Consider the following 288,358-nt stretch of genomic DNA (forward strand, 5'->3'; position numbering starts at 1 on the left):
ATGAAATAACCTAATTATTTTTAAAATATCTCTCTTTTCACAAGGTGAAAGAACAAATCTTTTGAGATTTTCTAGGAACCCTCTGGGAAATCTCAAAGTCAGTTCGAGATCAAGATTTTATTTAGGATTTGACTTGAGGAAGATAAAATATCAAAAGTTGTGAAAAATGACAAAAAGTTTGAGCAACTGATTAAATAGGATCACATATCACTATGAAACAATAAAAGACTTTTAAAGTAAATATAGGAGGTAAAATGATTATAAAAAGGAAAAAAAAAACTTAGCTTATCTAAATGTTGGTGAGAAGATTCAGTTCTCCTAAATAACTGAGCACAAAATAAAGACAACACACCACAGCATAAAGACAGAATCTTTGTTTCCTACGTGGATTATTCAAAAAATAAAGAAAAACCTTTTACAGTCTTATGCTAAGAGCTCATCAGTTATCTAAGAAACTCTGTCCTTTTGAGAGAGAAAAACAAACTCTAGCTTTACATCAGTACACTATTACTATTAAAGCTCATTTTAAAACCTTACAATAAATTCATTCAATCTTAGCCAACTTGATCACATGAGATAAGATTCTCTCTCTCTCCCTTTTTTTCCCCCTTTCTTTTTCACAGACCCTTTACAACTTTCCAGATCCATTCAGGTTTTTGTCCTTCATTGCTCTCTTTCTCATTCTAGAACAACCTTTAAACAACCTCTAAATAACTACCTCAGGACAATATTACTCTCTTTTAGTCTCTTTTTTCCTTTAAAAAAAAAACCCACACCCTACATTCCTTGAATACGTTTCATATAGAATTTTTATCCTTCACTCTTACTATTTCTAGTAGTTACATCCCCAAAATTAGTTTTCCAAACTGCAAATGCAATCTTAATACTACCTAATATTCAACAATTACAGCATATCACCTACTGGGTAAGTTTCAAATTCCTATCCGTGGAAAGTCCTTCTTGATTAAGATTTTGCCTATTACCATATCCTCCTCAAACCCTCTGCTTTTTTTGGGCTATAGTACATAAGAGCTATTCCATGAATGGACTGTGCTTTGTCACACTTCCAAGTATTAGCACATAGTAGTCCTGTCCCCTGAAATTCACTCTCCACCTCTGACCACCTGCGAATTTCCATGCTCCCTTCAAGAGCCAATTCAATTGTTTCCTCCTCTATGAAAAATTTCCAGATTTCCTATTCATACTTAGATACTTCTTTCTCATGGCTCCCATTGCAGATGATGCCCATTTTCCTTCCAGTAACTGTCACATGATATCATTTCATCAATTTTCATATTTTGCCTCTTTGTGACATAAATTTCTTGAGGGCAGGAATATGACCTTTTCTTCTATGTATCCCCATCACCTATCACAGTGCCTAAGCAGTTGTTGATTGAATGAGTGAATCAATGAATGAATGAAGTTTTGGGAGCACTCTTTCAACTCAAGCCTTTGTGGAAAGAAGTTCCAGTAACAGATGTCATGTTAAGGGAGAATGTGCAGGAAGTGGAGGACTTTTGCTTGCATGCAAATCCAGGAGACTTATATATGATAGTGCTTGAAAGCATAGCACTTTTGTATAAACCTGTTTATTTTTATCTTGAGCCTTACAATAATTGGTGACATGAGCAGAACAGGTATTATTTCCATTTCATATTGGATGGATGGGGAAATAACCACTGAAAGGTTGAGGGTCATAGAGCTGGCTAGTAACAGAGATGGAGCTAGAATGTGGTGCCTAGAAATAACTCATATTCCACATTTTTCAGGTTTTCATTACACTCTTCTTTTTAAGCCTTGTATATTTTCCTTAACACGTACACACTGACTAAGTTGTAAGACAATAAGACACAGAGCTAGAAAGAACCTTAGAAATCACATAATCTGTCCACTTATAATGAGAGTGATTCTTCCTCCCATAAGACAAAAAGCATCTACATCATCTCATTTACTCTGAGAAAGTGGTGTCCTTGTCACCAGTGTCACTTCTGCACAGTTGCAAATAGGTACTCTTTTGTCTCACAGAAGCCTTAGGAGCAAGTACAATGCACTTCTCAAGGCTATAAATTCCTTACACTGTGGCATCCTCCTCCCTTGGATTGGGATGTTAAGAAGGGAATCCTTCTCCCTCTCTCAACCACCCCTCCCCATTCCCCAGGCATGACAGGGGAGAAGTCGTCTTGCTTGGGAGATTGTTGTAGCCCTGCCCTTCCATACTCTGAGTGATTCTTTTTTTTTTTTTACAATTTATTTTATTTTATTTTTTTAACATCTTTATTAGAGTATAATTACTTTACAATGGTGTGTTAGTTTCTGCTGTATAACAAAGTAAATCAGTTATACATATACATATATCCCCATATCTCCTCCCTCTTGTGCCTCCCTCCTACCCTCCCTATCCCACCCCTCCAGGTGCTCACAAAGCACTGAGCTGATCTCCCTGTGCTATGTGGCTGCTTCCCACTAGCTATCTATTTTACATTTGGTAGTGTATATATGGCATTGCTGCTCTCTCACTTCATCACAGCTTACCCTTCCCCCTCCCTGTGTCCTCAAGTCCATTCTCATGTCTGCATCTTTATTCCTGTCCTGCCCCTAGGTTCTTCAGAACCTTTTTTTTTTTTTTTTTTTTTTTTTAGATTCCATATATATGTGTTAGCATAAGGTATTCGTTTTTTTCTTTCTGACTTACTTCACTCTGTATGACAGTCTCTAGGTCCATCCACCTCACTACAAATAACTCAGTTTCGTTCCTTTTTATGGTTGAGTAATATTCCATTGTATATATGTGCCACATCTTCTTTATCCATTCACCTGTCGATGGACACTTAGGTTGCTTCCACATCCTGGTTATTGTAAATAGAGCTACAATGAACATTGGGGTACATGACTCTTTTTGAATTATGGTTTTCTCAGGGTATATGCCCAGGAGTGGGATTGCTGGGTCATATGGTAGTTCTATTTTTAGTTTTTTGAGGAACCTCCATACTGTTCTCCATAGTGGCTGTATCAATTTACATTCCCACCAACAGTGCAAGAGGGTTCCCTTTTCTCCACACCCTCTCCAGCATTTATTGTTTCTAGATTTTTTGATGATGGCCATTCTGACTGGTGTGAGGTGATACCTCATTGTAGTTTTGATTTGCATTTCTCTAATAATTAGTGATGTTGAGCATCCTTTCATGTGTTTGTTGGCAGTCTGTATGTCTTCTTTGGAGAAATGTCTATTTAGGTCTTCTGCCCATTTTTGGATTGGGTTCTTTGTGTTTTTGGTATTGAGCTGCATGAGCTGCTTGTATATTTTGGAGATTAATCCTTTGTCAGTTGCTTCGTTTGCAGATATTTTCTCCATTCTGAGGGTTGTCTTTTTGTCTTGTTTATGGTTTCCTTTGCTGTGCAAAAGCTTTGAAGTTTCATTAAGTCCCATTTGTTTATTTTTGTTTTTATTTCCATTTCTCTAGGAAGTGGGTCAAAAAGGATCTTGCTGTGATGTCGTGGAGTGTTCTGCCTATGTTTTCCTCTAAGAGTTTTATAGTGTCTGGCCTTACATTTAGGTCTTTAATCCATTTTGAGTTTATTTTTTTGTATGGTGTTAGGGAGTGTTCTAATCTTATTCTTTTACATGTAGCTGTCCAGTTTTCCCAGCACCACTTACTGAAGAGGCTGTCTTTTCTCCATTGTATATTCTTGCTTCCTTTATCAAAGATAAGGTGGCCATATGTGCGTGAGTTTATCTCTGAGCTTTCTATCCTGTTCCATTGATCTATATTTCTGTTTTTGTGCCAGTACCATACTGTCTTGATTACTGTAGCTTTGTAGTATAGTCTGAAGTCAGGGAGCCTGATTCCTCCAGCTCCGTTTTTCTTTCACTCTGAGTGATTCTTAAGGGCAGCCCTCTGGCTTGAGGAATGCAAATCAAATGACAGGTCAACCTGTCATAAGTGAGCCGGGAGGCAAGTGTGAACTGACATGCCAACAACACTGTGATATTCATCTCCAGTTATTACCTGGATCAAAGGAGGGACAGTGGGAATCATCTTCTCACTTTTAGTCATATCACCTCTTCCACTCAGATGCAGTCAAGCACCTCTCCCAGAATAGAAGATGTTGTCATAGTGGCTATTTTTTTATTGTTATTGTTTTGTTTTAGATTTTGCTCTTGTTTCACGTTTCCTTACCCACTGTCACTACAGCTCTAGCCCAGTCATATGGGGTATGATGGTCAGAGTAAAAACTTTCAACCCAGCATAAATCTATGGAAGTGATCATGAGTGGATATAAGTAATGTCAGAAAGAAAAGACATAAAATTCAAGCCCTGAAGGGTAAATGTATCTTACTAAAAAAGACAACTCAAAATAAAAAGGCAACATCATGCTCAAAATTCAGTTGCAAAGTGCATTACCCCTCATGACTAGGTTATGATGATTTGTAAAGAATTGTTCGTTGTTAAACAATCAGCAAAAACATGAATTTGCTTTGTGTTTCATTTCTGCTTTTCAAGTTTCTGTAGCTGTTTTGTGCACTTAACATACAATGTCTGTTCATATCAAAGACACAGATATTCCCTAGTTTTTATGGGCACCTGGTTTTTCTCAATACAGGGGCAAGGAGAATTTACAGCAGAATTTGAAAATGAAACAAGCATGCTATAATACTTTGAAAGTTTGGTATACATGCTTATTGTCTTTTCTGGAGATGGGAAAAAAGATTAACATGAGTTCTTTTGTGCTAAATTCTACTTTTCTATCATGGAAACTTCACAGTAAAAATAATTTTAAAATTTGTTGCATGAAATGTAAATGCATCCTTTTTGTTTGAAAATCTAGGTGTGCTTCTGATTTTCATAACAAAACAAAAGCTTTTCTGTGCTTTTTATATAAGTAAGTAAGTTATTATTCTAGATAATCTAAAACAGAAACATCTCAACTGATAAGAGTTTTGAAAGAAAGAATAGAGCTGGAAACTACTGTTCCTTTGGACATAGACCTATGCCCCACTCCTCCAAAAAAGAAGCCAAATGGTAGACAATATTATCATCTGAAAGCAGCCTAATTATTTGTTATAAATTACAATCATGTTGAATCTTAATTCAAGTCTCTTTATATCATTTTTTAATGTTAAGTTTAATGCAAGGAGCAGCAGCTCTTGCTACGTCACTTATCAAAGATAATAAAAGCAATAAAAGCTGGATTTGTCTTTTAGGCTTGAAAAAAAACCAAATTTACACAGAGAAAGTGATATACAGCAATGACACAAGCTAGACTCCTGTTATCAGAAAATAACACAATTGAATTGCACTGGGCTAGCTCAAGTTGTCATATCATGTTGCTATTGTTTCTTATAAAATAAATAGGTTTGTTTATCATGGGCCAATGTGACATGGCAGTGCAAAAATCATATTCCATGCTCTTGCAGCAGGGAAGAGAGCAGGTGTCACCACTCAGCTAAACCTGCAAAATCCTTTGGAATTCCTATTTATTAAAGCCCACATTCTTTGCAACTTGCTCACTGGCCACTCTACATCTCCTGCAGCCAAATTCACAAATATCTTCACTGATAAGCCAATAACAGTGCCCATCCAGAAAAACAAAGGTCTGTCTTAAGAAATGTTAGAATACAAATTGATTTCACCAGGGGCAATCCAACTGTACTGTGTCATGTACACTTACTTATAACCAATTAAACTGCTCTTTCACCACAGCTAAAATACACCTTTTAAATTGCTCTGTTCCTTTATATAAAAAAGTACAGTGCCAAAATATTGCAATGCACCATTCATAATAATTTCATTTGCCTGTCTCTTTACTGCCTCTTGATTGTTCTCATTGTATCCCCAGCATCTTGTGGCTTTTCTTTTGTAAGCTGCATTATAGAACCTTACAGTGAGGGCACAATAATGAAGAAAAACAAAACTAATAGGAAAAAATTATAATTAAGCAGTCCATGGTACATTTCTGCATGAAGCAATGGAGACAATTTACAACATTGGTCCTACCTGTAGGAAAAGCTGTTGTTGTGCTAAGGCACATTTTTATGCTGATAAACTATTGAACCTAGAGTGCATTCATAATGGCTTTCCCATATTATAACTTTATTCTATGTCCTAAGGTGAGAATCAAAGTAAAAAATAAAAATCAAAGTAAATTGATAATACTTTTTTTCCCACTGAAAAGTGGAAAATTCATATCCTCCTTTTTGACACTAAAAAATTATCATTTTTCTTCTTTATTGTGTGTTATATATATATTATGTATACATGTATACATGTATATATGTGTATATACTCACATATATACATGTATACATGTACACATATAATTTATATAACATATTTTATATTATACATATGAAATATATACACATACACTATATATGTGTGTCTATACATATGTATAGACACACATACATGCACATATAGACACATGGTACCTTGTGGGAGTCTATAAAACAAGATACCATAAGTATAGGGTTCATATTCATGGAATAAGGGAATACGTTCCATACATGAATCTCAAGGAATCCTTTGAAAGGTTAATTTTCAAAATATGCCCACTGATCACTTTTTAGTTTCCCCATTTTAGAGATTTGTGACCTGTGGTAGAGGAAGGAAAAGTGGTTTGCACATATTAGCATAATAGATAGAAGAGCTCAGCTATCACAATGCCCATTTCCTCTTCTTGAAAACAGCATCCCAGTTCTTTGCCATCCTCCATTGAACTTAGAGTTCCTGGGACTTAGAAGTCACTGAGTGGGCCAATGGATCAAGCTAGGTCAATCAAATCAGACTCTTCTTGGAATTAGAATCTTGAGTAGAGTGTCACCAGAATAGACAGTAGCTGGATCTGACTCCTCTTGATCACAAAGCCCTGGAAAGACTGTTCACTAATTCTGTGTACCAGATCCCAGTGTCTGCCCTGAGATTTGACTTTCCAAAGCTTGATAGTCATGCTTTTCCTCCAGTTCCAATGGCTGTCCTAATCACTTCCAATAAATTCCCTTTTTGTTTGGATTAGCTAGGATAGTTTTGACCAATGCATCCAAAGAAACTTAGCTGAAATAGCAATATTTTCTATCCTGCGTACAAGCCACTGGGCTGTTCCATATCCAGTATGAAGAAAGGCTTTCAGAAGTATACTTGTGATATAACAAATAAAGCCTCAGTCAAAAGAACTTGAATTATGATTTTGCCTTATTAATTCTGGACTTTTTTTCAAATCATTTAATATCTCTGAACACCAGTTTTGTCATTTGTAAAATGGGTACATATTTCCTGCTTAGTTATACTGAGCATTAATTGAAATATAAATTATTTGAAAATACCTTGTAAGTTGTTAAGTAGAATGCAACTCTTAGCTGTTGTCATTAAGTCCTTCATTCCAGCTTTGCCACTTATGGGCTGTGGGGTCGTTTTCATTTCTATGCCTTAGCACCCTCATCTATAAAATGAAATACAACAACTTCATAGGGATGTTGTGACTATTAAATAAGTTAATAAGTATAAAGTGACTGGTGCAAAGTGTTATAAAACTGTTACCTATTTTTGGCTGTAATATTCTTATAATGTGAGTTCACAAAAATCTAAATGTGCATGTTTCAGCATAGTATCTATCTTTTTACCCCACTCTTCTTTTCCTCTCCATTAAAGATTTTGTTAATAAGCCACAATAGAGGCATCCAGATTGGAAAGGAGGAAGCAAAACTATTTCTATTTGCAGATGACATGATCTTGTATATAGAAAATCTTCAGGAACTTACTAAAAAATTATTAGAACTAATAAATGAGTTTAGCAAGTTTGCAGGATAAAAGGTAACCAATTGTATTGCTATGTGCTTGCAATAAATTATCTGAAAATGAAATTTAAAAACAATTCCATTTAAGAAAGTATCAAAGAGAATAAAATACTTGCAAATAAATTTAACAAAAATGTGCAAGGCTTATACTCTGAAAATTACAAAGCATTGTTGAAATTAAATAAGATCTAAATAAATGGGAAACTATCCCATATTCATGGATCAGAAGACTTAACTGTGCTAAGATGGCAGTATTCCCAATATTGATCTACAGATTCAATACAATCCCTATGAGAAGCCCAGTGGGGGTTTTTTGGTAGAAATTAGCAAGCCGCTTCTAACTTTTTTAGGGAATGTCATGGGACCCACCATAACCAAAAAAATCTTGAAAAAAGAAGAACAAAGTTGGAAAATATACATTTCCAGATTTCAAAACTTACTACAAAGTAAGCAGTGATCAAGAGAGTGTGGTACTGGCACAAAGATAAACATATAGATCAATGGGTTAGAATAAAGAGTTTAGAAATAAACCCATGTATCTACAATCAACTGATTTTTGACAAGGGTTCCAAGACCATTTAATGGGGAAAGAATAGCCTTTTCAACAAATGGTGCTGGGACAACTGGATAGCCACATGCAAAAGAATAAAGTGGGATCCTTACTTCACATCATATACAAATATTAATGCAAAATGGATCAAAGGCCTAAATATAAGAGCTAAAACTATAAAATTCTTAGAAGAAAACATAAGGGTAAATCTTCATGACTTCAGATTCGGCACTGGATTCTTAGATGTGACACAAAAGCACAAGCAACATAAGAAAAAATAGATTGAACTGCATCAAAATTAAAAGTTTTGTGCTTCGAAAGACAATATCGAGAAGGTGAAGACAACCCACAGAATGGGAGAAAATATTTACAAATCATATATCTGATAAGCGACTTTTATCTAGAATATATCGTCTTACAAGTAATAATATAAAGATAATAACCAAATTTTAAAATGGGCAAAGGATCTGAATAGACATTTCTGCAAAGAATATATACGAGTGGCAAATAATCACATGAAAAAATGCTTGACATCATTTGTCATCAGGGAAATACCGCAATGAGATACAACATCATGCTCGCTAGGATAGCTGGAATCAAAACATCAGATAATAATGAAGATGTGGAGAAATTGGAGCCCTCATACACCACTGGTGGGAATGTAAAATGGCACAGCCACTTTTGGAAGACAGTCCAGAAGTTTCTCAAACAGTTAAAATTCCACTCCTAGTTACATACCTGAGGTAAATGAAAAACGTACACAAATGTTTGTAGCAGCATTATTCATAATAGCCAAAAGGTAGAAACAACCAAAATGCCCATCAGCTGATGGAATGGATAAACAAAATGTGGTATAGCCAGACAATGCAATATTATTCGGCCACAAAAAGAATGAAGTATTGATACATTCCACAACATGAATGAACCTTGAAAACTTTATGCTAAGTGAAAAAGGCCAATCATAAAATACGACATATTACATGAAATTTCCAGAATAGGCAAATATATACAGAAAGTAGATTAATGGTTGCTTAAGGCTAAGGAGGATAGAAGGATAGGGAGTCATAGCTAAAGTGAATGGGGTCTGAGGCGATGAGAATGCTCTAAAACTAACTATGGTGATAGTTGTACATATCAGTAAATATACTAAAAACAGTTGAATTATGCATTTTAAGTGGGTGAATTACATGGTATTTGCATTAAATTTCAATAAGGCTGCTGTGTTTTTTTTCTTAAAGCCACTATGGAGAAAGGAAATTGCATATCTCCAGTGGAGATATTTAATAAAAATAAATAAAATATTTTAGGTGCAAAGTTACATAATGTGTTAGGATCTACACAGTTTTGTTTATATATCTATAAAGCATATTATGCCCAACTCAGGTATACACATTCTGTAGCTTACATATGGGACTCTACAACAAAGCCCCACATCTCTATTCTCTGTACTGAATATAGGATGCAATATTGGACAGACACAGAACTATACTTTACTAATCTTGTGTGTGTGTATCTCATAGTATACTCTTTTACGTTTTATCCATACCTCAAAAAGAAAACAAAAACAGGAAGAATTATCTCCTGCCTTCTCTGTTAAGCTTTTCTACTTCTCCCTTATTACCACCTCCATCAGGATTGAATACTACCATATTTTCTCAGAGAAGTTTGCATATAACTGTGTCACAGCACTGATTTCATCCTGAGTCACTTCTTTGTTTTCAGATGCTTGTCATGCCTACTAGGCTGCAGCACCTGGAGATCAGAGACTGTGTGTGATTTATTTTCCTCCCACAGTGATAGACTTTCACTAAATTTCTGCAGAAGAAATGAAAATTTTACATTTGTGCATTCTAGAAGACAAATTTTTCTATCAAATATAATACAAAATCATAGAAATTCAGAGTTGGGAGACCTTAGAAAATATTTGGTTTAGTGTCTCAATTAATGTTAAAAAATCTTTCCATAGCATTCTTGAAAAATGCTTTAATTCAAGCCACTATTTGAACATTTCTGATGCCATAGACTCCATACCTTACAAAGGGACTCATTACATTTTCAACTAGCTTTTATTGTTGAAAGGTTCATCATTAATGTTAAACCTAATCTTGTAACTTCCACCCTTTGGTTGGTCTAAGATCTGTCACGTAAGGCTATACAACATTATCCAATTCATCTTCCATGACAGCATATTAATTATTTAAAGACACTATCGTACTCTCCCTTGTCTTCTCTTTGTCAAGCTTCCCAGTTTATTCAAATGTTTCTCATAGATGTGGTTTCTGGACCTTTCACCATACGGAGTCAGCTCCTTGGGACACCACCAGATTTTTAATAACCCTTTTAAGTTGTACTTCCCAGAAAAGGAGCCTAAAACATGTGACCAGTGTCAAATACACTGATGCCTTTTTCCTTTCTTAATCTATACCTCGGGCTCCTGTTAATCATTCTAAAATTGCTTGAGTTATTTTGAAAGTCACATCACATGGTCTCCTACTAAGCTTGCCATAAACCCAACTCTTCTTATGTATTTTTTCTATATGAATCCCGTTAAGTCAGATCTCCTTAGTTCTTCCACTTGCAATTCATCTTTTTAACCTTCGTACAAGTTTCCATACTGATTTGTGAATAAACAAAGTGCTCTGCCCAAACCAGGTGCTTAACAAATGTCTGTACCTCTCTTTCACATCTCTTATCACAGAAGGAATGTTATGTTTACTAAGCAATTATTTGAGAGCAGGACCCATGTATATTTTTGGTCACCACTGTATTCTCATCAATTAGCAAAGTGACTGACAGACAGTAGTCACTCATGAACACTATTTCTTTCCATAATTCTTTGACTGCATTGTCATGTTGCTGAAAACATGTCAATTCAGAGAAATAGTTTGGTTGCATCATCAGTCAATTCAGTCAAAAGAGTTAACTGAGTGACCTCATGGTGAAAATGTTTGAAATGATCTTCCCAATAAAGGGTCAGTACCATTAAAAACCCAAAGTCAGTTCCAGATTTCCAAAATATGCCCCATCTTACCTAAGAATCTAACCTCTGTGTCAAACAACTAACAATCCCATAGCCTGGAAAGCTTTAATTTGCTGAGTAAAGTGGGTGTCCACATGCTTAGTCTCTGCAACGCTGCCTTGTAATTAGTAGGTTCACAATGCTGATGGCCATGGCTACCGCGTGTAAGATTCAAGGAAAGTTTATTTTCCTAGTTTTACTAATTCATAACAATTTTGATTTGAGCACGCACAATTTGTAAGGTATATAATCCATTCTTGTTTTCTTGATAAAGTAAAGAAAAATTCAAAGACATCTCAAGAAAAAGAACTGTTTAAGACTGTAAGTAAATGTAACATAAATAAATCGTAGGTACTATTGGAAGAGACAAGCAACCTAACATTTCTAATTAAAATTGGGCTGTCACATTTTTCAGTATATGGAGGCTAAAGATTATCTTTTCTATCATACACTAACTTGAACACATTATTTTATAAGTTACACTTGACATTCCAAAAGATTTTAGAATTTGGGAAGCTTTTTATCATTTTTTTGATGTCCTCATATTTATGGAAGAATAGGCAGACAAACCTCCTGTTCTTTAATAACATAGCATCAGGTACTCCTTGGAAACAGGACACAATAGAGAGAGGGACTGTTTATGAGTCAGAGAAACATGTGCTCCTGTCAACTTGAATAAGAGCCATCAGATATTTCTGGTGATGAAAACCTTTCAGTGAGGTGAAACAGGCCACATTCCATTCCTTTTATTTTCAGAGATGAGATGGATTTGAAAACCATAACCTGGCTTCTTGATGCAAGGACTCGCCACATGAGATAATCTCCAGCACATTACTATTGGCAAGCAGATCTTTCACCCTTTTGTCTCCATGCATTACAGAAAATGTTAAATCAGTTTGGTGTCCATATAAACTTTTGATCCTAGGAATAGCCTAGGGTACCATCATTATCTTCCCGAGGACCATGTATAGGCCTTCAGTAGGTAGTACTAATTTAATTTCTTTGCTAGAGGAAAAAGTAGCTGATTTTCTAGATCAATATTTGATTGAATATGTTTGAAATGTTGGCAGATAAAGGCCCCTTTTCTGGTCCAAAGACTTTTTGAACCACAGAGGTATAGCGTTCTAGCTCCCCTGGGATTTGAGTGGAAGGAGGTCTCAAAGATCTGTAAGAAGCCTTCCTGTTTTTCCTTGTGTTCTTCCAGCAAGACTCTCTAAAGGTTGAGATGAGAAAAAGATAAGATCAAGAACTGGAATGTCTTTATATCCATTTTTTTAATCTTTCCTGGGGCTTCTCTTAACTAAAAATAATCGTTTATAACACTAGTTTACAAAAACCTCCTGTAATAGGACGGTTGAAAGAAAACCTATCTGATCAGCTTTAAGGAGGTAACCCAGTGACTTTGGCTAATAATGTGAGACCTCAGATTCTCCCACTCATACCACTAATTAAACAGGAATGCCCACGGACCATCAAAAATAAAATGAATAGAAATTTAAAGGCTGAGATGTTAGACATGGATTAGAACTTGAGTTGTTTAGTTTAGATAGATAAATAAAAGACCTTTTCATGAACTGTGCTGGTTTGTAAAGACATTTACAAAGGAAAAATAAAGATTGGGAAAAATTTCCATCCATATAATATCTGACCATACAAACAAAAAAATCTAGTTCAGAAGTATATGTGTCACTGTAATCGTTACTTTTTCTTTCTAAAGTGTTATCTAAATTAGCAGCTCTACCCCAAATAAAATAGCTCACACATGACTGAAGAGTATTATTCAGAGTAAACAATTCTAGCAACACTGTTTTCTAAGTCTACATATGAAATTCCAAGATTCTTGAGAAGAATGTTTTCCTTTAATTTTTTCCTTTGCCACAGAAATGCACCTGCATTCCCTAAAAGCACACAAAGGAAAGGATACTCACAAACTCCTTCAACTCTCTTTCCTAACGTCAAATTTTGTTTGACTGAAGGAGAAGTTTGCTTTCCCCTAGCTACTGATTTGAATATACAAGTTCATTTTAAAAAGAAGACTAGCCACTACATGAAAAGCCAAAGGACTTATTCTCCACTGGTTAAGTCAAATCAATTCTCTTATTTTAAGATGGGAGGATTACAATCAGTTTAGGTTTGTTGTTGTTGTTTGTTTGTTTTTTCATAATGATTCCCCACAGATTCCTTTTATATTGGTAAAACCACCTGGTCAAAGTAATAATATTTGCCATATAAATCAAACAACTATTCTGGCCATTATATCATATTTCTTACTTGGAATGGGAAATAATTAGCCTCTGAAAAGGGACTTCATTTTCTATATATTTTATTTTATAACACCTTGCTCACTGCTAGGTATAGAATAGTATACATAATAAATACTTAAGTTGATCAGTTATGTAGATGAACTTAATTTTCAAGTTCTGCTTTTAAGGAATAGTCATAATTTGAATTAAGTAAACCAAGTTTCTATCTACAATTACATTATGACATATACAATACTAATGTCATCAGAGATTGTAATAGAGTATTTTTCACAGTGCTTATATGTCAATTGAACATAACACATAAACAACTGCTACAGGCAGAAGGATCTTCAATGCAAACTCAAATTGCCTCTGAATCTTTGATTTAGAATCTTTGCTTCAGGGTCTTCTTGCAACCCAAGCATCCCCTGTCAACCAGGCAGCTCTGATTGTTAGTTTTTGAGAGAGTTTCTTTTTTTTTTTTCATGGCCTAAAAAGAACAAAAGACAAAAGCAGTGAGGGTTATTGGATATGAAAATTTAGATTCACACCAGCAAGAAATATCAAGTATTTCATATGCCTTTCCTCAATAGTACTGTTAATAAAAATGTGGCTCTACATTTCCCCCAAACCTCGTGTTTTGTAAGGTTCAATCTACATATCTCTTGTAATAGAAGTCCTTCCATACACTAAGATTTAAGGTTTAAAATCTCCTGATATTTTCCCTAAATAAAATCATGGGCACTAGACTAATGTATTTCATTGGTACATGTCAAATCTAATTTGAAAATTCTGTCTAATTTTATAATGCACAAATAAATATTAGTTACCTACCAACATTCCCCATCCTTTTGGAAATCAGAAGTTGGAGGGGAGGGTAGAAGGGATATGTATTTACTCCTTCCCTATATAATTCATATTTTTAGGGAAAGGTGAGCCCACTCCCAGTCTCTCAGCTCTCGGAGAATCTTATCGACTTGCTTAAAAACTTTTCTCCCATGAATTGGAAAGGAAGCACGGAACTCCACTAAAGCTGGGCACCATCATCTCACCTCAAGGAGAGGTAGGCTTGGGATGATGCCCTTACCCTAATTCACAGAAAATTAGAGAGGTAAACACTGAGTCCTTGACAGCCTCTGGATCAAGTAGCCCTGAAGTCTGCCCTACCTCTTGATTTTCTTTGCCTGACCAATCAATCTCCTCTATCATTTAGGCTCTTGAGTTGGGTTTTCTGTTATTTGTAGCATTACAGATACTGATTGTCTAACTTTCCATTTTTAGTATATTTCTTTTCCGATTCTGTCATAGCCACAAGGAACATGGATCATTTGTGGCAAATGATCTGGTTTCCTTGTGACAACATAGCCATGCTCCAAATTCTACTCTTCAGATATTTAAATTTCTAATTCATTTTCTTAATGGAATTTTCATTATTTCTAACATCACATTCAATCTAGAAATCAAATTCTAAAAATATCTGTTTTAGGCCTGACTACTGTACCTCCCAGCTGACTCTGAACCTGGGGATGTAAAGGTTTCATGAAAGATACAGCCCTGAAACCCACTAATGGGAGCAGAGGGTTTCATCCATACCATGCACATGCTGGTTGAAACCCAACAGATCTTTTTTACTTAAGCAAAAATTGTAAGCAAAATACATTGTTTGAACATTATCCTGAAACAGTACCTTTAATATAATTCCATTAAGGTGAATTTTTAAATCTACATATATGACATTAAACAAAGTGGCCTAGTGACAAATATCCATGATTAAATACTTCCATTTAACTTTATTATACAAATAATGTTTGTATTGATATGAATCAGGAAACATTTTTTCAAAGAATCTGGGTGGCTATTCCTATTTTTTTTACTTTCATTTATTTTTTAAAAATGTTTATTGGAGTATAGTTCCTTTACAATATTGTGTTAGTTTATACTGTACAGCAAAGTGAATCAGGTATACATATACATATATTCCCCTCTTTTTTGGATTTCCTTCTCATTTAGGTCACCATAGAGCATTGAGTAGAGTTCCCCGGGCTATAGCATAGGTTCTCATTAGTTATCTATTTTATACATAGTATCATATATTTTTAAGTTTCTCAGTTTACTAATCATTGTGTTTATTTTTGCTGATAAATTTGCAAGAGATTTTAAGACAGCTGAATTTTACAAATGAAATTAATGTATGTCTGGAGGCACTGTGATGCCCTTAGTATACATACCATTTGTTTTGATTATGTGATTAACATGTTCTTCTTACTCATACTATAAGAAGTAGGATATGGTTAATTACATGACTTTTAATTACAAGAAAATAATGTAACTAAAATATGCCATCTATTTTTCTTTTATCTGCTACTGTTACTTATATAACACTCTCTTTAGTGATAAGGATTGGATGCTCTTAAAAGAGAACAAAGATGAACCACAGTGGGTAGTATGAATTCTAACATTTATGGCAAAGAAATGCGTATAATACATACTGGAAATTTTGAGCAAACTCTGTGATATATACATATAAAGTATTCTGTATTTATACATGTAAAATATTCTGAAGAATTTCAGACAGTTTGAAATTAGTCATTCTTTTTCTTGATATTCATATTCTGGGATGATTACATTAGTCTTAAACTAGCTAGATGAATAATCCTGAGGGGAAAAAAGAGCTGTGATTCAACTTCTGGGTGTATGTCAAAGCCTATGACTAAGGGATGTTGATTCCCCACTTACTGAAGCAAGAAATTACCAGGAGTAGAGGGAATAAATATATGGTTCAATGAAAGCAGAAGAGAAAAACATGGGACCCATGGAGTCAGAGTTGGCTCTGAGATTGTGGCAGTTGGATAAGCCCTGTGCACTAGGTCTCCTTCATTACTTCAAAAAAACACTGTAACCAGAGTCCCATCATGTAGACAAAGCATGGTTGCCAGGAATGCAGGAGGCCGCCATTTTTCTGGAGTTAGACAAAAGATATTGGGCATCTGAGAGATGTTCACTCTCATCTTGGGGATGAGGCTTCTGGATATAATCAAGGCAGAGTGGCACAATTGGCATCACTGGATGGGGATTCATGGTGGGCTTTCAACCAATAGTACCATGGGAACTGAAGGCGGGTGATACAAGGAAAAGCAGGGATGGTAACTATTGCCTCAGGAAATCTACAGGAAATGTGTAACACTTTACATTTTACACCAGGAAATTAACACTGCTACTCACAGCATAATCCTTAATGATTTCTCCAAAAGCTACAAATTGGGGTCTATGTTAGATGATGTCTTGATATAATTATATGAATAGACTCTATGATGTAGGCTCATGGAAGCAGGGGATATGAATTATGTAGTTCTTAGTAGTTATCTACACCCACGTAGTATGCACTGAACATGGTATGTTGAATAGGGCACAAGTTAGAAGTCCTGCTTTCCAGTCTTAGCTGTTGTCAATAATTGCATTGCGGTGGGAAAACCAGAACCAGTGTAAGCCTTCACTTCCTCTTTTATGAAATGAAAGTAAGGAAATCAGCCAGGATGATCTTTAACATCTCTCAAAAACATTTCATGGTTTACACATTTCTGGTAGATTTCCTGAGACAATAGGCATCATCTCTATTTTTTTCTTGTCCCACCTAACTTCAGTAGCCATTTACTATTCATTATTATATGTAAGCTGATTTTCCTAAATCACTAGTCTTTTTAAAAAAAATTTTATTGAAGTATAGTTGATTTACAATGTTGTGTTATTTTCTGCTGTACAGCAAAGTGACTCGGTTACACATATATATATTCTTTTTCATATTCTTTTCCATTATGGTTTATCACAGGATATTGAATATAGTTCCCTGTGCTATAGAGTAGGACCTTGTTGTTTATTCATTCTCCATATAATAGTTTGCATCTGCTAATCCCAAACTCCCACATTTGTCTTTTAAAGATTAGCAGCTCTTCTACTAGTTCCACAACTTCCTTAAGGAAGTTCATCATATCAAACTATGAATCTAAAAGAGCAGAAACTAAGCACCCAGCAGTGATGTTGGATGTGCAATAGTCTCCAAAAGGATAAAAGTAAGCCTGGCAAAGATCTCTGTTTTGTTACCTGCCTCTGATACATTTGTGAAGGAGTGTTAATGAAAAATGAGAGTGATGTTCCCATCACACATTTTTGGATTATTGTGCGGCCACATCAATGGGAAGCCTAATGAAACAGAGACCACCTACGGAGGAGGGATATCGTCTTCCTCTGTCTGCCTGCATCCAATTTACCAACCGGCTGTGTAGAACCAGCTGCCTGTTTGTATGAGGCCCTAGTACTGACCACACATTTAACATTGATAATGGGCAGTGCAAGTTTCCACCATCTTTCACTGGTAGAAATACGTCATAGCACTTTACAGTTATGTGGTGATGGTAACAGGTAATAGGCATATTTCCACTTAGGGTGATCTCAGAGTTCCAGCTCTGTATCCTCTCACAATGTTGACCTATTGGAACTAGACCAGGTCGCAGGTAAATTAACTGGCCCTTCCTCTATTTAACCCTTTCCACTGACTGAGGGAACATTCTATGTATTCATCGAATAGAATTTCTCACAAGCAGGGGAATAACAATAAGAAACCTACTAGGTGGGTTCCCACAAAACATATCAGGGACTCCATAAAAAGGAAAACTGACGATGTTCCATAGGGAAGTGTTCTATTCTTTGTTTTTGCACCTGTTTAAACTGACATATGGTATTAGGCTTGTAACTAGTCAAACATTACTACTTTCCATCAAGCTGACTGGGAGAAACAAAAGAAAGAGAATATAATGTAAAACAGTAGTTCATCCTTGTCCTCTTCAGGCTCCCTACCTGTGCTTATCATCAACTGCAGTTTATTCTTTTTTTTTTAATTTGACTTCTAGAAGCCATCTGGCATTCAGTCTAATTCCCACGGTACAGTTCTCCATAAGTCAGTCTGCTGTCAGGTTATAGGATTAAGTTTAAAGTTTTCTTAATTCATTGTGAGGTTCTTCACGGATATGATCTATTATATCTTCCCGAGCTTGTCCAGTTGTAGATTTCTGCACGTGATTTATGTTTAGCAGGTGTTAGTTTGCTAGAGCTTTCTAAATATCAGCTTCACAATGCAAGGGAGGCTTTGGAAGACATAAGGACTCAAAATTGTATTGCTCCACAACTGGAGAATGGCCTCCCTGCTGAAATTCAATGTTGCAGAGCTATTTATTAAGCCAAAAAGATGGATATTTCAATATATGGAAATTAAAGAGACTCAAATTACAACATCAACTCACCATTTGCACCTATGTATTATGTGGCTCTCAGGATACAGAATATCATTTAACAGGTAGGACAACTAGGTGAGTTTAAAAATAGAGATTTACCCTTTGCTATAAATTACTGTGAATTTTAGTGTTATTTTGTAACGTCCTACTTTTAAGTTGAATTCCTTTGTGTGATTTTTGTTTTCCTGGTGTAAAGTTTAAGTGCCTAATGAAAACCTAGGCATTGTTAGGGAGAGGGGGAAAAAAAGGCTGCCTTTATAGAGTATACCTAATAAAGCATTTAAAAATGCATTATTATACATTTGGAAGATGTATATAGCATTGTAGGAAACAGGAAATAAGGAATAAAGCTCATTTAATAGTGAATGTCCACAAAAGTGTCTGATAGCTAGTATGAAATTTTTATTTCTTATGTTACATGCATTTTAATAAAATTTCTAGATCGGGATATGATGATTTCTATTCTTCTCATGACAATGGGCTATTTGTCTTAGCTTTGTGTGCATGATACAATACGATGTTTATTAAACCCATAAAATCTTTTGCCTCATATTGGTCTTTTATGTGATATAGATATAGATACAGATATATATCTTTTGTTTTCAAACTCTGTTTTATAGTTATTCCTCAGCTCACCTGCAGGAAGGAAATTGTTACACACATATTATAGATGATTAATCCAAGATATAGGGAGATTAAGATACTGTGCCTGTGGTCTCACTGAGAGTTAATCAAAATTAAAATGCACAGCTCTGAGCTCCCAGGCCAGTGCTCAGCCCCTGGAGCTATGTCACTTTGCACTATAAATTGTCCCTATAATTTTAAAAATTTATAATGTGCTCATCAGTTTGCATATCTGAGTATGAATTACAAACATTAAAATTGGCTACAACTCTTCATCACTCAGTTACTAACAAGAAGCACCTAAAAGGTCAAAGTCATGAAAGGCCAAAGTAAATGATATGTGTGCACCTTTTGCTAAACACCTTGCATACAGTGCAATATGTATTCCTTATTTTTTCTGACACTAGGAGATAGTTCAAACCTTGGTTTATTCATAGCATCAATAGTTGACTGTGAATTATTAGAAGAAATTAAAATGGTACTCTAAAAATTATTTTAGTATGATTCAGACTTGATATCATCTTTAGACACCAAGTATTAAGGGAAAATACTTATGAACATACAAGTCATTAATAAGATATAATGTAATCCTTCAATTAAAAATCAGTACAATTTTTTTAAAAGCCAGTAATATATAAAAAGAGTCATATAGCAATATAACATGTATTAAGCACTGATGAAATACATTATGGTTTGGGGAGTTCTTGATTTCTATGGACATTTCCTGTATAATAAGAAATTTTCCACAATTTTCTACCTTCAGCTGTTGTTGTTCTCATTCTTTCTCCTGTTACGTTTCCATTGTTTGACATCTGACAGTCAGTATCGATGGAGCAATTAACCATATAGCATTGATAGGAATACCAACTCAAAAAAATTGTCAAAAGAACACAGAAAATTTGGGATCTTTTTTGAAAAGGCTGATGGTCTCACTGTAATTAAAGTATGAGTAATTCTGCTTGTGTGTTTGTTACACAATTCTACTGGTATAGAGTTAAAGAAATGTGGGATCCTACAGTGGATTGCAATGAAAAAGAACTGTTATTCTCCAGTCAGTGATAATAAAGCATAACTCCTTAGGGAGGGATTTTTTTCCCCATAGTATTTGCACCACCTTCCTTTTAAATGCTACTAAGTGTGAAATTAGTGTTGTCCTTCAAAGTGCATAAGATTAATTGTTAGTAATTGAACACAGTTTGGGGGTTAATTATATAAAAATTGATATTAAAGAATACTACCAGATTGATTGAGTTTTACAGTTTGCATTTCATTTTCAAATTACATGAGTTGAAAGGCAATGGTAAGAAACAATAAAAATCCATTCAGAGCTGCTAAAGCAAATTAAGGTTTACTAGTCCTTTGAAAGACAAATGAGTCAAATGCTGTAATGTAGGGAAAGCAGTAAAAATGATTCTGAAATTAACTGTAAAATTAAAATATCAACTGTTCTAAGACAGTACGTGTTGACCACATTTGTGGAGGTGACCTGGCTTTCCCTGTGTGTCTGACTAGTGCAGGTAGAGCAAACCAGGAGCCCAGGGCTATTCTTTGAAAATATAAATTATGATGATTTGACTGGAGAATGGGAAAAAGTGCATTCAATTCATTGTCTCCCGTTATTCCCTATTTATCTTTAAATTTTCAGCTAAAGACTTCTGCTCCCTAAAATATGGACTAAATGCCCTTTTCCCTATTTCTCCCACTAAGTACAGCTAAAAACCCTGGATGTTACATATAAACCAAAGAAGACTCTGAAAAGTAGAGACAAGAAAGCAGACTAGCTAGGGATCTGGGGACCAAAGGAACAACGCAGTGATGAGTTCTCTGGGTTTTCTTTATGCCTCATGTATTCCAGGCTGGGAGCAGAGAAATGACAGAAAAGACCAGTGGGTGCAGACCTAAAGCCCCAGCAAAAGCCTGATCTGTCTTGCCAAAGGAGCAGAAAGAGATAGCCTAGTAGGACAGAATTTTTTAGACAGTGACTGCTCTATAACAGCAAACACCACAGAAAAAAACCCCTCATCCCCTCCAGCAAAGGCCAAGTGGAGAGCCTAAACTTTTGCCCTTCCCTGGTTGTCCAACACACCCCCAAGCTACCCTCCTGAGATTAGCAGGATGAGATGAGTAGAAAGTAGAATAAGATGAAAAACACGCTAAACAAAATGGAGTTAGCTTTACTAGAAACAGAAAAAAATAAGGCTTAAGACTACAAAGAATCACATCAATGACACAGAGGCTAAACTTGAGAAATGTTCCCAGACATCTAAGTGATTACATAAAGAGAGAAAATATGAATTAGAATCTAAAGAGTTATAAAGAACTGAGTAAATGGATCAGAAACAATAAGCAAGTTATAACAGAAAAAAAGATCTAATAAGAGAACCAAGACTAGGCAGAAATTAGGAACAGAGATTAGTACCTAGACATAGCCTGGTAAAACCTTAAATTTCTTGACTGACACAGGAACTTGGCAAGCAGTTAGTGCAAACGTGTACGCACGTACACACACATACACGTTTGTTTTTGTAAATAATGAAAATTAGACTGGCATCTGCAAAAATAAGTATCAGAAGACAGTTGGGGAAGTTTCTATAGAACTTTTAGAGAAAAGTCAATGTTCCAGTAATTTTAAAATCAATTAAATTGTTGTTCATGTGCAATGATAACCAGAAGACATTCTCAGATACCAAAAACCACAGAAAATATATCATCCAGGTATAATTTCTGAAAGGCTATTAAGAGATGCTCTTCTCACTTAAAAAAATGAATCAATGGTAAACTGTGTCAGATAGGGATAAGAAATGAGAACCAAAATCAGTGAAAACAATAGCAATGAGTGGAGAAAAGAAAAGTCATCAGGAAAGGGTTTATATTGTCAGCATGGTTAAAAATAGAATTTAAAAATCAGATAAAGGAAATATTTTATTTATTTATTTATTTTTAATTTTTGGCTGTGTTGGGTCTCCGTTTCTGTACGAGGCCTTTCTCTAGTTGTGGCAAGCGGGGGCCACTCTTCATCGCGGTGCGCGGGCCTCTCACTATCGCGGCCTCTCTTGTTGCGGAGCACAGGCTCCAGACGCGCAGGCTCAGTAATTGTGGCTCACAGGCCCAGTTGCTCCGTGGCATGTGGGATCTTCCCAGACCAGGGCTCGAACCCGTGTCCCCTGCATTGGCAGGCAGATTCTCAACCACTGCGCCACCAGGGAAGCCCCAGGAAATATTTTTTAATGATGGTACTTGTGACTCCAGATTAAATTAGCCAGGACTGGTAAAAAGGAAAAGAGTTTTAGAATAGAATGTGAAAACACTAAGTCCCTGTCTCACTAAAACAAAAAGTCATCACTCATTATTATTATTTTTTTTTATTTTATTTTTTTATTTTTTAGAAATTCACGTTCTTTTATTTATTTATTTATGACTGTGTTGAGTCTTCGTTTCTGTGCGAGGGCTTTCTCCAGTTGCGGCGAGTGGGGACCACTCTTCATCGCGGTACGCGGGCCTCTCACTATCGTGGCCTCTCTTGTTGCGGAGCACAGGCTCCAGACACGCAGGCTCAGTAATTGTGGCTCACGGGCCCAGTTGCTCCGTGGCATGTGGGATCTTCCCAGACCGGGGCTCGAACCCGTGTCCCCTGCATTGGCAGGCAGATTCTCAACCACTGCGCCACCAGGGAAGCCCCATCACTCATTATTTTAATTTTGCTAATAAGATAAATATAGGTTTAGCTTTAAGGCAAGTAGTATATTTTAAAACAAGATGTTTACTTAGCAAATCACTGAAGTATACAGCAGAATACAGAATGCCCCCCGACCCTCTACTTCATCCCCAGCTTGTTCTTTGACTATCTGGCACTGAGCCCTTTTTGTTCTAACAGCCTCGGCATCTACCAGGGCTGTTGGCAGTGTCATTCTTTCCTCATCTAAAAATCTTCTTCCTGGTCTTCAGCTGCTGATTGCACTCTTTCTGAGCAGCCTGTAGACTGGCCCCACAGATGAATTTGGACCTACCTGAGGCCAGTTATCACATGGGGACTGAGATTAAGTGCCAAATAACAGAGCCAGGATGACAAAATACCTAAGGAAATAAACTGTCTCCAAACCAAAAAGAGATGAACAGAAATACAATTATTTGAAGATATTTTAACATAGTGCTATCAGTCTGGGACAGGGCAACTTGGCTAAAATAAATAAGATCTTAGAGAATCAAAACAAAAATTAATAGCTTAGAATTCCTATGGATTGAGAATCATATCACCCAAAGACAATATAACTTTTCTCAGTTTCCTCTGGAATAATACATTGGCAAGGGTATTTTTTTAATTCTGGGAAAAAGTGCAATGAATGGGTATCAGCCTTATTATAAATGAAAATATTTCTATCCTAGTTAAAACAATAGAGTTCTGCTGTAAAAATAGATAGGTTGATGGAACAGAAAGAGAGCCTCCAAATAGAATGTACTATGTGTAATAAATTAATATATCATAAAAGTTTTATAAGTCAATGGGGAAGAAAAGTCTTATCAATGACAGTTTTTAGATAATTGGTTGGCAACTTAGGAAGGATCAATTATGACTTTCACTTTACACCATATACCAGTGCTTTTTAATTTCCTCCTCAAAAACTAAGTACCCTGTCAAACATAGGGCCAGCGATGAAAGCAGGAGAGATGGGACTTAGTGAATCGACCCCGCCCCCCCCAACCATCCAACACCAATTCACCTAACCATTCCATTTTCTCATTTTTATCCGTTAAATTTCCATGTAAGATTTTGTTTGAAGAAAGAGTTTTTCACCAAAAAAAGAAAACAAAAAGTTTGAAAATTTGCCATACACCAAACTACATTTAGAGGAATAAAATGTTATTGAGAATAACACTGAAAATGAATAACACTGAAAAACACTGAAAATCCAAGGGAACACATAATTCACTTTAGTAAATATCTAAAATGAGTAGAATTTTCCAAATGGAGAAGCAATAGAATAAAAACATAGGAGAAACTGAGAGATGACTAGATAAAAATAAACTTTCTTTACGTCAAAATAAACCAAAGTGAAAAGATGGTGAGGAAATAATTGTATCATATGTGAATCTTAATGTGTTAACGCCTTAATTTTAGAAAGCTTTTATATAAATGAATTAAAAATAGAAAGATCTCAAGTTCAGAAAAAAGCAAATTATTTGGACAGCAATGTCCAAAAGGGAAAACCCTGATAAATATCACAACCATAAAGAGACTGTGGGTGAGAAATAGCAACCAATTTTTGCAAAATGGAAGGTGGGAAGAGGAATGTTGACTGGTGACAGAGTGAGGAGAAAGCAGGGGGCCTGACTGATCTGCCCTCCTGAGCCCCACAGCTGGACTCTGAAATATGAGGGAGGGAGACTTGGAGCTGGAAAGAAAGGGCTCCTCGGCAACACGTACACAAAATTCAGTCACTGCCGTCTCTCTCCACCCTGTCTCATTCTCTCCCACATACACATGCACATGCACACACATGCAGAATCCCCAGAAGTCAAGCATTTATTGCCCAAGTTAAAAAAAAAAAAAAAGGAAACAAGATCAGAGTTGCCTTTTCCAAAGAAAACGAACCACTTCTCTGGGGGAGAATTTAAGAGTGTGATAAAGCTACCCCATAGCAAAGCTTTCTTTCCTTGCTTTAGGGTCTCCCAGCTTGATGGCTGTCTCCCACCCTACTCACCCTAAAGCAAAGCGTGTCGGTGGTTAAACTCTGCTCCTGGACAAAAAGCACATAGTCATTTATTTTTATTGCTGCATTCTTAAATATAAACATGTAAAAAAGGATTACTTGGCATTGAGGGAAACCTGTAATATGAAGGAGAATGATCACGAAGTAAGAACAGAAATGACCATCAAGGAAAGACAGAATTCAGACTAAAGAAAATAAAGAAAAATAATCTCTGATAATACCTCACGAATATTTCATGCAATACTGTATCCATAAAGTATGAACAGGATGCTATTAAAAGAGGGTCAATCAGAGAACAAGAAAAACTCATGGAAATACAAATAGGATTGCTGAACAAAGAACTACCACTAGTAAACAAATATAGGGGGAAATGAACAGCATCACAATATGGAAATTATGCAAATGGACACAAAAATGCCCTGCTTTGTTTCATTATTAAATTAACAAATGCAAAAGAAACTTTTAATATAAAAATACTCAATGCTGGGGAGGATGTAGTAAAACTCTGCTGTGGTATTATATAATTGTAAAACTGAAAATAATTTGGCAACATGTATATAGAAAGAGACATGAAAACTAACTTTTCACCTGGTAATTTTGTTTTGTTTCCATCTGAAAGATGTAAGGAAATTGAAACAAAATATAGAAACAACGAGGTGCCCAAATAGATTATCACAATGGTATTTAGAAGAGGAAAATACTCCCGAGCGAGCCCTCGTTATTCTGCAGGTACTTCTGAAATATCCACCAAGGAGCATTAAGGATGTTTAAACTCTCACCCAACACTACCCTCACAGAGTCTACCCTTAGAAATGAATTGTTTTGGCTTTTTTTCTTCTCACAATTACCAGTTAATAAAAGCTGTTGCTAGAAGAAATAATGCCTGGGATAGGTTTTGAAAGATGAATAAGAGCTAACAGAGCCAAAAAAAAAAAAAAAAAAAAAAAAGAATAGCAGTTCAGGCCACAGAAAAAGCATGAACAAGTAGGCAGAACATAAAATAATATAAAGTGCATGAAAAACTATAAGTGGCTTGGAGTTCCTGATGCTTAAAACATTAAGCTGGGAGTGGTTAGAGATGAGACCAGGGAAATAGGGGAGTGCCAGGTCAAGGAGAGCCTTATAATATACAAGACTAAGAAGTTTTGACATTAGGTAATGAAGAGCCATGAAAGGATTTAAGCAGAGGAGTGACAGCCGCAGATTGTGTTTTGATACATCACCATTGCTACCTGAAAGGAAAAACTATTTCCTCTCTCTACACTCAATACTTCCCAGTACCAAATGTGTGAGGGTTTTTCCCACACCAAGCAATTTGACTCTCCAGTGGAAACTAATCAGGTATCCTACAACTTAACTTAATTCTGACACTATCTACCTGGAGATAGCATCAGATTCCACAGACTAAGGGCTCAGTCCCACCAGACTGCCCTCCCGCCACTTCAGACACCAATTGTAAGTCCAGGTTGTCACTCGTGCTTCTGACAGACTGGCTATGAATTGGGGGTTCCCATGTCCCCTCCTCAGGTCCAATAATTTGTAAGTATGACTCACAGAAGTCAGGAAAACAGTTTACTTACTAGATCACCAGTTTATTATAAAAGGATATAACTTAGGAACAGTAAGAAGGAGGAGAAGCGTAGTGCAAGGTATGAAGAAAGGGGCATGGAGCTTCCTTGCCCTCCAGGTGTGCCACCCTCCTAGCACCTCCATGTGTTCACCAATCCAGAAACTCTTCAAACCCCTTTTAGTAAGGGTCTTTTACGGAAGCTTTATTATATAGGCACAATTGATTAAATAATTGGCCATTGGTGATTAACTCAACTTCCAGCCCCTCTCCCCTCCCTGGAGGTGGGGACGTGAGGCTAAAAGTTCCAATTCTTAGGGACTTTCTAATAGTCACCTCATTAACACAAACTCAGGTATGGTAGGAAGGGGTTTGTTATGAATGACAGTAGACTCTCTTTGCACTTATCACTTAGGAAATTCCAATGGTTTTAGGAGCTCTACCAGACCAAATATATAATTCTTATTATAAATCACTGTATTACACTAGAAATATGGTAGAAATAAATGGGGAGTAGAGGGCATGGTGGGAGATGATGGGTTCAGTTTAGGATATGTTACATATATGGTTATTATCAGACATCTAAAGGGATATGTCTGTCTAGTAGGCAGTTAGAGATATTAATACAAAGGGGAAGGGAGAGGGCAGGGCTGAAGACACATTTTTTTGAAGTCATTAGCATTATAAATGGGAGCTAAAACAATGAAAATGATGAGATTGTGTAAGAGAGTGTGTAAAAGAAAAAAGAAGTGATGGTGAGTAAAAACTGGAACTCTGTGGGGCACAATATAAAAGAAGCAGACAAGGAGAAAGAATCTACCAGGAAATGAAAAATGAGTGTACAGAGGTGGGAGAGGAGAGTGAAACAACATTGGAGTAGAGAGCTGCAAGAAAATGTCAGTAGTGTTCAATGGAACAGGGAGACTTATTAGGATAGGAAGCAAAACATGATCATTGGACTTGGTTACCTGAAAGTTGTTGGTAATATTTTCCCCCAAAACTAATCTCTGCAGAACCTAATTGCAAGAAGTTTGAGTGTTGAAGAGTTATGGGAAGCAAGAGTCACCTCTTCTTCAGAGGCAGCTGACTGAGCCAAAAAGGAGAGTGGGAGAGGAGAGAAGGGAAGAGTACAGGGAATGTATGTGGGGGACAGTGGCTATTGTTATTGCTTTGTTCATTTAAGACTGCAAGACCCATGAACATATCTCTAGGATAAGAAGAACAAGCCAGAGAAAATAAAGCATGAAAATATCAGAAGAGAGTGTAGCCTTGGAAGAGACAGCAAGCACTGAAATCCAAAGCACAGAAAGAGGGGGCCTTAAACAGGAAGATGTAGACCTTAACCTTTGAGACTTGAGAAGAGCAAGTACGTATGAATGTAGGTATAGATAAACTAGTGTGTGTGGAAGGGGGTGGGGGGTGGAGGTGGATAGAACAGGGAATAAGCTGAGGTCTCAAACTTCATAGACTTAATTTTTTTGTGAAGTAGGAGGCAAGCTCAGCTGGGTAAGGAAACTGAAGAATATGGTAAGGTTGAAGCATCACTGAGTTCAAATGGGAAAACGAGCTGACAGGGTATAAGGACTGTGGAATGGCATTGAGGCCCCAAGATTGGAAACCATAAATGTGTAGTAGTGCCAATCTGTATGGTCTTGAGGTTTTTCTCTAGCTATTCTCAGCATCCCAAGTGTAGCAGAGCAAGTGGTCTGTTAGCTTGGCCGAGGTAAGATGTTGCTGAGTGAATGTGCTAGAACAGTGTTTGAAGAGGTTGGAGAGAATCAAGTTCAGATGATGAACCATGTAGTCTAGGCACCGTGTATAAATTAGGCCAGATGGGGAGCTAATAGATTAGGGAGAAATTGATCAGTCAAGGGATTTTTATCAAATCAAAGAGCAGGTATAGTAAGAGTGGGCCTTTATCTAAAATGGGTTTGTATTACTATCATTATAAGAAAAAAATACTTTGCAGAGTTTTTTTTTAAGTCCATCATCAGTTATAAGTATAGAAGTACCTTATATTAATATAGCATGCAGAGATTAAAACATACCATTTTCAGGCTATAGTAAATATATAAACTAGTATTAATTAGAGAGTAACAATTTATAATTTAGAGGAACAACTCTCTGATGTTCATGAAGTATGTACCACTTTATTATTTACCCCAGACAAAAAAAAATTTCTTTTCAACAAATTTGTTTTCATATTCAAACATCCCCATTTAGGTGTTAGAGTTACTGTGAGTATCGAAGTAAATATGAGTAATTTTCAGCCTCCACCAACAAGGACTTTTGGTTCACCTTGGGTTGTGTGTTTTTGGTTTTAAGTAAATGAATAGCTGAGAAAATTATAAGAATTAATTAAAAGGGATATGTTAGAACATTTAAAGTTAACACGTTAATGGCATCATTTCTGGTAGGGAGCAGTCTAAATTGACTTTGGTGAATTTTTCATTTACATGGAATATTTTCAGACTTTTTATACTGAACAGAGAATATCTAAAGGCCATTTATTCATTCATTTGTTTGTTCCTTCATTTGTTCATTCACTCAACAAGCATGTTTTGAATATCTTATATACACTCAATATTGTGCTAAGGCCTGAGAATCAAATGTCCTTGTGTGCCCAGGGTTCATCTGGTGTTAGCACTGAAAGTCATGCATCCCAAGAAGCCCTTTAGTCCCAGGCCAATCAGGATCACCCTACTCCAGGGCAAGATGTATTTCAAAATATTCCTCAGATTCTAGAAAAAGCAGCATTATACATATGCCATAAATCATGCCAACCCCCTAATGTGGTTTGGGGAAGCACGCCCATCATCAACAAACTCGGTACTATTTCTGCAGAGAACTTCCTAGGTCAGGACTTGTCCTCAAATGGATTTGCACCAAACACAGAAAGCTTTTGTTTTTCAGAGATTTTTAGATTTTATAATTGCAGATAAGTGACTATAGTTCTGCAAAGAGCAGGCTGTCCACAGGTTGATAGGGGATCACCTAGGAGCCAAAAGAGAAAGAGGAATAAGGAAAAGTTTCTCAGTTATGGTGATTCTTAAGCTGAGTTTTAAAGGAGAGTGAGCAATTAGCCAGTGAATGAGGAGGTAATAGTGTTTAAAATAACAAGAAATGTACTTGTCACTTTCTGAAATTATTAATACATTTCATAGATTAATCCTAAATTGGGTCTTCCCTGGGTTTTCTCAGAAAACATTTAACAAGAGCTTCTGCAATGGAACAATTTACACTTGATATTTTGATATCAATTTCCAAGTAAAGTCATTACCCTCTGGCCCTCCTAGAAAAACTATTTGAATATTAAAAGGAATCCTCTGTTTAGTGGTAGAATGCTGTGTGAGAAATCAATACATCTGTCATAGACAGATATGAATTAATTAGAGCATTATTAACTCAAATATCAAAATCTATCATTAGTACAACTTAACTGAATCTAAAGCTATTTGGATTACAAAAATCTTTTTTGCCCTGAAAGTATGTTTTAGGGGAAAAAATGCTTATCTATCATTTTGTGCACTAACATTAGGATTTGCTTGTTCAAATCTAATAAAGCCTTCTCTATGAATGCATCATTAATAAAATCTTCAAAATGGCTTCTCTCAACATTTTCTTTTTGATTTTTCATGATTTAATTAGGAACATCTTTAAAAAGGCTGGCTTTCCTATGGTAGTATCACATCTGCATTTTCAGCAATATGCTGCTTAATCACAATGGGTTATAAAGTGGAACTCCCAGTACTTATTGTATTATCTAGTAGAACCCACACATTTCGTACTTTTAGTGCCCCTGAGTCATCATCTTATATTTGTTCATCAACATTTTAACTGCCCGTCTTAAAAAAATGTAATTTGATAGTTAATTTTCTAAACTTGTTATTCTTTTATTTCTTTTCAAAGTAATGACATTTCATATGTCTTTGATATGCTTCATCCTGCACCTGAACCCTGTTCCCTAACAAATCAAGTTATTTCTTTCTTTTTACCATATATTATTTTTGGAATTTTTGTTTAGAGACTTGATAAACCTAAATCCTTCTAAGGTTTCATGATCATCAGTAAAAATGAATTAGCTATTTTATCACACCATTGGATAGTTTTAGAATATACATAAACACTATGGTGGTAGTATTGAAATTGGTAGCGTGAAATTGAAGGTCTAAGAAAACATTTACATATATATAAATGTATATAGAGAGAAACATACATATATGTAAAGAATATGTTGGTTACTTTGACAGCAAAAAAAAAATTTCAAAGGAAAGATTTCTTTTTCTAATAAAGAATAATTCTCATATTTTTTAATACTCAAAGAATGATTAAAAAATATGGATTAAGTGCTGGTTTGAGACTTTTTCACTCAGTATTGCTTGTCTGGAACAGAATCAAACAAGTATAAAATGGGTCACAAAACTGCTGATGAAGAACTAGTTGTTTCCCACCAACCCAACCCACCTTGCCCTTTCCTCTCCTCTCTCCCTCTCTCTGCTTCTCTTAAATTTCAGAGAAAAAGAGGGAGCAAGTTATTCAGACAAGCTCCCTTGAAAGCAGGACCCTATTCTTAGCACTTCCCCCGCCTCCTCCTAACACAGCCCCCTTATCATCACCAGTACTACTCAGAGCAATAGCTTAGACCATGGGTTCTGGAGTCCAGCTGCCTTAATTTCAGTCCCAGTCCTGTCTTTCTAGATATGTGACTTTGGACAAGTTGCTGGACCTTCCTTTATTTTGAAATATAGTATTACTGCTAGTAGTATTTCACTTCCAGGGTTGTATGAATTAAATACTACCATTAAAGCATTTAGAACTATTTCTAATACACAGCAAGAATTTAATCGTTGTGAGTTGTTAACCGTTGTTATTGTTTCTCTGTTTCGTTTTGCTGGAAAGGTAAATTCCTTTTCTTTTTTAAAAATGTACTTAATCAACTCAAGCTGCTCTCCTTCAAGAAGTGTATTCATTAATTTATTCTTTTCTTCAGCAAGTATTTTTTGAGTACTTGCCATGTTCCAGGAACTGTACTAGATTCTGGAGTCTGAAGAGTAGGCAAGAAACACAAGGTCCTATTTTACAGACTTGAGTGGCAAGAAGGGGCTTCCCAATTAAACAAACAATTACAACATAGTGCTATTAAGTGTTACAATAGGAGTTGGGGGGTGGGGTATGGAGTCAGAGGACGTACATCCAACCCAGGCTGGGAAAGCATCTGGTGGGGAGCTGCAGCTGGTGACAGAAATATCACCTTATTGGAGAATACAATGCCTTGCCACTCTCTAACTACTCAAGCATCCCCTCCTCATCTTAGCAGGTGTCTGCAGATTCACAAATTGGGTTTATTTGACCCCAAAGAAGGACAGGGCCTCAGGGATCTATATAGTTCGAAAGCACTCCAGTTGACTTTCATGCAAGAGTCTGAAGACGTTTTGCAGCAAGTCTCAGGAAAAATGGGCAAGACAAGAAATGATGGAATAAAATCTCAGTGCTGCTGCAGCATATCCAAACTTTAAACAAATTGGTACATCATTCCAATAGTGCATTAAAGAAGAAGGTCTTTCAGGTGTGATGCATTTCAAAGAGGTTTATCATAGACAGGACAATTAATCCATGTCATCGCCTTCTGTTCAGTGGTACTCATAAACCATGCCAGAAAGACCCAAGTATCCTATTGTAAAAGACTTGCAGGTAAGAGAACTCTGTAGCATTCCATGATAACATTTTCTAATGATTATAATGAGTGTTTATTTGGGGTGTCTAATTACTAGGATAATTACTTTTATATTCCCCACCACTGTATATGTGTTATCCTAGTTTGAGTGTATAACATGTGCTGAGCGCTCTAGGCTCTGAGGTAGGGGGAGCAAAATGAAATTATCCACAATGGTTTTAAAAGTCAGTTGTTACTCTTTATCTGTGGCAGAATAATACTAATTGTCACCACTTAAGTAGTGCCTTTCATCCTCATACCTCAAGGCTCTCCAGCATTGTTACTTCACATTATTTGAATGAATTCCTTTTGGAAGGCAGGGCAAACTGAGAGACACATAATACATGGTTAGCTATGCTAATTTTGTTTTCTTTAACAAATGCAAAATAAATAGCCTGCTAAAGAGGCAGATAATATCTTGAAGACAAACCCTTTCTAAAGTAGGTTATTCTAAACAGATGTGCTTTTTCTATATTAATGTCATTTTTGAAAAATTTATTCACACAGACATAAATCCTTGATGTGATTAACTAATACTGATTTTTTTTTTGGCCTGTATTTTATTCAGAAAAACAGAAACAAGCAACTTGCTTGCATACAAAAAAATGGTTTTAATGAACAGTGAAACTACTGATTTTAAAGCTTTGCTGCCTCCTAAATTTTATGAGTAAATTTTGTGGAAAACTGTGTAAATAGAGCATAATTATTTTAAAAATAGAAGCCTTTGTTATTAGTCATCTAACTGTCATAGGTATACAAAGCAGCCTGCTGTATAGACAAAGGACTAGAAAAAAGTTACCTGCAGAGAGTTTTTGCTATTGAAAGAATAAATACTAAAGCAATGGGGTGAACTTTTGGTTCACAGATGCAAATACTGAATGCTAAACCTGGCTGAGGGAAAATCACTTTAGCCTGATAACCAGATTACTTAGAACAAAAATAGAGAAAATTAAGAACTGAAGAGCAGAAAATTAAGGTGGAATGCAATTTAAAGAGTGAGTAGATGATGTAGGCTTTCATTTTCTTCCCCCTCAGTGTCCAGGTAATTAAAATTACAATCAAAATGAAAGAGTCTAAACTTGTAAATATCTTTAGCTAATGATTTTGTCTTTTTAATCGTCTTCACATTCAAAGTCTTCTTTTATTCATTTAGGTCTTTACAGTAAAATAAAATTGTTTTTCCCCTGTAAAAATCCTCCTTTTAATTTTCCTTATCTGCTTCTCTTTATATTATATATTCTTCAGTTCTTTTTTCTCTGCCTCTCTTTATGCCATATTCGTTCAGCTTTTTCTTTTACTTTGAACATACCTTACAGAAGGCAAAGTTGTATAGGTATAGAGGTTATATTATTTGATTTTAGAATTTAACTGCTGATCCAAATACAACTCTTTGAGGCTGCCTCATACAAAAAGGAATAATTACTTGTTACATAATATATATCTTATAAAATTACTCTTTCAGTGGATTCAATTTTTTTTACCAGAGATATTTCTTTTCTTTTTTTTTTTTTTTATAAGAGGAGGCAGAGGGATCAAAGCAGAACCAGCATCTTTTTTAAAAAAAATTAATTAATTAATTTTTGGCTGTGTTGGGTCTTCGTTTCTGTGCGAGGGCCTTCTCTAGTTGTGGCAAGCGGGGGCCACTCTTCATCGCGGTGCGCGGGCCTCTTCACTATCGCGGCCTCTCTTGTTGCGGAGCACAGGCTCCAGACGTGCAGGCTCAGTAGTTGTGGCTCACGGACCTAGTTGCTCCGCGGCATGTGGGATCTTCCCAGGCCAGGGCTCGAACCCGTGTCCCCTGCATTGGCAGGCAGATTCTCAACCACTGCGCCACCAGGGAAGCTCCAGAGATATTTCTTCATTGCCTTTACCACCAGGAATATTCTTTATATTGCCAAGCAAAATCACAGCTAAAGATACTGCCAATCTATGGAAATTTTGCTTTGTATCTGTGTTTACAAATATATTATGCTTCACACTCTCCTGGAATAAATGTTTGGGGACCCAGGAAATGAAAAAGCACCCAAGGAGCATGAAGCCCGTAATGGTGGAGCCCTTTATTTAAGTCATCAGATTTAATGCACGTTAATCAGGCAGCACCATCCATACACATTGTTGGAGGACTTGTTCCTAAAGCTAGAGGTCAGATGTGGGCTTTACACTAGCATCCCATCCCTCTCTTGATCGGGTTCTGCTCTAGCTGCTTAGGTGGCTATTTCATTTTCTGGATTGCTAGCCTGTGTGCATAAGTTAAGCTACTAAAAGTGTGGGCAGAGGCATTCCCGTATCCTGGGAGCTTGTTGAAAATACAGAATCTTAGGCAGCGAAGCAGATGTACTGAATCAGAATCTTCATCTTAGCAAGAACCCTGGGTTATTTACGTGCACATTAAAGTTGAGAAGTACTCTTTGAGGCAGTCGCCTCTAAGACCTCTAAGGCTATGACTGCTCCTTCTTTGCCCCTCTGCACTCCTTCAAGCCCCACCCATGCGTGGTGGACATATAACGTCTAAGGTAGGAAAGGAAGGGATTGGCTTTCATGCCTTGTCAGCATAGGATCTAGCCTAGGATGTCACTGCCCGTGACCAGGCTTCATTCCTGATAAGCCGGCTAGAATGCCAGCTCTGTGGTGGTGATGGTAGGTCAACTAAGAGCCAATTTGTCACTATCAGTGCCTTCCTCCTAGATAAGAGACCAGAGTGAGCCGGTCACACACGAGACCAAACACAAGGGCAATGAGGATATACACTTGGGGGTTTGGGATAGTGTACTTCTGCTTTCTACAGCCCAGGATGAATGTTCCCAGCACTGCCAGGCATCACTGTGTTCTGCTGATAAAGAGAGGAATCCAGTACTATCTCCTCAGAACTCTCCTGCATTCATCCATTCCATAAACATGGAGGCTAATGTTAACTGGTTTTCATCCCACCTCTCTGATAACTTAGTTTCAATATCTCTTGATGGCCCTTTTTCCTCTATCCAACCTTGAAATGTTTGAGCTCCTCAAGGCAACCTCTTCTTATCTCACTCGATGTAATGTCTAGACTTCCATTCTCTGCCCATTCCAATGGCTTCAATTACCATCAATGTGCAGACTACTCCCATCTATATCTCTAGCTCAGATCTTTCCTCCATGCTTTAAACCCATATATCGTGCGCCCATTTTGCCTGTCACTTGGATGTCTCACAGGTATCTCAATCTCAGTATATTCAACACTGAACCTACAATTCTTCATCACTAGTCAGTTCTTCATCTGTCCATGAGCCTAGTAAAAACTCAACTATGCTTCCAGTTAAGCCCATCTTACCTCATAGCCAATTAATCAGCAAGCCTTATTGATTCTCTTTTCTGTCTTTAGAATCCTTCCATTCTTCCCATCTCCATCACCACCACTCTGGTCCAAGCATCATCATAGCTTACCCACGTTACTTCAATAGCCTCTCAACTGATCTTTCCCTATCTACACTAATATATGAAAAGCATGATTTAAAGGATAGCCCTAGGAAATCTCACTTCAGATTATCACTACAGACAGTCAATGGCCTAGTTAGAAGTTGGCAAAAGCAGTCATATAACAGCCTCTTAAGTGATACCTGCCTTCACCCTTCTGTTATCAACAGCGCTACAGCCACGAAAATTTTAAATGCCAAGTAATGTTACATTTCTCAGGGTAATTTCTTCCCTAAAAACCAGGTTCTAATTATGTCTAATCATGTCAGACTCCTGCTTAAAATCCCACAAACTCTTCCTATTACCTTTATTATAAAATATAAAATTCCTTACATTGACGTTAAGGCATTCTAAGAACTGTCTCCTGCCTCATACACGAGAGTCATTTTGGTCCTCTCCACACTCCTATTCTTTATACTACAGTTTCTTGAAAGTACCATGCACCTTCCTAACTCAGACTGGTAACTCTGTACATATTGGCCTCTTCTCTTTTGCCTAATAAACTCCTATCCATCCTTCAGAACTCAGATTAATCACTTCCTATGAGACTTTATAGCTTATACCTCAAACTAGGTCAGATCTAGGCTGTATGCTTTCTTATCAACTTCTACTTCTCCTGTGTAATAGATATCATAATTGTATTATGCTATATCTGCCCCTCCAACTAGAAGTATGCTCCATCCTAGCAAGGACTGTGTTGGTTCTTATCCACTATTTTAGCTCTAGCAGTGCCTTATACAAGTGTGTTCTCAATAAATATTTCTGAGCAAAAAAATAAAGTATGGGAGGAATGAATGAGTATGCCAGGTGCTAGGGATGCAGAAGAATCTAACAGGATGAGATTGCTTTGACCTACGTCAACCCACTAATCACCAAGGTTGATTTGACTTATGTGGCCTAATGTCATGCTTCTCCTCTACTGCTCTATGTGAACTCTACTTAAAGCTATGGGCGTCACTGGATTCTGGCATCTGGTATAAATAGAAGTGCATGTGGCCATGACCTGTTTGTAAGTCCATGCAATGGCAGGCTCTGAGATGGTGGACAAGTAATATGGTTAGTTAGTACTTTATCAAGTTAGTACATTAGGCCCAGTTGCCAGTATTCACTTAGAATACTTCATGACTAACTATATCTGACTGATAAATGCCTTTTGCTCCAACTCATCACCCATGGCTCAAGAAAGGTAAGGCTAGGAAATGTCCTAAGCCTACAAGAGATGAAGTGATAAAGTCCTCAGCAGTGGTCACCTTCATCCAGCATTCTTCCCCATGAGTGAGGACCTGGGTTCAGTTAGTAACCATTAGGCCTACCTGACCCACCAAACTAACTTAGGTCTTTAAATTCATATTTGTCTGGATCTGGAGGTTCATCTTATAGTTAGAACAATTTCCACTTCAGCTGCAGTTTGGGGCAGTGTGGGGATAGAACTGACTTTCTCCTATCCCCACAGGGCCATAGGTCCTGCTCAGAATGGGTGCTTGTGTGATTCATTCTGTTCATATATTCCTCAAATATGTTCAAGGTCTCAATATATTATAATTTATAGGAAAATGTGATATTCATTTGTATCATTTGTATTTCACTTGTAAATGTATATCATTTATAAAGTATGACATTTGTATCAGATCATTTTCAGATTTCAATCTATATAGCTTATTTATTCATTAGCTTATTTCATTAGTAACTCTATGACCTTAACATGACTGAAAACTGATAAAATTAAGGCAAAATTTGTGTATGTAATAGTTCATTCAACATATAGTTATTTGAGTTTCTATTATGTTCAAGGGACTAATCTAAGCGCTGTAGATATGACAGAAAATAAAACAGAAAAGATATCTTGTTTCTTGGAGTCTATATACACTCTTGAGGGGGGTAGATAGACAATAAGGAAAATAAACAAGTTAAATTTACAGTTTTTAGAAGATAATAAGTCTAAGGGAAAAAATAAATCAGGCTAAGGGATATAGGATGTTGTGGTGGTAGGCTACAATTTTAAATAGAGTTGACCAAGAAGTCTTACTGAAAAGATGACATTTGGGCAAAGACTTGAAGATGGGGAGAAGGGGAGAAGCCCATGTGGGAAATAAACATTCCAGGAAGCAGGAATACCAGTACAAAACTCTGAGACAGGAGGATACCTGGTTGTTCAAGGAACAGCAAGTTTAATGTAGCTGGAGCAGTGAGCAAGGAGAATAGTATGGGATGGGATCAGAGATGAAAAGGAGGTGGCAGGGGAGATCCTATAGGGCTTTGTAAACCATGATGAGGACTTTGGCTTTTACTTGATTGAAATGGGAAGATATTGGAGGGATTTGAGCCTTACAGTGACATGATAGGATTTCCATTTAAAAAGAATCTTAAAGGTTTCTGTGTTGGCAGTAGAGGGCCAAGGGTGGAAGCAGGGATCTGTTAGGGGATTAGTTAGAGAACTATTTGTACTAACTTCCTAACTAGGCTATTATATGTCTCCAGTGATAATTCTAAATGAGCTGTGTTAAAGTTATGAATTTTAAGTCTCAGTTTTCATACAGTAATGGACCTGGCGGAGATGCATTAAAAATAAATTATACAGGCTCAATATAACTACTCTTTCCTTTCTAAAAGTGGTAGAGTTTCCTTGTGGAACCTGAGAAATGTTAAGGGCAGTTTCTTTGGCAGAGAAAAATAGGACGCTGCTGGATAACAAAGGACTTAGTCATATTTTGCAGAGTGCAGAAAAGCTATCTGCACTTTTTAAAAATATATATGTATATATTTTTTAATTTTTTGGTTGGGCTGGGTCTTAGCTGCAGCACGTGGGATCTTTCATTGTGCGGACTTCTCTCTAGTTGTGGCGCGTGGGCTCCAGAGCGCGTGGACTCAGTAGTTGCGGCATGTGGGCTCTGTAATTGTGGCACACAGGCTCTCTAGTTGTGGCACGCGGGCTTAGTTGCCTGGCAGCATGTGGGATCTTAGTCCCCCGACCAAGGATGGAACTGGCATCCCCTGCATTGCAAAATGGATTCTTAACCACTGGACCACCAGGGAAGTCCCTGCCCTTTTTCTCACCATGTGCTTCAGATAATCTGGAAACCTGTGATATTCATTCATTAATTCATTGCACAGTTATTTCCTTAATTCCTAAAATTGCACCACATAGTTAATGCATAATCAGTTGATTTAGGGCATAGAAAGAAATATACATGTTCCTAGCTTTAAGGAACTTACTTATAATGTATTTTCATGACATATGATTATAATGGAATAAGTATAATTTTTATATAGAGAATCAAACTTACTACCTAACTTATGATAACATACTATATATTTATGATCTGATATAGTCTTGTTCCCTAAATTTTATATTTAAATGTTACTATAATCAGATTGTGTTTCAAGAAATAATCTCACCAGATTTTATGCCTAATTAATCATTATATGTGGCAATAGAAATTGACCTTCAGTGTAGATATAGATTGCTCTTGCAAAATAAAAGACACAGCAGTTAAAGAGTTTCTGTTGCTAGCAGGTGAGATTAGAAATGCTCTTTGGGATATTTTCTTAAAGGTAAAACAAAAAATAAACAGGGTCTATACTAACAACCTAAAGTAGCATCCTGAACCAATTTATCCTGAATTTTTAGACTTAAAACTTAAGTCCCCAAATAACTTAAAATAGCTTAAATTTGATATAAAAGTCAATTTTAATAGCAGCCAAATAATGAAAATTTCTAAGCTTTTCTCGGTGGTCTATGGTTAAAGTGATTTGTTAATCTCATTTTTAGAATTTTTTTTTTAATTTATTTATTTTTGGCTGTGTTGGGTCTTCGTTTCTGGGCGAGGGCTTTCTCCAGCTGCGGCAAGTGGGGGCCACTCTTCATCGCGGTGCGCGGGCCTCTTATTATCGTGGCCTCTCCTGTTGCGGATCACAGGCTCCAGACGCGCAGGCTCAGTAGTTGTGGCTCACGGGCCCAGTTGCTCCGTGGCATGTGGGATCTTCCCAGGCCAGGGCTCGAACCCGTGCTCCCTGCATTGACAGGCAGATACTCAACCACTGCACCACCAGGGAAGCCTTAGAATTTTTTATGATAAAAAATTTCATAATAAGCACCAAACCATGTCACAAAAATCAATGCATGTGCCACATATGTATGTATATATACAAATACATATTTTATGTGTGCATATACATATACACATGGAAGATCATAGCTTAACCTGGGTATCATGATTCCTCCCCTGGTGTTTTGTCTCATTCATTTATAGACTCAAAAAACAAAGGGATCAGAAGAATTGTCTGTCTTGTCCAATCTTCCCCTTAATGGAGAGTTCCCTCTATATAACCCATCACAAATGAGTAATCCATCCACAATCTATAAGTGGCCATTTAAATTATATTAAATAAATTTTTTTTTAACTATTATGCTAAATCAGACTTACATGATCTTACTTGAAACAGGTTAAAATGGACCGGTTTCCTGAATGCCAGATCATTTTCAGATTCATGTGTTGCCAGTGAACAAGTCTTTTAAAATGTGAGGCTCAGAATCTTTGACACATCCCATAAGATATATAAGCCTAAAGCAAATAGCGTGTTATTTTGAGGGTTGTTTTAAAAAACAGAGTTTATTAAATCCTGCCAGAATCTTTTATGAATGGAGTAAACAAAGTGTTTTTTCTAGGGGAAATATTTTCTGGGACATTATAAAGCAGTGTTTGTCAAAACGAAATCTATCTATTTGAACTCAAGGGTTCAGTTTGTAAGAGGACCCCATGAAAAAAAACTAGTAGTAAATTAACTAACATTGTTGGTATTAAAAGAATAAAATAAATTATGGTGCAAGAACTATCTCATCAGCACCATAGATTAATTTACATTCTCCACTTTAGTGATAATTTCAACCTTTTTCCGTATAATTTTCAATTATGGATGAAATTTTCTCTAAAAATTGATTACTGTTACTCCTTCTGTAGTATAATCTTAATTGTATATTTTTCATGCTCCTCTGCTGAATTCCAAGTTAAAGTAAAGCATTCTAAAGGTGTATTTTATTGGTTCCAATGCTTCTGGGTTTTAAAGTTCACTGTTTTTGCCTCCTGGCAAAAAATGCCTTTGCAGTATGATTTAGTTTATGTTTTCATAAAACAGAAATACAAAATCAAAATTCAAACTTTTACTTTTCATCGCCAGTAAAAATATAAAATTTAGATTTAGATTAGTAAAATCTTGGATTTAAGAATTCAGAACCTATCTATATGAGTGAAATCAAAATAAACATATTTAACTCTTTTAAAATCTCTTTAAATCAATGAGTTCACTGGTAAACCCACCATGTCAGAGTACAGAAGAAAAGACAGAGTACTTGCTAGCAATTTTTTAGTTTGGGTAGGGAAACAGAACAAATGCACATGAAATAAGTGAAAATACTTTCAGAGAAACATCAACAAGTGCATATTACTATAATGCAGGGTCTTCAACTAGCACAAAGTTGAGATGTAGATTAAGAGATTAAAATTAAGGTGTAATTAGGGTGATTCAAAAGATACTTTTCAGAGATAAGTTTTGAACAAGGATTTGAAAAAAGTTGTAATATATGAATGGGCAGGTGGGGGGACAAGGATTTCCAGTGAGAAGAATAGAGCACAGACATGGAAAGGAACAGTTATAAGATGGGCCAAGAAAATCCTAATGGTCAGAGCCAAGGTGGATTGCAAGAATGGATCACTTTAGAGCCAGGCACTCCCTTAATCTTTTAATCCCCTTTCTTTCAGTCCTTCACTTACCACTTCTCTGTCTACTCAGGATAGACTCCTTGGTATATCATGGCAACCGTCTGTGGCCAGAACACTCAGTGCCTTAGATCCTGTTTTTTTCTATTACCCCACAGGGAATGGTTAGTCTCAGAAATCAGGAGAACAAGCTTTGTAGTCAGGCCTGTGCAGTGGCTGCTAGTGAATTGAACAAGGGTGGTCAAATCTAATTATCTTTCTAATGTGACTCACGGTCCTGTTCTCACACTGCTTCCTCTTTCGTCTTTTCATCATAATCTTAAAAAGTTTCTTGTCAAACTGTTACCTCGGTAAAAAAAATTTTGGAAAAGTTACCAGTGTTGGAAAGCAGAGATTTTCTCAGGAAGAGCAGCAGTTCCTTTACTCCCTATCCAACACCCACTACAAGCTGTACTTCTAGTTATAGCCACTGGTAAATCCCCAAATTTGGATCAGTTTAGCTTTTCTGTTCTTAAATCCAGGATGTTGAAGAAAAACTCATACCCGCTCATGTTGCAGCTATAGATCCATCATCTCTGGCTTCATCTGGGCTTTCAGAGCCATTTGGCAAAAATTCTACTTCTCCTGTCTTTTGCGATATCCTTTTCCATTTTCCATCTCTCCCTTCTCACTGCCCTCCTCAGATCTCCTGCCCCAACAACACATTATTGATGAAATCACACATCAACTACTGAGCAAGAAGATTACCCTGTTGACTTGATTGTTAAGGAGCTTCTTCTTCATTGTGGCCCTTCTGCTGAGTATTTGCTTGAGGCACAAACATTTCCAGGCTCTGGGACTCTTTGAAGAGATCCATCCCATGCATATACCCATTCCTTCAACTTGCTTTTGATCAATCCTTTGATCTTGTTCCTTCCAAATCCTAGAAAATTCATACCATTAGCCCCTGCCCAGGATCAATATATATCTCTACCTCAGGCCAGATCTTCTTCCATGAAAAGAGTCTAACATGGAAACGCAAGTTCTGCCTATTAAGCGATTTCTATTCTTCATCGTCCTAAGAGCCAACAGTCTTCTTCCATCTGGTATAGGAATATTATATGGAGCCATTCTTAAACCAAGATGCTCCAATACCTACATTACTTAAATTAGGATGTAAAACTGACTTTTACATCATCAGTCAATTGCTTATAGGAAACTCCCTCTAGACTATAGATGTGAGTTGAAACAAGTGTGGCAGTTTGCAGAAGGCATAGGAATGTAGGGCCTGTTCAGTTATTAAATTACTGGGCACCACAAACTTTATGGCTGGGTTGACTGAATAGCACACAGTTCATTACTGGAAGCTTGAGCCAGATGGAATCCCATAGGCAGCCGCCTCCAGAGCTAAATTTAAGTCAAGAAATTTTCTGCAAAATGTAGTTATGGAAGAGGGCATAACCTTTGTCCAAACTTGAGAATCTTTCTCTCTGTATCTTTTTCCTAGAGTTAGCAAGTCCATTCAGTATCTCAGTCTGCTAGAGGAAGTTCAAGGACCATGAGAACTTCCAGGTCATGAGGACCAGTTGACAGTTACTTGCACTGAAACCCTGGACCAGGCACTAAGCTTTCTTTCACTATGGACCCCAATTACGGATGGATAAAATTCGATCATCTTGTTAATGGTCAGTGTAAGACGTAAAAAATGCTGCATCTAAAATTTAGATACTCATTTTGAAAGTAGTAGCCTGGAATGCCACAGATCCTCAAACACCCAGGCCCTTTGCTGTCACATCAGAGCTCTTTATTCTTACACAATTTCACATTCACATATATGACTTACAAAAGCATCTGGGAGCATTTCTTTTTTTTTTTTTTTTAATTAATTTATTTATTTATATTTGGCTGTGTTGGGTCTTCGTTTCTGTGGGAGGGCTTTCTCTAGTTGTGGCAAGTGGGGGGGCCACTCTTCATCGCGGTGTGCGGGCCTCTCACTGTCGCGGCCTCTCTTGTTGCGGAGCACAGGCTCCAGACGCGCAGGCTCAGTAGTTGTGGCTCACGGGCCTAGTTGCTCCGCGGCATGTGGGATCTTCCCAGACCAGGGCTCGAACCCGTATCCCCTGCATTGGCAGGCAGATTCTCAACCACTGCGCCACCAGGGAAGCCCCTCTGGGAGCATTTCTACTTTCTGATCTTCATGCCCTATCAGCATGATGTTTTATGCATATTGGATCAAAATGGGACCTTGATCAAGGACCCAGCAAACTAGACTGTAGCACAGAGCCAGAAAGCTTGTGTATCCCTGAGGCAGGACAATAAAGATTTATTGGTGTTTATGTCAATGAAGACAAACTTCTGATGGTGCCTATCAACCAAAATACATAAAAAATATTTTGACAAGATCAGTAACTGCACCATAGATGCTAACAGATACATTCATTTATTCTAGTAAGGAGGAAAAAACTGCCATGGCAGCCACAACTGGAGCCTCTACTGATTTTGTTTCCAATAATCCACTGTCATTCTCCAAGACCTATGAGACTGCAAAAGCCACACCAGCCTATTAATCACCAAATCTACACCTTTCAGGAAGCAACCTTCAGGGCTGTAGTGCTCCTGTTCATTCCTTATTTTGGCAGGGAAAGAGAGTGCCAAATGGCCCTTCCTAAAATAATAGTCCTGACTTTATAGGGGTAAGTAAGAAACTGTGTGGGATCTGCCAGTTTCCTAAAATATCCCTTCCCACAATTCACTCAGGATCTGAGAAAATGACCCCAGGATAGTTCTGGGAGTCCCACTCAGCCAACCATGAAATAAACTTAGGTCGGAATTCAATTTATCACCTGGGCTTCGTAATGATCCCCAACTCTAACCAGCTGACTACAGTGGGATTACAAGTCCCTAAGAATCAGTGATAACTTTGAGCCAATATCTAATATTTCCCAAGTTTAAGTGTTTCCCTTTCCTTAATGTACAAGTATTCAGGTTAACAACCAGCCCCACTAGGAAAGACAAGGCAGAAGGTTGACAGTATGCCTGTGTAGTGTCACAGCAGGATCGTTCCTCACAGGTACTAGCCTCTCTTTCACTGGGTGATGTTGGGTCTGTGAACCCAAAATTCTCTAGCACTTTGGCTCCAGTGAGACCTCTGTTCACCAGACCTAGAATAGCTTTGGTCAAATAAATCAAGACACACCTTAATTGCTGTCTGTCTGTTTCATTCCTGGGGACCCCATGATTAATTAGCCACAGCCAGAGACTTCTGCTACTGAGGCCATTCCCTGATCCCTGAGTGTAGCATCTGGCTATTAAAACAATACCCATGGACTTCCCTGGTGGCACAGTGGTTAAGAATCCAACTGCCAGTGCAGGGGACACGGGTTCGAGCCCTGGTCCGGGAAGATCCCACATGCTGCGGAGCAACTAAGCCCGTGCGCCACAGCTACTAAGCCTGCACTCTAGAGCCCGCAAGCCACAACTACTGAGCCCGTGTGCCACAACTACTGAAACCCATGCACCTAGAGCCCGTGCTCTGCAACAAAAGAAGCCACCGCAACAAGAAGCCTGCTCACTGCAACGAAGAGTAGCCCCTGCTCGCCACAACTAGAGAAAACCTGCACGCAGCAACGAAGACCCAACACAGCCAAAAATAAATAAATAGATAAATAAATAAATTTATATAAAAAAATAATAAAACAATACCCACTTTGCTTCAGACTGTTAACAGTCATCACCTGGGCCAGGCCTCAGCTGGCTTCTCACATCCCCCCTGAGATCAGGAATACCATTTTTATTATAGCCCCTTCCACAGTATTCCCAGCCCAGAAAAAAATAAAAAAAGAGCCAGCAAAGCACTTTTAAATATGTGGGTACTTCCTTTATCACTGTATTTTTATTGGCAAAGGAGAGGAGTCTTCAGGACCCTGTCAGGATATAGGGGTGAGACACAAGATCCATTTAATCTACTTTCTTATTTCCCAAAGTCTTTAAATTCTTTCCTCTATGTTGTGCCCAGGACTTTCCAGTCTTTTATTTTACCAAAAGAGACTAACAGTGGGTTCCTATTCGCTTTAGCAAACCCAGAAAAACTGTTAAAACTACAGTTAACTGCTTGAGTTACCACACTGAATGCAGCATGTCTTATGAATAAACTCATCATAATGAATACAGTTCATTCGTGTTCAGAAAAAAAAAACAACAAACCTTAGATTTCCAATAGTGGCTACACATTAAAATAAAATAATATGAAGATTTTTTTAAAAATGTGATGCTTATCACCTGCCCCCCTCCCCACTCTGCAACATTTAAATTAGAATCTCTGGGGTTAGACCAAGCATCCGTGTCATCTCAAAATTTCCCAAGTGATTTTGATCCACAGTGAGATTCAAGGACCACTGCTAGGTTCCTAATACCACTTATATGCTAACGATGTACATTTATAAATCCTTCTAAGACCTGTCATCTAAGCTTCAGCCCACCCAAAACAATATTTCTCTCTTTGACTCTTTCTCCAATTGTTGAAGAATCTGGAGGCTTACACAATATAAAGGGGATTATCAAATATTAGAGCTTACCATATGCCAGGAGCTGTGCAAAAGTCAAAGTAAACAAATCAACCCTGGTCTCCACCTTCTTTGTGTAGACATTTGATTGCCTCTTATGGGGTTTCTTAATCTCAGCACTATTGATATTTTGAGCTGAATCATTCTTTGTTGTGGGTGACTGTCTTGTGCATGGCAAGGTATTTAGGAGCATTCTTAGCCTCTACCCACTCGATTCCAGTAGTATCCTACACCCTCTCCCATTAGACAAGCAAAAATGTCTCCAGGTATTGCCAAATGTCACCTGTGGGTCAAAATTGCTCTTGGTTGAGAACTATTGGTCTATGGTCATTTCTACATAAAAGTCTCACAAGAACTTACATTTTTAGCATGTTATATACTAAATATACTAATTTTCTCTTTATCGTTCCTAGACTTGGTTATTTGTACCATTATCAAGACTTCACCAGTCCAGAAATCTCTCTTTTCCAGGGCCATTACAATTGGTTCATTCAAATCACTATTCAAACAAAGTTTCAAATTGCTCTTAAGTGTTATGTTTCTAAGTCTCTTTTTAAAACGAAACCATCCTTTCCCCTCTTGCCCTTTTTTCCCCCATGCCTTTGCCTGGGTGAACAAATTGGTTGGTTCAGTTGTCCTATGGTATACTTGACATACTGGATTTGCCTGATTGTTTCCTTCTGATCTCATTCAGCTTGTTCCTCTATCTCTGTTTTACCAGTAAACTAGAAGTCACATCCAAAAGCTTGATTAGATTTGTATCCAACACTTTCGGTGCTGTACTTCATATTGTAGCACCTCAGTCAACACATAACGTATGGACTATGGCTTTTAGCTAAAGAGGTATCAGGGGGTGATGGCCTGATTCCACCATTATCGAGTTGATTTTTTTTGCATCATGTGAATATCTACTTAATTATAACTTTTCACATAATGGTTTAAGCATCTATTGATCTTATAGCCTCAGTCAATTATTTATTTAAGAGTTATAAATGGTCATTTTCTGGAGGTCCATTTTTGATACAACAATTTGTGATGACAAACCTCTAAAGTGGGTATGTCGTGTGGTAGTTAGGTGTGTAAGTCTGAAGGCTGGGGTGAGAAAGATAAATTTAGAAGTCATCAGTATATGGAAAGACATTTAATATCCATAGGCTAGATGGGATCACTAAGGGAAGAGAGTAGATGGAGAAGAGGGTCCAGTAGTGAGCAATGAGTCACCCCAACTATTACAATTGGATGAAGAGAAGGTGCTAAAAGAGAGCTGAGAGGGGGGATCTACTTCTTTAATATCAATTCTCATAACTTTTCCCTCAGCATCTTCCCTGGACTATGGTAATTAACTCCTACATGATCTCACTGCCTCTAGCTTTGCCTCTTCTAATTCATGTTCCACAGAGCTCTCTGATAAATTTTTCTAAAAGTTAAATCTATCAGATTAGTTTCCAGATTAAAATCCTTTAATAGCTCTACTTTGTCTTTAGGATAAAGCCCAAATGTATACTGAGATTCTTTCTGACATTTTTCTTTCCTACCTGCTCAGCCTTATATCTTACCAATCCCCATCCCTTACCTGTAAGCACCTCATGGCAGTTCCCCAAATATTCTAAGCTCTTTAATGTTTCTGTAACTTTTATTCAGCTTCTTTGTGGGATCATTTATTTCACTCAGTGAACACCTAACTCATAGTTTCGGGCTGAACTAAAGGTAACTCACTTATTAAACCTTTCCTGACCCGCGAGGTAGAATTGACAACAGTTATTCTGCCCCCACTGTAGTGCGTGTGTGTTTGTGTGTGTGTGTGTGTGTGTCTCAAAATGTGACCTTAATTCACTACTCCACAAACTGAGCACAAATATGATCACATTTTATTTCCAGTTAATTACATAAAGTAGACCTTAAATGCCATACTAGGGGTAAAAAAGCATTTCCCTCTTTGATCGCTTCCTCAAATTTTCCAAGGTTCTACAGGTTTACATAACCTAAAAAGAATAATCAGAAGGATATTCACTGTGTGACAGTCATTAGAGCTGTTCAAAAAAATCCTGTTCTTCTAAACATGTAGTGAAGTGCTCCCCAACTTCTTGGCACCAGAGACCGGTTTCGTGGAAGACAATTTTTCCACTGATCGGTGGGGGGCATTGGGAGGGAGAATGGTTCAGGCGGTAACACGAGCAATGGGGAGCGGAGGATGAAGTTTGGCTCACTCGCCCGCTTCTCACCTCCTGCTGTGCAGCCCGGTTCCTAACAGACTGCTGCAGGCCTGCAGCCGGGAGGTTGGGGACCCCTGATGTAGTATACTGGCATATGTTTTTCTGTTCTCTTGAAGAAAGAAGTGTCCATCATTGGCTTTAGTCAATGAAATGTGAAATGACACGTTTCACTCCTTGTAAGAGCCTTTAAGTTCTGTTATTTGTCCTTACCTTCCCTCTGCTGCAGTGATTGTGCAAGCATGTGTTGAAATGGTCTTCATCAGCCTGGGTCCCTGGTGTGATAAGCATTTCAACCTGTGATGGAATGTAACATGAATAAGAAAGAAACTTTTTTTGTATTCAGCCACTGAGATTTTGGAATTATTTGCTCCAGGGTATAATATAGCCATTCAGGCGGACATATACACTAAGCAGGGAGAGTGGAGAGTCTGATAATTCTAGTAAGTAAGACTGGCAACCAAGCCTAGATGATGAAGAGTCTTATTACACATTCCTATAGAAGAGAGTTTTTCACCTTTGGCATATTTGACATTTTGGTCTGGAAAAATCTTTGTTGAAGGAGGCCATCCTATGTATTGTGAGATGTTTAATAACATCCCTGGCTTCCACCTACTAGGCACCAGCGGTACCTGCCACCCCAAGTTGTAACAACTAAAATGTCTCCAAGCATTGCCAAATATGCCCTGGGGGTCAACATTGTTCCCCATGGAAAACCACTGCTTTAGACAATGTACATCTGCTTTTGATGCAACTTTTTACTCAGGCTGCTGTAGCTTTGAGAGAGAAATGTCACTTGGTCAGAGCTGAATTCTGCTAGTGTGTCTTTGATGGGTTCCCAAAGTCACAATTTTTAAGTCTTGGCTCTTACAAGACCACAAGACTCAAAACACCTCCCTGTGACAACCCCAGAAACACAGCTGGTTCAGATGTCTGCTTCCTGTGATCTTGGATCTACTATCCTTGGATATCAATACCATCAGGGATGGGGGAGCTATCACCTTTTGATCCTGAAAAAATATATCAGTATAATTTATATATGCCCTTTCTGGGACAATGGATGTACCAAGCTCTGTTTGGCCCAGCTGACATGATGGGACTCCAGAGAAGCTACACACTTCCCTTTGGGAAGGGAACATCAGTGCATCAGAATAACTTGTCCTCTATGGAAATCTCTGTCACTAGGAAAGCGAGAGAAAAAAAAGCAATACAAGTTTAATTTTTGGTGGAACATCCTAATGACAATAATTATTTTTAACATTATTATTACTAATAATTGCTAACATCTATTGAGAGCTATGTACTAAGCCACATTACTCAAATCTCATTAATCCTCACAACAATTGTAAAGATAGATATTTTTTATTCCATATTTTCTAGCTAAGGAAATAGAAACACAGAGGTGTTATGTAACTTGCCCAAAGTTTACTGTACACTGGCAACTTTTAAAGTCTGGACTTAAATTCATTCTGTTTGATTGACTCTTAAAGATGCCCTGCTCTTAACTACTTACATTGAAAATGTAATCAAGTGAGAGTTCCATTTCTAGAAAAGAGGCAGGAAGACCCATTGGAGACCATTCCCCAGTGAAGCAATCACAGCTGGTGAAAATTATTAAAAAAATAAAAGCATTTAATGTCTCTGGGAATTGTCCTAAGGGAATACATTAAAGGAAGAAAGAGTTACTCAGAAAAATCTACTTGAGCCATGATTTGCTTGCTCTCTCTGTCCCAGCTTCCTAGCTCAGCATGATGGAATCTCTAGTTTGGACAGGTGTTACCAAGAAGATGGGGCTCCTTTTCCCCTCAGCTCACAGTCAAGGGATACGATATTTCACTGGGAGGGGTAGGCTACCAGCATTTCTTACTCCCGCCAGCTCTGAGCCGCAGACGCTAAATTCTGGCAAGTGTAGCTGAGAAGTCACAAGCTCCCTTCTTCCATCCAGCCCCCACTCATACGGTGGAGGTTATACCTTAGGCTCAGCATGGCCCAGGATATTGGCCCCTGATCACCTTCACCCCATCTTGCTTGTGGTGTGGAGGTCCCCCGCTGGGAACCAGAAAATGAAAAAAAAGATAAACAAATGACCAATAAGCACATGAAAAGATGCTCAATATCATTAGCCACAGGGGAAATGCAAATATACCACAATGAGATACCACTTCACACCCACTAAGAGGACTATAGCGGATACGAATATAATAACAAGTGTTGGGGAGAATGTGGAGAAGTTGGAACCCTTATACACTGCTGGTGAGAATGTAAAATGGTACGTTTTAGAAAATAGGCTGGTAGTTCTTTAAAAGGTTAAATATCTCTAGAATTGCCAAATGACTCAGCAATTCCACCTGGGTTTATGCCTGAGAGAAATGAGAACATATATCTACATAAAATCTTATACATGTATGTTCATAGCAGCACTATGCTTAATGGTCAAAAATGGAAACAACCCAAGTGCCTATCAACTGATGATTGGGTAAATAAGCAAAATGTAGCATATCCATACCATGGAATAATATTCAGCCCTAATTGAAGTACTCATGGATGCTACAGCATGGATAAACCTTGAAAAATTAGGTTAAGTGAAAGAAACCGGCTACAAAAGACCACATATTGTATGATTCCATTTGTATGAAATGTCCAGAATAGGTAAATAGATAGAGACAGAAAGTGGGTTAGTCGTTTCCCAGGACTAGAGTTGGGAGTGGGAGAAATGAGTAGTAACTGCTAATAGGTATGGAATTGCACAATTCAAATTGGTGAGTTATATGTGAATTGTATCTCAATGAAGCTGTTATAAAATATAATCAAGTATTACAGCGTCTTCCTATGCTAGATAGTGAATCCTTAAGAGGAGGAGCCATGTCTCATTCATCTATCTTCTTCATTTATCAGAGAGGCCTAGTGCAGAGGTGAAGAGTATGGATTTTGGAATTAAGACAGCCTGAGTTTTGTAGCCTTGGGGAAATTATTTTAGCTCCCTAAGCATCAGTTTCCTCAGCTGCATAATGGAAATGATAGAACCAACATCACAGAGTTTTCACAGGAGTTCATTGAGATAATGCATGAGAAGCATTTACTGCAGTGCCTGGCACATAGTGAGTTCTCAAGAAATATATGTCTCATTTATAGCAGGTGCTTGAGAAACGTATGTCGAAAGGACAAAAGGAAAGAAGGTAATATAATGTATATGTGGGCAATGCGGTTTGGGGATAAGAGCTTGAAAAAACCTGAATATGTTTATGGTGTTGAATTTCGTACTGCCAAGATGACTAGGAAGTTACTACATATTCTTGAGTTGGCGAATATAATAAAAACTTTTGAGAAGGAGTTTTAGAGCAATTGTGGAGAAGAATCCTTTAGAGAAGGGGGGTTATAGGCAATGAAGCAAACTAGAAGAAAACATGAATAGTAACCTTTGTCTGGAATCAAGAAGCCATTTCTCTCCAAATCTCAGTTTACAAAGCTATAAAAGGTGGATAGTAATCCTTGTCCTGGTCACCTCACAGAATTACTGGAAAGCCCAGTTGAGATAACAGATATGAATGGGTTTTGAAAACTATGCAAATGAAAGTAATCCCCCTTATTAAATTATTAGTTCTTTACAAGAATAGCAGCTATCCTGCACATACATTTATTCAAATATTAATTGATGATTGCCACAGGTTGGATTCCCCATGAAGCAGATGCTGAGGAGAAAATTTATTAGGAGGAAGTTTATTAGGGAGTTGTCTGGGGATCAACACTTATGGGGGGTGGAAGGAAGCCGGATTGGGTAGAGGGAGAAGTAGGAATGTAATTCGGGCACAAGAAGGCCTCAGCTGATTATAGGAGGAGCTCTGAAGCTGAGCTAGCCCTTCAGAGTGTCCCTCACTGTGGGGAGAGAGAGAGAGAGAGAAGGCTTTGGACCCCTATGTTAGCAATCATTAGATGGGTCGGTTTAAAATAAGTCACTACTTTGGGCCAGTCAGCTCACTTTTCAGCAGAGGGCAATTCGAAGAAAAGGCTGACAGCTGAGAGATGGCCAGCCTTCTCAACAGGCTGAGGGATGTCAGTCAGTCCTGCAGGGAAATTTGGCTAGCACAGCACAGCACCCCAACAATGACAGAGTTATTGGTATTGGTATTGGTATTGGTATTGGTATTGGTTATTGGAGAGTTGGTAGTCAATGGGTACAATCTACCAAAAGATCTCCAGTTTGGATAAATCAGGCCAGTGGTGTTGTTTTTGCTCTGGTTATTTAATTGAGAAAAAAAGCCACACTTTTCTTTTTGCCTCAATGACTAAGATAATTCAGCTATGTCCATAATTGACAATTTCTAATAGAAAGACTTTTGGTAATCAGTACGACTGAGAAGGTAGGCAGTCAAAATATTTAAATGTAATCATTAGATCATTTTGGTTGCTAAAAGAAGAATTTCTTTTCATGGAATAAGTTTATTAGGAAGGTTTGGGACAGAGGAATTATTGATTACATCAAGTACATATTTATATTTTACTGCCATTAAGTTACTTTGATATTAAAACATTGTACACAGAATAAACTTTAAAATCATTGGAACAACAAAACAATGCAGATTTCAAAAATATTTTGATAATGAACCACATACAGCAAGGCACATGGAAATTTGTTTGATTATATCATGAGAAAAATTAATTTACTTTTGACAGAAAGTCTTTTTCCAGACTTCTTACACAGTGAAAATATGCTGACATTTTTGTCCATTGGAATCATACATTGTAACTGCTATTTGAAAGATTTAAAAAGTTGGTTTAAAATTTATTTTTTCCCCCAAAGCTTAAAAACTTAACTCTTGAAAAACTTTTTACTTTTTAATGACTTTCTTTCCTTCTGATATTTGTAAATATCCAGAATTATTGGCCTTAGAAATAAGAGAGAGAAAGGTAAGAACAATAAAATGTTATTGAAATTCAGTATGGATTTGTTACTAGTCTGTAGTACCAGCTATTCTTAAAGGTATTCAATTTTATTACTCCTCAGTAAGAAGAAGCTGATAAAGTGTCTGCAAACAGAAGTTCAGCAGAAAAAAAAACTTTGATAAATAGATAAAATGAGTTATAATTGTTTATCCCAGGGTAGATGTTTCAGATTTGTTGAATGTGTTTATGTGCAGATTCTTAATCTGCATAGTATCACCTGGGCTTTATCACAGGTGTACAGTGAAGAATAATAGTGGAGCCTCAGAGAAGTGGTCTTCATATTTTCAACTCAACTATCCCCCAGATTAAAAATTTTAATTGCACAGATTTCTGTTGACATCTAAAATTTTTCATTATAAGTTTAATTAGTTCCAAAGGATAAAATTTGGTATATTGTAAATATTGGACTTTCTACAATAAAGCTTTTACTTCCCTCTTTTAAATGATGAAATGGAATCTAAATACCATAGCAATTTGCTACCCACTGTATTAGTTAGAATAATGCTTGCTACATGCTAGTGTAACAAATGAGCCCCACAATTTCAGTGCCTTAACTATAATAAAGTTTATTTCTCTTCCATATGAAGTCAACTGGAAGACATTTCAGACACAGCTTATTTCTACCTCATGCCTCCATCATTCCTGAGGGCTTCAGAATCCTTTGATTCAAGCCAGTGGACAGGAAAAGAGAATGTTGAATCATGCATCGAAGGTTCCATTGACTACAACTCAGTCACTTGGCCACATCAAACAGCAAAAGAGGCTGGAAATGTATAGTTATAGACCCAGGAGAAAGAGGAAATGGGTTTGGTGAGCACACACAGTAGTCTCTACCGTAGTTCGCTCTTCTGATCGTCAAATATCCTTCTTCTTCTCAAACAAAAAACATACTTACCACCTCCCCCAAGTGGACAAGCCAAAGTTTCATCTGTCATTGCACTGGTCTCAAATTCCAGGATTTCTCAGTGGTACACATCCTCTCTCTTAGAATCTGGATGTAGATTCCTCTGGTCACTGTCACCACCCTTTCCCACCTCAACACACAGGTGCACAAACACACACACACACACACACACAATACAATGGTGGAGCCAGGACAGGATAAATATAATAAGTTTACCCATTTGGGAAAGGGAGTAGAAAATAAGATCAGTTACTCTGTTCGTAAAGGTTAGGAAATCTTGCAGGGTAGGTATTATAAGGAGCCCTACCCTGGCAGCAGAAGACATTTCTTGATTGGGTTTTGATTCTGCTTTTCATGAAGAATTCCATTGTTCTCTGTGGCCTCTGGCTCTACAGATTCATTTTTATCCATTTTCACCTATAGTCACATCTCACATGGGTATGGCTTCATTTAGATGGCCTAAGGACTATGGGTTTTAGCTCAATATGTCCTATACAGTATATAAAGTTGTATTTGACAAAAATGAGGTTAGTTGAAATTTAATTAAATAAAACATAGCTAAGACTATTTGGCAGAGGGGTTATCTGTGGGGCTTTACCTTTGTTGGATGAACTTGTTTGCTTATCCAATGAGACTATTCAATTTTTATATTCTTCTGAGTTTACATCTGTTTTTCAGAGTCTCAGGACAGCTGAGGAAGAGAGTAAAATTTAGGTTGTGACTCCTACCAAATCACGTATACTACGGTGAGGGAAGATACTCTTTTTCAAAGAATTGAACAAATTTTAAATATAGAAAATACTTTTACACTATTACAATTTATATGAAACATACTAGTACAAAACTATAAATATATTTATATTAATGTATAAGTCTAGTGAATAATACTCTAAAGAGTCCTACAAACCTGTATGATTTCACCTTTTATCTTTGTCAGTCAGGTTTTCAAATGAAGTCCCAGCTATAAAACTTTGACTAGCCAACCTCGACATATGACACCTTTTCCTTTGTGCCTTTTTCCTTTCACGATGTCTTTTCCTTTGTACCTTTTTTAGGCTATAAAGGAAAATGAGATTAAAATGAATCTTCCTCAGATAGACTATTTGAAGATTATAACTATTTTACAAGAAACAATTTTATATACTTAAGAAGATTTTGAAATATATTTTTAAAGTCCTGCTAATTTTCTATAGTTACTTAAAATGTTTTTGTCATTTTGAAATAGCTATATATATGTATATAAAATTACCTTGAATTTTGGAATGATGCTATATAATCATTTCTGAATGATAAGCACCTACAGAAGGGAGATTATCTACATCTGGATTGATAAGGTTTATAGTGCATAATTTGAACATGAGCATCTTAAGGTTTTGAGGTATTCTTAATTCATCAAGCAAAATAATACTTATGTAAAGATGTTTTGCTACAACTCTTTGTTGCTGCTCAACATAGACTGAACATGACCTTCATCTCCTGCTGCGATAATTGGTTCATAACTTTCCATCATTTCCTGAAAGCATTTATTGTCTACCTAAAAGTATACAAAATTAACTTCCTAATTGTTGACAAAACAGTAAAAACATCCAATTTCACTATTCCACTCTAGATTTCACAAACACATTCTTATTAGGGAGATAACTGACAATATGAATAAGATGTTCAAAGTAAGTTTATTTCAGGTTTATTATTCAGATAATCCGAACTTAATTGTGTGTAGTTTTTGTTTTTGAACCCAAAATTTCTTACAAATCCACTTTTAGAATTGCAAAGGACCTTAGAGATCATTAGGTGACTTATACAAAGTCAAGCATTTGAACTGAAGTTTCTTGACTCTCTTTTCATTATTCTGCATTTCCTCCAACTCAATAGATGATTTTAAATCTGACAGCATTTACTTTGATAAAAATCTTTGTTAATGCCTTCTTTTTAAAAATTCATGGTACTGTTAAGTAACTGGCTTTGCAAAGAAAAATAAAGAATCCTTTACCTTTAAAATATTAATTAATTATGCAAGTTTCTTCTCTTTCTCTTGACATTGATTTGCTCTTTTCATATACTGGGATTTCATATACACATTTTATACACCAATATTTTATACACACATACATATGTATCTCTGTAATTTTAATGGCTTTTAGACATTTTATCATGTTATATAACTTGACTATTTCCAACTTATTGGACATTAGGTCATCTCTTGGTTCTATAAACTTTTTAAAATTACTTTTTGGGATATACTCCCATAAGTGGTACTTTCTCAAAAGAAAATAATTTTTATGGTTCCTGCTATGTATAAGTAGATTGCTTTTTCGAAACATTTTACGAATTACACATAACTAACAGCAATGGATGATTATATCTGTTTCCCCATAGACCTGCTAACATTGATGTTATATAATTAAGATTTTGAAGAATAAAGAGTGTTACTATTTCTTATTAAGATATTTGAAATGGTTTTATTTTGAAATGAAATGTATAAAATCACTTCTGAATTTTAGTGGTTTTAATTTATTTTTATTTAGTTATTTCTCAAAATTTTGTAAAATCAGCTATTTTCACATTATAGACAATTCATGTTATTTTACTTGCTTTGTCTATTGATAAAACAAGCAACATTAAATAGAAACCAAATTACAATTTTAATAAATTCTATCCTATCAGCAAAGGATTCTTTAAAGGAATGGCAAAAACCACAACCATATATTATTTATTTTTCAAAGCTGAAAGACATTTTCTGATGGAGAATATACTTATAATTTCATGGCTTCCTCATTCTATTTGTAGCATATCTCATTACTATATAAATCACACACAAATTTCCAAAATGTGAAATTGGTTCTTTATTCCTTCTTAAAATGTTACCTATTCATCTGATTTCTAATCCTTAATACTTTTATAGATGATATTCAGTTAGCCAATAAAATATAAATTAATTTTAGTATTCTTTGAAAGGAAATATCATCATGAAAAAATAGAAAATACAGGAAAACATACTATTATATCTTTGGAAGTACACATATTTATAATAGATCTTTAGTCTGAAAATTTGTCATATAAGTATGCATTTCATTAATAATGCGATACCAATAAGTTTCAAATCTTTTTTGTTGTTGGGGGATGAGGGTTCACAGTGTTGCAGAAATGGAAAATGGCCCATCTCAACCATTCTCTTCTTTATTCTAACAGAATTCTAGGCAATGTATTTAGCTGAAAAACTGCATTTCCCAGACATTTTGCATATGGCATGGCCAATCTGACATAAGACTTGTTCAAATGAGCGTCTGGGAAAGCTATCATTGTCCTTCTATCTGATGATGGCTAGAGCTCCAGCAATGATCTTGGGACTATGAGAGAAAAGGCAAGAAAATTTCAGCTCCCTAGTATTGGACCCAATTGGGATTAATCTTTCAGCTTTAAAAATATATATTTCTTTTTATAATTAAAATGATCTCTGTATTGAGGGTCATTTAAATATAGGCTTGACACTAATACACTATGTTTATTCCTTTAGCTAATATCCTCTGAGCCTTAAATATGTGACCAGCTAACTCTGAGCCTGGAACTGTAAAACATGTGTCTGAACAATTATCCATTTAATTAGTGCAATGACTTCAACTGGCTGCACAATAGAATCACATGTAAAAATGTAGACTTACTAAGTCTAAGGTAATGGTTTCAAACTTTAGCTTGTATCAGAATCCCTTGTTAAAACACAGATTTTTAAATCATATGCTTGTTAAAACATGGATTGTTGAGCTCGTCTCCCAAAATTAAGAGATTCAAGCAGGGCTGGGGCGACATGTTTCCAGGTGATGCCAATGCTGTTGGTCCAAGGACCACACTTTGAGAAACACTAGTCGAGGATACAACCTGGACACCTGTGTATTAAAATAGTTTAACATGATTATGATGGTTCAAAGCAGGATCAGAAACCCATAATTGAGAACTGGTAAGATTACAACTGTTCTCTCTCACCCGCTTTTATTTCTCAGCTTCAGTTTTCCAGAATAAAAGTGAGAGCTTTTTTATCTTCTCTGTGTATGCACTTTTCTATTGCTTTCCTTTTGGTTTCTTAGGGTAAATGGGGTTGACTAGCTTTAGGTCAAATTTTGAAATAAACAAACAGTCATTTTTCCCTTCAGGTTTTCTTTCTGCACCCTTCACGCTCCTCTTAACAGCCACTCTTTCCTAGCGCTACGTATTTATTAGTCTCTTCCTTCCACAACCTCGACTCTGTGGCCTAAGTTTGCACCCCCTGTGAGTAGTTCTCCTCTATTCTCCCAGCTTTAACTGCAACACTCATTACCTGAGTTGCAATCTTCGTTAGGTGTTAGCTATTTGAGGACATTTCTTCCAGTTGTTCACCAAAAAATATGAGCTGTTAATCTCTCTATCAGTGGCTTTGGTGTGGGGAAAATGTTTCCAAGGAAGAGGCTCTCATTGTACTTTGCTGAAGAAGAGGGTTGTCTAATAACCTGGATTCTCCTTTTTTCACAGGAATTCAGGAGTCTTCAGAGACTTTTTTTTTTTTAACGTCTTTATTGGAGTATAATTGCTTTACAATGGTGTGTTAGTTTCTGCTTTATAACAAAGTGAATCAGTTATACATATACATATATTCCCATATCTCTTCCCTCTTGCGTCTCCCTCCCTCCCACCCTCCCTATCCCACCCCTCTAGGTGGTCACAAAGCACCGAGCTGATCTCCCTGTGCTATGCGGCTGCTTCCCACTAGCTATCTATTTTACATTTGGTAGTGTATATATGTCCATGCCACTCTCTCACCCTGTCACATCTTCCCCTTCCCCTTCCCCATATCCTCAAGTCCATTCTCTAGTAGGTCTGTGTCTTTATTCCCGTCTTGCCACTAGGTTCTTCATGACCTTTTTTTTTTTCCTTAGATTCCATAGACCTTTTTTGAATAATCTATTTACTTCCTATCCTTCTTTAGATGATGACCTCATCAATTTTCTCCTGATTCTAGCCCACCCCTGTAACCCATGAACACTTTTAGCAGATTTAGCCCTTCAATGCTCCTTTTTTGACCTGAGGTTGGGTTGTGGGTGTCATTGCTCCTCAACTTTACTGCCTGGATTGAAGTGGAAATTATTATTCTGGACTGCCCATGGATCTAGACTCTTTATTGGGCAAACCTACCTAACATGGGAATTTGCTTCCAGAGAGTTCGGATAGGGTTGTAGGAGCTAGGATATCCCTGCCGTATATCACCTACCAAACTCTGGTCACATAACGAAGTCTTTATGGTTTATTTATCATGAACATGGTCTTCTCAAAGCTTTACACTTAAAAGTAATGCCAAAATTATTCACTACATCACCATTTATGAACTGCTTCTGCATGTTTGGATAGAAAAATAGGCAAGAGCAAACTGCTCTTTAAAGTTTATCAGTACTTTTTCTAATCCAAAGGCCTCCCCATAATTCTTAACTTTTTCGGCCTTTGTGTATCATTCCAGACTGCTGACCGTGCCTTAATCTTTTTTTTTTAATTAGTTAAGCTGAAGTTTATATTTTTTCCAGTTTACTTTTTATTTGAATAAAGTATAGTTGACACACAATATTATATTAGTTTCAGGTGTATAACATAGTGGCTCGACTTTATGAAATGATCACCACAATAAGTCTAGCAACCATCTCTTACCACACAAAGTTATTACAATATTGTTGACTATAATCCCTATGCTATACATTACATCCCCATAACTTATTTATTTCATGACTGGAATTTGTACCTCTTAATCCCCTTCACCTATTTCATCAATTTCCCCACACCCCTCCCCTCTGGCAACCACCAGTTTCTCCTCTGTATCTATAAGTTTCTTTCTGTTATGTTTCTTTATTGTTGCTTTTTAGATTTCACACATAAATCATATGGTATTTGTCATTCTCTAACTTATTTCACTTAGAATAATACTCTCAAGGTCCTTCCATGTTGTTACAAACGGCAAGATTTCATTATTTTTTATGACTGAATAATATTCCATTGTGTATATATACCACATCTTCTTTATCCGTTCATCTATCAATGGACACTTAAGTTGCTTCCATATCTTAACTATTATAAACAATAGTGAACATAGTGATGCATGTGTCTTTTCAAATTGGTGTTTTGGGTTTTGTGTGTGTGTGTGGGGGGGGAATACCTAGTAGTGGAACTGCTAAACTGTATGGTAGTTATATTTTTAATTTTAAAAATTCTGTTTTTAAATTTAAAAATTTTAAAATTTAAAAATTCTGTTTCTCCATTCTGTTTTCCATAGTGGCTATGCCAATTTACTTTCCCACTAAGAGTGCACCAGGGTACACTTTTCTCCACATCCTCATCAACAATTGTTATTTGCTGTCCTTTTTTAAAATTTATTTATTTATTCATTTATGGCTGTGTTGGGTCTTCATTTCTGTGCGAGGGCTTTCTCTCTAGTTGTGGCAAGCGGGGGCCACTCTTCATCACCATGTGCGGGCCTCTCACTATCGCGGCCTCTCTTGTTGTGGAGCACAGGCTCCAGACGCGCAGGCTCAGTAATAGTGGCTCACGGGCCTAGTTGCTCTGCGGCATGTGGGATCTTCCCAGACCAGGGTTCGAACCCGTGTCCCCTGCATTGGCAGGCGGACTCTCAACCACTGCGCCACCAGGGAAGCCCCTGCTGTCCTTTTTATAATAGCCATTCTGACAGGTGTGAGGTGATAACCTCATTGTAATTTTGATATGCATTTCCCTGATGATTAGTGATATTGAGGATTATTTCATGGTCTGTTGGCCATCTGTTTGTTTTCTTTGGGAAAATGTCAGTTCAGGTCCTCTGCCCGTTTTTTAATTGGGTTGTTTGCTTTTTTGATGTTGAGTTGTATGAGTTCTTTGTATATTTTGGATGTTAAGCCCTTATTGGTTGTATTGTTTGCAAATACTTTCTCCCATTCACTAGGTGGCCTAATAATTTTGTTGATCGTTTTCTTCACTGTGCAAAAGCTTTTTAGTTTGATGTAGTCCCATTTGTTTATTTTTGCTTTTGTTTCCCTTGCCTGAGGAGACATATCAAAAGAATGGGGCTAAGACCAGTGTCAAAGAGTTTGTATTTCCCTCTAGGAGTTTTATAGCTTCAGGTCTCACATTTAAGTCTTTAATCCATTTTGAATTTATTTCTGTGCATGGTGTGAGAGAGTAGTACAGTTTGATACTTTTCATGTAGCTGTCTAGTTTTCCCAACACCATTTATTGAAGAGGCTGTCTTTTCCCCACTGCATTTTCTTGCCTCCTTTGTCATGGATTAATTGACCATATGTGTGTGAGTTTATTTCAGGCTGTCTATTCTGTTCCATTGATCTATGTGTCTGTTTTGTGCCAGCACTATACTGTTTTGATTACTGTAGCTCTGTAGTATAGTTTGAAATCAGGGAGCATTATACCTCCAGATTTGTTCTTCTTTCTCAAGATTGTTTTGGCTATTCAGGGTCTTTTATGTTTCCATACATATTTTAAAATTATTTGCTCTAGTTCTGTGAAAAATGCCATTGGTATATTTGATAGGGATTGCATTGAATCTATAGATTGCAACAATCCCAGAGGTCTCTTAAACTATACTCATTTTTTAAAATTCTTTCTTTTTTCTGTTCAGCTGGGGTGATTTCCACCGCTCTATCTTCTAGTTCACTGACTGATCGATTCCTTTGTATCATCTAATCTACTGTTGAGTCCTTCTAGAGTATTTTTAAATTTCAGCTGCTGTATTCTTCAGCTCTGTTTAGTTCCTCTTTATATTTTCTAACTTTTTGTTTAATCTCACTGTGTTCATCCATTCTTCTCCCCAGTTCATTGAGCATCTTTATAATCATTCCCTTGAACTTATTGGGTAGGTTGCTTATCTTCACTTCACTTAGTTCTTCTGAGGTTTTGTCTTGTTTCTTTGTTTAAAACATATTCCTATCTCTCCTCATTTTACACAAATTTCTGTATTTATTTCTCCTGCTCTTGGAGAAATGGACTTATGTCAGAGAGGTTTTATGGGGCCCAAAACTCACTCCCCTCTGTTTACCAGAGCTATATGGTCCAGGGGTGGACCCCTCTGTGGTGGTGGGGATGACTACCATGGGCACAATGGTAAGCAGGGCTGGCCTTAGGCCTGCTTGGCTGCCAGTGCCTGCCTTGTGTGGTAGCTGCTGGCCCACTGGTGGTCAGGGCTGGGTCTCTACACTGTTGACTGCTTGGCCCAGGGGGTGTGAGGACTGGTGCTGGCCCACTGGTGGATGCATAAGCTCCTGCACTAACAGGCTAGAGGGAGGACTCCAAGATGGTGCTTGCCAACACCAGCATCCTTGTGGTAGAACATGTTCCCCAAAATGGCTGCCACCAGCATCATTGTCCCCAGAGCAAGTCCCAGTTGCCTCTTGCCTCTCTGAGAGGCTCTCCAAGGTTAGCAAGTGGGTCTGACCAGGATTCTTTCAAATTACTGTCTCTGTGTGGGAACTTAGAGCATGTGAGATTTTGTGTGCACCCTTTAAGAGCAGAGTCTCTGTTTCCTACACACCTCTGGCACTTTAATATGCATCCCCTGCTGGCTTTCAATGCCAGACGTTCTGGGGTTTCATCTTCCCAGTGCAGGACCCCTGGGATGGAAGCTCAATGTGGGGCTTGGACCCCTTGTTCCTTGCAGAGAACCTCTGCAGTTGTGATTATTTTCCCATTTGTCATTGATATTTACCCAGGAGTGTGTGTACTGACACATGGATATATCCCTCCTACTTGTCTCATTGTGGTTCCTTCTTTACATCTTTAGTTGTGGAAAATCTTTTCTGCCAGTCTTCATGCTGTTGTCATAAATAATTGCTCTGTAAATAGTTGTAACTTTTGTGTGCACATGGGAGGATATGAGCTCAGGGTCTTCCTACTCCACCATCTTTGCCGTCAACCTAGAGGACTCTTAAATGGCTGTTCCTACTCCATTCTTCCTTAATGCTGACATTTCCCAACATTCTTCCCATAGTTTTTCAGTACTCTCAAGCAACCTCTCCCTTATGATTCTCATTAATGTTAATGCCTGGCATCCTATTTTCTTCCATACTGATGGGAACTGGGAGAAGAAACACCTGGGACAAAGCTGAAAATTTAGGCAATAAAATAGTGAGAGATGCTAATTGGAATGGTATAAGTATTTAAAATCTTAAGGCTAATAATCTCCTTTAAAATTTTTTTTAACATAACAGATAAGGTGAAAGTCTCCTCAGGCCATTACCCCCATTCCTTGTCTCCTATCTTCCGCCCCAAAATTAACTACTGCTAGTAATATACTGTGAGTTTATTTCTTTATTTAAACATAAATGGTATATTAGTAAACATACCATTCTGGAACTTGTGTTTTTCATTCATGAAAATGTTTTGAGATTTTTCCATGTTAGAACGTATAGTTCTCCCTTAAGAAATAGCATTTAAATACTACTAATTTTTGCAGCAGAATATATAATACAAGTCATGCCTAGGATGCCTTGAAGAGCTTGAACTTTTGTGAGGGTCTGTGTGAAGTCTGTCAGAGTAATTCCAAAATTAAAACAATGCTGATGGTGGTACTAGTTCGTTGGCTTTCTGAGTTTTAAACATATTGAGTATTCTCTGTGAATTTGAGAGTGGCTGTCTTAGACTGGGCTACATGTAAACAGTGGTCCCAGCATACCACATATGAGTTGATGATAGTGAGATCCATCACTCAGTCTTGGACACCTGAGGAGAATGATTGACTCATTGAATTAAGAAGACCTTATATGATATCTCTCCTTGCTCTTTGATGGTTGGTCTCCTTATTACAGACTTTATCAATGTGGAATGCTCAATTACAAATTCAACTACCATGAATCAGTAGTTGAATTTGAATACCTTTTCCTTAGGGACCAAGATGATATCTAGCAACAAATTTTGTGAAAATTTCTAAATCTATAAGTTCATTATGAGGATTCAGAGGCAAGAAACCAACTGTTTGGCTGTTAACTACACAGTCCAGTGTATCGATGGTAGGGGGAGTGAGTGTAATGAAGATGGCTTGTCTGGACAGGGGTGCATGTCTATTCATGGAAGACTCAACTGATATTTAGGAAGTCTCCAGAAGCTTATAAGTCCAGAAAGTCCTTTTTGAATATGTGATATCAGGAAGCCAAAGACATTTAGGCTGTTAACCAAAAGCTCAGTGTAGTAAATTAGGACAGTAAGTTTTCTGGACTTCATTTCCCTAATGTATGTAATGAGAATGCTGGAATATAAAATCGCCAAGGTTGCTTTCATGGAAAAACTTTAGCTCCTGAGGAACCTATTGGGCAAAATGTTCTTAGCCTCTTTCCTCACAATATGTGAATTAGGTAGAAAAACTTTAGCTCCTGAGGAACCTATTGGGCAAAATGTTCTTAGCCTCTTTCCTCACAATATGTGAATTAGGTAGAAAATGCTATGATTATATTCAGAAGAAATATATTATTTTGGTAAATCTATTATCAAACTATCAAAATCAAATTCTTGAAACCCCACTGTTAGCATGAGTCATTAACAACTTTAGATTAACTTCTCCTGAGTTTCATGATGGGAAGTCCATCTCTGCCATGATTTAATGGAAAGATTACTGAATCTAAAATTTAGAAGACTTGAGTTTAATCTTCATTGTACAAGTCACTAAGTCACTATCTTGAGCAACTTATTTAATATCCCTGAATCTCAATTTAATTGCATACAAAATAGACATTATAAAAAATACATACCTAAAGAACACTGCCATCAAGACTAAATAAAATAAAATATGGAAGCGCTTTACACATGCTGTTGTATTATAATTTAAATAAATCCCATAAAGTCTATAATAGTGCTATACAGTCTGATTATTATATTGTAAATGGAAACCAATTCAAATACCTTGTGAAAAGTTCCTTCATTCCTCTGAACTCTTGTAATACCTATTTGTAATTTGCCTATAGGACTAGTGGATATTTATTTTAGTAAATAGTTAATGAATACCTACACTGTACCAAGAAATATACCAAGTGATTAGGGAGAGCAATAATTTTCAGCAGATAAGAAAGTTTTCCCAAAAATGGTAGCCATTGAGAAGCTCTTTGAAGGAAGGGTAGAGGTTCCGTGGGGAATATGGTGGTGGGAAGTTTGAAATACTGGAAACAGCAAATGTCTTAACTTGCAGAAAAGTCATAAAGTCCTTGAGGGCAGTGACTATATGTCCTAATAATCTTTGTGTTGGTCCTATTGTTGTACAACCTTGACTTTATGTCCATCACAAAACACGTAGCCTGTTATCCTTAGTAAATGAATTGCATAATTGAGTGGATGGTATGTCATGCCTCTTAGGAGGTTCTCAAACTTTAGCCCGTGCATCATAACACCTGGAGGGCTGTTGTAACACAGATGGTTGGGCTTCACTCCCAGAATTTGGGATTCCCTTGGTCTGAGACAGAGGCGTGAAAATTTGCCTTTCTTAAAGTTCCCAGGTGATGCTAATGGTTCCAGATCACATATTGAAAACCACTGTTTTATTGTAATTTATATTTAACCACTGAGGCAACATTCTTGTTTTTCCCTAAGCATCCAGAATACTCATAATTCTTGTCAAACTTAAAGAATCTTCAAGAAGTCTAACCCCATTCTGAGGGCAATAAAAATGGTAGGGTGTATATCTTACTCATTTTTGCACAGCCTGCAGCCCCTTATAATGATGTTTTGCAAATACTAGGGTTCAAAAATGTAATACACTGAGTACTGACTGGAATCAAATAACTGTGCAGTAAATATTAAGTTCCTTATTTAACCATCCCTTAGTAAAAGGGAACGGATAATTACCATTCCTGAGTTAGAAATACGTTCAGGAAGTGTTGGTTTTTTTTTTTTAAATTTATTTATGGCTGTGTTGGGTCTTCGTTTCTGTGCGAGGGCTTTCTCTAGTTGTGGCAAGTGGGGACCACTCTTCATCGCGGCGCGCAGGCCTCTCACTATCGCGGCCTCTCTTGTTGCGGAGCACAGGCTCCAGACGCGCAGGCTCAGTAATTGTGGCTCACGGGCCTAGCTGCTCCGCGGCATGTGGGATCTTCCCAGACCAGGGCTCGAACCCGTGTCCCCTGCATTGGCAGGCAGATTCTCAACCACTGCGCCACCAGGGAAGCCCAGGAAGTGTTGTTAAAGAAAAATTAACTTCGGTTCATCAAGACCATCAGCAATTCTCCCTCCTGTTTTGCCTTAGATATTTGTGAGTACAGTGCAGCAGAACTAAGTCTGGTGTTGACTTGAGTCTGGATTAATATACGTATCCAAAAGGGTTCTTGGGACAATCAAGGCTAATATGAGCTTGTTCGGTCAGACCTGTGAACCTAAAAACAAGCTTCCCTCCTGCCTCCCGTTGGCGCCAATGCTGCCTCCCGCCAAGCCGCATCTATTCTGGCTGACCCTGAGCTCAGGTGTCCCGAGTAGCCTCAGACCTTCATTTCTGCCCGCGGAAGCCTCGAAGTTTCTTCCCGCCAAAGGCGCGGGTTTCCGCCTCTCTGCGCACTAGGCGCAGGCAGGACTGCGCATGTGCGGGGTCCGGCGGCCGCTGGCTCTCGGCGTCTCCACGGACCAAGAGCCATGGCGGAGACGGAAGCTAGTTTGCTGCGCCAGTTCCCGCTGCTTCTACCCCAGAACCGGGCGAAAACCGTGTATGAAGGATTCATTTCAGCTCAGGTACTCGCCCGGGTGTTGCTCTTTCGCTAGAAGAGCCTCCCTCTGGCGGCGCACCCCCGGCCCTGAAGTCTGTGACCGGAGGGGTTAGGAGCTCGGGTTTGTGGGGATTGAGAGGGGCGGCCTGTAAGGACTCCTGGGAGACTAGAAGTTTGAGAACCGTGGGCCGTTGCTGGAAACCCGTTCCCGGCCGCCGCCTCCATGCCTGGGCCGGGGTCGCTGCCTGGGACAGGACGCTGGGAGCCCCGCGCGCGCGCCCGGGCTGGGAGACGACGGGGAGGAGGGCCACGCCCCCTCGTCCCCGCCCCTCGCGGAGTTTTGCCTCGCTCCTAACTCTGTCTGTCCCACGTTTGAACTTTTGTTTTAATTGGTCAATTTTTTGCTTGTCTTTATTCTAACATGCCCCACCCCCACGAAGGTTGGAGGCCATTCACACGGGAGCCTGCGCTCCCTCATTATATTCGTGTTTCCTGCAGAAAGAACGTTTTGGAGGAAAACCTGGTTTTCGCTCTCTGCCAGGTCCTGGGTACCCGATCTCATCCGGTTGGCGATGTTTTGTAGGAAATCTTGACAACCGAATTAATTACCTTCGCTGATTCCAAGTGGCCTCTCTTGTGGAGTTTATTACCCATAGTAAACACGTGTAGGGCTTTGAAGTTTACAAAGCGCTTTCCAAGTACAATATCTCACTTAATCCTCAGGCCTCAGAGGCAGAAATTTTTTTTAAAAAGTCATTATTCTCGTTTTATAGTTGAGTAAATCAAGGCATGGGAAAGTGGAGAGATTAAGTTAACTTGTCCATGATCACAACGGACTCCGTTAAACTCAGGCTATCTGATTCCACTCCTGGGTTTTCCCCCTCTACACTGCATCAAGCTACCTTAGGTGAGAATTTTGAGTATAGACTTTGCTTCCTGGCCATTACATTCAACATTGTGCCCTCTCCCTGAACAGCGCACATACTTTTTGAGGATAGGGGCCATATTCTAGGAATTAACATATGTTTTGAAGTTTCCTCAAGACACATAGTAATGTCTCAAAAATATTGAGTGAATTATTAAATTCCCATGTTAAATGAAAATTTTACCTACCCCTAAGAATATTAAGTGTAGAACTAATCCTGATACACTGATTAAGGAAAGGTTAAAGACCATACACTTGGACTTCTTCACTTGTTTTCAAATTCATTGTGACTGTCACAGAAAGTAGAGGTTAAACGTCATTGTTACTTCTGGAATAAAGTTAATCCACGTTTTCCTTCCCCAGTTGGAAGTATTGATCTTGAATTACCTAGTTGAAAACTTTCACAGCATTTAGAAAAATTGAAGAGATGTTACTAAGTTCCGTTTTTATCAGAACCATGTTATATCTAATTTTAGGCATTTTAAGGAAAGTATTTTGTATTATATGTCTGTATCTGCTAAAGCCTCTTAGAAAATATGTGTAGCCATCAAAATTCAGATTAGATGAAATTATTTTATCCTGGCTATAGCTACAATTCTCATTTGTACCTGCTTTAAGCAGCTTGTTGAAATCCTAACCTAAAGATTTTATTTAACATTGTTTTGTTTTGGTGGAGCTGGTTTTGTCTAAAAATGTGTCGTATGTAATTTCAAATTTACAGAAAAATAGCAAGGATGTAGGAAGAATTTGAGTATACTCTTTAAGGGGGTTCACCATTTTACATTTGCCCCTTTTGATTTATTATTCTGAGTCTGTGTATGTGGGTGGATGTGTACACACATTATTTCCTTGAACAGTTTCAGGTTAAGTTGCAGACATAGTGTTCCTTTATTCCTGAATACTTAAGTGTATATTTTGTGAGAACAAGGACATACCCATACATAACCACAATTGTCAAAATCAGGAAATTTAATCATCATATAATACCATTACCTAATCTGGAGTCCAAATTCAAATTTTGTTAATGTTGCAATTATACATTTTTTATACCCCTTCCCAGCCCCTAACCATCTGATGTAAAATCTCACATTACATTTAGTTGTCGTGTCTCTTTAATCTGGAATAGTTCCTTAGTCTTTCTTTGTTTTTCATGAACTTGACATTTTTTGAGTACATGTTGGTCATTAGGTAGAATGTCCCTCAATTTAGATTTGTCTGATGTTTCTTCATCATTAAATTCAGGTTATGCAATTTTGACAGATATGCCACAGAAAGAATATTGTGTCCTTTTTAGGATGCGGGATGTCAGCAGGTCTCATTATTAATGATGTTATCTCTGATCACCTGTTTAAGGTGGCATCTGCCAGATTTTCCTATTGTAATTATTAAGTACTTATAGGAAACTACTGTGAGGCATCAAACTCCCTCCTCCCCCACCCTGTTATAGCAGCCATTGACTCTTGTTTGAGTCAGTTAATTATGTTTGCCAATGATGATTTTCTAACTCTGTCATTTCTTCTATATTTATTAATTGGCATTCTGTGATAAAGAGTGGCTTTCCCTTTACCATTTATTTATATCAGGCTCATGGATTTTAAAAATAATTTATCTAATGGATTATAATCCTTACTTCCCTATTTGATGTTTAAATTGTCCCAGATTTGGCCAGTGAGAGCACATTTTTATTGATATGTTTTTAACGATTTGCATTTTCCTATCATCACTGTTTTAAAAGTATCCTGTAGATACTGACATGTAGTGTTTTATCATCATTTTTTAGAGCTTAATTTTAATTTGTAGTTCCCCCGCACCTGGGAGTTATTTAATAGAAGATTAAAATTTTTGCTCATGGAAGGTCTTTCATTCTAATTTTGTTATTTCTAGTTTTATTGCATCATGATTAGACAGTGATGTTTGTAAAACTTCAACTCTTTGTAACTTAATTGATCCTTTAATTTAAAATTTTATTTGTTAGTGATCTGTGTGATTAAAAGTGTTTTCTCTATTATCAGGTTCTTTCTTTTCTCTTGAGTGAGCTTTGGTAGTTTGTTTCCTTCAAGGACTTTTCATTTCATCTAAGTTTTTGAATTTATTGATTTAAAAGTTGTTTTTAATATTCTCTTATTATCCTTTTAATGGCTTTAGGATCTGTAATGATGCTTCCTATATTGGTTACCTTTTGTTGTATTCCACACCTTAGTGGCTTAAAACAACAAACATTCATTATCTCACCTTTTTTATGGATCAGGAATTCGGATGTGACTTAGCTGGATGATCCTGGATAAGTGTTTCTCCTGAACTTGCAGTGAAGATGTTGGCCAGGATGTCTATTATCTAAAGACTTGACTAGAGCTGGAAAATTTGCTGCCAAGATTGCTCATTCACATAGCTATTGACTGCAGGCCTCAGTTTTTTACTTCTGTTGATAGAGGCCTCAGTTCCTCACCACATGGACCTCCATAGTGTTGTTTGACTGTCATTACAGCATGGCAGCTAGCTTTCCCTGAGTAAGTGATAAAACAGAGATCAAGCAGAAAGCTGCACAGTGCTTTTTCTCCCCCAACTTCTAAAGTTACACATTTACTTCTGTTTTATGCCATTTATTAGAAGCAAGTCTCAAATCCAGTCCATATTCAAAAGGAGATGAGGCACCAACACTTAAAGGTAGAAGTATCAAAGAAATTATGAATATATTTTATAGATGTCTCCTATGCCCATTCCTGATACTGGTATTTTGTGTCTTTTTTTTTTTCTGATGCATCTGGATAGAGACCTATAAGTTTATTGATCTCTTCAGAGAACCTACTTTGATTTCATTGATTTTTCTCTATTATTTTTCTGTTTCTGTTTCATTGATTCCTGATCTTAAATTTCCTAATTTGTTTAGGTGGAAGATTAGGTCATTGATAATGAGACCTTTTTCTTTTATAACGCAGATGTTCAGTGCTATATATTTTCTTTCAAACATTGCTTTAGCTGTATCACACAAATTTTGGTATTTTTTTTTTTTTTTTTACAGTTCAAAATACTTATTAATTTCTTCTTTGACCCATAGGTTACTTAGAAGAACAATATATCTCTAAATATTTGAGGATTTTCCAGATATCTTTTTGATATTGATTTATAATTTAGTCCCAGTATAATTCATATGATTTGAATTCTTTTAAATTTATTGGAACTTATTTTATGGCCTAGAGTATGGTCTATTTTGGTAAATGTTCTGTGCATACTTGAAAAGAATGTATATTATGCTGTTCTTGGGTAGAGTGTTCTATAAATGTCAGGTCAAATTGGTTCATAACGCTATTCAAGTTTTCGATATACTTACTGATTTTCTGTCTATTTGTTCACTTAATGAAAGGGGGTGTTGAAATTTCCACCTACATTAGTCCCCCTTTATCTGCAGGGGATATATTATTCCAAGGCCCCCAGTAGATGCCTGAAACTGTGGATAGTACCAAATCCTATATGTACTATGTTTTTTCCTGTATATTCATACCTCCGATAAAGTTCAATTTATAAATTAGGCACAGTAAAAGAATATCTAAATTGCCAGTGTCACTACTCTTGCGTTTTGGGGTCATTATTAACTAAAAGAAGGGTTACTTGAATACAAGCACTCAGATAGTAGGACAGTGGATCTTATAACCGAGACAGCTATTAAACGACTAACAGGCCGATACCCTGGACAGAGTGATTCACATCCTGGGTGAGATGGAGTGTCGCAGCGTGAGAGTCCATCACACTACTCAGAATGGTGCACAATTTACAACTTAAAAATTGTTTGTTTCTGGAGTTTTTCATCTGATATTTTCAGTTGACCACAGTGACTGAAACTGCAGAAAGCGAAACTGTGGATAAGGGGGGGCTACTTTATAATTTTTTTTTTCAATTTCTACTTTCATTTCTATCAGTTTTTCCTTCATATATTTTGAAGTTCTTTAGGTACATAAACTTTTAGGATTGTAAGCACTCTTGCTGAACTGACTCCTTTATGATTCTGAAATGATCCTTTTTATCCTTGGTAATAATCTTTGGAATCTTGGAATTTATATTTTTTGATACTAATATAGTGACTCCAGCTTTTTTTTTTTGATTAGTGTGGCATGGTTTATCTTTTTCCATTCTTTATTTTATGCTTATTTGTGTCTTCATATTTAAAGTGGATTTCTTCTGGGCCTTGCTGTTTTATCCAATCTGATAATCATTGCTTTTTACTTGGGGGTTGTTTAATTAACCCTTTACATTTAATGTGACTGTTGATATGGTTGGGCTTAAATCTAGTATCTAGCTGTTTGTTTTGTATGTGTTCTATGTGTTCTTTTATTTATTTTTTATATTTTCCCTATTTTCTGCATTTTACATTAATTGAGTTTTATAATTTTGTTTTATCTCCTCTGTCAGCTTATTACCTGTTTTTTTTTTGTTTTTTTTTTTCTTAAGTAGTTGCTATATTTTGTCTCTCTTTTCTGGTGTTTGCTCTAGGGTTTACAATATGCATCTTTAATTTACCATCATCTACTCTCAAGTATACCTCTTCCCTTATAGTGTAAGAATCTTACAGTAGTTTACTTGTATTTCTCATCTCCTGGTTTTGTGCTGTTGTTGCCATATATTTTATTTCTGTTTATCTTATAACCTTCCCAATACAGTATTAATTCTCTTTTAAGCAGCTGATTAGCTTTTTTTTTTTTTTTAATTAATAGACTTTTATTTTTTAAGAACAGTGTAGAGTTACAGAAAAATTAAACAGATGGTAAGGAGAGTTCCCATGTACCATCTCCTTCCCCACACAAACACAGTTTGTCCTATTATTAACATATTAGTATGACACATTGTTACAATGAATGAACCAGTATTGGTACATTATTATTAACTCAGGTCTGTACTTTCTTCATATTTCCTTTGCTTTTACCTAATAACTTTTTTCTGTTCTGTGTTCCCATCCAAGATACCATGTTATTACGTCTCTTTAGGCTTCTCTTAGCTGTCATGGCTTCTTAGACTTTCCTTGTTTTTGATGACTCTGACTTCTTTATGATTATGAAATGACCCTCTTAATTGAGGAATACTAGTCAAGTATATTGTAGGATACTACTCTACTAGGATTTGTCTGATGTTTCTCTCATGAATAGGCTGGGGTTATGTGTTTTTGAGAGGAACATCACAGAGTTTAAGTACCATTTCATGACACCATATTAAGGGTACACATTGTCGATATGATTTATGACTGTTGATGTTGACCTTGATCACTTGGCTGAAGTTGTGTTTGTCAGGTTTCTCTACTGGGAAGTTACTCTTTTTTCCCCCCTTTCCATACTGTACTCTTTGGAAGGAAGTCACTATGAGCAGCCCTCACTAAGGAGTGGGGAATTATGCTCCCCCTCTTTCAGGTGGAGTATCTATGTACAGTTGACCCTTGAACAATGCAAGGGTTGGGGTGCCAACCCTCATGTGCTCGAAAATCGACATATAACTTTACAGTCTGCTCTCTGTATCCATGGTTCTGCATCTGTGGATTCAGCCAACTGCAGATCGTATAGTACTGCAGTATGTATTTATTGTAAAAAAAAAAAAAAAAAAAAATCCATGTGTAAGTGGAACTGCACAGTTCAAACCCATGTTGTTCAAGGGTCAACTTAATTTATCTGGAATTCTTCTGTATGGGAGATTAATTTCTCCATTAATTCAATCATATCAGTATGGACGTATGGATATTTTACATTTTGAGTTATATTCCAATACTACTTTATTTGTTGCTCAAGTTATTCCAGCTTTGGCACAGTCAGTTATCCTTTAAAGAGATTTTAAAAAATAAGAAAAAAGGTCTTTTATATTTACCTGTATATTTACTGTTTCTGATACTCTTGTATGTCCAGATTTTTCACCTTGTTTCATTTACTTTCTTCCTGAAGTTCTTCCTTTAACATTTCTTGTAGTGCATGTCTGCTAGTGATGAATTCTTTCAGTTGTTTTCTGTCTCAAAAAATTGTTGATTTGGCCTTTTGAAAGATACTTTCACTGGGTATAAAGTTCTGGGTTGACTGTTTTTATTTTAGTGCTTTAGCAATGTTGCTTCGCTGTCTTGCATTATTGTGTATGAGAAATCTCTACTCCTTTTTATCTTTGTTTCAGGAGTTGTGGCACATGGGCTCAGTAATTGTGGCTCACGGGCTCTAGAGCGCAGGCTCAGTAGTTGTGGCGCACGGGCTTAGTTGCTCTGTGGCATGTGGCATCTTCCCATACCAGGGATCGAACCCGTGTCCCCTGCATTGGCAGGTGGATTCTTAACCACTGTGCCACCAGGGAAGTCCCAGTAGCTTAGTATTGATGGAGACATTATCTTTGTGTCTGTGAACCATTGCAATAGTTTATTAAATTCCTCATTCAAGAATACCCTCTTTTGTCTGCAAAGTGCAGTTTACTTTATGGATGAGTTTTTTTGGTAGTGTCGAAGGAGGAGTTGAGTGTTTTTATTTTGTTACAGAAGATCCTAAGTGTACCATAGTTGGTACTTTTTCCTCCTAACACCCAGTTTCCAAAGGATATCTCTTTTACCATTTTCTTCTCCTACATTTCTTATCCAAGATGAGATCCTTGACTTTTGTGTTGATAATAAGTCCCCTCCCTGTAGTCAGTGCTCTGATTTACCAGAAGTCTTTATTATTATTTTTTGCACATAGTCCAGTCCCCTCTTCTGTCTTCCATGCATTTTTTTTTTTTCCTGAAACCCCTAGCTCTCTAAAAGGACTTGATGTGGGAGCCCCAGGGTGGAAACCACTGGAGCCCCAGGGTGGAAGGCACTGGAAAGTGGTTTAAATTTTTCTTCTTAGAGGTAATTTTGAAGTTTATGGTATTCTCTTTCTTCTGATTCTGCCGAAGACATGGGATTTTTGTGGGTCTAATTGTTCTTAATTTTGATGTATATAGTTTTTTGGAATGATATGTAGAGAGATTCAGATTTAGGCAACTGTCAGTACTTTTGTTCCGTGTAAGTCTGGAAAATCTGCTTCATGAGAGCAATTAACATTTTTTCTATGGTTTAACTAAAAAAAGATAATTTTGGACATTTTCTTGAATCAGAAAAGTATTATGGCATGTGACATGGCATTTGCCCTTTTAAAATGGTTGGAATTTGCAAATAAGGGACTTTGGAATTTTATTCTTTCACATAACAGATCAGTAGAGTAGTTTTACTATTTTTCATGTAAATTTTGAATTCCAGATTGTTCTTACACCTATGTGTGGGATGTCTGTAAAGTTAGGTTAAAGTTACTACATAATACCTTCTAGCGCTTTAATGAAATAGTGAATTATTGTTACTTGACCTTTTGAAAAGGTCAGTAGTACATTTTGTTTCATTTTTTTAAAGGACATTTGAATGTAATGAAAGTCAGAACTGCAATATTACCATGAAAGTAAAGGTTATGGGGTACATTTAATTGTGTTCCTCTATTTTTGAAACTGCTTTGAGGGAGACTCTGCTAAAATTCTCGTGGTAATTGTTTTTCAAGAATTTTATTACTCTTTTTCATTTTATACTGTTGGAGTAAAAGATTATATTTCTGTTTGTCTTTTTCTGCTTACCTTTGCTCAGATTTCATGTGTATTATCCTATTTAAGGTACAAAGTTTAAGCTGCTTATCCATTCACTTTCTCAAGAAAGTAAAACTGACTATATTTCTCAGAGAACTGTCCTTCTTTCCTTGGAAAGATTCTTGAGTAAAATTTGGTCTTTTCAAATGTATAGTTAATGAATATTTAAATTAAAATAACAATATTTTAGGGGTTTTATTTATTAAAGTTCTGCGAGTGTGGGAGAATTAAACATACTCTGATTTATGAAAATATTTCTGTATGTATTTAGATTATTTAAATATATTTTCACTTTATTAAACTCTGGAAAATTACAAATATGAAGCCTATAATTATTATATATTACTTTACATTATGATTTTTTCTTCTGTATTCAGAGCAATTTGAAGGAATTTCCTTTTTCTTTATTTCCTAAGAAATAACATTTAAATTTCTTCTTTATGTCTACATTAACAATTTCTTAGTATTTCTTATTTATGTGAGTAACTTTTTCTTTAAAAACAAAATCCTATCTTAGTGTTTTGATTACCCAACAATCACAAAGTTTCTGACAGGCATTTTTGAGTTATTTTCCCTCAAATGCACTATTCTGTTGCTTATATTTTAGGAAGTATTTGGATAAAGTTGATACCTTTTAGAAAATAAAGGAAAATGTTGCCTTTTTTATGTGATTCTGTTTGACTTCTCTTTAAGTGAAAGATGAAATGAACCTTCTTTTTTGAGTGAACCTTCTTAATGTTTTCCACAGGGAAGAGATTTCCATCTTAGAGTATTGCTGCCCAAAGATTTACAACTGAGGAATGCAAGGTGATGTGGTGTTTTGTTATATACTGTACATGCATCTTGGTGGGATGAGCAGTCGTTAATCTGCTATAAGCTGATTCTAGTCATTAGAGTTCTGCCTAAAATGCTTATCAATCAGTTAACCAGAAGCATTTCTGATTTTTCTGAATCATTGTGCTTTGTAAATGATTTTCCCTGGTGTTGAAGTGTTTTTCAATGGTAACACATTCTCTAATTTATTTATTTTTTAGTTAAAGCAGTAAACAACAAGTGAGAATATTTGGAGAATACAAAAGAATTAGAAAATTTGTTTCCAACTTTTGACTGATGTTAATTATGTGTATGTTCAGTCGTGGGAAAACCCACGTTATCAGTTGGGTCCTGATAGAAATTAGGTGTCAACATGGGCTGTTGGTATGGACAGCCCTTCAAGGAATGTCAAGAGACAAGATTAGAAATTTAGGATTTAGGTAGCGCCTAAAATCTTTTTTCTGCTCCACAATATCTGAGGGTAGGAAGGGAGGAAGAATCCAGAGACAGTTACAGTAGAACTGACAGGATTTTGTGACTGGTTAGAAGTGGCAGGTCAGACAGAAAGAGGAGTGGAGGATTCTTTTCAAGTTCCTAACTCAGATCACTAAGCTAGAGAAGAGATCACGGATGGAAGAAGTAGAAGAGGAATTGTTTTAAGACATATCAGATGTTAGATATCAAGAGGAGATTTTTAGTAGGTAGTAGTGGTTTGGTGTGGAAATTGAGCATGAAACTTGGAATGGAGACGTATGTAGAAGTCACAGTAGGCGTGGGATTTGGGGCCATGAGTATGGATAGACTTTCTAGTGCCTGCATGGATAGAGTGAGAAGAGAAAGCCAGTGACAGAATCTTGAGGGCATAACAATGTTTAAAGGACTGGTAAATAAAGAGGACCTTGGAAGAAGACAAAGCATTGACCAGAGAAGTAACAGGAAAACCTAGACAGTTGTCTCTGAAGCCAAAGAAAGAGAGGCTTAGAAGGGGAATGGTTAACAGTGCTGACTGTTGCAAAGGGATCATGTTAGATTGCATAGGTTTCATGTAGTGGTTGAAGCCAGCTTTTATTGGGGTTTTGAGAGTGGGTAAGTGGGTAGAAAGGAAATGTAAACAGTATAAACTATTTTGAAGAACAGGAGTGGCCAGAGAAGTGTGTGTAGTCAAGGAGGAGTTATAATTACGTGTTTTTGTTTTTTTTTTAAATAAGATTTGCTTGAACAAGTTAATATTACGGAGGGAAAAAAAACTAGCAGAAAATAAGTTAAGGATACCACAGTAAAGGGATAATTAGTGAATTGATGTGATTGAATTGGTGGGAAGGGGTGGAAAGCACATTTGAAGAAGGGGTTTCCCGTGGGCTGTTGAATGAACTACTCTGCCTCTATGATAGGAGATAGCAGTGGAAATGAGGGTTAGCAGACCAAGAATGGAGGGTCATGATGGTTTGAAAAGATCATGGTTGGGAAAACTCTGAGGGGCTTTCTACTTCTAGGTAAGTAAAAGCAATTCCTAGAGGAGTTACTTACCTAGCAACATTGAGAGCGCAACTGAGGTGAGCCAGTAGATAGATGAACATTAACTTATCACTACTTACACGATTAAAAGTATGTCCTTAATCTGGAATTGAAAGAAGAATAGATTGCTACATATGCTTTCGCAAATACAAGTTCTGTATATTATGATCAAAACTGTTTTATTTAGTCTCTCTTGGAGAGGAATCCAATTCAAGAAAACTTTGCTTTGGACATGTTAAAATTAAAAAAAAAAAAGTACTGTTTTGTTCGCATGTTGTTTGCTGATTGCAGTTATTTATATTTTGAATAAAATTAGTACCGACAGTTGGAAGACATGATTTTCAACAGTAGCCGTGATAAAAATTTTATTAACTTATCAGCATTATCTTTATGTCATTCTTTTCTATGTATGTACATATTTGAGTTAGCATACAAATAAGTTTTTTCCTTTTAATTCTGAACAATGAATAAACCATGTTGTTCCATTAAAATTTTAGATTACTATGTAGTTGGCAGCTGAAAGCAATACTTAATGGATATCATCACGTAGTGCAACAGGTAAGTCCTTTAAATGGTTTGTTTTAAGCGGGGGTAGAGAAGTTACTAAATATACTCTTTTAAAGACCTATTTCGCAGTGTTACAACTGGTTTAGTAGTTGCTGAATTTTGTAGGTTTCATCTCTATCTAGCAAATATTTTAAGGATCCATATTTTATATAAAATGTTTCCTGTCTCAGAATCCTCAGCACATCTCCAGCCAGCATTTATGTTGAAACTTTATTTCCATCCTTGAGACTTTAGGGTCTTCAAATGTATACACCCTATCCACCTGAATAGTGGTGGTACCAAAAAATCCCAGGACCCATTTAGGAGTTGAAGGGTATCTGTGGCAAAAATGCGATTGTAGTTCAAGATTAGCAACAGAAAAGGTGAAGTGGAAATCACTTAGGATCATGCATGCATATGTAATGAGAGTAGATGTAAAGGCGGCATAGGTGAGATATAGGCAGGATTTATTTAGTTATTCTTTATTTTTAAAAAAATTTTATAACTGGAAGTTTGTACTTTTGACATCCTTCACCCACTTCATCCACCTCTCCATCCCAATTCAGTTATTCTTAATGTTTAGGTTGCTCTACCTGAAAATTCCTCTAAAGATTTTTGTTTGTTTGTTTGTTTCTCTAATCAATTACTGAAGCAACTGAAAATAATGAAATGCCTCTTGTAGGAAAATAAATGTAAGTAGAACTGCCTTTCTTTTAATGCTTTATTCATTTGTGTATTTTTCCTGATTTCCTCCACTTTCTTAAAGCAGGTTATTATGTATGAAACTGACAATGACAGTTACTCTCACTTAAAGCAGTACTGAACCACAAAGAAATACAGGAAATAAACTATTTGATTTGTAGAATGTAGGCTGTCACTGCTGGCAGTATAATTACAGCAGATTTTTAAGGGGATGTTTAAATAATTTCTCTCTGTTTTCTCTTCACTGCCCCTTCCCCATCCACTGAGACTATATTGTATACTAAAGTTTAAGAAATGAATCTAATGAGATATCTAAATAGCTTGAAGAAAAACTGTTAATGAAGACTAAGAATAATAATAAATTCTATAACAGTTTTTCTCCACCAATTCACCAAGAGGATTCCTAGAAAAAGTTCCAATTCCTTATCTCCTCCCTGCCCTCCAGTTGGTCATGTAGAACCCAGTATTAGTTTCAGTTTTTGTTTTATTCCAAAGTCTAGTTGAATGTTACTCTTCTTTCCTTGTATCATTTTTAACTTTAGTAAATATGGGTGTGTGGGGGGGCGGTTAGCAATTTTTTTTTCTGTGAAGGACTGGATAGTAAATTTTTCAGGTTTTGTGGACCCTTAAGATCTGGTGGGGGGGTCAGCGATTTTTTTTCTGTGAAGGACTGGATAGTAAATTTTTCAGGTTTTGTGGACCCTTAAGATCTCCGTCATGACTACTCTACTGTGCCCTTGTAGCACCGAAGCAGCCTCGACAAGAGGTAAATGAATAGGTGCGGCTGCATTTCATTACGACTCTGCTTACAAAAACAGCTATCGGGCTGGATTTAGCCTCTGAGCTGTAGTTTGCACACTTTGGTATAATTTATTATTCCTCTCTAGTAGACTACAGGGGAAATATTGTATAGAAGAAGGGAAAGTCAAAGACTTGTTCTAAAAACGTGCCCACACAAAGCTGTGTTAAGATGTAAATCATATGTCTCATGTATTGTTGAAATATCTTCGATTATTATTTTTCTCATGTAAAGACAGAAATTTACATATCCACTTCAGAACTGTGTGGTGGTAGTGCAGTGCATCAGAAAAAGTAACAAAAATAACATTTTGATTTCAAGCAGAGAAATGATGTAGAGATTTATCTAAGAAAGCAATTTTAAATGAGAATTTTTTTTGGCTTTCTTTTATTCTATAATAATTTTCTTTTAAGAGTCAAAGATTTCTAGGAAATGGAGCCATGACACTTTAATATCCCTTATACTTCAGAAGTTATTTCCTTTTTGCCATTTTATTGTAACTGTTCTACCTTATTGAAAGATTGACTCTTTGAATTAATACGGGTTAGTTGTGAAAGGACAAAATTAACAATTATAGGTAGTCTTTAAGGTGAAGGAAAAAAATTAAAATAGACAGTTTTATTGATTAGTTGTTAATTCATTGCTCTGACTAGATTATTTTAATTGTATAGATTTCCTGTTTTTTATATTTTATGCTCCTCTTGACACTCCATTCATACTTTTTTTTTTTTTTTTGGTAAATAGTGCTGTGGTTTGCTAGATTGCTTAAACTTGACGGTAGTCAGTGCTGAAGAAATAGAGGAATGTGTGAGATTTTAAGTGACATTCTTACATAATTCAGTATATCTCACCAAAACAGATTTGAGGGCTTTAATTACTCTTTCAGAATGAAATTGGTAGGAATAGTAGGGTTGATGACCAATACTTTAATTCTTATACTTTTAAGACGTAGATATAGCTAATACTTTTTTTTCCATATTCACATGGACTTGGATTTTATTTCCATTTCAGCATGTGGAATATTCATTGTACACATGAAATTAATTGGAAATGTTGTTTTGATCTAGAGAATGCAGCACTCTCCTGATCTAATGAGCTTTATAGTGGAGTTGAAGATGGTTTTGGTAAGAATTTGTTTTCTAACACTGTCACCATATTCTGTAAATCTTGAATGTTTTTGTAATTCCTTTAAAAACCAACATGATTAGAACTTAAAACTTCTCAACTCCCAATCATTAATGTCTTATTTTACTCTGTGCATAAATGTGGATGGTACTTTTCTGAAACTGCATGAGGAGTAGAACTATGTGTAAGAACCAATTTGATTGTATCCTAAACTGGGCACACTTGACACTAGTCTTGGACAGGTGGTGAAGAAATAAAATGTACTTCTGGTCTGTTAGAGAATGTAACATCTACAGAGAGATTAAAAAGTCACATAAAGATACAATACAATGTATAAATAATTTTGTATACAACTACAGATTTCTGAAAAATTTGTTAGGCTTCATTACATATACACAGTTACATATGATAATTGATTATTCAGTTAACTATACATAAAATACTTGATTAACAGAAGAGGGAAGACGACAGGGAATACCCACAGGCCCATGACCTAACTTCAAAGTTTTGCCAATCATATTTCTTCCCCTACTCTTTTAGGAGAAAGGGACTGGAGCATTTTAAAAGAAACCCTGGACATTGTATCCATTTCTCCATAATATGTCAGATTATACGTCTAACACTTAAGTGTTTTTTTGTCTGTTTTAAAATATGCTGTTATAATCCCAATAAAGTTAGTGCTAATTCTTTATAGTTGCTTTGTTTGTATCAGTAGGCAAACACGGTCCACACATTATATTTCGTTGATATGTCTCTTAAGTTTCTTAATTACTTCCTGTAGCAGCATCTCCTCTTCCCCTCACTGTTTTTTTTTTTTCTTCTTCTCATGCCATCTACTCATTGAAAAGCCAGATTATGTGTCCTATAAAATTTCCTACATTCTGGATTTGGTTTATTAAGATATTCATGGTGTCTTTTAACATATTCTTCTACCTTTTTTGCAATCTGGCAGTTAGATCTAAGGGTCTCAACAGAATTGGGTTCATTTGCTCTGGTAAGAATACTTTGTGCTCTGTACTTCTTACCCTGCATCAGGAGGTACGTGGTGTCTGATAGTTCCTCATTTAGAGGAGTTAAGATTGATCAACAGGTTTAGATCCATCTAATAAAAAGTTTCCAATCAGCCTATCACCTACTGATTTTAGCTTCCAATGGCAGTCATTGACTACATCCACTGTTTCATTAGGGATTGCAAATGGTGATTTTTAAAAATCCATCACCTACATTTATTAGCTGAAAATCTTTTACAGAGAAGAATTTCCCTTCATCAGTTATTTGGTTAATTTGAGGCATAGCTTATACTGGAGAGATAGGATAAATGCTTGTTTCTTTTTCCTTTTTTTAAAAAGTCAATTTTTAGAATAATGAGTTGGTGCCTAGCAACTCAAAGGAAACTAATGCTTTTTTTTTTTAGTATTATTATGAACCTGTGGGTTTTTAATATTTGATTAACTTTAGTCCATTGCAGTCATTATTCAGTGCTTAAACTGTACCATTTTTGGTCAGTGTAAGCCCCTTCATGTTCGTTCCTGAGTTCTTTTAACACATCCCAAGCTTTGCTTTATGACACCAGTTGCCCCAGTTTCATTAACTCATCCTATTTTTCCAAAGAGCTGTGGTTTTTTTTTGTAGGAAATGGTATTTGGATGCCACAGTCTCAAAACTGGAGTGTTCATTGGTATTAATTCTAGGCCTTTTCAGTGGACAAAGCCTGAAAAAAAATGCTTTTTAGAAAGAAAACAATCATGAGTTCATTTCAAAATTTTCATTTCAAATTTGGCATAGGGATTTTACTTCTTTGACTTTATGCTTATATCTCTTTTAAATCTGAAAATTTTCATTTTGAATATTAACATAGTTATTTTATTATGTTTTTACTTGTATGTTTTACTTATGCTTTTCCCATATCTATAAAATATTTCTTTATATTTGTTTTACAAAATTACAATACCAATATATAGCTACTAACAACTGAAAGCAGTTTGATATTTCTTTGTGGTTCTTTTTGAGGTCTTCTTATTGTTAGGAGCAGCTGCCACATATTTAGAGCTTATTTACTTGCTGGATTTGTCTTGAGCCCTTTTTTTAATCCTCATAACAACCCACTGAGGTGGAGCTTTGGTGAAACGTTTGGGATCAAAATAAAGAGTATAAAAAAAAATCAGATTCTAAAGTTTAAATTTTGACTAATAAATTTGTAAGCCCTAATTAATAAGGATTATCAAAATTCATTATCAATTTTGTCAAAGGCCACAACGTGATAACCTTAAAAAATGTAAGGTGAAGAAGTGAAGTGTATTTTGGTTTACATCTCCTTGACATTGAACAAAAGTTTGAAAAGTTTCTTTTGTCTTTTTATCATAATTTTGATAACCTATACAAATAGGACGAAGGCAGTGATCCCCAACCTTTTTGGCACCAGGGTCTGGTCTTGTGGAGGACAATTTTTCCACGAAGCTGGGGGGTGGGGGAGATGGGGGGCATGGTTCAGGCGGTAATGCGAGCCATGGGGGGCGGCAGATGAAGCTTTGCTCACTTCACCAGCCGCTCACCTCCTGCTGTGCATTACCTCCTGCTGTGTGGCCCTGTTCCTAACAGGCCTCAGACCAGTCCACGGCCTGGGGGTTGGGGATCCCTGGGCTAAGGGAACCAGAGTAAAAACTGTATATACTGTGGCTCGTTACTGCTGAAGCTAACTTTAAGTTCTATCGGTCATTTAATTTTGAAGAAATACTCATTAGTTTAAAATAATTGGGGATTGATCTCCAATTCACAATATTCTATTTAGTACATTTGTCATTGCATTTCTGAGTAAAATGAGATCCTCTACTTTAGCTTTCTAAAGAAATTGTGGACAGAGTTGGTGATACTATTGCACATTTATGGCACTGTACCTAAAAACGTAAGAATTAGTAGTTTATTGGGTTGTATTGTTAGTAATAGGGTTCATTTAATATAATCACTGGTGAAAGTATTGAGAATGTTGCCCAAATGAAATCAGTAGGTGTTGATCTTATTTCAGGAAGTTTTGTTAAATCTCTCATGGAGTTTCCTAGTAATAACTAGGCGTATAGTAGGAGCTTGTACATAGCTGATAGATGAACAGTTGTTTTAAAAGAACTCAACAGGGTAAATTATTTTATTCCTTTTTTATGGCTGAGTCACTGAGTGCCTAAGGCCTCAAAACTTGGAAATGTTTAAAATTAGGAATTAAAACCTGTTTGTAAAGCCTGTGTTCTTTCTACTATGTACCTTTGCTTCCTTGTCCACAAAGAACACTTTGCTTCTCTGCCTTTGCCCTTTTCTCTGTTACAGTTCTAGAATAGGAATAACTTGTCTGACCCGGGGTAGAAGGCAGAGTTTACAAATGTCATAAACCTAGGATTAAAGTACATTTTTATTATTATCCAAGTTTATTTTTAACCTTCAGTGTACGTGAATAGTAGTAATTAATATTTTTGAATTTAAAAAAGTTTCCAAATACTGTATAGCTGTTACATCTGTAAGTCCAGGAATGATATTGACATTATTATTAGTAGTACTAGTAACAGGCTAATCTTAATAGTACAAATTTATTTCTGTGGACTATCAGGCTATCTATATACAGCATTAGGTATTTAGTTTATAAAAAAGCAGTATACTTTTTGTCTTCTGGGAGCTTCCCTTCTAATTCACATTGACATTCTGGGCTTTACAAACCTGCTTTCACAGTTTGGTTTGTTTGTTTTTATCCTATAGCAGATTTAGAACTGTATTAAAGTAGTTTCAGTAAACAGTCCTGATTTTGAAACGCTGTTTTGTAAAAATCTATTCTTTCTAGTGTTACCTCAATTTAATTGTCTCCTATCCTTGTTTAAAAAAAAAAAAAGGATAAGGACTAATAAATATATACTTAAACGAATAAAAATTTATACTTATTATTAGGGTTACCAGAAGTACTTATAATTTTTATACTTCTTCCCATCTGGTTTTGTTATTTATTATATCTGGTTTTTAATTTCTTTATTGGTTTTTATTAATTAATTTCTGGTTTTATTATTTCTTTCCTTTTTATAATACCTTTTGATAATCCAGACCATATGAACATCTGTATAGATACATTTATTTTTACTTTCCAAATAAGATATTTGTCTAGGTTAGCACCTTTGAAATAACTGGTAATTTTCAGCCTCAGCAACTCTAGTGATGTTTGTATTGCTTGTAAAAGTGTAAATTTTAGTTTTGTTTGGGGGAACATAAACCATCTTAAAGATATCATAGGTGGGCTTAGCAGGGAAAGGAGCTGTGATCTAGCCAGATAGATGGCAAAACACTTAGCTGGTCTGGGAGTAATACAGCATGTAAGTCAGTGAAAGAAATTAACAGGTATGTATTTATTGTGATAATGAAGGATTTTTATAAGAATGTGATTCACAAAGGTATGCAAATGTATCAGTCTAGGCAATGTACATAGAGTTCAGGCTTTTCTTTAAAGGTACATGTTTCTTTATATCAACAGGAGTAGAAAAATAGTGAAGCCTTGAGAATGAGGGGGTTTTGTGTGTGTGTGTGTGAATTTTTTTCATCTCTGATAGGCATAATAGTCTAGGAGAACATGAGAGTCTTAAGTTTGTATGGTATAATAATTGACAGTTTTACATGACCTTCAGTGCAGTCCTTTACCCTTTTCATGTCTTTTTTTATGAGAAGGGGAATCATTCAGCTGGATTTTCTATAAAAATAATGGATACTTTAGTTAGGTGCAAAAATTACAGAATTGTGTTTCGTAATCAGGTACTAATAATTCATTGTGTAGCATTCCGCAGCTGATTCAAGTTTTTTCTTTTAAACAGGAAGTTGCTTTAAAGAATAAAAAAGAGCTGTATGTACTACCTCCTCCTCACCAGTTCTACTCAAGCCTTATTGAAGAGATAGGAACTCTTGGTTGGGATAAGTATGTCTATTTTAAAATGTTTTAGAAATGCCTTTCTCTTACGCATTTCAGTTTAATATACTTTCAGTTTTAGCAATTTATTTTGCACTGTTTTTAGTCAAAAGTGTCATGTAGTTAGAGTATCTGATCCTTATTGTGGCTGTGAATTAAAGGTATATCATCATAAAAAAACTGACCTACAAGGTAGCATTCTAAATATAATTTGGAAAAAAATAACATTTTTATGTACACAGTAAATTAAGATGTTACCATATTTTCACTGAACATATAACATTATTTTATTTTTTCTTTTAGTGAGATATAATTGACAAATAAAATTTTTACATACTTAAAGTGTACAGTGTGATGATTTGATATACCTATACATTGTGAAAGGATTGCCACAATTGTATTAATTAACATTCATCACCTCACATATTTGTCTTTTTTTCTGACAGTTTTTTTGTGTTGGTTTTCTTGTTGCTATTATATGGAGGGGAGAATTTTAGGAACTTCTGACTGCCATTTTCACTGACATCACCCAATATATTTAGTTTTATGTCTATTATCTTGCTATATGTTTTCTATTTGTCTCATGTATTTTTTGTTTTTTTTCTTCATCTGCCTTTATTTGAATTAATCACAATTTTTATTATATTTTCTTTCTATTAACTTTTTAGGTATACTTTTTTTATTATTTTAGAGGTTACCTCAGAGATTACAACATACACATAGCAAAATATACATTGTTATCTTTACCAATTTTCTTATATTGCGAGGATCTAAAACTCTTTAATGCATTTTCTCCCCTTTGTTGTGTTGTTGTTATAATGCATTTTAATTCTATATTTAAATTTGACAAACATTATTATTGTTGTTTTTAAAGTCAGTATTTTTATACATACACACACAGTTATTTCTCCCAGTGTTCTTCATTCCTTCCTTACTGCATTTCTATCCTGTCTAGAGTAATTTTCCTCCTGACTGAAGAATTCCCTTTAATATTTATTTATTGAGATAAAATTGACATAGAATATTATATTAGTTTCAGATGTATGACATACTGATTCAATATATGTATGTATTATGAAATAATCACCACAAGAAGTCTAGTTAACATGCATAAGTACACAGTTACATATTTTTTTCTTGTGATGAGAACGCTGAAGATTTATTCTCTTAGCAGCTTTCACATATACAATCCAGTTGACCCTTGAGCGTCACGGGGTCTTATATGCAGATTTTTTTTCAATAAATATGTACTATAGTACTATCCAATCTGCCATTGGTTTAATGTGTGGATGTGGAACTGCAGATATGGAGGGCCAACTGTGAAGTTATAGGTGGATTTTCGACTGTGTTGAGGGTTGGTGCACCTAACCACCATGTTGTTCAGGTCAGCTGTTCAATATTATTAGCTGTAGTCACCATGCTGTACATTACACTCCCACTAATTATTTTCTAACTGGAAGTTTGTGCCTGTTGACCTCTTTCACTCGTTTCACCCACCCTCCACACCCATCTCTGGCAACCCCCAATCTTTTCTCTGTATTTATGAATTCAGTTTTTTAGGGTATGTTTTTAGATGCCACATTATAAGTGAGATCATACAGTATTTGTCTTTTTCTGTCTGACTTATTTCACTTAGCATAATGCCCATTATAGGTCATCCAGGTTGTTGCAAATGGTAGGATGTCCTTTTTTATGGCTGAAAAGTATTCCATTGTATATATATATATACACCACATTTTATTTATCTATTCATCTGTCAGTGGACAGTTGGGTTGTTTCCATGTTTTGGCTATTGTAAATAATGCTGTAGTGAACATGGGTGTGCAGATATCTCTTTGACATTGTGATTTTGTTTCCTTCGGACATATGCCCTCAAGTGGAATTGCTGGATCATATTGACGTTCTGTTTTTAATTTAGAGTGCATACACATTTATAATTGCTGCATCTTCCTCGTGGATTTTCCCTCATCATTAAATGTTTCTTTTCGTATCTAGCAATATTTCTTGCCTTAATGTCTACTTTGTTAGATATTAGTATAACTCTACTAGATTTTAATGCTCTGTTGAAATTCTCCATCTTTTTCTTTATTTTTTTTTTTATGGTTTTAAAATTTTTCTAACTACTCCCATAATCTAGATCCCCTTGAGTCTCTTTTTATTTTTTAATTTTTTTCTTGTGGTTTTCTGTCATATAGTCCTGGATCTTGGCATTCCTAGTGCTTTTATTAATTTTTGTTAATAGACTTAATTTTTTTAGAGTGGTTTTAGGGTCATCGCAAAATTAAGAGGAGGGTACAGAGATTGCCCATATACTTTCTGCCCCCAAATACACGCATAGACTCCACCATCATCAGCATCCCCCATTGGAGTGGTACATTTGTTACAATGGATGAACCTACATTGACACATTGTTATCACCCCAAAACCATAGTTTATATTAGGATTTACTCTTAGTGATGTACATTTTATGGTTTTGGACAAATGTATAAAGACGTGTATCTGTCATTATAATATTGTACAAAGTAGTTTCATTGCCCTAAAAATGCTTTATGCTCTACCTATTCATCCCTCCCTCTCCCCTGACCCTTGGCAACCACTGTTCATTTTACTGTCTCCATAGTTTTGCCTTTTCCAGAATATCATATGGTTGGAATCATACATTATGAAGCCTTTTCAGATTGGCTTATTTCACTTAGTAATACGTATTTAAATTTCCTCTCAGTCTTTTCATGGCTCATTAGCTCATTTGTTTTTAGCACTGAGTAATATTTCATTGTCTGGGTGAACCACAGTTTATTCACCTACTGTAGGACATCTTGGTTGCTTCCAAATTTTGGCAGTTATGAATAAAGCTGCTGTAAACATCTATGTGCAGGTTTTTCATGTGGATGTTATTTTTCAACTTTGTTGGGTGAATACCAAGGCCTAGACTTTTTTTTTTAACAGCAAAGAGTAAGGGTTTTTCTTTATTTTCACAATTGAATCAATACAAAATTGAATACTGTATAACAAAAAAAATGTAAAACCTTAAATCTCTGTGTCTCTTCTCAATAACATGATTGTTTTTTCTTCGGGGGAAAAAATAACCAAAAAAAAAAAAAAACGGCAAAAGGGGAGAAATGAGGAAACTGGCTTAATTTGTAGGCATTCTAGTTAATGCACCTTTTTTCACTGTCTTGGCTGTTCTTCTGTACTTGCCTTTGGCCATTCAGGCTGCAGTGCTATACCTAATAATATTTGTTGAGTGTTGGAAATTGTGTATTAAAAAGTTTGGAAGCTCCAGATGATATTTTCTTCTACAGAGGGTTTACTTTTTTCTTTACTAGGAAAATAAAGCAGGGGCAGGTTGCCACAGAGACTGAAATGGTTCTGGGTGGGTTGTAGTTTTTGCAGGGCTCTTATTGCTCCTCTCCCTGTCCCAGGTTATAACCCTCCAGAGCTTTCAAGCAAGAGCCAAGTGTGCTCATTTGGATTTCTCCCTTGGTAGATCCTAAACTCTAATCTTTGTCTTCATTAGGCTAGTTTACCTTTAGCCCATTAGAGTCTGGGTTGCATTTTGGGCAGTGCTTCACATACCTCTTGTTTACTTTGCCTTTACCGGTAACCCTCCAAGGGTTCCCACGGAGAGCTTAGGGATGTTCACTGGGACTTTTTCCCACTGGTAGGTTCTAAATTCTAATAAATTTCTCCTCAGTATTATGAGATTTCTAAATATTATCCTTTGTTTTTGATTGGCTTTCTGCTTGGCTTTTTATCCTCTTATCCCTTGCAGTTTATTAAAAGTTTTGATGGAAAATTGCCAGAATATAAGGCCCCAGTCTCTGACCCTACCTTTTCACCAGATTCTGTCCCTTTAAGTCCATTATTTTTATTTCTCTATCCTCATGAGGTTGCCAGAAATGCTGTTAGGGTTTTTGTTTTGTTTTTTTGTTGTTGAGTTTTTTTTGTTTTTTTTGTTTGTTTTTTTTGTTTTTGTTTTTTTTTGCCACTTACTAGTAGCTCTCTGCCTGCTCCATTTACCCAGATCCTCCTTTTCTTGCCCTATGCCCAGAATTGCTAAATACCCTGAAGGAAAAATGGCTGAAGTGTTGGCTTACTTCTCCTCTGTTCCCCCTTCTTCAGGACCTTGGTCCTTCAAGTCCTGGTTGCTTTAGCAATTTTTTGACACCTTCAAACTTTTTTTTTCTTTTCCCTTTCATCAGGCTACTTTAGTTGTTCTCAGTGGAAGTTTTGGTCTTCAGTAAGGTACTCCATTTTAGCCAGAAATGGATATTACATATAATTTTTTTTTTTTTTTTTAATTTTATAGCTACTTTATTTATTTATTTTTGGCTGTGTTGGGTCTTCGGTTCATGCGAGGGCTTTCTCCGGTTACGGCAAGTGGGGGCCACTCTTCATCGCGGTGCGGGGACCGCTCTTCATCGCGGTGCGCGGGCCTTTCACTATCGCGGTGCGCGGGCCTTTCACTATCGCGGCCCCTCCCGTTGCGGGGCACAGGCTCCAGACGCGCAGGCTCAGCAGTTGTGGCTCACGGGCCCAGCCGCTCCGCGGCATGTGGGATCTTCCCAGACCAGGGCTCGAACCCGTGTCCCCTGCATTAGCAGGCAGATTCTCAACCACTGCGCCACCAGGGAAGCCCTTACATATAATTTTAAATGTACTGTTATGGTGATATTGAGGACTGGTTAATGCATATTCATGAAATTACGTTTTATTTGATAAGATATCATTCCTGAATAGGATTTGGGATGGATGAAACCTTTTTTAGAAAATTTAGCAAAACAATGGAGGGGAGAGACAGAGAAGACAAGTAATGAATTGAGATGCACTCTTAACAATTCTGCTGAAGTTATGAAGGTTTTTCTTGAGGCGTTGATGTCATGGACCTGATCATTCTTTGGATTTAAAGTGATAGAAAAGAGAAAAATTATTTTGACTTATTTTCTGATGCTTAAATGTTAAGATCTTAGTGTTTAGAGGATAATTAGGAATGGAGGCAGGGTTTGGAAAGGGAAGAAGAAATGTTCTTCTAGTTTTATTTCTGTTATTTTGATATAGTCAGTTTGAGGCAGTTTTCTAAGCAGATGTGACATTATTGGGAGAACTCCAGTAATGAAAATCAGTTGAAGCATTGAGTATGCAAGTATCAGATTTTTGAATTGTTCATTTTTTTCCACCTATTATTTATTGAATGCCTATAATGTAAGGCAGTGAAGATACACAGGCAAGACTTAAGATTCCTCATGGAACTTACATCTAGTGGAAGAGTCAGAATTTAAGTAGATGGATCCCAGTAGTACTTAATTCTAACTCAGATAGGTACTATGGTGTATACGTATAGGATTTTTGAGAGCTGTTAGCAACAAAGTTATAAGAGAAATAGTGCAAGTATATAAAATATTTTATGGAATAAATGTTTTTATAGATAAATAGGAAGTACTGACTTTTGCTTTGCTTTATATACATTGTTCTGATAGCGGAGAAAAAGGAACAGGTCTCTAACTTAGATAATAGATGAAAGCCAAAGGTAAGCATATGAATGCCTCTGCCATAGCATTCATCACAGTATAAATGTTTGTCTCCCCCTTAGATTATTATATATAGGAACTTCCATTTTTAAGTTCCTGCTAGCTACTTTATAGAGTTCTTGTTTAATTCTCAGAATAAGTTTCAAGATACATATTTTCATCCCCAGCTTTGTATATAAGATGAGTGTATATTGCCAAGGCTGGCTGCATAACAGTGCTCAGGCATTTGGCGTGAATGATGGCTCCCTGGAGGTGAGCTGTGGGGATAGCTCTGGTATGGAGCCTTTAGTAAAGTTCCCTCAAGTACTTGGACATAGTTTTTATTAGTTTCAGCCTCGAAGTGTGACTATCGCACCACAGATAAAATTGACCATGTGCAAAATGATAGTTTTGAAATCTGTTGCTTAGATTTATGAAAGCTCATAGTTTAATTATAGTGACTAGGATGCATGATTGAATTAGAATATACCTGCTGTTACCTAATCATTAGTTTCATAGTCTTTACAAATAAACAGTGTGTTAGCAGAAGAGAAGTTGTCTGCATGGATTGATTGTGAGACGCCAAATAGTATGATTTTGTCCGTATTTATCCAGCAGTGTCTGGCGAAGTAAGAACATCTCCTTTCAGTTTTATTTTTGTGACTTTATTCTTAAATCAGGCCTGGTATACTTGACACACTGATAATACTGGGTTTCAGGACCCTCAGAGCTACAAATGAGACCTGAACTGTGCTGTCCCTGTGCTAGAATTGTTAACTTTTGAGGTGCTGCCTGAGCAGCTGTCTAGCTTCTTAATTTAAAATATCTTTTAAAGTAACACACATAATGATTTGCATGACAAATTGATTTAAATGGATTTTCAGAATCTTCATGATTCCTAGACCAAATGAAATATCTATATTTTACTTACACTCTAAATAATAATCTTGTAGATTTGTTAGTGGAATAGTAAAATCTGATAATAAAAGAAGGATTTTTTTTTTAAGGTAAGGAAAACCTTGCTGTGTTTTTAAATTACATACTTGACATATCTAATCAGTTCTATAGGGTCAAGCTTTATAAAAAATTAAGTTAGAAAAAAGGAAATGTTTAAAAATATGATTGAAATCTTTCCTTTTTCCTGTATATTCGTATACCTTTTTTTTTTTTTTTATAGAAATGACATTGAGAATTAGTAGCTGATCTTAAGTTTGATTGCTGCTATTGTAATTTCTACACTTGTTTCAACTTCTTTAAAAACACACTAAAAACAGCAAGTTGTCCTAAGGGTAAGATGAAGTTGTGGATGATTTTGGGTGTTATACTGGCTCAAAAAGTGGGTGATGCAAAAAAGTGTCTTGATGGGTTTCCATTAACTTCTGCTTGTGTTATGTTACAGAATGGCTCATTAGAACAGTAAGAATTAAACAGAATTCTTGGGGTTTAATAGGATTTTCTGTTTGGTATTAAGAATGTCCTGAAGTTGAAAGCTTTGTTTGCTTTATAGAATGGCTGATTTATATCCCACTTTACCTAGGATAGTCCTAACTTATGCCTTTTATCTTGGCCCCTTTTAGTCTCAAAAGTGTCCCAGTTCAAAAGAAATGCATAGTCACTTTATTTATAGGATATCTTATGTTTATTTTAGTAATCACATGGTCCTAGATAATTCAGAGCTTAAATGATTCAAACAGGGGGTAGTGACCTGATGGTTTTGTCCTTTTTAATGTAGCATATTATTTATTGCTTAGAGTGAGTAGAATTAAACTATTTGGCCTTTTAAATTTATTTTGGGAAAGAGCTGAGTTTTACTAAATTTGTTGTGCTGCTGAAAGATTGTCAACATGTATTAAATTAGATTTTTAATTAAGTCCAATATTTTTGAAATGGACTTAATTCATTGATGGTGATATCCTCTATAATTCTCAGTGCATTTCAAAGAATTATATAACATATTGGGAGAAATGGAGATACTTGTTAATACTAAATTAATTCCAGTAATGAGACAAGGGCTTTAATTCTGGCTTATCAGCTGTGTGACCTTGGGCAAGTCACATAACCTCTCAGAGCCACATACTCTTCATTTTTCAAATGAAACCAATGATGCTTAGTAATAAGGGTTGAAAAGAAACATAAGTTATGTGACTCAAATAATTCCTTGTGTAAAGTAAATATAAAGTTGTTGAGACACTAGTTCACCAAAAGGTCCGACTATGTATGAGTTTTACAACATAATTAGTGTTATGATTTAATTATAATCATAATGATAATTTTGTTGTATAACGCATAAGAACATAGATGTTAAAAGTATGAATTTCATTCTAAATGACCTTTATAAATAGAGTGCTTTTACCTCATACATATGTCCAAATCACTGAATGCAAATTATATAAAAGTGAAAAAATTGTCCTTCTAAACATTGGTCATGTGTTTAGAGTATCTAGTTGAACAGAATTTGCATTTAGTTGTTTAAAACTTACATGCAAATCAGTAAATATGAACCAGTCTGACAGCAGCTTGTTTATGTTCATATAATATATAGAGCATTGACACATACATAGAAAAATAAAACTTTCATATTACTTACTAAAAAAAAAGCTTATTTGATTGGGAGGCAAAACTTAACACGGAAAGGAGCAGTATGACAGTTTAGAGAAAGGTGAAGTTCTTTTGCGCTACGGATAATTTAGGAAGGTTCTGAGAGGAAGTAGATATTGGGAAAGCTTGGGAGGCATATAGAAAGCCTTAAAAGGGTAGGAATGGGGGAGGCAACTTTGTAGTGATGGAAACGTGCAGTTCATTTTTGGACTTGGGAGTGGATCAGTTGCTCACATAAGAGGATTAATATTAGGGCCGGACTGAAAGATCTTGACTGTTAGGCTAAGGATTCTTTATATGCAGGTGATGGGGACTCACTGAGTATTTTTGAGCAAGTGGTTGATATGATTAAAAAGATATTTAGGAAGATTACTCTAGTTAATGGAAGGCAGGATAGACTGGTGTACAGAAAACACAGGGACGAAAAATGTTAACTAGGGAGGTTGTTTTTTGAAGTAGTTAATGCTTAAAGTTGAGAGTGGAAATGGAAACTTTGGTGCTTTATTAAAACATGAAGGTCTTCAGTCTGCCTTTTGATGGTATTAGTACGTAAATACATCTAGATATTTAATGAAAAAAACTGTATAACTTAAGCTTTTGGTCAGAGTAAGTATAGTATTTCAAGAGATATAAAGCACATTCATTCTGTTTTTCTGTACTGATAACATTCACCTATTAAGAAGAACAACAAAAACCTCTCTGAAGCTTAAGTATTAATATCCCTTTCAAATGTTTAAAAAACTTAACTCTTGGGCTTCCCTGGTGGTGCAGTGGTTGAGAATCCACCTGCCAATGCAGGGGACACGTGTTCGAGCCCTGGTCCAGGAAGATCCCACATGCTGCGGAGCAGCTGAGCCCGTGCACCACAACTACTGAGCCTGCACTCTAGAGCCTGCGAGCCACAACTACTAAAGCCCAGGCACCTAGAGCCCGTGCTCTGCAACAAGAGAAGCCACCGCAATGAGAAGCCCACAACCCACAACGAAGAGTAGCCCCCACTCACCACAGGTAGAGAAAGCCAGTGTGCAGCAACAAAGACCCAATGCAGCCAATAAATAAATAAATAAATAAAAATTTTAAAAAAACCTTAACTCTAAGTTTAGTGCCATTTTAGTTATTGCAAGCAGTAACTTATAAATAAATGCAGCAAATGATAAATGCAAAGTAAAGTGCAAAAAGTATAGTGTTTTATTTCTTTAGATTTTTATATTTATGTTTTTATAATTTCTTAGTCAGTTTTAGAATATGTCTAGCTAAGTAGTAAATACCTAAACTTCTAAATATAAGTTTTAAATGTGATTATAACTTTTCAAAAATTTGAGCTTTCCAATAATGAAAGTTGCCCAAATGTATTATTTAAATGAGTAGAAATTATTTATTTCATGTTGTTTAAATTGAGATATCCAACTTACCAATAAAAGAGAACATTTGAACTAGCCTTTTTTTAAGAAAAACTGATTTTAATATTACTTGTAAGAGCTTATTGCTGTTTTTTTCCCCTTTAATATCTCTTCTGTAGACCAAACGTTAAGATATTCCTTTCTATCGTGAGTAGATACAAATATTGATTATCTAGTTAAGGTACAGGCTGAGCTGCTGTTAACAAAGAGAACTCCAAATCCTCAGTGTTTCAAACAAAATAGAATTTTATTCATCTCTCATTTAACAGTTCACAGGTAGGCAGGTGGTCAAGAGTGAGATGGTGGCTTTGTTTCACAGGGTCATCCAAGAGCCCAGGTTTCTTTTGCTTTTCAACCATCCACTGGCTGCGTTGTTCAGCATTGTAGCTACTAGCCACATGTGACTATTGATACTTATATTTAAATTAACTCAAAAATTTAATATTCATACTAGCTACATTTTAAGTCCTCCATAGCTACATATGATTAGTGGCTACTGTTTTGGACAGTGCAGATATAGAATACCTCCATCATCGCAGAAAGTTCTGTTGGTCAGAGCTGCACTAAGAGGTTGTTCTTGTCGGCATGGTCTTTGCTGGGTCTTATTGGCCTAAGTTCCACTGTACAGGAAGGGAGAATGGGAGGGATTGGGGGAGGGGTAGCCACGATTTTGTTATAAATGATCCAAAAGGTGCACATATCACTTCTGCTTGCAGTACATTGGCCAAAATTTAGTGATACGCTGATACCCAAGGACAGCTGGAAGGGTTGCTAGCTGGATGGAGTGTACCCAGCTAAAACTCGGTTTAGGTGGAGTGCTGCGGTGGCTGGGATCCTATTACCAAAAGGAAGAAGCTGAGAATAAATACTAGAGCACATTTGCCAATCTCAGTCACATGTACTAAACGTGATAATAATCACAATTAATTTTCTCCTTCTTCCCCAAACAGAGTAGACAGGAATCAACATGGGTAAAATGTTTAATTTTAAATGACGATGCTGAGATTAACCTGAAATTACAAATTTTTAAAAGTTTGAATTTTGTCTTAACGCTTAACAAAATTAACCTTATGATCCTTTTGACTGCAGGGCAGTATTTTGAGCATAAGCCTGTTTTTCTCTAATGTATTATTTCTACATCTTAAACTTTGTCCGTGTGATTGCAAACAAAAGACTAGAACTTTAGTTTATTGCTGTCTTATTTTATAGATGTTCCGTAATGATTTTGAACATGTTGATGCCAAGCAGCAATGAGAAGTATGAAAAGTACTAGTTGGTGATTTAGTTGTTCCTTCTCTCTCCCTATTCCTTCTTGCTCTCTCTCTCTGTATATATTCATCATGCTTCTAAACTATTTAGGGCTTATAATGAAAAGCAGCAGGCTTTTTCCATACCGTATCGCATCCCTGGTCTTATACTTTGAGACAAACATTCTGAAATGTTCATGTTTACAAGTAACTTCTGTATTTCTAAAAAATACGCCTATATTCAGCATTGCTTGATTGATCAGAATTAAATACTGATTAACTACTGTAATAAAAATGGATTTAGTTCATATACTGCCTTCTCTCTCCATCACTATTCTTTTATTCTTCTATGTGCTTTAATATTTCTTAAACTTCTTTCATGTCTGTTCAATTAAAGATGGTATCTCTTACTCTTAAATTAGCAATTACAAAATTTAATGTTTCTAATCTTCCCTCCTCATATCCTTCTCTTTCTCCTTCTCAATTTTTGTTGTCTCTGTTTTAAATTGCAATGATCAAATATATTTACATTAGTTTCTGTATCTATAATTAAGTCTGCTAGCTTTGTCTATTGCTGAATTCTAAAAATTGTAATTAGTAAGCAGTTTAATTTTTTATGACTACATAAATATTTTTCACTGAAAAGCTAATGGTAGAGCAATTACCATTTTTAACATAGCTTTATTGTTTATGATTTAGTTTAAAATTTCCTCTTCCCATTTTGGTTTCTCGTATTTTTAAAAAATTTCCTTAATTTCTTCCCACATATAAGTAATACCCTCTGTTCTGTAGACTTTCTTTTTTTGCCAGCTGTCTCCCTCCTGGAGCCCTCTTTCTCTCTCCTCTAATCTGTTTTGTTACTCAGTGCTCTTCTGACCGCTTTACATCTTTATAAAGTTTGTTGAAAATTTGCTTTGATTGATGCTATTCCTTCTTGTGCTTTTTATAACTGTGGGATTATGCATATCTTTTTAAAATTCCTTTTTTCTGTGTGTGAGTAGACAGAGGATATAAATGCATATGCTCATCTCAACATCTTGAATCTGAAGTGTTGATGTTTTCAAAGAGTCAGATGCCCATATATCTAACCCTTAGAGTCATACTGATAAAACATGTGATAAAGTCTCATGTTGTAAATTTTTGAGGGGAGGGGGATATGAGACATTTACAAATAAAGCTGAAAGAAAATAATGATTAAATATATAGTCATTGATATTTTTATGTAAATAAACATTTCTAGAATAATTTTCATTTGTTTTCTAAGACTCTAGACTTTTTATAGATTATGATAAAACATTTTTTCTGTTGATAAAGATTGTTCTGTTTTACTTTTTATTCTATTATTGAAGATATGTATCTTCAGATTTAGATCTGTTTTTCATTACAAATAGTGTTCCACAACTTTATTGCCCAGCACTTCTTGAAATTGACCCATTTTACCATTATATCTGGCCAGTGACTAAACAGCATATAGTGTTGTTAAAAAAATGTTTCCTAGTTTAGGAGGCTAATGTTAGTTTTGAACTCTAACAGGTTTTACCATCAGTCTGGGTGATAAGTTGTGCAATACTGTTAGGCTACTTTTTATCTTTACAAGAGAATGGTACTGTAAAAATGTCAAAAAAATATCCACATGCCCAGTTCACTAGTAAATATACTGCTAAATTTGAACCTTTTTGGCAGTAGCTTATGCTTCTCAAGGGACCATATTTTTACAGAATGATATATTTCAAAGGGTATTGGTTTCCATTGTAAAAAATTCATGCATTTAGAGCAACTTAAAGCCAAAACAATTGTGCTTGTGGTATGTGTTTAAAATATTAGTCATCTTGAATACATGCCCAGGTTAAGTGTCAGAAGCTATATATTGCACAAAAAGAAAATTTATTGTTAGGAGACCAGGCTGTACCTGTGCTTATACAGCATTTTCCTTAGAGGATCAATTTGAGTATATGAACTAATACTAGCCAGGCTTTTGTACAGTAACATTATTTATAATAAAGGAGAAGTTCATTGAGGAGAAAAACAAATAAAGGAAGCATAAAAGTCTCATATTGTATGAAACTACAGAAATGGATCAAAGAGTTTGACAGGAAGTTTAATGTGTACATAAGTAGAGTCTGACAGGAACATGCTGTGTGCGCCAGAGGTTCCGGTGATGGAAAACCGAGACGTAGCGCTCACTGACCACAGCATGAGACTTGACACACATTGTAAATAACCCAGAGATCTATGACTGCATTAAGCACTGGGCTGGTGTATTAACGGCAGTAAATCTATAGCTGCATAATAGGATAACATACACAAATTCCTCTGATTAATTTTTGTAATGGATTAATAGAAATATAGCAAATATGTTCATCTCAAATCCTACCATCCTCCAACCTCCCCCTCCCCCCAGCCCCACCCTCTCTATTGTGATCATTTTTTATTCTCTTCTACTCATCAGGCTTGTGTATGTGGATACTTGCTTTAGTACCATCAAGTTAAAAGCCGAAGATGCTTCTGGTAGAGAGCATCTCATCACTGTCAAGTTGAAGGCGAAGGTATGTGCTTTGTTAAACTGTTACTGTGGCCAGGAAATACTTTGGGAAATGAACCCTGTGAAGGTTTTCAATGTAAACGAGTGCTAGTTGCTTCTAAAAAAAATATATATATGACACTTAAAATTTATTTTGGGGGACTTCCCTGGCAGTCCAATGGTTAAGACTCTGCACTTCCAAAGCAGGGGGTGCGGAATCGATCCCTGGTCAGGAAACTAAGATCCCACATGCTGTGCGGCATGGCCAAATAAAAAAAAAAAATTATTTTGGAACGCCTCAAAAAATTTATTCACTAAGTTTCCCAAAGCCTAGCTATAATTTCATGTCACTGTTGTAATTCAAATTTGATCAAAATATAGACTTTATAGTAAAGAAATACTACAAATAAGGTTTGGCAGCCTCAAAGTACCATAATGTTATTTTCATAACATCCTATGTAGAAAAGAGTTGGAAGTTTCCACTATTCCAAGTAAAGTTCTACTGAAGAAAGTCTTTTGTCTTCAACTCCTACTATGAATTACCTTTGTTGTTCTTATTTCTGACTTCCCCCGACCCCTCAAACACAGACACACACATATGCATACTTTTTTTGTTGTCTTGGCTGAAATTTTTTTACTTCTCTGTTTAAAAATTTTGCAAAGGTTATACACTTCTATTTATAGAGCCCTTACAGGTTAGTGGTCTATAACTACTCACTAATTTTATTGGCACAAAACGTAGCTGTTTCGTCTTTATTTTTTAATTATAGATTGTGAATTTTGAGAAATAAGTAGAATAAGCAAGTTCAGGATATTAATCATTTACTTAGTAATCACTGGGGAAACATTAGAATTTGAGAAAACCAGGTCATCTAACTTTTTTTTAATTGTCCCTAGGAGTCATCAATCAACTCTGTTTCATGAGATTGTAGTGATGAAAAGATCAATTGTGTTTGTCCTTTTTAAAAATGTGTCTGGCATTTAAGCTTTTCATGAGAGAAAATTAATATATAAAGCTGTACTGGGTGACACAGAAAAGTTGGTATCTTATAGTGCCTCTATATCAGACAAATTGAGAAATGACTCATTCTCTCTTTTTCTTACACACACAACGTTTATGTATAATTTCAAGATTTATATGTGATAAGTTTTGAGAAAAAATTAGTGGGATAGAAATCTTCTTTGTAAAATAAGTTACATGAATATTTTTATTAAATGAAAATGAAAAAGGTTTTCTTTTTTAATTTTTAAAGCTGTGTTTTTTTAAGATCAAGGAGAAATCTGCCTTTATCCTTCCAAAGGTCATATACTGCCAGTGGCAAGGGTTCTGTCATTTTCTTCAAAGTTTTATTTGTTTATGTTTTGTACATTGATAAAAGTTGCTTTGCTGCTATGAAGACCAAAATGAAAAATTTAAAATACATCCTATCCTGATTTTTTTTTTAAAGCCTCATTTTTGCAATCTTTTCTACTTACTAAGAGATAATGATTTAAGTCTACATTGCCTATCACTACACCTACAAGATTTTATCATTAATTCTGATTAATGACATTATTGGTAGTATTGAGAGGGAGGATGTGTAGCCACTAGTATGGTCCATTCTGTCTGCTTTTTCTTATAACTTTTCAAGGTAGATAAGGTGACACTTTTAATATTTCTCTAGAGAATATTTTCAAGTGTCAGTTTTTGCAGCATCGATAGCTGTGAAGCACTATTATGGATGCCCTGGCAAGAGAGAAGAGAAAGCTTTATTTGAGTTAGTAAGAAAAAAATTTGCGTTTAAAAAAAAAAGAAAAAAAAGACAGGCTGAAACTAAATGAATCTTGTGTTGGTATGATTTATTAGAGTCTTTAATTGTCCATTTAGTTTGGTTTTCATAGAGACTAAAGTTGTCTTTTAGATGTGGTCATTTCTTTCTTAGGAATATTTGGGATTGTCAGTTAAAAACAGTGAAAGCTAAAACTTTACATGTTAAGAGTACATAATGCAAAATCTTAATCCAAACTGAATTTTAAAGGGTCAAGCTCTTTTTTTTTTTTTTTTTTGACAAACCTTACAACACGCTTATTTTTGTAAATACACAAACCTCTATTTCTTTTATCTGATATTTTTTGATACGTAATAAAGAAATGCATTTGTTTTTATTCTTGAATACCTACTCTCCCAATTCTGCCACTCTACCTCACTGTCTCCAAAACCCCACAAAGAAAACAATACCAATTTTGTCTAGACATCCCCCATTAAAAGTAAGTATATAAATCAAAAAGAAATATGAGAAACAGCTGAATTTTGTCATTTTTATAGGTGTATTTTTATGCAGTATTTACAGTTCCTCCTAAACCATGAGGTGAAATTTTTGTCTTTCCTTTAAAAAAGAAGTAGCCTAGGGCTTTCTTAGCTTTGGCCAAGATCAGAACTACTTGAAAAACAAATCATAGATATGTTTCAGAGGCTGGGCACTCTGTCTTTGATGGCTGTTTTTGTAATCTGCTGCAATTTGTATGTATTCTTTTGTTGGGGGGGGTCCAATCACAGTTCGGGTTGGGTTAAATTTTTCCATAGAAAAGTATACTATAGAGTCTAAAAAATATTGTTTGTGACAAAAATATATACTTAATATTATATAATAATTATTTTCTCTTATAGTTATTGATTTGATTGAATTGTTTCAAGTGAGACTTGAAAAACTGTAATAATGAAAAATTAATTACTGTATCTACTTTTCAATTCATTTCTTTATGTGGAGCTTTTGTTGTTCTTGTCAACTGGATTTCTAAAGTAAAGCTTTTGGCAGTTAGTCTCTAGTGGCTTTGTATATACCTATAACTTACTGTTGAAAAATAATCTGAATTTTGACAATCATTTTACAACATTGTATTTAGTTATCGATGTTGTAGTTAGTACTGCAATACAAACAACTCCAAAAATGAGTATCTAGGATGCTACTGCATAATTCATGTTAAATCATCCAGAAGTGTATAAATTTGTGCTTTTTAGGTTCAATACATTTATGTAGCATTTATTATATTATATAAACAGAATTGATCTTGGAAGTGAATATAATTAACACAATATATATACATTTAACTCATAATAGATGGTAAAGCCACATACATATGGATCAGTCTCATTTATTATATACATGTTTGTATGTTTGCATAATTACACCTAAAATATATATTTGAATGTTATCTCAGATATGTGGCATCATATTATATTTATCATAACCTGCTTTTTATTTAACTCCTTGTGGATCTCTTTCTTTGTCAGTACATACGTGCCATTTACTACCCTGAGCCCTATTTGAATGTAGGATCATATTCTCTCTTAACATAATGTGCCGTACGTACTTAATGACTTCTAAAGTTAAGATACTTTTCTTGGTTTATCTACTCTGTATACAGTAAACATTAAGTTCATACTCTTAACTGGGTTGATGATTGTTTAAGTTAGAGAGTTGATATTGTTCATTGTCAGCTCAGTAGACAATAAATAGCAGCAACTCAAGGTGAACTAAATATTCCATTTTTGACCCAAGGAGGTTTTAAGTGTGCATTATTATTTTTGCAGAATATTAACATTTTTTAGAGGGAAAAGAGATTTTACAGTGTTTTTAGTTGTGTTCCATCATTTTTACATATAAAACAGCCAGAGACGTTAAATGACTTATCCAAGGTCACAGGTTAGTTAGCAGAACTAGAAACCAGAGAAAGCTAAGATCTCTGCCTGCATTTACTTTGAGATAATCGCATGACTTATAAAAATTAGTGTACAAATTGTTTTTCCAGTGATTGCAGCAGTTATCATCTGGCATACATCATCTAATAGTTTGAATTGTCTGAAATAGGGCTTCTTCTGTAATCCCAGCCAGACCTTTCTTTCTTTTTTCCCTCTAAATTAGAGCACTGTTATATTTCTGTATAGTCTCCTGTATATTTACCTTTGTGTTATCACTTCTGCATAGCTAGATACCATTAGTCAGAGTATACATTGATAGGTTTATGTTTAACCAGACTGTCATTGTAACTAAATGTTAATTCTTTTCAAAGCATTGATTTCAAATGGGCTGATGTTTGTAACAAATACTATAGTGATAATTTTTTGTACCCTTTTGCTAAGCAACAAAGTAGTTAAAAATAAGAGGTTGAAAAAAGTGAAAGTCTAAAACTTATTTTAAACATTTTGTCAAATGAGAGAATGGAGTTTTCCTAAAACTAATTTTCATGTTAGTAAATTTAGCTTTGTAATGGAAAGAAATGAGCACTTTAAAAATTACATGTGACTTTCAAGAATCCAGACTGAATCTTAGAGAAATCATGTAGTACAATTCTCTAATAACAAAATTGATTTTAAGAAAAACTACCTTTTGTCTTAACTTAGAAACCTAGTTAGTCCTGTGACTATCACTTTTTGTATAAAACTATTGACTAATTAATTTTCTATTTATCAACCATGAAAAGATTTTTCTTAAAACTATTATTTTGTTTTTCCTTAATAAGCCAGAGACATTTCATTGTTTCTTTTTATTTATCTTCTTGCTAAAATTAAATGCTTTGTTGTGGAAAATACTTCTTTAATTGATAATTATATGTGTTCATTTTTGTGCATTTCTTGATTCTTTTAACAAATATTGCCTCTTTTAACAAGTGACTGAGGCTATTTGAGGTTAAATTTTAGACTGAAAGGAAATTAAATATCAACCATTTTGATCTCTCACTTTAAAGATAAAGAAACTGAGATTCAGTGTGGTTTACCCCTCAAATCACATTAGCAGCTGACCTGACACTGACTTAATTCATTACTCTTTTTTTCAAAACTGATTGGTTTGGCACCCCCAAATCACCAAACTTTGTACCTCTTGAGCTTAACTTGACTGTTAATCAGCTCTTAATATCTCTATAATAATAGAATCAAAATATTGATATATAATACATTTGCATTTATAATAATACTTTTTCTAATATATTCAGTTTTTCTAAAATATTTTATGTGAAATTGTCACACCAAAGCAAAAATGACCTAACTTTATGCTTTTTTATAGTACCCTGCAGAATCACCAGATTGTATTGTGGATTTTCCTGTTTCGTTTTCTGTTTCCTGGACACCACAGGTAAATTCTTAAATTTATTTTAAGTAGCTAAAAAGCACGTTCTGTTTACTTATAAGTGGCCATTATAGATTACAAGTGATTTTTTTCAGTTTTCTTTAAGCATTTATTTATAAACAGGACTTTGAGAGTGTTAAATAAACTTGAAGAAGCTCTATTGACAGAAATTTTACTTTAAATTTAAATCCTAAGGAACTCTTTATAAAGCAGTGAGCAGTAGGTTAAAAATTGGGTGGCATTTTTCAGACATAATATCAGAGAATCTTTTTCAGAGGAGAATGAGTTATGACTGAAAATATAAACCCTGCCATTTCTATTCAGTTTTTATTGTTTTAAAGTGTTTGTCCTTAGTTCATCCTTGAACTTAGACTATATTGTTTTTGTAAGTGCCTTGGAACATTCTTACTTTGAGTAAAGAATATAGGAGATTCTTCTACTCCTGTCAATTTCTCAATACATTGCTGATATTTAACAAGTTAATGTATTTAGGAATGCATTGTAAATTGTACCATTTATATGGCTAAGATATGGTATGATTATCAACAGTTCCATCATCAACATTCACATGTGTGATTTTTAAAGATCTGGCAGAATGGTGGTTAGATTCAAAGAACAACCTAATGATGACAGGCATAGTCCTTGTCTCACCAAGTAAATTGATACCAAAATGAAGAGAACCTTTCTATTTTTATGCAAAGCGAAACAAAAATTCCTAGTGACGTTTTACAAATGCTCTCTAAATAGAGACTACCCTTATTTTTGTTATGAAGTTTTGGTAGGTTCAAGTGAAAATTTATACTTACATTTTAAATTATAATATATACAGTAAAGTAATAATTGTCTTGTATATGAAGTTAGTTTAAAAAAAAAAAAAAAAGCCTAACAGGATTTAAATGGTCTTGTGAAGGGTCAAATTTTAATTATACCATATATATTTTAAAAATATTTTTCTTGTTTTCTTCTTTAAAAACAAAAGTCTCCCTCCTTCCAATGGAAATCAAGAAAACACAGCAAAATAAAGGGGAGGAAAAACCCTGTGATTTGCTTTTGGTATTCTGATGTGTGTTATAAATGTATAAGAAATACTGTTTTGATTGTTTTTTAAAGAATTGGGATTATACATAAATTGCATACTTTTCAAAAAACATGAATATACATTTTTCTATTTGGCTCTATAAACTTTATCTTTATGTATTATGTGAGGTCATGAGATAACATTGTACCTAGATTGTATTACTCTTTCCAGATATGCTATCTCTAAATTATAATTTAATATTTATTAAAATCCCAAGGTTCAACCTTGGGAATATGTTTTTGATGAGTTTCCTAGTTTTTTTAATTTAGATAATCATACAAGTTTTCCCCAGACTTTAATCTGTGAAAAAGTTTGCATCTCCACAAAAAGACTGTTTAGCACTTACCTTATCCTGCCATTTAGCAAAATTAGTTTGTGACTCTAACACTAGAAAATCTTAGAGGGCAATTTCTTCTAAATTTTCTATCCCTACTTAACACCAGCTCAGTGCCTTGCACATAGATGCATGGAATAAGTGTTTATATTGTTAATTCAAATTCAGATTTAGATTTAATTGGGTCATACGTCAAGTTTTCTATTTTGTATTAGTTCTAAGAATACAGAATTAATTAGCGGTAACTGGAATGTCATAAATTCTTCTTTTAAATTAAAAGAACATACTAAAATTCTTAGTATAGTACAGATAAAAATTTGGACACCATTTTAACCACAAGCCAAATTTGACATGTTTAATCTTTTGTCACATTTGCTTCAGATATCTCTCTTTCTGTCTCTCTCTTAGGAATAAAATGTTCTGGGACCTAAAACTTTACCCCTCTTTTGCTTCTCTCCTTTCCTCTTTCTTTCCTTCTTTCCCTTTCTAGAGGTAAACCACTTGACTGGAATTGGTATGTATACTATCCATGCATACTTTTTTGCTACATTTGTTTATGCCATATTCTATAATATTTTTGCAGTCTGGCCTTTTTTATACAACATTGTTTCTGAGATTTACCCATGATCTTATATCATTTTAAATGCTTTATATCATTTCATTATATGAATCCACCAGTTAATTTATTCATTGCCCTACTTATATGGTTGTTCACAATTTCTTACTTAAACAGTGCTGCAGTGAACATCCTTCTCTGTTTCCTTTTACGCATGTGAGACTTTTAGTGTGGTTTATGCCTAAAGTTGAAAATGCTGTATTGTAGGGAATGCATCTCTTTGAGATTACAAAATATTGCCAAGTTATCTTCTAAAATCAGTTGCATAACTTTATACTCCTACCCAGCAATGCATAGTAATTCCTACTTTCCCAAATCCTTTCTAAGTCTTAGTCTGATTTTAGTCTGACCTTAATTCTTATCAAGAACTGATACTCATTATTACTGTGTTTATAATCTTTGCCTACTTAAATGTTTGTGTTTTATTATAAGCGTTTCTTACATATTTTGAATACTAGTTATTTATTGGTTATATGGGATATAAGTATCTTCTCCCTGTGGCATGTTTTTTAACTTTGTATGTGTTACATTTTTTCGATCAGAAGTTTAACGTTTCAGTGTGGTCACATTTATCACTCTCTTCTTCGTCATTTCTGCTTTTCGTGTATTGAATGAGAAAATATTCCATATCTTGTTCTGAAAAGATATTCTCCTAAAGTCTGTTATAAAAGTTATACTTTTTTCATATTTAAGTATGAGATAGGAATTATATTTACCCTTGCCTATTTTATATATGCTCACAGAATTTGGATTTATCTTCATTTGTGGCGGTCTGGGGTGATTTCAGTTTTTCTTTTACATAAACCACTAAAATTCAGAAAATTTTCAAAATATACTATTTGCCTGTTGTTAGAGTCTAGCTGTACATCGTAAGCATTTTGGTGATACCGCCAGCAAGTATGAACTCTTGAGTCTTTTTAGATGTGATAAAAGTGTTGGCATTGTTAGTTTATGTTTTGGAAATACGAAGCAACATCAAACTTCTTTACTGTGTATCTTTTATCATTGACCTATTGGACACAATTCTGCTTGTGGGAGTTCCTGTCTTTTTTCTTTTTAAACAATTTTTAAACAGATGTGGTTCTTAAGGGAAATAAATGTTACTATTGTAGTCTAATAGCAAACTTATATTTAAAAGATTGTAAATAGCTTCCAGATAATTGATTTTAAAAAATTCCTTGTCTGCTTTTTGTACATTTCCTCTTTGGATTCAGTGTTTCTGGACTTTTAAACTTGGAAGGTCTTTATTTTCCTTTCTTTTTGTAAAGTAATAGGCATGGCTTTGTGGCATCCATATTAAAAATGGGTAATTTTCCTTATGGTCCCTGTCTTCCTGCTGGGTTGATAATGTTTTGATGTATTTTTCTTTTGCTCTGATGAGAGGTCTGCTGCTGCTGCTCTGACATATTCATTTGGATGAATAATTATAACTTGCACAATGTCAAGCTGAAGATGGTAGGGTTTTGTGCGTCATGACAAGCCTAGTAGCCAGTGCAGGTGTCTCACAGCGTGATCAGCAACAGCCAGTGTATTCTGGCTCGGAGGAGGCATTTAGAGTAGTAAGAAATCAGCACCAAGGGCAAGGCTGCTGCTACTAGTGCTGCCGTGACATGTGCCAAAGAAACGCAAAGTGCTTCTCAAAGACAAGTGACTGCACACCTCTTCTCAGATACTTACTTGTTTACCCAGTCCGTTTTCTTTTATAGATTTCAGCATAGAATGTAAGAGCATGTCATGATTTTTATCTTATTCTACTTCCCAACACCACAAATGCTCTAAAATCTGCTACCCTTTGGACTTCTGTATATAGGTCATATTTGTGAATATTGTTGACTGATGAGACCATAGAATGCTCTAATGTAAGATTTTAAGTGCACTGACATTAGTGATTCTATAAAAACAAAACTAATTTTCTCCAGGTCACTGACCAACCCAAAATGGATGCTAAAATTGCAGTTTTACCTATAAATATGCCATTAAGTGCAGGCTTAGTGAACTGTCTACGTCACACTGGTTGGAATTTTCCGATTTGGTATGATACATAAACAGTGGTCTTTATATTTTTTATCATGTAAATCTCATATTCTTGGAGTAATGCCATGAATACAAGAAGAGCAAAACCAGTGATAAAGCCTCTGGCTGATAACCTGATGGTGAATGAAGAAATTGTAATTAAAGGAAACAGTCCTATTACATAGCAGGGAGCATGATCCATTAGTTAGAGCATCAGACTAGCAGTTGGGTATCCCTAGGTTCTGTTTACAGTTCAGCCATTGACTTAATTGTATAATTTCAAACAAGTCACATGACTGCTCTTTGCCTCAGTTCATACGTATATGGAAATAATAAACTTTTTCTCTTTCACAGAGATCTTAAAATTAAATTTGGTTTAAAACAAACAGAATGCTAGGGGAAGAAAACTCTCAATATCACACGGTATGGATCCTGAGGAAGTTCTCCTTTTTTGACCTACTGGATTATCTTTCTTTCCATTTTTCTCTCTGCTGTCCTTGTTGGAGAACTCATAGTACTGGATTTTTGTTCACCCTTAAATTGGTTAATTAAATATACTTTTGCCTTCTTGGCCATCTTATTATTGCTATAATGGTATGGATAAAAAGACATCAACGGAATCAAAACAAAGAAACGTAGTTCATTATTGAGATTATGTGATATGGTAGACCTGTGTGATATGGTCTGACCTATTGGACTCAGTAACCTATTAACTGCCTTTTTTTTTTTTAATAACATAATTTATTTTAAAAGTACTCCTGTATTGATTTTAAAAAAGAGAGAAGATACAAATAAGCAAAATTAAGAAAATATAAAATCAGCCTTAATGCCTTCATTTAGCATTGGGATCTCACTGGATAATAGTTCTGAACCTATGCTTATCACTTAACAAAATATTTTTTGAAACATTGTTGATAATGCTGTGCATTTATTATTCCAGGTAATCCTTAGAATAATTTAGTTTTTAGTTATAATTGGGTTTACATTTATCATCCAATTAAGAACTGATATAGTCACAGTCTAGGAACTGGTTATCTCTACATTTATTTAGGTCCCCCAGTTAAGTAGCAGTAGTTTCTTAATCCACATCTTGTACATTTTTGTTGAGTTTATTCCTAAGTATGAAGTTTTTGTTGCTATTGTGAATATGATCTTTTTTTTAAATCATATTTTCTAGTTTATTTTTATAATGTGGGCAAGCTATTAATTTTTTTTTAAGTTTATACTTTAATAAAAGTTGTATATGAACATAGTTTAAAGAATTAGGTTTACAAGGGTTTTTGTTGTTTGTTTGTTTTCTTTTTAGACAAAACGGCATGTCCTAGCCTCCTTCCCACCTTTTTCTCCCTCTCCAGGGTCGACTACTTTTAATTGTTAGCTGATCCTTTTGGTGTTATAATATTTATATTATTACATGCTCTTGTAATTATACTACCTTTTGTTCGTTGGTTTGGTTTAGGCATTATCTGTTAACTTTCCACTGTAGATAATGAGGAATTTGCTGTTTCTTCTTCCTTTCCCCACCCCACACACACGTATACTTCCTATCCTTCCCAGATAGTTATCTTGTAATTTTGATTATGTCAATATTCAGTGTTTACATTATTATTTTGAACATATATGTATACTATGCAGAGATAAGCTATATAGTTAATTATTATTTTTCCTTTGTTGCCCCAGTTTTTGTTACCACATAGAGTTAACAGTCGTCTTACTTTTTCATTTCCTTAGTTTTCTGTGTACTTAAAACTCATTCAACCCACAGTTTTCCATCAGTTGTCTAAATCTGCTCTTAATCATCTACGCTGGGTTTTCTATTAGCTTTACTTTTTGGTAAATTTCATCAGCTTTTCCTAATAGCCTTCCTGTTGAGTTTTTTTTACTTACACTATCATGTTCATTTCTAAGAGTTTACTTCATTGATAAATCTTCTTTTGTCCCCAGAGATACTAATATGTCCTTTTTTCCATCTGAGTAGTTTCTATTTCCTTGAGTTGCTCTTTTTCTAGGCTTATCATCTTTGGTTACCTGCTCATGATTAAAAGCTATTTGAAAGCTCTGAGTGCAAGTGAGGCTTGTCAACTGTGAACTTCATTGTAGAGTCACCTGAGTAGATCTCATAATGGGGAACCCCAAGTGTCCATATTTTAGGTCTTTTTGATTGATTGGTCAGATTTCTTGGAGAAGACTCTTCCAGCCTTCTGCCTAGAAGTCACTGAGCAAGCAGAAAACGCTCCCTTGAGTCAAGAGTGGAGCAATACTGTTGGGCAGGAAACAGTAGTCTGAATTAGTAACAGTAACCCTATGGCATCCTCTACTGATAGGGCTGAACACCATGCAGCTGTAGAAGAGAAATGCTGACAGCGTGAACCTCCATTATCACAAGGCAGATAGAGTAGATTTGGAGTTGAGGGGCAAAAAATGATAGCCTAGCTATCCCATGGTATTTTCAGACTTTTAAATTTTGGCCATTCTTAGTTCTATGTAGCAGTAATTTTCAGTTTTATTGTTTCTTGCTGATGTCTACAAGTAGACTTTTTAGATGATTTTTTATCCAGCGGCTTTGTTAAACTCTCTTATCTAATAATCAGTAGTTTCATTGAATTTTCTATGAACATAATCATATCATTTGTAAATGATAGTTTTATTTCCTCCTTTGCCATCTTTACGCCTTTCTTTTTTTTTTTTTTTTGCCTTACTGTTCTGGCTAAGATATCTAATAAACTGTGAAACATGAATAGTAAATACAAGCATTTATGTTTTGTTCCTGATCTCAAAGGGAAAACTTTGTTTTCATCATTAGGTAGATTTTTTGCTCTATAGTTCTTGTACTGAAATCCTTTACCAATAATTAATGGAATTTATTTCTGTTTCTGGTTTGCTAAGAGTTTTGTTATAAATGACAGTCGAATTTTTTCAAGTATATTCTCTCTATATGTTAGATAATCAAATGGTTTTTCTCCTTTATTCTGTTCATGTGGTGAATTATATTGTTCGATTTCCTAATGTTAAACAAATCTTGCCCTCTTGAAATAAACCCAGTTAGGTTATGGAGTATTTTAAATCTATATGTTGATCAATCAATTGATTGGTCAGTAGATACACACACACATATATGTTTGTATACACATATACAATTTCCAGTATATATTATATATTTCCACATTCTGTTTCTTTTGCATCTATGCTCATAAGAGCAATTCCTTTGTTTTCCTGCTTCCAAAATTTGGTTTTATTGCCTCTTTGGTTCTCCTTGTTTTTGTGAGATTATGCCTTAAAGGAAAAACAACAACAACATAGTAAGTTTGGGGGTGGGGGTAAAATTAGATCTGTGTATTCAATCCACCTTCCTTACCTAGTAGCTGTAACCCTCTTTTTGCCTAATTTTAAATGTATAGTTTTTACTTTATTTGAATTCTAATGTATAAACTAGTTGTGAACATAATGTTAAAATCCTTTTCATTGCTTTCACCCATGGGCTGCTAGCTAAAGTGCAGTATTAAAAGTTTTAAATAAGTATGCTAAATATGAATGGGGTTCAACATTTCTAACTAGAGGCAAGTGATGAAAGAAATAAATCCTCTGACTTATTTTCCTGCCTTCTTGGAGGGTATTAGTGTGGGACGTTTGGGGTTCTTTGGACATTCATAGAACTTAGGTAAGATAGGTAAGAGACCTGACTCACAAAGATCTAGTAGGGAAGTTATATCCTATTTTTAGTGCTTCATTAGATGAAATTGTGATTCTGTCATGGTCAAGTCTTTCTTCTCTTTTCAAGTTACCTTGAAAAAGTACATAAACAGAAAATCAAGAAGCAACATTTTTTTCAGTGGGAAATAGTTTAAATGCAACAGACATTTAATATCTACAGATGGTCCCTGACCTAATTTGACTTAGGAGTTTTCAACTTTACAATGGTGCAAAAGCGATACACATTCAGTAGAAACCTTATTTTGAACTTTGATCTTTTCCCGGGTTGGTGATTTGCCAGACGATACCCACGATGCAGGACAGCAGCAGCCAGCCACGGCTCCCGCTCAGCCACTCTGCCACAAGGGTGAACAACCGATACACTTAGAACCATTCTGTCCCCATACAGTGATTCTGTTTTTCACTTTCACACTATTCAGTAAATTACATGAGATATTCCACACTTTATTATGAAATAGGCTTGTGTTAGATGATTTTGCCCAACCGTAGGCTAATGTAAGTGTTCTGAGTATGTTTAAGGTAGGCTCCGCTAAGCTATGACGTTCCATAGGTTTGGTATATTAAATGCATTTTCAACCATTTAACTGGACATAACCCCATCATAAGTTGAGGAAGATGTGTACTGTATGTGTAGCACTGAGCTGGATCCTAAGGAATTTAAGGTGAGTTAACCAGGTTCTAACATCCTAGGGTAGGCTTTCAGGAGTAACTTTCAGTCTGATAAGGAGAGAGGTACTTAAAAAGATAATTTCAGTAAAATGTGTTGAGTGATGTGTGTGGTGAGCCATTTTGATAAGATGGAGAAGAGGTACATAATTTAACCTGATGTGGTCAAGCAAGTTTTCTGGATAAAGTGTTACTTGAGTTCAGTGAGTCTTGAGAAGTGAGAAATTAGGCTTGGGAGGACACATGATACTTTAGGAGAGAACTGCTGTAGGCAAAGAACAAAGGCATAACATTGTAGGAGATAATACATGCATTACACATCGTTTGGAACTCTGTAGTCAGAGATAAGACTGGAGCTTTTGCTTAGAGTTAGGCAGGGTCTGCTACACCAATTCTGATGATCTTGGACTTTATCCCAAAGTGATAGGGTTATAAGGAAGAAAGGTGGCATGGTCACAATTTTTGTTTTATAATAACATTTCTCAAAGTGTTTTTTTGTTTTGTTTTAGGTTATTAATAGGATTAAGGTGGAGAAAGGCTCTGATCTAATACACTTATGAAATTCTAGATTTAAGTTCTGCTATTTCTTGATTTAGGATTTCTCATCTTTCTTGGTATGCCAAGATGTATTATAAATCTCTGGCATGACTTTTTTTTTTTCCTTCTTCTCAGAGCACCTCTGTAGATTAGTTTTCAGCAAAACAAGTTTTTTTAATAGGTCACTCTGTTTGTGTAGAGGAAGGTTCTAAATGAGAATGGCAAGACTATAGTGAAGAAGACTGAGGGGCAGCTGTGTACTTACCCATGCAGGCAGTAATTAGGGTCTGTTCTAGGTTAGTGGTTGCAGGGAAAGATGAAAGGGAATTGTTTGGGAAAATTCCACAGATTATATTGATAGAACTTGGTGATGGATTGGGCATGAGATCTCATGGATTACTGCCACTGCTTCTGGTGGGGGTAACTAGATTAGATAGGTTGTAGTACTGCCAAGTGAGGTAGAGAATGCAGTAAGAAGAGGTTTAGAGGCAGATTCAGTTTGGGATTTGATGAGTTTGGCATGCCTATGGTATGTCTAAATAAATGTGTTTAGTGGGCAGTTGGAGATATGGCTTTGAATCTCATACAGTCAGTTACTTGCCAGATAAAGGAAGATCAGTATAATTTCAGTTGATTGCTAAGGTTATCAAAGTTAGTTTAAGCTTTGCAGAAGATTAGAGGTATGTGCTTTGTGAGTACATGAGATACTTTTATGGTATGGTAAAATTCTTCCATGAATTTAAAAACCCAATGAGACTAGTAGTATGGAACAGGTTTTTTTTTATCAGATGACTTAAGTACCAATTTAAGGTACATTAAGTAATTTACTTGCTGATGTTAATAAATCTGACTTTGTTGCAGACCTTCATGGTAGGCTTCAGAGTTAATTCTGCTGGATCACTTGTAACATAGTAACAAGAGAACACAGAGTCTTAAAGTCTGGGTTAAATTCTAGCTTTATCCCTACAATGCATGACCTTGGGTAAATCATTTAACTTTATAAAAAGGGAAGGAATATTTAAGTCATAGATTGCATGACTTTGTAAGAGTAAATTGAGTTATTTGATAGTGCTTTTGAATTGTAAAGTGCTGTATAGGTGTACAAAGTGATATAGGGAGGTAACACAATTTACAGATTGGTTAGCTTTTAAAATAGCAAGACTTAATATGGGCAAAGAAATGATATCTCTCAATATACATTTATATTATATTGTAAATTGTATATATAAACACACCCACATTTATATATAACAACACGTAATTGGTATCTCTCTCTTTGTATGTTGAACTACATGTACTCTAAAGACAATGTTTCCATTTATATGCAACAATTAAGAAATATTCTGGTGTTGAAAAATGAAATAGGCATGATAAATGCAAAATGACCGTCAATCTCACCAGGCAATCTGGTTGTGGTAGATGACTCTACATACATCGTACCATAAGTAACATAGATGAGAGGTGTTGAGAGAAATACTGTTTGGACTATAGTTTGGAGGAAACCAATAAAATATTCTTACATAGCAAGTGTCCCACGTAAAAGAAAATATATAAATATCAGTCTCCAAATGGCTTCTTAATGTTGTGATTTATATTTTAAATACTTTTGGGTAAAAAAGATTGTCTTAGCTAATATCAATAAAGCAATTTTTCTTCCACACAAACACAGCTTGTTAACATTCTCTACCTTATGTTTTGTCCCTGTCAGAGACCCTGTCTGGCAAATTGATGCGCACTATGTCTATTTGTACTTTTTTTTAATCCAAGGGATGGTTTAAAATATGTGAGTATTGATATACTTGTGTGTGTGTGTGTGTGTGTGTGTGTGTGTGTGTGTGTGTGTGTTAAACCATCCTTTTGGAAAAAATAGATGCCCATATTGAAAATAAAGATCCAGTAGATTGAAGACAAATGATAATTCAGATATGAAAGACATGTTAATTCAAATATGATCTGCTAGAATCACTGATGAATACTTTCAGCTATGAAATGTACTTACTTTCACCCTCTTTTTGTGCTAAAAAAGTTGAATATTAGAAGCCAAACTAATTTAGCAGATGGATATAATGAAGCAAACCAGAATTTTGGAGTTGGTAGATAGCAGAAGCAATGGGACAGTATTTTTTTTAAATGATGTCACTGCTGCTAGGCAGTTCCCTGGCTCTGGCTGTGAAGGTAACATTGGTAGCCAGCAACACACATATTCTGTCTATTAGTCTTGACCTTATCTGAAAGCAAAGATTTTTGTGACCATTTATTTCCTTACTTTGTTGTTTTTAGTGTGAGTAATAAAAATTAGATATAGTCAACTTTTTTGTTGAGGAGAGTAGCACCCTTTTTTGGTATGACTTACCTGGAACAAAAAGCTAGAAGACGAGTTTGTTTTTTACTGATTGGCTTGATTTTTTTTTATTAGGTAAAACTTTATTTTAATACAAAATAAAGGAAGTTTATTTTATATTAAACGATTAACATAGCATATTAGAAATGTACTTGAACCAAATACTAAGGGTCTTAAGTAGCAATGTACAAGACATGATTTTTCTCAGAGTTAACATCTGAGAGATAAAGAAGAATGGATAAACAACCACAAGGGTTTGTTCATCAGTCAGGGGTCAAGCTGCCACAATATCTAAGCCCTCTCCTGGCATTCTTATCATCTTACTTTATTATTTTTTTAAATTGTGGTAAGATACACAAAATTTACTATCTCAATCATTTTTGAAGGTGCAGTTCAGTGGTATTAATACATTCATAATGTTGTTGCTACCATTACCACCATCCATCTCCAGAACTCTTTTTAAATCTTGTAAAACTGAAATACTATACCCATTAAACAATAATTCCCTATTCTCCTCTTCCACCAGCCTCTAGTAACCACCATTCTACTTTCTGACTCCCTGGTTTTGACTATTTTAAGTACCTCACATAAGTGGAATCATACAGTATTTGTCTTTTTTGACTGGCTTACTTCACTTAGCATAATACCCTCAAGGTTCATACAAGTTGTAGCATATGTCAGAGTTTTCTTCCTTTTTAAGACTGAAAATATGCTATTGCATGTATATACCACATTTTGTTTATCTGTTCTTCCGCTGATGGCCTTGAATTGCTTCCACATTTTAGCTCTTGGGAGTAGCGCTGCAGTGAACATGGATGTGCATTATAGCTCTTTGAGTCCCCACTTTCAGTTGCCGGATCATATGGTGACTCTGTTTTTAATTTTTTGAGAAACTGCCATACTGTTTTCCAGAGCTGCTGTACCATTTTACATTCCCACCAACAGTGCACAACAGTTCCAGTTTCTCCACATCCTCCCAAAAACTTACTTTCTGTTAATGGGTGTGAATGAAGTAGTATTTATTATAGTTTTGACTTGCATTTCCCTAAGTGATAGTGAATATCTTTTCGTGTACTTATTGGCCGTTTATATATCTTCTTTGGATAAATGTCTTATTCCATTCCTTTGCCCATTTTTAAATTAGGTTATTTTTGTTGTTGAGTTTTAAGAGTTCTCTACATATTCTAGGTATTAATCCTTTATCAGATATATGATTTGCAAATATTTTCTCCCATTCCTTGTGTTGCCTTTTTATTCTGTTGCTATTGTCTTCTGATGCACAAATTTTTTTTTTATATAAATTTATTTTATTTTATTTATTTTTGGCTGCATTGGGTCTTCATTGCTGTGCGCAGGCTTTCTCTAGTTGCGGCGAGCAGGGGCTACTCTTTGTTGCGGTGCAGGGGCTTCTCATTGCGGTGGCTTCTCTTCGTTGCGGAGCATGGGCTCTAGGCACGCGGGCTTCAGTAGTTGTGGCTCACAGGCTCTAGAGTGCAGGCTCAGTAGCTGTGGTGCACGGGCTTAGTTGCTCCGCGGCATGTGGGATCTTCCCAGACGAGGGATTGAACCCGTGTCCCCTGCATTGGCAGGCGGATTCTTAACCACTCTGCCACCAGGGAAGTCCCCTGATGCACAAAATTTTTTTAATTTTCATGAAGTCCAACTTATTTTTTCTATTGTTGCCAGTGCCTTTGGTGCTCTATTGAAGAAGTCATTGCCCAATCCAATGTCATGAAGCTTTTTTGCCCTGTGTTTTTTTCTGAGAGTGTTATACTTACAGCTCTTACATCTAGGTCTTTGATCCATTTTAAGTTACTTTTTTTTTTTTTTTTTTTTTTAGGATTTTCTTATTTATTTATTTATTTATTTATTTATTTTTGGCTGTGTTGGGTCTTCGGTTCGTGCGAGGGCTTTCTCCAGTTGCGGCAAGCGGGGGCCACTCTTCATCGCGGTGCGGGGACCACTCTTCATCGCGGTGCGCGGGCCTTTCTCTATCGCGGCCCCTCCCGTCGCGGGGCACAGGCTCCAGACGCGCAGGCTCAGCAATTGTGGCTCACGGGCCCAGCTGCTCCGCGGCATGTGGGATCCTCCCAGACCAGGGCTCGAACCCGCGTCCCCTGCATTAGCAGGCAGACTCTCAACCACTGCGCCACCAGGGAAGCCCTTAAGTTACTTTTTATATACGGTGTTAGATAAGGAGCCAGCTTAATTATTTTGTATATTGATAGCCAGTTTCCCTAGCACCATTTGTTGAAAAGATTGTTCTTTTCTCATTGAATAGTCTTGGTAACCTTGTCAAAAATCATTTGATCATGCATATGAGGGTTTTTTTCTAGGCTCTCTATTCTGTTCCATTTGTCTATATATAGACTGTCATATGCTAGTACCACACTGTTTTGATTACTGTAGCTTTGTAGTAAGTTTTGAAATCAGAAAATGTGATTTCCACTTTGTCCTTTCCACTTTTTTCCTCCAGCTTTGTTGTTCTTTTTCAAGATTGTATGGCTATACAGGGTCTATTAAGATTCTATATGAATTTTAAGATAGGATTTTCTATTTCTGCCCAAAAACATATCATTGGGATTTTGATAAGGATTGCATTGTCTTCCAGTTCATGAATCTGGTTTGAGATTCCTTTTTTTGATGTCTTCTTTCATTTTTTTCAGGAGTGTTATTTTGTTTTCATTTTATAAGTCCTTAACCTTCTTGGTTAATTTCTAAGTATTTTATTCTTTTTGATGTTATTGTAAATGAATTTGTTTTCTTAATTTCCTTTTTGGATTGTTCATTGTTGCTGTTCAGAATGCAACTAATTTTTGTGTATTGACTTTGCTGGTGGTCAAAGTGGCCACTTTACTGAATTAATTTCTTAGTTCTAACAATTTTGAGGGGGGGAATATAGGTTTTTTACCTATAAGATTATATCATCTGCAAGCAGGGATAATTTTACTTCTTCCTTTCTAGTTTGCATGCTTTTAATTTCTTTTTCTTGCCTAATTGATCTGGCTAGAACTTCCAGTATTGTGTTGAATAGAAGTGATGAAAGTAGGTATCCTTGCCTTGTTCCTGATCTTAAAGGAAAAGCTTTCAGTCTTTCAACATTGAGTGTGATGTTTACTGCAGTTTTTCGTAATATGCCTTTATTATGTTGCAGTAATTTTCTTTGATCCTAGTTTGTTGAGTGTTTTTATCATGAGAGGGTGTTAAATATTGTCAAATGCTTTTTCTGTGTCAGTTGAGATGGATTTCTTCATTCTGTTAGTATAGTGTATTACATTTTATTGATTTGCATATGTTGAGCCGTCCTTGCATTCCAGGAATAAATCCCACCTGATCTCAGTGTGTAATCTTTTTTCTATGCTGCTAAATTTGGTTTGCTAGTATTTTGTTGAGGATTTTTTAATCAATATTCATAAGGGATCATGGTTTTTAAGTTTTCTTGGGGTTTTAGTATCAGGGTAAAGATGGCCTCATAAAATGAATTAGGAAGTATTTTCCCCCCTTCAGTTTTTTGGAAAAGTTTGAGAAGGATTGGTGTTTTTCTTTAAAATGTTTGGTATAATTCACCAGTGACACTTCCAGGACTTTTTCTGTTGAGATCTTTTGATTAGTGATTCAGTCTCCTTACTCCTTATTATTCTGTTCAGATTTTCTATTTATTTGTGGTTTAGTCTTGGAAGGTTTTGGGTCTCTAGGAATTTGTTCATTTCATCTAGGTTATCCAATTTGTTGCCATACATACAGTTTTTCATAGTTCTCTCTTACAATTCTTCTTGTTTTTGTAAATGGTAATAATGTCCCCACTTTTATAACCGATTGGTAGTTTGAATTCTCTTTTTTTTCTTAGTCCCATTTATTTAAAATTTGTCAACTTGTTGAACTTTTCAAAGAATCAACCTTTGGTTTCATTGATTTTCTCTACTGTCTTTCTATTCTCTACCTTACTTATCTCTGCTCTAATCTTTATTTCCTTCTGCTGGCTTTGGGTTTAGTTTGGTCCTTTAGTTGTAAAGTTAAGTTGTTGATGGTTAGATTTTTCTTGTTTTTTAATGTATGCATTTATAGCTATGAATATCCTCTTTAGTACTTCTTTTGCTGCATTCTGTAAGTTTTGGTATGCTGTGTTTTCTTTTTTGTCTCTAAGTATTTTCTAATTACACTGTGATTTCTTGTTTGATCCATTGATTGTTTAAGAGTATGTTGTTCAATTTCCACAAATTTGTGGGTTTTCCAGTTTTCTTTCTTTTATTGATTTCTAACTACATCCTGTTGTGGTGGGAAAAGACACTTTATATGATATCTATCTTTTAAAATTTATTTTGTATGTATTTTGTAGCCTAAAACATGATGTGTCCTGGAAAATGTTCCATGTGCATTTGGGAAATATGTGTACTCTTTTGTTACTGTGTAGAGTGTTCAATATATGTCTATTAGATCTTGTTGGTTTGTTGTGTTGTTCAAGTCCTCTGTTTCCCTATTTTCTGTCCGGTTGTTCTGTCTATTGGGAGTGGGGTATTGACGTCTCCCAAATATTATTATATTATACAACTATATCTCTTCAGTACTATTAATTTTTGTTTCATGTTTTGATAGTCTATTATTAGGTGCATAAATGCTTATAATTGTTATATCTTCTTGCTGTATTGAACCTTTTATTAATATATTATGTCCTTCTTTGTCTCTTGTAACCTATTTTGATTTAAAGTCTGTTTTGTCTGATACTAGTATAGCTACTCCTGCTCTCTTTTGGTGATTATTTGCATGGAATATCTTTTTCCATTCTTTCACTTTAAGCCTGTTTGTGTCTTTGGATCTAAAGTGAGATTCTTGTAGACAGCATATAGTTGGATCATGTGTTTTTATCCATCCTGCCAATCTCTGTCTTTTGATTAGAGAGTTTAGTCTATTTACATTTGTAGTTATTACTGATAAGGAGGGACTTAATCTGTCATTTTGCTACTGTTTCTGTATGCCTTATAGTTATTTTGTCCCTTATTTTCTGCATTACTGCTTTATTTAGAGTTCAGTTGATTTTTTTTGGAGTTAAACATTTTAATTCCTTTGTTATTTATTTTTGTATATATTCTATAGCTATTTTCTCTGTGGTTGCCATCAGAATTACATTTAACACCCTGAAGTTATAACCCTCTAACTTATACCAGCTTAACTTCAATAACATACAAACTCTGGTCCTTTACAGCTCTGTACCTACCCTTCTCAGTTGTTGTTGTCACAAAGTTATATATTTACACAGTGTATGCACCAAACCATAAACTAATAATTCTTTTAATGCCTTTGTCTCTTAAATTATGTAGAAAACGAAATGTGAAGTTACAAACCAAAGTTACTGTAACACTGGCTTTGAGTCGAATAATTCTTAGTTTAAAAAAATACCTTAGTCTCTTAAATCATGTAGAAAACAAGGAGTGGAGTTAAAAACCATTTTTATAATAGTGCTAGCTTTTATAATTGCTCCATGTATTTACCTTTACTGAGATCTTTATTTCTTCATAAGGCTTCATGCTACTGTCTAGTGTCCTTTCATTTCAACCTACAGGACTTTCTTTAACATTTCTTGCAGGGCAGGTCTAATGGTAGCAGACCTCTTTTGTTTGTCTGGGAATGTCTTCATTTCTCCTACACTGATGAAGGATAATTTTGCCAGCTATAGGATTTTTGGTTGACATTTTTTTTTCCTTTAGCAGTTTGAATATATCAGCCCACAGTTTTCTAGTCATCAAAGTTTCTGATGAGAAATCTGCTAATAGTTTTTGAGGTTCCCTTGTGTGTGATGAGTCACTTCTCAACTTCTTTCAAGATTCTCTTTTTGTCTTTGTCTTTTGAAAGCTTGATTATAATGTGCCTTGGTGTGGATCTCTTTGAGTTCATCTTACTTAGAGTTCATGGAGCTTCTTGGATGTGTATATTTATGTATTTCAGCGAATTTGGGAATTTGTCAGCCATTATACAAATATTCTCTCTGCCATTTTCTTTCTTCTTTTGGGACCCCACAATCCATATATTGGTCAACTTTATGGTGTCATACAGTTCCCTTAGACTCATGCACTTTTCTTCAATCTTTTTTCTTCCTGCTTCTTGGACATAATAACTAACGTCCTATCTTCATATTCACAGAATTTTTGCCTGTTCAAATTCACCTTTGGATTCTCTTAGTGAATTTTTCATTTTAGTTATTGTAATTTTTGGCTCCAGAATTTCTTTTTATGTTCTTTTTTGAAAGTCTTCTTTCTCTTTGTTGACATTTCCATTTTGTTCATACATTGGTTTCTTGACTTGCTCTACATCTTACTTTAAAGCTTATGTATCAGTTGTTTCAAATTCTCTGTCTAGTAGAGATACTCTCAGGTCTATGTTTGGAACCTGTTAATTTTTTTCCTTTGAATCAGGGCTACACTTTGTTTTATTTTTAGTGCCCTGTGATTTTGTTGTTGTTGTTGAAAACTGGAAATTTTAGTCATATAATGTGGTAACTTCAGAAATTGGATTCTCCCCTCTCCCCAGAGAGGAAAGATCAAAATTTCCCTGGTTTTTTTGTCTATGTTTTTGTGTTCTTGATTGTTGCAGGCTGTCTCTGCATCAAGGATCAGCCTGAGGTGTACTCTTAGGGTCTTTTCTGGTCTTTTTTGAGCCTTTCCCTGGGCATGCAGAGTGACTTCCAAAATTTTCCTGTAAAGGGAGTTGCCTTTTTTCCCCCAGTTTTATTGAGATACAGTTGGCATACTGCACTGTATAAGTGTGAGCTCTGCAGCATACTGATTTGACTTATATGCATCATGAAATGAATACCACAATAAGTTTAGTGACTATCCATCTCATATAGATACAAATTAAAAGAAAAAGCAAAAGATATTTTTTCTTGTGATGAGAACTCTTAGGATTTACTCTTAACAACTTCATATATAACATACAACAGTGTTAATTGTATCAGTCATGTACATTACATCCCTAGCACTCATTTTTCTTGTAAATGGAAGTTTGTACCTTTTGACCACCTTCACCCAATTCCTCCTCCCCCGACCCCTCCCCTCTAGTAACCACAAATATGATCTCGTTTTCTATGAGTTTGTTTGAAGTATAATTGACCTGCAACGCTTTGTTAGTTTCTAGTGCACAATATAGTGATTCGATATTTCTATACATTTCAAAATCACCACCATTATAAGTCTAGTTTATGATCTGTCAACATATAAAGATATTACAATATTATTGACTATATTCCCCACACTGTACATTTCACCCCCATGACTCATTTATTTTGTAATTGGAAGTTTGTACCTCTTAATTTTCCTCACCTATTTCACTCATCCCAGTTGCTTTTTCACTCACTGAGTTGCTTTTGAATGTTCTACTCTTTAAAGTCTGACACTCAAAAGGGGAAAAAGAGAAAAATGAAGTGGGGGGAGGGTCAGTGGCTCCTTAAGTACGCTGCAGGTCACTTCTGCAGGAGAGGGAAGGACTTGAAACAGTGGGAGGAAGTACAACAGCAATATCCAGCTGCCTCTTTGGGTATTCCTCTGAGGTTAGAAGCAGCAATCAGTCATCAGAGCACAGATACCTGATATTTGGAAGACAGATCCTTTTCTCCCACCCTGGCTCCTATAAGCTGTGTGCAGGGTGCTCCTGAAGTGTGTGCAGGGCTGCCTGTCAGGGAGCTGTGGGGCAGGGTGATGGGTAGCTAAGAGCTGAAATTAACCAAAGTTGCAAGCCTTCTGTAGACTCAACAGTTCCAAAATAGTTTCTGTCAGTGCATTTATTGTCTAGGTGGGGAGACAGATTCCTGGTGCTTCCTACTCAGTCATCTACCCAGAATCCTCACCTAATTGGCCTGACATTTTTTCTTTTCTTTTTTTAATGGTCTGTAACATAGGATAGCTTAGGACCATTTTGGAAGTGCCTACTCATTTTCAACATACACTTGACAGACATTTATTTACTTCTCCCTCCCTCTCTCTCTTCCTTTTTTATTAACAGAGTTGCTGCATTCATTCTGTAATGGCTACACATGGAGTGAATGTGTTTCATTTAACTTTGTGGGCATATATACTTTCCACATGACTTAAGAATGGTAGCAAATCTTTTAAATCATCAGTGGTCAGTTATAGTAAAAATAAACTGTAAGAAGAGGTGATGCATTCTTTATGGATTGTGTGACAGAGAATAGCATTTGATTTAATAGATTTAGTTATAACTACAGAAAGAGTTGAGAACATTAATGAAGCTTGCGAATAAGATCAAATGAACTGAATATTTAAGAGATTTATCTCTTTAAAGATATCTGATTGGGAATATTGAAATTAATGTTAAAATTAAATTTCTTTAGAAGTTTAATCTCTTGATATTTGAATCAAGCCTTTTGAATCCCTCAGAGAAAAAGACAAAAATGATTATTAGAGGATTTATGTGCACATATTATAAGAAAGTATAAAAAAATCAGAATGGAAAGCAACTGTTACAAGTACCAGAAAATTATGCTATTAATTTAAGTGTCATCAGAGCACAAAAGATCACATTCTGGGACTGTGAGAAAATTATTAAAATACTGGAAATAATAGTACTTAAGATGAAGATATTATACTCTAAGATCTGGTTAAGTGACTGACATTATTATATCACTTCAGGTATTATAAATGTAACAAAATGCTTTTAAAGATAATAAGCGTTACATTTTGAGACTGGCAATGTTCACACTTTTCTGCTTAAGTGCTTTCCTAGTTTAACATAATCTAATAACAGTTATGGGGGAATAGCTAACATCTTAGTTCCCATGTATATCCTTTCTCCTTCCTTGCCCAATATATACATATAAAAGTGATAAGCTTTTATTCTCTAAGTGGTGGGTTTATGAACAGTTACTCTTCTGCCTTTGTCTTTGCTGTTAGAAATATAGCTGTTTTGTAAATTTTTTAGGTCCTAAATGTTGAGAAATCTACTGCAGATCTACTGCAAAGGTACTAATGTATAGATTCATTACTGTCCAGAAATCAGAATGCGTGTTTTTTTAAACAGCTTTTTTGAGGTATAATTGATATACAATAAACTGAACATATTTAGTGTATGGTCTGGTGAGCACTGACAAATGTTTACACCCATGAGATCAACCCCACAATCAAGATAATAAACCTTTCCACAACAACCAAGATTCCCCCTTCGCCTTTTTAATCTCTCCCTTCTGTTCCTCGTGTCCTTCCTCCCGATCCCAGGCAACTGCTGCTCTCCTTTCTAGAGTTTTATATAGTTCTATATACTTTTCTATGTCAGGTTTCTTTCCTCAGCATAATTAGAGACTTCTCAATGTTGTAGCATGTAATAATATTTCATTGTTTTTAGGCTGAGTAGTTAGTACTCCTTTGTATGAATGTAACCATATATTGTTCATTTACCTGCTGATGGACAGATGGGTTGTTTCCAGGATGTGGCTGTTACAGATAAAGCTACTGTGAACATTATGTGAATGTCATTATATGAAGATATGCTTTCATTTCTCTTTGGCAAATACCTAGGGTTAGAATGGCTAGATCATCTAGGAGGTGTGTATTTAACTTTTTAAGAAACTGCTGAACAGTTTTTTTTAAGCGGTTGTGCTATTTTACATTCCTAACAATATTGTTTGAGGCTTCTGGTTTCTCTGCATCCATACTGACATTTGGTATGTCCAGTCATTTTCATTTTAGCCATTCTAATAGGTGTGTAGTGGTAGCTCATTATGATTTTAATTTGCATTTCCTTAATGACCAGTGATGTTGAAAGTATTAAGTGCTTGTCATCATATATCTTCTTTGGTGAAGCATCTAAAAATCTTTTGTGTAAAGACCTGAATTAACGGAGAGGTAAACTATATTCATGAGTTAGAAGACTCAGTATTGTTAACTTGTTAGTTCTCTCCAAATTGATCTATAGATTCAATGCAATCTCAATCAAAATCCCAGTAGATTTTTTTAATTGACAAAATGATTCTAAAATTCATATGGAAATGCAAAGAACTTAGAATAGTCCAAAAAACTGAAAAAGAACAAAATTGGAGGACTAATACCACCTGATTTCAAGACTTATAAATTTACCTTTAAGACAAACCTATCTATCAAGACAATGTAGTATTAATATAAAGTATGACAAAAAGATCACTGGAATAGAGAATTTAGAAATATACCCATATAACTGTGTATGCATACAGCTGTTTCCAGTGAAGGTGCAAAGATAATTCAGTGGAAGAAAGACAGTCTTTTCAATAAATGGGACAAATAATTTGCTATATGCAAAACAGATGAACTTCAATCCATATGTAAAAATTAACTCAAAATGAATCATAAACTTAATGTAAAACCTAAAACAATGAAACTTTTGGAAAAAACAAGGAAAAGCTTTGCGACTTTGGGATAGGCAAAGATTTCTTAAAACACAATACAGAAAACAAGATCCTTATAAGAACAAGTTGAGAAATTGGACTTAATCAAAATTAAAACGTTTTGCTCTTGAAAAATACTGTTAAAAGAGTGAAAAGACAAGGTATAGACTAGGAGAAAATATTTGCAAATTATTTATCTGATAATGGACTTGTGCTTAGAATATATATAAAGAGCTCTGAAAGCTCAATAATAAGACAACAACACAGAATAGGCAGAATATTTTATATAGATATATATTTTGGGTATTTCAAATGTATCCCTCTTATTACTATTAAAGCTTTATATAAATTAATTTCATGAGGACAGTTTTTTCAAAATAGGTTTATTTAACTCTTGGAGAACTGACCATATGTCACTTCCCTTTTTGGCAAATGGCTAGGAATCAGATAATTCTTGCTCCCTACTTCACTTCCTTTGCATCCACTTTTTACTCAGCCATATTGCTTCAGTTTGTTTCATGATTGTGTATCTTGACAAAACACCTCACCTAAGCTCTGCCACTTCTCTCTTTCTTTGCCCCACAGCTCTTCTAATGCTAGGACCAGTGATGTTTATGGGCGCCATTAGGCATACATATGTATGCAGATCTGGAAATGTGAGAGAATTCATAACCCTCCTTAGGGCAACTCGACCAGTCAGGAATGGAAGACAGTGAATAAATGCTCCTGAATTCTGTTTCTTGGGTGGCAATTCTGAGGAGCTTTCTCTAGAACTTCTCACAGAGCTGCCATCGACCACAGTAACCATCTTGAAAGTACACCCTTATTTTAGCTTTCTCTCCTCACTTACACTGTTTCCAGTCCCTACTCCCTCTCAATCCCTGAGATTACTTCCAATAACCTATCTGTACACAAGCCCTGGCCTCAGGCTTTGCTTTCTGGGGGAGATCCCAAGCTCAAATTATCATTGCATATATTACTTAATGTTATAGCTACAAATAAAGATGATGTAGGACAAGGGTCCAAATATACCAGTTATACTTATGGCGCAGAAATTTACCTTCCTTAAAAAAATCCTGATGGTTGCCTTTTGCTTCTTTGATTTGTTTTTCAAGACTGAACAAAACCTTTGCAGCTATATGTGACCTTCTAAGCAATGTAACTTGACAGGCCTTTTTAAAACTCAATTTATAATTCAAAGAGTGTACTAGTCTTCTCTCAAATGATGTCCTTACCCCTACAGAACTTTCTTTACAGTTGCTATCAGCTTCCTTTGGCTTGTCACCACCATTTGAAAAATTTTATGCAACTTCTATATAATAATGGGCCACAGCCAATAACTACTTAGCTTGTACTTGTTACCCAGTTTCTTTGTCGAATATAAAAAAATTATTAACATTTCAGTAATCGGGACTAGCATGTTTTGAAAAGAGTTTAGACTTAAGCATATAAGCAATTCTTCAGTGGATGGTGACAGTGGAAACCAGAGCACCGATTTCTTTCACTAAATATGTATCCTCTAGCCATGGAGTTAATAAGAACATTTTCATCTCCTTCTCTATTTATTGGCTATGTGTCATGAGAAAATGTGATACCCTTCAAGATTTCTATAGAATACTGATATAACCTAGTTTTCTGATGGTTTATTTATTTATTAAACATAAACAAGAATAACCAACTTGACCTTCCTCTGGTCAAATATTGGGGTACTTGATTCATCACACTTGCCAGCAATAAAAATTGGCAAGCATTTCCGAAATAGACGGTGTTTCAGTAATATAAAACTAGTCAGGAGATAGAATATGCCTTTTAATTTTTTTGGAAAGGTCATGATTTGGTGACATTTGACCAGATGAACTTTCTAATGGTTCATGATCTAAAGGTTTAAATGCCAAATCTATCATGCCAAACAGACTTCAGCATTGTGATTATTCAGAAATTTTCAGTGCATCAACACACAGATCTTCTCACCGAGAAGCCTATATACAGAACAGTCCAGGTATCCTGATTTCAGTGCAGAGAATTTCATTAAATGCCTTAGGTGAACCTAATATTAAATTGATCTCTTATTAATATCTTTATGCCTGCTCTTATCAAATCATGTTGAGATGTCTGTTTTTTTTTTCCCTCAAGATTAATACATTCTTTTTAATCTTCTGACCTTTTCACACAGGAAGATTGGACTCCATATCAGGGAATATCTTCCCTGAACCCGTAGCTCTTGTGCTCCCAGTGCATGGAATGTTACAGATATAGTTTTCCAATGTCTGGTGGTTAGTCTGTGCCTTTTTTTTTCTGTGATTGCCCTACCCCACATAAAAATAGACTGAAAGATACATAGATAAAATAATGAATGTTGTGGTTGTTATGCCCTCAACATGGTATGCTGCAAATCTTTGGAGTAGGTAGAGTGGAGTATAGAATATACTCTTTTCTCCTTGTTTTATGTTTTCTAACTTTCTCAGTATTTCTCCTTTTTAAAAATTTTTTTTTGGCGCTTTAAGGACAAGAGGTGGTTTAGCATCACATCCTCTCCCTTCCCATAGCAAGGCTTAGGTGAGAGGCGCCTACATTGTTATCTTGGTTACTGGGATACTTTTCTTCTCTGTAAGATAGTTTATTGCTTTTGGGACACTGAGCCTTTTCTGTGTTTGTGTTTGTTTTTGTTTTTTGTTTAATTAATTTATTTTATTTAATTATTTTTAGCTGCATTGGGTCTTCGTTGCTGCGTGCGGGCTTTCTCTAGTTGCGGCGAGTGGGAGCTACTCTCCGTTGTGGTGCGCGGGCTTCTCATTGCGGTGGCTTCTCTTGTTGCAGAGCATGGGCTCTAGGCATGTGGGCTTCAGTAGTTGTGGCACACAGGCTCAGTAGTTGTGGCTCGTGGGCTGTAGAGCGCAGGCTCAGTCGTTGTGGCGCATGGGCTTAGTTGCTCTGCGGCATGTGGGATCTTCCCGGACCAGGGCTTGAACCCGTATCTCCTGCGTTGGCAGGTGGATTCTTAACCACTGCGCTACCAAGGAAGCCCCTGTTTTGGGGGTTTTAAAATTTTTATTTTTTTGGTTTTGCTGGTAATTTCTTTTGTCTTCCTTCTAAAGTTTTTTTTTTCCTCTGTTTTATTTCTTTTAATTATGTATATGTGCTAAAAAGGTTGACATTTTCCTTTGATTAATGAATTAACCAGTTGCAGTGTTCTGGGTATAATTTTTGGATCTTCATCATATTTGGGCTGTGTAGTTGCTTTCTATTCCTGCTAGAAATTTGTGGTTTCAAACCTATTCCCAAACTCAAAAGTTTTAGAAGACTGAAATTTTGTCCCTATATTTTAGAAAAAAATAGTAGTTGTATAATGCATCTTTGACTTCTCCCCTTAAATACATGGGGATATGAAGTGTAATCCAAATATTTTGATTTTGGTACAAAAGTTCTTTTGATTCAAGAGGAAATGATTGTTCTACAGTGAATCATATAAGTTATTTATAACTTATATATAATTTGAATGAGAAAATGTTTATACACACGATTTGGAAATAAATGGGAGTATGTTATAGTAATTGGCATCTTGAAAGGAAGTATACCTACTTTTAAGTGGACAGAATCACCTACTTCATGGATTTTCAAAGTTATATTCAGAGTTCTTGACTTTTAGAGCTGGAAGTCACCTTAGAAGTTATCTACCACACACTCACATTTATAGATGTAATATTAAGTCTTTAAGGGTCTGGGTATGTCTTGACATCAGATACTTTGTTACCCATCAAGATTAGAATGGTGACCTCTTTGTGTACTGGGTTCTTTTATCTTTGTCTTGGAGATCCTAACATAGTCCTGACACATGGTTGAAATATTAGTTTCATTGAATTGAATTTAGTATGTTTTTCACTATACACATTCATGAAATGAAAGGATAGCTGACAGACCATTTATTTCTAGTTCTACGTATGCTCCTTTATGATTATACAAATAATATATGTTATTGTAGGAAGTATGGAAAAGTACAAAGAAGAAAATAAAAATTCTTATAAAGTGGGTTGTTTTTAAAACCACACTACCCAGGGACAAGTGAAGCCTTGGAACAAGATCATTGGTGCTGAATTAGAACAAAACCACTCTTGATTATTCTGGAATGGATTAAGGGCATGTACCATGGTCCCATAGGACCTATAGAATGCTCACCTCTTCAGTGATGTTCTGTAATAAAGCAGTGACTAGTAATGGGAGTGCTGTAGGAAAGAAGCCATACCATGGAATTGAGCTACCTCAGTTATTAAAGGAAAAGTTACTCTGGGAAAGCAGACCCCCATCCCGTATACCTCATTATTCTCACCATCCTCTAACTCTGAGGCTTTGCTCATCTCTTCTCTTTCTCTTACCTGAAATTTTGCAATTAGAAATAATGTCTAAACTTATGAAGTTGAGTATTTTTTATGTGATTATGTGAATTTTTTCTCTGGGAAACTGTCTTTAATCCCCTATTTTTAAAAATAACATGTATTTTTTAAATTGATTTTCAGTAACTTTTTATATTAAGGGTGTTAATCCTTTGTCTAATATGGTACAAATATTTTTTGATTTGATAGAATTTCTCTAGGTCAGGGACCATATGTCTTTTAATTATAGTGGCTTATCAATTTTAAGCATATGAGCACTTAGCATTTTATATACATCATCTCACTCAAATCTTGTAGGGATTAACAGTATTTCCATATTGCAGAAGCTAAGTGAGATTAAGTAATTTGCTGAGAAAGATGCAACTAGTTTTAAGTAGTGGAACTAGGAATGAGACTAAATATTTGACTACAAGTCTATGATCTTAACTAACATACTCTATTGTATCTTATATTTTCTTATATCAACCAGTATTTACTGTAGAGCATAACACTTACACATTATACACATTTGCTGTATTGAATTGTATTAAGACATAATTCATTTTGTAGTATTTACTTACTTAATTTTGTATAACTTGGTATACTATAAATGAGGACATGCATTCTTTGATTCTTGACCCTGATAGTTTGTTGTATATGGCTACAAATTGACTATTTTAAGTTAAAGTTAAAACTTTTCTCCATAAGTCTAATTTTATAAACTGTGTTCCATTTTTACAAATTCATTGTATGCTTCCCTAAATCCCAAAATTGGTTGCAAAAATAAAATATTAAACAACAGTGAAAAAACAGTGAAATTAAAGTTATCGTGTCAATGTTCATAAGGATGGCTTTCTTTTCCCTCAAGAGCTTGAATCTTTTAGAAATATGTCTGGTAACATTTAGACTATAACAGGGATGGCTGTTCTTCATTGTGCCACCTGTGGTTCTCAACTTTGCACATTAGAATCACTTGGGGAACTTTGGAAATTCCTAGTGCTAAGGCTGCATTGTAACAAGATCAATTAAAAAGGAATGGCTGAGAATGGAATCTAGATATTAGTGTTTAAGTTCCCTAAGTGATTGCAGTGTGATTTTTATTGTAGAGAAAGTTACAGGTAGTGATACCATTTGTGTGGTTTGTTATCTATGTCCATAGTTGAGTGAAATGCTAAATTTTACTTAGAGAATGTAAAATGCATTTTTTTAACCCAACCTTATGATTCTCTGGTTAAGAACACCTATTACAGACACTTCAAAGATTATAACTTGCCATATACAGTGAGCCACTTTTCTCAGAAGGCATATTTATGTTTTGTTTTAGAGATGGTTTTAAATATATAGATTTAAAGATTTATGTAAAGAGATCAGTTGTTGAATATTTGAAAAAAATTAGTCTATAACCTAATCCAGAAAAAAGTTTTAACTTTCTTAGTTATAATAAATAACTCATATAAGTTATATAATTCCTCCCAATATTTTATTATAAAATTTCAAACATACAGAAACATTGAAAAGGTTTATGGTGAATATTCATATATACACCACCCAGATTCTATAGTTAACAATTACTGTACTTGCTTTAACACTTATATTTCCATTTGTACCTCTTTCCGTCCATAAATCCATCTGATTTTTGAGGCCTTTCAAAGTAATTTGCATGTATCAGATCTTTCCCCCAAATACTTCAGTATGCATACCTTTAACTAGAGTTCAGTACTTTGTAAAATTTGGGAATAATAAAATGCATAAATCCTAAGTGTATCATAAGTTTCAGTAAATGAATATACTGGTGCAGTCCATACTCAAGATGCAGAACATTACCATCATTCAGTCTCCTCTCTCTTCCCAGTAAATATCCATTGTTTTGATTTTTTTCCAACCGCACCTTAGCTGTGCCTGTTCCAGACTTCATATCAACAGAAGCATATAGTATGTACTCTTTTTGTACATAGGCTTCTTTCACTCAACATAGTTTTGAAATTTCCATGTTGTGACATGTATTAGTAGTTTGGTCTTTTTATTCCTGAGTAGTATTCCATTGCATGAATATACTAGGGTTTATCATTTCTCCTATTGATGGACATCTGGACTTATACCAATTTTTGACATTTATGAATGAACTGCTATGAACATTCTTACATAAGTGTTTTTATGGACAGCTAAGTTACAAGTAAGGATTAGTTTTTAAAGAAATTGCCAAATCTTTTCAAACATGGTTGTGCCATTTTATACACTCACCCACAGAATGTGAGAGTTCATGTTGATTTACATCCTTACCAACATTTTGTATTTTTATTTTAATGTTACCTCTTAATATTAAACTTTCTCACCTTTTATCAGTTTTTATCTGATTCACATGTTATTTTACATTGCATATTGTCTCCCCTCCACCCCCTAAAAAGAGAAAGAAAACTTAATTAAGACAGTTGCATGGTAGTTTTGGTGTGATGTGAGACTGCTTATATTAAAAAATGAGGACTTGGCAATTTTTATTTTTGAAAAAAAATTTTTATAGACCTTTTCTCCTTGCAAAATACTTACTGAACTTTGATATCAAATTTGGTCATATTATAGGGTACTTCCTTGGCATTTCTGGTGATGTATATAGAATATTTAATTGCATTGTTAACATTTAGACTTTTTTCCCCCATTTTCAGTAGGGAAATCAATTGAAAATAAGAGTTTGTGAATGATTTAACAGACAAAATAAGCAGTTGTAGAAAAATTTTTTTTCAGATAGCTTATTGATACAATAGTTTTAATGTCCACTTCATTAAAACTGCTAAGATAAATGTTTCTGTGTCTCACTTTCCACCTTTTCAGACTTTCTTTATTTGGAACATAAAAATACTGTGTAAAATTTGATTATGACTTCTTAAAAAATTTATTTTTTTGAAGCATAGCTGATTTACAATGTTGTGTTAATTTCTGCAGTACAGCAGAGTGAGTCAGTTACATATATACATTCTTTTTCATATTCTTTTCCATTATGGTTTACCACAGGATATTGAATATAGTTCCCTGTGCTATATAGTAGGACCTTGTTATTTATCCATTCTATGCATAATAGTTTGCATCTGCTAATCCCAAACTCCCAATCCATCCCTCTTCCACCCCGTTTCTCCCTTGGCAACCACAAGTCTATTCTCTATGTCTGTGAGTCTGTTTCATAGATAAGTTCATTTGTGTCATATTTTAGGTCCCACATATAAGTGATATTATTTGGTATTTGTCTTTTTCTGACATTCCTCACTTAGTATGATAATCTGTAGGTCCATCCATGTTGCTGTAAATGGCATAATTTCATTCTTTTTTATGGCTGAGTAGTATTCCATTGTATATTTATACCACGTCTTTATCCATTCATCTGTCAGTGGACATTAAGGTGGTTTCCATGTCTTGACTATTGTAAAACGTGCTGTAATGAACATTGGGGTGCATGTATCTTTTCAAATTATAGTTTTCTCCAGATATATAATATAATCCCAGGAGTAGGATTGCAGGATCCTATGGCAAATCTATTTTTAGTTTTATGAGGAACCTCCATACTGTTTTCCATAGTAGCTGCACCAATTTACATTCCCACCAACAGTGTAGGAGGGTCCCCTTTTCTTCACACCCTCTCTGGCATTTATTGTTTGTCAATTTTTTAATCATAGCCATTCTGACTGGTGTGAGGTGGTACCTCATTGTAATTTTGATTTGCATTTCCCTAATAATTAGTGATGTTGAGCATCTTTTCATGTTGCCCATCTGTATGTCTTCTTTGGAGAAATGTCTGTTTAGGTCTTCTGCCCATTTTTTGATTGCATTGTTGATTTTTTGATATTGAGTTATATGAGCTGTTTGTATATTTTGGAAATTAAGTCCTTGTTGGTCAAATCACTTGCAAATATTTTCTCTGACTCTGTAGGTTGTCTTTTTGTTTTGTTTATGGTTTCCTTTGCTGTACAAAAGCTTGGAAGTTTGATTAGGTCCCATTTGTTTATTTTTGCTTTTATTTCTGTTGCCTTGGGAGACTGATGATGACTTTTAGGATTTGAAATTCACTTTTTCTGTAATTATCAACTGACTTCTAGTTTCAGGGTGGTTGTTTCATGGGTTTTTTGTTTGTTTTTTTTTCTGCTGTCATTTTCTTTTTAAAAAACATACCTTTTCTGTTTAAAATACAGAGTTAGCATTTTAAGCAGAGCTATGTTTAGGATTTTATTTACATTCACGCATACAAGAAATGGACAATGTGTTTGGGGATACTTACTTTCAAATGAAAGATACCATGTGACAGCATTTTATGACTTTTTTTGGTTAACTTTTCCTTGGATTTTCAATGAAATAGGTAATTATAGATTTTTAAATATAGATATAGACGGAGAGAGAGAAAGGAGAGGGACACTACTGATTTTTAAAAAGAGTTGTCTCTTCAACAGTGTTGGGAAAATTAGATATCCATATGCAAAAAAATGAAATTAGACGCCTACCTCATACTGTATACAAAAATCAACTCAAAACTAATTAAAAACTTGAACATAAGACCTGAAACTGTAAAACTACTAGATGAAAACATAGGGGAAAAGCTTCTTGATATTGGTTTTGGCAATGATCTCTTAAATATGACACTGAAAGTACAGGCAACAAAGCAAAAATAGACAAGTGGAACTACATCATACCTTTAAAAGGCTTCTGCACAGTAAAGGAAACAATCAACAAAATGAAAAAGCCTATGAAATGAGAGAAAATATTTGCAAACTATCGGATAAAGGGTTAATATCCAAAATATATAAGGAACTCCTAAAACTCAACAGCAAAAAAAAACAAATAACCTGATTAAAAAATGGGCAAAGAACTTGAACATACGTTTCTCCAAAGAAGACATACAAATGGCCAACCAGTATATAAAAAGATGCTGAACATCATTAATTATCAGGGAAATACAAATCAAAACTAAAACATGGTATCATGTCATAGTTTTGATCTGTCAGGATGGCTATTATCAAAAACAAAACAAACCAACAAACACTCCCACAAAGTAGCAAGTATTGGCAAGGATGTGGAAGAATTGGAACCCTTGTACACTGTTGGTGAGAGAGTAAAATGATGCAGCAACTATGGAAAACAGTATGGAGTGTCCTCAAAAAAGTAAAAAATACAACAACCATATGATCCAGCAATCGGTATATTCCAAAAGAACTGAAATCAGAGTCTTGAAGAGATGCCTGCACTCCCGTGTTCATTGTAGTGTTATTCATAATAGCAAAGATATGAAAAAATCCAACTGTCCATCTGTTTATCTGTCATAAACAGATGAATGGGCAGAGAAAATGTGGTATATACAAGACAGCTTTAAAAAAGAAAATCCTGCCATTTGCAACAATATGGATGAACCTGGAGGATATTCTGCTAAGTGAAATAAGTCACAAAAAGGACAAATACTGCCATGATTCTACTTATATGAAATATCTAAGTCAAACTGATAGATACAGAGAATAGAATAGTGGTTGCCAGTGGCTGGCAGGTGGGTGAAATGAGGAGTTGGTGTTCAGTGGGTACAGAGTGCTAGATGAATAAGTTCTAGAGATCTGTTGTACAATATAGTTAACAATGCCGTAGTGTGCACTTCACAATTTGTTGAGAGGGTAGATCTCATGTTAAGTGTTTTTAGGGATCTCATGTTAGAGATCTCATGTTAAGTGTTGGCTATATCTATTACCTTGATTATGGTGATGGTATTATGGGTATATGCATATGCCCAAACTCATCAACTTACACATTAAATATGTGCAGTTCTTTGTGTATCAATTATACCTCAATAAAGCTGTTAAAAATGCCAACATACTGTCCATCAATTGGTTTATTATGTTTGCATCTAGTGATTAATGACTTTTATTGTAAGCAAAGAAATTACTGTATTAGACTTACATAGTACAAAAGTCAATTTAGTTACAATAGGGGGCTATGTCTAAAGGAAGAAAATTCAGTTAGAAGGTTGTTTTAGTAATCTACTTAAATCTATGCTTAGATTCCTGGCTTGGGCAATAGGGCAAGTAGTAGCCCCTTTCACTAATAAAAAATCAGCGGGAAGGGAATTTTTCCTTGGGAAGATGATGCGATCAGTTTGGAGCCATCCAATTATGGTGTGCGTCTTAGACAGCCATATAGATATTATCTATATAGAAATGGCTGAGTAGTTTTGGAGTTCTCCATCTGGCTTAAACAAATTTGGGAATGATCATAGGGAACATGGTTCCTGAAGCTTGGAGTAGTAAATAAACCCACAGAAAGTATTTCAATTTACTTTATGCAAACATATCTATGTATACATATGAAACAATATTAATTGTAAGCCATGATAAAGAACTGTGGTTTTAATCACTAACGATAACACAAAACATAATTTGCAAGGTACTTGTAAATAATGGTGACCAAATAGAATGGTGGTCATCAGTGATTATTTTATGTCAAATAGTTTAGTTCAATTTACTTAAACAAGTATTTATTGAACAGCTCTTGGAACTTGTGTTGCTTTTATTACGTGGTAGCATCACAAAGACAAAACATCACTGAGAAGAACTGCACTTAAAACAGTTTATTGTAAACCAGGAAATTATAGTGTCAGGTTTGCAGAATACAAAAATCAGCTTAATCACAATGTAAATAATGGGCTTTAGGGGAATATGAGTAGAGGGGAAAGAAATCCAGTTAAAATGTTGGTTTGAATGGTTTTAAGAGAGGGACTGATCTGTTCAGGTTTATATTTTAAATAGGGTACTCTGCCAGAAGGTTGTTGAAGTCAAGGATGGCAAGTCTGAATATGGAAATAAGAATAGGGGATTATTTTAATAATATATAATAATACTAGGATAAATAGAGTTATCAAGAAATATGTTAAATATGGACTTAAGTCTTATGTTAACTTACAGAATTTACTAGGTATCAGAGGAAATCTACAAGGACCAAGGCTGGTTTCTTATTTGGGTATGTAAAGAATGGTGGTGCATTCAGTGAAAGAGGAAATAAAGTGCAGCTCACAGTTAAAAAAAAAAAAAAAGAAACACTTGGGAATTTAGTTTTCTGGATTCTGGCATCTAAACTTGTGGATAAGTATGGTATACTAGAAGAGAATATTCTACCCTCAATATACTAGTAATAAAAGGTTATTTTTACACATTAAGCTCTAGTTCCTACTCTTAACTTTTTTCTGTGTATAGAAGAAGAGTTGAAACTGCTTTGGTGAATCTGAGCTATGAATCCATCTACGTGTACACCCTGACTGAAGTGATGAGATGAAATGGGTTTTCCTTAAGTACATAAGTACAAAATACAGGTTTAAGGAAGTGAGTTCTTTCTTTTCATCTTACTCAGGGTGTATCATATTCTTGAATTGTTGGCTTGTATCAGTTATTTTAGATGAATACATTTGATACGAGCCAACAGTTTTTCAGTGACTTTTTTATATGTTTTGCTTATTTGAAACAGTAAATAAAATCCTTAATTCTTTTTAAAACTGTTTTAGTTTTGATGGCTTTTTATATAAAATATTTAGTAAATAGTTGTATCTTTTAACCATACCACATTATTTTATAAGAAACTCTTGACTTTGAAGGTAATTATGAATTGATTTTTAAAATCAGTGATGGCTTTAGTTCTTGTCATTTAGTGAAAATGTATTTAATTCCCATGAAGGATTAATGCCTGAAATACTGAATTCAGAGACTGGCTAAAAATTTAACATCAAAAGAAATCCTGTTTGTAATTTCTGTTGAATTCTTTAAAACTGTGTAAAACCTTTTCATACTCTTTGTCTAATTAACTCTGCAAAGTTATTTATTAACAGTGTGTAAAAGTAATTTAATCAAATTACAAATAGCGCTGCATTTAAATTGATAACTGAGCGAAAATAAAAATATTTTCATACTAAAATTGTATAGACACTATGCTAAATATATATTGTATACGTTAATAATAGTAATTATTAATACAAGGTATACCTTTCCATACATATAGTACAAAATGCATCATAATAAATACGGTTTTTAAAAAGCAATTCTTTCTTGATAAGTGCACAGTCCAGTGACAATCAAAAAAGAATTCTGTTAATACTAATAGTGGTGAAGAGATATGAAGCAGGGAGAGTTGACTGTTGTTTACTAGAGTCTAGTTTTAGCTTAAATGAAACAGAGCTTAAAACTTGTAAATTGAGTTGTATCCTCTAAGTGAAAAATAATCCACTATTGATAGTGTCATACAGCTTATTCAGCTTTCGTCTGTCTTTTCACAGAGCTCCTTAATAAGCATTCATAGTCAGTTTTTGGCAGCACTGGAATCACTGAAGGCATTCTGGGATGTTATGGATGAAATTGATGAGAAGACTTGGGTACTTGAGCCGGAAAAACCTACAAGGAGCGCTACAGCACGCAGAATTGCATTAGGTAGAGTAAAAGAGGATTAAGGAGGGGTTTTTTTTAAGGTGTTTGATTGTATTTTGTATTACTTAGGAAAATGAATCTAAGATGACATTGGACTCTTAGATGACTTTTTTTGTATGAAGTCAACTATTAAAACTTTGGGAGATGAACTATGATTTCTTTTATTACTATGTATTTAAATGTAAATATTTCAAGTAGAAAGGGCAAGTACTGAGGTGTTTCATTACAAAAGGTGATGATCTAATCCATGGAAGTAGCATTCAGAGATAGTGTTTAATTAGCTTTCAATTAGCACAGAAATTGTGGAGTAGATTTTTCAAAACTTCCATTACTTAGGAAAAAAACTATGTTAGAAATAATGAAGTCTTCATTCGTGAAACTAGACAAGATTAGTACGAACAAGTTTGGGAATATTTTCTGACAGAAATATAGAGGAGGGTAAAAGAACCTGAAGTGGCCATGCATGCCATTGAAGAGTAAAAAGAAAGCTTTACAAAATAATAATTGAATATATTTTAAGTATTTAATTTACTATAAATATATGAAATTAATAAGATGTGGAATAACCATAAATATCACCCTGGAAATATTACCATATTCTCTTTACTATGAGATGATTGTTTTATGTATTCTCATTATGAGCAAGCAATACATGAAGTCAGTTTTAAAGCTCAACCTCTCAAGATTTTAGATGTTTTAAACTATATTTGAGTTCACAGTAAATACTATATAGTTATGAAGGATATTTTGATGTGAATCATATCCGAATTAGTAGTTTCTCCCCAGGCATAATAGATTATGTGGGGGGAAAAGTGACATGTTACTATGAGAAGAGGAAAGTATAATTATGCAGCAATTCTACAGACAGTATTGTTACTTACCAAGTTTGAAAAAGTCTTAACAGTATTTAATTTGGAATAATTAACCAAGTTATGGTATATTTGTGAACAAGTAGATATTAAAATGAAAATATTTTCTTCAAAGAAGTGTAGTAATTTATTATCTTAATGTCCCCATTAAAATAATTATTTCTCTTAGGTTATGATTAAATATACTTCTTATTTCTCATTGTTCAGCGTAAACAACCTGGTATTTATTCATTCTCCGTATATTTACCTTTTAGCTCCTTTTTTTTCCTTCAGGCATTGATTTGCCCTTTTAGCACCAAGTTTTCAGCAAATTAATCAAAAGATTAGTTAATACGACCATTTTTGTTAAGTGAAAGTACTTTCTGGAGCCATTAGGTGACGTTGCTAAAGGCTAACGTGGAATATGTGTTCATGTAAAAAATGCATTAACCAATGAAATTATAAATTAACTTTTTGTAATTTTGTTTTTCTTACTGAATTACTTGGACTTACTTTTTTATTTTACTTGATTACCTTTTTTTGCTAGATCTGTAATAATTGTATTTATACTGTTGCCAACCTTAGCCAGAGGATTATGCTATAGTGTATAGAATTTATCAAGACATTTTTACCAGAAAAATGAAATCCAAATTAACCTTAAACAACCACACTATGTACCTTCAAAAAAAGCAATAAAATTTCTGAAATTTGTACATACTCTAGTACAGTTAAAATTTATAAAAGAATTTAGTGCCAAGTAGAAATAGCTTTTCCTTAGATTCTGTAAACCGTTAGTTGTTTTTGTTATTAAATGAACAGTTTCCAAAAATTTAATATGAATTGACCCCTTTGTTAACTTATCCAGGAAAGCTTCACAGGGAGATAAAGATTTCAGAAAATGTTTTTATAAAACTCAATTCTTAAACATTTATTTTTATCATTTATTGTATTTTTAGTCTTTTATGTTTGTTCTATTACTTTTCAAGGATATTACGATATCATTTAGATTATTTCTTAAACTTGTGACTTGTAATTTTTATATATTAAAGATTTTTATCACTCTAGAAAATTTTTATTCAAACTTTAATGGAATTCTGACCAGAATTCGTATCTAAACTAATTATATTAACTTATGGATTGGCTCTGTTTTTTGAAACTTGGGATCCCCAAATCTTTAGTCATGATCAGAATCTTCAAATTACTTCTTTTTGTTAAATTATGAATTAGTAGTATATTTACCTGTATAAAAAACTATATATATACAATACAATTAGTTAATCTTTCCTTGGGTATACAATGAAATAAGTACCCAGACAAATACTCCTTTATTTTTTGTTTCATTATCTGTTCTACTTCTAAAAGCTTTAATATTCTTTTATTCTAGGGAATAATGCTTCGATAAATATAGAGGTAGACCCCAGGCATCCTACTATGCTTCCTGAGTGCTGTTTTCTTGGAGCTGACCATGGTATGAGATCTCAGGTTTAAATGTTTTTAACAGAATTATAAAATATTTGTCTACCACTGTAATTAAATATTATTCTAACATATTAATATATTAATGGTAAACATCTTAAATGAAAATGTCTCATTGTGAACTGTGTACTTCTGTGTTTTTTTAATATATAATATATATGATTTAGATTTTTTAATCACGTACTTAGGAAACAAATCCTGTAATTAACAAATATTATGTATATTTCAAAGTTGCTAATAGATCTTAAAAGTTTTCATCAAGAGTAAAAAACTTTGTAACTGCATGATGACAGATGTTAACTAAACTTGTAATCGTTTTGCAATATATACATATACCAAATCACTATGTGGTACACCTAAATCTGTAATACAGTGTTATCAGTTATAGCTCAATAAAAAGAGACAAATTCTGTGCCAAATGTGACTTTACAAAATAAGAGCAGCAAACCCTAAATTATTAAACTTTTTTTTTTTTTTTTTTTTTAATATTTGAAGTGGTAAAACCCCTGGGAATTAGGCTGAGCAGAAACATACATTTGTGGTAGGTATCTTTGCAATATAATTGTTACTCTTCTATGATTTTACAAATTTAATAACAGTTTTTTTTTTTCATGTTTTCAGGGATCCAGAAAATAGTCTGTTAAAAAATTTGAAAGATGTTTTAGAAATTGATTTTCCAGCTCGTGCTATCCTGGAAAAATCTGTAAGTCCTATCAGTGCTTTGATATTCCAAATAGTGTTGCATAATGAAAGTCAAATGTTCTTTTAGGCACCAGAGAAAAATGAGGCTGAAAGGGAAGGAATTGGAAGAATATTATAACAGACTTCTGAACTGCAAGCAGCAGTTGCATCAAAGAACTTGTTAACCTTTGATTGGTGGTTATAAGTGTACTTTTTTCATGGTCATTGTAGCAGTAAAGTGATTAATGACATCTTTATTATTAAAAATAGGGGGAAAGGTCCAATGTAGCTAATGAGATGTTTGGATTTTCTATACTATCTGCTTATGGATGACTGAAATAAAGTTCTAATTAGCTTGAAACAAGCGTTTGTGAAGGTTGGCAGCGTAGTTTTTCAAAATTGAATAGACACTACTACACTGCAAAGATAAACTAAGAATTGATTTTTGACAAAGCTGCTAAGAATGTAGACTACTAAAGTGGTGGGGATGTTTTTGTCTTTTTCCTTTAGTTGCAGAATTTTGAAGTTTAGTATAATCACCAGCTAATGTCAGTTCCTGTCTTTGCATACCGCAGTGGCATTATACTGATGTACATAGTGGGAATATTACTTAAGCCCGAAACATCTTGTGAGCCAAAAGTAGAATCTGTTTTTTAGTATAGGTATATTATTTATTGGATGAAAAAGGAAGCCCTCTCTTACAGATAGCTTTTCTAAGGTGTTAAATAGTGATGTGACTGTATTTTCTGTAACATAGCAATATAGTTACCTTTATTAAAATTTTATAAAAATTTAATAGTATCTAATACCACATTATTCATTCTTTTTTATTTCACCTTGTGTACGCTTATAAATATTTCATTCCCCCCCCCCACCCCATCCCCCAATGTTTCTTTTCTTTTGAAGGACTTGTCTATGGATTGTGGCATTTGTTACGCCTATCAGCTTGATGGTGCCATTCCCGATCAAGTGTGCGATAACTCACGGTGTGGACAGCCTTTCCATCAAACATGTTTATATGAGGTAAAAATAAAAATATCAGTAAGACGAACAGCATAGGAAATATGCATATTTGAAATCTAAACAATCTAAAATCTGTTTAGGCAATAGTGATCTTTTATTGCCATTATCTCCTTTAACAGTTCAGTCCAAATGTGTATTTCATTTCCTCGTGGTTACTAATGAATCTATAAATGTCCTAAAGTATCCAAGAAGTGGGAAAATGTATCTAGAATATACTCATGGACTGTTTATTGATGCGTAACAAATTAAACTGATGGAACATTGGAATCTTTCTGTAAATATCTCATGTAACCACAATGCAAACTCTGTAAACTCATCCAGGTAGGAGTAATGGTGGCAATAAGGTGAAAGGGAGCTAGTACTGTAGAGTACATATTACTTTTTCAGGCTATATTTAAGTATAGAATAAATGTAATAATTCCTACTTTTGATATTGAGAAGAATGCATATTATGATCTAAATAACTCACAACACTCTTAGTCAATGACACTTTATTTACTGTATATATAATACATGTGAAGTCTGCTTTCCTTCCTGTCTGCAGTCACTTGCTCTCTAGCATTCATCTTAGGGCACAGTGGACATATGACTAACTGTATGTGCATCTATATACAAAATGACTTGCAGTTGTATAGTGCTTTCAGTTTTTAAAAACTTCCTTAATATTACCTCCTGATTTTTGTGATTAGAGATAGCGGCTGGTGCTAGCTGCAGTTTAACAGTGGAGAATTTAGGTAGAGATGTCAATTTACCTTATATAAAATCATAGAATACTAGGTCTAATTATAGAGATACTCTTAAGGGAACATGTGCTTTCTTTTGTAATAATGAAAATTCATTTAATTTTTAAAAATGGATTGCCTCCTGCTTGTAATTAATGGATTGAGAATTAACCCTACTATTGGTGATTAAGATCAGAATTAAGACCTAAATTTTAAAGAGCCTACGATCTCTTTTATAGCAGGAGTTCTTAATTTGTGATTAATGGATTTAGGGAGGGTCTGTGAACCCCATGGACTTATTTTGTGTACATCTGTTTGGGGGTAGAGAAGGTGCATACTTTTTATCAGATTCTTAAAGGGGCCTGTAATTTGCTTATAAATCAGTGGTATAGACCTTGAAATCCATACTGGTTTCCCCTTGTTATTCAGCATTTTAGTAGTTTGGTATTGGCTCAGGAGATGTTCCTCTTACTCTTGCAAAAGAAAATTAAGAAGGCAAATCATCTGGCATAAAAATATAATGCACTCAAAAAGAAAAAAATATTTATTTGGAGTACCTGTAATATGTAATCATGTTGACACTGCTCCCTTTCTTTTTCTTCTCTTTTAAAAATCTTCAGTGGTTGAGAGGACTACTGACTAGTAGACAGAGTTTTAACGTCATATTTGGTGAATGTCCATATTGTAGTAAGGTAAGCAAATTATTAATCACATTTCATAAAATGTGCCTAGCTTTTAGTAATGTGTTTTAGAAGATAGCTGTATAGTATATCATCAGCTTACATAAAATTTTTGGAAACATCTGTCAATCTACGTATTTTAAAAAAAGAAATTTCTAAGATAAATTGTCCCTATTAACATTTTAATTTTCAGATTTCTCCTTTGATCAAAAAAACGTTAACCCCTTTTCTAGATTTCCTAGGTGATCTGAACCTTAAAAAGTATTTTCCAAACTCTGTCATTACACCATCTCTAATAGAAAGCATTCCTCTTTTTATAAGCCACTTACCTTGAAAATGTCTGGGAGAAAAGCCTGAAATAAGAATGCAACATTTCTGTGAAGAACTGGAAACTTAAATTATCAAAAGGATTTTATTTGATATCTTTAGAGAAAATATAAAGCAAGACATACTAATATCAAAAGAAGAAGAATGGTGAAGCCATAATAATATACATCTGCCTTTATCTCTTCACTAAGAGTAAACTGGGAAATTGTAAGCCCAAATGCTGTAGAACTGTCTAATTCTGTGACCTCCATACCAGTTGTAGAAGTGTATGTGTACCAAGATGGAGAGCTTGACTTGTTGAACATATCTGGACTGGTAAAATCTTGATGGGGTTCATAAAATGAACTGGGGAACTGTATACTGCTGAATTTTTGTGGAGAACTTTTTACTTCATTCAGAAATTCTTGAGACTCACAATATTTTTGTCGTCTCCTTGTGCTTTCCTATGAGAAAATACATATGTGTTTGTTAGGTTTGAGTTATCCAAGTGTTTATTTTGTGTACTCTATAAGAATGCTAAATAAAATGTGTTACACAAGATCAAGTTTTTGTGTGTTTTATTTTTCCTGAGAAGTTATTTTTAGGTTCTTGATTTTAAGCATTTATAAAGTACTTACCAGCATCAAACGACCAAATCTGGTTAATTTGATTGATGATTGGTTCTTTTAAACCAAGAAGTAGGCTATTTATTTCTTAAATAATTTATAATCTAAAAATAGGTTAGAATATGAAAAAATAGTAATAATTAGAAGGCTTTTTGGTCAGTAATAATTAAAGATGCTAGAAGCACTGGAGCAAGATGGTGGGGCAAGTGCTGTGCACCCACAGACGACTGGCCTTAGCCAGTGGCCTGCCCCCTGCAGCCTCCTGCCAGAGCACCAGAGATTGACATCTTCCCATAACAGACCTCGACAAGACAGCTGGTAAAAATCTTTATTTGCCCAGAAGCTGATCTAAGAAAAGATGCTCACCCTAATCTCCTAAGCAAAAGGGAATCAAGCAGTCTATACAAATTAGTTTCACTGTGTCAAAAGAGATGTCTTGAAGGCTCTTTAGCTTCTCCATTAAAAAGAAATAAATTATTGAGATAACTAACTATAAACTACTCTTTACTGCCTGAGAGCTAACAAAGTCACACGAATGCAATTTTCCTAAAGTTTTGTCAGCTTAACTCACTAAAGGCAAAATGAGTTAATAGTTACTCCAGTAGGCCCATAAAGCACTGTTCTTCCACAAAGAAAAAGAAATACACCATCAAATCATATTTCTAAAGGCTGAGAGCTACAGGTAAGCTAATCTAAGCTGCATTTACATATAAGTTACATGTAGAAGTGGATGGTCTAGTTAATCCCCGTCTAGGTAAGAACAGAAGTCAAACTACTAAAATTTCAAGATAGAATCATCTCTTGTGTGACCTAAATACCTTATCTCTTTTTAAGCAACAACAAATGATGTCAAATGGGAAGGCACTCATCAAAGGATTTAACTACCAGCTGTCCTCAGTTTACTGAGAGCTCTTATCAGGAGAGACAGTCTATGGCTAGGGTTGGAAAACTGTGGCTCATTGGCTAGCTGCCTGTTTGTGAGTAAAGTTTTACTGGTACATAGCCCTAATGACCACCATTGCCTTGCATTAAGCAAGGGACAGCAAAGAGGCAGCAGCTCACATCCTCCTTACTAGAAAACATCAGTCTTAGTAATTAACAGAGAACTACTAGACAAAAACAGCAAGGTTAGAGCACACAAACCAATGGGATCTGATATTTATAGAGCACTCCACCCCAAAACAGAAGAGTACATGTTCTTTTCGATCGCAATTGGAATATTCACCAAGATAGACCATATCCTGGGGGTTATGAAATAAACCTTAACAAATACAAAATTATACAAAGCATGTTCTCAGATAATAATATAAATTAGAAATCAGTAACAGAAGGTCTTTAAACATTTGGAAATTAGACAACACACTCCTAATAACCAAGACATCAAAAGAAGTCTCATGGGAAAGTACAAAATTAAAATACAATATATAAGGATTTATGGGATGCAGTTAAAAGGGGACTCAGTAGGTCATTTATAGCATTCCATGCTTATATTAGAAAAAAAACAGAGGTTTCAAATCAGTAGCCTAATCTTCCACCTGAAATAGAAAAAGAAAATACACCTAAATCAAGCTGAAGGAAAGAAAGAACAGGAAAATCTTCAAACATTTGAAAATTTTAAAAAACTCCTGAATGGGTCAGAGACCCAAGAGAAACTTAAAAATATACTGAACTGAATGAAAATGAAAACGTTTCAAAATATATGGGACATGGCTAACACACTGTTAGAAGGAAAATCTCTAATAACTAAATACTTATATTAAAAAAGAAGTCTCAATTCAATAATTGAGGCTTGTTTCTACCTCAAGCAACTATAAAAAGAGAAAATACAGAGCAGAACGAAGGAAATAAAAAAAAGAGCAGAAATCAATGGAATCGACAAAACAAAAATAGAGAAAACTCAAACAAAAGCTGGCTCTGTGACCAATAAAATTGATAAACCTGACCAAAAAAGAGAGAAAACAAACTACTGATATTTGGAAAGAAATATTACTATAGGCTTCAATTCCATTTAGAGAATTTAAATAAAGAAATACTATGAACAGTTCTACAAATAAAAATATAACAGCTTGGATGAAATAGACCAATTCTTAGAAAAGCACAAATTATCAAAAATAACTCAAGATGAAATAGATTAGGGGGTGGTAAACTGTGGTCTGCAGGCCAAGTCCAGCTCAACACCTGTTTTGTAGAACCTGCCACCTAAGAATGGTTTTTACATTTTTAAATGGCTGGAAAAAATACTCTGTGACACTTGAAAATTACATGGAATTCAAATTTCAGTGCCATAAATGTTCTGCTGGAACTCAGCTATACTCATTTGTTTACCTATTGTATATGATGCTTTTGCACTACAATGCATAGTTGAACAAAAGAGAGACCATATGACTTGTAAAACCTAAATATTTACTGTCTGGCTCTTTATAGGAAAGTCTGTCCACTCTTGAAATAGATAATCTGAACAGTCTTAGTAAAGAACTTGAATTCATAGTTAAAAAAGGAAAAGAAATCTCTAGGCCCAGACGGTTTCACTGGAGAATTCTCTGAAACATTTAAAAAGAAACACTAATTCTACTCAATCTCTTCCAGAAATTAGAAGATGTCTCAACTCATTTTATGAAGCAAGCATTACCTGATTCCAAAACCAGAAAAAGACAATAAAATAAAAAGAAAACTACAGACCAACAGTCTTCATTAGAGATGTAAAAGTCGTCAACAAAATACTAACAAAGTGAATCCAATGACAAATGAAAAGAATAATACGACATGACCAAGTGGGGTTGATTCAAGGAATGTAAGAGTGTTTCAGTATTCACAGTAATTCACAGTATTCACATTAATCAATGTCATCCACCATAGTAACAGTATAAAGGTGAAAAATCATATGGTCATATTAATAGATATAAAAAAGCATTTGACAATATTCAACACCCATTCATAATAACTCTCAGTACACTACAAATGGAGGGGAACTTCAACTTGATAAAGAACATCTACCAAAAATCTACAGCTAACATCATACTACATGGTGAAAGGCAAAAAACTGGAAGAAACTCATATGTTCTTCAACACTACACATCCATACCTCAGAATACTACCTAGCAATTAAAAGGAATGAACTATCAATAGATGCAAGATTTGCATGGATCTCACGGGTGTTATGGTGAAAGAAATAAAGCCAATCTCAACAAGTTTACATAGTGTATAATCTGATTTATAGTGACATGCTCAAAATGACAAAACTATAGTGATGCAGAAAAGACCAATGCTTTCCATGGTTGAGGATTGAGGAGACAGTGTCACTATAAAGCAAAGTGAACAAAGTTACCATTATCAGGAATGGATAAAGAAGACATTAAAAGTATAACAAGAGAATATCATGAACTACATAGTGCTGACAAATTTGACAAGTTAAATGAAATGGACAAATTCCTTGAAAGATCAAATTACCAAAACTGACACAAGAAGAAAAAGAAAATCTAATCATCACTATATCTGTGATAGAGAGTAAATTCATAATTTGAAATTTTACTACAACAAAACTCTAGACCTAGATAGTTTTCTTTCTAAACTGTCATTTTTATGAAAGGCAAATCTTACTGAGACATTTTCTGAAAATAGACACTTCCCTCTAATGTAACTTATATAATGACTGGAAAACAAAACCATACAAGTATATGGAGAGAAAAGAAAATTTACCAACCACTATCCCTCATCAATGTAAATATAAAAATCTGTAACAGAAAAATAGCAAATTGAATTCAGTATGACAACACATCACAACTAAGTGGAATTTGTTCCAGAAATAAAATGTTAACATTCAAAAATCAATGCAATTCATTATACTAGTAAAGGTGAAAAATCATATGATCATCTCAACACATCCCCAAAAACAACTTAATACCCATTCATGACGAAAATTTATTCTTCAACAAACTATAAATACAACGAAATTTCCTCAGCCTGATAAAGGGCATTTAGGAAAGACCTACAGTTAACATCATACTTAATGGTGAAAGAATGAATGCTTTTCCCCCTAAGATCAGGAACAAGGATGCCCACTCTCATTACTATATTGAGTAGTCAGTATAGTATTAGAGGTCCCAGCAGGTGTAATAAGACATGAAAGGAATAAATGAAAGGCATACATGTTGGAAAGGAAGAAGACTGTTTACAGACAACATGATTGATGATATAGAAAATCCTAAGAATACAAAAGAACTGCTAGAACTAATCAGTGAATTTTAGGAAGATCCCAAGACACAAGGTCAATATACAAAATCAATTTTATTTCTATATACCAGGAACAAATAACTGGAATATAAAATTTTTGAAAAAATGACATATACAATAGGATTAAAAACAAAAATATTGAGAAATAATTTTAATAGAAGATGTATAGGATATCTACACTAAAAACTACAAAACATTGTTGAAAGAAACAAATGGAGAGAAGTATCAGGTTCATGCACTGGAGAACTCAAATGTTGCTGGGATTTCATTTCCCTTTAAACTGATCTTTAGATTTAGTGTAGTTCCAATTAAAATCCCATTGTGCTGTTTAGTGGGAACTGACAAGGTGATTCTTAAATTTTATGGAGGGGACCAGGAACTAAAATGGCTATGGCATCTTTGAAGAAAAGAAAGGGGTTGAAGGACTTAAACTACCTAATTTCAGAACTTGCTATAAAGCTACAGTAATTGATACAGTGTGGAACAGATTGATAGAAAAGAGAGTCCAGAAATAGACCCATGCTTATACAGTCAGCTGACTTTTGAAAAAGGCTCCAAAGAAATTTAATTAGGAAAAGGAAAATCTTTTTAAGAAATGGTACTGGGATAACTGGCTTTCAGTATGGAAGGAACCTCAACCCCTATCTCACACCATACCCAACTGATTTGAGATGGTTCATAGACCCAAATATGAAAGCTAAAACTATAAGCCTTCTAAAAAATATATAGGAAAATAACTTTGTGACCTTGAGGTAGGCAAAGATTTCTTTACAGAAAAATAATAATAAATTGATAAATTGAATTTCAAATAAAAACAAATACTTCCTGCTCATCAAAGACACTGTTAAGTAAATGAATAGGCAGGCTGCACACTAGGAGAACATATCCACAATATAGACATTGGACAGGAGACTTATATGTGGAATATATAGAGAATTCCTACAACTTAATAATAGAAAGACAACCATTCAAATAAAAATGGATAAAACTTGAAAAGACACTTCACAAAAGAAGGTATATGAATGGGCAGTCAGCACAGGAAAAGGTGCTTACAATTATTAGTCATCAGATAAAGATAATTGGAATCACCACGAGATACTAATATACACAGGTTGACTAGAATTAAGACTGACAAACACCAAATAGTGGGGAGGATGTGGAATGAATGGAACTCACATATGTTACTGATGGGAGTATAAAGTGGGAAGTATTTGTCAGCTTTTAATAATGTTGAACATACATCTGCCCCATGACCCAGCAATTCCACGTCTCAGGACAAACAAAACATATCCATAAAAGGACTTGTGTCAGAACATTCAGAGCAACTATATTCATGGTGGCTTGAGACAGGGGCAGCCCAGGTACCCACTAATAGGAGAATGGATATGCAAATTATGATGTAGTTATACAATGGAGGGTTGAAAAAGAGCACTCAAGAATATCTAAATTTTGTCACCAAGCAATATTTGTCTTTAATTTTATAAATGGGAACTATAAAATGTGTCCTCTTGAAGTAGATTCCTTTATATCAATTTGAAAATAAAAAAAGGAAATGATGCTACTATTGTTTTATAACAGAATAAATGCAAAAGATTCCTATTAGTACTAAAAAAAAAAGCATTTTTCTCTCTAGATAAACTTGTATGCTTGCTAGTTAGATGAGAAATGCCTAACTTGTAGGCTTCTAATTTTTGCCTTGGCTGCCAGGAAGTTCAGAGCCAAATTCAGTGCTCAGTTTAATGATTAACATCCCAGCTGCCTGATGAACCAATTGTTTTTTTGGGGGTTGGGGGACAGGGGGGAGATAGAAGATGGGAGCATTATCTTGTTCCATATTGTAAACTACCTGAAACCATTTGGAGAAAATGATGTTGAAATCATATAAAATGTTAGCCGTTTTGGGAAAATTTTTTTTTTCACTGCAGATATAAATACCTTGTATGCTTCTCCTTGTCAAAAAAGGTTAAATTAGGAAAGACTTTTGCTGTTGCCTGAATGAGGCATCTGCTAAAGGTGAGTCACTAGCCAAACAAATGATAGGATGATATAAAAGTACATCATTTTGAAATACAACCACAGTGACAGGGACCCTTTCACATCTGCTTATGGGTTAGACTGGAGGAGCCAACGTAACAGTACGGAATACAGTGAGTCCCTCATGGATCGTAGACGGCCTAACAAATTCAAGTGCACTTCGTTAGATTCTCGGGCTAAAGAAAGAAATCAGATCTGCACGCAAATGTGCTCACTGTCATTCTGTTTCTATGATAACTGGTTTTGGCTGCTTTGATTTTATCCACTGGATAGGATATTTTCTGTCCTTTCTCATTTAACAAAACTGTACAACCTTGGCCCTCAGGAGAAAATAAGTCTTTATTCCCAAAGGGCATATTCTAATGTAACATTAAGGGAAACAACAACAACAAAATGCCTCTCACCTGCGCTGTTTCACTGTTAAACAACCCAGTCAGCTTCTCCTCCTCTTGCACTTTTCTCCACGTTGCACAGGACTCAGCACTTCTCTCACTGGGGCCTTTTTTTTCTAGTAACCTATTTTGCATCTGATTGACTTGCTTTGTTGCAGCCTTTCGTGAATCAACCTGTTGATACAGAGTTAAGTAATAATATATAAGGAAAACTTCTGACACTTGTAAAAAAAAAAAAAATGCATTCATGTCCAGATTCTTGGAAATTTTATACTTGCCAAGCTTTGAAAAAAGGAAGAAATAAAGAGGAAACCAACAAATGGAAATTATAGAAAAGTACAGTAGTTGGCAAGATCCAGGCCTTTTCTCATCAATAGGACAAGACCAATTAAAATCAGTGTCACTGTCGTGCACTCTTTAAAAATTATCTCTATAGATAACTTGCTTATTGAAAACAGCATTTTTACAGAAAACTGTCACATTTGAAAACTGCACATGAATTCATTATTAACCTTTGCTGGCAGTGGATCCAGGACATCTTTTCAGATTAAATTCTTATTAATTAGAATCTTAGTTTTCTATCATTGAAGTGAGCCTAATTAATGTGAACATACAAAAGGAGCTTATGATGTTGCTTACTTTTTTATACAGGTAATTTAACCTTTGAGCAGATGAATAACAGTCCATGTCATCTAATACTGTGTACCAGTATCAGAGGTTAAATTCTACAACAAGCTTGCTGTCTCTAAGGTTTCTTTTTCACACCATGCTGTTAATCTGGGGGATGACTGGCTCTCAATAACCTTGAAGTAGACACAGAAATAGAAGGGCAGATCCCACAATACAGTTGGAAGATTGAAAGCCACAGTGAAGATCCTTATGTGAAGTATTTGTTCAGCAGCGTCATGTTTACAGCAGCTGAAAGTGCCGTCACCTTTTTTCATGGGTTAAATAGGGGGCAGAAGATAGGAACAGCACAAGGGGAAATAATGCAGTAGCCAGTGCCAAACTAGAGAATGAATTACATTGGCTGGGCAAGCAGAGCCTTAATTTGTAGTCTCTCAACTTTTAGCTTCTATTGCCAAGTGTGTTCACTCCTTCCCTTTAAAATATGCTGGTGTTTTGTGGCTAGGTTTAAGCTGTCACAACACCATTCTTTATTCACCCCTCCTCCTGGATCCCAGCTTCTCAAAGGATAGCAAAGCCATTGCTTCTCAGTAACCTGAAAATTGGAATTCCTTTCTGGTCACTCAGGGGTTCTTTATTTCTACCACTCAACTCTCCCCAACTCCTAGGAAAATTCATGTGTAACCACCTTCTGAGCCAGTTTTCCATTGAAGTTATCTTGGTAATAAATGCCCATCATACCACTAGTGTGAAACAAAGTGTTTCCCAAGGCTGCTGTACATAGTTCTATCCTAATAAAACGCTGGCTTGCCAATCATTATGAAATGTGTTCTGTGACAGAAAGGATTAGTTGAGATATTGAGAATTTTAGTGCCTCCTATATGCTAGGCACTTTAGGTATAACAGTTTTTGGTCTGGGAGCCTCTGATGTACAAACAAAATTCGGTCTAATATATTCAGCCCTCTCTGAGGCCTCCTGGAAGAGACAATGCCTCCTGGATTTGCTGTCAGTTGGCTGGATGGTTAAGTTGTGCTGCCATGAGCACTTCTAGCTAATAAACAAAATGATATCCAATTTATGGAAAATTTCTATTTCTAGGGAAACTTTTAAAATGGTAAGAGTGAAGTGGGATCATGAAGTTTAACACTTAATTGTGAACAGAGTAAAACTTTTTCTCAAAGACAAAAAAAAGGAAATATAGAAGACACTCTGGGTATCCCACATAATCAAATAGAAGGATACTATCCAAATGTGTGTCACTTTCCAGAAAGTGGCTATTCAAATAAGGTAATTTTTATTTAATTCTTCATTGGCACTTCAGACTGTTGTACAAAATAAGGAATACTTTTGGACTCCTAAAATTCAATAAGCAAAAATGTGCTTATAATTAAGAATTTATATTCTTTTTCTCATACAGAAGAGAAATATGAAGACAACTTTAACAGAATTATTTTGAGAATTAAAGCTCAAGTAAGAATTCTGTAAGCTTTTAAGTTCAATACAAAGATTACTACTACCAGTAATAATCTATTCACCCCTGGATTTGCTATACGAACCTCAGATTCAGGGTGAATGAAGAAACAAACTTTTTCTTGTCTGAAATGTAGGATAGCTTGAACATTTTAACTATGACCTACAACTAGCCCTCTGTCTTAGTAAAGTGTTCGGGAAGGGTGAGTGGCTCACTTGTGCTCAGGTGTCTATAAAATTACAAAATGGATTCACGCATCAGAATAAGGAGGGAGATATTGGTAAACTGATAAAAGGATCCACTACTGGCTCTTGAGGAAATGGCTTATTCAAGGGTTGAATTGAGGCCTCCAGTAATGCTGGTTTCTAGCTTGGCTTTAGCATTCTCATCCAGGAATCCTGGAGCTTTAGCTCACCTCAATAAGCATTCTTACTGAATTGTTTCCTTCAGTGAATTTTGGACATTACATCCCAATGGATGGCATAAATAGACTGAGGTAGCCCTGATGATAAGATTCTTCTAATATGACAATGCCAGAGCCTTCAGAACTACTAGAGAGTAGTATCAGCTGTACGTAGTATCATTTTGATTAAGGCAAATATCCCAAAAGATTTGCTTTTCAGGAAAAAATATCAACGTCTGTACTACCTTGACGAAAGTTCATTTCCAATTTAACTCCAGTAACAGTATTTGAGGACTTCAAGAAGAAGGTTCAGTTTATAGGGAACAGTTTACGATGCCTACTAAAACCCAGTATTGGATAAATCCCTCTGGTTTTCTTTTTTTGCAAAAAGATGCTGTAAGTTTGCTGAGATTCTTACGGTGATGTGCTATTTTATAATACCTAACCAAAACATATTTTTGTTATAACTACTAAATTTAAAAGGCACAAATCACTTATACTGAGGGAAATAACACTTAAAAAATTAAACATTCATAACTTTCCTTTGAATACTGAATCATAGAAACATTTTATTTATCTATCTATATATGTTTCCTGGTCCACTGACTTCTTTTTAAGTATCTTTGTCCAAAAAGTACAAGTCCAGAGTTCATTATTTATTTTGTTAAATAATTAGATCCATGTATAGAGTAACAAGAAATATCTTTAGCTACTAATGAGGGGATTCTGTCTAAAAAGAGAGAAATTTGGGGCCATGTGATTGATATTCATTCTGGACTTAAAAATGATTTTTGTTATGGAAGCAATCAACTGTGGAAACTATCCTTGATCATTTAGGAAAACTGAGTTCAGGACAGTTTACATTATCATACTGTGCTTTTGATCATTTTCAAGTTTGGTTTTTGCAGCATTTCCAAATCTGTCAACTTAATTTAAAAATAAAAAGAAATTTAAGGTGTGGTCACATATGGTGAACCTGTATTTTATGATTATCAAATATATTAGTGTACTCAAAATACTACAGAAATAAAGTCATTATTCAGTAAATATTGATCTGCTATGAAATATGTCCCTGATTGATCTTAATGTCTATATACTGAGGCTGATCATATTATTAACAGAAATTAGCTAGAGTCTTAAGAATGCATATTGTTCTTAGTGTTTTCTTTTTACTCATAATCAAAGTGCTCTAATCAAAAGGGAAGAATAAAATATTTTTGATTGAGGCTCACTGGAAAAGAATGTTTTATGTTCTATCTCTGCATATAAAAATGGTTTCACAACAAACATCCTTTGAATTTGATGAAACTGAAAATTCTGGTGGGTAATAATTAGAATTTTATATCAGAGGATATAGCTATCAGTTTTTTAAATGGCTTCTTTTATATTTCAATTAAGTTTATGAAACTGAAAAACTACAAAAAAGGAAAAAATCTACTTAAATTAGTGTAGATTAAGTGCTGGCTATTATTGCAAGGGAAATACTATGTCAAGGAAATGGCTCTTTGTTTTGTTGCAAAAGTGGTAAAAACACAAAAGTCAATAAAACTGTTAAAATAAGTCTCAGTAATTACCAAGATCAAAATCCAGTGGCTTTTTATTAAACATGAACTTTTGTTCTGCCTTCTGCAATACGTAAATAGTGCTGACAATTGGTTTGTGAGGCACTTGCTACAATAAAATGTAAATTGTATCATGAGAGAAAGGTGACAATCAGGAGATCATGAAAAAATTACATATTCTCACTGGTAGTTAATTAGCCATGCAAAACCTCCTCAAACAGATATTCTCTTCTATTAGGAATGATTACTATGCAGGCCTACAGATGTCAATACCACAGTCATTCAAATACTTCTTTCCCTACTAATTGAAGGTTGTAAAGCTCTGGTGCCAAGGTTTTGCTTCCAAAGAGCTAATTTATGACTAGAAGGATATTTTATGTCTTCAGTTGCAGCAGCTACAAAATTCAGCAAATCAGAACCATCTGTGCACTGATACTTGACTCACCATTCATCTAGCAGCCTATCAGTCACATTAGGTTGCATCCTGCATTCTTGGCTCATGAATACTTGTGATGATCCAAAGTTCACAAGAAATATTAAAAATGAATGACATCCTGACCCTACCTTAATGTACATGCATCAGGAAACAAAGCCCTCCCTTTTTTTTTTTTTTTTTTTTTTTTTGCACATGGGCAGTGTCAAGGCAGGATTAGACATTTAGTTGCCCGTTCAGTAATGTTGCTGATAGCATTCTCAGGCTTCTCCCACCTTCTTAAAAAATGTTTCAAGTTCTAATTCTTTTGTGTTGTTTCCAGTTCTAATTTTTTTTTTTAAATGTTGCTGTGAGGGAGTCAGTTGGAAGATAAAGTGGAAGGTGTAACTTTAAAAAATAACTTTTTGCAAAAAAGAATTGTTTCTATAGATTGAAATATCAGCACATACAAATATTCTGGTAAAATTTAAGAATATTATTACCACCACCAAATTATGGCCAAGGGTAAGCAAAAACAGAGGGATGACTAAAGAAAATCTGAAAAAAAGCAGCAAAAAAGGTTTCCATGAATAAAGCCTTTAATATCTTACCCTAGTCCTATCTCTATGACATCAGTGACTGCTTTATTTCTTTAATAATACACAACAGGCCACAGATCCTATTTTTCTCTTAAAGACAACAAGTCAAAGGAACCTTCAATAAAATTTCTCAGAGCTCAGGGGATATAAGAATTAGATATAAGTAAGAAACAGGACTGTCAGACTCATTTTGACACCTAAAACAACTTCATTTGGTACATAAGCTTCACAGAAGGTCATCACTGGATTCCAGGGACTGTTACTTACCTTTTGATTATTTGGAGTACGCACATTTAAGCTCTCTCCTTCAGGGGAAAATTCCAGTGGTCCTAAAGGTATTCCACTTGGGTTCAGAATTTTCTTGAGCATTTGATAGTCTGGCTTTTCATCATATGCTAAATTATGAGCACATACCAAATACTGGGCTATTTCACCTGTGAAGTATTAAATTTTTTTAATATGTCATTCATAATTGGAAAAAAATTTCAAAACTCCAATATTCTCAAAATCTGTTGTTTTTCTCTTACACAAGCAAGTGCATGCACACACATACACCCCCCCTCGAAGAAACTAAGAATGAACAGTTCAACAGGAAAGTACTCTTTTAAATGATATCCAAAAATGACTGAAATCTAGTGACCTACAGATTGGACAAGATGGGAGAAACTAAGTGGGGTTTTTTTTTTTAAACATATCTTTGTTGATATGTTTACAATTCACTCATCAAAAGAAGCAAATTTTTAAAATTATAGTTAGTGATTTTGATTTATAGGGTGCAACTACTAAGAACTACATGAATAATATAACAGACCAGCCATGCTTCACACTTCTTTCTGAAATTTTAAAAATTCAGTTAAAAATAAGTTTTTTGAAGTTCTAAAAATTCAGTTAAAAATACTATAAACGTCCTTACTTTAAAGGAAAAAATCATTGCAAATTGTAATTAAGGCTTTGATTTTGAGATTACAACAGTTCATTTAGAAGTGACCTTGAATTCTACAGTTTTAGCCGTGACTGACTTTAGAATCTGCCGAACCTCGCTCAAGTCCTGCATACCTAGCTAGCCCAGTGCAATCATGGCATAGCCTTTCTGATTTAGAGCACAAGGGTGAGAAGTTGCCACCTTTTATTTTTTCTCTTCCCTAGAATGGTATAGTGACCTCCCCACAAAAAAAGTTACGAACTACAAACTTTTAAATACAGTACAAGTAGAATCAGTAACCAAAAATTAGAAATATAGCCACTTTACAACAAATGTAGTTTGCATTTTTGTTTCAGGTGGAGGTTCAATCTGAGAAATAAGTGATAATACCATACACTGTTTAAACACTGGCATGTTTTCATTTGTTTACAGAGATGTTTATACTCCATAAACTAGTTTTTCCAGCCTTTCCTCTTCAAAAACTTACTACTGACCCAGACACAAGTACCTCTTATTTTCTCACTAAGTTGTTCATATCCTATGGTGGGGAAATTGGGGAAGCTTCGTGGCTTGGCAGAACTGGCTTCCTAAATCTTCGCTCCCTTCCAGGCCTACCTCCTTTCAAGTGGGGAACTGCAGAGACACTGGGTTTCACTCCCTACAGGGAAAAATTCCAAAAGGAATAGTCATCATCTCTCCCCCGCAAGGAAAGTCAGAGAGTGACCATTTTACACTGTATTGTCCACAACTATTTTCCAGGAACATAAGGCTACTGCGGCTAAAATGAAAACTCCTGGCTCCAGAGTTTTTTTGGTTTTTTGGATACTGTGGCAATTCTGCAACCTCCTTTTTTCCTCTCTAATGTATAAGATGTCAAATTCTGTTATCTAGCACTCGCTCGACCAGATCTCTGTAACTAGGAAGTGCTGCAGCTTCATCACATTTATAACTCATGTTTCCAGAAGCCCTTTTTGGGGGCGTCCAATTCTTGAAGAGATGATCCAAAAGAAAAAAGATTAAATTACATCCAGAATATCCCAAATGAAGAAGAGAGCTGAATATGTTGGGGACACTTTTCACAAATCACTGTTAGAAGACAATGGAAGACTCCTGGCACTCCACCAGCTGATAGCAGCTGTGCTGCAAAGCCTTCATGGGTCTGGGGTTTGAAAAAATAAGGTACCAGTGAGGTAGGAGAGGGAGAAAAAGAAAAGAGCCACCTCTGTTATGAATATATTATGATAAACCTGACGCTTAGATGATTGTGATATAGTACTGGTTTAAATGTTAGCCTTTCAAGATCTGGATTTATTATATTAAGTACACCTTTTAATTTACTAGCATATTTCCAGAGTTATAAAACAAATGCTTTGAGTAGTATGAAATTATGATATTCTTGAATCATCTGCTTTTTAAGCTAGTGAAATATTAAGTATCATTACTATCATTTCAAGAGATAGAAACTTCTGAAACCATTATTGATATTATTACACTGAATTGGACGTGCATGTTGCAAACTTCTCAGCTGTTTTATTTCATAAAATGTCTTAGTAATAAACCTTTTGTAAATCGGATTAATTCTCATGCTAGCAATACCCACTCTCCTAAGCATAACCAACTAACTTAAGAGACCTTCAGTTAATAATAAAGTTTCAACGTTTTGTGCTTTAGAAATAGAAATCTGCATTTTATAAAATAATAGTATAGACCCAAACAAATGGTTTGTACTGAAAAAGAGGAGCCTGGCACTCCTCCCACCATTTCTCGTACCACTCAAATATTATATTTAGCAATAGCAGTGCCCCAGAATATACACTGGTCCATAAGCATTTATTGTGTACGATCCAGGGCACATGGGCTTTCTTTCCTAATCCTAAACTGAACAGTTACCTTTTGTGCGTGAGAGACAAGAAAAGAGATACACAATTTAAAAAAATTTTTAACATCTCCTCATCTCTCTTTTTGCTGTCCTGTTGAGTAAAATGAAAGCTGTGTGACTTAGTAAAAATGCCAATAAGAATATTAGCCAAAAAGGAATACTGGCATATTGACTGAGTTACTCAGTGCAGTTACATAAACGAAAAGTTTTCATCTTTCAACCCATCCCCCCAAATGAGAATACTACTCTCCCGTTTGCCTCCCTCCGTCAGAAGGAAAGGGACAACAGAGAGTGGGAAGCAGAAGACTCATATTGGGCAGACTTGTGGGATTTGGGACATGGAGGTGGGAAAACAGAACTGGTCTGTTCATTTCCTAAGGAAATGAAAATTTTGGTTTCTGGTCAAAGAAGGGCTGTAAGTATACGTTTAAGATGATTTAACTCTACTTTTAAACTCTCATGTGGAAACCGATACTACTTGACCTTATCTAGACACTCAGCGTACATATTTACTTTCATAAGTCGGCTAAAAGCTAACTTTGAAGTTGCCCGGTAGAAACAGAGATCAAGATTCACTCTGCTTATCGTCTCGGAGAGAAAGCAAGCTGGACAGCAGAAGCAGGCTCTGCTCTGTGAGGCAGTGTCACTCGGTGGTTACCTCGGTGCTGAACAATGCGCCATGCGGCACTCGGGTAATGCCGAATCGCCTTACTGTTTTTACTGATAGCACCACCAATTAAAGAATTCCGAAGTGGTCTATACTAACATGAAAGAGAAACCTGTTTAATGAAATATACTCCGAATCCCAAGGTCATATGCCTTGCCAATCCAAATTTTTTTTTCTGGCTGTTGAGTCAGACTATAACCCAAGTCTAAACAGCATTCAAGTGCTTAATGGTTTGGTTTTTTAAATTATTAATTGAAAGTAGTCTTTCCTTAGATCAACTTTCTCTTCTTTCAGCAACACACATAGGAACAAAAACAGGAAGTCCACTCTAGAAATACCAGGATACAGTTGACCATTAAACCTGTGCATGATTCCCAAAATATACATCTAAAAGAAAGCAATGCCATCAGCAGAGCCCAGAACGCTGCCTGCATATGTTCTTGCAACATTCTTGTGTCCTAATGAAAAGAGGATCTAAACATTCTCTTCTCTAGCAACCTATCTGTAACCCTGGAGAGTTTCTTCCCACCACTATGGGAATGGGACTGGGTGCAGCAAAAGCTACAAAACAAGAGTGACAAATGTGGTGAGCTGTAAATCATATAGGAGAAGACAGAAGTTATTACCTGACTTACGGCAACTGCTTCCGGAAGGAGCCCATTTAAGCACCGACTCAGGCAGCTCATCCAACAGACTAAAACAAAACAGAGTAACGCACAGTGAATTTGTTTGCAATCCTGTGATTTATTGTTTTGATTAGAAAACAAAACTCTATAGGTCACCAGTAATGTGACTTTCCATACTTTTTTTTTTCACCCACCTGTAATGGGTAAGAGGGTAAGTGGATGGGGGAGATCCCTCAAATCTCACTGATCGATTTTATATCAATCACCTAGAAACTAAATGTAGAACTACAGTATAAATCCTTTAATACAAGGTCTGTGCATGTAGAAATGTAGATTTAGGGATACATGATTTTTTTTAAAAAAACCTCAAGAAAAAAATACATAGAAAAATTTTATCTGGGTTTTCAGGATATTTTTCCTCAGGTACTCAGCACTGGGGAGGGGCAAATTATTTAATATTTTATGTATATTATTCTCAATTGGGCAGTTGCTTTATGCTATGCCATGATTAAACAGGTTAACAAGAAATATCCAAAAAACAAAACAAAAAACCCATTATTCTAACACTTTCCAGTGTTTTAGATTGAACAAGTACAAATCTCTTAAGTTGCTTCAGCCACAAATATATAAACATTCAACTAAAATTACTGATAGGAATGTTTGATTCACAAACTCAGGCACAGGCAGAATTGCAACAATAAATGCACTGATCTAATATTACTCTATGTTAGGAAAATAAAGGGCATATGGGAGATACAGTATTATGGTTAAATATACAAGCCTGCCCTTATGGGGAAATTTAGCGTTATGCCTTCTCAGCAAGTTGAATAAATTATGATTATGTACTATATAAAAAGTTTGAACATGTCTTATATATATATATAAGATATATGTACGTATCTTAATTATATATATATATATATGTCTTAATTATAAACTTCATAATACAATATTAGCTTTATTGGTCAATAGGTTTATATTAGTAATCAGGTCAAAATGAATACATTAACATATGCAAGGGGCCCCAAAATACAAATGGAGATTATGTTTATTAGCATTATATTTTATTATTTATGTAATACCCTATTATATTCAAATATATACATGTAGGTATATTCATTAGAGATATATACAATGAAGGCATCTATATATGCATATTGATAAAAGACTAAAATAATATTAGTAAGTCTTATTAAAAGAAAAACACATATAGGATCATTGGAATTAAAATGCTAGTCCTTTAAATAAAGTATTTTATTCAAATTAGGTAAACTGAGGTGGAAAATTGGAAACCAAGACTTTATATATGCCCATTACTGTCCTTTGACTTGACCCATATATTGAAAAATGTTAGTTACCTGAGGGTTATATGGACACATCAATCACTGCAATAAGTAACTGATTAGATAGTTCTAATACTTACATGTAAATGTGCTAGTTTTGGGAAAGGGACTAGGACGATCAAGATTCCAAGTGGAGAAATATTTCATACAATATATGTCAGTATTTACAAATGTAATCTGCATTATTCTGTATCTGCAGGCTAGCTTTCCTCTCTATTAAGAACTGATGCCACACTGAATTAGAAAGACCGATTTCTATGGATCAGCTAGCTACCCCTTTTGTAAACTTCTGTTGTGACTTGCCCTATTAAAATACAGCTGCTTTTTCCAGTTGTGATATTATATCTGTGGATAACTACTGTTGAGAATATCTTGGTGCATAATGAAAAACTGGCTATGCTGGGTGCTACCTGCAATTGACTTTTTGTTAGGCCTGATCAGTGAGAAAAACAGTAAAATAGTAACCCACTCTATACTCAGTCTAACCTAATTCTCATCCTAATAGAGTTTAGGTGATAAAAATTGAATGTGGAAAAAAAAAAAAAATTGAATGTGGAATATTAAAATGTTTATGTGGCTGCAAAATGATCTCTTACATAAACACCTCATATACAAATTTTGTTTGTTTCTTAAGAAACAAAACATACACTCCCCCCAATAACAGGATTAAAAACAACGTATGTTGCTCTCACTTGAAAAATATAAGCCCTGTTCATCCCATTTCACTTTGTTGCTTTGCACAGTTAATATCAATCACACCAAGCTCACACTAACTCCATATACTTGTACAATGCTAATCTGAAAATACTCTTCCTTGAAAATACCACCACCTAGAACCTAAGCTTTGGAAAACACCGTGTGAAGGAACAAATATTTCACTTTTTATTTTGTATTACAACTCTCATGCATATGGTCTCATAGGTGTTAGCTTAATGGATCTTATGTCTGTACGCTGTTTGGGTTTTTTAAAATATTTTTCAAATTTAAGAAATTTGCTTTGGCTATCCTATTGAATGAATAGGTTGAATGAATGAATAGGTTGAATGGCAGTCTTCTCTGAGATATTAACTCGCTTTGATGTATCCCTTCAGAGCTGGCGCTGTACATAACGGAATACTTGAAAATCTGTACTTTGTTTTAGCAGCCTGGACAGCCACAGGGTCCTCCAGGTTCTGTTCCCAGGGCAGTCTCCCACATAACCACCGCAGCAGGCAGTAACCGAGGATTTCAAGGTCACCGCGTCTGGACAGGGCTATAGGAAGAAGCATGAAGAGAGAAAGATGAGGGATAAGTCATTTTTGAGAAATAGAGAAATCACGGAATGAACTACCACTGATGAAATATGAAAAAGCCAAACGGGCGATGTGTTTTGTTTGTTCAGCTGGAGTAAAGCTTAAACGCCCGGGCGTTTGGCCCCGGTCCACAGAAAGGCAGTGACTTCTTGCTGTTGAAAGTAAGGGTCAGTTTCCTCACCTCCTCCAACTTCATCCTTCCTTAGTCTGGCCTGTCACATGAACTTGATCTCCATGGCCTCTGACATGATCCAGACAACCCATAACCTGGCACCAACACTTTCTCAAAGAGCCAAGCAGTAAAACAAAGAAATAAATGTCTGCAGCTAAATTGCTAACATATGTTCCAGGAAGTCCATGGGGTCTGCACTGGTCATGCAGAGACCCTTCAAGTGCAGACTAAACACTGATGGCCTTTCCTGTTCCACTCATACTAGCAGCACTGGAAATCGGAAGAATATGACAAAACTGCCATCTAGTGTACAGTATTAAAAAACAGGTCTTTCTTAAGATTTTTCAATTTAATGAAAGTACAGGATAAAAACGCCTGCTGTTTTGGGTACACGGATCTAAAATTTTACAAATATTATTTTAGATATAAGCAGTGCTAAAGCGAACTTCTGATCGAATCTCCTGAATAAAAAATATCAAGGTAAAGAAATAGTGTGCATGAGGGGTGGGGTGCAGGTGGTGGGAAGTAAATTTTAAAGCCAGAGAGAGGTTTCCATAATTTAATATAAGATGGCTTTTCATAAAAAAAATACAGTAAAAGAACATTTTGAGGCCACTGTAAATATCATTTATATAAAACTACAGACTAGTGCCATAGACTAATTTCATGATAATTTTCTGTATTTTTTTTTAAAGTAACTGATTTCAAAAGAAGGACAAAAAAAATCTAAGAAACATGTCAAATATAACAAATATTACTGAACTAATGATTAAAACATTAACAGAATGCCACAAAGTAAACTCATTTTTATAACCATTCCAAATTGTAAAACAATAGGCTGGCTTACATTTCTACCATTACTTGAATGTTCATCTGTGTAGGGATGCAAAATCTCCTAAGTGCAATACATGGCTGTTAAACCTGCTGTAAACAGGTATCCTGGTTTTATTATCTTTCATTACATACATTCTGAAAAGCCACTCAGTAAACTTAGTTTAGTTTAAAAAGTCATCTACAAAGAACAATGCCGCTAGCACGTCATGACTACTTTTGGTCACCATACACAAGTTACTATAAAAGCAGAAGACAAGATTAGCTCTTACACATACTCTATCTTAACTGCTATTAGAGTACTGGATTATTAAAGGCCCTTCAGTCAAGCAGAATGCGACAGTCCCATGGGTACTGTTTACTTTCTGCACAAGCTTCAACAATGTACTAATGCAAGACTTGGCTCCCCTATTAAAATAAAAACACAATCTCCACCACACTGTTTTGTAGTGATTTCTTCAGTAATAAATCTCCCATTAATAATGGAATGGTCCCATTTGTACAGATGTGTTCACGAATCCCTTTTCCATTGTGGCAATTCCTGATGACCACCACTTAAAAAAAATTCACATCCTCTAATTTTCGAAAAATTATATTCTGGCACCTGTCTGGACGACATAGGCTACACACAAGAGGCCCTTTGAGGAAAAACAATCAGAATTAAAATGGAATGAACCTTCCCAGCCACTTCCCCCAACCCCCCAACTGAGGGATTAATTGATATGAAGCTGTAAGTAATGACAAGTCATTTAGATTTCTGAAGCCAATCTTTCATAAACTGGTCTTCATTTGAAATAGCCCTTCGAGAGTTAACTTACTTCACTATTATAGTTCAGTTTTATCTAATTAAAATACAGCATCACATTTTTCAAACTTTTATTTTCTTTTACTGCATATATACGTTAATAATTATTGTTAGGTAAATGTTTTACCACTCATTGTTTCCAATAAGTTCTGTAGACATACACGTAATGTTAAGAAAAAAAAAATTCTATAGTCACTCTTTCCCACCATTAAACAGAGAGATGAAAGGATTAAAAATGTTTCCAAGTACACACCTTTCCCTGAAATTCCCTCTCAGGGAAACAAACTGCAAAGTGTGATGTGTTTTTGAGAAGTTAAACTCCAAGACTGTACCAGCAATTATGTCTTCTCTCCATCTACTACATACAGAAGAGTAATTTTAACACCAGTTAAATTAACTAAAATATTTTGGATGACAATATTAGCATCTATGAGTGGGTATGTAATTAACACAATGAACTGATCATATATCTTTAAGTTTAAATAAAGTACATCATCAAAATATAGATGATATGATAATGATAACTGTTGAATCTAGGAATTGAATATCTGGATATTTACTATATTATTCTACTATTTCCTGTATATTTGAAAACAATTAAATAAAATGCTGAAAATTTTAAAAAAAGAATTGATCATAGTTGAGGAAGACTACTAATTAACATCTAACAATGAAAATATTTTTTAATTTGAAAGTTGAAACATATATTATGGATTATTTTGTTTTTGTATAATTTGTATTTCTGTATAATTTATTGTAATACATAAGGTTTTTCAGTTGCATTTGATAATTAATATAATCATCAGCAGCATATTTTCATATAGAAAGTCACACTTTTACTTCTGGTACTTCTTAGAAATATAGGAAGATTTAGTTATCAATATTCTCTTGTCACTTTCTAAATATAATTTAGCATCTCATTTTTATTTCGCTTATTAATATGGAGGAATGTAAATGAATCTTTTCACTGAAAGCCCGTGGTGTTCTCAGTTGCTCAACATTTCTAAATGATAAAGTATTGCCAAGACTAACCAAAAAAAAAAAAAAAAAAAGGCACAGGTGGGGTGGGACTTGAATTCGATTTCACTAGAAAGCAGATTCCAGAAACAGCTGACACTAGAATACATAATTAAAATTAAAACGATCAATGTGATTTATGAAGCTGTTACTGTGCCAGACACTCTACTGCTTTTATATTATCTTATTTAATCATCCTAACAATATGAGGTATCATTAACCCTGTTGACAAATAATAGAGGCTCAGAGAGGTTAAATAACTTGCTCAGTATCACACAGCAAAAAGTAACAGAGCTCTGTATTGAAATCCAAATCTTTCAGAATCCAGAGCCAACACTCCACTCAATCTACCAATTACTTTGCCTCCATTGTTAGTTTTGCACCATTTAGACAACATTACATATACCCTTCTACAGTTAGGGAAGTATTTGAAGCAGGCATTTTAACTTAAAACACCAAAAGACATACTGACCAAAGACAGTTGTATTGGCAAGGAAGAAATAAGCAGCAGATCCTGAGGTCTAAGCTGTAACACTAACAAAATTTTTCATGCAACTATCCTTACATGACACTATTTCTGTAAAACTACTTCATTCTGATGAAGAAGAATGTCTAATTAAAACATTAATTTATAAAGTGTTAAATGGTCCTTCCAAGCTGAAATGAGAACAACAAAGAAATCACATTGGAGGACTGGTCCTTATTCTAATGACAAACTGGAGTAAAATTATCTGGGTGCAATTCACCAAATGGAATGAAAGAACTGGGAGAAAAAGAAAAGTATCAGTGTTAATCCCAAAATGTCTCTGATTATTTGCCTAAAGTGTTTCCTGTTGAGTTTTTTTCTTACACAGAGTAACATTATCAAGTAGGAAGAAAAACAAGATTTGCTAGGAAGTAATAAAGGGAACTTGAAAACTTTTGCCTTAAGCAGACAGGGTCTAAATGCTCAAAATACTAGTTTATATACTCAGAAATGACAATAAGAAAGCAGAAAACATCTGAGTAAGACGTTCACCTGAGAAGTGAATGGTGACTATCTGCAGAATAAATTTAAAGTTTATTCTTATTTTTCTAACTAGTAACCTATGTTATTCAGTAGTTTGTCAATTCAGATGTATAAAGAGCTAGGAAATTTTATGGTGGCCACAATTTACTGCAATTTCAAAAAGGATATTAGGAAAGTAGAATGCAATGTGTCACATTTCAAATAAAATAATAAACCCAGGTCTCTTTTATTTCTTCAGTACCTTTTAAATTCTAAGCCTTAGTTTTTTATGAAACACTACTGTGTGAGGCTTAGGAAAAGTTATTCAAGAGAGCAAAGGTATCTTACATTTGACCAATGTGTATTCTTAACCAAATAGTTTAAGACCTATGCCAAGACTTTGAAAGTCATGTCTAAATGTCAAAATTGGGTTATGTCATATAGAAAGAATAGTGTCTTCATTAAAATTTATTTATACATCAACCAAAGACTATTTATAGCAGTGAAATTTACTTAAAAATAAAAATCAACATTGTGTTTTTCTGACTACTAATAGATTCAATAGAGCATATCAATAACTTGATGGTTTACCTTAATATCTTATAATTGAAAAATGGGTTCCCTTTTTTGAATTATTGTTTAAGATAAATATTGTATAAACCATGTCATTTCCCCAAGTTTGGTAGCATGAAAACACATTCTCAGTTTATTTCACATATATTTTTTAAGCTGGAGTGCTAGATTAGAGTGAAATGAAGCCATGCAAGAAATTACACAAGACTTGGATTTTATATGCTGTAGCAATTGGCAAAAATTTTAAAAAGGATGTAATATATTTCTTTCCTTGATACTGAACATATTATATAAACAAATGGACATTTAAAATGCAATTTAGATATCATATTTTATGGTCATCAATGATGTCAAATTAAAATAGGTATTATACACTCAATGCACAAGTCTGAAGTATTTAAAAAAGCTCAGTATGTTAAATGCAGTATATCTCTAGAGAAATTAGGTATTGACTGCATGCCTCAGTGAGCAGAAAAATCTACAAAAATCTATACCACACATTGATCCAAATATTGCTTTTTAACATTACTAAGAATGTAACAAATTTTAAAATAGTGTATTTGACACAGATATAATTCTCTCTAATTATCAGGCAACAAGCCCAAAATATGTCAATGTTTATACATGTTGGTTTTTATGAAGAATAAAAAATTAATAACAGATGAGATAAGCCCAAAATATATTACTCTAATTTTACACTAAATGAAGCACTTCAGCCACTCGGAAAACACTTTTAGGTCATCTATGAGAACTGAGTTTGGAAGAATAACTGCAATTAAAAAAATACAGATATATAGATGCACAATAGTTCAAGAATAGTTATCTATCCATTCATCCATCTGTCCATTCACCTCTATATATCTCTATTCATATTTTTTGGCTTATAATAATACAAGCTACCCTCCTTTTACACAGTTCAACTAGAAAATGCTTAGGTGAAACTGCTGACTGGCACCTTATACAAGCTCCTTCATTATAAAAACCCAACGAATCCACAGAAACATGAGACCTAGCTTCTGTTTCTGAATAACCACTACAAAGGTAGCGGAGACCAGATAGTCTGATCAGGTTAACAATATATCTGTTAAGTGGCTAATCCGTAAGTCAGTTTTACAATGACGGCTGAATATTTCCCAGGGCCTGATCAAGCACAGATAAACCTAAAACATAACAAATGCTTTGATAAGTAGAGGTTATATTTCCTAGTGATAACTTGTTTTGCTCTGTATGTTTTCCTTTGCATTATCTTCCTCAGTATTTATTTGATCTCATAGCTGGACTGGTATAGAAAAGGTTTTTCTGAGATTCAACTACATAGTGTGTACTGAAAGTAAACACATGAATATTTATGAATCTGACATTCTGCATTTACCTACAAGGATTTATGGCCTTGTTTAATTCTAGTTTCTAGATATGACTAAATGATTACTTCATTTCTAATAAAATCCTAAAGTGAAATGTTTTATTTTGGAAAATTAAATGTAAAACATGAGGAATGAATAGTATTCAAATATTTGAGGATACCAAACCTTTCTTTTTTTTATACTAGACTAAAACTGCATGTTAAAATTTCAGCAAATATATATATTTATGTGTGTATGTGTACATCTATGTATCTATGTATGTATACATGTATGTGTATATACATGCATATGTGTATGTATATGCATATATATGTATATCTACATGTAAATACAGATATGGTGAAAAGTTTAGTGTACATTCTATTTTAAATGCATTAAGGGAATTAATTTTTATAGAAATCTTGTGAAACCCATGATAAAAATGAATATTCACTCCAGCTCATAACTTTCAATCAAATACCAAAAATACGTAATGTAGGCTCTCCCCTGAGCAGTCTTCCCAAAGAGATAATATCTTTCTCCCATCATTCTCAGTTCAATCTTCTCTCCAAAGACCTAGCATCGTGAAACCTACCCAACTCATCAACATGTATTATTATTTAAGGGAGCAAAAAACTTAAATGCACTATGGAATAAAATTTTGTTCAAATCTTTCATGAAGATGGCATAATGAAAACACTGCCCTAAACTATGGAATAACTGAGGAGTACTTCCAGAATTACCACAGTCCAAACACTGACCAGACCAACATACGACAACTCTACTTTCCCATTCCACAGTCACAGTGGCTTCCTAGATGTTTTTTTAATAGTTAAAATCTAATAGGATCAGTATTAGAGCTATGGGTTGAACTAAGTGGCCCAACCATAAGTTAATATCATCATTAACATAATTGGACCAAAGCTTAAGAATCTGTATGATGAATTGCCAGTTATACCACTATCAAAAAGTACTCTCAGGTTTCTAAATATTCTTTCATACTAATATATCTGGCAAATCACTACTTTTTTAACCAAACTACCCTTGAAAAAAAAATGTAGTGATTTCTTTTATTTTGATCAGGAGTATAAAAGGTAATTTCTATTCCAGAAAATTTAACCTATGATTCTTCTTGAAAGGAAGAAGGTATACAACCGACACACTTGTTTTACTTTTTCATTGGCCTACCTTAAACTACTGTGGGTTTTAATTGCTCTGGAAAATGATCAAGACCCTCTACATTACATGGTCAATGGTCCTTTTAATAGAAAAGGCAATAATATACAGTTGTTTGCGCCAACTAAAACTCGTTAGAAAGTATCAGTTTAGGGTAACAGTTCAACAGCCATTAACAAGTGCAAATGTCTAACTGCCTTTTAGTGAAAATGTGATCCTTTCCAAGCAGTTTAAAAATTATTCGTATGGTTTAGCATATTTGAAAATACTTTTATAAACAAAGTTTATGAAGAATATAATTTTGAAAGACAAAGTTTTTCAATAATCACCATTTTTTTTTTTTTACTAGCATAACATTAGAATTGACTTTTTGTCTTGCTGACAGAGCAACTAAGAAAGTACAGTTGCATTGACCATATTGATTGTGAACAAAGCAACCATCAGTGGGACTCTGCACCATATATTTTCAATATTGACCTCCTACTTCCTTTTCCATGGCTTTGTGGGTCGGCTATTGGATTTAGACTGCAGTGTAATAAACAGCTAAGGTTTAATTAATGGTAAATGAATACAAGACATAGGTTATGACTTTAACTAATTAGGGAATTGTTGAATTAAGTCTGCCTTGGAATGCAAGGCAGTACAATCAATGTCCAATAAAAGGACTATGTATGTAATTTACCTGCAAATGTGTTTCCAATACCATCAAAGTGAGTTTAAATAAGTAAGATATATGAAAGGCGACTAGGAGAGATTTCCACAAGTTAACACTTCATAGATTCAGGAAAGATTTCCTTATTGTTAAGATGGTATCTTCTAAAGCTCTGATAAGGACACAATGAAAAACAGGAATAATTCTTCACATATGTACCTGTACCAAATCTGTAATTGTCACTACAGCATAAAAATTCAGTTGCTGACCTCCAAGTTTAACCTAAACAAACTAGTACTTTCCTGTCCCAAATAAGCATCAAGTTTTGCTTACTTGACACCTTTTATTCCTTTTTCACTTGTCGAAGTCTGTATCTCCTCCCTCTGTTAGAAGAAATATTCATTGGCATACAGGAACTCACTACTTTTGATAAAAATCTCACCAATGTTCTCACTCTTCAAACTGACTATGCAAAGGTCATTTCGTGGAGGCTTAAGGCTCTTTGTTCTAATTATTCTTCTGAAATAAAAATAAGAAAAAAAGAAACCTACCTACTCCCTTGTGGGCATCCAAGCTGGTAAACTCTATTGTCCCATTATGGCTTTTTCTAGGATTTTCCTGATACTGTTTGTGGTTCCCATTGGGACAATATCTGTAGGAAAGTCCATAATCTGCAAGATAAACCTGAAAGACATGAAGAGACAAATGAGTAATGTTTTTGTCCTCTGAAAATATAACCTTTATAATTAAGTCTTAAGAAACTGATAGGTTAAGAGAGCCTCAGATCTACATTTTATTAAACCAAATGGTGCCTTAGGATAAAATATATACAACTGGGGGCCATAACAATGAACTTTCTAACTTAAATCCTGTCTTTATCATAGGCAAGTCTTGTTTCTGAGTTGACTTAGATTTTCAGTCTTTTTATTTTGCTCTTAAATTCCCTTCCCTCCAGCTGGGCATGTAGACGTCATAAACCACAATATGTCTTTTTATCTGTATTCATACAGCGTATAAGGCTCTGCCTTTTTTGTAACCCCTTCCTGTAAACAAAACTGTTTCAAGCAGGGAGGGGAGATGAGAGCAAACAATCTAAAAATCTTAACCTAATGTTACAGGAGTCTCCATTAACAAGAAGCATAAAAATAATGAACAGACTGTAAGAGGTAATGACTCTTAAAAAAAAAAAAAACAAACACCATCATGTTGTCCGTATTTAAGAATGGAACATCAATGCAGTACTTTTGGCCTTTCAGACGGATCCATATCATCACTGTTATCTTTGTAAGTCAGTCAGAATTGCAAGCTGGGTTTCCAAACAGAATATAGATTGTTAAAAGTCAGACAGCAATTCAAGTGAATTTTTCTCAGATTACTTTTGGAGAGAGAGAAGGGAGGGGAGAAGTAGTCAGAATATCGTACTTCCCTGTTATATGTTACCATGCTCCTCCCCCCATCCCCTGGAAAAGAAAGCAGTTTCAACTTTTAAAATGTTTTGTTTCACGTGTGTTTCTTTAAAATTTAGAGAATAAGGCAACATTTCATGATGCAGCTTTAAGACAACAGAGTATTACAACTGGTATTTTAAAAGATATCTATTAAAAGAAAATTAAATTTTAGTTTAAGTTTTTGGTTTCAGGATAGCCTAAGTAGGAGATATTTTGAATTTCAAAATATAAACAGCACAGCTTCCTTCACTTGTTGGAGAACATAGCTTGCTGGAATGTCTGAAAACATGATATTTCAGTTTTGTCTCTCACTCACAGATGCCATTTCTCAAGATGGCCTCAGGAGTAACTGCCCAAAGTAATTACACTTCAGGATCAGATGTATAACTGGTTGCTTGCTTTCACTATTTATGATGCATTTTTATCTTTATTTTGAAAACTAAATAGACTTCACTTTGCAAAGTAGATATCCTGACAATGTACATATTGATAGCAAATGGAAACATATTTTAAATACACTACAACAGTTCACTATTGAAAAAAACTATCAAGATGTTTTTCATGTAGATTAACCAAAAAAAAAAAAAAAGACCTAAGATTTATGGATGTTTTATGGCTAAAATATGGATTATGCCTCATATGTATTGATACCAGAGAGCATAAGAGCTTAATGTTCATAGACCGATGAACAGATATCCTGTAGGAAGGTACCATTATCTCCATTTTACTCGTAAGCAAACTGAAGCTCAGTCAGTGACATTATGTGACTTGTGTAGTAAAATGGAGCCAGAGTCTGACTCCAGAATCTTCATCTCAATCACAATCTAACTCAAAGGCGCTAGACAAGTTAAACAGATAAACTATTCAAGACTACTGTAATAGGGAAGAGTGACTGATCTCAACTCCACTGAAACAAAAGTTGGGAAAGTGTTTAAGAGCTGAGGCTGAGCTAGTGAAGAGTACTGGAGAACACTAAGGGGATACAGGTCAACATGACTGGGTTATCTATGTTTGCTAAGTGGTGCTTAGGCTCCTATCCCCACCTCAAAGACTATAGAGATAGGAGAACACTCTTTAATAAAGATTACATTTTAAAGGGATGACTCCCAGGTCCTGGAGGTACTTGAGAAAGACATTCCTGGGTTGTAAAACTGGCAAGAGGCTGGGAGAAGATTCACATCTCAAAGGAGCAGAGAAAGAATTTATAATTTCAAAGTTGCTTAAGTAAATGCTGTAAGAAAAGGGAGGACAGGAGCTTACGGTCAGGAGGAAACCTGTCTAAAGTTTAGTCAAGCTGAGGGGAACTTTAAGGCCCTCTTGGTCATCACTGAGCTATGGGCCTCAAGGTAGTGCTGGGTTACTCAAACTTTGAAGGGCAATGCAGGATCTACATTTAATATAAAGACAGGAAGCTAACAATATAGTAAAGGAAACATGCACTAACCATTTGACTCAGAATACACTAACTCATTTGAATAATGCTGCAGTGAACACGGGAGTACAGATCTCTTTGAGATAATGATTTTGTTTCCTGTGGAAATATACCAAGAAGTTAGACTGATGGATCATATGGTAGTTCTATTTTTAACTTTTTGAGCAACCTCCATATTGTTTTCCATAGTAGCTGTACCAGTTTACATTTCCACCAACAGTAAACAAGGGTTCCCTTTTCTCCACAACCTCACAGCAATTATTATTTTTTGTCTTTTTGATAATAGCCTTGCTCACAGGTGTGAGTTGATATCTCATTATGGTTTTGATTTGCATTTCCTTTATAATTAGTGATGTTGAGCACCTTTTAATGTACCTGTCAGCCATTTGGATCTCTTCTTTGGAAAAATGTTCAGGTCCTCTGCCCATTTTTTAAATTGTCTTATTTTGTATTGCTAATTGGGTAGTATGACTTCTTTATATATTTTGGATATTAACCCTTTATCAAATATATAATTTGCAAATATCTTATCCCATTCAGTAGGCTGTCTTTTCATTTTGTTGATGGTTTCCTTGCTGTGCAGAAGCTTTTAAGTTTGATGTCATCCCACTTGTTTATTTTTGCTTTGTTCCCCTTGCCTGAGGAGACATATGTAGAAAGACATTGCTAAGACCAATGTCAAAAAGCATACTGCCTATGTTTTCTTCTAGGAGCTTTATGGTTTCAAGCTTTATGTTCAAGGCTTTAATCCATTTTTAGTTAATGTTTGTGTAAGGTATAAGACAAAGGGGTGTCCAATTTTATTCTTTGCCACGTGGATGTCCAGTTTTCCCAACACCATTTATTTAAGAGACTAACCTTGCCCCATGTATATTCTTGGCTCCTTTGTCAAAAATTGACCATATACGCGTGAGTTTATTTCCAGGGTCTCTAATCTGCTCCATTGGTCTGTGTCTTTTTTTATGTCAGTAACATACTGTTTTGATTACTATAGCTTTGTAATATAGTTTGAAATCAAAAAGTGCGATGCCTCTGGTGGTTTTGTGCTTTGCAGGATTGCTTTGGCTACTTGGGGCCCTTTATGGTTCACAGAAATTTTTGGATTGTATTTCTATTTCTGTGAAAAATGCCATTGGAATTTTGAAAGGGACTGAACTGAATCTTTAGATTGCTTTGGGTAGTATGGACAGTTTAACAATATTCTTCTAATCCATGAGCATGGGGTATCTTGCCATTTATTTGTGTCTTCTTGAATTTCTTTCATCAATGTTTTGTGGAGTTTAGTGTACAGATCTTTCATGTTCTTGGCTAAATTTATTGCTAAATATTTTATTCTTTTTGATGCTATTGTAAATGGAGTTGTTTTAATTTCTCTTTCCAATAGCTCGTTGTTAGGGTATAGAAATGCAACTGATTTTTGTCAATTGATTTTGTATCCTGCAACTTTACTGAATTCAGTTATTCGAACAATTTTTTGGTGGAGTCTTCAGGGTTTTCTCTATATACAGTAGGGTTTGCAGTCTAGGTCCTGTGTTTTTTGTATGTCCTTGAGCTAAGACTTAGTTTCAGTTAACTTTTTTTGTATTATCACCTTTTTTCTGTGAAATAAAAAATAGCAACTCATTAATATTTTTCACTTTAAGGATAAATACATATAATAACCCTAGTTTTAGATAAGCCTATAGTAGGAATCTCAAGATCATCAAGATCAGGTAGGGGGTTATTATTTGTATTATAATAAGACTAGACCTAGGAAAATTTAAATATCTAGATCCCTAATGCATTTTAAATGATTTTCTTTTTATGCAACTTTTTGGAATTTAGTAACCATTTCCTTTCTCCATGAATAGAAGAACAGCCTTGACCACTTCTCTTTACTTTAATCATAGATCTTTCGATCATGCTGTACTGCCTCTCACGTTTCCACATGCTACTCTCATTTTTCTCTCATTCCTCTTAGATATGTACTATGGTTTAGTTTTGTTTGGTTTTTTACAACTTTGTGAGGTAGGTAGGGGAGATGTGTCATTATACACATTTAACAGATGAAAAATAATGTGATACACCCAAATAATGCAAGTCATCCAACAGTCAGTCACTAAGTTCAGCTTCTACAAAAGATGTTATTGTTTTAGTGAATTTCTCAGCTGTCCGCTCCCCCTCAAAAAACACCTAATCTTCACAAATGCTTTCAAGGACTTTCAATTTTAATACTTTATTATTGAAAAGGCAGTGTAGTAGCCACTGAGGTACAATCCCATCAAGAAAGAAATGGCCTTTCACCTGTGAGGAGGGCAATAATCTGACAACTTCCAGAGGCAGGGCCATTAGGAACCACCACAGCATGTGAGCCAAGGTAGCACTCTTCCCAGGCAGTTTCTACTAAAGAATGATCATGGTGGGAATGCTGTGTGGCTATTTCTACCCAACTGGAGACTCTTCTAATGGAACCCTTTTGCTCTGGTGCTCCCAAATGGGTTGGCTGAGACTTTCTCAGAACTGTATCATAGTCTGAGCTCTCCCTGCCCAATCCTTCTGTCTCCTTTCCTTTCACAGGTGCCATTGCAACATCCTACTCTGAAAGCTTTCCTTGTCCAAACCCATTTCCTCTCCTTTTATCTTTCTATTATATAGGTACTATATTCCCTTCCCTCAATAAAGCCCTTGCACTCCTAATGCTGTCTCAGCATCTGCCTCTCTGAAAAACAAATTTGACACAGGTAGTCAGTAAATCATAGCCTTAATTTGAAGCACTAAACTAATAAAGATGAAAAACAAATTAGCCTTTGATGACCATGAAAATCACAACTTTCCTATATACCAAACAGATCTGCCTCAAAAATCAACTTCCTATTTTACCTAGCCAGATTTGCAACCATATATGCCACATTCTCAAGTTATGCATTTAATTAAACCTTTACTTCCCTCTCCTTGCTCTCTGATGCTTGTAAGGTCTTACACCACTTTGTTTTTCCAAATGGATGGGTGAAAGGAATGATTAAAGAGCACCCTGTGATAACTCTTCTTTGCAGTGAATTGCACTGGAAGGGCCTTTGTCTTCAATCCAGCACCCCTCCACGGATACCCCAAATGCTCTTCTCCACTTCCTACCACACCTCCTGGATTCACATCTCACACTTCCGAGATCTACCACTCATACCTAAATTCTATTCTGGTATGTAGATCCTTTTAACCTCAAGGCAATTCATTGGGTTTTCATTTGTGTTCAGATGGATTTACCTTTTAAAAATGTACAAAGTATTTAGCTTTTATTTATGCCTTGGATCCACATTTATAGGCTGTAAAATCCTATGGGACAAGGGGCCAGGATAATGATATATACATTTTTGTATCCATCACAGCACCTACTCTGAGGTCTTCTGCACAGTAGGCTTAAATAAAATTTCACTGATTTGACTTGATGGTAATAATTGGACAAATAGAAGTAAATTCCTTTCAATAGACACCTGAGTGCCAAGCATGATAAAATGTCAAGAATCATACATTCTAAAAAGGAAAGAAGAACAAAAATGAATGCATATTATTGAATACTTGCTATGCGAAGGCATTATGTGCTTTACAGAAGTCAAATTATTTAACCCTCATGACACTAAGAGCAAGTTATTTTAAGATACCTTGAGGATGAGAAAACACAATGAGTGAGTTTAGGTGCTCTGTGCAAAACAACTAAACTTATAGTAACTGGCAAAGTTGAGATCCAAACCTAAGTCAGCCTGACCAGAAGACTGAGATTTTTCCATACGTCCCACACAGAGGAAGAAGAGGTGACACAAGCACATCTAGAGGTAACATCTACTCCAACAAAAGTATAACAGATTTAAATGTAAAAATATTTTAGAGTAAGGGGAGGTTACTTCCTAATTGGGGACTCAAAGAACAAAATGACATTGATTTGGGCTTTGAAAAATATCTAAGATTTCCACAAATGGAGATAGGGAAGAAGAGATAAAACAAGGAAAACCAGGGCTGGGTCAGTGTGTGCTGGGAGTGAAGAGGTTATTGGAAACACAACACAAGCCGGAAAAAAAACTGGTTAGCATGAGTTTACAGGAAGCTTTGAAAACCATGCTAAGAAGCTGGGACACAGTTTTTTTTTTTTTTTTTTTTTTTTTTTAATTAATTTATTTTTTATTTTTGGCTGCACTGGGTCTTCGCTGCTGCACTTGGGCTTTTCTCTAGTTGAGGCGAGCGGGGGCCACTCTTTGCTGCGGTGCATGGGCCTCTCACTGTGGTGGCCTCCCCCGTTGGGGAGCACCGGATCTAGATGTGCGGGCTCTAGAGCGCAGGCTCAGCAGTTGTGGCACACGGACCCAGTTGCTCCGCGGCATGTGGGATCCTCCCAGACCAGGGCTCGAACCTGCGTCCCCTGCATTGGCAGGTGGACTCCCAACCACTGTGCCACCAGGGAAGCCCTGGGACACAGTTTTTGTATGCAAAAAGAAGTCACCAAAGGTTTTTGGCAAGGAATAATATTATCAGCCCTGGCAGCATCATAATGGGGAAATGAAAGCAGAGAGTCCATTTGGGAGAATATGACATTAGTCCAGGCAAGAGACAGTGGGAGGCTGGACTAGGGCACTGGTGAACAAAGAAGGGAGACAAAGAACAGAGCCATAAGAGGGGTGAGAGACAGAGTCAAAGATAACTGAAAACAATGTGGCTAGCTGGGTATATGAGGATTCAATGAATAGACAAAAAGAGAATAGGAGGAAGAAGAGAAGATTTGGAAAGAAAATGATTTACTCATTTTTGCACCAAAAGCAAACTGGTTGATTGATGGCTAACACCCTAATCCAACCAGTTCCTGGTTCTCTCAGTTCAGGCAGAACTGAGTGATAGACTCATAGTTGATGGAAAAAATAAAGGTCCTCCTTCCCATCAGGAGCCAAATCTGCTGCCTTCCTGTTCCTCAATCAACCAGGAACTAAGTATCAAACAGCCAGAATGGCTCACATGGAAGCATTTCTCAACACTTGATATGTTGGACAGGAAAATGTGAGCTGGAGAAGGGCTGCAAGAGATTATGGAGCTGGAAGAGAAAAAAAGATGCTAATCTGGACAGATGTCATTGCCCACTGAGACGCGACCACCCACTAAATCACATTACTCCTTTACCGCCACTTTGCAGATTCACATTAGAGAAGAGATGCACATACGCCCCAAGATGTGATTCACTTTTCAAGACCTTAAAATTTTCCTGTTGTAAAATCTAATCACCTTATCATAATTTAGACTATTTTATACAATTAGACCCTTTTAATTAGCACACCCTGTTGTAGCAAGAAATGTGTCTTAAACTCTCATCAGAGACTGATGGAAATTATACAATGGAGGGAGATAGTCACTGTTCGTGACTTTGTTTAGTGGCAATTTAGAAAACACTTTCAAAACTCTAGGAAAAATATATAGACTTATTCAGCAACTTTAAAAGCTTTTATAAAAAAAAAAAAGCCAGCATTTATCTTATTTGAATAGCACATATTTTCCTATTCTTTCAACAAGATACCATAATGTGAAAATCTTCACAATAAACTAAATGCTTACTGACTAATGGAAACCACTACATGCCAAAAGGGGAATGAAGCATGGAATGAATAAGCAGCATGTTTATGTTCACAAAAGTCATTCATATCTACTAAAAACCTATACGTAGCCTCATAGCTGCTACTACACTTTGATATAAATGTGTGCTTTTTATTCTTTTATTATACAGTACTTTTTTTGTTTCTCCTCAACTTCCCTACCTTCTTTTTGCCAGTAACACAATGCCGCAGATGATATGTATGCATTATCACTATTCAACCTAGAAAAAAGGATATGACTTTTAAAAGCTGCCAGGTTACTTTTCAAACAGGATGTTTATTAGAATAAACATGAAGATATATTTTTCAAAAATACAGTTTGATCTTTCTTATATATTGTTTTACATGTGCTTTATATGTTGGGGTGTTTTTTTTTTCCTCCTAGATCTCACAACTACCTACTGGAATTTTATCCTTTCTTCCCTTTATATTTAATACTCATTGAGAATGAGAGATTTAGAGACACATCCGTGAAGTCATCATATGAAGAAAAAGCAGAAAGCTGTGCCGTATCACTATCTCTCCACTCTATCTACTGCTCATCGGACCCAAGTATATGACTCCCTTCAATGGCGCCACAAATTCAAGCATTCATAACAAAATACTGAGTTATATTTAGCAGTATTCCTAATGATACTAGCTAGCCTTTTGACCCTATGACCTGCCCTTCTATTTCAACATGGTTCTTCCAGCAATATGTGAAAGCCTATTTAATCCAAGACAGCTGGGCTGTGACTTACTATTCTTTCCAGGCTTTGGGGGGAAATTCCCTCAATAATACATAGGCTAGCAATTGCTTCTTTACTAAAAATACCTTCACCTACAAAACAAAACTTTTCCAATTACAGTCAATTTCCAATTTGTCCTTTTGACACAAGTTCTCAAAGATCATATAAAGAAACCTACAATACCTTCTCTTTCTCATTTCCAAGATGATATGAACGTGCTTCACTTGTGCCTGTCCTTTAACAAAACACATAGGCAATGGAACAGGATAATCTGAATTGCATCCAATTCACAGGCTTCCTCTTTGTCTAAATCAAATCTGAGCTTAAGACTTTGCAATATGCTGGTAAGCATTATCAGAGCTTGGTCTATCTGTTAACAGCAGATACGAAATGTTAGCTGATATAATTTGACTGTCAGATACATTATAAAAAGTTCCACCACATGTAAGCTGTGTCTACATAAAACACAGCTATCTAACATTCAAAAGCATCTCCTTGCTCTACATGAACTACATTAACTACAAATTCTACTGATTTCAAAGACAGTGTTGAGGTCGCCAGCAATCATGCCATTCTTACATGCACATCCCCTTGGGGGTCCATAGTTTTTTAACAGTCCCACAACAGGCATACCTCTTAATCCAACCAATTTATACAGCTCAATGAGTTGACTCAGAATTCAGAAATGCCACTTTCCCATGTTAACTGGAAAAAACAACAACAACATATATAGCCCTTTGTGAATTAGGATGCTCAAATATTTTGGTCATAAACAATTCTTTTGTCATGTATACATCTGGTCTTCAGAAATTTAAATAATATGACCAGTGGGACCCAGTAGGCATCAACAAACATTTATTGATTATGACCAAACACTAATTTTTCAACAGCATTAACTCTCTTGGGAACTATATTCTTGGGGATAGGTGATTTGTTAAACGGACCATCCTATACTTACAGAGCATATACATTCCTAAAATGTGAATTCTTTTTCCCTTTTATAGAAAACAGACCCTGAACATTCTGTTCCTTACAACTTTTAAGGGATACCTATCATTAAACTACCCGCCTGGGAGAACTACACTTATTAAATCAATTCATTACCATTTTCTTAACATCTAACCAGAACACCAAATGTCCTTTTTCATAAATCTAAACAATTCTGGGGGAGCAAAAATAAGATAAGGGGTTGTTTTGTCATAAGCTTAAAAAATAATTTTAAAAAAATTTTTTCTAGCTATTACTTACTGAGGGCTTACTATGTGCCTGATATTGGTCTAAGTCTTTCACATGTCTAAATCATTTGATCCTTACAATCCCTCTTTGAGTGAGGTACTATTATCCTTATTTTTAGAGGAAGAAATTGAAGCACAGAGCGATAAAATACTGTGGCTAAGAATACAGAACTAAGAAGAGATAAAGCCAGAACTCAAACCCGAGGAGTCTGATCCCAGAGCTCACACCCTTCACGATTCTACACTGAATCGCCAACATAATACAAAGTTATGCAAAGAGTCTCAAGCTTCTTCTAACCAACTTTTTGCCTGGGATTAGGAGAAGGTAAAAACCCCTCTTTTTATATCTTCTTTCTGACTCAGAACAAGGACATTTAGCTCCAGAATAAACAAGCAGACTGTTCAGGAACTAACTGCTTGGAGAGCCTATGTGTAAGAACAAATCTTGTGAGACATACTGACCAATTTGACCAATTTGACCAATTTGCCTGGAGGGGCCCTATGCAAAATAAAAGTGCTTTCTGTTCTTATTTTTCCCCTTTCCTTTTTCTTTCCTTATCCTTGTATCCAAAGCTCATATATGGCCAAAATACACTGATATTCATGCCAAGGTGTTAACAGCTTATGTGGAACAGAACATTATCTTGAGCTTTTTATTAAAATTATTTGGAAAATTTATTATCTCAACCTCCACTCAAAGATTTATGTTAGGTCCCTGTATTAATTCTCCATGGCTGCTATAACAAGGTACCACAAACTGGATGGGTTCAACAATAGAAATTTATTGTCTCACAGTTCTGGAGGCTAGAAGTCTGAAATCAAGGTGTTGGCAGGGTTGGTTCCTTCTGAGGGCTGTGAGAAATAAACTGTTTCATGCTTCTCTCCTAACTTCTGGTAGTCTCAGGTTTTCCCTGGCTTCTAGAAGGCATTCTCCCCATCATCAAATCATCTTTCCTCTATGCATGTCTGTCTCTATGTCCAAATTTCCCCTTTTATAAGAACACCAATCATATTGGATTGGGGTCCTCCCTAATGACCTCATCTTAATTTGATCACCTGCAAAGATCCTATTTCCAAATAAGATCACATTCACAGTACTGAAGGGTTGCAACTTTAACATCCTTTGAGGGGATACAATTCAACCCATAGCAGCCCTCGTTCTCATTTCTCTTTGTGAATATGCTGACAAGAGCTCCATCTATAAGAAAACACTCCTCATGGCTATATTAAGTAGTAGAGATCTCTTGCCACAGTGGTTAGACGTCTCCCAATAAGAATTTAAGAAATGTACAAATAGCTTAGCTACTGTACTTTGGTAAACTATATCCAGCTCTACTTAGTTGGCTTTACCTGTTACTCCTGAACACTGAATGACTAATTAATCAATTCATTTATGCATTAACCTATTCAATTACTCATTGTTCACTCATCACTTATTTACTGAGTGCTTATTATATGCCATGCTTTGTGCTAGCTGCTGGTTGCACATCAGTGAATAAAACATAATTCCTGTTTTCCTATTTACAAGACTACAAACTTGCTCTCCTGATGGATATTTAACTGAAAGAAACACTCACTTGGTTCTGTAACAGTACTTTTCCTAAGTCAGATTTGTAGCTAACAACCAGTTCTATCCAGGAAGTAAGAGGCTGTGAGAACTAAAAGGGACCAAAGCGATCATATGATCTAGGCTACTCACTTTACAGAAAGGGAGGCTGTGCCACAGAGAAGCCTACGGCAAGAGACAGAGGAAAAAAGAGTTCAAGGGCAAACGGAATAAAAAATGTCTGTATTCCCATTTTTTTCTTGAACTTTAGGAAAAAGAAGAAAGTGGAAGGAATAAAACTATACCTGATATTAAGGAATGATGGTTAATTTTGTTAAGTGTGGTAAAAGCATTGTGATAATTCGGTGAATTATCCTCATTGCACACATATGCAATGCATACATACTTAAGTATTTGGAGGCAAAATGCCATGATAGCTAAAATTTATTTCAAAACATTTCAGCCCAAAAAATATATAAAACAAATTTTCAAAATGTTAATTTTTAAATCAAGGTGATGAGGATACAGAGTTCCCTATTTTTTAGTACTGAAATTTGTTGTTGTTTGAAATTTTTAAAATAAAAGGTTAAAAAAACTGTCTTCCTAAAGGCAAAATTATATACTTAACAGGTTCTCAGAGTCTCTGCATTGGGAAATAAGCTTCACAAAATATTAGTTTTAAATATGGAGACCATGGCTTCTAAATTATAATTATTATGATGTTTTCTTCAATATTTTTCCACCCAACACGACCCTCCAATAATATGACTCCAGTAGTCCATATGCATATAGCTGTCATTTGCATAGTAATTTGAAATAAGAATTTTTATATGGAACTAATCTGATTCAAAATCAGACATCTTAATATACGCATGTTAAGAATAAATTTTAATGACAGGAACACTATTAAGTATCAGATAACAGAGCTACAAATACATTTGATTACTTAAACAATTTTAAAGTAATAAATTGGAGCACAGTAAAACACAGTAGTATTAACACATTATAGAATGTTAGATGGAAATAAAATTTGGAGCTGACTTTGTTTTTCATATATGGCCTTTATTATGTTGAGGAAAGTTCCCTCTATGCCTACTTTCTTCAGGGCTTTTATCATAAATGGGTGTTGAATTTTGTCGGAAGCTTTCTCTGCATCTATTGAGATGATCATATGGTTTTTCTGACTTTATTTTTATTTGACAAATCATTCTGAAAGAATCCCAAAACAGTAAGTTTGTAGAACTGATCTATGAATACCAGATACGTACAACCTATTAAATCTCAAAAACAACATATTCATATGACAAAGAATTATACTGAGATAGCAAAATTTCAGTGAAAGTGCATATTTTAAAAATAATTCTATTAATATAAAACTCATAAAATATTAATTTTAAAAGTTCAAATAACTAAAATCATAGGAACAATTTTCAAAGTCTTTTTGCTCAACTGAAAAAATATAGCAGAACCTCACTAGGAAGAAAGAAAATAACATGCATGTTATTGTACACTTTAAGTGACTGTAAACACCACCATGTTATTTAATCTACGGTATAACCCTATACACGTGATATCAAAATATTTGAAAGTAGCCTCGCCACCTGTACCATCTAGCAATATTATGGTATCATCAAGCTAAGACCATATAATGCTACTCTGGAAGTAATAAGATACAGAGGTATGTTACCAGGACTATATACGTTCAACAAAGGAAATACTCTCTCTAAATGGTAACCATATTATCTGCACATACCATGCAAAATTCTTACAAACACAAATTCACACTCCATCTCACAAGTAACTGTGATTGATAAATGAATTATGTTAGAATTCCCTCTAGCAAACAGTGAACAAGCAGCTTTAATGAGGCTTATGATCCTACCCTATGGATATCCTAGGGAATCTGAAAGTATTTGGCCACCAGATACAGGTCAGGTGCTACAATTCCTGCTCCCAGATCATTAAATTTTTTTCTAAATTTAAACTTTTTAACTTCTTTAGCTATGCAACAATAATCAAGACACTTTGGAAACAGTATAAGAAACATTACTTTCAGCAATAAGCATTAAGTTCTTGGAAAACATGTTTTCAGAGAATCACAGACTTTTCCAGCAAGAAGGAACTTTTGAGATCACTTAGTCAGAGTCCCACATTTTATACAGTAAATAGCCGAAGTCCACATAGGTTAAACGATTTTCTGAAAGCTGCAATTCTGTTCAGTGTCAGAGCTGGGACCAGAACCTGGCTTCCTGACTTTCAGTCTAGCACAAGTCCCAGTAATCAAACAAGTGTTTGAAAAATCACAGGTTTCCAATGGTATACTTATCACTCCAGATGTTGACATGAAGAACTGTTCTTCTCTATCTGTGAGGGCCATCACCTTTGACTTAGCAGGAGCTTTGGGGCAGAAACACACGGCGCATGATGGGGTCAAGGAGCTGAACAATCAACTACCACTTAGTCTTGGTACGAAGTGAGAGGTATTGGCCTCATGTCCTGAGAAGTCAATAAAGTATTTCTTGAAGGGTTATTACAAAAGGAACACTAACCTAGGGGCTGTGAGGAATACAAAAGAAGGAAGAGAAGTATACCTTCCTATAAGTCTCAAGGAGTTCTTTCTAGTTCAGAATATAAGACAACACAAGACAAGTGAGACTTGAGTGCTCATGTGTGTAAAATACACATTAGAAGCTAAAGAAAATTAGAAACAGAGATCAGTGCAGATCAGAATCATCAAGAAAGGCTTCAGGTAAGAGCAGGGATGTAGGCTTTGTGTGAAAAAACAACATGCTTCTGATCAACAAAGGGGTGGCCTTACATAAATAAAAAGATGGGTACAAACCCTGATTTTAGTTAAAATGCTTCAACTTCCTTCACTAGTGACACTGGGAGATGCAGCCAAATGAATGGTACTACTCACTGGCAAAACCACCACTCAGTATCATTTCTGGTAATACTATTTTAATTTAAAGAATTTTTTAACCAAACCAGTACACTTGATTTCTATTTCTTGTACAAAGTACAATATTAGCACTAAAGCATTTTCTTTAATCTTTTGTCTAAAATAAAGATTTTTTAAAATATCTTACTAAAACAGAGATGATGTAAAGAAGTACCTAAAAAATCCCAGATTTTTTTAAAATGAGATTTTTCCACAGGTGAAGTTGGGATTGTTTTTCTTTCAATAAAAATGTTGAAAATCATGAAAGAAAGAAGGTAAAGGGTGTACACTTCAAGAATCTTCAAAATTCTATATTTGGATAGTATCAGATGAATTATCAAGAAATGGCCAAAATGCTATTAAAATACAGGGAAAGTGATGAGAAGAATCAAAATAATCTACAATAGGCCATTCGGACTCTCAATGGGTCTATTTTTATAGAAAAACATTGCTTGATCCCACTATGAATATTATTTTGGGAAATTTTTCCCCAAAAACCCAACAAAATAAAAACATTCCAGAACATCAATTGTGCCCCCAATTGGCTATCCAGGACATGACTTTTGATTATTATCCTTGTCAGAACTTTTCCATTCCACCGTAACTAAGAAGGCTGCTGTTTTTATCCAATACTTCTTTGACTCTGCTTCCCAATTTTACCTCAATCCTAACAACCCTATTGCTTTGACAAAGGCTGTATAAATGTCAACTTTTCTTGCCTTTTTCTCTTGCCAAATCATTCAACAACATCTTCCCTCTCTAATTTTGAATCTTTTTTTCCCACTTATTTTTTTTTTTGTTCATTAAATAGCTTACTGCTGAAGTTCCTTTCTCCATAGTTTAAATTCAAAACACACATGAAGAGAGAACTAATGTTTAAAACAATAAACCAAGAAAACTTTCTGGAAATAAAAGGCTTATTTTATATATCAAAAGGGCCCATCAGATATCTGGGAAAACTGATACACAACGATCTACTCTAAAACATATCCTGGTAAAATGATTAGACACTATTAATAAAGGAAAAAATCCTAAAGAGAGCATGGCAAAAAGGACAAATAACATACAACAGTAAGTATTAAACTGGCAACAGACTTATTAAAAGCAAACTGAAAACAAGGCAAAAATAGATCAGCCTTTTCAAGAAATTCAAGGAAAAAAAGTATGAACTAGATATTTTAAATCCATCCAAGCTATCCTTCAGGCATCAAGGCTATGGCAAAAGTTTTATACATGCAAGGGAATGCTATACCCATGGGCACTTCTTGAACAATCTACTAGAAGATTAGTTTCAAAAAATCAAAAGATGAGTAACTTTGGCAAAAGGACAGAAGGGTGAGCATTTAATATAATTATCTCGAACACTAAAAAAACAAGGCCAGGGATAAATGAAGAATATACAAATGATATATATTCTGACAAAGTAGTACAACTTCAAGACAACAGTAAGGAAAGGAGGAAAGTAAAATAAACTCACTGATAGTGAACTTATTAAAGTTGTGGTAAAAAAAAAAATACCACAAAAGACTATCATAGTAGTACTAAAAAGTTAAACACAGAAGAGTGGGCTCAAAGCATTTTTAAAAGGTGTAAATACCAAGATTATCACTACAACAAAAATATAAGCTTTCATAAACAGACTCCTCCCCCACAAAAAAATTTAAAAGAATATAAGATCAAAGAAAACACATAAGAAATACAGCAAACATAATTATGAATATTTACCAAATGGCACAGCAATGATCTTTATAAAACAGAAACTACAGCAGAATCAAGGAGACCAACAGAAACACATTAACCACTGAAGGCTTAAATACCACTCTCGGTACAAAATAGATCAAGTGGACAAAAACTAAATGAAAATATAGATGACATAAATAATACAGTCAATAAGGTAGATCTTCTGGAAAGATATTAAACTTTACACTATGAAAATAGAGACTATCTTTTCCTCAAGAAAACATGGAAGACTGACAAAAACTGATCCTCTTCTAAGTCATGATAAAAGCTTCAGTGCATTCCAAATAAAATTATTATAAACAATACTCTGACCATTTTGTCACAAGTCTAGATTTTAATAACCAAAAATTTTTAAGAGGTCTTTCTACATGAAAACTTAAAAATCTTCTACTGCACTGCTTTTTGGTGAAGAAATACAAACCTTCGAAAAAATAAAGATAATAAAAACACTACATATCAAAATCCATGAAGTACAATATAAAGCAGTGACCAGAGGAAATATCATGGCCTTAAACACCTAAAGAAGTAAAAAATTTTTTAATGAAAATAAATGAATTAGATCCCAAATTGAAGACCAAGAAAAAAGAACAAAAGGGTCAAATTAAAAGAGCACAAGAAAAGATATAACAAAGGCAAAATCAGAAATTAATGAAATAGAAAAGAAAAAACAATATATCTCATTAATAAATCAAAATCCAAGTTTGCTGAAAAATTAACATAATGGACAAACTAGCTACTTTCATCAAGGCAAAAAAAAAAAAAAAAAAGAAGAAAAAAGCAAAAAATAAAATAAAAAATAACTAGAAGGAAACAATCATTGAAGGAGAAGAAATTTAAAAGTCCTAAGAGAGTACAATGCAGACCACCACACAAATAAATTTGAAAAACTAGACAAAACTGCTAACTATTAAAATTGACCCAACTAGAGATTAAAGAACTTAACAATCAATTTCCATGGGAAAAAATCAAGAGTTACAAGGAATGTCCTCACCAGAACCAGAGAATTTCACATTAAAAAAAAAAAAAATGCTGCCAATATAGTAGAAATAGTTCTGGAACACAGAAAATGAAGGTAAACCTCAAATTCTTTTTATGAAGCAAGCTGAATGTTGATACCTGAATCTGATAAAAAAAAATAGTACAAAAACATAATTACAGGCCAGTATCACTTTTAAATACCAATAATAAAATACTACATAAAATATTACTGAACACACTTCAGTACCATATTAAGTAAATAATATACCATAACAAAGTGAGATTTATTCCTGGAAAGTACAGTTGGTTCAATATTAGAAGCACAGCAATATATTATACCATATTAATTGACCTGAGAAAAACGTGATCATTTCCGTACATGCTAAACAATCACTCGACAAAATTCAATACCCATTCCATAAAAACAAAACATCTATTCAAGAACAGAGGAACTGGTGATTATTTCCTTAATATAACTATAAAGACACACATAAACATATTCACATATACACAAATATGCCTTAGTCCTAAAGCCAGTATCACATTTAGTGGGGGTACTACTTTAGGCATTTCCAATAAGATCAAGAAGAGGAAAGGATGGTCATGAACTTCACTTCAATTTACTATATACTGGATGCATATTAGGCAAAACAAATCGGAAATATAAGAAGTGGAAAAGAAGGAAAACTAGTATCTCCTTGTATATGATATACAGTTTTCTAAGAAAACCCTGGAGAATCATTACTAAAACTACCCCAAATTCAGTAAATTAACAGGATATAAAATGAATGCATAAAAATCAATAACTCTCATATACACAAACAATAATCACTTAGAAGATAAAATGGTAGACTAAAACTGCACTGACAGTACAAACAAAAATGGTTTACTATTTAGGAATAAGTGTAACAAGAAACGTGTAAAACTAATATGAGGAAAGCTTTAAAATACCTCAGAAGATACGAAAGTAAAAACTGGTGAAATTCAAAAACATTCCCTGTTGTTGAATAGAACATCTATAATCATAAAGATGTCAGGTTTTCCCAAAATTAATTTAACAAAATTCCAATGAAAATGCTACACAACAAAATATAGAAAAATATGAATAGCTAGAATTACACTGAAAAAGAAAATCTACGAGGCACTACCAGCCCTACCAGATATTAAAATACACTACAAAACCTCAGAAATTAATGCACTAGTATGGCAATGAAGCATAAATAGAGAGTCAAACCAGAAGGATTCAATGGAAAGTACATGAATAAACTCAAGTATGTACGGAAATTTAGTATATAATAAAGGTGGCATCTAATATCACTGAAGCAAAGTTTTTTATTTTTAATAAATATTGTTGAAAACTTGGAAAATCATTTAGGAAAAGATAAAATTTGGTTGATACCTCCTGTCATGTAAAAGAATAAACTCTAAGTGAAAAAGAGATTTAAATGTAAAGAATGAAGTCATATAATAAAATTCATATATACCTGTCTGTAGAACAAGGTTACTATGACTCAATATCCATAGTAAATGAAAGATTGATAAATTTGACATTAAAAATTTAAAAATTCATCTTCTACATGACAATAAAACAACACAAGTATAATCAAAGGAGAAAAGTCAAATTGGGAGAAAATATCTGCAAAATATGTAATAGATTAGTGGCTAATATAATTCATATCTAAAGAACTCTTCAAAATCAAGGAATAAAAACAAAAAAATGATAGAAAAATGGGCAAAAGACATGAGCAGACAATTCACAATAAATAAATAAATAAATAAATTTTAAAAACTGGTCCATTTTACTTACAGCAATGAGGGAATACAACGCCTGGATTTATGCTCCCACTTCATGTGGGATAAATAAAACAGTAACTTTTAAAAAACCTACTACTAGATATAACTACACATCTACTATAATGGCTTAAATGTTTAAAACTAATGAAACCAAGTGGTGGCAAGATATGGGGCAACTGGAATTATCCACATTGCTGGTGGGAAGGTATAATGGTACAATCACTCTGGAAAACAGGGTGGCTGTTTCTTTTAAAGTTAAACATACACTTCCACACAATCCGGAAATTCCACTCCTAGTTATTTCCCCGGAAGAAGTTAAAATATATACCTACACAAAAACCTGTACGTGAATGTTTATACATCTTCATTCATAATGGTCAAAAACTGGAAACAACACAAATATCTATCCAGAGGTAAACAGATAAAGAAACTGCAGTAGTTTCCAATGGACTACTACCTATCATTAAAGAGGAATGAACTACTAATGAACTACACCATGGATAAATCTCAGAAATATTATGCTAAGTAAAGGAAGCCAGACACAAAGAGTAAAAACCTATATAATTCCATTTATATGACATCCCTAAAAATGCAAAAAAAAAAAAAAAAAGGGGGCAGAAATCATTTCCTCAGGGTGAGAAAAGGGGACTGACTGAGAGAATTTCTGAGGATGACAGAAATGCTCTGTCTTGATTATAGTAGTGGTTATACGATATACATGTGTCAAAACACATCAAACTATACATTTAAAAGGATGAATTTTACTGTTTGTAAATTATACTTCAATAAACCTAACCTTAAAAAAGTATGCAGACTTTTAAAGCCTTTTAATATATATTTCCAAATTGCCCTTCCATTAACTTAATTTCTTCTCCTACTCCCATTTAATTTACATTCCCACTGGCATTCTACAAGTGTCTGCACCCTCATCAGCCTCAATATCATCAGATTATTATTTTAGACTTTTCCTATTTGATAAGTTCTTTTAAAATGTTGCCTCACTGTTTTGATCTGCATATTTCTTAGTTTTTAGTGATGGTGAACTTTTTTTCATTTATTTCTCAGGTAATCGTATTTCTTTTCTGCTCATTCTTTTTCATCATTGTTTTAAGAAATTACTTGGTGTTTTTCTTATTAATTTTCTTAAAGCTTGCTATATATCCTAAAATATTTGTCATAAATATACTTCCCAGATTTTCACTTGCCTTTCATTTTTCAATTTTTTTAATATACAGATATCTTCAAATTTGAAATTTCACAATATTTTATACGATTTTGGGGGTATTTTTATTTAGAAATTTCTTTCCTCATGTACAGTTCAGTTAAATATTCAGCTAAATGTTTTCTGATTATTTATAGACTCAATTTTTTAACTCTTTAAATCTCTGTTGATACACTGGCTACTAGCCACATGTGGTTTTGTAAATGTAAACCAATTAAAATTAAGGTTTTTTCCTAGGTTTCTTCTAGTTGTATGGTTTCAGGTCTTACATTTAAGTCTTTAATCCATTTTGAGTTTATTTTTGTGTATGGTATAAGAGTCCAATTTCATTCTTTTGCATGTGTGTATCCCATTTTCCCACCACCATTTATTGATGAAACTATCTTTGCCCTATTAAATATTCTTGGCACCCCTGTCAAAAATTAGTTGATCGTATATGCATGGCTCTCTATTCTGTTCCATTGGGCTCTGTCTGTTTTTATGCCAATAGCATACTGTTTTGATTACTATAGCATTGTAATATAGTTTGATTCAGGAAGTGTAATGCCTCCAGCTTTGTTCTTTCTCAAGATTGCTTTGGCTATTCAGGGTCTTTTATGGTTCCATACACATTTTAGGATTGGTTTTTTATTTCTGTGAAAAATGCCATTGGAATTTTGGTAGGAATTCCATTGAATCTGTAGATTGCTTTGGGTAGTACAGACGTTTTAATAATGTTAATGCTTCTAATCCTTGAGCACCGGCCTTGGCAATGCTTTTTTGCAATTGAAACCAAAAGCATAGGTAACAAAACCAAAAATAAACAAGTAGGGCTACATCAAACTAAAATGATTCTGCACAACCAAGGAAACCATCAACAAAATGAAAAGGCAACCTATGGGATGGGAGAAAATACTTGCAGACTACGTATCTGATAAGGGGTTAATATCTAAAATACATAAGAACTCATATAACTCACTCGCAAGACAAAATAACCCAATTCAAAAATGGGCAAAGAACCTAAAGAGACACTTTTCCAAAGAAGACATACAAATGGCCAACTAGTATATGAAAAAGTGATCAACATTATTAATCATCAGGGAAATGAAAAATTAAAACCACAATGAGACAACACCTCACACCTGTTAGAATGGCTATTAGAGATAACAAGTGTTGGTGAGGGTATGGGAGAAAAGGGAGCCCTTGTACGCTGTTGGTGGGAATGTAAATTGGTACAGTCATTATGGAAAACTGTATGGAGGTTCCTCAAAAAAAAACACAAAACATTAAAAATTGAACTACCATATGATCCAGCAATCCACTTCTGGGTATATATCTAAAGGAAAAGAAATCATTACCTTGAGGAGATATCTGAATTCCCATGTTACTGCAGCATTATTAAAAATAGCCAAGATACATACATGACCTTAGTGTCTGCTGATGGATAAATGGACAAAGAAAATGTGGTATATATATGCCATGGAGTATTATTCAGTCATAAAAAAGAAAGAAATATGCCAATTGCAACAACATGGGTGAACCTAGAGGACATTATGCTAGAGGATATTATGCTAAGTGAAATAAACCAAGGCACACTGAAAGACAAATACTGTATGATCTCAGTTATATGTGGCATATACAAAAGTGAAACTTATAAATCAGAGTATAGACCAGTGGTACCAGGGGCTGGGGTGTGGAAGAAATGGGGAGATGCTGGTCAAAGGGTACAAACTTTTAGTTAGAAGAAGAGTAAGCTCTGGGGAGCTAATGCCCAACATGGTGACTATAGTTAATAATGCTGTAAACTTCAAATTTGCTAAGAGTAGGTCTTAAGTGTTCTCACCACAAAACAAAACAGAAGGTAACTATGTGACGTGATCAATGTGTTAACTTGATTAATCACTTCACAATATACATGTATAATAAATCACCACTTTGTATACCTTAAGTAAATCATGTTGTACAACCTAAACATATGCAAATTTTGTCAACTAAACCTCAATAAAGCTGGGGAAGAAAGCAAGATGAAAAAAATTATTAATTAGAATTAAGTTAAATTTAAAATTCAGTTCTTTGGTCATACTAGTCTCATTATTTAAGACTATTTTTTAGAGCAGTTTCAAATTCAATTTTACTAAATGTAGAGCAATTTAGGTAAAACTGAGTGGAAGGTACAGCAAGTTCTCATACACCACTCTCCCCTCCTCCCAAATATAGCCTTGCACACTATCAACATCCCACACCACAGTATTACATCCGTTACAACGGATGAACCTACACCGATACGTCACTATCACCAAAAGTCTACAGTTTACGTTAGGGTCCACTTGTGGTGTTGAATATTCTATGGCTTTTGACAAATGTATAATGACATGTATTCACAATTGTTTCACTTCCCTCAAAGTCCTCTGTACTCCGCCAATTCATCCCTCCCTTCTCTCTAACTCTTGGCAATCACTGATGTTTTTAGCACCTTCGTATTTTTGCCTGTTCCAAAAGTTATTTAATTGGAATTATACAGATTTTCAGTTAGTAATATGCATGTAGCTTCCTTCATGTCTTTTCATGTCTTAACTGCTCATTTCTTTTTAATGTGGAGTACTACTGCATTGTCCAGATGAACCACAGTTTATTTAACTATTAAAGGACATCTTTATTCAAGTTTTGGCAACTATGAATAAAGCTGCTATAAACATCTGTGTGTAGGTATTTCTGTGGATATAAGTTTTCAACTCCTTTGGGTAAATACCAAGGAATTTAACTGCCGGATCATACGTTACAGTATGTTCAGTTTTGTAAGAAACTGCCAAACTGTCTTCCACAGTGGCCATACCACCAGCAGTGAATGAGAGTTCCTGTTGTTCCACATCTTCACCAGCATTTGGTATTGTACTACCCACATTGCCAGTGCTTAACAGCCACATGTGGCTAATGGCTCCCATACTGGACAGTAACATACAGGATATTTCCATCATCACAAAAAGTTGTATCGGCAATGCTGCTCTGTTTAAAACTTAATTGTTTATACAGTGGAAGAAGAACTAAGGGGACAGCCTTTTTTTTTTTTTCTCTGCATAAATCCATCCCTTCTCTCATTGCATTTTGATGGTTTTTGTTTATATTTGCTCAGAAGTTCAAATCCCTGCTCAGCCACTATATGTCCATTAATAAAATTATTTACCCCCCCGCCCCCAGTCTCAGCTTCCTCATCCTAATCGCTTATCAGTTTAGTGCATTAAATTAGATAAGCAAGATAGGATAAATTACAACACTCATCATGTTAAGTCCTCATTTGCAAACTCTTGCCTGTTAGGAGTTTGTTTTTTGAATGTCTCAGTATGATACTTTGAGGATCCTTACGGAAGGCAAAAGCTTAATACTGTATTTACCTGATGTGGATTTCTGTAACCCAAAAGTAGATTCGCTGCTTTTATATCAGCATGAACATATTCATTTTCATGTATATATTCCAGTACATCCAACTGTGAAAAGAAATATATAAGGTTATACTGATGCCCATTTAGAACTCCTGATCAACCTGAACATTCTGAATAGAGAATAACATGTATTTTTTTTCACATTAACAATGACAAAATGATGTATTTCACAATTATGCATTTATCTATTCTAAAATTATCACATGTGCTGGTCGCTCATCCTGGGAAAAAGGTGAATAAAAGGATCCTCAAATATCAAGTGTTTCAAAGGCACCTCTGATGGGGAGGAAGCCAAGACTCAACAATGCCTATGCTCCTGACAGCACGGTGCCCAAATCACACTGTGCAAAGAGGAAAAACATGATAAAATCAGAGACCTAAAGTGAAATAATCATGGCTCCCACTCAACAATCCCTTGCCCAAGCAATAATTATAAATAAGCTTTTGGGGCTCCCAGAATAAAATCCCACGTCCATGATCACAGAGAAAGGCATTCTCCCTCTGTAGAGTAACAGAAAACACCTATGCTTCATCTCTGAAACCCTTGAGGCTTGCATGTTACCTACGCCTAGTGCTCAATAAACATTTGTTGGCTGCCTAGAGGATGGATGGGAAAATTAATGAATTCTGTTTGCCACATCCCAACCTGGCATGAGTAGTCGCATTCTATCTAAAGTGGAAAAAATAAAATGGAGCTTTAGGCAAACCAAACACAAACAAGATAAGACGAATACGTGGTATAAACAAAATGTGTGCATGGGTGCTATTAAGATTTCATTGCTTCTTATTTGGCAAAGTATATATTATTCATTGCCACACTAATTACTGCCACCATCCCAAACTCATAATAAAAACTTTATAGCACCCCCTTACCACCACATGTGTAGTATGGAAAATAATATATTTTGCCATACTTTGCATTGTTATAAATATAACTGACAAAAGAGAGGTTATTCTTATAGCAATGCAAGCTTGTTCTGATATGTAAAACAAAGCTGTGAGAAAAAAAAAAAAATCAGACTGTAGAACCAAAGCCTAATTGAGTTTGTAGTGCCAAACACAGCACATTCTGTCACTTACAGAGCCCACTGTTATCAATTTCACCAAAATAGTATCTACGCTCAATAACTGACATTTCTAGGGCAATAATCCTTCATTCTCTGATAATTCCACAAAGGGCAACAATTTGTATGTTGTAACAAGTAAATAATCTGAAAATGGAGCATGGGAAATAAGTCATTCTTTCTTACCATTCGGATACCTAGCTGCAGGACAGTTGACTTTTTAAAAGTACCATTCTGGTCTGAGATCTTCTGCAAATCTATTCCCAGTCTTTCCATTACCATAAATCTGTAACTATAAGAAGGAGAAGTCAAAAGGAGATGTTAAAATAGCAAAGCTGAAACTGTCTATTTATGAATTTGAAACAATGGAAAAATACCCCCACCTTAACAATAAAGAATGATGCAATCTGAACCATTAGAGAATGAATGTACGTTAATAATCTTGCCGTTCTTTTGCAGAAACACACTAAGTATTTACTTTGCAGTTAGTTTTTGAGTAGAAGAGCACGCTGTGCTGAACCACTCACACTGTCTCAGAACATGAAAAGAGAAGTCTTTCTAAATTAGTCTTGAACTTAATTCATTTTGACTCCATCACCTTCTTGCCATATGGCCTTGAGCAATTATTTTTCCATACAGAAGATTTTATTTATGTTTGTTTCTTGACCTTATAAAATCATATTTACTTTATCTATACATTTATAAACATGTGTTTTTCTAAATGTACATCTTCCTTTTCTTTTCTGTTTGGGACCTCCCCCCCCCCCTTCTTCCCTTCACTTACATACCCATATCAGCCCCTATTCTATATCTATGTATACACACACACAAACACATATAGGAATTTTTGTATTTTTTTGACAAAAATGCAATCTAATTATATGAACTTTTCTGCATCATACTTTTTTCAATAATATCTCATTGAAATCCTTCCAAATCAACTGGTAGAGCTCTAATTGATTCCTTTAACGGGCTGCATAGTATTACATGATATAGATGTACCATGGTTTACTCAGCCATTCACCCCCCTATAGGTAGCCCTTTACTTTGTTTCAAGATTACTGTTTGTTCATTTTTTTTTAATTTATAGCATTTAAAGACCATTTAGGCAAAGCACTGACCTCTGAGCCTATTTCTCACCTAGGAAAAGAAATATTATCACCTATCTTAAAAGGCTAATGAAAGAACAAAATGGGTACCTAACAAATGACATTTTTTTTTTAAATCACTACTAATTATTTATATGTGATGACTAGCCATGTTTGGTGAGTTTAAAAATATTTCTACAAATTTTTGGTTGTGCCTCTCCTCAAGAGATGGAGCTTAATTAGATCTCCTCTCTTGAATATGGGGTAGACTTAATGACTTGCTTCTAGCAAAGAGAATACAATAGAAATGATGGGCTATCATGTCTAAAATTAGATTATAAAAGGACTGTGACTTTCTTTTTGGATGCATGCTCTTGTGTGTGCTCTTTCTCCTTCTCTCTCTCTTTCAATTACAGCAAGCCAGCTGCCATGCCTTTATGACACTCAGGCACCCTCTGGAGAGACCCACATGGTGAGGAAGTGAGGCCTGCCAACAATCACGTGAGAGAATTTAAAAGCTGATGCTCTTAGGCCTGACAATAGCCACATGAGTGATCTTGAAAGCAGATCCTTCCCCAGTCGAGCCTTGAGAAGACTACAGCCCAAAAGACATCTGACTACATCCTCACAAGAAGTCCTGAGCAAGAAGCATCTAGGGAAGCCATTTATACATAGATAACTGACCCACAGAAACTAAGGTAATATTAGTTTGTCATTATAAGCCACCACATTTTAGGTCATTAGTTATACAGCAACAAATAACTAATAGACCACATGAGAAACAGTTATAGGACAATATTTGATTATAATAATTCCATTTTACCTTTTTCCCTTGAATTCAGTAATACCAGATCCATAAAACTGAGGAATTCCTAAATAATCAAGCTGTTTGAGTTCTATCCATTTTTTGACTGCAAAGACAAATTTCACAGGAAAAAAGGTATACTTTTTTAGAAAGATATTTCTTACTTTTGCGTAGATGCTTAAACTTATTTAGCTAACTTAAATAGAAATTAGACCTTCCTAAAAACATTTTTTAAAAATCAAATATATCTAGCTAATAGTTGCAAATTCTATTTATCACTATAATTAACATAAAAACATACACAAATTGCTAACATTTTAAAATTTTAAATCAGTTATAACCAAAACAAAAATAGTCATAGTCACTCTACTCAATACTCTGTAATGACCTATATGGGAAAAGAATCTAAAAAAGAGTGGATATATATATAATATATATATGTATATATGTATAAATGATTCACTTTGCTGTATAGCAGAAACTAACACAACATTGTAAATCCACTATACTCCAAAAAAAATTTTTTTTAATATAAAAAATAAAATATGCAATAAAAAACAAAAACAAAAATAGCATAGTCATAAAATGCATTGATATCATTTACACAAATGTTTCTATCCATTAAAAAAATTCATTCCCTTATATGTTTGTTACATTTTTAAATATAAAATATGTTAACCACCAAAGGATCAGTAGAAAGACAGCTTTTTCTTCTGTATTACTAAAAGTCTAAAGCCACAGTAGTCAAAATAAATAAATAAATAAATAAAAATCGGGCAGAAAAATCATCTTACTCTGAAACTGTTGTACTGAAACTGTTTTGATTAAATTTTGTTTAAAAAAATCAAATCCACTTAAATAATCAGGCAGCTTATTTAATTTTTCATTTTTCTACCATATATGCTTAATGTTTAAGACAGCTCTACTGATAAACAATGAAGTTTAATGGATTCTGTTTGTCACTCTGACATAGTTTAAGCAGTTAGTAAAGACTACACTCTTAATGTTCAGAAGGTTTCATTAAAGAAAACAAAGTTAATTATTGAGGTTAGACTCATCATTCTCTTTCCTAAACATGGTGTAAAGGACCTTAATTATACTCATATCAATTTCCTTTAAGCTTTACTAGTCCATCTATATCATATAGTATTTATAACATGCTTTTTTTCTTCTTAGCTCTGCTCATATTTATTTCATATTCCAATCCTCTAACTGGTAGTTCTTACATCTGATATCCAGCTCCAATTAATTACTCAACATACAAATATTTAACATTTTTAACTTATTTTCTAAATCATCTTAATGTTTAATCATTTCCATACACTATGCCCTAATCTATTCTATGGTCATTCCTATTGTTTATAATCTACGGCCCATTTTATTGTCTTTTCCTTATATCCTTCTTATCCAAATGGTTTTTTGTGAAAGAAACAATTTCATTTTACTATCTTTTATACCTAGAGAACTCTTGGTAGCTTAGATCAACAATCCAACATTTTATGTAAAGTAATAGAAATAACTTTGACTTGAAATATATAACCAATTATGTATATAATATCAAGATTTGTATACCATCTGTCTTGTTTTTATATAACAGTTAACTGCATCATTTTACAATAAAAATTCCTAATTGAAAAGAATTTTCCATAAGGCCAGAAAAAGACAAAAATATTAACACCCACTTTAGCAAACATATATATGGAAGTAGCTTACTTTGCTAATTTTACTTACTACAGTCTTTTTTTGCCACTCTTTGATAAAATTTAAGCTCTGAAAATAATGGGCCATTTTCTTGATATTCCTATAAAAGAAAAGAACAGTTAATTTTATTAGAAAAAAATTTTAAAGATGGAATTGGTATTTCAACTGTGAAAATATGAGTATACATATGTAATATATAATAGTACTTGAATCACAAAAATCTCAGAAAAGCGCTAAATAAACAAAGAATCTCATTTTTAGCATTTTGTAATGCTATCTCTATACAGTCTTAGACATGAAAGTAGTCTTCTTATGGAAAGAACTTACTAAAAACACTGAGAACTGTACACGTACACAGACACTCAGTGTGTACTAACATGTATAACAGGGTGGATACACTGCAAACTACCCTGATGGTTCATTCATACATGAACCTTTACTGACTGTCTACAATATTTTGTTCATAATACTAGCCACAGGGGATACAAACAAAAATAAAACCTCATTCCTGCCTTTAAGGACTTTATCATCTAGAGCAGAGAGGAAAAGAAAGGGAGAAGATAGAGAGCTAGATAAGATACAAGGATGATGAATGTCAATGCAGAAGAACAAAATTCTCCAGTCTTTACATTTTAATAATGTGAAAATATATCATAATATTAGATGTATTGTTAATTAAAATTATGAAAACTAAGGTGAGAAACATTTTTACAAAAATGAAATGAATAAAGCAGAAAATAAAAATGTCAAATACATGTAAAACACAAATTTAAGAGCAATACTTACCACTTTTATTACATGTCTTGCATCTTTATCTGGGTTATTTATGGGGAAAGCTGCAGAACAAAAGACAGTGAGGAAAACAATAGTTGTTCCCAATTACTGAATGCCTACTATACCCCAGACACTGGACTAAGAACCTCTTATGGTAGGTATCACCTCCATTTTATACAAGATGCTTCTAAGGTTTAACAAGTTGAATAATTTGCTCACTAAGTAGCAGCAGATTGGGGACTGAAACTCAAATCTGACACCACAGCCCACACTCTTCACCATAAACCATACTCAAATATTCAAACATGGAAACCCATAGATTGTATCAATCACATAGATCCAAATGTAGGGGAACCTATTTTCTAGATATATATAGCATTAAACCCAATAGATGATATATAGTATAATCCATTGATTGAATTTTGCTAAATTAAAATCTATGATAATTCAGAAGTAAACATTGATTCATTTTAAGTAGAAAGTTCAAAACAACTTCTATTTGGCAAAATTCTAAAATAAATCAAGTTAGAAAGAGAATAAAGTCTTTAAAAAATCATCTCCTGAGCCTAGCAATCAACTACTCCTAAATTAAAGAGTACGTGTCTCATAACATAAGCTCATTTCAATTTCAAGTTATCTTACTTCATTTTATTACTTACCATTTGCATTTTAGATACAGTAATCCAACTTATGAAAATTCCACTGTTCAAATTCTTAAATCAAATCAATCATTTCATCTACATTATCTAAATTATTAAAAGATTACTTTTTATTCAAATCTTGATAAGAGAAGTTGACATGTATATTTATTCATATTGTGAAGGTCTAGAATGTTGTCATTCAACTATTTACTCTTCATTCATTTATTCCTTTATTCATTCAACTAACCAATATTTATTTATCAAGAGGCTAGAACAGGCAAGGCACTGTGTTAAGTGTTTGTCAGGATGATGTTTAAAGGAAAGTGAAAGGATTCCCCCCATCCCCCCAGCAAAGTCAGTCACCACGTCCTGTCCACCACAAACCGTGGGGTGTTGCTCCAGGACCTTGATTCAGACACGTATGCTCCCCCATCCATTAAACACTAACGTCTCTGTCACTAACTCCGAGCTCTATCTTCAGTCTTGAAGCTGGGAAAGTAGAGGCCTTGTAGGCCAGTGCGGTGCAGCTCAACAACCATGAAAGAAATAAAGATCTGTGACAGGCTACTTAATCTTCAGTGGAATATGCAGATAGAATTGCTGAATTTGGCATGCAGATACCTTTGAGAGCAGTTTGTACCAATTAGCATATTGGAAATGAAAGAAAACAGTGTGTTCCTCCCTTTGCTATTGTAGAAGACATATGAAGTCCCTTATAACCAAAGAGTCATAACTATGAAAGAGAAAAGCATCCCTTTGTGTTCCCAAAAACACATGCTATTCCTTTTGGGATAGAGTAGCCAAGCTGAACCCAGAGCCTGCACAACCTGTTCCTCCCCCAGCTTTGAAAGAGCTGATGGAAGCTATCTGGCTGGTCTGAGGAGCCGATGTTGCAGAAACGTCCAGGTGCTTACAGGAAGGATAATCAACAATCAGTGAGAGGCGGAAGCGCACCTTGGCTGCCCAAGGTGCCCACTGCCCCACCGCGGGTAAAGCCCAGGTACAGAATGTCGCCATCCTTTACCCGATTTCATCGAACAAGCCTTCTGACAGGTCTCCCATCCTCTAGCTTTCTCCTGGCTTCAATCCATCTTCTCCAGGATGACCCAGGGGGAACGGAGTCAAGATGACGGAGTAGGAGAACGTGGAGTTTGCATCTCCTCACAAGTACACAAGAATGCATCGGAGCAATTCTCACAGAGCAACTACTGGGCGCTAGTGGGGGACCACTAACACCTAAGGGGATGGGAGGTATCCCTGTATGACCAGGCCAGGGGTCGGGCCTAAGCTCCTGTGATGGGAGCGCCAAGTTCAAGCTGCTGGACTAACAGAGCTTCAGGCCCCAGGGAATATTAATCAGTGTGAGTTCTCCCAGAGGTCCTCATCTCAGCACCAAGACCTGGCACCACCCAACTGCCTGCAAACTTCAGTGCTGGACACCTCAGGCCAAACAACCAGCAAGACAGGAACACAGCCATACTCATCAAAAAAAAAATGAGACGACAAAAAAATATGTTACAGACGAAGGAGCAAGGTAAAAACCTATAAGACAAAATAAATGAAGAGGAAATAGGCATTCTCCCTAAAAAAGAATTCAGAGTAATGATAGTAAAGATGATCCAAAGTCTGGGAAAACGAATGGAGGCATGGATCGAGAAAATACAAGAAATGTTTAACAAGGACCTAGAAGAACTAAAGAACAAACAAACAGTGATGAACAACACAATAACTGAAATGAAAACTACACTAGAAGGAACCAATAGCAGAATAACTGAGGCAGAAGAACAGATAAGTGAGCTGGACGAGAGGATGGTGGAAATATTTGCTAAGGAGCAGAATAAAGATAAACGAATGAAAAGAAATGAGGACTGTCTAAGACACCTTGCTGACTACATTAAACACACCAACATTCAAATTATAGGGGTCCCAGAAGAAGAAGAGAAAGAGAAAGGGTCTGAGAAAATATTTGAAGAGATTATCGTCAAAAACATCCCTAATATGGGAAAGGAAATAGCCATCCAAGTCCAGGAAGCACAGAGAGTCCCATACAGGATGAACCCAAGGAGAAACATGCCAAGATACATATTAATCAAACTAACAAAAATTAAATTCAAAGAAAAAATATTAAAAGCAGCAAGGGAAAAGCAACAAAGAACATACAAGGGAATCCCCATAAGGTTATCAGCTGATTTATCAGCAGAAACTCTGCAGGCCAGGAGGGAGGGGCAGGATATATTTAAAGTGCTAAAAGGGAAACACCTACAACCAAGATTACTCTACCCAGCAAGGATCTCATTCAGGTTGATGGAGAAATCAAAAGCTCTACAGTTAAGCAAAAGCTAGGAGAATTCAGCACCACCAAACTAGCTTTACAGCAAATGCTAAAGGAAATTTTCTAGGCAGGAAACATGAGAGAAGAAAAAGACCTACAAAAACAAATGCAAAACAATTAAGAAAATGGTAATAGGAACATACAAATCAATAACTACCTTAAATGTAAATGGATTAAATTCTCCAACCAAAAGACACAGACTGGCTGAATGGATACAAAAACAAGACCCATATATATGCTGTCTACAAGAGACCCACTTCAGACCTAGGGACACATACAGACTGGAAATGAGGGGATGGAAAAAGATATTCCATGCAAACAGAAATCAAAAGAAAGCTAGAGTAGCAATACTCATATCAGATAAAGTAGACTTTAAAATAAAGACTGTCACAAGAGACAAGGAAGGACACTACACAATGATCCAGGGATCAATCCAAGAAGAAGCTATAATAATTGTAAATATTTATGCACCCAACACAGGAGCTCCTCAATACATAGGAAAGTGCTAACAGCCATAAAAGGGGAAATCAACAGTAACACAATAATAGTGGGGAACTTTAACACCCCACTTACACCAATGGACAGGTCATCCAGACAGAAAACTAATAAGGAAACACAGCTTTAAATGACACAATAGATCAGTTGGACATAATTGACATTTATAGGACATTCCACCCGAAAGCAGCAGAATACACCTTCTTCTCAAGCACACACGGAACACTCTCCAGGACAGATCACTTCTTGGGTCACAAATCAAGCCTCAGTAAATTTAAGAAAATTTAAATCCTATCAAGCATCTTTTCCAACCACAATGCTACAATGCTATGAGATTAGAAATCAATTACAGGAAAAAAAACCTGTAAAAAACACAACCGCATGGAGGCTAGACAATACACTGCTAAATAACCAAAAGATCACTGAAGACATCTAAGAGGAAATCAAAAAATACATAGAAACAAAGGGCAATGAAAACACGACAACCCAAAACCTATGGGATGCAGCAAAAGCAGTTCTAAGAGGGAAGTTTATAACAATACATTCTTACCTCAAGAAACAAGAAAAATCTCAAATAAACAACCTAATCTTACACGTAAGCAACTAGAAAAAGAAGAACAAACAAAACCCAAAGTTAGTAGAGGAAAGAAATCATAAAGATCAGAGCAGAAATAAATGAAATAGAAATGAAGAAAACAATAGCATAAATCAATGAAAATAAAAGCTGGTTCTTTGAGAAGATAAACAAAATTGATAAACCTTTAGCGAGACTCATCAAGAAAAAAAGGGAGAGGACTCAAATCAATGAAGTTAGAAATGAAAAAGGAGAAATTACAACTGACACCGCAGAAATACAAAGCATCCTAAGAGACTACTACAAGCAACTCTATGCCAATAAAATGGACAACCTGGAAGAAATGGACAAATTCTTAGAAAGGTACAAACTTATAAGACTTAAGAAGGAAGAAAAAGAAGAAATAGAAAATATAAACAGACCAATCACAAGTAATGAAATTAAAACTGCAATAAAAAATCTTCCAACAAACAAAAGTCCAGGACCAGATGGCTTCACAGGTGAATGCTATCAAACATTCAGAGAAGAGCTAACAGCCATCCTTCTCAAACTCTTCCAAAAAATTGCAGAGGAAGGAACACTCCCACACAAAATCTAACAACACATTAAAAGGATCATACACCATGATCAAGTGGGATTTATCCCAGAGAGGCAAGGATTCTTCAATATACACAATTAATCAACGTGATACACCATATTAACAAATTAAAGAAAACTATATGATCATCTCAATAGATGCAGAAAAAGCTTTCAACCACATTCAACACCCATTTATGATAAAAACTCTCCAGAAAGTGGGCATAGAGGGAACCTACCTCAACATAATAAAGGCCATATACGACAAACCCACAGCAAACATCATTCTCAATGGTGAAAAACTGAAAGCATTTCCTCTAAGATCAGGAACAAGACAACGATGTCCACTCTCGCCACTATTATTCAACATAGTTTTGGAAGTCCTAGCCACGGCAATCAGAGAAGAAAAAGAAATAAAAGGAATACAAACTGGAAAAGAAGAATAAAACTGTCACTGTTTGCAGATGACATGATACTATACATAGAAAATCCTAAAGATGCCACCAGAAAACTACTAAAGCTAATCAATTAATTTGGTAAAGTTGCAGAATACAAAATTAATACACAAAAATCTCTTGCATTCCTTCCTGTACACTAACAATGGAAGATCAGAAAGAGAAATTAAGGAAACACTCCCATTTACCACTGCAACAAGAAGAATAAAATACCTAGGAATAAACCTACATAAGGTGGTAAAGGACCTGTACTCAGAAAACTATAAGACACTGATGAAAGAAATCAAAGATGACATAAACAGGTGGAGAGATATACCATGTTCTTGGATTGGAAGAATCAATACTGTGAAAATGACTATACTACCCAAAGCAATTGACAGATTCAATGCAATCCCTATCAAATTACCAATGGCATTTTTCACAGAATTAAAACAAAAAATTTTACAACTTGTATGGAAACACAGGAGACCCCAAATAGCCAAAGCAATCTTGAGAAAGAAAAACGGAGCTGGAGGAATCAGATTCCCTGACTTCAGACTATACTACAAAGCTACAGTAATCAAGACAGTATGGTACTGGCACAAAGACAGAAATACAGATCAGTGGAACAGAATAGAAAGCCTGGACATAAACCCATGCACCTATGCTCAACTAATCTATGACAAAGGAGACAAGGATATACAATGGAGAAAAGACAGTCTCTTCAATAAGTGATGCTGGGAAAACTGGACAGCTACATGTAAAAGAATGAAATCAACACAATACGCAAAAATAAACTCAAAATGAATTAGAGACCTAAATGAAAGAATGGACACTATAAAACTCTTAGAGGTAAACATAAGAAGAACACTCTATGACAAATCACAGCAAGATCTTTTTTGACCCACCTCCTACAGCAATGAAAATAAAACCAAAAATAAACAAATGGGACCTAATGAAACTTCAAAGCTTTTGCACAGCAAAGGAAACCATAAACAAGACAAAAAGACAACCCTCACAATGGGAGAAAATATTTGCAAACGAAGCAACTGAGAAGGGATTAATCTCCAAAATACACAAACAGCTCATGCAGTTCGACATCAAAAAAACAAAAAACCCAATCAAAAAATGGATGGAAAACCTAAATAGACATTTCTCCAAAGAAAACATACAGATGGCCAACAAACACATGAAAAGATGCTCAACATCACTAATTATTAGAGAAATACAAATCAAAACCACAATGAGGTATCACCTCACACTGGTCAGAATGGCCATCATCAAAAAATCTACAAACGGGGCTTCCCTGGTGGCTCAGTGGTTGAGAATCTGCCTGCTAATGCAGGGGACATGGGTTCGAGCCCTGGTCTGGGAAGATCCCACATGCTGCGGAGCAACTAGGCCCATCAGCCGCAACTACTGAGCCTGCGTGTCTGGAGCCTGTGCTCCGCAACAAAAGAGGCCACAATAGTGAGAGGCCCGCACACCACGATGAAGAGTGGCCCCCGCTTGCCGCAACTAGAGAAAGCCCTAGCACAGAAACGAAGACCCAACATAGCAATCAATCAATCAATAAATCAATAAATCTTTAAAAAAAAAATCTACAAACCATAAATGCTGGAAAGGGTCTGGAGAAAGGGGAACTCTCTTGCACTGCTGGTGGGAATGTAAATTGACACAGCCACTATGGAGAACAGTATGGAGGTTCCTTTAAAAACTAAAGACAGAACTACCAGATGACCCAGCAATCCCACTACTGGGCATATACCCAGAGACAACCATAATTCAAAAAGACACATGCACTCCAATGTTCACTGCAGCACTATTTACAATAGCCAGGACATGGAAGCATCCTAAATGCCCATCAACAGATGACTGGATAAAGAAAATATATATAGTGGACTATCAGCCATAAAAAGGAACAAAATTGGGTCATTTGTAGAGACGTGGATGGACCTAGAGACTGTCATACAGAGTGAAGTAAGTCAGAAAGAGAAAAACAAATATATATTAATGCATATGTGTGGAATCTAGAAAAATGGTACAGATGAACCTATTTGCAAAGCAGAAATAGAGATACAGGGCAAGAGAACAAACCTATGGTCACCAAGGGGGAAAGGGGGAGGTGGGATGAACTGGAAGATTTTAATTGACATATATACACTACTGGGTATAAAATAGATAACTAATGAGAACCTGCTATATAGCACGGGGAACTCTACTCAGTGCTCTGTGGTGACCAAAATGGGAAGGAAATCCAAAAAAGAGGGGATATATGTATACATATAGCTGATTCACTTCGCTGTACAGCAGAAACTAACACAACATTGTAAGGCAACTATACTCCAATAAAAAAAAATTTTTTTTTTAAAGGAAAGTGAAGGGAAAAAAGGTCAAACTAGTATTGAAAACTGTCAGTTAGATTATGATCAAATTCTTCAAGTATATTTTCAGTATATTTACCAAAACGCTATGTCCTCTCATTACTACTCCTAACATTTTTCCTTCGTTCCTAACTCTATCAACTTGTCTTTTCTCTATTAATTCACTTAATAGATGTAAAAAGTATGTTATAAATTTACTAAACTATATAAATTCTACTTCACAGCTAAGCCAACTCATGCACAATTTTCTTAAGCAATCTCCAAAAACTTTGATGTTAGCAATGCTATTAGTCAGTTAAAGAAATTACTGATACTTCAATTTTGGTTGATATTAGATATAAACTGTGAACCCAGACCTCTTTACAGTAACAAAGAAAGTAACTTATTTATATTAATTAAAATTTTCTTTTCCTCTTTATTCATATAGTCATTTCATTTTCACCCACGCAGCAGTCCCAAGGGAACCGCAGGGGGAGTGGATTATCCATATCTAGGAAGGAAAAAACTAAAGAAAGTATAAAAAGAAGAAGGGGTCCAGTCCTAGCATAGAAGAAATGATGAGAAAAGCCTGTCCTCCCACCCCATGGCAAACTATTTTTACCGCTATGGTACCCAAGGCTGGAGAGAAACAGTCCTGCCCTAACCCTGGTCCACTCAGTACAATATTGACTCTAGGCAATGGTCTTTGCTTCCTGAGGTAGAAGGTGGTAGAAACTCCCTGCTTCTTTTCTCAAAGCAAGTGGCCAAAACAGCAAATACATCTTTAAACCTAACAGAATGTAAGAAACAGAAAAGCACAAAAGGAAAATGAGGGTTTCAATTAGATAAGTAACTTATTATGTTGCAAGTGGGGAAAAAAGATATCCAACCAGTCCAATGTTCTACTCCTTGCTGATTTCAATCAGTGTATCTTTACCGCTTTATAATCTGAATCTTCCTTTCATATGATTTCACATGAACATAATAGTGTGCTGACATATACTTGAAACATCCCCACACTTGTCATTTGATAGCTACACAATATTCTCTATAAACTTCCAAGTCAGATTATATTAGAGAGCCTAAATCCAAAATCAATTGACCAGAAAGCTCTTGGAGATGGAGTTGAACAAATAGATTGTCCTAGTGACCATGGAGGTCTCTTTACAGCAATCAATCAGTTAATTAATTAAATAAATATTTTTTCCCTACTATAAATAAATAGAATCTTTCACATTCTAGGTAGTGAAGTTAAATAATGACAGAAAACAGATAAAGACAAGGTATCTGCTTTCATAGTCTAGTGGAAAAATCAGACATTCATCAAATACTCATATGGGGTGTAAAACTGTAATTATCACAAGTGTTAAAAGGAGAGGTGGACGGTATGATGAGAATGTACAATTTAATTATCTAAAAGGTAATGCTTGTGCAAAAATAGCTGAAGAGGTGATGAAGGGCCAGATGCAAATCTAGCTAAGAATTTCTCTCCATGAAAGATTTTAAATGTTTGAGGTATAGTTGAGGAACAGGAAACACATAATGAGATTTACATCTTGAACAGATCACTACACTACAAGGTGGAGAAAAGACTGAAAGGGAACCAGAGTAGATATAGATAGATTAGTAAGGATTTAATATTGATAGATTAGAGAAGAGAGGACTATAGATTGGATTAGAGTATCAATGGCAGATTAAAAGGATGAGCAGATTCCAGAAATTTCAGAAAGTGAAACTGATAGGACTTGACCATGGAGGGAGAGGGATCTAGTCTGGTAGGTTACAGCTGACTGATCTATTGGAAGTTGAGAAGAATGATCAATCATAGACTGATAGTGTTGAAAGTATAGCAGTCTCACATCCTCATTTAAATTTCTGATGAGAGGTCTGATGACCTGATAAGGAATGCATTGTACATTTATATGATATTTGCCTTTCTAGCATCTCTTTTCTATTCATTGGTAACCTCATCTGGTTGTTCCTTTGATGAACCAAACCTCCCACTATCCATGTAGACCTAGTAGGGCTGCCTATCACAGTGTATCCTCCCTTACATTCCAGAGTTGAGCACATGACCAAGCGTGGTGCTTTGGAATGTACAAGCCCACAGGCCACCATAACCAGTTCAGAAAAAGCAAAGTGCCCCAACTAGGTATAAAAGTCTTCCCTAGCATTTGACATTAAAATGCTGCATAACACAAGATAGACCATAAGCTTTAAGGACACCAAAATCCTAGAAATAGCAGTGATCACTTTCCTTTGGTAAATGGAAAATAAAGCCTGAAAATAAAATCCAGAACTGAGGAAAGTAGGGTTAAGGCAGGGAGAGAGAAAGAGTCCTAGTGACATTGCATAAGCCCTAGAGCTACCCATACCTAAAGCCAGAAAAGCCCTGTACTTCTCACTTACAAGAGTTAATAAATCCCCCTTTTGCTTAAATTCATTTGAATTTCTGACACTGGCAACCAAAGACTTACACAGACTGCAACAACTGTGTTCCATATGTAAGATTATTTTAAAGGTATTGTGTCATAGTTTAATGGGCAGTATTAGGTATTACATATAAAGCAGGTCTTACATGAACACAAAAAGAACAAACAATTCAAGAGGAAGAGAATTATGAATTTTTAAGCATCTAATGGATACTTAACATACATATACAAAATAATGATGTATGCTATGACCAATAACATCTTAGATTTGAAAAAATATGCAAGTAATCATAATAAATTTGAATAGACTAAGCACACCCTCTAAGGACAGAAACTGTAAGGTTGTTAAAAAAATAAATAAATAAATGTATACTAAAAGCTAGTAGTGTAGAGAAACAAAATAAAAAGGTAAAAAATAAACTAATTAGCCAAAATTAGCTGAAAGAAAGCTGGAATATATATTTTCAAAAGTATGTAAGACTCAGGAAAGAAGAATTATTAGACATAGAGTTAGTCCACCCAAATCATAAAAGGAACGATTCAACAGAAAGACAAAAATTATGAACTTGAAAGCATCTGATAATGTGCCTTCATAATATATGTCCAAAACAAGCAGAATTCCAAGAAAAAAACTGACCGAGTGAAAAAGATCATGGAAGATTTTAATACAATTCCATAATATACAAGCAAAAACAAATTAAAACAATGGAATTAACAGTGTTTATCTAAAGGCCACATAAAAAACAACAGAAGAATATATTTTCGTTTTAACCCAACATAAAACATTTTTTTAACTGCCCATATTTTTACCAAGAAAGCAGGTTTCATCAAATACCAAAGAACAAGGATTATTAAGGCTACATTCTGTGACCATAATGCCTGGTCCCTAGGCCAAAGAAGAAATCACAATGAAAATTAGAAAATACACAGGACTATATAATATTGAAAATATTATAATGAATCTAGTTAGGATGTAGTTAAAGTACAAATTTACTGCTTGTTTTTCTCTGATAGAATGTAAGCCTCACAAAGACAGAATATTTTGTTTTATTTAGATGTATCCCAAGCACCTATTATAAGGCCTAGTGGGCATTCCTTAAAATTTTGATGAATAATTTAATGAATGAAAGTAGCATCTAGAAAGAAATTAATATCATTAAAATTTTCATTTTAAGAAAACTGAGGAGTACCCAAAATGGTGACATAGTAGGCTCCTGCACTTCCCTCCACAGAATATACAGCCACAAACAGAGCAACTCCCTCTTAAAGAGATTCAGAAACTAGCTAAGTGAGGGAGTCCGTAAGCTGAAACAAAAGGATGCCAATTATTAAAATGAAAATATATAAAAGTATAAAACTAGCTGGCAAATACAGTTAAATTCAGAATATGCTAATATTATAGCAGGTAAATCATTTACAACTCTAGTATAAAGGTTAAAAGACAAAAGTATTAGAAAAAACTATATTATAATTTGTTAATGAATACATGAGACAAAAACATGTAAATTTTGACAACAAAAACATAAAATGTGTGGAGGGGGAGCATAAAAATGTAGAGCTTTTTAGGTGCTCAAAGTTAAGTTATCAGCTTAAAACAGCCTGTTACAAGCATAAGATGCTTCATGTAAGCTTTATGGTAACTCCAAAAACAAAAACTTTAGATAAACAAGTGATAAAGAAATCAATGCACATCATTATGAAAAAATCATCAAATCACCAAGAAGGAGAGCAAGAGAAAAAGAAAGGAACAAAGGAACTACAAATCAACCAGAAAACAATTACCAAAATGGCAACAGTATGTTCACACCTATCAACAATTACTTTAAATGTAAATAGACTGAATTTGCCAAAAGACAGGGTGGTTAAATGGATAAAAAGAATAAGACCCAACTATATGACGTCTAAAAGAGATTGGTTTCCGCTTCAAAGACACACAAGATTGAAAGTGAAGGGATGGAAAAAGATGTCCTATGCAAATGAAAACCAAAAGAAAGTAGGGGAAGCTACACTTATCTCAGACAAAATATACTTTAAACCAAAAACTGTAACAAGAGACATATGACCCAGCAATCCCACTACTGGGCATATATCCAGTGAAAACCATAATTCAAAAAGACATATGCACCCCAATGTTCATTGCAGCACTATTTACAATAGCCAGGACATGGAAGCAACCTAAGTGTCCATCGACAGATGAATGGATAAAGAAGATGTGGCACATATATACAATGGAATATTACTCAGCCATAAAAAGGAACAAAATTGAGTTATTTGTAATGAGGTGGATGGACCTAGAGATTATCATACAGAATGAAGTAAGTCAGAAAGAGAAAAATATCATATATTAATGCATATATTTGGAATCTAGAAAAATGGTATAGATGATCTTATTTGCAAAGCAGAAATAGAGACACAGACATATGGAGAACAAATGTATGGATACCAAGGGGGAAAGGGAGGGTGTGGAAGGAATTGGGAGATTGGGATTGACATATATACACTATTGATATTATGTGTAAAATAGATAACTAATGAGAACCTACTGTATAGCACAGGGAACTCTACTCAATGCTCTGTGGTGACCTAAATGTGAAGGAAATCCAAAAAAGAGGGGATATATGTATACGTATAGCTGATTCATTTTGCTGTTCAGTAGAAACTAATGCAACATTGTAAAGCAACTATACTCCAATAAAAATTAATTAAAAAAGATAAATAAAAGACAATGAGGATCATTATATAATGATAAAGGGATCCGTTCATCAAGAGGATATGACAATTGTAAATATCTATGTACCCAAGATAGGTGCACCTAAATATATATAGCAAATATTAATTGATCTGAAGGGGGAAATAGTCTGCAATACAATAATAGTACAGGGCTTCAATACACTGCTTTCAACAATGGACAGATTATCCAGATAGAAAATCAGTGAGGAAATAATGGATGTAAACTACACGTTACATAAGAGGGACCTAATAGATATATACAGAACAGTCCATCAAAAGCAGCAGAATACATTCTTCTCAAGCACACATGGAACGTTTTTTAGGATAGATCATGCTAGGTGACAAAGCAAGTCCTAACAAATTTAAGAAACTGAAATCATATCAAGTATCTTTTCTGACCACAATGGTACAAAACTAGATATCGATTACAAGAGAAAACCTGGAAAATGCACAAATATGTGGAGATTGAACAATACACTCCTGAACAACCAATGGCTCAAAGAAGAAATTTTTAAAAATCAAGAAATAACTTGAGACAAATGAAAATGGAAACACTACATATCACTACTTATGGGTTACAGCAAAAACAGTTTTAAGAAGGAATTTTATAACAATAAACATCTACACTAAGAAAAAAGAAAAATCCAATATATATTCTAACGTTACATATCAAGGAACTAGAAAAAGAAAAAAGGAAGCTCAAAATTAGTAGAAAAAGGAAATAAAGATCAGAATGGAAATAAATAGAGACTAGAAAGACAATTGAAAAGATCAAGTCAGACAAAGACACTACGAGAAAAGAAAATTACAGACCAATATCCCTGATGAAGATACATGCAAAAACACTCAACAAATAATTAGCAAATTGAATTCAACAGTACATTAAAGGATCATACACCACGATCAAGTGGGATTTATTTTGGGATGCAAAGATGGTTCAACATATGCAAATCAATTAACGTGATAAACTACATTAACAAAATGAAGGATGAAAATCATATGATCATCTCAATAGATGCAGAAAAAGCATTTGACAAAATTCAAAATGCTGTCACGATCAAAAATCTCTCAAAAACTGGGTATAGAAGGAACATATCTCAACATAATAAAAGCTAATTATGAGAAGCCCACATCCAACATCACACCCAAAAGTGAAAAGCTGAAAGCTTTTCCTTTAAGATCAGGAACAAGACAAGGATGCCCACTCTAGCCACTTTTATTCAACATAGTACTGGAAGTCCTAGCCAGAGAAATCAGGCAATAAAAAGAAATAAAAGGCATCTGAATTGGGAAGAAAGAATGTAAAATTATCTCTGTTTGTAGATGACATTCTATAGAGAAAATCCTTAAGACTCCAGGATACAAAATCAATATACAAGAATCAACTGTGTTCCATACACTAACGATGAGGTATCAGAAAGAAAAATTCAGAAAACAATCCCACTTAGAGTACCATCAAAAAGAATCCATTACTTAGGAATAAATTTAACCAAGGATGAGAAAGATCTGTACACCAGGGACCTGAAAACATTGATGAAAGAAATGCAGAGGACACAATAAATGGGAAGATATTATGTGCTCATGGATCAGAAGAATCAACAGTGTTAAAACATTCAGACTACCCAAAGCAATCTACAGATTCAATGTAATCCCTACCAAAATTCCAGTGGCATTTTTCACAGAAATTTCTTAAAAATTCTAAAATTTGTATGGAACCACAAAAGACTCTGAATAGGCAAAGTATACTGAGCAAGAAGAACAAAGCTGGAGGCATCACACTCTCTGATTTCAAACTGTATTACAAAGCTATAATAATCAAAACAGTATGGTGTTGGCATAAAAACAGAGGTGTAAATCAATGGTACAGAATAGAGAGTCCAGGAATAATTCATGGTCAATTAATTTTTGACAAAGGAGTCAAGAATATACAATGTAGAAAGGACAGGCTCTTCAATAAATGGTGCTGGGAACACTAGATAGCACATGCAAAAGAATTAAACTGGACCCTTATGTTATACTGTACACAAAAATCAACTCAGAATGGATTTAAAGACTTGAGTGTAAGACCTAAAACCATAAAAGATCCAGAAGAAAACACAGGGGGTCGGCTCCTTCATATTTGTCTTGGTAATGACTGTTTTGGATTTAGCACCAAAAACAAAGGCAATAAAAGCAAAACTACATAAGTGGGACTAACTAAAAAACTAAAAATTTCTGCACAGCAAAGGAAACCATCAACAAAATGAGAAGACAACCTATGGAATGACAGAAAATATTTGCAAACCACATATCCAATATCAAAATATACTTACTAGGATCATACAACTCAATAGCAAAAAAAATAAATAACCGAATTTTAAAATGGGCAAAGGCTCTTATAGATTTTTTCCAAAGAAGACATTCAAATGGCCAACAGGTGCATGAAACAGTGCTCACCATCACCAATCATCAGGGAAATGCAAATTAAACCACAGTGAATATTACCTCACGCCTGTTAGCAGGGCTATTATCAAATAGACAAGAAGTAACAAATGCTGGTGAGGATGTGGAGAAAAGGAAACGCTTTGTAAACTATTGGTAGGAATATAAACTGGTATAACCACTATGGAAAACAATATGTAGGTTCTTCAGGAAATTAAAACTAGAACTACCATGTGATCTAGCCATTCCACTTCTGGGTATACCCAAAGGAAACAAAAGCCTGTTTGAAATGACTCCATAATGTATTCCAACTGTATGCCATTCTGGAACAGGGGGCAGAGGGATAAATAGGTGGTACACAGGAGAAACTTAGGGCAGTGAAACTACTCTGTATGATACTATAATGGTGGATATATGACATCATGCATTGGTCAAAACCCATAAAACTGTACTATATAAGTGAACCCTAATGTAAATTATGGACCTTAGTTAATAAATTGTAACAAAATCACCACACTAATTCAAGACATCAAAGCCAAAATTATAGATTTTGGAACTATCTAATAAAGACTTTAAAGCAACTATTATAAAAATGTTCCAGCAAATAAAGGCAAACACTTTTGGAACAAATGGAAAGACAGACCAATGCATCAAAGACATAGAATATACAAAGAAAAAATTAAATGACACTTTTGGAAATGAAAAATACAATGACCAAAAAACAACTTTTTTAATTCATGATTGGGCTCAATATGATTATGGAGATGACACATGAAAGAGTCACTGAACTTTAGGGTGGATCAATAAAAATGTATCCAACCTGAAAAACAGCAAAACCAGACAAGACGGTAGGGGGAAAAAAAAAGAAAGCAAGAAAAAGAAAACTATAGACCAATATCCTCCCCTCATAACGTTGATGCAAAAGAAAAAAAAAAGAAATCAATGTCATCCACCATATTAAGAAACTAAAAAAGAAAAACCAAATGATCCTATCAATTGATGCAGAAAAAGTATTTGACAAAATTCGATACCCATTCAGGATAAAAACTCTCAGTATAGTAAGGAGAGCTTCCTCAATTTGAAAAAGAATACTACAAACAACCTACAGCTAACATTATACTAAGTGATGAGAGGCTGAATGCTTTCTCCCTTAAACTGGGAACAGTCAAGGATGTCCACTCTCACCATTCCTACTCAATAAAGTGCTGGAAGTCCTAGCCAGTGCAAGGAGTCAGGAAACAAATAAAAAGTACACAGATTCGAAAGGAAGAAATAAAGTGATCCCTACTTGCAGATGACAAGATTATCTATATAGAAAATTCCAAAGAATCTGAAAAAAAAAAAAATCCTAGGACTAATAAGTAAGTTTACCAAGACGATGGGACGTATAGTCAACAAGCAAAAATCAACTGTATTTTTATATACTAATAATGTACAATTGGAAACCAAAATTACAAAAGCAATACCATTTTTAATAGCATCAAAAATTTAAAAAGAAAAAGAGAAAAACTTACATATATACCTAAAAAAGTACATGTATAGGACCAATATGACAAAAGCCAAAATGCTGATGAAAGAAATCAAAGACCTAAAGAAATGGAGAGAGATACTCTATTTGCGGATTGAAGACTCAACATTAAAAATGTCAATTCTCCAAAATTTTGTCTCTGACAAAAGAGAGGCAAAAATATTATTGAAAATAAACACACAATATACAACTCTGGCAGAAAGTGCAAAAAGAAAAACAGTAGGCTTCAAGGGGGAAGTGAACTTAAATTAAACACTATTTGAATACGTAGAAACTCGAGATAGAATGCAGGTCATAAAAACAAAACAAGCAAGACAATATTGGTATTTATTTCCACCCTTGGGTTCCAAGACTATGACATATAAAAATTCTGATTTTTCTTTATATTTACTACTAATAAATCACCATGCACAATTTTTAAAATGAGTTCTTGTACAGTTGGGGAAGAAAGATCTTATTCTCTATAATGCTATTAAGTCCCTTCCAAATATAAATCATTTCTTATTATTTGCATATTCAACTTTGGAGCTTATTAATTATTGTAGCATAATCAGTTATCTTCAACTCTTTTAGTAATGGGATGTTTCTTGGCAGCCTGATACACAGAACAGATCAAAGGAGAAATGCTCAGGTTGAAACATGGGTGGAGTGACCACAGCCCCTACTCCTTTCACCTGTATACCTGGGTTCCATAAACACCAGTGTGAAGACCTACTGGTGATTGATCTGTCATTTCCTGACTGTTTATAATACCTCTAGTTATATTTGTAACATGTTCTTATTGAACACCTGCTAGATTTTCTTTCTTCTCTAAGAAAAACAAACAGTAGCATTCTGGTCATATTAAATTCTATGATTACATTTTCACTTGGCTTTATTAACCTTTTGCCATTACATAATGTCCTTGTTTAGTTCTCTTAATAATTTTTACTACGGAATATAAAACAATTTAAAAAATGCTTATCTTACTCTTTGCTTACATGTGCATGAAAAAACTTTATCTTTTAGTGTCTTTATATTTTATTGTATTAGGTATTTCTCTTTTGGCAAGTGATTAAGGGGTTTTTGCCAATGACATTCTTTAATAGGGGATTTCGGACAGTTTTTATCTAATGTAGTAATTGGCAATTGTATTATAATACAACACTCTGTAAATTTATATTACTGTTATTCTTTTTTGCTCTCCTTCACCAATTACTTACTGGTTGTGGTACATATTACATATGTTATCTTATAATAGACTATCTTTCAATCCATTTATCTAGTTCTTAAACACTCTTCACGCTGATATACTCTAATTCAGATGTTTTCATTATTATTATTAACTAAACATTTCAAGCTTGCTTGAAGAGTTGATATGTACCAACATTTCTGTTTAACTCTTAACCCTATATTTCCTAACCACAGTTCTTTAATCTACTTTAGAAATGTGAATTGCATTATAAAATTATATTCATAAGTCCAGTTTTTACTAAACTTTTTACTTTGTGTTGTCAAATCTTTTTGTAATTCATTTATTTCTTGGAAGTCTTTTTCACTTATATACTTTCAAGTCTACTTTATCTTTGTGGTAATCTGCTATAAAATGATTTCAGATTTCCTAAGTCCTCAAATGTTTCCTTCTTTCTTAAGAGGCATTCAGTTTGGCCAGATAGTGTACTGGAATGATAGCCATATTTCTCTTAGCTATTATGAAGTTATTCTATTGTTAGTCTATGAATTAAGGGCTGAAGCAGTTCCTGAACTCCCTCCCTGAAATGATATTATACATTCTGCATTTCAAGTTTAAAAAGCCACTATGTAAGAACTTTGGCTCCACCCTCACTTTTTGAAACACTTTCTAATATTCATGCTGAAATTAGGTTTCAAATAAGGGAAATCTTTCTTATATCTTTCATTATGGTCTCTGTTTTGAAAGTCTTTACCTTTTCATGTAATGTTATTATCCAAAAATATACTACATAAAAAGATAACAGAACCATTACTTTTTCTTCTTGATGTTCTCTTCACATCATTTTTCTGTGCCTTAGATTTATTTTGCTTGCTCATTAATACTATAGCTAATTATTTGCTCAGCTGGGTCAATTATTTCCTTAAAGCCTCTATCCATGTTTCAATATCTCTCACCATCTTTCAGGATCTCACAGATTTTCAGGGTCAGAAAGAACTTAAAAGTCCTTCCCCGAATAAAAACCTCTTATTTTTAAGACAGATTCCATAGTGCATTCCATTTACATTAAACTAGTTAATTTCAGAACATTCGTACTTGGTCAAAAGCTTTCTGCTGAAGTAGAAATTCTGATATTATAGAAGTCTTACAATTTTTTTCTTCCCCTTTCCGTCACACAGCAACAATGGTATATTAGGTACGCAACTTTATTTTGCTTTCTTTTCATTTGTCTTGAAGTGTACTGTGTGGAGATTTTTTAGTGGGTTTTACTACTTTTCCTTCTACCACCCTCCTAACACTTTACATGACAGAAGGTTTACATAACTAATACTTCAGGCCCAACTGTAATACTCACATATGACACTGGAGATATATGTTAGAATTGTAACACATGATCTTTTAATAGAAACAAGATCAAGTATAATGAACAGCATTTTTCTTCACATTCTCCAGAAACTGAAATTAATAACTGTATATCACCATAAGCGCTCAATAACATGTATTCTAATGTAATATATTTTGTTCATTCTTTTCCTTGCTATGTATATAATCCCAAGAAAAAAGTATCATAGCATAAAAAATAGCTTTGCAATATCTAATAAATATCTCCATTAAAAACACTTAAAGATTTGCCTCTTCATGAAATGTTATAATATTTTTCATAAAATCATCTATAGGTGCATAGTAAATTACTATTGTGTAATAATATCTTGGCAAAACTGAATACTTTTTCAAAAACTATACTTCTATTATATATAAAATATTTTGGTATCTGAACAAATTCTATAAAGAAACATATTCTTTATCAAGATTTCACTTACCCAAGTATTTATTTTTGTTTATTTTACTCTTAAAAGACCTAGTTTTCTAAATAGTGTATCTTTAAATCATTATACAGGACTTCACTGGTGGCGCAGGGGTTAAGAATTCGCCTGCCAATGCAGGAGACATGGGTTCAAACCCTGGTCCGGGAAGATCCCACATGCCGCAGAGCAATTAAGCTCGTGCACCACAGCTACTGAGCCTGCGCTCTAGAGCCCGTGAGCCACAACTACTGAACCTGCGTGCCGCAACTACTGAAGCCTGCACATCTAGAGCCCATGTTCCGCAACAAAGAGAAGCCACTGCAATGAGAAGCCCGTGCACCGGAACAGAATAGGCCCCGCTCACCAGGACTAGAGAAAGCCCGTGCAGCAACGAAGACCCAATGCAGCCCAAAAATTAATTAATTAATTAATTAATTAATTAAAAAATTATTATCCAATGAAAAGAGACATGGTCAAAAATAATTCAATATCTGTAAAAATATTTTTACATGATGCTTATTAAAATTGTATCATAGGGATTTAGAGGCTTCTTTTGAGCTTCCTGTTGGTTATTAGCCTTAAAACAAATGCATAAAATCCCTATAAACTAAACAAATTTACTCATTTTTTAAAAAGCAGAAAAACCTACCAAATCTTTATCATCAGTTTGTATGCACTGTTGACTATTCTCACTTTTTTTTCATAAAAATATTGTTTGATCTAGGTATAGTACATTTTTTAGTGTATGTATTTTTTCTAGTTCTTAACATTAGATTTGCTATAAATATCAGATGGTCTTTCAAAGATTTTGTGAACTTAATATTAAAAACATATCACGGATGATCTACACCTCACGTTGTCAATCTGAATGAAAATGACACCATTATCAGTATCATCACTAACATATTTCTTAAATTAGCTGCCAATACTATCAATTAGATATTTCACTGTTATTTTAGAAATGAGCATGTCACAAGCATGTCATTTGCCACTATTTTCTCTGGCTAGTAATAAATTCAAAGTGTTCTTTGACAAAGGACATCAATCAGGAGAGCAAAGAGACCTGAGTTCAAATGTAGATGGAGGCAATTATTAAAACTATAGCATAGTGACAAATTGCTTACCATTCCTAGGCCTCAATAACTCCCTTATCAAGCTGCTGAGAGGATTAAATGAAATAATGCATATAAAGCATTTAACACAGAGCATGGCACGAAATAAGTAAAAGATTTTAGCAGCAGTTGATGATGATGATGATGATGATGATGATGATGGTGGTGGTGGTGGTGATGATTTCCTAAAAAAGATTTCAAGAACCATCCCTAGCAGTATGCCCCAGACACACATGACTCATCTGCTACACTTTACCGGAGATTCTTGCTTTCATTCCTTTTTACTGTTCTATGTCCTATGTTCATAGCCTCCATAGTGAGGCTTTGGTAACGTTACCTCTAAGAACTTTATTAGGTAGCACTCAGAACACCTACAATGGACACTATGCCCTCCATGAGCCTCTTTCACACATGTTGTAGCTTCTGATTGCTCTTGCTTGATATAAATTTGCGGGAAGCTGCCTTTACTCCACACTAAGCATAGGAGAGAAAAATGGCCAGTGTCTCTGGGGAATAATTAACAAAAGACAGTTTGTTTCATCTTCATGATAAAATACAGCATCCCTATTAAAAGGCAAATTCATCATTCCCAAAAGTTAAATAGAATGACACTTTAAAAGTAATTCCAGCTGATTAAATTTAGGGTTCTGAAAAAAATTTTAATTCATGAATATACTCTGAATCTTTCATTTGATTTTAAAATGTATAAATGTTCATTTAACTTTGAGCCCTTGCCTCTCAGTGTTCTATTCTGAGCTAGTCAAACAAGTGGTAGCAGGCATGCTGGGCTCAATAATACTGCCTCTCATATTTAAATACTCTTTTTCACTTGGATTGCAAATTAAAGACAGTCTCCTGAACACTGACACATTTTCAATGATTGATTTTGCAAAACGTGTTGATTTTTCCTACACTGTTTTGCCTCTGTGTATGTCAACTTTGGCCTTCTTTTCTTGCTCCTTTGCAGTGCTGCTGTCTCTTTGAAGCCATTGTCTGTCTGATATGAAAAATGTACATTAAACCTCACGACTAATTACATAGATAGAAAATTCCTGATCTCAAATATAAAACACCCATGCCCAGAAACTATAACAAAAGCTTCTATGTACAAAACTCTTAATCAAACCTTTCTTTCACTTGGATTAAAAGAAATTCCAATAATTTATTTTCTGTTAAAGTTGTCTTTATATCCTTTGAAAAGTGGATTTCTTATGCATGTTACATGCCTATAAGTCAATCCATTTAACATTAAACCCCATCTATTTCTTCCACAAAAGTTTATACTTGCTGTTAGGTCTACTTCAATTAAGTGCTACTCAGTAGAACTGTTTCATTCTAAACACAAAACTATTTAATCTTAATATAATGTCCTTTTCTTTTTTTTAACTCTCTGCACTACGCATTAGCAAAGTAGACTTTCCCCAATAAATCCTATAATCTATGGATTAAGTACATGGCTTCTTGTATTTAAAAAACATACTTGGAAAGAGAATGAACAGAAACTTCTTTCCCCTCGAATTTCCCAAAGTATACAAAACAATGTCTCTAAATCTAAAAGGACAGTGCCTTACACACATGCTGCATGTTTATAGCATATAGAGAACAAAATTTTATCTCAGATAACCTAATTGTTGGGAAAATTATTTTTCCTGAACAGACTAGTTTTAGAGTTAATTTAACCAATCATTTTTTTTTTAAGCTATTGTATGCAAGGCCTTGTCTAAGCACTCTGAGAGAATACCTGCAAGGAGTTTATAATCTAGTGTTGATGGACGGTAAACAGTATACAAATGGCAATCTCATATGAAACAAGATAAGCACTGAGAAAGAGCACACTACAGGAAGGAACAAAGAGAGAGTGAGAAAAGCTGTAGCTACTCCCCTGCTTGGCTCGTTAGCATGTCAGAATTTTCATAAGGCCTACCAGCCACCACTCGTTTCCACCAGCGATCCTAGCAACAGACTCTCCTAGCTCCCGGTCTACCGAATCTAGGTACCCTACTCGATTAGGCTGTTGCTTGCCTTTTTGTAAGACCAACTCTCTTCTGTCTCTAGTTGTTGTTCATCTCATGCGGTTAACCAAGTGCAGGAAATGCATCACATGCCACCACATGACTATTTTGGGAAATCCTGCAATGACTACCAGTGTACCAACTGGCTAGTGCAACCCGCGGTATGAAATCTTAGTTGCTGGAAAATGATGCTTCAGAATGGAAAGATGAAAGGAGGAGGAGAAGGGAAGTAGCCCACACTCCTCTTCAGAAATGGCCACGGTACCTAAGCAGAGCAAGTCGGAGTGAAGGTCTGCACATGAGCCAAAGCTTAGCATTTCATTGCCTTTGTTGGCTCACGTCACTTCTTTAATTAATGTCACTTTCTCTGGTTTAATATCAGAGCAAGTGACAAGAGTGCTTCTGGATGAATTGTGTTTTCTGAGGACTGTATGGCATACTCTCCCGCAGTCTGACAGAGGGACTTGCCAGTTTTACTTGGCAGTTACAATGCACCAGCTTTAGTTTTAGTAGTTTAATTTGTGGCAGTTATATGTTTTGAATACGTTGAAGTATTCACAATGGTCTCATGGAATCTGCTCCGTAGATAAAGTTTACACAGTGGAAAAGAAAAAGCAACGGCTATAAGGTGATTATGAAAAAGCTTCTCTTGGCCACAGCTGGTCTTACAGGCATTCTTGTAAATTTAAGAGCATTTAGGGGGTATGATTAAAGTGATCACAAGGAATGATGCCCTTTTTTTTTTTTTTTTTTTTTGCCCAGTTCTGTAGCTGGTGTGAGACGATCATAAGGAATATGATATTTAGAACTCAATTTTATGCAAAATCCATTATTCAAGAAGTGAAGTTTATATACATGATAGACATGCAATGAAATAAATGTTAGAATAGGAAGCTTTGTTACTTATGCATTAAGTTGGTTCTAACATTTTGGTAAACTAACTTTTTATTGATATAAAATTCAGAAGAATTTCTGCATTGAGGAGAAGGGACTAAACTTTTTCCCTTGGTTTGTTAAAGACCTGTCTGTTTCAGGCTGAAGTAATCTGAAGGTTTTTTATTTAGTTTTTCCTTCACCTCCTTTATACCCTTTTGCGAAGCCTCATCAGCTCATGGTGAGAGCTGCCACCAAGGAGTTCCAAACTTTACCTGCCCTTTCTAAATTTAGGGTCCTTTACTGCAGCAGGTTGAAGATCTGGCTTTGAATGCACCTGGCTCTGCTGGAGAACAGAAATATTCATCTCCACTGAATGCATGCTGCTTAAGTGCTGGAGGCACTTGCGGGAAATTAACTCTCATTGGACACTTCATTACAATACTTTCTCTTCCCCACATGAAGTAGTAATTCTCATTCACCAAAGACAGAATTTTGCCTGACAGCCACAGGAGCTCCTGTTTGACTTCTGAAATTAATCAACCTCGGAGCTGGAGGAGAAATGGCATGTCCTTTAACCTTAAGCACAAAAAGCTCTCAACAGACTGTAGTTTTTATATCCCTGGATGGGAGTTTGGGCCCCTGATACTTAAACTTGATGCACATACTGGGTTTCTGGCATGCTTTTGCCCATACCCATCTGCTAGGCTGGCACTGTGCCCATTCAGAAGGTGTGATGCCAGTTTCAATAGGGCATAGGTGCCAATCAAAGATGGGTTTGGAGGGGCAGCATGCAGAACTCAGCAAAAGTCAGCTCTTCTGCCAGAAGATCCTCCTGTTATCATATAATGCCAATGAAGGGCCACATGCTTCATTGCCTGAGATCACATTGCATCTGTAGATGTTTCTGGCCTTCAATGGATGTCTTTCTACGGAACCTTTTTCCTCAAGAATTACTTGATTGGAGATGTTAAAGAAAAGTCTACCTGACTAAATGAAGTCCACCTCTTTAAAAGAAACAATGGAAATCTTCAACAATTTTCTTGAAATAATTGCTGAGTTTTGTGTCTTTCCTCCTAAAATACCCTTTCACATAGAAGACTGCATAGCGTACTCAGCTCACATAATGGAGTTAGAAGGGACAAACTTTCTGAAGGAGCACTAACTGCAAAACTACGTAAGCAGTATAAGATCCATAAACACTTTGAATCATTGTTAAATGTGGATGGTGGACAAATTTTCATCATCCAAATAGCTAATTTCTAGTGAATTCTCCCATTTAGAGCTTTAGAGTTTCTTAATTTTCCTTTCATTTATTTTATATTCCTGTTTCGTAGAAGAAGGACCATACTTCCTACTCTTCTTCCATATCTAAAGAAAAAAAAAAAACCCTAAAACACTTCAGAAGCAAAAGTCTATCCTTATTTCATAAGGAAGCCAGAAGCTCCCGAAAGCTGAGAGTTTTTTTATTGTGTGGCAATAGAGGTGAACTCATTGCATGAAGAAGACATTTCCCTAGAGCAAACAGGTTTCAAATTTAAAAACCTTGACCATTGTAAACAGTTATAAGATAGTAACAGGTGCAGTGGAAGAGACATAATATATAAATCATTGAAGAACAGAACAGTTTGTAAATCTTCCCTTAAGGCAAAAGAGTTTGAGAGTAGAAATGTTGAAAATGAAGACCCACAATATAAAATATGTTAAAAAGAAGATCAGACACTTACAAAAATGAAAGAGATAAGAAAAGGCTAAGTAAGCCTTAGAAGAACACTCTCTTTTTATACAAAGAATCCAAACTTTTGCAGATACTTAGATTTCTTAACTGATAAGTAAATGAACACTCTTTTAAAACTCAAAATTAATAGCCGATGGACAACACATACAAAATTAATAATACAACTTCTAGGGACTTTAAATATTCTTGTGAAAGGTACATCAAGTTTATGAAACTCACAAAATCCCAAGTGATCTCTTCCTCTGTTGAGATTATATCACCTATTACCTCTTACACCTTTATCTGAGAACTAATTTATCTTATATACTATAGTTTCTAGTACAAGTTATCCTTATTTCATATTTATTTCCTTCTTCTTTTCACCCGCACAGTATCATCTGCAAAATTTCCTAGTAACAATTGTGGTTCCTAGTAAGCACTGTATCAGATAAGACTAACTGCTTATCTCAAAGCCTTCTCTATAAAACACTGCCAAAATAACATTTAACACAGCAATATATAATGAAGCAATATATGTTTCAGTAACTCCATTTTGTTGCTAGCATATCATTAGGCTCTTCTGAACACTACTCTGCATACCTTAAAAATCAATCCATTCCAGCTTACTAGAAAGTACAATAAGTAAAAACCATACATGTATAAATAATCTTTTCTATTTCTTCATAAATAGAAGTCTGTTTCTTCATCAGTAAAATACGTGAGTTAAACTTTGATAATTTCTAAAACTCCTAGTCATCCTATCCTCTTCCCCCTGACCTACCACCCCCCCCAAAAAAAGATTTCTTCTGTTTCTAAAGAGCAAGATTGAGCTGATCTGAGAGGATTACCCAAAAAATGCATGGCAGTCACTTGAAGTCTAAACATTTATCCATGAATAAATGATTGATCTTAATGCTTCAAGAGAGCTAATTTTAGTTATAATAACATATTATTTAGAAAAGATAATGCTATTGATTTATTGTCAATAAAGCATATATAGATTTTTTTTAGATGACATCGTAAGAGTTAATTTGTCCCAGTTTTTCTTGTGACTAAGAGTACATCTCTAAGGTTATAGGCTGGAGTTAAGGGTAACATCTATTATTATGGAAGAGAATAAAGCAACTGGCTTGTGTGGATTAAGCAGCCCAATCTACCTCCATCTCTCAGGCAAATAACTGTTGAACATCTAGACTGTGCTTGATATTCCAAAGATGCTAAACTGTCATGGTTATGGTCAAATTCAAAAAACTAAAACTTACTTACACAGATAAATCACTTCTATTTGTACTCATATAAGACTTCATGAGTACATGAAGAATTTGGCTGAAGTTTATTACCTGTAATTCTGTTTTTCTAGATTTTTGACTAATTTCTGAAACACGGTATCTTTCATATCTGAAACATAAGATACAGCTTAAATGAGAACTTTTCACTATGTCATCATGGCTACTACTGTAAATTTTAGTGGGAAAAATAGACAGAAGTTGGTAAGTAAAATGTCATTCCACTGATTCTCTTATGTCCTTAGTTTTACCACATTTAGTAGTTAAATCCATCACAGTCCATGGCAGGACAAATGGAAAAACCCTCCAGTAGATGTCTTTGTCACCAACCTAATCTCCTGCTGCACCAGACACCAAATTTAGAGTTCAACTATCACTGAGAATGGGAAATTCTAAATAAATAAATAAATTAGATTGAATTGCTTATCGAGTTCCAAGTTCTTTAAAAACCTTATCTTATTTAATCATCACTATTATTATTACCCCTATCATACAGAATAGAAACAAAGACTCATGAACAGATGAAAGTCACTCAAGTTTGCAAAAGGCTTAGTCAGGTCAGAATTCAACCCAAATTTGCCTAACACCAAAACCCATGCTTTTATTTGTGCAATTCTCCCTTAGTTTGTTTGGTTCTATGTTAAGCCTAGCACTAAAGTAGAATTCAAACTCTTAGTTCTCTCTCCTGAAGGTTTAGAAATTTTTTTCACTTATTTGATCCCAAAATAACAGCAATTTTTTCCACCCCCTAAACCAGCTTCCATTCTCCCTTTTCCCCTCCTCTCTTTCCATATACAAAGAAAGAACTTTGTCTTGTATTTAGACTTTTCTTTTCCCTATTATTACTGTTTCTATTAATGCTACAGGCACATTATTTCTCCAAGTCAAGAGTAAATACAAAATATTTCTGCCCCTTCCCCTTTTCTTCTTGCTGACTACTGAGGCCATGGATATTGATCTCAAAGCTCAAGGACAGCTGTACACACACAATGAGGTAGACACAGCGGTTAGCTTCTTCTCAGTCTTTGGTAACAAATGCTGATGAAGTGTCTGCTGAAAGAGTATTATCTGGCAAATATGATGCTTAAAAAGAATGTAGCTGGACACAAAGGTATTAAGGAAACCTGAATTTACCTACTTCTTCATTTATATACAGGAAGTGATGAGAACCATGGTAAAATGCAAAAACATGATATAATTTCATATGGATTTGCTTAGCTTTGAAAATAAGTAAAAGCTAATTTTAATGAAGTTGTTGCTGATGGCATCTCACTGAAGAGCTGATTTTATGATTTATGAATGCCACTTTTGATAGAACAATAACAACACTTGGAACACACAGCTTTATTATATATTCTGAAGTATGGAGACTTTTCCTCAAAACAGCTAAACATTTCTTTAAAGTCCTTCCCCCAACGTGTGCACTTGCTTATATTTCCAGGATCCAGGTTCTGAAATTCAGATAGTAGGGGGTATTTCATAACATATGAAACCTTGAAAATTGTTGCAAAATAAATCTCACTGAGAAAAAAATAAATAAAAAAATATGTGCAGTACTTGGACTGAAAGAAGCAAAGATTTTTCTGTATCTAAATAGGGACAAATAAATCACATGCCTAAGCAAATAAATTCCTTTTTCACAACAGGAACCACGCAAGTAGTGAGTATGTATACACATATATGTACACATACATATATGTATGTGTGTACAGACATATAATTTAACTTTAAACATGCACTTAAATTTAAATACATATTAACACATATAATACGTACATCTAAAAAAGAGAAAAGAAATAAGACCATCACAATCAATGCTTTTCTGTAGTTCTTTGAAATTACTCAAATAATTCAAACATTAGAAAACTGAAAGTGTAACTGATAAGCTGTGCAATCCAAGGCTGTAGCTCAGCCACATCAGAAATAATTTATTCAACTCCATTTCTCTGACCTTGAATCAAGACAATGTACTAGAGATCCTTACTCTCTGCCATACGAGAGAATTCACTAATTCAGAGTCTCAACCAACACTTATTCTACAAAGAATTCTATTCTCTGTAGATCCCAAGTACTCTCAGGGTCTTTATCTGCACCATCCAACGTGGTAGGCACTACCTATACGTAGCTATTGAGCCCCTGAAATATGACTAGGCACATCCTGGATTTTAAAGACTTTAACTATAAAAGTGAAATATTTCCCTTTTTTAATATTGATAACGTATTGGAATTACAATACTTTAGATATATTGTATTTAATAATACATATTATTTAATTAAATTTCACTTGTTTCCTTTTACTTTTTTTTTAATGTGGCTCCTAGAAAATTTTACTTTACATACATGGATTGTACTACATTTCTATTGAACAGTGCTGTCTATGTCACTCAATCTAGTACTTAGAATCATAGCATTTTCCAAGCAAGTTCAAATCCTTTAAATGGGGAAGCTGTTCTTTACTTAACCCATACAATATTTTTGTGTTGGTCTTATCTTTCCAACTAGATTAGACACTCAGGTGATTAATAAGTTACTTACTGACTGAATTTCATCCATTTGTTCAAAACTACAATCTTAATTTTATCAGAAGAGGAGGTTTATCCTTCATGATCCATGAAACATGTTTGTGTGAGAAGGGTGGCAGAATATGCCACCCTAAAATATGCCTCTTTGGCATAGGATTATTTTGAACTAAAGGCACTTGAAAAATAGCAAATGTAGGGAGAGGCTTCCTCTGAACTCCCTTTATTTGCCTAAAGACAGAGCCTCCAAAAAAAAAACAAAACTGCATTGTCTTAAATTCCCTCCAGGAGCGCTTCATTAACCAGGAAAGACTGACTCATCACAGAAGAGATGAGAAGTTGACATCACTCCCAAACTTTGTTATAAACTATCATAGCCCCCATCTACTCTTCTAAGGGCTACTAATCTTTCCTAAAAATCATTTACTGTTCCTTAAGTGGCCTGTATCCCATCTCCCCTTCCCTTATTAAGACGGTATGTAAGCTCTCAAATCTCACCGTGTTTTAGGGTATTTATTCACTTTTTTTTCCTGATATTACTGTGCACATAACATTAAAAAGATTAATAAATTTGTATACCTTTTCTCCTGTTAATCTGCCTGTTGTCAGTTTATTTCATAAACCCAGGTATCAAACTTAAGAAGGTAGAGGGAAAGTCCTTCCTTCCCTACACTTTGAAATGTTTAATGTTCTTAAATTCCTTACAGACACAGATATAATGAGTGAATATATTTAGAAGAACTGCTCCTTGAGGACATATTTTTAATCACTAATATTTATCTTATTTTATTCATTAAATCTCATCTTGTAACGGATATTTCTTGATCATTAAACTACAGATACAAGGTAGCCCTGAATAATCCTTTTAAAGTCAGTGTAATTTTTAAATTTTTAAATGTAGTGTAAAAGTATACTCAACTCAGGTTCCTTACCTGTACCAAAGAACACAAAAACTAAATGAGTGTCTATTTTCTTAATTATCCCAAGATGGGGGCTTCCCTGGCAGCGCAGTGGTTAAGAATCTGCCTGCCAATGCAGGGGACACGGGTTCAAGCCCTGGTCTGGGAAGATCCCACATGCCGCAGCGGAACTAAGCCCGTGCCCCACAACTACTGAGCCTGCGCTCTAGAGCCCGCGAGCCACAACTACTGAGCCCGAGTGCCACAACTACTGAAGCCCACGCTCCTAGAGTCCATGCTCCACAACAAGAGAAGCCACAGCAATGAGAACCCTGCACACCGCAACGAAGAGTGGCCCCCCTTCGCCACAACTAGAGAAAGCCCACGCACAGCAACAAAGACCCAATGCAACCAAAAATAAAAAATAGTAAATAAAATAAATTAATTAAAAAAAACAATTATCCCAAAATGGCATGTAACTAGTACCATTCTAGATGTACAAGATGTACAATGAAGTTAATTCATTCCATGCAATAGATGCCTTGAGGTATGAAGGCCCAGTTCTCCAGTGAGGCCTAGTTAAGAAAGGACCAGAACCTTGTACTACTTAAATATTAATGATTAAGATTCACAAATGGAAAGTGTTTGTATTCATACAGTTGCATTCTCTGAGCTGTAAAAAGCAATGTTTCCAGGAAAACACTCTCAAAAAAGAACATTAACATTTTGTCTGGCAGACTGTGTAATTATGCTCTGAAAAGACTTCTAAGAGTCATTCAGAAAAACATGGACAACAAGGACTGGGGTCAGTCATGTCTTGAACGCAGACATTCTACTAAACATGATCTTCATACTACTTAGAAAAGTACATTTATGGATTATATCTTATTTCAAAGTTTCAATTTTCAAAATATTAAGAAATCACAGTTATAGTCACGTATATAAGAATATTTGGTGAGGGCTTCCCTGGTGGCGCAGTGGTTGAGAATCTGCCTGCCAATGCAGGGGACACGGGTTTGAGCCCTGGTCTGGGAAGATCCCACATGCCGCGGAGCAGCTGGGCCCGTGAGCCACAGTTACTGAGCCTGCGCGTCTGGAGCCTGTGCTCCGCAACAAGAGAGGCTGCGACAGTGAGAGGCCCGCGCACCACGATGAAGAGTGGCCCCCACTTGCCACAGCTAGAGAAAGCCCTCGCACAGACACGAAGACCCAACACAGCCAAAAATAAATAAATAAATAAAATTTTAAAAATAATAATAATCTGGAAAAAAAAAGAATATTTGGTGATTTATACTTTACCTATATATATCAAACCAAATCCTCCAGAGCCAATCATCTTGCCCAGCACCCACTGTTTCCCTTCCATATCATCCAGGACCTTGCCTTCTGGAAGTGGAACAGGAAGTCTGTATTTCTCTTTTCTTCTTGGTGGCATCACTTCTGTTGGCAGAAGGGGTGAGATAGTGATTAAAAATAAAAACAAAAACAAAGAAAACTCCAGTTAAAATACGTTTCTCAAAATGTCTTCCATGGGGCACTTTCCCAGGTTCCCAGAAATTAGGATTCTGAAGTCAACTGGGTTTAGGAAAGCCCACACATTTTATTCAAATTGGAGATTCACCAACATTACAACATTGAAATCTAAGAGGCACTGATGTTAAAAAACAAACCTGCTGAACCCCACTTAACATTTCCGAAATTCAGTTAGGCAGTCAAAATACCTATTAACAGTGCAGAATACACCTTAAGAAGTGAGTTAACAATATCCAATGACAAAGAGAAAATAAACTTCATCTATATGAAAATACTCCTTTCATTGAGAATGCTAAGTGTCAAAGATGAGAAGGTCTTCAGTCACTAGGAAAGAAAATACAGCTTTTGACTGGGAAAACATGGACGACGGCAATGTACATCATTACCAAGCCCAGCAACTGACACAGACTAGGTACTCAGTAAACATCTGTTAAATGAGCAAAGCACTGGGTTTTCATGGACGTATAACTAAGCAGAGCACTAGGCCACTGTGCAGTTTTAGGGCTGGCCCACTACTCTTTCAGCTGCTTTCTGTTCCTCTATATCCTGTCCCTTCCCCACCCTCACCAAAGTGAAAACTGCCCTGTCTTAGAGATTAATACAGTACTGCCAACCACAAAAGTATGGACTCCACAGTATAGCCATACAACTTTACCCAATTAATTATAATTGTACACAGGTTAGTGAATTTCACCAGATTTTTGAGTCGGAAGAGAAAATTTCTTCGGGGAAAAACACACACACAGCATATAGGCCTGAAACTAACTGTGAAAGTAACTGCAATCCTCTAAGTATTTCCAAAGAATTTTTTAAAACTGGTGAGTGCTTTTGAAATGAAAGTAAAGTTTTCATTGTATACGCTATCCATCTTCGGAATGAGAAGGTTTCTGTTCCTTTTAGTAGGTTTTCCCTGCTTCACTTACTTTAATCAACGCCCTAGCTTTTACTCAGCAGCAACACCACAGGTAGAGCAAAGGAACACAGCAGAAATCTTTAACAATATTCACCTGTCCTCCTCCTAACGCGAACACAAGGGAAGCCAGGAACTTAAATGAACGATGCCCAAAACAGGAAAAGTTTTAACCAGTACTTTATATATACTGACCAGTACTTTATATACTGGGGCCCAACATTTATTTGCTGATTTAAAAACCTAAAGTCTACAGAGAACAACTTTTCAGCAGGGCATAAATTCTCAATCAGTACAGACAAGACAAACCTAGTTTGGGGGCAACTCTGTGGCATCAGAACTTGAGACCTGAAAGGTGACTGACTATACAATGCGCATTCTGGGCATGGATGCGGAGTTCAAATTCACAGGAGGAAGCGCCAGCCTCTTCTCAAGGCCAGTCCCCGACACAGACGTCCCTGCTGCTTTGGGGTCCCCTCCCAGGGCTGCGATGAAAAGTGCTCAACACGAGTTTCCGGGGACAAACCGCTACCCAGAGTCCTGAACCCGAGCCAAGACTAGGCTTGGGGCGGCCATGGCGGAGGACCGTGAGAGCGGAGGCAGGGGCGGGGCAGCGCGGCCCACCGCCCGCCTGTCCCCGCTCGCCGGCCCAGGACACCCCCACGCCCGGCCGGCCCAAACCACCCGAAGCTCGCCGGCGTCTGGAGACTCACTTTCCGACTCAAGCTCCCTTTAGACCGACGAAAAGAGAAACCCAATCTCCTTCCCCGCCTCACTCCTCCGCGCCGCCCTCTGGGCGAACGGGAGTTGAAGGGACGCCAGGTTCACGCACTGAGTTAGAAAAAAGCCAAGACCAACCGCGAAAGCAGGGACCGCTGCCCGTCCGGGGCTGGGGCGCGGCCCGGAGGCCCCGGCGTCTCTCTCTCCGACCGCAGCTCCTCCCCGGGCTGGGGCGCCACGCAGGCCGGGCAGGCGGAGCGCGGGGCGCGGAAGTGTGGGGTCCCGACGCGACCCCCAGGACCCGGGGACGAGAGAAGGTTAACCAGGCCCTCCGCGTACCCGCCGCCAGGCCGCGCGACGTCTCCCGCCAGCCTCGCAGGGCCGGGCGGGGCCGCGGGCCTCCAATCCCGCGGGGAGGCGGGCCCGGAGCCGGCGCGGCCCGCGGAAGGGGCCAAACTAACTTCTTGCACCTGCGCCCGCAGCGCAGCGCGCGCTCGACACGGCTCGATCTGGGCGTAGACTCCGGCCCGGGGCCCACGGAGCCTCGCCTGAGCCGCGGCCAGCGTTCTCCTTCAGGCGGCCTGTCAGCGCTCGGAGACGCAGAGACAAAGAGGCGGCGGCGGGTCTACACCATCAGATCAGTTTGGTGTGCATTTGTGTAGAAGGAATTTCAGGTCTCTTGTACCATGATCTCGGTACCTAGAGTTTCCAAGTCAATGGGCCGGTCCTTACTGAGCATTTACCCTGGCAGCCAGTCACACTGGCCAGGCCTCTAGAGCAAGGAGCCTGTTGTGAGCAGGAAGGCCTATAACACAGCGTTTAAGTTCTCAGAGGCATATTGGCTCAAGATCCATTTACTAGTTGGATAATCTTGACTAAACGTAATTACTTTACAAAACTTTCCTTTTTTTTTTTTTGGTCTGTGAAATGGAAATAACCCTATTCAGGTTAAGAAGGTTTGTTAAAGAAAAAATTATTCCGACCTTTCTTAAAATGGTAAGGAAGACTATTCAAAACTCTTGAAATAGGAGAAAGAGCTATGCTAAATTCCAAATACAGCAAAGAAAAGCGGGAATTTATAGCCGAGGACCTGGGTGGGGGTCAGTGGATGGAAAATTACTAAGAGGAACTATCAGGGGTGAGGAGAGGATTCTGGTTAGATGGTGCTAACAGAATTCTTGCTGAAGACAGGCCAAGGTGATCAGACATCACCTGGGGGGGGGGGGTGGTTGGAGGTTGAGGAACTGGATTAGATATGGGGAATGGAGAGATTCTGGCTAAACTTAGCAGGATGTTTGCTAAAATTGGACAGTATAGAGAGAACATGGAAGTCCAAAAGTCAAGGCCTATTTGAGGAAGAGTTCAGGGGAACCTAAGTAGAGTTTGGTCAAGGAGCCTAAGTAGAGTTTGTCAGGTTATTGGTTATAAGACTATGATGATAATTAAGTGAAAGAAATAAGTAGTTTTCTAACATATAATAAGGACTCATAGTTAGCTTATAATATTTTAGGTTAGGCAAAACAAATGCTCAGAAAGCAATTCTTAAACAATACATCAACATCTTATGTGGGAAGTCAGTTATTGCTTGGGATGCAAATACTGGAAGTCAAAATCCTTCAATGACTTTGATGGAATAGGGTTTTAAGACTTCCTACATCTATCAAACTGTCACCAGATGAAAGGTGGCATGAGAAGACACTTTTTAAAAATCTCTCATGTGGATAAAAAAGCATTTTTAAAGAAACTCAATAGTCTATACATAGGATAATCATGCCCCTTAAGATAGTCACTCACTAATATAACAACATCCATTCTTATTTGTATAAGATATATATGTAACAGATGCTGTCATTTGCCTGTCCAAACGTTTATATGGGCATTAAATCTCCCATTCCAAATTTGTTCAGGTTTCTACCCACTCCCCAGGTTACTATCTTTGGGAAGATGCAACAACAGCACCAGGCACAACAGATTACTCTTAAGGGGTCATACATGGCTCCTCTGTTTCATACCTATATATACCTAGTATGTTAGTATCATAGCCCTTTCCCACTGCTATAATAGAATACCACAGACCAGGTGGTTTATAAACAACAGAGATGTATTTCCCACAGTCCTGAGTCTGGCCAAGTTCATGACTCAGTCACATCCCAAAGGCCCCTGCCTCCAAATACCATCACCTTGGGGATTACGTTTCAACATACAAATTTTAGGAGGACACAAACATTTAGTTCATAGCAGTTCGTAAATCCTGTTAGCTCAGCCTTCAAAATATATCCAGAATCCATCATTTCCTACCACTCCTACTTCTATCTTTCTGGTCCAAACCACCATGTCTTTCCTGGATACTGGTAGTACCGTCCTAAAAGCTATCCTATTTCTCACCCTTCTACCCCTTCAGTATATTCACAACAAACAGCCGCATGATCTTTTTAAAAGCTTAGATCATTCCTCTGCTCAAAACTCTTCAGTGACATTCTAATTCACTCATTGTCAGCCAGTCCTCACTATGACCTAAAACAGTGTTTTTCAACCTTGGTACTATTGACATTTGGGCCAGATAATTCCTTGTTGACAAAGGGGAGGATAGTCAAAAGTGGATTCTCCTGTGCATTATAGGTTATTTATCAACACCCTGGGCCTCTGTAGTACTACAGGTTGTGACAACCAAAAATGTCCCCCAGACATTACCAAAATTTGTAAATTTTGCCAAAGTTGCTGCTGGTTGAGAATGACTTACCTACAATGATCTACGTGTTTCTGTACCTCCCCCATTTCCTGTTACTTTCTGCAACCACTGTGGCCTCCTTGCTGTTCTCAGGACTATTGCACTTTTCATTCTGTCTGGACCACTCTTCAATCTGATATCTGTATGGCCCACTTTATCACCTTCTTCAGGTCTCCTATGCAAAAGTCAACTCCGTGAGCCCTTTCCTAACCTATCTAAAATTTCAACCTACCCACAACACTTCATAGTCCCTTTTCCTTTTTCCCTCCCAGTGCTTAATACTGTACAACAACATATTATACCTGTTACTTATTTATTTTGAAAATAGACGAATAGTATTCTTCAGTAAATTGTATGCTCCATAAAAGCAGGCAACAATTTTTACTCTTCTCATCACTACTGTACTCCTAGCCCCTAGAATGCATATAGAAAACATGCCACTTTCCTGTTAAAAGAATAAATGAATCATGGTGGTCCCATTCCCCTTTCCACTGATTGATTTAGACAGGAAGCATGTATGAAGTGTAGATAATAAGAGATGAATAAAAGTTTCCTGTACACTTCTATGAAGAGATGGTCTCTCCTGCATGTCATGCTGAATGTGATACCTGGAATTTTTGCAGTCATCTGTGACCCAGGGTATAGAACAAAGTACAAATCTAACACACTAGAAAGTGCAGAACATTCAACAAATGAGGTTAGAACACTTAGAACATCTATCTGTCATCTATCTATCTATCTATCACATCTATTATAGAAAGAAAGAAAGAAATGAAAGAAAGAGAGGAAAAAAGAAAATAACCTCAACCCTTAATTTATACCCCACATAAAAATTAACTTGAAATTGATCATAAACCTAAATCTAAATACAAGAGTTAAAACTATACAACTTTTGGAAGAAAACCTGGGAGAAAGATTTTATAATCTTGGATTTGGTAAATCTTTGTAATCTTTGAATTTGTGTGATTAGACTGTACCCAGGGGGGAAAAAAGCTGAAAACCTAAATGAAGAAACTGATAAATTAACTTAATAAAAATTAAAAATTTTGCTCTTCACAAAGCACTAAGATACCCAGTTTTAGTAAGTATGTGGAGTAACTGGAACTCTCTTACACTGGTAGTAGGGATCCAAAATAGTACAGCTATTTTGGAAAATAGTTTGTCAGTTTTTTTGTAATGTTAAACATATAATTAGCATATGACCCAGCATTCATGTTCCTAAGTATTTACCCAAGAGAAATGTAAACCTCTATCTACACAACGACTTGTATGTGAGCATTTATAACAACTTCCTATGTAATAGTCAACAACTGGAAACAACTCAAATTCCCATCAACTAGTGAATGGGTATACAAATTGTGGTATGTAATATATCTCCTACACAATGGATGGACTATCACTCAGCAATAAAAAGGAACAAACTATTGATACAAGCAACAACCTGGATGGATCTCAAAAACATGATGCTTTGTGAAGGAGAGAAGATGCAAAAGAGTACATACTGTATAATTCCATTGAAATTGGCAGGGCCTAGGTTGCAGGGATGGGATTGACTGCAAAGGGGCTAACAACTTTTTGGAATGATAGAGGTGTTTAATTTCTTGATTGTGGTAGTGATTATATGATTATACATTTGTCAAAATTCATTTAACTGTACATTTAAAATTCATGAATTTTTTTTGTAAGTTATGCTTCAATAAAACTGACTTAAAAGAATGACTGAAGAGAAAGATAGGAAGAACCTGAGTCCTTGAGACCATTATTACTCATTCAGCTAAACTTGAAGCCACCATACCTTTCATATTCATGCATGAGGTATCAAGTACCCTTGTTGTTTAAGCCACTTAGCATTAGTTTTTATGTTTCTCATAGCCAAAATCTTCCTAACAGATAAAATAGAGTTTCAAGCGCTAATGAAATTAAAATGTTAATAAATTTGTACTAAATAAAAATGAGAACAGAAGTGCAGGTAAACCTGTATTGAGAAGATGAGGGGTTTTTTAAGTGTTGGGATTTAATGCAGAATTTTATAATTCCGAGCATATTGCTGTGTGTATGTTTCAAGATGAAAACTGACAGAATATAGAAATACAAATTTTGGAACTAGTGAAAGAACATCTTCTGAATGAACATGATGAGAAACAAGAAAGAAAAAAGAATCTAGGCATGAAAGCACTGAAGTATGAGTCATCAGAAGAAAAAAAATAGGAAAACAAGGTTTTCAGACAACGCTATTTTGATAGATCTCACAGACTATGAATGATTCACCACAAACACACACAAACAAAAGGACTTTCTTGGAGGGGTTCCAACTTGTAGGTATGGCATGGGTTCTGCTTTTCAAAGAACCAGGTGCTGTAGAAATGCTTACACTGGTTCAAAGAAAGAAGAAAAACCTAACCATTTAGAGAACTTGCTTTACAAGGCCAAGATCATTTCAAATCAATTAAAGTGTTAAAGATGTTGCATAGACAAAACATTTAGAAAAATCCAATCTTTGTTATTTAATGTGAGAAAAGGAGATCAATTCACTGGAAACATTTTGCCTGCCAAAGAAGCTAGTTTTGTTTTATAAAAATCAGGAGGCCATTTGCACTCATAAATGCGCAATCCCTGGAGAGCAAAGCAGTTACTGACACAGAAATTTTGAAAATAATATTATTCAGATAAATGGAATCTCAAAGCTATCAGATAAATAATCAGGCCAAATAGCTATGCTCTTTGCATTCTTCACATACAAGACCATTACAAAGTGTGAACTTGTTTGTCCAAAAGACATAATTCTTGATTGTCCATATAAATGAAAGACAATGATACAAAAAAATTTCTTTGTCATTTGTCAATATGTCAATGACTCCATAAAATATTTTCCAGAGATATTATTCAATAGAGCCCCGCTGCTAAACAATTGGAAGTAAATATGTATTGAATTATCTCTCAAACAATTGAATGTGGTAAAACCTAAAATTGGTTAGTCAGAAGTGGTGCTAGTCCTACTGTATCCATTCCCCTAATACATGCATCATAAAAGGTTAATTAATCATAAGACTATATTCACCCTTTACATCCTCTTTCTCCCCAACTAACATGCCTGCAATAATCAAAAATATGAACTGGAAAAGGAGGAAGGAAACTTGCTGAATGATTTTTAAGCAGAAGCTGTGCTTTCAATAATAGTTGATGATATGTTCAAAACAGAGGTAAGAACAGTATTCCCGGGCTTCCCTGGTGGCGCAGTGGTTGAGAATCTGCCTGCTAATGCAGGGGACACGGGTTTGAGCCCTGGTCTGGGAAGATCCCACATGCCGCGGAGCAACTAGGCCCGTGAGCCAAAACTACTGAGCCTGCGCGTCTGGAGGCTGTGCTCTGCAACAAGAGAGGCCGCGATAGTGAGAGGCCCGCGCACCGCGATGAAGAGTGGCCTCCGCTTGCCGCAACTGGAGAAAGCCCTCGCACAGAAACGAAGACCCAACACAGCCAAAAATAAATAAATAAATAATAATTAAAAATGAATATCTGCTAAAAAAAAAAAAGACAAAAAAAAGTATATTTACAAGCCACTCTTATGAAGTCATTCTAATGGATTACAGCCACAACTAGTTTTAGAAGTTCTTTCCAAGATTATCCTCCAATAATACCGTTCAAAAGAACAACTCTATTTGAGAATAATGATCTCATTTTATGTCTGAATGTTATCCACAGTGTTTCATATTCGCACATATATGTGGTTGGGTTTCATCTGATGCCACTTGAATTCACTTATAAAATGGAGGAAATCTAGCACTCTTTCATACCTCGTGGAGCTTTCTCTTTTCTCTTCTTCCAAGTTATGGAGAAGGCTACAAAAATCCATTCCCTAGAAGTGAAGTTAGTAATGCTGAATTGATTTGATAGGGGTGATGAACATTCAAATGCCAATATACTGGAGTGATGCAACAGAGTGAAGCATTTATGACAGTGCTCATTCATTTCACAAGGTACTCAATCAACTATGAAATGCAAATGTTACTAGAGTCATGAAATTCTTCCTCTGAGGCTATCGGGACAATCTATTACAGGATATTTCATGCTATATGGATACTCGTGAGTTTTTAATATACATAGTAATTTCCTAGAATGCAGTTCCTACCCATAACAAAAATAAACTGATAAATAGACAACAGACAAGATAGAGGGTAAGGAGATCATAGTTTGGTGAAGAAATCACTGGCAGCTTTTGGGCAAGATAATAACAAGGGCAGACTTTTATCTCCCTGCTTTCATATTCCAATTGCAATGCCTAATAAAATATTTTTTTAAATGGGAAAGAGGAAAAAATTCCACATTAGCACCAGAAAGTAAAGATGAATACTGGCCATATCCAAGAAACCTTGATGCATTTCTTTTAAAAGTATCAATAATATAGATATACATAGAATTGTTTTGAAGGAAGGCATGCAGTGCCAATGTCAAACATCCTCTTTTTTTTTTTTTTTTTTTTTTTTTTTTTTTTTTTTTTTTTTTAATGAGGATCTTGAATCAGATGCGTATGTTTGATTGATTGATTGATTGATTTTGGCTGTGTTGGGTCTTCGTTTCTGTGCAAGGGCTTTCTCCAGTTGTGGCAAGCGGGGGCCACTCTTCATCGCGATGCGCGGGCCTCTCACCGTCGCGGAGCACAGGCTCCAGACGCGCAGGCTCAGCAGTTGTGGCTCACGGGCCCAGCCGCTCTGCGGCATGTGGGATCTTCCCAGGCCAGGGCTCGAACCCGTGTCCCCTGCATTAGCAGGCAGATTCTCAACCACTGCGCCACCAGGGAAGCCCCAAACATCCTCTTTTAAAAGGGTAATATATTCATAATGCAGTAGAGAAAACACTGGCGAATTAATACCACCACCCTCTGAAATTCAGAAGTATTAGGGTTAAACTTGAAATCCAGGCATTGCATCCTCAGGAGCATAACCTCACATATACGGACCAAAACATTTGGACCATATCAAGGGCACCACAAGGCCTCATAGAGCAATGAGCTGGCAACACTGCATCTTGTTCCCCACACCAAGAAAGAATCACTAAGTGTTTAGAATAGTGCCCAGTGCAAATATTTTGAATGAATAAATGAAGTTTAAAAATTAAAACAAACCTGCAACCTGGCATGAGCCTTCATTTAGCACAGACTTGGGGACTGAAAAACAAAGATGAGAGGTGATGGTCATGCTCTGAAGCTAAGACAGATTTATGAAATAGAACAGAGGATGAAATGCAATGGCCAGAAATCACCATGGAGAAGCCAGAAACAGCAATTCAGATTCATTCACTTACTCAAATGTTACTTGAGCTTGGCTCTGGAGATAGACTGTAACGAAAGACATAGTCTTTGCCTTCTTAAAACGTATAACTTTTTAGAGGGGACAGACATTAAATAATCACTGAGAAAATTTATAGGATTCTATTAGAAGCTGTAACAGGAGGAACTAATTTTAACTGGCAGGCAAGGTCATGGGAAACCTTTGAGGGAATGACACTTAAAATGAAATCTGAAGGATGAAGAGCTGTCAGGAGGCAGAAGGGGTGGGGAGGAAAAACGTTTCATGGAGGAAAGGATTTATGCAAAGTCCTGAGGTAGGAAGAAACTTGATGTATTTAAGGCCTCAAAAGGATGATGGTGAGAGATGACAGCAGCAGATGATCCTGGTGAGGTAGGCACAGGACAGATAACACTGAAGTCTGTGAGCTTAAAGTTTTTTGTCTTTCCCGAAGTGAAATGAGGAACCACTGAAGAATTTAAACAAGGGAGTGACATGATACTATCTACATTTTAAGATTACTCTTGCTGCTGAGTAATCATTCTCTAAATGATTCATAGTGGGAAATGGCAAGTGGTTATTAAAACTTGTAAGCACTTATGGAGGTGGTGGCAGTGGTGGCGGTGGCCGAGGAGGATTCCCCAGAGGCGGCGGTGGCGGTGGAGGACAGCAGCGAACAGGGGACTGGAAGTGTCCTAATCCTACGTGTGAGAACATGAACTTCTCTTGGAGGAATGAATGCAACCAGTGTAAGGCCCCTAAACCAGACAGCCCAGGAGGGGGACCAGGAGGCTCTCATATGGGGGGTAACTATGGAGATGATTGTCGTGGTGGCAGAGGAGGCTATGATTGGGGTGGCTACCGAGGCCGAGGCGGGGACCGTGGGGGCTTCCGAGGGGGCCGGGGTGGTGGGGACAGAGGTGGCTTTGGCCCTGGCAAGATGGACTCCAGGGGTGAGCACAGACAGGATCGCAGGGAGAGGCCGTATTAGCCTGGCTCCTGAAGTTCTGGAGCAGCTTTCTTCCTGTACCCAGTGTTACCCTCATTATTTTGTAACCTTCCAACTCCTGATCACCCACGGGTTTTTTGTGTTGGACTGTGTAATTGTAACCATATCTCTGGTTCCCATTAAAAACCATCATTTTAGTTAAATTTTCTTCCTCTTCCCCCTCTTCACTCTCCTGGAGCGTTGATGTCCAGGTCAAGAATGTGGGGAGTTTTCCTCTTTCAGATCGACCTGCCTTGTGGGAACTGGAATAATTTGTTTGTTCCCGCTTAGCAGGAACTGGAATAAAGTGTTTGATACTTGTTTCAGGGAAAAAAAAAAAAAAAAAAAAACTTGTAAGCACTTACTTAGGCTTCAGAAATTATTTGGGAAACAACTACATTATCTTCACTCGCATTAGATGGGAGCCTGAGTTACTTTATTTCTATGATAGAGGAAAGAGTTATTTCAAAAACCTTGAGATTTGGGAAGACATCAGAGTTACACTATTAGATTGTAACTTTTTCCATTTATCACTTGATCTAGACTGGAGAGATACTAGTGAGAAAATCATATCCATTTCGATTTAGCCATAAGACAAGACTAGGAAAGCATAGATAGCCCTATGGATGACCAAACTGAGAAAAATTACCATACTTAAGGAAAAATCCTATAATTTACATTACATTCTTTTTTAAAAAAATCAAAAATACCTTGTATAAAAAATAAAATTCCTACAATAAACAGAAAACCATTCTAACATTTTTTGATTCATATGTGCAATAAAATTAAACAAGACTTTTTTACTATGAAACTAATGACAGTATGTATTAATTTCCTATTACTGTTTAATACATTACCACAAAATTATGACTTAAACAATATAAATTTATTCTCTCACAGAGCTGGAGGTTAGAAATTCTAAAATCAAGATGACAGTAGGGTGTGTTCCTCTGGACACTGTAAGGGAGAGTCCATTTCCTTGACTTTTTAGTTTCTACAGGCTGCCTACACACTTTGGCTTGTGGTCCCATGCTCTATCTTCAAAGCCAGCAGTATAGCATCTTCCAATATTTCTCTCTGGCTCTTACTCTCCTGATCTCTCTTATAAGGACCCTTGATAATACATTATCTGAGCTCACCCAGATAATCCAGGATGATGCTCCTTTCTCAAGATGCTTAACATAATCACATCTGCAAAGTATCTTTTGTCACGTAAAGTAGCATTCATAGTTTCCAGGGATCAGAACATGGACATCTTTGGTGGGTATTCAGCGGTGGTGTGCCATTATTCTGACTACCACAAAGCATTCTAGAAAAAAATTCTCTTGGATCAAAGAGAAAAAAACAGGGCTCCCCCGGTGGTGCAGTGGTTTAGAATCCGCCTGCCAATGCAGGGGACACGGGTTCAAGCCCTGGTCCGGGAAGATTCCCACATGCCGTGGAGCAACTAAGCCCGTGTGCCACAACTACTGAGCCTGTGCTCTAAAGCCCGTGAGCCACAACTACTGAGCCCACGTGCCACAACTACTGAAGCCCGCGCGCCTAGAGCCCGTGCTCCGCAACAAGAGAAGCCACCGCAATGAGAAGCCTGCACACCGCAATGAAGAGCAGCCCCCCTCGCCGCAACAAGAGAAAGCCTGCACGCAGCAACGAAGACCCAATGTAGCCAAAAATAAATAAATAAAATAAATTTTAAAAAAAAAAGAGAAAAAAACAAATAACATAATTCTCAATTATAAACCAAAGATGAAAGTAATCCAATTTGTTACATCTGAAAAGGCAACATTAGTTATGTAGAAGATAAACTTATAAAAATCTTTTAGAATTCAAAAGAAAGGATAATAAACTTCAGAGATAAGGGAAAATATCCATAATATAGCAGGACAAAAATCTTCTTACCAGCAAAATTAAATGGGTCTCAAAGATTCTTCTCTAAGACACTAAATAAAAGAAGAAAAAGAATCGACCACAGAGCTGTAAATAAAATGATTGTGACTTAAGAATGCTAAACACAATCAAGTTATTCTTATGCATGATGACAAAAATAGACATATTGTGACTTAAGAATGCTAAACACAATCAAGTTATTCTTATGCATGATGACAAAAATAGAGATATCTTCAAATATGTAAAAGTCAGAACATATACTAGCAAACCTACTTGAATAAAGTGTCTAAAATCCTGGAGGAAATAAAACATTAAAATAAGTCAAAAGTAAGAAGAGAGTTTCTTTTCTATCTATTCATAAACATACCACCACTAATGGAAGAGAATTTCATTTGCTGGACAACTTGAAGGGAAAATTGCTCTATAGAATTTAGAAAAATGTGAAGTTCTTACTTTTCCAAGAGTAAGAGAGGAGGAAGCAAGACAGAACATAAAAACCAGAGAGATGGTATGAAGCTGGATGTTGGATGAGGTAAGAGATCACTGTGGAGACATTGGTTGTAGAACTGACAAAAGATCATTCAAGAATGATGTCTACTGTTTCACTCAAAAGTTGTTTTGGTTGCTATGGTTTCAACTCTTCTTCTACCTTCCTCCCATTTTTTCGTCAGTGTGTTTGAATGTGTAAATTGAAGAGTCCATGTCCATATCTAAGCAAATGTGACTCAAATCTGAAATGGCACATGAAGAAGCAATAGACCAGAGGTAGCCATGAGAATGCAAGCCCTTAAAAATCCATAGAAATTTTAGGAAACGACCTTGAGTTCATTTTGTCTAGATCTTGAAAGACTGGAAAGCACCCATTTATCATCTGGATTGCATGTAAATTACGGAAATTACTGTTGGAAGATACTGGTGGTAAACACTGATGAACTGAAGTCTAAATAAGTATTTTAAATATAATTTTAAAATGTACTTTAAAGTTTTCTTTATTTGACCCCTCAACTTCAATGATTTTTTTTCTCCACTCCTACTGAAGTCAACTGTTGAAGTCAAATCTACTGAAGTCAGTTACTCTGAAGGAAGGGAGGAAACTGGCAATCATACCCTTGGTCCCATCACCAAAAAATGCATCCCTTCCAATCTGAGGTCTCTTCCAACATTCTCCTGGTGCTCCTTCTAGCCCACTGGCTATTCCTTCTAAATCTCCTTTGCTTAATCTGTCTCAGCTCAGGCTCTATTCAGGGCACAGACACTGATCACCTTTCATTCCCATCTAGTCCCAAAGTTTTAATGCAATGTACGTGTTGTGGACTCCAAAATTTATATTCTCAATTTTTTCAATTACCATTTGAAGTGACAAACACTCCAAACTTAGTGTCATAAAACAACAGCTATCTTACTAAGCTCACATACTCTGTGGGTCAGGAGCTTAGAGAGGTTACAGAGAGGACGGCTTGCCCCTGTTGGGATGATTTGCAGGCTGGGGGTGACTCGCAGCCTGAGGGCTAGCACCATCTGAAGGTTTGATCACTCAGGTGTGTAGACTAGAAAACAAGACCAATGACTCTAGAGCTCAAATAATGTTCAAAAAGGGCAAACAACAATGATAAGTACTGTGTGGAATGTTTCTTTCACAACATCAGAAAGCATTGTTAGCAGCCAGATGGGAATGTGCCTTCTTCATCCAGATACTCAAGAAAAGTCAATTGACTATGAAAGATAACAGTCAACAGTCAAAGATAACTGTAGACCAGGAGCTCATGGAACCAAAGTGGCCATTCTGATACAAAACCAAAAACAAACAAAAACTCCTAAGGACCTGGATATGACAAGGAAAGCAGCCTATGCATACCTTAGCCTAGCAACCTGAATAATTTAATCTGGTCATGAGAAAAGATTGTGGCTAAGAAAAGGAAATAGGGGAAGATCTTGCAAACTATGCCAGCCATACTACTAGCTCTTGGTTAAGTCTACATTTGGTTAGTATAGAATCACTTAACTCTCCCCTTAAATGTTAGTAAAAGTTTCTTTTGTAAACGTCAGTTTCTACTTGAATTGATGCGAAGCAAAAAGTTCCCATCTAAACAACATTAGAGAGGGCAATCAGACCTCTGAGAGTTTAAGTCCAGTGGTGCCTGTGAGGAAATTGGTCTGAGACCAAATAATGGTGGAAGCTGGCCAAACAGGTAAAAGATATGGAAGGTGGAAGAAAATTGGAGATGCAAATTATGTAGATCACTTCATGCCGGGAGGTTTGTCTTTTATTTTTTCCCCTCAGTTTGGTTTGTAATAGAAATAGAAAACAGTTAATCAGCTTCCATAGAGCTCTTTAGGCTTTTAAAGGAATTTATAAATAGACTTCTCAGCTAGCTTTTTTAGAGTTACTGGATGACTAAACTGCAATTAGATGTTTCATCTTCCAGAACATCTACAGGTATTTTTCAAGAGAGATCAAATTGCTAAGTGTTTTAATGTAACTGTCAAGAGTTTCAAGAACCCAGAAACTATTCTATTGGATTACTTTTTGGAAAAAACTGCTTCCTTTTTTGTATATTCCTAACCCTTGTTATAGAGCTATAGTAAATAGGAACTATGGACAAAACCAGGAAATAATGTTACCGGTTGTCACTCTTAAAGTGTCACCTCTCTCTGGCTGCACAAAGAACTAAATTGGGATCAATAGAAGTCCCAAGATGAAAACAATTTCCTGAATCCTAAAAATAGCTGGTGAGTCCAGGTGCAGTAGTCAGACAGTCTCCATCTAGATTAAAGATGTAGATTAAGAGCTTGTTTGAGCTCTATTTAGCAACAGACAGTCACTGTCTTCTTTACCAGGCAATTCTTCATTTGAAGCAAGCCCCAGACATGGTATTTTGCTTCTCCACCAGATAGAAGAATACTGTAGTGTTGTCACATTTTACTAGAACTATGTCATTTAACCAAATCAAATTCTTTTAAGACTTCTGTTTTAAAATATTCAAATCATGGAAATACAAGCACATTTCTGTTCAGAGGGCAGCATTTTTTTCTCTTTATTTATGTAACCATTCCTATTATCCTCTCTGACCTCCCATGTTGGATACTTATACTTTTATAAATTTCGTAGACGGAGCCAGTATTATTTTTCTAGTCTGAAACACTTACAAGAATATTCTGTCAATAATTCTATCTGTATTAGACTCAGTATTTATTTATATACATTGAATTGGATATACAAAAGTAATTTTTATTTATACAGTTGACTAACTCTACAATTGACTATTTTCTTAAACTCTGAGCCCCCATTTACACAGATGGCTACCAAATCCACCAATCCCTTTCAGACCCTTTCCACCACTCCTTCCATCACTACCACAAACATGAGACCCAAACAAAATTCATAATTTTGTTAAGTAGGGGAAACCATGTCTCCTGTTGTTTAAACGACTCCTTTGGATTTATATTCTGTCATCTTAGAGGTTATACCATCCATCATAGCTGTTGTTCTCACTCTGTAGAAGTTGTCTCACCACTACCCATTCCTGTTGCCTTTCCCTGGATGTAATTTGAATACTGTGGGATTTTATTTGTGTTCATGGATTTGGATGGAGAGGTGTTCTGTCTTTACATGATACCCTGGATTCTCACTGGCCTCCAGTGAGGTTTTTCTCATTCTGCTGCCTCACTGGGCATCCTGAATTGGTGTCCTTAAATTTGGAATATAATGGGATAGAGGTTCTAGAAGATTAGGAAGGGAAAAGATTAAAAAGGGAAGGGCACCCTTAATTTGCATTAAATGGTACTATTATTTAACTTATTGCTACTTTTTTATATAGAAGTTTAAAACTATATAGCCATAGGTTAGCTAAAACTCACTAAAATTTGCAGATTCATATTTCTTCAGCACTCAACAAAGAAAGATTTCCCTTTTGCCACCAGCCTATAAGAAAAAATATTAAATGGTCTTTTAGTCCATTAAGGTCAATATATTCTAAAAATTACGCAGAACCATATTCACTCTTCTAAAACGCTACACATGTCAATACTGCCAGGCTTAATTCATGACCTCCAAATTATTTGAAAACCTACTTTTCACGGTTTCATATTTATAGGAAGAGTGTTGTGGATCTGTTGTCTTCAGGAGTCATATCAACTTCCCTTAGCTAAATATATAAAATGTTTTCATGCTACAGAAATTAATTACATAAATTACATATTAAACTGTCCCCCTCCCTTCCTCCCCACCCTTTTCTCTTTCACACACATGCCATTGGCCTCAATGGCCACACCCACTCTTAGGTAATAGACATTCCAATAATTCTCAGCAATGGAAAGATTTTCCATTATTCTCTCCGAAGGGAAAATGTGCTAGGCACATCTCCATGATGTAATGGAAGAAGCGAGACAGAGTACACTGAAAGAGGGAAGACCTGCAATAGCTGAAGTATTAAAATCCTCCAGCAGAGTCACATTTTATTTCATTTACACATAGTTTTACAGAACACTGTTTAATGCATGAAGAGGAGTCATCTATGCTGAAATCACAGGGAGCATTACAAACTGATGAATGCTTTGTACACCTTATGAATTAGATGATAAGGGAGCAGAAGTACGGGAGCAAAAATTAGATAAAGGAGGCACTACTTGGAAACGCTAATACAGAAACCAGTGACCTGCAAAGGTCAGGTGAAAGGTTTTTGAGTATCTCTAACAGAAGCTTACCTTTTCTAGAGAAGCCACCCAACTGGCATCCTTTCTCTGGTAAACAGAACCAACCTTGAAAAACACCAGGGTAAAGCATTCCAAAATAGAAGGGCATCTTTAATCCAGCTAGAGAGGTCATTCTGTCCCTGAAAAAAAAGGTCATGCCAACATTCCTGGCTGTCCCTCAGCTCTGAGACAGGTAAGAAGATAAATCATGACGTATGCATGAGCAGAATTCCCTTAACAGCCCTGAGCAATGAACATAGAGGTAGATAAAAGACTTAGAAATGGTTGAGATATAGCAAACATTTTAATTAAAAAATTAGCCTATGATTTTCTCCTTTTGTCTGATTCCTCAACTTGGGCTTTCTCTAAAATTGGTTTTTGAATTCTTGTTAGAAAGTCACATGAAAGAAGGAAACCACAGTGAGAGCAACAGTAATGGCTTACCACATATTAAACTATTAATATGTCCCAGGTCCTGTTCTAATTGCTTTCTAGGTATTAACTCATTTAACAGTTAAAAAAAGAACAAAAATGAAATATGTATATTATTGTCCCTATTTTATAGTAGATAAACCTGAGGATCTGAGCAGTTTAGTTACTTGCTTACAATCACACAGCAGGGAAGAAGCAGAGACAGAATATGAACCCAGACGGTCTAGGTGCAGAACCTGTACTCTTAACCTCTCTGCTATACTTCATACAATGTTCAGTGTAACATGGGATTAAGGACAGAATGACTCAGTTAACTAGTGGCCAAATGAGGTGTCCTTTGCCCAGAAGAGAAGCCTTACCACTAAGTCCTTCTGCCTTTATTCCACAAACTAACCCTTAGGCAGATAAAACAAGGTCCATCACCCACATTTACATTTAGTTTCCAGAGAAGGTTTTTTTCCTTTATTTTTGAAGCTCTATAGATAACCCTTATTTCCAAAATTACTGATCCTTCTCATGAAGTTGCTGTCACATTAAGCAACTAAATTCAGCACCCTCAGCATGCATTGTTACTCAAATACTACATAACACTTTAAGAGCTTAGTATTTTATGAGTCAGGTCTTTATGAGAGCATGAAAACCTTGACGTAAAATGTCTTTAAGGTATTTGGCCCTTATTTAGGTAATAGATTTGCTTCAACAGGATCAGTGGATAGGCTAGCTAGGAATAAATTTGGACAGGTTCAATTTTAGAAGAACAATTCCAAAATAAAATATCAAGAAGACCATGATTCTCTTTCTGACCAAAAATAACCTTAGAACTGTTAACGCCAATGGGAGTGTCTTCTCCATGGACCGACTGTTGAACATCATACATCCACTGAATTTATATTCCAACTAACAAGTGATATTACTATCAAGTGTTTTAATACTTCTAACAGAATGAAAAAATAAAACACGCACACACACACAAACTGCTACTAATTCCTGATTTATTCTGACTTCTAAGCCTGTTATTTCAACCTTTAAATTGGAAATATCTGTCCAGAACTCTAAAGCTATTCACAAGTGTGAATGGTGCTTGTCAAATCTGAGACCTACTCACACTGACCACACTTCCAGCCGAAATATACATTCATTTCAGAAGCTGTTCCTGTGTCTCCCCATCTCTAGATTTTAAATATTTAAACTATTTCTTCCTAGCTAGTTATCTGTTCATCATTCAGCTATGGGATTACAGACTTCCTTCCTTTTTCCAGAAAACCTCCATATGTCAACAGTTTGGTTGTTTACATCAACCTGAGCATGACCACTCCCCTCCAAAGCTTCCATATTGATCTTGCAATAGTGTTTAGGTGTTGTCCCCGATGACCCACTTCAGCAGCTCTGATTGTGCTAACCCTTTCATATATATCTTAGAGCCCTAAGAACAGAAATTTTTGATTTCTAATGTTTATCTTTGGCTGTTAGGTAAAGAAACCAGAAAAATGAAAGGAACTGGTAAGCTTTAGGGTATTCCTCTGTTTCATTTTCAATAGCTAGAAGGTGGAAGTAACTCAAGTGTCCATCAACAGATGAATGGATAAACAACATGGTATGTGTATGTATGCATATATACATACAGGAATATTATTAATCCTTAAAAAAGGGGGGAAATTCTGATACATGCTATAACAGAGATGAAGCTATTAAAGATATGCTAAGTGACATAGGTCAGTTACAAAAGGATAAATATTGTATGATAAAACTTATATGAAGTACCCAGAGTAGTCAAATTCATAGAAACAGAAAGTAGACTGGTAGTTACCAGGGGCCAGGAGAAGGAGGGACTGGGGACTTCTTGTTTAATGGGTACAGTTTCAGTTTTGCAAGATGAAAAGTTCTGAAGATGGATGGTGGTGATGGTTGAAGAACACTGTGAATGCACTTAATGCCACAAAGCTGTACACTTTAAAATGATAACTTTCATGTATATTTTACAATATGAAACTTTCAGTTATTTGAAAAACAACTCTTGCTCCCCATCCCCCCAAATATGTGAACTTCTAAACTCCCACATTTGTTTTGTGGTATCATCACAGAATTTCTCATAGACAACATAATTTTTACATTTGCTCTTTTCTCACTCCTTTTAAAAAAAAAAAAAATCTGCCTGTTGCTTAAAATACTATTCAAAATTTATATTAGAAACATAATGTCTAAAAAGCATCAATAGTAAGATATTCAAGTTTTCCCACTTTCAGCTCTGGCCCATCTATTCATGATTGTCAAGTACTGTAACACTCCATGCTTACTTGATTCTCAAGACTGTTTCTGGCATTTCTCAGAAGTTTTCAACTAATTACTTTTTGGGTATCAAGGGACTTATAACAACCAAAGAGCATGTTGCCCATCTCAGTCATTGTCTGGGTGCATTGACACTCATTTTAAAGGCACTGACACTATTTTGTGAGCTTGGCCTCCTGATTGAGATCACATAATTGCAATAATTAGGAAACTCACCTCAGGATATTATCAAAGTGACCCACCCAAACCCAACTCCATATGGTTTGAAATAGCTAATGAGTCAGTTAATGTGCTATGTCCAGGAGTAATGGGTACTCAATATGGATAGCATGAAGGTATAATTTACCAACTTTCTGACTGATTAAGGTTTTCAAGTGGCCATTTTGCAACTTAAAGAGGGTTCAAAGTATTAACAGCTTTGACGGTTGAGACAAAAGAAGAAGCAAGGATTGTTTAAAAGGCAGGGGCATTGGAATTTGAGCAATTTCTTTCAATCATATACCCGAGGCTAAAAAATGCGATGCTATGTAAAATCAAATGAAGATGTAGGTTTTAGTAGCAATCTGTCATGCTGTGGAGAGGTATGGGAGCTGTTACAGGCTGAGTCCTGCGCAAAAAGTAAAGAAAATGTAAAAAGCTGTAATCCACCGACTCTAGGGTGGGCTGGAGAAAAGTGAGGAAGTTTAATTACCAAAAAAAAAAAAAGGCTAGAATCAGTAATAACAGATGTCTACATGGAAAGGAGTCACTGGGTAACTGACTGATGTATTTTTCATTTCATAGGTTAGTATAAACTCAAAATTGTCACAATATCTCTGACTGAGTTGTTGGCTGTGGTATCTTAGAAAAAATTAATATCCCAAGCATATTTATAAGAAGGAATTAAGAAAAATTCTACAGTTAACACATTAGCTACTCATCTGAAACCCTCATGACAAAGATCTGTTTGTTTTTTTTTAATCTGAAAGAATTTAAGCCCAGAGAATTCTTATAAAGAAAATGTTCTTAATTTGGAGCCCATAGACACTCAGTGAATCCCTGGATAGACCTTAGGAGTGGTCTGTGAACTTGGAAGGGAGGGAAAAAAAATCACATCTTTATTTTCACTAATTTTAACTGGAAATTAACATATACTATAATTATATAACAAACTACGTAGTATTAGCATTATTTATGATTTTTCCACCAAAAGAAATTGAAGATGTTTTCATATCATAATAGAGCTCAAAATATCATTTATGTTCATCACTATTACAAAAGTCTGACCCACTGTCAGATCTAGGTTTTAAGAATATTTTGATAACTAATTTTAATAGAATTTATTTCCTTTATGATCCTAAGTATTTTATTTTATTTCATCCACTTACAAAACATCAAAGATTTATGAGGAGTGAGTCTAAAAGCTTTCCTGGACTGTCAAAGGGGTCCATGGCACAGAAAAGTTTACGAACCTCTGCTACACAGTGGCTTTATTAAGGTCTAAATGGTTTATACTAGACCAGTGGCTTTTAACTCTAAGTATTAGAATTATTTCAGAGATTTTACCTATTATTTAAAAATCTTAAAAGATAATTCATGCACATCTTTCAGTTGTACAACAAATTATACAATGAAAAGCAAGTTTCTTTCTTACCCCAAATACTACTCCCCAGAAGCAACTAATATTTCCTATGAGGCTTTTGATTCAGATTTAAGCATATATGTAATATATCTGTATTCTATTGTATATGCATATGTTTACATAGGACATTAATTTTTCTGCATTTTACCCAAATAGTAATATACTTTACACAATAATCTATACCTTAGCTTTGTCACTTAACAGTATATCTTGGCAATTGCTCCATATCTGTACAAAGAAAAAAGTACATTTTTAATTTTTGTGGCTAGGTAGTATTTGATTGTAAGTACTCCCACTTTATTTGACCAGATCTTTGTTGATTGCTACTTAATTAGCATTCAGTATTTTACTATTTCAAACAATGTTCCTAATTACAGTTTAATATTTTCTGTGTATAGATCTTCCACATGTTTTGATATGTTTACTCTTGGTGATATTACCTTGCTTTATGTTTTTTTGGTTTATTTATTTATTTATTTTTAATATTTACTATTTGTTGAGAGCTTATATGCCAGGTTCTGTGTTAACCATTTCATTCATATTCTTTCTTTTTTTTTTTTTTAAACATCTCTTTTGGTTTATTTTTAATACTTCTTTTTAATCCATCCCTAATGGCCTGTGTTTCTTTGTTTTGCATGTATATTTGTATTTTCCTTCTAAAAGTTTGAATTCTTTAAAAAGTTGAAGTGTATAGTTTTTCTAGTTCCTCTAGTTATTTCTCTATAACTATAATTTTGTATAATATACTCAATTTTCTCTTTTTTTTTTTTTTAAGGACAGGTGAAAGTAATTTCATTAATTTTTTTTCTTGAGAATAGGTTTACTTATTTATTTATTTATTTATTTATTTTTGGCTGTGTTGGGTCTTCGTTTCTGTGCGAGGGCTTTCTCTATTTGCGGCAAGTGGGGGCCACTCTTCATCGCGGTGCGCGGGCCTCTCATTATCGCGGCCTCTCTTGTTGCGGAGCACAGGCTCTAGACGCGCAGGCTCAGTAATTGTGGCTCACGGGCCCAGTTGCTCCGCGGCATGTGGGATCTTCCCAGACCAGGGCTCGAACCCGTGTCCCCTGCATTGGCAGGCAGATTCTTAACCACTGCGCCACCAGGGAAGCCCTCAATTTTCTCTTTTTGAAATAATATATATTTACTCTTTAAGCATTAAGGGGATTAGTATACTTCTGAGGAGTTGTTTGAAGCCCTCGTCCTCCTCAGAAATGTAGCTTTATGAACAGAATCCCAAGGTCATGTTGATGAAAAGCACTTGTTTAGAAGGAAAGACTGCACTAGAACCAGGAGGCTAAGAAGCCTGAAAGATCCTGAATTAACTGGAAGGCTACTCCTTTTCCTGTAATAATTGAAAATCAAAGCTGAATTAAATTATACCCTCACTGTCATTTAGGTTAAAGCTTTCTACTCCCATCACACACCCCAATTTCCTGGATAATTGTCTCATTTCTCTGTCACATTTGCTATGAAAACCTGGTATGAATATGAGTCATGGCTAAATTTTAGCTCATGTCAACATTACATAACGTTGTCATTTACATGATGACTGCCAAACTTTTATAAAATAAACTCAGAGATACTTATTAATTAGTCTTAAAGCATATAGTACCCCCACACTTAAAGTACTAGTACTGATGTTCTTAGTGTTGCCAGCTCTGTGATAGCAGTGTTCAAATTTTCTCTTTAGCAGTCTAACGTTTAACATGGTAACATTATTTAGTAATTAATTCCACAAATATTTTTGAGAGCGGATGCTATGCTTGGTACTGTAAATAGAAATTTGAGGAAGGTGTAGTTCTTGCCTGCTAAGCTTATTTATTTGGGAGGAAAGGCATTTAGAGTGGTATTTTCAATACTGTGTGAAAAGAACTATAATACTGATGAGCATATGCAGGTAGTATAAGCCAAGCTTGGTGGTTCAGGAAAACTCCCAGAGAAGGGGGCACATAACCCATGGTTATGCAGAGGTTATTTGGATGAGATGAGAGTGTAGACTAGGTAGTGTTGAAGCCCTGGGGCTGGAGAAGCATTTCAGCCAGATGGAATAAAACCAGCAGAATGGAGAGAATCTGTTATTTGTACCTTCATATTTGGAAGTGCTCAGCTATACCTTCATCATATAGAGAAGAGTTAAAAAGAAAAATCAGAGTCTGGTTCATAGTCAGACCATACCTCTACTATAAAAATAAATAAACCAGATTAGGAACCAAGATGGCAGAGTAGAAGGACGTGCTCTCACTCCCTCTTGCGAAAACACCAGAATCACAACTAGCTGCAGGACAATCATCGACAGGAAGACACTGGAACTCACCAAAAAAGATACCCCACATGCAAAGACAAAGGAGAAGCCACAATGAGATGGTAGGAGGGCCCCAATCACAGTAAAATCAAATCCCATAACTGCTGGGTGGGTGACTCACAGACTGGAGAACACTTATGCCACAGAAGTCCACCCACTGGATTACAGGTACTGAGACCCACATCAGGTTCCCAACCTGGGGGTCTGGCAACAGGAGGAGGAATTCCTAGAGAATCAGACTTTGAAGGCTAGTGGGATTTGATTGCAGGACTTCGACAGGATGGGGGAAACAGAGTCCACTCTTGGAGGGCACACACAAAGTAGTGTGTGCATCGGGACCCAGGGGAAGGAGCAGTGACCCTAGGGGAGACTGAGCCAGACCTACCTGCTAGTGTTGGAGGGTCTCCTGCAGAGGCGGGCAGTGGCTGTAGCTCACCGTGGGGACAAGGACACTGGCAGCAGAAGTTCTGGGAAGTATTCCTTTGTGTGAGCCCTCCCAGAGTCCGTCATTAGCCCCAACAAAGAGCCCAGGTAGGCTCCAGGATTGGGTTGCCTCAGGTCAAACAACCAACAGGGAGGGAACCCAGCCCCACCCATCAGCGGTCAAGCAGATTAAAGTTTTACTGAGCTCTGCCCACAAGAGCAACAGTCAGCTCTACCCACCACCAGTCCCTCCCATCAGGAAACCTGCACAAGACTCTTAGATAGCCTCATTCACCAGAGGGCAGACAGCAGAAGCAAGAAGAACTACAATCTGGCAGCCTGTGGAACAAAAACCACATTCACAAAAATAAAGACAAGATGAAAAGGCAGAGGGCTATGTACCAGATGAAGGAACAAGATAAAATCCCAGAAAAACAACTAAATGAAGTGGAGATAGGCAACCTTCCAGAAGAAGAATTCAGAGTAATGATAGTCAAGATGATCCAGGATCTCTGAAAAAGAATGGAGGCAAAGATCGAGAAGATGTAAGAAATGTTTAACAAAGGCCTAGAAGAATTAAAGAACAAACAAACAGAGATAAACAATAAAATAACTGAAATGAAAACTACACTAGAAGGAATCAATAGCAGAATAACTAAGGCAGAAGAACGGATAAGTGACCTGGAAGACAGAATGGTGGAATTCACTGCTGCTGAACAGAATAAAGAAAAAAGAATGAAAAGAAGTGAAGACAGCCTAAGAGACCTCTGGGACAACATTAAATGCAACAACATTCACATTATAGGGGTCCCAGAAGGAGAAAAGAGAAAGGACCCGAGAAAATATTTGAAGAGATTATAGTCGAAAACTTCCTTAACATGGGAAAGGAAATAGCCACCCAATTCCAGGAAGTGCAGAGAGTCCCACACAGGATAAACCCAAGGAGAAACAAGCCAAGACACGTAGTATACAAACTGGCAAAAATTAAAGACAAAGAGAAATTATTGAAAGCAGCAAGGGAAAAATGACAAATAACATACAAGGCAACTCCCATAAGGTTAACAGCTGATTTCTCAGCAGAAACTCTACAAGCCAGAAGGGAGTGGCATGATATACTTAAAGTGATGAAAGGGAAGAATCTACAGCCAAGATTACTCTACCCAGCAAGGATCTCATTCAGATTCGATGGAGAAATCAAAAGCTTTACAGACAAGCAAAAGCTAAGAGGATTCAGCACCACCAAACCAGCTCTACAACAAATGCTAAAAGAACTTCTCTATGTGGGAAACTCAAGAGAAGAAAAGTACCTACAAAAACAAACCCAAAACAATTAAGAAAATGGTCATAGCAACATACATATCAATAATTACCCTAAACATGAATGGATTAATTGCTCCAACCAAAAGACACTGGCTTGCTGAATGGATACAAAAACAAGACCCATCTATATGCTGTCTACAAGAGACCCACTTCAGACCTAGGGACACATACAGACTGAAAGTGAGGGGATGGAAAAAGATATTCCATGCCAATGGAAATCAAAAGAAACCTGGAATAGCTATACTCATATCAGATAAAATACTTTAAAATAAAGAATGTTACAAGAGACAAGGAAGGACACTACATAATGATCAAGGGATCAATCCAAGAAGAAGATATAACAATTATAAATATATATGCACCCAACATAGGAGCACCTCAATACATAAGGCAACTGCTAACAGCTCTAAAAGAGGAAATTGACAGTAACACAATAATAGTGGGGGACTTTAACAGCTCACTTACACCAATGGACAGATCATCCAAAATGAAAATAAATAAGGAAACAGAAGCTTTAAATGACACAATAGACCAGATAGATTTAATTGATATTTATAGGACATTCCATCCAAAAACAGTAGATTACACTTTCTTCTCAAGTGCGCATGGAACTTTCTCCAGGATAGATCACATCTTGGGTCACAAATCAAGACACAGTAAATTTAAGAAAATTGAAATCATATCAAGTACATTTTCTGACCACAATGCTATGAGATTAGAAATGAATTACAGGGAAAAAAAAGTAAAAAACACAAACACATGGAGGCTAAACAATACGTTACTAAATAACCAAGAGATCACTGAAGAAATCAAACAGGAAATCAAAAATTACCTAGAGACAAATGACAGTGAAAACACTATGATCCAAAACCTATGGGATGCAGCAAAAGCCGTTCTAAGAGGGAAGTTTATAGCTATACAAGCCTACCTCAAGAAACAAGAAAAATCTCAAATAAACAATCTAACCTTATACCTAAAGGAACTAGAGAAAGAAGAACAAACAAAACCCAAAGTTAGCAGAAGGAAAGAAATCATAAAGATCACAGCAGAAATAAATGAAATAGAAACAAAGAAACAATAGCAAAGATCAATAAAACCAAAGCTGGTTCTTTGAGAAGATAAACAAAATTGATAAAGCATTAGCCAGACTCATCAAGAAAAAGAGGGAGAGGACTCAAATCAATAAAATTAGAAATGAAAAAGGAGAAGTAACAACAGACACTGCAGAAATACAAAGCATCCTAAGAGACTACTACAAGCAACTCTATGCCAATAAAATGGACAACCTGGAAGAAATGAACAAATTCTTAGAAAGGTATAACCTTTCAAGACTGAACCAGGAAGAAACAGAAAATAAGAACAGACCAATCACAAGTCATGAAATTGAAACTGTGATTAAAAATCTTCCAACAAACAAAAGTCCAGGACCAGATGGCTTCACAGGTGAATGCTATCAAACATTTAGAGACGAGCTAACACCTATCCTTCTCAAACTCTTCCAAAAAATTGCAGAGGAAGGAACACTCCCAAACTCATTCTATGAGGCTACCATCACCCTGATACCAAAACTAGACAAAGATACTACAAAAAAAGAAAATTACAGACCAATATCACTGATGAATATAGATTCAAAAAACCTCAACAAAACACTAGCAAACAGAATCCAACAACACATTAAAAGGATCATACACCATGGTCAAGTGGGACTTATCCCAGGGATGCAAGGATTCTTCAACATATGCAAATCAGTCAATGTGATACACCAGGTTAACAAACTGAAGAATAAAAACCATATGATCATTTCAATAGATGCAGAAAAAGCTTTTGACAAAATTCAACACCAATTTATGATAAAAGCTCTCCAGAAAGTGGGCATAGAGGGAACCTACCTCAACATAATAAAGGTCATATACAACAAACACACAGAAAATATCATTCTCAATGGTGAAAAACTGAAAGCATTTCCTCTAAGATTAGGAACAAGACAAGGATGTCCACTCTCGCCACTATTATTCAACATAGTTTTGGAAGTCCTAGCCACGGCAATCAGAGAAGAAAAAGAAATAAAAGGAATGCAAATCGGAAAAGAAGAAGTAAAACTGTCACTGTTTGCAGATGACATGATACTATACATAGAGAATCCTAAAGATGCCACCAGAAAACTGCTAGAGCTAATCAATGAATTTGGTAAAGTTGCAGGATACAAAATTAATGCACAGAAATCTCTTGCATTCCTATACACTAATGATGAAAAATCTGAAATAGAAATTAAGGAAACACTCCCATTTACCACTGCAACAAGAAGAATATAATACCTAGGAATAAACCAACCTAGGGAGACAAAAGACCTGTATGCAGAAAACTATAAGACACTGATGAAAGAAATTAAAGATGATACCAACAGATGGAGAGATATACCATGTTCTTGGATTGGAAGAATCAATATTGTGAAAATGAGTATACTACCCAAAGCAATCTACAGATTCAATGCAATCCCTATCAAATTACCAATGGCATTTTTTACAGAACTAGAACAAAAAATCTTAAAATTTGTGTGGAGATACAAAAGACACCGAATAGCCCAAGCAGTCTTGAGGGAAAAAAAATGGAGCTGGAGGAATCACACCCCCTGACTTCAGACTATACTACAAAGCTACACTAATCAAGACAATATGGTACTGGCACAAAAACAGAAACATAGATCAATGGAACAAGACAGAAAGCCCAGAGATAAACCCACGCACCTATGGTCAACTAATCTATGACAAAGGAGGCAAGGATATACAATGGAGAAAAGACAGTCTCTTCAATAAGTGGTGCTGGAAAAACTGGACAGCTACATGTAAAAGAATGAAATTAGAACACTTCCTAACACCATACACAAAAATAAACTCAAAATGGATTAGAGACCTAAATGTAAGACCAGACACTGTAAAACTCTTAGAGGAAAACATAGGAAGAACACTCTTTGACATAAATCACAGCAAGATCTTTTTTGATCCACCTCCTAGAGTAATGGAAATAAAAACAAAAATAAACAAATGGGACCTAATGAAATTTCAAAGCTTTTGCACAGCAAAGGAAACCATAATCAAGATGAAAAGACAACCCTCAGAATGGGAGAAAATATTTGCAAATGAATCAATGGACAAAGGATTAATCTCCAAAATATATAAACAGCTCATGTAGCTCAATATTAAAGAAACAAACAACCCAATCCAAAAATGGGCAGAAGACCTAAATAGACATTTCTCCAAAGAAGACATACAGATGGCCAAGAAGCACATGAAAAGCTGCTCAACATCACTAATTGTTAGAGAAATACAAATCAAAACTACAATGAGGTATCACCTCACACCAGTTAGAATGGGCATCATCAGAAAATCTACAAACAACAAATGCTGGAGAGGGTGTGGAGAAAAGGGAACCCTCTTGCACTGTTGGTGCTAATGTAAATTGATACAGCCACTCTGGAGAACAGTATGGAGGTTCCTTAAAAAACTAAAAATAGAATTACCATATGACCCAGCAATCCCATTACTGGGCATATACCCAGAGAAAACCATAATTCAAAAAGACACACGCACCCCAATGTTCACTGCAGCACTATTTACAATAGCCAGGTCATGGAAGCAACCTAAATGCCCATCAACAGACGAATGGATAAAGAAGATATGGTACATATATACAATGGAATATTACTCAGCCATAAAAAGGAATGAAATTGGGTCATTTGTAGAGACGTGGATGGACCTAGAGACTGTCATACAGAGTGAAGTAAGTCAGAAAGAGAAAAACAAATATCGTATATTAACGCATATAATTGGAACCTAGAAAAATGGTACAGATGAACCGGTTTGCAGGGCAGAAATGGAGACACAGAAGTAGAGAACAAATGTATGGACACCAAGGGGGGAAAGCAGCTGGGGGGTCGGGGTGGGGGTGTGATGAATTGGGCGATTGGGATTGACATGTATACGCTGATGTGTATAAAATTGATGACTTATAACGACCTGCTGTATAAAGAAGTAAATAAAATAAAATTCAAAAAGAAAAAAAAAACTAACACACCATGGTAAAGCAATTATACTCCAATAAATATGTTAATAAATAAATAAATAAATAAATAAATAAACCAAAGAAAGATTTCAATGTGGTTTCTCCACATAGATCAGTACCTTTTTTTAGACCAGTATTTTTATTCAGAGGAATTAGGGAGAAGTCAGATGTATAAATAACTAGCCTGGAGGGCATATCAGAATTTCTTCAGGGGTGCTGTAATTTGAAAAAGTATAATTCAACTTTACAATATTGCACTATATTTATAAACGAAAAAATACCTTTCGAAACATAAATTTTAGGAACGTAAGAGTTTAACAAATAATTGCTGCAAATGAACATGAGTTTTAGAAAGGAGGAAAACACTCATGTACATGAGTCATAAAATAAAGACCTTTTAAAATTAACAGGTAAGATGAACCAAGTTAAAATTTTCTCTCATTGAAGAACTGGACTTAATTTAATGGAGTTAAAGGTTTTGTTTTTAAAAATATACTTTCTAATATTCAAGGGAGATAATCTTCTACATATTTGTTGTCTCTATTCTGTTGCAACATATTCTATGAATATTTTCATAATTATCAAGTAGCTGTTTAAAAATTCATATTATTGTGCTCATTTATTTGTTTAACAGAAATTCGACAACAAATCCAAGAAAGTGCCTTTACTCTAATTAACAAGAAATAAGGTAACTGACTTTTTCAAGGAGCTGTATTACATATTTAATCCCATACTTGAAATCTGGGTTCGTTATACACTAATATCAGTGCTTTGGAAACGTAAGGATCTCCCCCCAAAAAAAAGAAAATAGAAGATTTGCATTTCAGGATAGTAATGTGTGCACATATATTTAACACTGTTCCAAGAAATTGATCAAAGAAATATAAATAATGGGAGAAATTTTTTAAAAATTATTAACAGTGTTGCATAACAGGTAAAAAGGCCATTAAGAGGCCCATATTAGAGGATTGTTCCTATAAAAACTATTGCAGATGGGAGCAGATGGAGAGCCATAAAAATTAGACTGTGATAAGGCACCTACAACAAAAAAAATGTCCACCTGTGAAATAAGAAAACAAGATTGCCTAACACCCCTTGTACATAATCCAATCTCTGAGCAGAGGCTGAGGATTGACTCCGCTCCAGCAGTGAATGGAGGGCAAATAGAGGGCACCAATAGAACTACTGGCTGAGTGAGCAGTGTCACAACAGACCAACAGTGAGATTAATAATATTAGGTGGAGAAGGCAGGGGCAGGAGATCAGCTAACTTGGGGTTGTTCAACTGTGGAAAAAAAACCCACTTACCAAAGCAGAGAACGTTCTGTCATGTGAGTCCTTCCCCTGGAAACTCCTGCACTGCTCACTGCCAGCACTTGTGACTCTCAGATCCAGCAAAATAAAGCTATAGAAAATGAAGATATTTCCCTTTCTCCTTTAACTGTAACTAAAACAGAAATGAAACCTACGTAACTGCTGACTGATTCGGCAACAACTTCCCCAACTGAGCAAGTGTCTCACTCTGTAAAGCTGAACAAACAGAAAAATCAGCAGGCAAATGGAAAATTTAGTAGTTCAGGGAAGGAAAACTATTGTGAGGAGATAAAGCAAATGTCCTCTGAGGGAAATAAAACAGATTCATTCCAAGAAACAGGAGCAAATTTTCAAAATTCTCTAGTTCATGTTCCCCACGAGAGTCTAGAAAAGGTGGCATCTATACAAATGCAGCAATTTAAAAATTTTAAAAAGATTGCATTTAGATGCAAACTCTATTCAAAATTAAAACACAATTTTAATTTTGTGGAGAATCTGTAAATTAGAAGATTTATAGGAATATGATGATTAAAATACTATCAATAATAATTAATGTTTGTTAAACTCTTATTATGTGCCAGAGTTTTTTTATCCTTTACATGCAATGAGATGTTATCCTCACAACAACAACATTACAAGGTGAATACTAATATGCTCTCCATTTTACAGATGAGGAAACTGAGGCACAGAACATTTAAGTAACTTGCACAAAGATCGAAGATTTGTAAGTGGTAGACCTAGGCAATGTAATTCAAGAGCCCACAGACTTGATTCTAGAAAAAGAAAAAGGAGTAAACAGAGAACCAATAATTGAAGAAAACCTCATAATAGGCATTGAAATAGGTACTGAAATGTAGCAGAAAGGATATTGTATTAATTGGAATTATCCTTGACCATATAGTATTGATGATTTACACTGCTGTTGTCCAGTGTACATTGTATAGATTTGATGGTTTATCTCTTTGGGAAGATAAAAAAGGACACTAGCTAGAGCGAATTACAACATAGTACATTCCCAAGTTTGTGCATAAATTTTTTAGTACATGTATCAATTTAAAAACTGATGAAATGAACCAATTAGCAAAGAATTATCTCTGCTAAGAATAGCTGTTATTAAATCCCTGCTATGAGAAAATAGAAACATTGTGATATCATTATTGTCTAGGTGATATTTCTTCCGAAAGTATTATTAAAGGATTAACCTATAACATGTGCAAAATTTGAGTAAATTGAGAAAATACTGCAGTTCAATATAAAAATAATATGAGAAATTTAATCAGTTTGTATTAAGCAAGTTACTATACCTGTCTCTTTTTACAAAACTCTTTAGCAACTATTACTTATTTTAAAAATATAGGAAGGGAATTACATATTCAAAAGTTTTTAGATAATTGAAATTAAATTCTTTACAAGGTTACCACTGGAAGAACATTTTAACTTATTTATTTCTTTCAGCATCACATAGTGTATTAGCAACCAGAATATGTAAATATATTATCTAGAGCAAATATTCTGCCACTGCTCTCTCAGCATGCATTTTTGATGGCCTTAGTAAATGTGCAAAGAACAGATACAAGTAAATGTGGCTGGAAGTTATATAAATGCCTCTGCAAGTGCACTTATACAGGTTATCTTGTGGTGATGATCAAACTTTGGTTATAATATTTAAAGATCTTTTTATACTATGTCTATTTTCATATTTCACCATTAAAATGTGTTGGCATTTAAAGAACAGAGATTCTAACTTTTTTTTGTTTCTTGATTTTTTTTGGTTTAATTTTATTCATCTAAAACTGGAATTAAAATAATTTATTTTTAAAAATAGAAAATGGAATACATCTAAAGTTAAAATTTTGCTTTTTTTTTTTGAAATATTATTCTTCTCCATAAGCCTACTTCCTCCTAGTAATGATTTAAAAACCTTGCATAGTTTGAATTTTCAGATACTGGAATGTTTAACAAAGTTTTTGCCACTTTAAAACACACCAGAAGATTTAAATCTTATTTTTTTCACTCAAAAAAAATTCAAAGTACCTGGTTACATAATAGTAGTTAAAATATTTAGTATTATTTAGATATAATATGCAAAATATCTTTGTCAGTAAATATGATTTACCCAGTGCTGTATAACAAAAAAAAATTGGTTTTTATTTGTGGTTCCTGGCACAGAGCTCCTAAAACCTTTGGAATTTCCTAAGTGACTGGAGTGTCTTTTGTTATTCATAATAATGAGCTTTTTTTCACTATGAGTTTATGCTAATGAAGTGCTTCAAGGTGGCCCCTTAGATAGTTTGGAGAGACTGGCCACACTCATTGGAGGGGAGAGTGGCTGGAAATAGAGTTTAATCACCAGTGACCAATGATTTAATCATACGGGTCTAAAGAATAAGACCTTAAAAAACTCACAAACAAGATTCAGGGAGCTTTGTGTTGGTAAATGCATCAACGTGCTGGGAGTGTAGTACTCCTAGAAAAGGCATGAAAGCTCTGCTCCTTCCTCCTAATACCATGCCCTGTGCATCTTATCCGTTTGGCTGATTTGTACCCTTTATAATAAACTAGTAATCCAAGTACAGTGATTTCCTGAGTTCTAATAATGAATCGTTCTAATAATTATTGAAGCTGAGGGTGAGGGTGGGTTGTGGGAGCTCCTGACTTTTAGTCAAGTCTGACAGAGTGCAGGACCCAGGAATTGTGACTGGTGTCTGAAGTGAGTGCAGTCTTATTTGACTGAGCCCTTCAATCTATGAAGTCTGATGCTAGCTCTGGGTAGTTAGTGTCGGAATATAAATGAATTGTAGGACACCCAGCTGGTATCAGAGAATTAGAGAATTGTTGGAAAATGACCTATACAGATATTGCTCTCCATATAGTAAGTGATATTTAGTTCAGCTAATAGCATTTATGTAATAGCAAATGACATTATGAATTTGAATCTGTGGCATAACAATGAGAACCCCAGGATTTCAACTATTACAATTTCATTTTGTTGAACTGGTTTTAATCTCCCAGTATATTAACAGGACCCAAAAATGCAATGTCAGTAGGAGTAAATACCATGATTACATCTCTTACCATCTTAGCAATTTAAGGACTATTATTAGGAAGAAAAGAATCCGTCAAGAGGAAAAGCACACCAGACACAACTTGTGTATTTCTTCCATGATTTAATATGACTTATTAGATAACGGACACTAAATCAGTGTTCACAATACTTATTAATAGAAATTCCAATTCAAGTATTTTCTCAGCTAGCAGCTTTGGATAGAAGCTTTTTGACTGGCAGTTGGAATCATCATAAACAGAGGCAGAACTTTAGAACTGAAAAGAATTGGAAGAAACCCAAAAAAGGAACGCCATGAGTATTACTAACCAAAACCAATTTCATTGGATGATATATGTAGAGCAGTGTCTGTAACCAATCAGGTTTTCCATCCCTGTCTAGCCAACAGTGCTGAAGGTTTGCCCTTGCCCTAAGGCAGCTATTGTTTGAGGGAAAGTTGCTGCTCTTAACGCAAATTCAGTGACTTCAATTGTCTTCTCTGACATTACCAAAGAAAAGATGCCCTGGGCTGTTAAATATATATTTTTAAAAAACTGATATGCATTGGAGAAAGTCCAGATGATTGGCTCTTAAAATAATGCACTTGACTTCCAAGTTATGGTGGTCAGCTAAGCTTTGCTGATAGAGTTCCCCACTGAAAAGCCTCTGAAAACACAGGAACACTTGTAGAGTTACAATCGTACTATAAGGTAAAGTGAATGATGTGTTAAATATTATTTGAGGGCCTATTCTGGGCCAGGCACTGTTTTAGGTAAACATACAGAGACAATTCCCTGTCTTCTTCGAGATATCATTCTAGGTAGGGTAGAGGCTGACAGTATACACATAATACATTAGAAGGTAAGGAGTTCTATGAGTGGGAGGGATACACGGAATTGCCAAACTCTGAAAGTATTAATTTTGTAAAAGTATCAGATTGAGAAAGGATGCCACTCATGTCTGCTGCACGGGCAGGCAGGTAGGAGATGGGAGAGAGTCCCTGCGTACCTCTATTCCCTATCCCCATAGCAGAAATAGAGGCCTGTGTTCAACCACAAAGAGTGGTGATTATTCCCCTGTTGGGGCAAGCAAAATTGACCAACACACTAAATTCCCTTATCCATTGAGTGTCCAAAAGTCACAGTATATAAACTAACCAGAGGTGAATAGGGCCAGGTGGGCCCCATAATGACTGTATATTAAATCACCTGTAAGTGAGAGTAGAAATAGGAAAAACATAGGGAATTAGTACTGTCTAGAGATTTTTATTTTCATCTGGCATTTTTAGTAAAAAATAAATCCAAACATAAGTTAATAAGCAGTCACACTATTTGCCATAGAATTGTAACAACACTGTGAGGTAAAGATTATCATCTCTATTTTAGAGATATGCTAAGTAAGGTAGAGATAAGTTAAGTGATTTGCCCAAGGTCACACCTCTAGTAGGTTGTAGAGCTGGGTTTGAACCCACGCAATATGATTTGAGATAGTATGCTTTTAAACAATATACCAGACTGCCTCTCATTGTAAAGGAACCAGGTAGTGGAGGTAAATAAAATAGCCCTGTCTCAGTTGCACCAAATAAGCATTTGCTAGAAACCACAAATTTGGGAGTACACATCTATTGTTCTCCAGATTCAGGTATGAGAGGAGAATTTTGGCAGCATCCTGGTGGACACTGAGTAGGAGAAAGTTTGGAATCCGTGTTCACATTGTCAACTTACAACATGTAGGCCTGGATATACTGGTTGTATATTAAAGAATGAGTATATATATATTAAAGATTATATATCTTTATATATATTAAAGATTACTCATTAAAGAATGAGTAATGTAGAAAAAAAAATCAACATGAGGAATCAATGAAAATATTATCTCATATAGTATAAGTCAACATGGACCTAAACACAATGGGCAAAGCATATCTAAATACTACTCAACTTAGGAAAAAAAAGTTAGTAAGTATCTATGTTGTACTCTTTACAATTTCAATAAAATTATGGGCTATAGGAATACAATGACAATGGAGTAGTCTGAAATATCAGATGACATACAAAGAGCAGTAATGATCAAAACTGACACTGCAGAAAATCAAATTAGGAATTAAATAAAATGTGCATACAATTCAAGGTATGAACGTCACAGGTGATGTGAAAACAAGTGATCAATTGAGGTATAAGAAGACATAGTAGATCTATTAATTATCTTATTTTTAAACTAAAACTAAGAAAGAAATCAACCTTTACTAATACTTACTGTACAGATTACACTGGTGGCTTCCCTTTGTTAATATAGCACATGGTCGTGGATGACATTCAATACAAGTGGTATAAAGACAAAAGAGGAGAGAAGCCTCCATGGTACAGCCTGAGAAATTGGCAGGTTTTTTGTTGGTTTTTAGTTTTGTTTTTGCATATAGCAATGTGTATATGTACCTATACAATGTATTACATGCCTAGGTAAATAGATTCAGAGATTGCATTTTCCTAAATCATAAAATATTTTTTCCAGTACTTGAGATAAGTCACTATGAAAAACTTCTGTACTGGTTACCTCATGACAAAAGACTTAAGAGAACTGTTGAACTTAAATATGAGCTAGAGATTTTTCTTTTATAAAAAGAAGCATTCCAGATTTTCTATAAAGACAAATGGCTGTCAGGGGATTGCTAGTTGGTATACATTCTAGTAAAAACAAACACCTTAACGTGTTCCTTCATGGAAGTGATTTCTATCAACAAGTGAGAAAGTAACAGTTTTTTTTTAAAAAACTCACAGTAAGGAGAAAGATTTTGAAAATAAATATAAGGAAATATGTTCATCATAATGTGTTTGTGTGTGGCTGATAGTGATATAAATGTGTTATTGATAAAAACTCACACATCTCCATACTTCAAAACCTTGGGAACAAAATTTTTTAACGTAATTAAAAATGTTCCATGTGAGGAATTTCAGTGAATTTTGAAATTTGTTAAAATTTTAACCAAAACCAAATTTTAACTCCAAAAAAACTGTTATTTGACATGGGTGTGAAAGTAAATATTATAGTTTATTAAATACAGCTAATTCAGCACTTATTCCACTTGGATCACATATCTTTGAATGTAATTCATTTCAGTTATATTAGCCACTAACAGCAAGTATCTAAAACTTAGATCTTAGAGACCTTGTATCAGAAGGTATTAAATCAAAGATTACCAAATCAGAACAGACTTGTGTTTGCTAAGGGGGAGAAGATGTTGGGGAGGGATGGAGTGGGAAGTTAGGGTTAGCAGATGCAAACTATTATATATAGAATGGATAAATTAGGTCCTACTGTATAGCCCAGGGAACAATATTCAATATCCTGTGATAAACCATAATGGAAAAGAATATGAAAAAGAATGTATATATGTATAACTGAATCACTTTGCTGTAGAGCAGAAATTAACAAATCAACTATACATTAATAAATTTTTTAAAAATTTCCAAATCAATGAGGCATATGCAATGACATTGCTGCACTAAAAATAATTCTCATTATTGTAAATTTTATAAATAATACTTTAGAGCAGGCATAAAGGGTTTTGCTCTTAATACATAAAAAAACTATTTAAAATGTTTATTACATCTTTATCTTGTACCTTCTAATTTAAAATGTTTATTACATCTTTATCTTGTACCTTCTAATTTTTTGCTTTTGCATACACTTATGATATAGTACACATGTATAATTTTAATAAATAAATAGAGATTTTTTTGTGGTGTAAAACAAGTCAACTGTGACACTCCTTACCTACTCTGACCACTTTGGCCAGAACTCCTTGTAAAATCTGCTCATGATATTTATTAGGGGAAAGATACTGGAGAATGCCTACCTGAAAAATGTTATATGTGATCTATGCAGATTTTTTACTGTAATCAACCTGTAATTTGGCTTGCTGGAGAATGGAATATGGTAACATAGATATGTTTTATCTGTGCAACTGAGTATAAAACTGAAGAACCACAAAACTGAAATGGCTTCTTTGAGAAAGAAGTTTCCATATCCATTGTTCAGAATTTGTTATCTTCACCCATATTATCCTAATGCCAGAGAAAGGGATATTTTTGAAAACTGTAGCTAAAGGATTTGGCCTTTTCTAGAAAGAAATGCTACAGTTCTTGCCTATATCCTTTGAATCATTATTAAAGTTTGGTTATATCTTGGATAATATCTATTACTAGCCGGAGTCTACTTTGACAGTTCAACCTACTTAGTAAGCTGTTAGCTCAATTTTTTTTTTTTTTTTTTTTTTACTGATAGGGTACAATATAGAAGTGTAGATAGGCACTAGTATAGAGGACAATACAAATGAAAACAATGAACTATTTGATTCTATAGAAGTTTATAAGAACAAGCTGAAAAAATGTATTTTAACAGAAAGAAATAGTTACACATTAATAGAAACTTTAGCAATGAACACAAATAGGTGTCTCCAGTTCAGGTGTCTCAGTAACCCTTTACTTTGCAAGTGACCAAAGAACAGTTCAAACTGGCTTAAATAGTATGAGAAATATTTAGCTCATGTAAGTGCAGAAACAGTCTTCACAGTGAGAGTCTTCCATATTGTTTTTATCCAGAAGTCTAATGGCGCCTCAGACCCTGATTTGTTTCCACAACTCTACTTCTTTCTGAGGTGTCAGCTTTATCCTGACCCCAGCTCTCCTGCTGCTAACTAATTAAAGCTTGTGTACCTTAGTGCCTGCCATTCTATGCCTAGTTTCCCTAGTCAGAAACAGTGGCTGCCAGAAGCTCAGAGGGCTACATATTTCCTTGCTTTTGTTGAGAGTAAGAGATTGACTGAAAGACAGTTTTGGTCTTTGCTCTGATTGAACCATCTGTGATGACTTTGGTCACCTCAAAGAAATTATCTTGGTCAGGTAATTCTATTTGGTGATGTGCCCATCCTAGAACTAAATATGGTGGCAAGGAGGTTTGTTGGGATTCTGTTGACAGGTTTAAGGTCCATCCTGGGAGCTAGAGCTCATATGCAGTCAATTTTATATAAACTTCAAAGCTAAAATTCTCGGAGGTCAGATTTACCAAAGGAAAATCTGGGAACTGGGTGTAATGGATGCTGTGGTACACTGTCTGTATCTTTCCTTCAGGACAGAGGGACTGGATTCACCAGTTGCTGGGACTTTTGGTTGATGATGGATACAACTGAGGCCTTCTCCAGGAATTCTTCAGTCAAAGGATGCTATCTCACCTAAGATCTTACTCCCTTCTTGGGACAGCCCACATCACATAACCAGTTTGTGTGGGAACACAAAGGCCTGTCCCTTTTCCTCAATGTGGACAACTTCCATGGACCATCCTAGTCCTAGAAGCTTTGCTGTGACTATAGTACAAGTCCACTTCTCTGCACAACCAGACTTCCTTCACTGGTGGGGTTCCCAAGAGTATTCCCTATGATGGTTAATTTTTTTGTGTCAACTTGACTGGGACACAGATTACCCAGAATAGACATTATTTCTGAGTGTGTCTGTGAGGGTTTTTCTGGATATGAGTAGCATTTGAATGAGTGGACCAAGTAAAGCAGATTGTCCTTCCCAGTGTGTTCTACTCAGGGCCTGAATAGAACAAAAAAGTGGAAGAAGGGGAATTAACTAGCTCTGCCTGACTGTCTAAGCTGGGACCGGTGTCCTCTCCTGCCCTTGACTGGGATTACACCATTAGCCCTCCGGTTCTCAGAACTACACTACCAACTTTTGGCAGATAATGGGACTTCTCAGCCTCCATTGTGAACCATGGATACCTTTTTCATCTGTTTACCTTTAAGTTTTATGTATCCTTATATTTTAGATGCCTCTTATAATCAATTTATAGGTTTTTTCAAATTGAGTCTAACAGCCTTTGTCTTTTTTGGATCATTTAGTTCATTGGCATTTAATGTAATTATTGTATTTGTATCTATTTTCTTATTATTTGCTTTCTATTTGGTCCATATGTACTCTTTTTCTTGCCTTCTATGTCTTTCTTGCTTTCTATTTTAATGATTGAGAATTTTTTATTATTTCATTTTCTTTCTATTACTCTTAGTAGTTACATATCCTTTTACTACTTCATTAGATTTTATGTTAGAGATTATAACACGTCTTTGTTTTGTTAAAGTCCAACCACTTTTCATACATAGCAAAGATCTTAAAATATTTTATCACCATTTATCCCTTCATGAATTATTTGTTACTATTGTCATGTATTTAATTTCATATATATTTTTAAATCTCATAATCTGTTATTATTTTTGTTTTATACAGTGTGTGTTCACATTTGCTCATGTAATTACAGTTTTATTGTTCTTCAATCCTTCCTACACAGCTAAGCCTCCTTTCAGGATTATTTTTTTCTGCTTGAAGATCACCCATATTTCTTTAGTGAGGATCTGCTAATGATGAATTTTCTAAGTTTTTGTTTGTTTAAAAATATCTTTACTTCCTCTTTAGTTTGGATAGATATTTTTGAAATATATATTCTCCGGATGCTTTTTAAATTTTGTCTCTTTTTTGAGCAGTTTTAATTTGCTGTCCCACAGTGTTTTTTCTTTTTTGTATTCCTCCTGTTTGGGGTTCATGGCACTTGTAGAATGTTTGGTTTGATGGTACATCATTTTTTTTTTTAAATCTCAACCAATCTCTTTTCACATATGACTTCTACCCTGTTTGTTTTCTTCTGTCTCTCTGGAACCCCAGTTACATCTAAATTAGATCTTTTTGGTTGTATTTCCTGTGTGTCCTCTGTACTTTTCAATAATTTCAATCATTTGTCTCTCTGTGCTTAATTCTTAGTATTTTCTTCTGACTTGAATTCAATTCTCAAATCCTCTCTTTAGCTGTGTCTAACCTGCTTTTCCTGCTATGCATTCCATTCTCAATGTCACTGTAAGTATCTTCTTTTTAGTGTTAGAATTTACAGTTGATTCTCTACTATTGCTATTACTTCTCTCCCAGTATTCTTGGTCTATTTTATTTCCTTGGGCATATTAACCATGACTATTTTTCTATTTTGAAAGTTATATTATCCCGATTCCTTGTAGGTCTAGTTTTACTACCTATTGTTTCTTTTGGTTTAAGTCACTTTATCTTGTTTCTTCATATATATATGATTTTTATTGATTGAGTGACAGATATTAAGATAACTTGAGATATAGGATGATGTTGCCATCTTCCACAGATGATTTATATTTACTTCTGGTAGGAAGCTAGTAGAAACAAGCAATAATCCTGGATTACCTTAAATCAATCAAATATTAGGTTTATTCAAGACTGAGCTTCAGTCTCTACAAAGGAAGGTCTGTCTGATTCACCCTTACTCCTTTTTTGTGGCCCAATAAAGTTTCCATGCCCTAGATCCCCCAACTTCCATATTTTTGCAGACTACACATAACTAATTTTTCTCTATGTCTTCACAAGTCCAACGAAATCTCTGCCCAGTTTCTCGGGTGGATCAGTCTTTCCAGAATCAGCATAAGCTTTTAAGGGGAAAGCAGCCCCAAATGCCTGGCTCCACCCTCTGAGTTTCTTTTTAGTTTTCTAGCATAAATTTTCAATGCCTGTTATCTTCTAAAGACTTGAAACAAATTTTCTTTTTGTTCAGCTTTCCTAGTTGTTCTCAGAGGAAGACTGGTCAAAATTTCCAAGTTCTCAATTATTGGAAATTGAACTCTCTAATCAAGTTTTAAAGTACCATCACTAGATAATTTTGAAATCTTCTCTTTATATATGCTGTTCTTTTGTTTACCTATGATATATATAGTTGTGACTAAGAATTTTAATTCTGTTTAAGATTGATTGGCATTCTCAATCTGAGTTTTGACGTTTTCAACAACTCTGGAAGAATGTTTACCTCTTATCTTTTTGAATGTTGTTACTGACATTTTCAGTTGTTCTTCCATGTTTTTTAATTCCTCTTTTATATGTCTTATTATTTGTCTTCTTAATAGATTTTTATATCATTTCACCAGATTTATTTTGCATCTTAACTTTTATTCAGTTAGGTCTAAATTTCTCTTTACTTCACTTATTGACTTTTTACACGTAATTACCTTATTATGAAAAACAACATCCAATATGATCCCAATTTTGTAAAAAAAATTAATATTTAGAAAATTAGAAACAAATGTATCAAAAAGTAAAAGCTCTCTAAAAAGCGTTGAAGAAATTATTTTAATTTTAATCTGTGCCCTTTCTATATTTTTCAAATTTTCTACCATGAGCTTATATTACTTTTGTAAGAAAAGAAATCCATAGTTTTAAAGGAAAGCAATCCATTTTGATAATTTTTTAATATGTTAATACCTTTATCTTCTTAGATATTTTTTCGGTTATTAAATTAATCCCTATATAAGCCTGGTTCCCTGGCAAAATAGTTTTTGCATCTAAATCCCTACAGACTGTCCTGCCTAATTATAAAGACATATCAAACAGAAAACAATATATTAGACAATTCTTGATGAATATTTTCTAGATGATCAGTAAAATTGCAAATCTTTTCTTCATTGCATGAATGTTAATGCCTGAATATTTTTGCATTTCTTTGCCTTTCAACTGCAAAATTAGACTGCATGGTCAACTAACTGGTCTCTGGAATTAGAATAGTGGCTAGCTAACTAGTCTTTAAGTCTCTACATTCACTGTGACTGCTGAGAATTTGATAGGCTATTCAGTTTTAAAACAGTCTTCCCCTGGACTGGAAAAACTAGTATATGTCTCAACAATCCCTGATCAACTTCAGAATTTTTGATATTTCACAAAGCAAAATGTTTGTCTTATTTGTATGATTCAGTGAAAAAACCCAGATAAATGTTTAGCTAAGAGAAGCTTTATTTATGGAGCCTATTAAAATTTAACCCAATACAACCACATATATAAAAAAGTTAGAAAAAATTCTATTCTTTGCTTTGAATATTAGATTTTTGTGATAGAACACAAAAGTAAAGAAAATCAACCATTACTGAGGAATAGTAAAGGAATAAAATGTCTTTTTATTAATAAAATCCAAAACAAATGACACATGGCTATCCAAGGATATATTTCTCTGGTTGTTTGTGAAGCTCATGTACAAACTTCCTTATTTCAAATGTCACTCACTATTTCAGATTTGTTTAACAGGCTAAAATCTTTATAATTGCAAGTCAATTGCCATTCAAATAAAAAAGTCCTTGGTAAAGGGTTCATTTGCAAATCTTAAAAGAAATAGATTAACTCGTTTTTCCATTGATCCACTGAGTAATAAAAAAAACATTTTAAATCATACAATTTATAAAAATCATATCACATCTTCAGATAATATACAGAGAAACTTAAAACTTCTATGGTTTCAAACACTATCACAGTTGAAATCATTTCAAGTTTATTATAATCCCATAGGTATGTGGTGGGTCAGGAGATATGTGTGTGTGTGTGTGTGTGTGTGTGTGTGTGTGTGTGTGTGTGTGAAAGAAAAAGAGAGAGAGACAAAGAGAAAGAAAGAGATTGAAAATGAACAGGAAGAAAAGAGAGACTTGATTCTATGACTATTAAACATACACTTCTGACTAAGTTACAAAAGCTTTTAATCTTTAAAGTAATATGGAGAGAAAATGTCTTTTCACATGTGTAAAAGATGGCAGTATAGAATTAGGAATGTTTTATATCTGGTCTATATAGGGCAAAGATAAAGGTACCTCTAAAAATCTAATCTACAAGAAGGCCTTAGTAATATGATCTAACAAGTTAAAGTGAACAATTTATTATGTAACATAACTTTGAGCAAATAGAAATGTATAAATCCCACTTGCATTGATTTAGCCTAGATTAGAATTATAGCTGAAATCATAGACCACAAGACAACATTTGATGAGAAGAAAAAAGGTTGCTGAAACAATCGATTTTGATAATGTGATGCACTGGGGTTTGTTTGTTTTGGTTTTTCTGGCTGTGCCATGCAGCATGCAGGATCTTAGTTCCCTGACCAAGGATTGAACCCATCCCTCCCCCCCACCCCCCCGCATTGGGAGTGCGGAATCTTAACCACTGGACCACCAGGGAAGTCCCCGTGATGCACTGCTTTAGACTAGAATCACTAGGTAAAATACAGGCCATTCAGCTAAATTTGAATTTCAGACCAACAACAAATAATTTTTAGCAAAAGAATGTCCCATGCAATATTTGGGACATACTTACACTATAAAATTGTTGTTGTACTTATACCAAATTGTAGTTCTGTTAAAAATTATTTGTTGTTTATCTGATATTCAAATTCAAGTGGACATCCTATATTTTTATTTGCTAAATCTCAAAACCCTATATTAGGCATTAACTAACATTATAAAGAATAATAGAGTATATTGAAAGATATGTATGCATTTTTTAAAAATAAAAAGAATTAGACAGGTGGTATAAAGGCCAGATAAGAAAAAAATGTTGAAATATAGTTTCTAATCAGTTATTATTAAGACCCAAGATATAAATAGTATCAGTCAGGTTTTATAACTAGTATTTATACACAGTCTGTATTTTGTCATCATAAAGTTGAATTTCTGAGTAGTTTTGTTTTTTACTGAGCTTTTCTGTGATCTACTGCTTTTTATTATAAAACAATTATATTGTCTCTTACAGGAAGTAACATTTACTCAAGGCTTTGATTATTGTAAAACTCATTTTACGTATATTTGTTATGTAAAATTGTAAAAATGTTATAAGAACTATTATTCTTGGAGACTATACTTGTTGGAATTTGAGTTCATTTACCTAAATTGTATTGTACATACTAATACCATGATTATTAACTCATTTTCTGTATTCTAATTTACTTAATCTCTAACGCGGTTGTATTTAAGTGGCATGAGTTTACTTGCATCATCTTAGACTTGGCTTTCTTCCTACAAGTCTGCTTGAAAACCACCTATTTTGTGATTCTACTAGATTTATTTCAGGGTACAAAGTAAATCATGTTTCAACAACTGAAACAACATTACAGTAGAACCCCTTATCCACAGGGGGTACGTTCCAAGACCCCCGTGGATGCCTGAAACCACAGATAGTACTGAACCCAATATATACTATATTTTTTCTATACATACATACCTATGATAAAGTTTAATTTATAAATTAGGCACAGTAAGAGATTAACACAATAACTAACAATAAAATAGAACAATTATGACAATATACTGTAATAAAAGTTATGTGAATGTGGTCTCTCTCAAAATATCTTCTTTTACAAATTCAATGCCTTTGACATTTATCATACACTGTGGCTATAACTTTTGCATTTTGAGATGCTATAGCAAAACTAACACAAATTTCTTTTTCTTTCTTACAATTTCATGGACAGAAGATTCGTTTTTTTGTGTTTGGGTTTTTTTAACATCTTTATTGACGTATAATTGCTTTACATTGTTGTGTTAGTTTCTGCTGTATAATAAAGTGAATCAGCTATACGTATACATTTATCCCCATGTCCCCTCCCTCTTGTGTCTCCCTCCCACCCTCCCTAGATTTGTTTTTAACTGTAGTTCTTAGTTATCTCAGCATACAATTTCTTCTTTCCTTATTAAGTCAAGAACCTTCACCTTTTCACTTAAAGGAAACACTTTATGGCTTCTCTTTGGCATGTCCGAATTGCCAGTATCACTACGCTTGCACTTTGTGGCCATTATTTAGTAAAATACGGGTGACTTGAACACAAACACTGCAATACTTTGACAGTCGATCTGATAATCCAGGCAGCTACTAAGTGACTAACTGGTGGAATACGCTGGGCTGGACAAAGGTATGATTCACAGCCTGGGCTGGATGGGGTGGGACAGTGTGAGATTTCATCACGCTACTCAGAATGGCATGCAATTTAAGACTTATGAATTGTTTATTTTGAAATTTTCCATTTAATATTTTCAGACCATGGTTGACAACAGGTAACTAAAATTGTGGAAAGCAAAACCTTGAATAAGGGGGACCACTGTATTCTGATGTCCGAAAATAGGTAGTGTATATGTGAAAATATCTTACTTACAAACTTTAAATATATTGTAAAATAGCTATTGAAGACATCATCAATATTTCGTATGCTCATTTCTACCTCTAAACTTAGGTCAGTTCTTTTCCCTGCCCTAAAATATTTGTTTCCCAGCTTCCACCTATCCAAATTCAGCTCCTCCTTCAGAGCTTGGAAGAAGATATAACCAACTAACAAAAAAATTCCCCTGCAATATCAACTTACGTTGATTTCTCATTTTTCTGTATTCTCAAAGTAGGTGTGGTCTCCACTACCCATTCTCACACATTATAAATTACTGATTTATTTTACTTTAAAATTATCTCTTAAGACTCACTTTTCCACCAGAATTATAGGCAACTAAGGGGCAGATATTGTTGTCCTCTGTTATATTTCTCACAGTATTCACTTATTAATTCATTCAACAAATATTATTGGGTTCCCACCATGTCCTATACTTACGCCACCTGGTAGGAATTCAATCACTGTTGAGATTCTTTGGAGTTTATAATCTGATGGAAATGGCAAAGGGTTGTTAAATACTAGTTGCAAAAAGTATGAATATCATGGCCTCATAACCCCTGGGATATTGTGAATACCTAAAAACTGGTTGTGAAATGGAACAGAATAAGGTCTCTCGTGACTCATATATTTTAGGAATTGGTTAATGTAGCTTTTTCTTTATTTTCTATGGAAATATAACAGAAGTTAACAATTGACTTTCTTACCTGAAGCAAAGCACTTTAGATTTCCCTAAAACATTTCTGGTAAGCAGGAGCAGTCATTTCATTTTGAATTTGTGTGTTGCATTTAGGTGATTTAGGTGACATGAATCTAAACAAAAGAATAACATTCGAAAGTCTCTTCTTTTATTATATGCAGTGACATGTAGCAATAGCCACAAGGAGTTCAAGTAAACAAACATAATTGAATATCAGAAGAAATGACAAGGTACATTTTGAAATCTGAGTCCTCCCCATGGATTAAGGCAAAAATGTATGAAAAATATGAAATGTATGAAAACAAATTTAGTCTATCTTGAGGTTAAAAAAAGACCTCAGACTTGTTTTTTATTCAATATGGTTATTTAGATTAACATTTCATCTGTGTAGTAGGAAGTGCTTTATTATTTTGGAAATTATGCCACTCATTAAAATATTACATTGTGTGTATAGAATATTGTTGTAGACAGAAAAACAGAGAATTCAGTATTTGAAAACCTTGATTATCTGCTGTGTATATTTACCTTTTTCTAGCCTAGATGATTTCAGAGGCCTTTTCCTATACAGAGTCATCAGAGAGGCAAATAGAAGTCCAGCTCCTGAGTTTCTATTTGTATTATTACTATCTAATGAATTCTATTGTACAGCAGGTGTCAAATCATATTGGGTGTTTTGCAATCGAGTATGAATAGAAGATGTATTGCTATTGCAAATGAATCTAATATGAAACTAATGAGCAGTAATGAGCAACTGTTTTGTCATTATTGAGGCAACCACTGAGATGCTAATAAACTCTCATTTTTGCTCTTTAGAAAAAGCAGTGACCAGGATTTATAACATGGCCTTAATGTCCCCAAAGCCTGAGGCAAAAATAAATAAATAAATAAATAAACAGTGAAACCCTAAACTGAGAATAATTTAGTCATTTTCTGTATGATTGTCCTCTCTCTTATTAAAATGAACCTGTTATAATGCCTTTTATGTATTCCTATAACTGAAGAGAAAAGATGAAGAATGGGTGTCCATTAAATGAATATAAAGTTAAGAAGATAGGCATCTTGCCTAATTTTCCTTAATGTAAATATAATAATTCTAGAGTTTTCCAGTTGCCAGTTCTTTTACAGTATAATGAAGCCTAATGTAGGCAACTTTTTATTTTTAAACCCAGTTACTTTGGAAGTAACATTTTTGAGGGACTTTTTGTAATTAACTTATTTGTTCTCATGAGTGGCCTAACTTGGTATATAACCCAGTGCACTTATCACACAGTATTATGGCTGTATGCTTTATGCCTCTGCCTTTCCTACAGTAGTGTAAGAGCAGGGAGCTCAATAAATATTTATGAGATGAATGATGAATAAATAATTGAATGAATGAGGAAGAAGCTAGTGCATTAAATTTGCTTTCTTAGGTAGAAATAATGTGCTTTAAAACAGTTTTTAATGCACGTTCATTTATTATGTCCTAAGACCCTTAAGAACTTTGCTTCAAATACTTTATACTACAGGACAAAAACAAACGCTTTAGTACATACAACATATGTAACCTTGTTGCTTTAGCTGATGAACGTATACTAACTCTAAGACTAATTTTGGTATCTTCCTACAGATGTTTGCTAGAACTCATGGCTTTAACATATGACACAAGACTTAATCAGTACTTTAAATAACATACAGGCCTCTAGTAATATTCTTTCAGACTTTTTATATATTTATATACTTTATTTATTTATGTATACATGATTTCTATAGCCTCAAAAGTCCACCTATTTGATTAAAGATAACCAAAGCTTTGAATTATTAACTTTCTATCTTTGTTGTTGATTAGGCTGTTGTAGACTTACGTGTACAGAGAGAAAGCTATTCGATTTGAATAATTCAATATTGCTCACTATAATAAGACTTCGTTTCCATTTCTAATAGTTGTATTATGTGCCTACATGTAGAAATTCCACTCTTTTTTGATATGTATTACTAAACTATGTATAAATATTATATTTATATTGCATCCAACCTATAAAAATTAAATAATAAACATAAGTAAAGAAGGAACTACAACTTGAATGGTGAAACATACAAAAGAAGAATGCCATGTGGCCTGAAATGCTGTTTTATTTGACCCTGGAGAGCCAAAATACTACACAAAGAAACTGTTATATAACACAGTGAGGAAGTTGACTCAAGATGGGGGTGTTGGTTTAAATGGACTATAACTTCATATCTGTTCTGTGTCAAGTCCTCCTCCAAATGAATCCAAGCATTCTGGTACCCTGACTTGCTACTTCCCATACCTCTATACTCTGTAAAGTAACAACTATCCAATAATATAAACAATTTTTCATATCTATAAATGTACACAAAAGTTTACAAAATTCTAGGTTTTGAAACATATATGAAAGTCACAAGTAAGTTTTATGTTTTGATAACTTTTGCTAACATAATTTCCTTTACTGACTTCATATACATTCAGAATGAATTAGTCCAACATGCAAATAATTCTTAGCACAGGCTCTATGTTATTTGGGAGACTATTTTTCGTGGACTTATTTCTTGTAGCCAACAGTATCTGTGACTAATGGTACTACTCATAAATTAAAGTAAAGCAATGTCCTCGAAATACATCTTCTAGTAATTATTGTAGGCCTCCTGTTCTCTGTGATGATCTAAAGAACAGAAAGGATAGTTAACTGTGCCATATAGATATACGTTATGGGTCTTTGGGGCCTATTCATTAAAGTAAAATAAAATCCCCAACATCATCTTTAATTTTGGTAAGGAGAATCTCCTACTATTAAAAAGCATTGATAACTTTTAAAGGAATGTGCCCTAGATATAAGCTATATGCTTTAGGATACTTTCCACTGCTTCCCCGTCATCATGAGAAAGAAATAAAATTATGAATTATCTCCTAAATTAAAACTTGAAGTAATTCCATTACATATCCTTGAGAATATATATAAGGACACATGAAAAGGTCTGCTACTAAACCAAGGAAATGTTTACCAAAGAAATATTTTATTAAATTTATTTCTACTGGACATCAATTGCTTATAGACTTTAAGGAGAATGATACCACAATATTTAAATAGTCCTAACAACTAACGGGATGAAAAATCCCTTTTATATATTAATATTATTTCTCTTCAAAGTAATACATGCATATAGTAAAAACTAAAATAACACAGAAAGGCTTTTAATAAAAAGTAATAGCTTCTTACCTCAGCCCTGGCTACCTTTTGGCCTGCTCTTATCTTTATTTCTTGTAGTTGTTACCTCCTTAATTCTGTTTTAAAAACAGAGTTGATATATAGCCAGTGTGTCCCAGTGTCTCCCAGAGGTTGACTGAGACACCTCCATTCTGAATATATAGACTTCTGGTCTGATCATTATGTGTCAGTGCCATAATAGTTATCAAATATTTTTAATATTAAGGCTGTCTAAATAATATAATTTATATCCTACTTTTTGGATTTATCATAGTTAAACATTATCTCTTGAGTCAGCACTGTCAAAGAAAATTTAGTTCATTCACAAAACCTATCTCCTCTACTTTTCCCTATTCACGATAGTTGTATGGTTTTCTAAATCTCTTAGCTTTAACTTTATAATGTTGAATAATACTTTCTTATTCTGTCAACTGTCAATCGCATCCCTTGACTCCCCATTACTGAGGATATTCTTAGGGCTTCTACCATTCCCTCTACATCCCTTCTGCCCTCCATCTATAATACTGATAACATTTACATGTTCTGCAACCATATTGAAATCTGTAATTTGTCTTTTGGTTATATATATAACTAAATATATATGTAAATAACATATATATTTAACTGAAATATATATAGTTAACCTAAAATTGTATATAGTTATATATAGAGAGAGAGTAAACAGTATTTATATTATTATAAGCTATGCAAATATTTCCTTCTCTACAAATCCAAAGTCAAAATCTCTGAGCAATTCAAAAGAAAAATTTCCTGGCATCAATAAAATGGATTCTCTCTTCTTTCCTTCTATCGATTGCTCAAATCATACCATACTTTGTTTGCATCTTATTTGGATCAAGCTTTCTTGTATAGTTTTTGGTTTTCTTTTAGACCTAGAGTCATCTTTCTTATTGAGACAGGGAACATGTTAGCCATCTTTATCATATCACTAGCTTGTTCCTCATTCTGTCTGTTGCTTAGCATTTCTCTTTTTTGGAAGACATTCTTCCTAGAGTTCAGAGATTTCCTATTCTAATTTGGGCTGAAATTCTTCCTAGGCCTTGTGGATACAGTTATATCCAATCAACTGTAGCCAGTTCTCCTTCTTCCCATTCAAGACATATGTTTTGAAAAAGGTTAGCTGTGCATGTTTGCCTTCTTTCAGGATATGACGAACACCTATTGTCCCCCCAAATTCCCTCCCTAACTGATCAGTATAAAAATCAAAAAGTCAGGAGCTTTTCCCTCTGCTCTTATTACAGCCTCTCATAGTACTTGTTTATTCCTTGGGCTTTAGCCACCTTTTCTCTATTTCATCAGTTTTCAAAGTATGATTTATAGACCTTTGAGAGTCCACAAGACATTTTAGGTGGTTTGTGAGATAATAGCCAAGATATGGAAAAAACCTAAGTGTCCATCTATACACACACACAGACACACACACACACAAATACTACTCAGCCATAAAAAATAATGAAATATTTCATTTGGGACAACATACATGGACCTTGATGGTCAGTATGCTAAGTGAAATAAGTCAGCAGAGAATGACAAATATCTTATGATTTCACCCATATGTGGCATCTAAAAAACCAACCAAACAAGCAAATAAAACAAAAACAAACTCATAGATACACAGAACAAGTTTAATGGTTGCCAGAGAGGAAGGGGGTCAGGGGGGTGGACAAGATTCGTGAAGGGGGTCAGCTATAAGGTGATGGAAGGCAACTAGACTTGTGCTGGTGATCATTGTGTAGTGTATATGGATATCGAATTACAATGCTCTATACCTGAAACTTCTATAATAAAAGAAAATATTTTATGATAACACTAAGACATTGTTTCTCTGTATTGGCATTTGCACTGTTGATGCAAAAGCAAAGGTGGTGGATAAAACTGCTGGTGCCTTAGCATGAATCCAGTCAGTAGTACCAAACTGGACTCACAGTTTTTTAAAAAAGCCAATTTCACAGAGAATGTTCTTGATGAAAAATAAAACTTATAACTGTATTAAATCTTGACCCTTGAGTACATGTCTTTTTAATACTGTGTGACAAGGCAGGAAGTATGCATAAAACATTTTTGCTGCATACTGGAACACAGTAACTGTCTTGGGCAAAAGAACTTATGTGATTATCTGAGAAGCGACCTGAACTAGACACTTTTTTTCCATGAAACATTTTTATTTGAAAGAATGACCGACAGAAAAACTATGATTATGTAGACTTGATAATATTTTCTTGATAATGAATGGAGTGAAACAATCACTTTAAGGAAACCACTTACGGTATTTATTACCAAGAATAAAATTTAAGCTTTCAGGCAAAAATTAAGTTTTTGTAAAATCCCTATCCACTACCGTGAGCTTGAGAGCTTCTCCATAGTTAAAGTGTTTTTCTTGCTGAGATTAGTGATGATATTAATGAATGTGATTTTTAAAATATATTTTGTAATAGAACATCTATGTAACTCAGCAAACTACTATTTTTTCCAAATGACAAATGCATAATGTTACAAATCATGCATAGACGAAAGATCAATTCAAGATATCCTATTGACCAATGCATTTCACTGTAACAGAGTATGGAAAGACCATTGGTGTGGTTTCAGATTCTATACTGCAACTAACCTTTGAGAAGCTATCACTTGTCAGACATTAGTGTAGTATCAGAGAAGAGTACCCAAATTTACCTGAAAAGGCTGTTAAAATGTTTCTTCCTTTTCCTACTATATTTCTGTGTGAGACCAGATTTTCTTGATATTTTTAATTAAAATTAAGATTTCACAACAGATGGAATACAGAAGCAGAGAAAATTCAGCTGTCTTTATTAAGCCAGATATTAAAAGAGATTTGCAAAAGTGTAAGATCATGTCACTCTTCTCAATAATTTTCTTTGCTTGGGAAAACATAGAGATTTTTGGTAAAAATACATTTTATTTATGTTAACAGAGAATAAGTTTACTGTTATTATTTTTAAATGAATATATAAACCTTTTTCAGGTTTAATTTCTAAAAGAGCAAATATTGAAATATGTAATCCATATACAAATGGTCTTTGGGGGGGGTCTTCGAAAGGGGTCCTGAGCCAAAAGCCACTACTCTTGACTTCTTGCCTGCAAAGAACTGAAGTATTTGCCCTAGTCTTTCTGCTGAGTTTTTGTTTCTGGATCCTTTTGAGTATTGTTTTCCTTCTATCACTCATCCTAGTGGGACAGTAGTAGAAAACTGGCCAGTTATTTTATTGCTTCAAACAGCCCACCCACCCCAATCTATACTTTGGGAAAATAATTACCTAGTTTACTTATAGATTATTAAATTTACCATATTATTGACACTGACTCAGGTCCCTATGTCTTTGAACTGATGCAGTTTATGTTATGTTATGTCAGCTTAACCATTTCCCCCTCAATTAATAAAGGCTGTTCTCCTGGGAAAGTTAGATTTTATTTTCTTCCCAGAAAGCTAACCATGACCTTAACACCTTTCTGATTTAAAGAGGTGGGATCTCTTTAAATTTCAATGCCTGTAAAGTTTTCTTTAAGAAACTCAAATAGAATCATCTACCGACATTTCTGATAATTTTCTGAAGCAATAAGAAGAGGACAAAGATGGACACATCCTTTAAAAAGGGGAGCCTTTATCGTGGTAGCATTGCTTCATCTCTTTCTATAGGACTTGAAAGCCTGTGCTCAGTAATTTATGTTAATGCTTTATTTTCGAAGTTTTCTTTCTTCCATAAGCTCTTCATACTTTGACCAAGAACTGACCTTTCCCCTCTTTGAAATTTACCCTCCAACCTACCCCCACTCTCCAGGCTAGCTTTTCATTAGGGAACATGGGAGACATACCCTCACGTTGCTATGCATTGCGCTCTGGTGGCAGGCCTCCCTGACAAAAATCAAAGAGCTGCTAGTGCCAGAAGGATGAACTCTGTGATCTCAGCCCCCGTAAAGAGAAGCATCCCCAGAGAGAGGTTCAATTCATGTCAGAGTTAAATCTTAATTCATCTGAGAGCTGAGAAGCAGTCAGGCTTTTGAATATTTTTATTGAGAGACATTTTCCAAATCACAGATCAGATTAATATTTCAGTAACTTCTTTGAATGAGTCTGGTCCAGGGCAACAAACAAAACCAATGGCCCATGTGCAGTGTGATTTAGAAAGAAGTTTTTAGAGTGTTTAAACAGTTTCTGCTACATTTTTTTCCAGGCTGAGTAGGGACAAAGTCTAAACTCCTTTTCCTCTTTCTTTTTGTTTTCTTTTTCCTCATCCACCCTTCCTTGCATCCCTCCCTCCCTCACTCCCTTCCTCCCTTCCTTCCTTCCTTCCTTCTCATTTTTTCTAGGGATTTATTGCTTTCAAGAATAACCCATTGATTAACACAATCTCATTCTAATGCAACTGTATTTGGGATTTTTGAATGCCATCAATGAGAATGAATGGGGTGTTCTCAGAGGAATTAGTCTCCTTTGACCTTCATGATGTTAAGTACCATGCTACCCTAAATAGGATTGTGTTGTTAGTACTGGAACCTGTCTTAAAGTGGCAGTGAGTCATTATAATCCCGAGTTAGAAAAGACTGAGTTTAATTATTCTAAATGTTGAAAGACGTATATCTAACCTTCATGGGAATGTCTGGTGTCTTAAATTAAATGATAATATTTATTGAGCATTTAAATGTGCTAGTCACGTAGTGACTTGCATGTATTAAATTATTTAAACACTAGAACCAGTTTGTGAGGGCAGTACTTTTATTGTACTGAAGCCTTTTTATAGATGAGTAAATCGAGGCACTGAGAGTCTTAAAACTTTGTGCAAGAGTATTTATAAGTGTCAGAAATGAGATCAGAAAGCAGGCAGACTGGCTTCAGGGAACATGAATTTAACTCTCACGCTATGATTCCTCTCCAGGTAGTCAAAATATAGTGTGATCGAAAATAAACAGTAGTGAATTCTGTTAGCAGCTTATGGAATTTTCATTATTTCTTGTATTTAACCTTACTGATTCATTTCCCTTTCACTGTAAGACAACTGAAATATTCCTGCCTTGGTACATGTTATTCCCTAATATGGAATGCCCTTTCTCTTTTTACTAGTCAAATGCAATGCATTCTTTAAAGCTCATTTCAAATTTCATTTTCTCCATAAAACTATATCTGTTAAAAACCAGAGGCTCCCAAAATTTAAGAGTTGCAATGGAATATAGAGGATTTCTAGTACAATTTCTATGCAAACCTAGAAATTGCTGAACAACTCTAAGACCATTAGCTTTTGATTAAAAACATGCTTTTACAGGACACCCAATATCTTCTCTTCATAAACTTCTACTTAGCTAGTAATTCTTACCATCTTAAGCCAGACTAATATCTTGTTTTTCGAATGAAATTTAGCATTGTTCAGCTATTTTCATTAACCCTCTCATTTATTCATATATTTGCACTTTCAATCAATATTTATTGGAGTTTTTAAATGTACACTCTCATAGATGCTAGAAGATAAAATAAAAAAGACATAGACCTTGTTTTAAAAAAACAGATGCTTTTAAGATGTCTAACGTAGACTAGAAGACCAGGGAATGACAGTAAACCCTGAGTTGAGATTTAAAGAGAGTAGGATTTAGCTATTTTGAAAAGAGGAGGAAAAACATTAAAAGCTGAGGAATGATCCCTATTTTACAGTTGGAGTACCTGAGGCATAGAAAAGTAAAGTAATTTTTTCAAGATCGTAAGGCTAGTTATTGGAAGAATTGAAATTTGAGTTGGCATTTTCACTCCGTAGTTGATGCTTTTAAATTAGAGTAATGAAAGAGTAGCATCATATTCAAGGAGTTGTAAGTAATTATTTAAGGCTAAAGTGTGGGCTGTGCTAAGTGAAGGGGTTGAGATGGTGGTAAAACGAAGAGTCAGGCAGAGGCCAGCTGGTAGTGAATTTTGGAAGCTACGCCAACGCATTTGGATTGTATTCTCATTATCCATTTCTTCTAACGCTAGGAGAACCTTTTGAGTTTGTCCTCATTTTACTGGTTTGGTTTTCTCTAATGACAATTTTGGGTTCTCCTGGTGCAATTATTAATTTTTATTCTGTTGTTACTTTTAAAAGTTACTTGTTTCTTTGACTATTTTGTAGCCAGCTTCATTTCTTTGTCCTGTTCCCTCTCATAATATGGCCCTCTCATGACTCCCTGCTTCTGCTTCATAGAACTTACCTTTTAGATATTTTTGCTACACCAAATAAATGTTTAACATGGTATTTTTATGTTCTGCATAGGAAGCAGTTTCAGCAATATGCTTTTATTCCAAGTTTTTTTCTTAACTTTCAGTATTTTTTACATATTTATATTACGTATTTATG

At 35.3% G+C, this 288,358-nt stretch overlaps 2 protein-coding genes across 4 annotated transcripts; one reads left to right on the forward strand and one right to left on the reverse strand.

Moving 5' to 3' along the window:
* The first annotated feature begins 66,826 nt into the window (after positions 1-66,826).
* On the forward strand, positions 66,827-144,613 carry FANCL (FA complementation group L). 2 transcript variants are annotated; one of them, XM_007189687.2, is made up of 14 exons: positions 66,827-66,975; positions 76,220-76,278; positions 78,297-78,357; positions 80,914-80,970; positions 85,804-85,904; positions 99,097-99,193; positions 104,211-104,279; positions 138,578-138,728; positions 140,958-141,041; positions 141,545-141,590; positions 141,671-141,752; positions 142,637-142,753; positions 144,096-144,167; positions 144,477-144,613. In XM_007189687.2, exons 1-14 carry the CDS (start codon positions 66,880-66,882, stop codon positions 144,510-144,512), a joined length of 1,128 nt encoding a protein of 375 aa, XP_007189749.2. In that variant the 5' UTR covers positions 66,827-66,879; the 3' UTR covers positions 144,513-144,613. The 2 variants fall into 2 exon arrangements, with proteins under 2 accessions (XP_007189749.2, XP_057414250.1); XM_057558267.1 differs by lacking the exon at positions 66,827-66,975 and adding an exon at positions 78,998-79,037.
* On the reverse strand, positions 144,551-234,136 carry VRK2 (VRK serine/threonine kinase 2). 2 transcript variants are annotated; one of them, XM_007189688.2, is made up of 13 exons: positions 233,841-234,136; positions 231,839-231,979; positions 200,632-200,681; positions 199,876-199,945; positions 198,163-198,250; positions 196,438-196,543; positions 195,140-195,232; positions 171,656-171,788; positions 163,387-163,507; positions 160,913-160,980; positions 157,086-157,252; positions 151,756-151,917; positions 144,551-144,925 (listed from the first exon to the last, which is right to left on the reverse strand). In XM_007189688.2, the coding sequence occupies exons 2-13, from the start codon at positions 231,972-231,974 to the stop codon at positions 144,581-144,583; spliced, it is 1,539 nt and encodes a 512-aa protein (XP_007189750.2). In that variant the 5' UTR covers positions 231,975-231,979; positions 233,841-234,136; the 3' UTR covers positions 144,551-144,580. The 2 variants fall into 2 exon arrangements, with proteins under 2 accessions (XP_007189750.2, XP_007189751.2); XM_007189689.3 differs by lacking the exon at positions 233,841-234,136 and adding an exon at positions 233,696-233,834.
* Between the last annotated feature and the right edge of the window lie 54,222 nt (positions 234,137-288,358).

The sequence above is a fragment of the Balaenoptera acutorostrata genome, chromosome 12 (genome assembly GCF_949987535.1).
Source record: "Balaenoptera acutorostrata chromosome 12, mBalAcu1.1, whole genome shotgun sequence".
NCBI classification, from domain to species: Eukaryota; Metazoa; Chordata; class Mammalia; order Artiodactyla; family Balaenopteridae; genus Balaenoptera; species Balaenoptera acutorostrata.

Excerpts from the sequence above, each read along its gene's own strand:
- FANCL (XM_007189687.2), top strand. The coding sequence starts at position 66,880 with ATGGCGGAGACGGAAGCTAGTTTGCTGCGCCAGTTCCCGCTGCTTCTA. Across the intron at positions 141,042-141,544 it reads TTTTCTTGGAGCTGACCATG|TGGTAAAACCCCTGGGAATT; the intron begins GTATGAGATCTC and ends TAATATTTGAAG. Across the intron at positions 144,168-144,476 it reads AATGTCCATATTGTAGTAAG|CCACTTACCTTGAAAATGTC; the intron begins GTAAGCAAATTA and ends TCTTTTTATAAG.
- VRK2 (XM_007189688.2), bottom strand. The coding sequence starts at position 231,974 with ATGCCACCAAGAAGAAAAGAGAAATACAGACTTCCTGTTCCACTTCCA. Across the intron at positions 163,508-171,655 it reads GGATGCCCACAAGGGAGTAG|CCCTGTCCAGACGCGGTGAC; the intron begins GTAGGTTTCTTT and ends TTCTTCCTATAG. Across the intron at positions 157,253-160,912 it reads AAGCAGTTGCCGTAAGTCAG|GTGAAATAGCCCAGTATTTG; the intron begins GTAATAACTTCT and ends AATACTTCACAG.